Source organism: Vulpes vulpes, chromosome 12 (assembly GCF_048418805.1).
Source record: "Vulpes vulpes isolate BD-2025 chromosome 12, VulVul3, whole genome shotgun sequence".
NCBI lineage: Eukaryota > Metazoa > Chordata > Mammalia > Carnivora > Canidae > Vulpes > Vulpes vulpes.
In genome coordinates this window covers 123,197,375-123,405,282 of record NC_132791.1, presented here as the reverse complement: position 1 = coordinate 123,405,282, position 207,908 = coordinate 123,197,375, and the positions used below count along the sequence as shown (strand labels likewise).

The following is a 207,908-nucleotide window of genomic DNA, read 5'->3' as shown; positions in this document are numbered from 1 at the left end:
GTTAAGTGCACCTTCTGTGGTAGTAACATAACATTTGTTGAGTTATTTTATACCAGGTACTATTCTATGTATTTTGCACATACTAATCTACTTACATCTTAATAATAATCTTCCCTACACCCCATTTTACAGATGGGAAAGCCAAGTCATGAAGATGTTAAACAACTTGTTCAAACAGCTGGTAAGTGGTGGAGCCAAACTTGGAACCTGGACATCTGCTCCAGAACCAGTGCTCTTAACTGCTTGTCCATAGTACCTCTCCTATGTGCTTCCTTTTCTTTATAGCACACATTACACTCTTATTATGTTTTACTTGACTGTGAACTCTTTGAAATAAAGGTGATGTTTTGTCTTCTCTTTTTTTTTTGTGCCAAGTACAGAGTTATATACTCTTCAGTGATTTTCTTCAATGACTTAGTTTTGAATGAATAGTGAAGTAGCAAAAATAGCCATTTTCATTCTGCTACACAGTTTAAGGAAGATGCTCTGATGGGGGAGAAATAATTCGTGGGCCAGTGTCTTATTCCTTAAAACAGTGAAAGCATTTTCCCTGCACTAGGAATGTTACGCTGTAGAAAGTGTGATGCCAGAAAACAATAGTGATGACAAGGCAATTGAAGCAGTGTGATGACCATGTCTGACACAAGCAGGATGCATCCAGAATATTTTGAAACAAACTGTAAAGCAGAGTACTGAGAATAGGATAGTTTAGCAGCTGGGAAACACCAATAGCAGACCTTTAACAGGAACTAGTCTAAGAATGAAACCAGAATGTTTGGCCAACCATTAGATTGAGTAACAGTGAATAAATTTAACTATGAAAGGGGATGTCTGCACAACTCATTCATCCCATGTATATTTATTGTGTGTCTGCTATGTGCCAGACACTGTGCCAGGCACTTTAAGTATAGTCAAATTGAGTCTACAGGTGTCATCCTTGTAAGCCCCAAGACATGCACAAGAATCATTGGCAGTGCTATCTGAATATTCTAGAGCAGAACTGCAAACTGATGGGCAACAGAGTGAATTCAGGCGTGTTTTTCAACATAGACACTTTTTTTCCCCAAACCTGTTGCCAACCTTAAAAATCAAGATATTTCACATAAAAATCTGGGCTAAATTTCTCCAAGGCAATAACAGCTAAAACTGAGTTGTAGCTGTGTTATTACATTTAATGCTCGTGACAACTCTGGTTGTCATAATCACCACTGTCGCATGCTGGGGAACTACTAACAGGGAAGATAGTAGAAGATGAAAAATGGGCAAGAGAGCTAAGGAGGCCAGAGAAGAATGACAAATACCAAGTGTGTGACTGTATGTGTGTTGAATTAGTAGAATTTTTCAGAAAGAGAAAAAGTTGACAGTGTCTTACTGTTGTAAAAGATCAAGCCGTCCCCAGGGTGACTGTGAGCCTTGATATAAGTGAGGTTTTGACTTAGTTAATTGTCAAGATCTGACATGGGGACTTTCTCATCCTTGGTTAGAATCTCAAAAGAGGCTATTTCCTTAAAGAACAAAATCCCAGTTTTAAGAGTAGAAATTTATGAAGTAAGAGGGTAGTTAGGAAAAGCAGAGGAGGAAGGAAGGAAGAAGGGGAGTATAGAAGGAGGATGCTAAAAGCTGAGGCTGGAAAAAGAGCTTAGTCAGACTGTGAAGGACGTTGGATTCTATGGTTAAAATTTGAACATTATTCCCCAGGGAAAGTGGTATAAATCACTGGTGTCTGTTGAATGCCTACCATGTGTTAGATATACATTATATGCATTATTTCATTTAACCTCTATCATCACTAAAGACGTCAGTATTAATATACTCATTTTTAAATATGAAGATGAGGGGTGCCTGGGTTCTCAGTCTGTTAAGTGTCTGACTCTTGATTTCAGCTGAGGTCTTGATGTCAGGTTATGAGATTGAGCCCCTCATTGGGCTCTACACTGGGTGGGGAGCCTGTTTAAGATTCTGTCTCTGCCTCTTCTTTCTCTGTCTCTCAAAAAAATAAAAAAGAAAGTTTAAAAAAGAATAAATAAGAAGTTGAAGCTCAGGGAAGTTAAGCAGCTTTCTGAGGTCATTAATCAAAAAGTGGTGGGTTTGAACCTTGATCTGATTGAGTTCAAAAGCCATACACTTATGATGTCAGAGTATTATAATATTAATAATAGCTATCACTTATTGAGAGGTTGAAGATGATACAGAGAAAAGGATTTGGTAGTCAAACACTAAGCTAATCACTTTACACACTATCATAATCTTTGAAACAACCTTATATTTTGTATTTTTATGCCCAATATACAAGTGAAGAGCTCAGAGCTATTAAAGTACTTATCAAAGATTATACAGGTATGAGTTGAAGAGCCAGGATCAAACTCAGGACACTCAAAACTCACACTCTTAACCACTACACCTGATGATATGGTCTAATTTTTGTTCCTTGCCACTGAAGAACATCATAAATTGCGTTCCATTCATTTTGTGTGAGATAAAGCTAGATATGCCCCTAGACTTAGTCCATGATAAGCTTGCTTTCTGGTCAGAGGCTTAGCTTAATTATTTTTAAAGTGTATTTTGCAAAGCAACTTGATATTTTATTTTTTTGTAAAGATTTTATTTATTTATGTGAGAGACAGGGAGAGAGAGAGGAAGAAGCAGACTCCCTGCTGAGCCGGGAGCCTGATGTGGGGCTCCATCCCAGGACCCTGGGATCATGACCTGAGCTGAAGGCAGATCTTAACCAACTGAGTCACCCAGGAGCCCTGCAGCTTGATATTTTAATAAGAAACAGCAAAAAGGAGAAAACTCTATTTTCCATCAAAGTTTAGGTTGCTCTGTCAGCCAGATTAAGTTAATTAACTGATTATCATTTGTGGTCTATCACATGCTTTATGTTCTTGCCCATTATTCAAGGGTGAGCACAATCTGTGACACCTCTCCCCACAAAGCACTTCAGGTTTCTTTTCTGTTTCTAGACATTTCTTGCCTGTTTCTAGACATTTCAATTGACTGCATGTTTTTAGCTCTGTCTACATGTTTGTGTTAGAATCCTCCCGAGGCATTTGTGGAAATTAGCCCTTTTAACTATACTGCTATTTCATGGCTATATCTGCAGCACACAGGTGATTATTGTCTGTGCTGATACAGTAGAGCTTAGGGAGCTCAGTACATGAGTAAGTTCAGTAAGTTGTGCAAGATTGCTCAGCTGATAAGTAGTGCCACAGCATTCCAGTCCAGTTCTGATTCTCAAAAGTATGAAACTTAAATCCTTTCTCTTAAATCCTATTTAAATTAAAAATGAAAATCAACTGTTGCATATTTGCAATGGGAACTAACAGAAGATGTTATGGTAATAGAACAAAAAATATGTTTATTGCAGCATTATTTAGAATAGCCAAATTATGGAAACAACTCAAGTTTCCATCAAAAGATGAATGGATAAAGAAGATGTGGCAATGTGGATATGTATGCAATAGAATATTACTCAGCTGTAAAAAAGATTGAAGTCTTGCCTTTAGCAGCAACGTGAGTAGATTAGAGAGTACAAAACTAAGAAAAATAAGTCAGAGAAAGACCATCTGATTTCACTAAGATGTGGAACTTAAGAAATAAAACAAATGATCAAAGAAAAAGAGAAGAACCCCCAGACTCTCAAACACAGAGAAAAAACTTGTGACTGCCAGAGGAGAGGTGGATGGAGGAATGGGTGAAATAAATGAAGGGGATTGAGAGTACACTTATCATGAAGAGCACTGAGTAACATATAGAATTATTGTATCATTATATTGTACACATGAAACTAACATTGTATGTTAACTATACCTGAATTTAAAAAATAAAACAACAAAACCAAAACAGATTTCTTTTTTAATAGTGCTTATGTCAACTAAAAAAAGTCAGATATAGAAATTCTGAAAGAATTTTTACTTTAAAGCATATTTTCTGAAGCATGTTATTTGCAACACTAGTCCATTAGAATACTCTTTTTTAAAAGGAGGGGTTCCATAGTTAAGGGTTCCATGGAAAATACCACTAATGTGATAATGTACATTATAAAATGTATATATTAATGTGCATAGTAAATCTTTGATAAATTCTGTAGTTAAAAAAAAAACCCAACCAAACCCTGCTTAATCTCTGCTTAACCTTTTTCTGTCTCTATATGTATAACATGTTAATCGAGTCCTATTAGAACATTGCTGTGTATGCAATGAATTTTAATGCAGTGGTGATGGGAGAATGAGGCATGTTCTCCTTTAGTCACTTCCCCTCCATTGTTTCTTTCTTACATCCTTACAATATTAAAAGTTCTTCCAACATGCTTCCTTTTTGATTTATCACTATGCCGCCCCCCTCCCTCCACACCAACTTTCTTTTTTTGCTTATTGCCAGTTTTTGGAGTAAGAATCTATATAAACTGCCTCTACTTTTTCATTGCCTTCCCTTTTTCCAAATATGAGATTCCTTTTGTGATTTCCCAGTAAGCAAATGCAGTAACTTCTATAATCAAAGATGATGCTTTATAGCATGTGTCCTGCCACTCTTCTTTTAGCAGCCATGACACTAGTCCTTTTTTTTTTTTAAGATTTTATTGATTTATTCATGAGAGAGGGAGAGAGAGAGAGAGAGAGAGAGAGAGAGAGAGAGGCAGAGACACAAGCAGAGGGAGAAGCAGGCTCCACGCAGGGAGCCTGATGTGGGACTCGATCCTGGGTCTCCAGGATCACGTCCTGGCTGAAGGCGGCACTAAACCGCTGAGCCACCCAGGTGTCCCACTAGTCTTGCATTCATTCATTAATTTTACAAATATATATCCACTACCCAGTTGCGCTAACCATTGAAGATACAAAATGAACAAATTAGACATGATTTCTATTTCTACTTTCTAAAGCTTATATTCTAGTTGCTCTATTTCTCTGAATTCTCTAAATGATCTTTGCTGGATCCTCTTTTCCTCCCCACATGTTTAATATATGCATCTCTCAAGGCCCTGTCATTTCTCTTTTCCCAACATACACTTGTTTGTACAGACACATGCACACACATGCACACACTCAAGGTGTTGAGAAAAATCATGACTTTAATCCCACAAATGTTGAATAAGTGAATTTATGATTTTCCTAATATTGGATATAACTATAGCACCTGTACTGTCATTTTTATTCAAAATGAGGATTGTTACATGAATGAAATGGGAAATTATTGGTTTTTTCCTATGATAGAAAGGTGTATGTTGAATGAGGGAAAGGCAGAAATGGACTTCAGAGGGCTGTATCATACATGTGAAAAAGACACATAAGCAACTAGCACATAGTTACTGAGAACTTCTTGATTTTCTGTTAAGAAGTGATTAGGAAGATGTCAGACAAAAATTTTATCATACCATGAAATTTGTCTGGAAGTGCATATCCACAAAATAAACAAAAAGAGCTTTTAAAAATCACTTACTGCCTCCAAAGAAGGAAAGGAACATAACCTCAGCCTGCAGTTCTCAAGGTCAGATCTGAAGCATCGAAACCACCTTGGGAAATTTTAAAAGTAATATTTAGGCCCCTTCTCCAGAAATTCTAATTTAATTGGTTTTGAGTGTAGCCTAAATGTAGAATTTTTTTAAATCTCCATACCTGTGTCCAAGGTTAAAAAACATTGGCCCAGGTTAAACATTCCAAAACATGGTTATCGAGGGGGTGAAAAGATTTCAGAGAGTAGTAAAGAAGAGTAGTGATGCTATTGTTTGTTTGTTTGTTTGTTTTTCACTTCACTCCAAATCTAGGGGGCAAACTTCTGAATTGGCCAAATATCATTCTTGCTAATATCACTAAGTCTAGAAAGAAACACAATAAATAAGTATCTTTATTTTTCTCTTTTCCTCAGGATCAATGATTAGTAGAAACTGCTGCTAGAAAGAAACTGATGATAATGAAAAATGAACATTGAGGCTGCCTTTCTCTTATGGAAGGGAGGACTTCAAAGCTAATTCAAGAAATAATCTAAAACTTGAAAGTCCTCATCCATTGAATGGTGTACCACCCTCTACCCCAACTATAAGCAGAGAGAAGCAGAGAGTCCTAGTACAGAATATATAATAGAATCTCAGAAGAGATAGCAGAAAATAAGCAAGATGAAACAAAATGATGTGGCAGTGGTGCAAAAATATAATAGCACAACATGAAATCATGCATTGGATGCAAAAGATAGAATCCAACCTAAATGAAATGAATTGAGAATATAAAGGAACATAAAATAATTCATAAATGCTGCACTTAATGAAAACCAGTATTTAATGAATAAAAGCTCAAAGAGGCAATGACAGATGAAAAGAGAAGTCACAAGTTTTAAATAAAATGAGGACTCGAATCAATGTCATTACAGAACAAATAAGTAAGCTAAATGCAAAAACTTAACTTTAAGATCCAAAGAACATCCTGTGTTTTTGGTAAATTAAAAACAGAATACTTAGCATCAGGATATATCCTTATTAAACTATTAAACTTCAAGGCTCCACTATAATGCAAGTTCCATAAAGGCAAGAGTTTGTTTTGTTCACTGCTATATGGTTAGTGCCTAGAATGCTGTTGAGCAAGTCAGAGGTGCCCAGTAAGTATTCGTTGAATGAATAAAAGAATGAAGAAAGATTTCTTCACTTATTCAGACATAAAAACCAACTTATCTAATCTCTGGTTCCACTTATAGGGAGATTGGTAGTCATCACTAGAACTTAAATACAAGTAAAAATCTGAACAGACTGAAAAATTAACCGCTCTTCTTGGATCCATAGGAGGGGAACACACAGGGAAAAGTGCTACACACAAGATTGGGGAGATAGGGAAATACAGGGAGCCAGGGCTTACTGATGGAGATACTCACAAAAGGAAGCTGCTGCTGTGCCAGGATAGGAAAACCTGAACTGTAATTGATGAGTAGCTAGAGGCTTAGTGTGGACAACTCTGAAAGTTAAAATCTCTAGGGGGACCTAGACATGGTAGAGTGATGGGCAGGGGGCAGGGTGTCCCATATCATTGTAAGATTTCCAGGGTACTAAGTATCAGAAGAAAAATCCCTGGCAGTTTCCAACTGAGAGAGGGGGTAAAGAACCAGTTTTTTTTTTTTAAAGATTTTATTTATTTATTCATGAGAGACACACACACACACAGAGGCAGAGACACAAGGCAGAGGGAGAAGCAGGCTCCATGCAGGGAGCCCGACACGGGATCCCGGGACTCCAGAATCGCGCCTTGGGCCAAAGGCAGGTGCCAAACCACTGAGCCACCCAGGGATCCCAAAAGAACCAGTTTGAAATACACCAGAGCATTCTGTTTTCTTAAAAACACCTGCCCTTCATGGAAAACTTGTTAACCAGAGCCTAACCGGATGTATTGCCAGAACCTAAGTGACCTGGGGAAAGGAAATACCTCATTCCAACCCTCCTTAGCCATCATGTCCCATGTAAGGGAGAGAAAAAAACAACAACTGAGAAACACTTGTAAAGTTTACAGTCCAGAGGCATAAACTCACTAAAACATAGACCTAATCATAGGACTGTAGAATGGTTTCCCTCCCCAGCACCTCACCAGCACGTTATTAAAGGCCTACTTACTGCAGTTCCTTTTACCTAGTACAACATGTCTAGCTATCAAGATAGAGTTATAAGGCATAACAAAAAGGAAACAGAGCACAATGAATCCCCTCCACAATTTGAGAAACAGAGTATGTATCAGATCCAGGCATGGCAGGGACACTGGAATTTTCATATTGGAGTTTAAAACAGCTATGAGTAATATACTAAGGGCTCTACTGCATAAAGTAGTCAGCATGCAAGAATATTTGGGCTATGGAAGCAGAAAGATGGAAATACTAAGAAAGAACTAAAAAGAAATGCTAGAGATCAACAAAAACAATGACACAGTAACAGAAATTAAGGGAGTCTTTGATGGGATCATTAGTAGATTAGACATGCCTGAAGAAAGTATCTCTGAGCTAGAGGTTGTACCAACAGAATATCTGAAAACCAAAAAAGAAAGAGAACAAAGCCTGAAGACAGAATATAGTATCTAAGGACTACGGGGCAACTATAAAAAGTGTAACATACACATAATGAGAATACCTATTAGAATACCCAGTGGGTATTTTCTTCTCTTTAGAAGAAAAAGGGAAAAGAACAGAAGAAATGTTTTGAAACAATAATGGCTGAGAATTTACCCAAATTAATATTACATGTGAAATCACAGATCCAGGGAGCTTAAGAACATAAGGTAGGATAAATACAAAAAAAACTACACCTAAGTGTATCATTTTTAAATTATGGAAAAATCAAAGATGAAGAAAAAATGGTTAAAGAAGCCAGAGGCAAAGACAGCTTACCTAAAGAGGAGCAAAGATAATTTTATGTGACTTCTCAGAAACCATGCTAACAAAAAGACAGTGGATGAAATATTTAAGGTATTGATTGAAAAAAAAAACCCCACCAACCTAGAATTCTGTACCCTGCAAAATTATTATTAAAAAGTGAAGGGGAAATAAAAACTTAGACAAACAAAAATTGAGGGAATTTCTTGCCAATAGACCTGCCTTGCAAGAAATGTTAAAAGAAATTCTTTAAAGAGAAGGAATATAATATATATCAGAAACTCAGCTACATAAAAAAGGCAAAGCATCAAAGAGAACTAGTAAAGATAAAAACTTTTTTATTTCTTTTTTAAAACTTTTTTCTTATTCTTAACCAATCTAACAGTTAAGTCTGTTAGAAACAATAATAGTAGTTATGTATTCAGTTATGTATGCTTATGTATGTCATATATATATATATATATATACATATATATGCACACACACATATACAGCTAACATCATACTTAATGATGAGAAACTAAAAGCTCCCATAAGATCAGATAAAAGACAAGGATGCTCCTTCTCACCACTCCTTTTTCAACATCATACTGGAAGTCTTTGCTAATGCAGTAAGGCAAGAAGAGAAAATAAAAGGTATACAAATTGGAAGACATAAAACTTTCTTTCTTTCTTTCTTTCTTTCTTTCTTTCTTTCTTTCTTTCTTTCTTTCTTTCTTTCTTTCTTTCTTTCTTTTTCTTTCTTTCTTCTTTCTTCTTTCTCAAATGGCATAGTTGTCTATGTAGAACATTGGAAAAAAAAAATCAGTCAAATAACTCCTGGACCCAATAAGTGATTATAGCAAGGATGCAGAATCCAAAGTTAATATACAAAAGTCAATTGCTTTCACGTGTGTCAACAATGAACATGTGGAATTTGAAACTAGAAACACAACATTTCCATTACCATTACCAAAAAGTGAAATACTTAGGTATATCAAAATATGCACAGGATCCATATAAGGAAAACTAAATTTTTGATAAATGGTATTAAAGGAAAACTAAATAAATGAAATGATAGTCCATGTTAACTGATAGGAAGTCTTAATATTGTCAAGGTGTCAGTTATCCCCAACTTGATCTATGGATTCAGTGCAATCCCAATAAAAATCTCAGTAAGTTATTTTATGAATATTGACAAAGTTTATACAGGGAGACAAAAGATCCAGAATGCCCAAAACAATATTGAAGGTGAAGAATAAAGTTGGAGGACTGATGCTACCCAATTCCAAAACTTACTATAAAGATTCAGTAATCAAGTAGGGTTATATTGGTGAAAAAATAGATTAATGGAACAGAATACAGAGCCCAGAAATAGAACCTCATGAATATAGTCGACTGATATTTAATCAAAGTGCAAAGCCAATATAGTGGAGCAGATAGTTTATTAGGCAAATGGAATGACTGTGCATCCATATCCCTCTCACCCACTGGCCCCCACCACTCTAGACACAGGCATTAATTCCTTCACAAAAACTAACTCAAAATGGATTATAAACCTAAATGTGGTATGCAAAGGGCATAGGATGACATAGGAGAAAATCTGGAGGACTTTGGGTGTGTTGATACCTTTTTTAGATACAACACCAAAGACAATGATCCATAAAAAATGATAAATGTAAAACTTGAGCTACAAAAAACAATATCAAGAGAATGAGAGAGAATACACAAATTTGGAGAAAATATTTGCAAAAGACACATCTGATAGAAGACTGTTATCCAAAATATACAAAGAACTCTTAAAACTCAACAATAAGAAAACATATTGATTGAAAAAATGGTCCAGTGAGCCTTAAAGACACCTACCAAAGAAGATATAGAGATGGAAAGTAAGCATAAGAAGGGATGATTCATATCACATGTCATCAGGGGAATGTGAATTAAAATGAGATGCTATAACACTTCTATTAGAATGGCCAAAATTCAGAATAGTGACAACACCAATTGCTGAGGAGGATATAGAACAGGAACTTTTCATTCATTGCTGAGTGTAAGTTTTCTTACAGAATTAGATATAGTTACCATTGGATCCAGTAATGTTTTGTTGGTATTTACTTAAAGGAGTTAAAACCATATATCCACATAAACATTTGCATTTTTATGCACATTTTTGACATTGAGATAATGGAATATTATTCAGCACTAAAAGATAATGAGGTATCAAGCCATGGAAAGACATGGAGGCACTTAAGTACATAGTACTAAGTGAAAAGCCAATCTGAGAAAGCTATGTACCGTGATCCAACTGTATGATATTCTGGAAAATACTATGGACACAATGAAAGATCAGTGATTGCTAGTGGGGGCGGGGGAGAGGATATGAATAGGCAGAGCAGAGAGGATCTTTAGGGCAGTGAAAACACCTTGTATGATACAAAGATGGATATATGTCATTATTTGTCTAAATCCGTTCAATGTACAACATTAAGAGTGAAACCTTAAAAAAAAAAGAGTGAAACCTTATGCAAACTTTGGACTTTGTATGAGTATAATATGTCAATATAGGTTCATTTTAGGTAAAAAAAAAATGTACTGTTTTAGTGAATGATGTAGATATCGGGGGAGCCTATGTATGTATGTTGGGAGGCAGAAAGTATATGGAAAATCTCTGTACCTTCCTCTCAATTTTACTGTAAACCTAAAATTGCTCTAAAGAAATAAAACCTTAAAAAAAAGCAAATTACATACAAGAGGAAAAGAGTTGAGACTGCCTTCAGGCTTCTCTACAGCTAGAAGAAAACACACTAATATGTACAAAGTTTTGAGAGGAAAAGTGGCTTGAGAATTATACCCAGCCAAACTGGCACTCTGCTGTAAAGGCACTGGACTAAGCCCATATACATTATCTCATTTAGTCTTAGCAACAAACCTGTGAAAGGGTCACTCTTATGATTCCTGTTTTTTTTTTTTTAAGATTTTATTTATTCACGAGAGACATAGAGGGAGAGAGGCAGAGACATAGGCAGAGAGAGAAGCAGGTTCGATGCAGGAAGCCTGATGTGGGGCTTGATCCCAGGACTCCAGGATCATGCCCTGGGCCTAAGGCAAATGCTCAACCACTGAGCCACCAAGGTGTCTTGATGATTCCTGTTTTTAAAAAGGAGGAGTGTGGGGTTCTGCAACATTAAATCACTTGCCAGGATTATATGAGCCAGGAATCTAGGTAGTATGACTTCAAGTTCTTTATATCAATTCTTTTATTTAATTCTCATAATAATTCTGTGAGTTTTCCCCCCTCAGATTAAAAAAAGAAAAACAACCTACATAAAATAATTTTCCCAAAGACATTACAGTGCTGGGATTCAATTCAGCCCTATATACTTTCACCAATCATGGGCTTTCCAGGGCACCAACCTTTAGTATTGTGAGTGTGTGTGTGTGTGCGCGCACGCGTGTGTGTATAGGTTTAATTACTAATTTCATCTGATTCTATCTATTTTCACCCTCTCTTCACCTTTTCTTGGAAAACATGATATATAGAGAAGTTGTAATTCCTCAGATTTTGCTTAAACCAATTTTATGATCTAGTAAACATGCCCTTGGCAATTTTTATTCAAGATCAGAATTGAACTTTGTGACCACAGAGCTTATGGTTCTGGATGTGCTTCAGAAGCCAAAGAAATTGCAAAAGGGCAGAAAGCAGTGAGATTCTCACAATATAATTCAATACTATATTGTTCTATGTAATTCCTTTAGCCTGGAAACAAATTTTGCTGAGGAAAACAGAACAAGTCTATAAGCTCAGATTTCTCTGCCTATTGAGATAGTTCCTTACTTGTCCTTTCTTTTCTTTTCTTTTTTCTTCTTTTTTCTCCTTTTCAGTCATATTGCTTCAGGGATGAGCAAATCAATGAATATAGATTTTATTTTTGTGTTATAGACCAACATATCTATTAGTAATTTATGTCCTAATTTTATTCTACTATGTTATGAACTCTCACTCTGAGGTAGTAGGCTGTGGACAGAAACTTCTACCAAGCTTTGAATTGAGTTTTTAGTTTCTTAGACTGCATAGTATGCCCTGTAAGAATTCTAGAATCCTAGATGAAAAGAAATTCATAGATGATGCTGCTCTGAAAATTTAAAAACAAGGCTTTAAGCAGAATAAAAAATTAGAACTTTAAAAAAAGTTCTTTAAGCAGAATAGTAAATTATTTAAATATTTAATAAGACTTTATTTATTTATAAATATATATTTAAAAAGACTTTATTTATTTGACAGAGAGCTCGAGTATAAGCAGGGGAAGCAGGAGGGGGAGAAGCAGGCTCCCAGAGCCCTGGGATCATGACGTGAGCTGAAGGCAGACACTTAACTGACTGAGCCACCTAGGCACCCCACAAAATAGTAAGGTTTAGATGATCAAGTAATAGATCCAAAATGTAGATAATCTGAAACCACAAATGAGCCAAAAAATAATTTATAATTAGTTTAAGAATGTGTTAACTTTGGTAATTCTAGTAGAGTTTTTTTGTGTGTGTGCAAATTGTACCACATTTAGATTAATAGATTGATCTGGTTTCCTAGAATAGTGAATGTTGACTGGTTGATTCAGGGAGGCAACTGGTCTAGGATTATAGCTTTGTAAATATATCTGTCACTTAAATAGCAATTAACCTTGAGTCTGTTCACTTCATTCCTTTCATACCTAGGGTGGTCTAACAAAATCATTTTATGATGTGGCCATTTGAAGGGACCTTTTATAGTTTATTTAAAGTATGAATCCTTAAAGCTGTTTTATGCCAAAAAAAAAAATCGAGAAGACCTACAATATTTATTCTAGGCAAGAACAGGTAGCTGGTGCATAAAAATTTTTTTAATCTCCACAAGCATATTTACATTATTTTTTGCACTCACTGGATGTTCCTGGAATTTTCATGTGCAATGTGGACATCCAATAACTTGACTGGCCTTTTATTTAAACTAGTAACTAATTTATTCTTAAAAATAGGGATTAAAGAAACACCTAAGAAGGGTGAAAGTGTTCAAAAGGTACAAATAACTAGTTACAAAGTATTGAATCCCGGGGTGTAATATATATAGCATGGTGGTTATAGTTAATACTATAATGTATATTTGAAAGTTGCTAAGACAAGCCTAACAGTTACCATCGCAAGAAAAAAAAAATATGTCTATGTGTGGTGATGGATACTAACTACACTTGTTGTGATGACCATTTTGCAATATACACACATATTGTATTCTTCTGTTGTATACCTGAAACACCTGAAATGTCAATTATATCTCAATTTAAAAATAACAAAAAAATCTTACCTAATCTTATGAATTTGCTGCTAGTACTTTCTTTAAGAATCATGAAGCATGGAATTAAGCAGAGAAATTCCATTTGGAGTTAGATCTAAGTTTGTTTCCTGGCTCCACATCCCAACTGTGTAAACACAAGCAAACTCTGAACTTTGGTTCAGATAAATTTAACACTTACCTCAAGGGTTTGTGGGCTTGGCATATATGAGATATAGGTAAAAGGATGTCGAATAATGCAAAGCACTGCAGAAGTGATATTTGTTGTTCTCTTCAGTTTAATCCAGACATGGGTTTCCCTGAACCTTTGCTGTAAGGTGAGAGCCTCAGGTTAATTCTGGAGTTTCCTGACTTTCTAAGCCTTGTGACAGGCACTGTCTGTGTCCCTGAGAGGACAGAGGAGAGGGAAGGGAAGACATGTGCCTTCCATTCTTCTTTCCCAAGCCATATGAAAAGGCCTATGAGCCAGAGACTATGCGAATAAGAGTGAAACAATAAGAATCACTTCCCTGTAAATTAAACTTGAGTTTTCTTTTCTATGTGAGCTGATCATGAAGGCACTGAAAGCTGTGTCCATAGTCCCTGTGTTAAAATACTTCAGTGTTAAATTACTGAATGATTCCATACTCAGAGAACAGAGCAGGAAGAGGAGAGTGATGAGAAAAGAGAATGCTTATGTTGACACACAGAAATTAGTAATCAGCAAGAAATGGAAGGGAGGAAAGTGCACATGAATGTTTAATGGAGTTTTTAGGCAATTAAATTTTACAGAAATGTGCTTTAAGCATGTGGCATTGCTTAAGGGCTAGCCCCATCAGGTCAGGCCACCAGACAGTCTTTTGTTTGCACACTGTGTGGCAGGGGAGGGAGAGAAATACATATTTGTATATTTTAGGAGCATGTGATAGCTACATTAGAACAGCAATACATCTTTTAAGTCTTTTGGTTACCAGAAATCACTAGGCACCCCTACATTAGATCCAAGGACAAGGTGAGAAAATAATGCTTTCTAGAAAAAAACACCAAGTAAAGATATCTCTAATGTATCACAGACTGTGTTGCTAAAGGCATACTGTTGCTCTGTAGGGTGATATCAAGAGGGGACAAGATAAAATTACAGCTGATACTGCATTTTTATGTTATCTTGGCAAGAACAGCGGCAAGGCTTAGCTTAACAAAATATTAACACTCTTCCCAAATGCTAATGAAATACAACTAGAGAAATTGGGGGAATTCTGAATTTAAGTGTTTTATGGGCTAATGCTTTTACACATTTGTCTTGTGTCTCATTTACACAGCCACAGCCACAGAATTGGAGATCAGTGTCTCCCTGGCCTACACAATCACATTTCATTAACTGTCATCGTCAACTCACTGACCTTCAAACATCCAGATCTATGGCTTGGGAAAGATGGGGATGGAGGGAGAGTGGGAAGGAGAGAAAGAGAAAATAAATAAAGAGGAAGGAGGAAGGAGGGAGAAAGAAAAGAAGGAAGGGAAGGAAAAGAAAAGAAAAAAGATAAATTACATGTAAACCAACACTGATTTACCAAACCTCTAAGACGTTTTTGAAAGACTTACATATGACGGGGAGGTAGAAAGATATTAGGCCTTTACCTGCATTGGTTAGAAATGGCCTGTGGTGAAGGAACACACCCAAGCTCTTATACCTCCTCTGCAGGACGTTGTGCGAACTGATTAGAATACCTTTTGTAACTACTGTGGCCACGTTTCCTACAGAAGGAAATCTATCGCAGAAAAGTAGCTTAATGTCCTAAAAGAGCATATAAGAGAGGGGCTTAGCATAATTAAATTTCAAAAATAAGCTTTTCTCAAACTGTGGATGGACTGAGGAAAGTAATTCATACCAGAATAGACTGACTTGCTCCAACTGTCTTATAGAGTCTTTTCCACATAGACTGATCTGTTTGTATGCCTCCAATAGTTCTGTGCTATTGAAAAGTCTATTTTTTTCTTTACCAAATATAGATATTCTACTTTGACTTCAGAGAAATATTTTTTTATGAATCCATTGAAGCTATGGTCTTACTCATTTTTGTGTGTTTATCTGTATGTTATTTTTTAATTTTTATTTATTTTTAAAAAATATTTATTTATTTGTTTGAGAGAGAGAGTGTGTGTGTGTGTGAGTGGAAGAAGGAGCAGAAGGAAAGAATCTCAGGGCGACCTCTCTGACCTCCACACCACAAATCATGGAGTCCAACACAGGGCTCAATCTCATGACCCTGAGATGATGAGCTGAGCCAAAATCAAGAGTTGGGCCCTTAACTGACTGAGCCACCCAGGAACCCAGCCCACTTGATTTTTTGAAAGAAAAGAAATGTTATAAAAATGAATTATCTCTCAGAGCATTCCTGCTCACAGACCTCATATCTGGAGGTCGGAGCAATGAAGAGAAGAAAACTTCGGCATTCCATTATCATTCCAGTTGTAGTCTGGTGAAACTCAACCCTTTGTGACTTACCGGATTTGTGTAGGAAAAAGCCTATTAACAAGGATTTCCAAGGGGGCTCACTCTACTCTCTCAATTTAGATGTTTTTCATTAAATATGTTATAGTAACTACATTTCCTTGAGGTGTACACTCAGATACAACACGTCTAATTGAGGCCCTTCCTCTTCCCCATTACACTGGTTCCCTTTCTTTTCTCAGTCTGCCAGCTGCCAAAGGTCAAAACTTGACTTGTATCCAGAACATGTAAGTCTCTTTCTCCATATGGAATTTCTGTATGGGGATTGAAGGAGGTCCACCCTGATTAGGAAGGGCAATTTGCTTTAGTTAATCTATAGATTTCAATGTAATTAATTGTCAAACAAAATACCTTCACAGAAATATACAGAATAATGCCTCACCAAATATTCATACACCCCATGGCCCAGTCAAGTAGACACACAAAATGAACAATCACATCAAATTTTGCATGATTTAAATTTGGACTGTTTATCTTTTTAATTATTCACTTGTTTTTTATATGTTCTGGATAAAAGTTATTCATGTATAATATATCTCAACTGAAGTATATGGCTTATTTTAAAATTCTCTAATAATGTTTAGAGCAAAAGTTTTATATTTTCATGAATTTTTTTAAAAAGATTTTATTTATTCATGAAAGACAAACACACAGAGGCAGAGAGACATAGGCAGAGGGAAAAGCAGGCTCCCTGTGGGGAGCCTGATGCAAGACTCCATCCCAGGACCCCAGGATCACGACTTGAGCCAAAGACAGATGCTCAACCATTGAGCCACCCAGGCGTCCCAATTTCCATGAATTTTTTTTTTAAATTTGTTACAGTTAGTACTTTTGCATTTTATCTAAGAACTCTGGTTATATCAAGCTGCAAAAAATAATGTCCTATGTTTTCTTCTGGAAGCTTTGAGTTTTAGCTTTTAGATTTAGGTATATCATCTATCTTTTTCTTTTTTTTTTAAGATTTACTTATTTAGTGAGAGAGAGAGAAAGAGAGAGCAAGCACAAATCAGGCAGAGGCAAAGAGAGAGTCTTCAAGGAGACTCCCTGCTGAGTGTGGAACCCATCACAGGGCTTGATCTCATGACCCATGAGATCATGACCTGAGCAGAAACCAAGAGTTGGATGCTTAACCAACTGAGCCACCCAGGAATCTCTCAAATTAATTCTGTATGTTGAGTAAGGTAGAGGAATTAAGTTTTTTTTTTTAAATATATGGTTATCCAACTGTGTGAAAGGTTTTCCCCCATTTAAACTGCATTAATGTTTTTGCTAAAAATCAATCTTTAAAAAAATCAAATATATTTTTTAAAATAAATAAAAATTTTTTAAAAAGTAGGCTCATAACTATTTGTACAATCTACCAGGTAGAGAGACTTAGAAAGTGAGTAAGACCATGGCTTCAGTGGATTCATAAAGAAGTATTTCTCAATTATATAGCTTGTTGTAACCCAATTTGTGGATTCTTTAATCTGTTACATTGATCTATTTCTCTATCTTTATGCCAATAGAACACTGTCTTGATTACTGTGTCTTTATAGCAGTTTTGAAATCTTGTAGATAAGTCTGTCAGTGTTTATTTTTAAGATTTTTAGAAATTTTATTTATTTTTTTTAGAGAGAGAGCAAGCGAGCAAGTGCATGTATATGAGAGTTGGGGGCGGAGCAGGAGGAGAAAGGCTTCAGGAGGATTCCCCACTGAGCTGGGAGCCCAATTGTGGGTCTCAATCCCATGACCCATGAGATTATGATCTGAGTTGAAACCAAGAGTTGGAGGCCTAAGCAACTGAGCTACCCACTCACCCACTTTTCAAGATTGTTTCGACTATTCAAAAGTCTTTTGAATTTCCACAAAATTTAAGAATTAGCTTTTCATTTTCTAACAAGCAAACAAAACAACAAAAAAACTCTGCATGGATTTTAATTCAGATTGCATTGGACTGATTTAATTAAGGAAACTAGAATTGATCTTTTAATTATCTTGATTCTTTCAGTCCATGAACATGGTATAATCTTTACCTTTATATAGGTCTTATTTAATTTTTCCTAGAACAGGTAGTTGTTTTCTCTTTTTAATTTCAGTATAGTTAACATACAGCATTATTTTAGATTTAGGTATACAACATAGTGATTCAACATTTTTTAAAGACTTATTTATTTATTTTAGAGAGAGAGAGAGAGCATATGAGCACAAGGGAGAATATGAAGCAGACTCCATGCTGAGCTTGGAACTTGATGTGGGGCTCAGTCTTACAACCTTCAGATCACAACCTGAGCCAAAACCAAGAGGCAGACATTTATCTGGCTGTGCCACCCAGACACGTGGTGATTCAACAATTTTATGCATTATTCAGTGCTCATCATGGTAAGTGTACTCTTAATCCTTATCACCTATTTCATTCATTGCCACCCCCTTGGTGTGCTTCAGTTTGTTCTCAACAGTTAAGGGTCTGTTGCTTGGTTTGTCACTCTCTTTTTTTTTTTTTTTTTAAAAAAAGCTTTGTTTCTTAAGTTCCACATATGAGTGAAACCATAGGATATTTATATTTCTATGACTGACTTATTTTGCTTAGCATTATATCCTCTAGCTCTATCCATGTTGTTGCAAATGGCAAGATTTTGTTCTTTTTTATGATTGAATAATATTTTTATGATTGAATAATATTCCATTGTGTGTGTGTGTGTATATATATATATATACACATAATTTGGCTATTGTAAATAATGCTACTATAAATATAAACATAGAGGTGCATGTATCCCTTTGAATTAATGGTTTTGTATTTTTTGGGTAAATATCCAGTAGTGTAATTACTAGATAATTCTATTTTTAACTTTTTGAGTAACCTCTATTCTGTTTTCCAGAGTAGCTGCTCCAATTTGCATTCCTCCCAACACTGTAAGAGGGTTCCTTTTTCTCTACATCCTCACCAACACCTGTTGTTTCTTGTGTTGTTGATACTAGCCATTCTGACAGGTGTGAGGTGGTATCTCATTGTGGTTTTGATTTGCATTTCCCGATGATGAGTGATGTTCAATATCTTTTCATGTGTCTGTTGGCCATCTGGATGTCTTTGGAGAAATGTCTTCTACCCATTTTTAATTGGATCATTTGGTTTTTTGGTGTTGAATTGTACAGATTCTTTATACATTTTGGATACTAAACTTTTATCAGATATTTGTAAATATTTTTCCCCATTGCCTTTTAGTTTTGTTGATTGTTTCCTTCGCTGTGTAGAAGCTTCTTATTTTGATGTAGTTCCAATAGTTTATTTTTGCTTTTGTTTCCCTTGCCTCAGGAGACGTATCTAGAAAAATGTTGCTATAGCCAGTGTCAGAGAAATTATTACCTGTGCTCTCTTCTAATATTTTTATGCTTCCATGTCTCACACTTGAGTCCTTAATCCATTTTGAGTTTATTTTTGTGTATGGTGCAAGAAAGTGGTCCAGTTTCATTCCTCTGCATGTTGCTGTCCAGGTTTTCTTGATACTATTTATTGAATGAGACTGTGTTTTTCAACTATTGCATATTCTTTCCTCCCTTGTTGAAGATTATTGACCATATAATTGTGGTTTTATTTCTTGGCTTTCTAATCTGACCCATTGACCTATGTGCCTATTTCTGTGCCAGTACCATACTGTTTTGATTACTACAGCTTTGTAATATATTTTGAAATCTGAGATTGTGATACCTCCAGCTTCATCCATCTTTTTCAAGATTGCTTTGGCTACTTAGGGTCTTTGTGGTTACATACACATTTTAGGATTGTTTGTTCTAGTTCTGTGAAAAATGTTGACATTTTGATAAGGATTGCATTAAATGTGTAGATAGCTTTGGGCAGTATAGACATTTTAACAATATTTCGTCTTTCAATCCATGAGCATGGAATGTTTTTCCATTTCTTTGTGTTGTCTTCAGTTTCTTTCATCAGTGTTTTATAGTTTTCAGAGTACACCTTTCTAGGTATCTTACTGGTTTAGGCGCAATTGTAAATGTTTTCTTAATTTCTCTTTCTGCTGCTTCATTATTGGTGTATACAAATGGAACAGATTCCTGTACGTTGATTTTGTATCCTGTGATTTTACTGAATTCATTTCTGGCAGTTCTTTGGTGGAGTCTTTCAGGTTTTCTATAAAGAGTATCATGTCATCTGCAAAATAGAAGTTTGACTTCTTCCTTTGGATGCCTTTTAATTTCTTTTTGTTGTGTGATTGCTGTGGCTAGGACTTCCAGTACTGTGTTGAATAAAAGTGGTGAGTCCTTGTCTTGTTCCTGACCTTAGGAGAGAAGCTCTCAGTTTTTTCCCATTAAGCTGGATATTAGCTATGGTTTTTTTCACAAATAACCTTTATTATGTTGAGGTATGTTCCCTCTACACCTACTATGTTGAGGATTTTTATCATGAATGGATATTGTACTTTGTCAAATGCTTTTTTAGTGTGTATTGAAATGATAATATTGTTTTTATCCTTTCTCTTACTGATATATCACATCAATTGATTTGTGAATATTGAACCACTCTTTCAACTCAGGGATAAATCCCATTTGATTGTGGTGGATGATTTTTTTAATGAATTGTTGGATTCGGTTTGCTAGTATTTTGTTGATGGTTGTTCTGTATATGTTCATCAGGGATATTGACATGTAGTTCTTTTTTTTAGTGGTGTCTTTATCTGGTATTGGTATCAGGGTAATGCTGGCTTTATAGAATTGAATTTGGAAGTTTTTTTTCCTTTGCTATTTTTTGAAACAGTTTGAGAAAAATAGGTATTAACTCTTCTTTAACTGTTTGGTAGATTTCACTTATGAGTCTATCTGGTCCTGGGCTTTTGTTTTTTGGTTTTTATTATTATTATTATTTTTATTACTGGTTCAATTTCTTTTCTGGTTATCAGTCTGTTTAAGTTTTTAATTTCTTCCTGCTTCACTTTTAGTAGGTTATATGTGTCTAGGAGTTTGTCCGTTTCTTCCAGGTTGTCCAATTTATTAGCTTATAGCTTTTCATAATATTCTCTTACAATTGTTTGTATTTCTGTGGTGTGGATTGTTATTCTTCCTCTTTTTTTTTTTTTTTTTTATTTATTTATTATAGTCACACACAGAGAGAGAGAGAGAGAGAGAGAGAGAGGCAGAGACATAGGCAGAGGGAGAAGCAGGCTCCATGCACCGGGAGCCCGACGTGGGATTCGATCCCGGGTCTCCAGGATCGCGCCCTGGGTCAAAGGCAGGCGCCAAACCGCTGCGCCACCCAGGGATCCCTATTCTTCCTCTTGTTAGTAATTTTGTTTATTTGAGTCTTCTGTCTCTCTCTTTCCCTTTTCTTTCTTTCTTTCTTTCTTTCTTTCTTTCTTTCTTTCTTTCTTAATGAGTCTGGATAGTGGTTTATCAATTTTGTTGATCTTTTTAAAAAACCAGCTCCTGGTTTCATTTATCTGTTCTACTTTTTTTTTTTTTTTTTTTTTTTTTTAGTTTCTGTATCATTTATTTCTGCTCCAATCTTTATTATTTCCTTCCTTTTGCTGGATTTGGGATTGTTTGTTGTGTTTTTTTTTTTTTCCCTAGCTCCTTTAGATGGTAAGGTTAGGTTGTTTATTTGAGATTTTTCTTACTTCTTGAGATAGGCCTGTATTGTTACAAACTTCCCTCTTAGAACCACTTTTGCTGCATCCCAAAGATTTTGGACTGCTGTTGAAAAGATTCTCGTTTTCATTTGTTTCCATGTAATTTTTAGATTCTTTTTTGATTTCTTTGTTGACCCATTCATTGTTTAGTAGCATGTTATTTAACCTCCATGTATTTTTATGCTTTTTCCAGATTTTTTTTTTTTCTGGTGGTTGATTTCTAGTTTCATGGCACTGTGTTCAGAAAAGATGCATGGTATAACTTTGATCTTTTTGAATTTGTTGACATTTGTTTTGTGGTCTACTGTGTGATCTGTTCTGGAGAATGTTCCACGTACACTTGGAAAGAATGTATACTCCACTGTTTTAGGATGTAGTGTTCTGAATATACCTAGTAAGTCAACCTGGTCCAGTGTGTCATTCAAGGCTATTTTTTCCTTGTTGATTTATTGTCTAGATGATCTATTCATTGATATAAATGGGGTGTTAAAGTCCCCTACTATTATCTATTAGTTCCTTTATGTTTGTTATTAACTGTTTTATGTCTTTAGTGCTCCTATATTGAGCACATAAATATTTATAATTATTATATCTTTTTGTTGGATTGTCCCCTTTATTATCATATAATGTCCTTCTTTGTCCCTTAATATAGTCTTTGTTTTAAAGTCTGCTTATTAAAAAAATAAATAAATAAAAAATAAAAAAATAAAGTCTGCTTATATCTATATCTATCTATCTATCTATCTATCATCTATCATCTATCTATCTAGGTATCTCTGCTTTCTTTTGATATCCATTTTCATGACAAATATTTCTCCATCCCCTCACTTTCAATCTCTTGTGTCTTTTGGTCTGAGATGAGTCTCTTGTAGGAAGCATATAGATGGATCTTATTTTTTTAAATCTACTTTGTCACCCTTTGTCTTTTGATTGGAGCATTTAGTCTATTTATATTCAAAATAATTATTGATAGGTATGAATTTATTGCCATTTTATTCCTTTTTCTGGCTGTTTTTGTAGTTTTACCCTGATCCTTTTTTTCTCTTTCTTGATTTCATGGTTTACTGGCTTTCTTTAGTGATATACTTGAATTCTTTTCTCTTTATTGTTTACATGTCTATTCCTGGTTTTTGATTTGTGATTACTATTTGGTTTGTATATCACATATTTTGAATATAGCAGTGTATATGAAGTTGATGTTCACTTAAGTCTGAACCTATTTTTTATTCTTCTCCTCCCCACTTTTTAGGTATATGGTGTTATATCTTACCTCTTTTCACTTTGTGAATGCCTTGACTCATTTTTACACATATACTTATTTTTACTACTTTTGTGTTTCCTACTTTTTATGTGCTTATCATCTTTCCCTTCCACTCAAGGAGTTCCCCTTAACTTAGCTAGTTTAGTCATCTTGAACTCCTTTATTTTTGTTTGTTTGAGAAACTCTTTATCTCCTCTTCTACTCTGAGTGATAGATAGCCTTGCTGGATGGACTATTCTTGGCTGCAGAATTTTTCCTTTCAGCACTTTGAATATATCCTGTTATTACTCCCTTCTAGCCTTCAGATTTTCTAATGAAAAATCTACTCAGCCTTATGGGGTTTCCCTAGTATGTAACTGTCTTTTTTTCTCTTACTACTTAAAAATGTTTTTTCTTTTTCACTACTATTTGCCATTTTAATTGCTATGTGTCTTGGCGTGGACCTCCTTGGGTTGATTTTGTTGGAGGATCTATGTCCTTCCTGGATGTAAATATCTGTCTCCTTCCCCAGGTTAGGAAAGCTTTCAGCTATTATTTCTTCAAATACATTTCCTGTCCCTTTTCTCTCTTCTCTTCTGGGATCCCTATAATGTGAACATTATTACACTTGATGGAGTCACTGGATTCCCTAAGTTATTCTCATTTTGCATAATTCTTTTTTTCTTTCTTTTGTTCAGCTTGACTAATTTCCATTACTCTGTCTTCCAGGTCATTAATTTGTTCTTCTGCTTCCATTAGCCTGCTGTTTTTTTCCTTTGAGTGTATTTTTAATTTCATTCATTGTGGTCTTCATCTCAGATTGGTTCTTTTTCTTTGTTAAGGTCTCACTGACATTCTCCACTCTTTTCTCAAGCCCAGTGAGTATCTTTATGATTATTGCTTTAAATTCTCTATCAGTCATATTACTTATATCTGTTTTATTTAGGTCTCTTGCTATGGTTTTGTCTTGTTCTTTCATCTTGGATATGTTCCTCTGTCTCTTCATTTTATATAACTGTCCATGTCTCTTCCCATGTGTAGGAAAGTCAGCTATGCCTCCTGCTCTTGAAGGTAATGGCCTTATGAAGAAGGGGTCCTGCAGTGCCCTGTAGTGCTGTATCCTCTGTTCTCAGAACCTGGCACTTTAGAGGGTATCTCCTGTGTGGGTCACCTTTCCCCTGCAATTGTGTCTTGGCTGCTTTTTCCTTCAGTCCAGTCATCTGCAGAGGCTGTCTTTGTCTATTGTGGGCAGTGTTTGATCCCACCATGTGGGGTGGTGTTAGAGTTTTAACAAGGGGCTTGCTGGTCTGCTTGTGAAATGAGAGCTGCTGCTGCAGCCAGGACTGGGACTGTGTGGGTTGGGTGTGAGTTTTAACATGGTGCACCTCAATGTTCTCAATCTGATAAGGGGCATCTATAAAACAATCTACAGATAATGTCACAATAAATGATGAAATATTAAACCCTTTCCTCCTATGATCAGGGTGAAATAAAGGATGTTTGCTCCTGAAAAAAAAGGATGTTTGTCCTTCTCTGCCACTTCTAGACCAAGGCCTCACAAAATGCAGGGGTTGGGAGACATGGTTTTGGCCAGGTTTATGTGGGTCTTCTGGGGAAGGGGACCTGCAGCTCTGGGACTGAGACACTGGTGACTAGAAAGGGTAAATCTACAGAAGTGGGGATAGAGCTTGATGTAAGCAAGTTAGGTAGTAAGTGTCTACATTGTGTTGGTTCCTGTAGGTGGGGGGCCCGATGAAGGGTGGGGGAGGGAAGTGGTACCTTCTAGCTCTTGTGTTCTTGCAGGGGTCTCCCTGAGATCCCTGCCTCTGGGGATAGGCTCTGAGATGAGTAATATCTCTTCCTCCCATATGCCCCAGGTGGGTTTCAAGCTGCTGGCTTTTATACTGGGTCTCCTGGGGCTGCTTATCATGCTGTCTCTTTAAGGGTAATGACTAAGCTTCCTAATGCCCTCTAGGCTTTTCCAGAGCCCAGCTCTATGTTTTTTGTTTGTTTGTTTGTTTGTTTGTTTGTTTGTTTATGATAGGCTTTAGGACCTACTGATTGTCAGAAAAAAATGAAATTTGGCCCCTCTTGCGTTTCAAAGCCAAATGTTTTGGTGATTTGTCTTCCCAGTGCAGGCTCCCAGTATAAGAGTCTGTTTCTCTCTTCTCTGTGCCCCTCACTCTCTCCTGGCTGCAGACAGCTGGGGCCCTCTTAGTTCCCCACTATGTCTTCACCCTTCCTACCTTCTTCCATGTCGTCTCTTTTCTACCTTTAGTTGTGGAGTTTGTTCTGCCAGTCTTCGGGTTGTGTTCTGGGATATTTATGCTAGTGTGGTGTTATCTAGTTGTATCTATTGGATGAGGTGAGCTTAGAGTTTTCCTACTCTGCCATCTTCCCAGAACGTGTAGTTCTTCTAGAACGTGTAGTTTGTATATTATAGTTTTTATTCTTCAGGTATTATAATATTTTGCTAAATTTATCTCTAAGCATTTCATATTTTATGCTACTGTCAGTGGTATAATTTTTTATTTCTTTTAAATTGGCTGTTACCAGTAACTAGAAATGCACTTGGTTTTTGTGTTTTGACCTTGTATACTGTGACGTTGCTGAATTTAGTCTTCAGTTCTGGTGGCTGTTTTTAAGATTTCTTCAGATTGTATATATACTTAATCATCTGTGAATTAAGTTATATGCCTTCATTTTTAACATTTATGCCTTTTATTTATTTTATTGCCTATTTCACTGTCTAGAATCTCTAAAAACAATGTTGACTGAAAGTGGTAAGAGCAAACATCCTTTATTTCACCCTGATCATAGGAGGAAAGGGTTTAATATTTCATCATTTATTGTGACATTATCTGTAGATTGTTTTATAGATGCCCCTTATCAGATTGAGAACATTTTTTTCTATCTAGTTTGAAGAAAGTTTAATTTTTAAATCATGAATGGATATTGAATTTTATTAAATGATTCTGTTTTTTTTAAATCTTTGAGATGATTACATAATTTCCTCCTTTGTCTTTAATGTGGTAAATTATTGTTTCTACCAACAGTAATGTAGTCTTGTTTTCCTGGGATAAATCCCACTTTACCATGATTTATTATCTGATGTCTTAATGGATATTTTAAAATTAAAATTTAGTATTTCCCTCAATTATGATTGTAGACAATAAATCATGGTAATATTAGCAATCCTTGTGGCATATTCACCAGTAAAATGAGATATTTTCATATATTATTACATTTGCAAATATCTTGGATATTGTTTATATTCACTATTGCATTGATAATATAGATGGTGGTTATTAGGCCTTCTGCTATGTCATATTACTTGATTAGTTAAAAAAGAAGTAATTTTTATTACAATATTATAAATGTTTTTATATTTGATAACTGAGTTTCAACACATTTTTTCTAATACTCTGCATTTTATTTTATACACTTAAAAATGTTATCCTATGAATGACTCTCTAGGCTTTATCAGACTGTCAAAGGGGTTCAAGGAACCAAAGGTTAAGAATTCCTGAAATAGCACTAAAAATGTCAAAGTTTTTATCTTAAAACATTTGGGACTAGATGAGATCACCTAAAGAGTGTACACAGAGAGGATTAGAGAGTGGAGGACAGAATCTTATGCCATGGAAATGAAATTTCAAAATTACATATTTCCCTTGTCTTCAACATTTGGTATGATTTTCTTCCTTAACTTTTTTTTATTGTAGTAAAATACATATATGATAAAATTTACCATTTAACCATATTAAGTGTATAGTTTAATGGTATTAAGTGCATTTATATCACTATGCAAACATTACCACCATTCATCTCCATTTACCACCACTTAGCAACTCTTTCCAACTAGCAGAGGTAGGACTTTATACCCATTCCTTCTTTGCTCAGGCCCCAGTATAGTTTTCAAGTAATTATTCCTAAAAATAAACAAGATAAATTAGACAAAGGTGACATAATCAAATAATCAAAAGTTCGTTTTTACCCTTGCCCTATGGACATCTGGCAACGTTACTTTGTTATATTTGGATTTGGGGATTGTATCTTAACTCTTTCACTTTATATGCTTGCTTTCTCTTCTAGATTCAAGTCACCTACAAAGTGTTGTTAAATGATTCTGTACACTATTCAGTGATTACCACGATAAGTATTGTCATCATCTGTCACCATAAAATGTTATTACAAAATTATTGATTATATTCCCTATGCTGTATTTTAATCTCTATGATTTGTTTATAACTGGAAGTTTGTATCTATTAATCTCCTTTATCTATTTTGCCCATCCCTTCCCACCTCCCTTCACCAAACAACACTTAGTGAATACTGAACCTTGATCCAGGGAGAAATACAGGATAAGTTCTATAAGCTTCTGATCATGACATTTTTATCAACTAATCAACAATACATAATCTCATTTTATGTGTATTGTTTTAAGACACCTTACTTAATATAAACTGTTGATTCATTAACACTGAGCTTAATGCCAAAAGCATTGTAACTCAATGATGAGTTACAATGGGACACAAGAGAACACTTAGGCACTATGGTTGGAGGCCATTTTAGATAGATATGAATCTTTTTTTTATATAAATTTATTTTTTATTGGTGTTCAATTTGCCAACATATAGAATAACACCCAGTGCTTATCCCATCAAGTGCCCCCCTCAGTGCCCATCACCCAGTCACCTCCACCCCCTCGCCCACCTCCCCTTCCACCATCCCTAGTTTGTTTCCCAGAGTTAGGAGTCTTCCATGTTCTGTCTCCCTTTCTGATATTTCCCACTCATTTTTTTCTCCTTTCCCCTTTATTCCCTTTTACTATTTTTTATATTTCCCAAATGAATGAGACCATATAATGTTTGTCCTTCTCTGATTGACTTATTTCACTCAGCATAATACCCTCCAGTTCCATCAACATCGAAGCAAATGGTGGGTATCTGTCGTTTCTAATGGCCATTTTAGATAGAAAGATCATGATCAAAAAGCACAAAAATGCAAAAATGTGACATTCTAAAAAGGATACCTGTTTAGTATATAAGAACTGAAACAAAAAGGATAGGTATCATCTTGTTTGACCTCAATTGAGAATGTGCACATTGGGTAACTCAAAATTTTCACTGCTATATGAATGTCTACAGATGACTGCAAAGGCACCATGAGTATTAATTTTGGCATTTCAAATAAATTTTAGTGAGTAGGTGAATTCACAGATATGAAATATACAAATAATGAGGATCTGCTATATTTTTCTTAAGCACACAAGAAGAATATTGAACGCATTCTAGGCAGAAGAAACCAACCATCAATAGCAAGAGATCAATTTCATACAGGTTATATCATATGTCTATACCATAATTGGAGTACAAACTAACCATTCCCTCTAAAAAACTTAGAAAATACTTAAAACTAAACAGTGATAAAAATAATATATTTCAGAATGTGTGGGATATAGTTAAAACAGTGGGTATAGAGAATTTTATAGTTTTAAAAGTTTTTTTCAGAAAAGAAGAAAGAATGAAATTTAATAAGCTAAAGGTAAAATTTAAGTTAGAAAAGGAACAATATAACCAATCTAAAAGTAATGAGATAATAAAAGCAGAAAGTAGAAAACAGAAAATAAATATACCATCATTTAGATCAATATAGCCAAAAATTAACAGACACACCTCTGGTAAAACTGATCATGAAAAAAGATCACTCTTTTCACTCTTAAGAATGAAAAGTGGTCATAATACAGTATAGCAGAGTTTGTTAGAGGATAATATGTTTACATTTTGCCCATAAAATGAACATACTCCTCAAGGAGAAATAGAAAACCAAAAAAGTCCTGTAATTAAAAACAAAAACAAAAAAACAAAACCTCCATCAGTAGTCAACAGTCTTCCTAGAATAAAAACATTTTGAAATGATTTTATAGGTGAATTCCACCAAACTCTAAGGAACAGATCATTTCAGTCTTATACAAAGTCTTCAAAACCAATGGGGGAAAAAAGCAATAGAAAAACATTTCTCAACTCATTTTATAATATTAAATAACCTTTATAAAAGTAATGACCAAATCTGGGCAAAGAGAATAAATTAAATGAAATGACAATAAATAAATATAATAAATAAAATAAAATACCAATCCACTTTCTTTCCCCTTTAGAAAATTAGAATGCTATTTACCTTTACTACTTATATCTGCTAAGACTCCTTCTCATCTTTAGGGTTCACTAGTATGGATACAATGATTCTGCCCGTAAGATTTCTGAGTTCCCTGGCTAATCCACTGGGGACCCTGAACTCACTAGGAGTAGGCAGATGATTTCTTACAATCTCTGTATCTACCTTGTCCATTTTATTCTATCCTTTTCAACATGGAGATAATTTTCCCTGAAAAGGCAGAAGTAAAATAGAAATTGTGCTCTATTTTTCTTTGTTATCCATTAACACTACACCATCATTCTTAAGTTAATGCCTGAAGTTATTATTATTATTAATAACCCGTAACTTAATAATAAATTCCAAAGTGTGTTCACATACTTGGCATGGAGTAGTTATTGCAATTTAGAAAAGAAATATACTGGATAAAACTTGAACCAAAACCAAATAGGACAGATGGTTTCATTCATTTATTCAGCAACTATTTATTGATTATCTGTTATGTGTAAAAAAATTATGCTAGGCACTATGGACAAAAAGTTACATAGTCCTGACCTAGAAGAGCTCACAATTTAGGAAGTGGGAAGAGGGTGGGATGGGGAGTTGGAGAGGTGGGATAACCACTAGGCATTTTAATACTAGAAAAGCAGGTGGTGATTTTCAGGAGGCAGAATGAACCATAAAAAAAGATTTATTTGGGCAGCCCAGGTGGCTCAGCGATTTAGCGCCACCTTCAGCCCAGGATGTGATCCTGGAGACCTGGGATCGAGTCCCATGTCCGGCTCCCTGCATGGAGCCTGCTTCTCCCTCTGCCTGTGTCTCTGCTTCTCTTTCTGTGTGTGTCTCTCATGAATGAATAAATAAAATCTAAAAAAAAAAAAAAAAAAAGATTTATTTCCCTTTATTGTAGACCAGGGAGTACCATACAGGGAATATATCTTGATTGTAACAAAAGACCATAGTTTCTTATTACCTAACATGACACCTCAGTTAAATATTCTGATGAATAAAACTGAAGGAGGAAAAATGAGTGGGAAAAATTAGAGAGGGTGACAAAACATGAGAGATTCCTTACTCTGGGAAACAAACATAGGGTAGTGGAAGGGGAGGCAGGCGGAGGGGATGGGGTAACTGGGTGCAGGCACTGAAGAGGGCACTTGATGGGATGAACACTGGGTGTTATACTATATGTTGGCAAATCGAACTTCAATAAAAAATAAATTAAAAAATAAAACATTATTAGAGCAATTGAAAAAACTTGAGTATGGATTGGAATAATGTAATAATGACAGCTCTCCAGATTTTGATAATGTACTATCAGAGAATGTATGTAGTGTATGTCAGAGAATTTCTGGGGAAACATACATTGAAATATTTAAGAGAAAAATTCACAACATCTCCACCTTATTTAAATGGCAAGAAGAATGTGTGTGTCTATAAGATAAAATAATAAAATGGATAATTTCTGAAAAAAAAAGAAAAACATGAACTGAATGATAGAATGGGGTAAAATTTATAATTGGTTGCATTTCAGAAGGGTGATTATTAATATGAAAGGATGTCTTTCATGGTGCCATGGCGTTTTGTTCATGACTTCCCTGTTCAAGTAAACCTAGTGAAGATGTGGAAGTCATGTTCATTTGAATCTACAGAAGATGTAAACCTTGCGGGGAAAGCTAGCGTGGGCAAGACACTTAGGTTTAAAGTCATCCTAAGAATCTGTAATAATATGCTTGAAACAGATGAAATATTATACAGGAAAAAAAACCCTGCGTGAAAAATTTGATTGTATGTTATAGGAAGGAGAAGATGTGAATAAGCAGTAGTTCCTAGGATGAAATCCAGAAGTTTTAGTTGACCACAAGCTCAATTTTAGCCAGTAATTTGATATGGCTAGTTAAAAGTGAATTCACATTCATATGCTGCATGAGAAAGTAGGCCATGAAGATATGCTTGTGCATACTGCTAATTTAGCAAATACCAAGCTATATTAAAATTATTTGTTTAGTGTTTTTCCCACTAGATTGTGAAATATTTGAACATAGGGATTGTAAATTGTTTATTTACATATTCCCAGGATTTATCTCAGTTCTTGGAATATAGTGAATGTTCAGGAAATAACTTTTGAATGACTAATGAATAATAATTATGTGTAGAGGCTGGCCTGAGCATATTAATGTAATTAACTCATTTTATCGTCCCAATACACCTATTGGAGAAAGTTTTATTAATATTTCTATTTTTTTGATGAGGAACCTGAGGCCATAGTATGTGATTGATAAAATAGTGGATGTAAAAACTTCCAAAGTCTCAGTATAGAAAATAGTTTCAAACTTTTCAAGGTTTTTTTTTTTAAAAACAAGTGACTTGTTCAAGGTCACATGCCTATGAGTGGTAGAGCTGAGGGTTATGTAGTATCTATATAATGTGCTATTGGACTGCACAGCTTAGAACATAATATGGTCCAAGGGTTAGTGGAAGTACTCATCCTTCTTCCCTCCCTTTTTCCATCCTTCCTTTTCCATATACTCTTATTTAAAAAGGCGGGGGGGTTAAATTACTAAAATAAATGTAACAAAATGAAAAAAATAAAAAGAGAAATTCCAGCTAAGAGAAAAGAAGGGTAGGTAAGTTGGAGCCATGGTAAGGCCAATACACAAAACACATATAGTGAGGTCCCGTCTCCATGAAATTGTGACTGCCTAACTGTATTTATAGCTCCCTTCTTTACATTCTGTTGCATTTCTTGTTTATAGGATGCTTTTGGCACTTTATTATTAATTTGTAATAATTTTATGGGTATAACTGTTATCCCTCAGTAAGATTGTATCCATCTTGAGGTAAGGACTTGGTCATATTATCTTTCATATTTTTTGGCCCCTAATATAATACTAGATTCATAGTAGATGCTGTATAAGCAACTACTCAATTATTGGGGTTAATATTTACTTCTAAAATATTTGTTTCCTTTCTTTCTCTTTCTGTCTTTCTGGAACCCCAGACAGATTTAACCATTCTTCCACATTCCTCCTGCAAAAAGCAGTTTTCTTTATATTTCTACTCTAACACTTTGACCGACTACTTACATGTTGCCACCCATAGATTGTGATCTATTTTTGAACATAATTTTTTTATGTTCATATTCCATTCTGAAGTCAGCTCCTAGTAAATATTGGGATTCAGTAAATAAATATGGGAAGGAAGGAAAGAAGGTTTTTTTTTTCCCCTTTTGTCTATTTGATTGCTGGTCATTTCCAGAAAGATGGTAGGAGAAAAAACTTAGATGACAAAACTGCATCTTGAAAAAGTCTTAATTAGGAGAATATGGTCAAAATTACTTGCTATAATGAGATTTTAGAATTTGTGTCTTTTGCTTTTCCATGCCACCTTTCTATGAGTAAAGCACCTAATAATTAAGAGTCTGAAGCCTTACTATTTGGATTCAGATGCTAGCACTACTACTGCATAGCTGTATGACCTTGGGCAAGGAATTTATTTCTCTGCACCCCAGCCTCATCATATATAAAATGAGCTTAATAAAAATACCTACCTCAACGTGTTGTAGAGGGAATTAAAACCAAATATGTATAGCTAGAAATAATTTACAGTAGTGCCTGCCACATATATAGTACTAAAGAAGTGTTTGCTATTATTATGATATCTTCTTTTGAAAGATTGTATTTCTTGACTTGTATAGCATCAATTGCCCTTTTAGTACTGGAAACACTTCAGGACTCACTTTTAGCCAGAGTGCTCTGTACTTCTCATTGCAATGCTGGCTACAAAAGCAATGCTCATAGAAGATCATGAAGTACCATATGATTGCAAATTCAAGAATGTGTGACCCTCAGAAACACCCGAAGGAGCTTGGTTTAGATTTGTCCAATGCTCGAGAGCATAACTGGTAAGAGGCAGGCAAAGGTCCAAATTAATGGGTGGCCCTGGCTATGGAGAGGAGATCCTGGGGATGGGAGGATGGTCCCACTAAACACCCTGACTCAGCTGTGACATTCCTGACAGCTGGATTTAGGAGCTGGCTCCAGGATATGAATCCAAGTTTACAAATTCCTTAAATTAAAAGACATGGAACAGAGGCAACTGAAGCTTAATACATTTTTATTCTTACAACAGCAGCTTAACATAACATAATCTTTTGAAGTTTGCAAGTGCTCTTTCCATTACATTATCTCATTAATTCACCTGTGAGAAATAAAGGGTGGATACTTTCATTAAAAATTTGTAATATAAACATAAGTATTGAGGGGAAGATACAAATTCACTTATCATCTTCAAAGTCATTTCCAATCTTCTCCTATCCATTGGAGTACAGTTTTTTTAAGGGGATAACACTCTGGGTCTGAAAGTAGAGAAACAAATTTGGGCAAATGAAATTATTGAGAGGATCATCTCGGGGGTCTTCTAGGTAAAGAGAGCAGTAGTAGCACCAGGAACACACCTCAAATGTTTAAATTTGACTCTACTGGGTCGTGGCAGACTTGACTTCTCCAGTCCTCTGGTTCACTGCTTCAACTCTATCCCAAACTCTGATTAGAATCCACTCCAGATTCCCACTTGTCCAAGCTGTCCAGCTTTGCTCAGTCCAGATACTCCCAGTAGGAAGTGGTAGTTCATGGGCAAATAGGGCAATTAAATTCAGTTCAACATTTATTTATTGAACCCCTTGTAATACAGATTACATGAATGTGCTAATCCATGTGAACGAGCTAGGTTCAGGATTGGAGATATAAAGACATTGATCTAAGGTACTCCTGACTTCAAAGAGCTCACAATTTAATGTGACAGACTTACATAAAACTATGAGTAAGGGCTAGGCTGTGGGGTGTCTAATAAGAGACATAAATAAAATGGGCTATGAGGGCACAGAAGAAAGTGGTTAGTTTTAAAGCGCAAGACAAATGCCCTGACATACAATATTTTATTTTATTTTATTTTATTTATTTTATTTTTTTTACAATATTTTATTTAATCCTGTGAAGTCATCAATGTGGAAACTGATTAACCTCATTTGAAAGTAACTGAGCCCGAGACAAATTGCCCAAAGTTAAACGGGAAATAAGTGAGCAAACGTAGATTGGAATTCATGTCTGCAGAAACTAACACGTGTATTCTGTTCGACACATTTTGCTGGTGATCCTAATCTGATTAGGGACCTGTGAACTCCTGTTGCAGGGCTCCTAAAACCCCACATGTTCCATGGGAAGCCAATGCCCTTCCTTAAATGGGTCAGGGCCCACCCTGATGTTACTTATGGTGGGAACATCTCAGTGGACTTGTACATCTGGATTAAGAAAGGCCATAAGGGAAATATAAATCCATAATTGGAACACACTTGATAAGAAAGAGGCACAGAACCCCAGAAATCAGTCTAGGAGTGGGCTCTGCTTCCTGCTTTCACGTAGTGCTTCTGTATCTGCAAGCCCTGGTGAAACCCCCAGCACTGTGGCAGCCTATGAAGTGCTTTCTCAGGGAGAACAAAGGAGTGCCGCTGAACTGTGCACCTGTTCCAGAACCATCATTCTGCACACTCTTTATTTGCAACACTCACCTTGGGAAGCTAATGCTTCTAAGTGATGCTTAGGCAAGCTGCCAGTTGTTTTTGCTTATCATTAATGTGTGCTTCTGATCTGGTTACCATGGTTACAGGAAACGCCAGAGTTGGCTTTCACTCAAATCAAGGGTCCCATCTTTTATCCATGGTGAATGCTGTACTCTGATCCAACATTCCAATCTGGTCCCATCCACACCGGAGCCTACTTCTCTGTGCATTGTAGTGTACAGGGCAGGGGCTTGAGTAAGGGAGCCTTATTATTATTTTTTAATGTTTTATTGTGTGCTTGTGCAATTAAAATGCTACTCCCTGAAAGGAAAGCAGGATATTTACTCATTAGGGGAGCTTGGGATTTGCCTCAGGTAAAGGGCCATTTGCTTCCAATGAGCACATTACCTCTGAGGGTAAAATTAGTTTTCTTTACATTTCTCTTTCAAAGTAATCAGAATTCAACAAAGTTACTCTCCTTCACCAATCCGTAGTGGGGAATCCCAAATATCATGATTGGTCTCAACTTTGTCATTACCCAAGGCAGAATCACCACCAGCCTGTGAAATTACTTCCCACGTTAGCAGGATGACCTTTGGAACTGCCAGTCTTCAGAAAAATGCCTGGGGAAGCCTTAGCCCCTTGTCCTGCTCCATTGCCTAACTGCCTCTGCCTGTGATAAATTAGACATTCAGAGAGCACCAGCTAAGATGCTGTGAGCTTCAAAACAGGCATACGCTTTACGCATCTACAATCAGCTACCTGCTTCGCTCCCTCTGCTCAAGCTATTCAGGAAGTTGGAGGTAGTTGGTAGAGCCACTAACATACTCCCTGCCCCCTTTCATATCTGCCCTTGACATGAATTTCTCACTAATTTCATCTGCACACAAGTGTTGGGCAGGGCAGGTGAAGGATCTACTTAGAATGGTTGGTCCTAAGGCTTACCACTAACTTTTTGGTCAAAATGAAAAAAAAATGCTCTTTTTCATCATACACATTATTTTGATTCATCACTGTTTGCAGTGGCTTCATTTTGTTCTCTCTGGAAAGGATTACAGAGAATTCTTTTACTCTGGGTCTTTAAAATAGGAACCCTTTATTCGGCGCCCCTAAAACCCAGGCAGCAGGCAGCTCTGGCAGTCCCCCAGAGCAAATAATGACTTGGTATTTCAATATTCATTCTGAGCACTGTCTATTCCCCTGGGCAGCCAGGCACATGGCCCTCTGGAAATCAAACAGCAATAAAATCCAGTTTGAGCTGGTCCAAGTTAAGACATTTCAGGGAATTTGGGTTTGTTTTTTCTACAAGCATAAATCTCACCACACCACTGTCTGTAGCTCCTCAAGGACAACAAGAAAAGTTGTCTATTCAGGAGGCGAACTGACTTGAGTAAAAGGGTTCAAAATTAACTATCTGCTTGCTTTGCAACCAAAATTTTCCCCATAGCCAAAGTCCCAGGAAGGATACCTAATCAATTCTTATTTGCCTTCAGCTTGACTTCAGTTGAGGAAAGTTTAATTTAGTGCTTGTGTGGGTGGGCATGTGCAAATTTGCAGAATAACTCGCATTAACTGTTTATTTACTTGTCCTTTGGAATTTGGCATGCAGCCTGGCAGCCAGTCACTAGCCAACACTTAGCAAAAGTGGGGAATAGGGAAAGTTTATTTTAGACAACCCTACTGCCTCTTTCTCCTCCTTCTTTCCACATCTGTGGCATCCCCTTCCCCAGATGCCCTGAGCTATTATGTTCTCTCTCTCCCCCACCATCCTCCAAGTTTGCTCTGGAAAGAATCTGAATAACTCATTTGTTCTAAGTTATAAGACATCATCCCAGTGGGACAATACTGTCTTTTTTATTCAGCAATATTAGAAAATGAGGCATAAATAGAATATATACATAAATAAAATTTCCAGATAAATGAAAATTATATGTTTTAAGTGCCAATCAAAAAAATAAATTGCCTTGGAAAGAAGCATTTAAAATTGCACCATGTATATCCCTTTCTTCATATGCTGAGGGCATTAACAATAATTGACCAATTGCGCAGCATTTCACACTTTACATAGTGCTTTCAAATACATTTTCTCATTGATTTTGGCAATTTTTAAAGTAAGACATTGAGCTCATGTTTGTAGTATGGGAATCATTATTTTCAAGTACAAGCTGCTATACTGTAATTCATACCACACTGTGATACAATGATGTCTTTCATGCCCATTCATAGTGTCTATCATTTACCCCTTCTTAAGGTCTTCATTTGTTTGCAGTGCTTCCTGGGTCTTTGTACCCTCCTCCCTCTGCAGAGACAGCTCCTATTTCTCATTGCTGGAGAAGCTATATCCAGCAGTTTGAGCCATCCAACCTGATTTACTATCCCTCCTTTAACTAACTGCTTCTAACTTTTGTGGGTTGGGAAACCAGATAATTAGCCTATTAGAATAGTGTCTTCAAATAAGACCAAACAATCTGTTCATTGATGTAAGCTTGGCTTTCAGAATTACTTTATTTCCAAAATAGAAAGCTTTAAAATTTTCCTCTTTCACCATGTTTTCTGAAACCATGATCCTATTCTGGTTTTTATATCATTCCTTACTCAGACTATCTCACTGTGGGCCAAGTCTATGATGCTTTCTTAGGATCCTCACATCTCTTCACTTCTGAGGAAGTCCGGGCTCCTCCCATCCTGCCCTTAGGCTGCTAAATATTCCCAGAAAAATTCAGGAAAACACATCAAATAACATATTACAATTTTCTTTTAAAATTATTTATTTATTTTAGAGAAACAGAAAGAGAGCAAGAAAGAGTGAGCAGTGGGGGAGGGGGGCAGAGGGAGAGAATTTTTAAGCAGACTCTCCGCTGAGGACAAAAAGCAGGACTTGGGGCTCCATCCCACAACCCATAAGACATGACCTGAGCTGAAACCAAGAGTCAGACACTCAACTGAGTCACTCAGGTGCCCTGCACATTATAATTTTAAGTTTAATGTAAAAGTAATACATTATAGAAATGTAAAAGATGAATTTTGAAATCATCCCCTCCCCAATAAAGGAAATAAATCACTAACCACCTGTTCTCTAACGAAAGCTCTGTTTGGCAGTTTGGTGCATTTCTCTCCAGTTCTTCTTCTGTGTCTGTGTGTGCATACCTGCATGTGAGTTTGTGTGCATTTCGATCTTACTTTTAATTTTGCATTTTTCTTTTTACACTTATGTTAATATCATTGGCATGTTCTCTTGTCATTGTATCCTTTTCCATCCATCATATTTAATGATTCTGGAATATTTTGTCAAGTCATTGCATGATAAATATTTTCAATTTTTTTTAAGATTTATATATTTGAGAGAGGGGGTGTGTATGTGGGGGGTGGGGCAGAGGGAGAGAGAGAATCTCAAGCAAATGCCATGCTGAGTGCAGACCCTCATGCAGGGCTCTATCTCATGGCCCTCAGATCACAACCTGATCTCAAACTGAAAGTTAGACATTTAACCAACTGTGCCACTCAGGTGCCCCAAATATTTTTAATGTTAATAATGTTTCTGTTATTAGATATTTAGCTTCTTTTCTTTATTATGGTTTGTGATATTGTAGGTAACACTGCAAGAAAACCCTTTTTTGGGATCCCTGGGTGGCGCAGCGGTTTGGAGCCTGCCTTTGGCCCAGGGCGCGATCCTGGAGACCTGGGATCGAATCCCACATCGGGCCCCCGGTGCATGGAGCCTGCTTCTCCCTCTGCCTATGTCTCTGACTCTCTCTCTCTCTGTGTGACTATCATAAATAAAAAATAAAAATAAAAAAAACCCAAAAATTATAAAAAAAAAGAAAACCCTTTTATGTCTATACATTTTCTCTCATTAGGATTGTTTCCTAATTAACTCCCACAGTTAGAATTACTGATTGAATGGAAAGAGCATTTAAAAAATGTGAAATCTCTAGAATCCTAAATCTTGCCTTCTTCACTTACACTGACTGTTATTTTCCTATTAACTATGCTCACTGATCCAGCAATTTTCTTGTGTCTACTTTGTGTCCGCCAGTAAGGAGACCAGAAGGAATAACCCGTGGTCCTTAGTCTCAAGGGATCCTCAGTTCAAAGTTATCCTGTGCCTGGTGCCACTGTGAGATATTTACTTGGCATACTGGTGACACAGAGGAGAAAATGACTAACTCTTGGCAGAAGAGACCAGATGTTTGCATTAAATTTTGAAGAGCGAGCAGGAATTTACCAGGCAAAGGCATAGACCCCAGAGAAGCATGTCATGCTCAGAAAACTGCAAGCAGTTAATTTTCATTAGAACATAGTGGGTGACCTAATAAAATAAGAACACCTGCTACAATTTATTGCAAGCTAGGTATCAAGTGCTTGCTAAATGTTTTCTAGACATCATTCCCATCAATCTTTACAACAGCCTGTGAGGTAGGTATTATTAGCCTCATTTTGCAGAAGAAGATTACTTATTCACTGATTACTGATAGGCAGTAGAATGTGTATTTGAATGCAGATCCACCTGACTGCATAGCCAATGTCCATAATCATCATGTTTTACTCTCAGCTAGATGCAAAAGACAGCATTATGGGAACTGAGATAAGGAGAGACCAGCTCATAGAGGTCTTTATAATTTATGCTAAAAAGTGGCTTTTATTTATAGCTTTTTATTTTTAGTGGATCTGGGCTGGCTATTCCCTCTTGGGTGCTCATGTCAAACCTATACATACTTTTGTCATTACATTTGTTATGCTTACTTATAATGTTTGTTTGCAAGTATATATCCCCCATTGACCTGAGGTTCTCCAGTGGAAAGACCGTCACTTATTTCTATGTCTTCCCAATAGCCAGTTCAGTGCCTAGCAAAGTGCGAGATGAAATCAATGTGAATGGATGAATGAATGAATGATTGAATGGACTTGGGAATTTTTAAGTTTGATTATTGGTATGCTGCAGTAGGCTCTTTCTGGCTTGCAACTGCCAATCATTATGTTTTCAGGAATGATCTGAGCTTGTTAAACACATAGTTATTAAAAATTAAAGCATATAAATTTACAACTAAATGCATTATATTAAAACAAAGGTCACAAATTGTTAAAACTCATAGCTTCTTAAACTATTTTATAGTATTTTACTATTACATACGGTCTGGAGGTGATTTCATCTATTGCCTCTGAATGGAAATATTCTATAATGGTGAGCTTCTCTTCACTCTGCATTCACACCAGTGACTTAAAATTGACCATAGTGTTGAAGCCCTCTCCTCTTTTGAAACTCCTCCTTAGTTTTTGTGGTATTCATTGTGGTGATTTCCCTGTTTCTCTGCCTATTTTCTTTCATTTGCTTGTTCCTCTCTATCTTCCTGTCTTTTAGAAGTTCTTTCTTTGGCCTTCTTAAATCGTAGTTTTGGTGATTTCACTTATTTCTCTGTAGAAATGACTTTCTCATTTATATATCCAGCCTGAGCTTCTCTTTTGGGCTCTGGATGCATATTTTATTTCCAACTATCTACTAGCATCCTGACCTAGATATTCTAGAATAAATCTCAAACTGAACCCATTACATTCCTAAGACAACCCCCCCCCCCCACCATTCTTCGTGGCTATTATAATAATTTCCATGATTATGTTGATGGCAGCTCCTTCATTTTACTTAGTTACCTGGGCTTGAGTTTTCTTTGTTTCCTTCCTCATTTCCCCTGACATGTTTCTTAAAATTTTCATCTGACAGTGGTCTGCCTTGTGTTTCCTTCCTTCCTACTGAAAGTTGTACGCTTGATCATGTTTTGATTTGTACTACACTTATTTATGCTCATGTATTACACTTCTTAGCAGGTGTTTTAAAAGGCAGGACCTAATTTTTAGACTTCTTGGTATTCCTTAGAGCATCTAGTAATATTGTATGTAGTAAATGTACTACATTATTATATGTCGTAAATTTATCTTTATTCATTGAATTCATTGAACTTAATTGAATGAAAGCCTAAGGGAGTTCTCTTATGAATAAGTTGTATGGACTTTATGAATATATTTTGATGCCCTGAATATTTTTTGTGCTAATTTTAAGTTCTCTGCTAAAGCATGAATAATCAATATTAACAGATAAATAACTTTAAAGTAAGAGTTTGTAAGTAGAGTAGGCTGAATTATGCTCCCCAACCCAAGATATTTACATCCTAATCCCCAGAACATGTTATCTTACGTGGCAAAAGAGACTTTACAGATGTGATATTAAGGCTCTTGAGATGGAGAGATTACCCTGGATTATCAGTGTGTCCAATATAATAGTCACAGGGGTCCTTATAAAGGGGAGAGAGGAGGGCCAGAGTCAGAGAAGGAGATATGATGACAGAAGCAAAAGTTGGGGTAATGTGGAGCCAGGAGCCAAGGAATGCAGGGATCTTCCAGAAGCTGCAAAAGAGAAGGTAACAGATTCTCCCCTAGAGCCTCTGGAAGGAATGCACATTGGCTGACACCTTGATTTTAACACACTGAGACTAATTTTGGACTTTGGACTTCAAGAACTATAAGGTAGTAGAGTTATGTTGTTTTAAGCCTCTAACTTTGTGGTAATTTCTTGTGGTAGCAATAAGAAATTAATACAGGGGATTTTGGTGGAATGTACATTTTAATATTAGACAAAGCAAGGAATCAATTCTTAATTGTGGAATTTCAAGTATCTGTAAGCTGGTTGGAGGAGGTAGACTTAGGCCAATACATGGAGAGATTATGAAACTGTTAGGCCCCATGACAAGTAAGCACTAGTGAGGCTTCCGGGGCAGAAAGTCTTTGGGTGTACACATGATGTTCAGATCAGGAAATAACTCATCTTAACCCCGGGAGGCAAATTAACTTTCAGAGAATGAAAAATAAGAGATCAAGAGGCTTCCCAGAAAGTATTCTTTATTTTAGAGATGAAGACAGCAGAGAGACTAAAGTATGTGAAGTTAGGGCTCTGATGCAGCACATCCTCCCACCCCCATGACTTATCTGCGGCCAAAGTCCATGTTACTTCAGACCTCATTCAGCTTTCTTTCCTCTCTCCTTCATCTGAGCCACCCATACATTCAAACCATCAGTGAAAAATTTCACTTTCTACTCTTTTACAGGATTTGGGCTAATGGGATCATGTGCATTAGTTTATTGTTGTGTAACACATTACCCCAAAGCCTAGTGACTAAAAACACATTTATTATTTCTTGTAATTCCATCAATCAGAAGCTCAGAGATGGCTTGACTGATTGTGTCTATCTCATAGTCTCCCAGTGACCTCAAGATGTTGGCTCAGTTCATGGTCATCTGAACACAGAATGATGCTGGACTACCCACTTCCAAGGTTGAAGTTGGTACTGGCTGTAGCTTGGGTATCCTCAGAACACAGTGGCAGGTTTCTCTTAGATCATGAGATCCAAGAAAGAGAGCAACAGGTAAAAGCTTTCCTTTTAATAGTCTAGACTCAGAGTTTGCATAGCATGACTTCCATTGTGTTTGATCTATTAGAAGTGATTCACCAAGTCTGGCTTATACTCATGAGGTAGAGCATTAGATTTCACCTTCTAAAGGAAGAGTGTTAAAGCATTTTTGGACATATTTAAGGCCACTGCATCTTGCCTTAAAACCATAATAGCTAGAGCAATTATCAACAAAAATATATATGTCATTTTGCATTTCATGATGTATTTCTATATACACTATCTCATTGAACCTCATAAATGCTTTGCAAAGAAGGTATTGTTATTATTACCCCAATTTTATAGAGAACAAAAGTGAGATTTGTTTTTATTTTAAAGATTTTATTTATTTATTTATTAATGAGAGACACACAGAGAGAGAAGTAGAAGCCTGATGTGGGACTCAATCCCGGGTCTCCAGGATCACATCCTGAGCCAAAGGCAGATGCTCAACCACTGAGCCACCCAGGCGTCCCAAAAAGTGAGATTTAGAGACCTTAAGAAGCTTGCCAGATCTCATCTTTGTGGTTTCAAAACTAATGCTCTGTCTTATCTTCCACTTTGACTTTTCATTTCCCAATACCAGTGGGTCCTTATAGAGCAAACACAAAAGAAGGATGTAGAATATGTTCCTTTTAATCTACATACTTTTGTAGCTCATTAAGAAGAAGCATATATTGAAATGTAGTATTTTCTATGAACAGGTCAACATACATTTTGACCTTCAATCCACTTCTCATCTTTACCTCCTCTTATTCTCCCATCCTTCAGTGAACAGATGCTCCGGTGTGATGGTCACGCAGAGTTTTGCAATGGCTGTGAACTTCTGGGGTGTTCAGGGCTGCCAGAAGACAAGGAGTATAGTAATTAACAGGGCACAAAGACTTCCTTCCCCCAGTGCACAGGTATCCCTGGTAAGACAAATGTTGTCTCCATTTTAATTCACATGGTCACTGCCTCTCCTTAAAGTTCAGTGATTCTAATCAAGGATGAAGAAAGAAAAATCAATGTTCATTGGCATCACTGGTACATCCCAGATACGGTGCTAGTTACTTTACATAGTGGTGAGTTCCTTAAGGGTGAGACTTATTTACCTTTGTCTCTTCCTTCTCCCAAATTCTAGATGGTGGAGTTCTATAGGGTTTGTCTTTTGCACTTCTTCTCTTCATATGCATTGATTCATGGATGAACTCATCCTGTCATGGCTTTAAATGCCACCTCTATCCTGAACACTCCCACATTTATATCACCAGCCCTGGTCTCTCCCCACAAGTCCATGTGCACATACCCAGATGTCTACTGGACATCTCTATTTGGTGTCTTAAGCTCAATTTGTTGGTTTCCTTGCCCTTAGTAGTCACAATGAACTGTGCAAATATTTATCTGGTTGCTCAAACTGAAAACCTTGGAGCCCTTCCTGACTTTTCTGGAGTCCTATCACACTCACATCCAATACATCAGTAAATTCTACTAATTTTATCTTCAAAATATGTCTCAGATCCAATCACTTCTCAGCATGTCCTTTACCACCTCCTGCTCCTAGTCATTATCCTTTCTCCTAACCTGTTGGCTTTTCCTGCTTCATTCTCATCTGTCCTCTTCTAGCTTATTCTCCAAGCAACTTTGCAGTGATCCATTGGCATTACAAATCCCTGTCTTGTGACTTCCCTGGTCAAAATCCTCTGGCAACACTCAGAACTTCTTCCTGGTATCTCCAAGACCCAGTCTGGCTCTGCTACACTCACCCTTGTCTGCTTTGCTTCAACCACGGGGGCAGCTAAGTTTTTCTTGAACATGCAAAGTGTGCTCCAGGCTCACATCTCCTCTCCTGTGCTGGAATGTTCTTCCACAAGATAGCTACTCAGCTTGCTCCTTTACTTAATTTCAGCTTCTGCTTACATGTCCTCTCCTCAGAGAAGTCTTCCCTGGTCACTCTATTTAGAGTAGGCCTACACTTCCCTCCTTAGTCTCTGCCTCCTTATCCTGCTCTTTTTTTGTTTGTTTATAGCACGGATTAATTGTGCTATAAACACATTGTGCATATTTATTGGATTAAGAGTGTTTTGTTTTTGTTTTTGTTTTTTGCCTATATCCTCCCACAGAACATAAGCCGGAGTTTTGTTTTATTCATTAGGTTAATAGTAGATACTCAGTAAACATTTTCTGAATGAATGAGTGAATGAATGAATGAATTTTTCTTTGTAACTTCAGTATCTAATTACAAATCTGGAACAGAAGAGCTACTTAATAATGTCTATTTGAATTATCTCAATTAAATATCCTAACTTGAGATTTAAATAGTTTTCTCATTTTATAGAGATATTATATAATTGGCCTAAGGGCACCCAGCTGAGCAGAATTTTGATTCCTGGTCTCTGCAAATTTAGAGCGTCTGTTATTTCCACTTTCCTCTAGGGTTTCTGTTTCCTTATGCTGCCTCTGAGGTCTTGGAAGGGCTCAGATGATAATGAAAAGGCTCCTTTGCATTGTGTTCATATGAGAAAGGTTAGGGGGAACTCAAGGTGTATGGCATCTAGGTCTCTATAATAGCCCAGAGAGACACTGTTGGCAGATGCCAAGTACCATGTCTTCTCATGGGTGAGGGCAACAGCGTTCTTGCCCCTTCCCTCCTCAGAGAGCTATTCCAGAGTGCATCTTGTGAGTTTTTCCTGGGCACTCACAAAATACCCCAAAATAGTGTGGTCTGAGGCCAAGTCTAGAAAGCTTCAGAGCCATATCCTGTTGCAGCTCTCCTCTGGTCTCAGGAGAGGAGACGGTAGGGAGGAGATGGTAGAGTATGACACTTTGCATAACATATGTGTCTGTTTCAAAATCCTAAGGAAACTGTGGGTGGGAGCAACTGTGGTTCTTCATATTTATAGGATGCGTTAGTGAGCCAAATCAGTTACTCTTCCAAAGGTCTACATGTCAATAAGCCTGGCAAATAAGGAAATTTAGTGTAGCTGTCATTTACTTTGTAGCTACTGCTCTGAGGCTACTCAATCTCAAGGGTTATTTTTTCCACAAAACTACCGTTACTTACTACAGCCCAAACTAATCAATCCATCACTGGTCATTTGGTTTTGTAGTTTGTCCTTCAGTTATAAAGTTCTTTGATACTGTTCATGGTGCATGGCTTGGTTCCCTAACAGGATTGTTAGCTTCTTGAGGGCACGGACCAGAGCACACATCCCTCTTTTGTCCACACAGAGCACTTTCCCTCCCCTCTCTTAGTCACTGTGATCAGTGGAGAAGCTCATCTATGTGGAAGTTCCTGAAACAGTCCAGGTCAAGGTAAAGAGTATATTAAGAGGCTTCCTACCCCACTCTCCTATAACTCATCTCAACCAGTTTTTATAGTCTAGAATTTATTGTGCTATATTGACCCATTAATGTCATGCCTGGAGGGAGCTCTGGGCACTTTCCCATTTAACCATAGTCTTCCCTGAAGGCCTCCTACACAGATCACATCAGAACACTCAGGCATAGGCTTCAGTTTTCTGCTCAATAGTCCATTTCCTCACTGGGGTTGAATCCCCTTCCTAAGCATGGTGGAGTTTGACAAAATGTGGAATCCATGGCCAGGCTGGACTCTGTTTTCCATGTCACCCAACATTTGAATGGAATTCTGAATTCATAGAGGTGTTTTACTGCTGTGTGGTTGAGTGTAATGGGGCTCCTACCTGTACTCTCCTGACACTTGGTCCATCCACTGCTTGGGTTCTGGAGTATCTTGTAGTTTTGAACACTGGCATTTAGACAGCAGAGTCTGAGGCTCAGGGGTGGGTTACCTCAGTCCTGATGTCAGTTTCCCACCTTTCTCATCAACCCATGTGACTGAGTTCTTTGTGTGCCTTTCAGCTGAGCTCATTGCAATTCTGATTGCAGTGAAGTAGATACTCAATAGTACTAAGAATGATGAACATGCATTTCTCTCTTAAATCATTTCCTATAATAAGAAATGTTGGCAATAGCGATTGATAACATGAGCTTCACTCCATGGAAGAGAAACTGAAGATTTCCTCAGGAAGAAAGGAGAATGCCAGAGCAATCAGGAGCCACTCTGTGCTTCATTCCCGTGAAGTTTATCCCTATTTCCAAACCCTTCAATGCCTCTAACTTAAGGCCTTCGAATTCACCTGTCAAGGTGAATTTGTAGCCTAGAGTGTTACAGAACAGTTAAGGTCCAACTACTATACTTTGTGTTCACTTAGCTTCTTTCCACAGAACACACTGCCATTTAAAGCCCTTTGCAGAGGTATTAAGTGATGACCACTCTCTCATATAAAAGGAGGGTGACTGAAGCTTATTCTCATGGTAAAACTCTAGGAAAAGTATAAAACATATGACTCAAAATTATCCCACCTGAGAGTTGAGGGAGCTGAGGGGCATTTATGCACTCATTTCCATTATTCATTGCTTAAAGTCTATGAGGAGTGGGGATGTACTACCAGCCTGCTGTGTGTTTGGGGTGGTCGATATTGTGTGTGGTGGTAAGTGCAGCCTTCTGGAAATACCTATAGATCCATAAATGGCAGTGATATTGTAATTTATAACAAGAAATATGTACTTGGTCTTCTTTCTTGTTTCCTTGGAATTGCAATTCCTTATTCTATTGGAATTTCCTAAGTACTGAGAGTGATAAAGGTGTCTTTTGTTATGTCAGTTAGGTGAGTTTCAGACAGCACCTAGGTAACCAAAGGATAGGGACTGGTCACCAGTTGATCCAACCAGGTGATTAGAAAGTTAGAAATTTTATTCCCATGCTCTGACCTTTTCTGGAAAGGGGGGAGAGTCTGGAGGTTGAATCAGTAACCAATGGCCTAGGATTTAATCAATCATGATTATGTAATGAACCTCCATAAAAACCCAGAAGGATGAGGTTTGAAGGGCTGTTCCTGAGTTATATCCTTTCATAATGAGCCAGTGATATAGTAAAGTAAAATGTTTCTCTGAATTCTGTGAGTGGCTGTAACAAATTAACTGAAGGAAGGGATTGCTGGAACCTTCAATCTATAGCCAGCTAATTAAAAGCACAGTTGACAACCTGAACTCATAACTGGCATATGAAGTTCAGAGGGTTGAAGGGTGGGAACAGGCTTGTAGGACTTAGCCCTCAGCCTGTGGGATCCGATGCTGTCTCCAGGTAGATAGTGTCAGACTTGAGTGGAACTGTAGGACACCCAGCTGGAGTCTGAGAATTGTGTGGTGCTGTAGGGGGATACCCTCCCCATCTTCTCCACCCTCTGTAATCAGGAACAGTGTAATCAGGAGCAGTGTTCTTATTGGAGGTAGTGGGGAGTCCCCTCGGCAGGATGCTGACAGAGTCTACTATACAGTTTATTTATGGTCCTTGAATTATCTGTCAAACACAGAACTTAGTTTTTTCACATACAGCACTCTAAACTACTGATGAAGAACCCATGGCTCAGAGTGGTCCTAGTTTTGTACTCAAATGTAACCCTCTTGAGGTGAGGGATTATGACTGTCTTTTCATCATTCCCCCTGCCAGGCTTTGGATTCTACACCTAACTGATACTCCTTAAACGTCTGAGCTCCATCATGATGATAATTTACACAACGTCAAGTGGTTAATGAATGAATTAGGAATCATATCTTTATATCCTTTATTTAATTATATTTGAGTTTCACAATAACTTATTGAGTTATTTATGAGAAAGTATTATTTTCATTAGCCAAATTCTGCAGATGAGAAGCCTGGTGATAAGTTATGAGTTAGAACAACTTATTTAAAAGGTAGAGAATAATTAATTCTTTTGATCTGGAATGCACAATTCACAGAAAACTCACGGTAATGATAAAAGTTAATAGGTGGTTATTTAAAGGATAATATAGTCAACAATGCCAGGAAATTAGAAGCAAAACTTCTTTTTATTTAGTAAAGGGCATTTAATATAAACTTCAAAACATGGTTATATGTGTGCTAATTGTTCTTAAATTGTTTTTGTAAAACATTTGCCACATTTCCAGCATTTTTATGGAAGCTTGAAGGGAAAATATTACTCTGTGAACTTTTATTTTATTTTATTTTTTAACTAAGGCAAATAAATAAATAACGATGAAACTTTGTGCATACCTCTGAAACCCAGATAAGGGTTCCTTTGTGACTCTCACTAATACAGAAAACTATTTAAATTTTCTCACTTCCCCTTTCCTTTCAAACTTGATCCAGTTTAGCCTTGGCTCCCACCCCCTCTTTCCCCAGTTATAAAACCAAATGGAATGTTTGCACTGAAGGACAAGTCTGTGCAGTGACTCAGAGGAAACAAGCATTTATAAACCATGTTTCCCTAAAGCCTCAGCACAAACATGGCTGTGGCCCAGGTCCAGACTGGCCAGGGCAAAAACTCAGGAGAGTGGCCCCAGCAAAGCCGGGTGTCAGAGGGGCCCAGCCAGGAATAAGGCCTGAGCCGCACATGGCCTTGAGGCAGTGCCACACCTTGGAGATTTCTCATCTCTGAGAGTCAACACAAGAATGGCTGAAATGAAGTTACACAAAGAATTATTTGGCCTTTGCTGGAGTAGGGTCTTCTCCTTGCATGTTCAGTGTAGTTTGGTCTGGCTACAGCTTCCTTGCTGATGCCTTCCTTCTCAATTATGTCTACAAGCTGTCTTCTTTATATAATATCTTCGCCCTAGGGCCTAGGCTGACCATAGCTGCCTGGAATACATACAAGGACAGGTTGGTTTGCATTCTGAAGTCAGATCTAGTTTTGAATCCCAACTCACTACTTCATACTTACATTTGACAAATAATTATTAAAGACTTATTTTGTACCAAGCATGGTTCTCAGTGCTGAGAATGTGGGATCCAGCAGGACAGACAAGGGGCCTGTTCACTTTTCCATTCTAATCAGAGGAAATAGGGAAAAACAAAAACAAACATAGATGATTTCAGAGTGATGGCAAGAATGTCAAAATGGGGTGACTAGGAAAGGCCTCCACAGGGTGGTGAAGAAGACTCTTCCATGAAGAAGTGGCATTTAAGTGGAAATCTGAATGACAAAGAAGGGTCCTGGAGGATAAGATTACTCCTGGCCTAGGCACACACAAAGTCCTGAAAGAGGAATAACCTTGGTCTATTTGAGGAACTGAAAGAAAGCCTGTATGGCAGGAGCACTGTGAATGAAGGAAGAGTAGACCAGGCGAGGCTGAAGAGTGTGGCAAGTCAAACAAAGATGGCCACCCATTCCTTGAGAGGCTAAAGTACCAGACAAGTGACCTTGGACCAGCTTAGCTGCCAGCTGAATACCACTGAGTGACTCCCATAAATGCCTCATGAAACAAAAGGACCATCCAGCCAAACCTTACCTGAAGTCCTGACACATGAAATCCTGAGATATAATTTTATCTCATAATTTTTTAAAAAGATTTATTTATTTATTTGAGAGAGAGAGAGAGAGAGAGAGAGAGGATGGGCATGTGGAAGAGGAGGAGTGGAGGGAGAGAGGGTAAAAGAGAGAATCTCAAACAGACTCCCCCTTGAGCATAGAGGTTGGCATGGAGCTCCATCTCATGACCCTGAGATCATGACCTGAGCTAACATTAAGAGTCAGATGCTTAACCAACTGAGCCACCCATATGCCCTTCTCGTAAGTTTTCAGCCCCTAAATTTTGGGGTAATTTGTGTCTCAGCAAATACTATCCAGAACAAAAAGATAGGCTGGAGTCAGTTTACTCTGACCTTGAGTCAGGAAAAATGAGTTTGGCTTGAAATGGATGAAGTATCATGGGAGGGCTCACACAAAATGTGTAGGGGCTTATAGGAGCTACATTTTAAAACTTAACTCGACCGCTATTTGTCTCTGGTTCCCAGTTCTTTGCCTTGTACAAGTAAACTGATCTATCTTTGGTTTCTTTAACTGTAAAAGAGAAGAAGAATATCTACCTCCTAGGGTTGTTTGGGGATTGAATAATATTCAGTGATGAACATAGTGCCTAGCACCAGCATAAGGGCTTCACGAATGGCAGCTTCAGTTGTTACTATTTTTTTTTTTTTTTTTGACTGGGCTTCCACCTGGAGAATTGAGAAGTCTTCAGCTAGGTCTTCCTAAGAATTTGACATCCCAGTTGGTGCCTCTCACGTCCATCAGGATTGGCCACCAAAGCTGCCGTTTGTATCCTCTGTTGTGTCCTCTCCTCCTCTGATGTTGGTTCCATGGATCCTCCAAAATGGCAAGCCATGGTAGCTTAGTGGATTATGGCCCAGTTTCTGTGGCTGGTTTGTCCCCTCCAGCATGGGCTATGCCAGGCTGCCGCCTCCCAGGTCAGTTGGTGGACTCCAGCCGTCACCATGGTCAAGGGATCAAACAGCCTCACTCCCTCCTCCTGGGAGAAGAAACTGACAAAAGAGTGATTCCGTGGCCTCTTGATTTCTGTGGAACGTTCAGTGCTAAAAGTCTATTACATTATATTTTGGTATGTTATCGATTTCACTAATACCTATTATGAGGTGACTTAGTCCACCCACAAATTGACTGTAAACAGCCATGCTTGCTGACCCTCTGATAAGCTATCTACTTGGCACATGCTGCTCTCCCCCTCCCCCACACACTGCTGCTCTAGTTTGTCCACTCCATCAGTTTTTCTCAGACCTGTGTTGGAGAACTTCAGTTCATCTCTTCAGACGTGCTCCATAAAAAGACAAGTGTTCTCAGTTACATAACTGCTCTTTTCCACCTCTCGATGTCAGAGACTTGGGGTATGCATCTGGGTGTGGAGACTTGGAGACACACTCCAGCAAGAAACTCTGTTTCCCTGGGCTTAATCCAGTATTTCATAAACCTATTTAATCATGGAACTGTTTTGAGTTTCTCCTGTGAAGAATATCCTATAAAGGAATGTTTGAAAGATACTGCATTTAGTTTCTTTCCCCCCTTTCAGGCTCTGTGAGTCTTTTATTTCTTTAGGTTTCACCTTGCCTCTCTCTATTTTAATAATGCCAAATGCCAGAACTTTTTGTTCTTTTGGGTGTTAGTTCTATTGTGTGGTGAAAGTAGACTGCCTGGGTCTGAGTCCTGAGTCCATTCCTTACCAGCAGCATAACTTTGGACAAATTAATCTATCTGTGCCTCAGTTTCCTCATATGTAAAATAAAGATAATGATAGTACTTTCCTCAGTAGGGCTGCTGTGGGAAGAAATGATCTTATGTGTAAAGAGTGGGTTCCACATTTTTTGCTCCCAAATGTTAGCTAATACAATTAATATAATTAATGAAATATAATTACTACTACTACTACTATTATGATTTACAGCAAAGAAATCAACAGCAAGGGTCTATAAATCTATCTTTTATATAGATTTGTGTGGCTTGAACTGATGTCATCCTGTTCTTTTCTGAATCAGCACTGCTGTACAGCAGCAGGTGTATACAGGTGTATGCAGGTAATATATCACTGACATCAATATGAGACAGGTATTAACTAAATTTTTTCTCTCTCTCCTAAATCTGTGTAATACTTTGTAATAATTACATTTGCTGTCTTATCAATACTAATGCCATAATAGTACCATTTAAAATGTGGTCATATGTGTTTAGTACATTTCAGCCATTCCACATCAAAAACCCCGAAAGAAAAGTTATTGGGGAGGTATAAACCTCATGTTAGAGAATCATTTATTCTAAGCATGTATGAGTTTTCTTAGTTCATCGGTTCTCACTATGTTTAGGAGAGCCTTGCATGGTGTGGTAGAAATCAGCATTAATCCCATTTTCCAAGTGAGGCCTTCAAGGCATATCAAAATTTTATTTTTAAAATAAATTTCTGCTGGTGGAAGCAGAAAAATACAGACTATCAGGGTGGAGGACAGCATGATTAGGACCTTTCCAGGATCCCCAGACACTATTTCAGGGCTTTTGTTTGGGCAATCAAAGCCAGCCTTGGAGAATGGACCAATGGCCCCTTTGATTCTAGTCTCTGGGGAGGGGGTACACAACGAGATCCACTGACTTCATAAGGGAAAGTTAAGGCCAGTGTTTTCTCTTGGAAGTGAAGTAGGGAAGATCAGGGTTCAGTTGAATCGAAATAAGTATAGTTTTTCATATACTAGTGATTAAAAGAAACCCTGTATTATATAGGTTGCCTCAATCTTGCTCTGTACAATAGTCTTTCATAAATTATATGTGTATCATCATTAGAGAAGAATGGGTCATATGCTCCATTTGGCTTCCTACTCTGCCCTGCAAGCGGCTGCCCCAATAAGAATTCCGTATTTGGAAAAATATTCTATAAAGCTATGCTTAAAAAGTCACACTTACACTAATTGTGACTGTACATAGTACAGTCCCTCCTGACTTAGAAGCAGTAAGCTTTCAGGCACATTTTTTGACTAGCGTAATGACAGAAATGGTTTTATAACATAAAGCACAAGCACATTACAGAATTATTATTATTAACATTATTTCCAGAGGATTTCTTGCTTGCATTCTCTCTGTCCTTGAACAGAACATGATTGGGAAGAGCAAGAGTTCTAAGAAGATCATTTAATATCCACAGGATGGGCCCACTGTATCTCCAGGGCTGAGCACAAGCCTGGCCCCAGCGAGTTTCAGAGAACACTTGTTGGGTGAATGGATGGAGGAGTGAGGATATAAAGTGTTTTCCTGCTGAATTATCCAAATAAACTATTTAGATTTCACATTACTGGATATATTTTTTAGCTCTCCACTCTGTTCTGGCACTCAGGTGTGCTTTTTAAAAAGTCAAAAATAAAATCAGAGCCCTTTTCAAGAGCAACACTTTCTAGGATCAAAAATATGATGCAAATATGAAAAGATGTCTCCTTTTCTATCCATTGCTGTCTTCAAGCAATTTAATATGTGGCCAAGAGCAAGAAGACAAGTATCTCTCAAATGCAATGCAGACAAATTGCCTACTGCTATTTAATGAAAAGGAAACAAAATTGATCTTACTTTGTACTTTTATACGAATAAAAATATTTTTTAAACCCTTAGGCCAGAAAACTTCCCTAGAGTAATATTGTATGATTGCTTGGTATTTATTTCTTTATAAAAATATCAATACCAGCTCTCTAGTAAATTGGTTTTTGTCTTATTTTGTGCAAAATCAAACCATAGGATAATTGTTAGCATATATAATATATATAGCCTCTTTTTGCTGGAGGTCATTTCAAAAACTTGTACTCTAAGATATATCTCAAAGTGAATAAAAATAAAGTTGTACAAATATTTCTATTGGCAATATATTTTTTTCCTGCTGTTTCACAGAACCAAAAGAGTGAGAAAAATGATTCACTGAGAATGCATATGCTAGTAATTTACACATACAGTGTCTTGGAATATTTTTCTTACAAATGACTTTATATTGAGGACGAATCTTCCTACAGCTTCTAATTCAAACCAAGTGTTCTGGATTTGATATTAGGATTCACTCTCAAATATCTTGCTCAAAGGACAGGGAACAGATCAAGGATCTGTCTAATAATGCTATATAATTATGAAAAGAAGAACCAAATCCAAGAGAAAGATGTTGCTGTAAACTTCAACATCCGTCAAATTTGTATAGACTCTTTTCCTGGAGTGTCTATGAATTCCCAGGTTAAAAGGTTCACTCTGAGAAGGAAAGAATCCTTAAAAACCGTGAGAAAAACCTTATTTCCCAGCTTTTTTTTTTTTTTTTGTCTTTGTCATTGTTGGCATCTAGAACGCAAATCACCCATCAGCTTTGAAGATCAAGTCTTGGGATGTATGTGTGTGTGTGTTTTCCAAAGCAAAGTAGTAATTCTACTGTTTTGCAACACAGAAAACATAGGATTTATGGGAAAAATTGCAAAGTTTGTGGGAAAACATTCTGGTTTCCACTTACCTATGATCTTATTAGTTTAAGGCAATTTTCTGTTCAGGTATTTTTCTACTCCCCACCTTTTAATCTGAAAGCATTTACAAGCCTTCCTTAAAAATATGCCAGCAATTCCTTTACTGAACACCCATTGTGGTCATGGACCCTGCCACATTGGGCTCTGCGGGATCTCTGTGAGATCCTGGCACTTAAAGAACTCATGGTCTATTTGAGGTTAGCGGATTCCAAGAATGCTGGCAAAGGGGTACCAGGTGCCTACACATGAGGCAAATGTTAAAGACCCAGATGATGTCAAAAGGTGTTCTTTCCTGCTTCTCTGCCATCACTCATGCTTTCCCCCTCCCCTCATGGAATGCTGTCTCTATCCTTTTGAAGTTTTACCCATTCTTTAAAAACTGGCTTCTTGGGGCACCTGGATGACTCAGTTTGTTAAGTGTCTGCCTTCGGCTCAGGTTATGATCCCAGGATAATTATATTAATATAATTTATTATAAATATGATATAAATAATACTTAATTATAATTAATGATGTATTAATTGTAATTAATATATAAACTATGCCAAGTTACATATGAACTACAATGTTACATATTATAGTATTAACATTTTAGCTTGTAGATATGGATCACTCAGTTTTGATATTATATAATAGTACATTCTGTGAATATATCACAAGTTATCCATTTTCATAAAAATGAACATTTGGGTTGTTTGCAGTGGCTTTGCTATTAAAACCACAAAATCAAAGCATCCATGAGCAGTCTTATATTCTCCTGGTTTACGTGAATAAGAAGTTGTCCCTCTTCCATCTATGCTTAATTTTTCTCCTTAGTATTTATCACTGTCTTGTATTATGCAGGTACACATACATACACATACACACATGTATGTGTCTTAATCATTACCTAGATCCTCTACTGAAATAGAAGATTCTATTTTTTTCCATGCTATAGCCTCAGTGCCTAGAAAAGTGCATATAGCAAGGGCTCAGAAAATATTTGTCTAATGAATGAATGAGTGAATGGATAAATAAATAGATAAATAAATAAATAAATAGGATTTTGCTCCTTGTTTGTTAAGTAAACTGCCCTGCCTGGATTTCCTATTGATGCAGAAATCAGCATGGAATATTGAGAGGACATTGAGTACACTATTCTGAGTCCTGATTCCAGATCTGCCACTAACTAGCTGTGAAACTTTTGACAAGTTACTCAACCTTTCTGATTCTGAGTATAAACATTTATACAAAGGGAATAACAATGATCTCCAACTGTTCTTAGTATGTGTTGCATATACAAACGTCTTATAAACCATGAATTCATGAATATATGTTAGCAGTCATTCCTTTGGTAAAAATTCCGTGCATTTTTATGGAGATTCAAACAAAAATGAGTAAAAGTTAAAATTACTTGTTCTGTATTGAGAATTTGTGAGGTTGGATAGGGAGCCTGAAAGAAAATAACAGACTAGAAGGAGCAAGGAAGACCAGTTCTGGGGCCCGACTGGGTATACTTCGTATGGTGGATGTGTGCTATCAAACTTTCACTGAAAAGTCAAGTTATTTTTAACCTCAAGAAAGCATGAAGAATCTCTTTTTAAATAGGGCAACCAAGATAGTGTGTTACCCTTTTCCATCAGCCTGCCTAAATGAAATATTCATTTTTGTGTCAAATAACAAGTGCTATATATAGTTGAGCACTAAGAAGGGATAGAGTCATCTGAAGGTAAATCCTTAAAAAGTCCTGGATATAAAATAACTGTAGCGGAAACATCCATTTATATTGAATCAAGATTCCATATTCTGGAGAATGATGGTTTCTTTTTTTTTTTTTTTCTTCTATCTTGGTCTCACATGGACAGGCAAAGGCAGAAATGATGCCTGAGGGAAGCTTTTCATCCACCTGGTCCAGAGTGCCATACTGGAAAAGATCCCCGGATTTGGAGTTGGTTTGACCTTGTGTTGTCCAAAATTAATTGTAATGGCCTCTGTTTTACTTGTATAATGGAGTTGATAACAATACCATCCCACTTTGAGGTTGTAAGCATTAAGCATGATGAGTGAAAGCCTTTGTAACCTGTAAAGTATGATGTTGATGTTATGAGATTTGAGTTATGAGGTTCAGTGTCATGAGACTGGAACCCAAGGCAAAAGTGTTTGTGTCATGAAAACTAGACACTAGGCAAAAATGTGAAGTGAGCAGTTTAATTATGCCCTCTTCCTGTCATCCCCCAGTGTTTATTGGTGTTCATTCTTCCTTCCAAACCTTGTTTTTCTCATGGGCTCTCAGAACTCGTGCTCAGGCACTGCTGAGAATCTTCCGCATCCAGAACTGGAACCAGATGTCTATCTGCCCTACACATCCATCCTGTGTCTTCTTCTGTTCTATTTGGGCTTTGTCCTTTCCTTCCTAAAATAGTTCCAAGGTTTAGCAGAGTGGCAGAAAAAAAAGGATTATTTGTTTTTTCATTCACCTAGAACCTCAAGTCCTGAGTTTTGACATGATCTCTGGATGAGGTTTATTTGGTCACAGAGATCCACTGACAAGGATCCACTTGGAAAGAAAAGGTCCACTGGGAAGCTTTAACTTTTCCATGACTTGCCTAAAGGTGTTTTGACAGTTTTACATATACCAGGAACATACTGGAAAAAGCACAGACCTCTCTCAACCTTTGACAAGGTCTGAGTGACACAGTTAATATGAGATCATTGTTAATAAATGCTTATGGAGTAGTATCTATGGTTTTAATTCTGTGTTTCATATCCACAGCAAGAGTTTAAGTGGGTTGGTTAGGAGAAGAAACATAGTATCTTAAGGAAAAAAAGAATCATTTACAATTTTTTGAAAGATTAAATATATAACCATATAGAAGTGTCTATTTTACCTCCTTGTCTCTCTCTTGTGGCCCCTTATGTAGTTTCTCTCTTGTTTTCCCTGCTTCTATCCATATTCTTCTTCATTCCCTCCTCATCCTTTCCAGGTCAAACACTGGAGGAACTTAGCTTGATTAGATTGGCTTACCATTACTACCCTCATTGTAGTAAGGTGAGGCTCTGAGTTAATGCACCCAGTGGGTTTCTGGTCTACCTCGCCTACCCTTGATTCAATTGGCAATCAGTGCTTTGCGGAGAACAGCTTGGCTCTGCCTCCCCTGCAGGGAAAGGTCTGCAGGTTTCCAGTAGAAGACAAACATGACTGACAGATCCAGGACACCTAAGAGTCAGGTGTATGAGCATTGAGGAGGGAAATTGCTTTGAGCAGATCACTGTATTAGCTTGGGAGGCCCCCTCAAATCTCATGGTTGCACAGTGCTCTCATCCTTTCACCTCTACTATGGATGAGATTGTTTCTCTCTCTCTCTCTCTCTCTCTCTCTCTCTCTCTCTCTGTCTTATTTTTCCAATTTCTCAAAGGCTCCAGAAAGGAGTAGGCAAAGAATGCTGGTCTTGGAGGTGAGGTGGAAAGGCTCATAAGGGCAAAGCATCTCAAAGGATTTCTCTAATGATTGTTGGAATTTGAGGCCAGTGTTGAATTTCATTTCCTATCTCACATCTCAGATCCCATTCTGCTACTTACCAGCGGTGAGACCTTGAGAAAGTTATTTCATCTCTATAACTGGCATAATGCAGCATTACATCTGCCTCCACACTTTGTGAGGATAAAATGAGGTAACACATGTGAAGTGTTTACCCCATTCCAGGCACATGGCAGAGGCTCAGTATATTGTTGTGATTGCTTGATTACTTCACTTATTAACCGCCCAAACGTGTCACTTAGTCAACTTTTATTCAGAGCTTATCCTGTGCGAGATAGTTCACCAAAGCACATAAGGCACCCGAAATGATTTAAAATTTTAAACATTAAAGTGATTTAAAAGTTTTAACAACCATCTGACTAACACTGCTAATTTTTTGAGCAAAGCCCCCTTAAATGCACAATCTTATAGTATCAGTGAGTTAGGGTATTGTTCTAAGCTACAGACTAAAGAAATTCTTTTTTAAAAGTTTGTGATAATGAATTTATGTGATTGAGATGGAATTTCTCTTGAAAGTAAAATTTTAAATAATGATTAAAGTTCATAGTATTTAAATAGACTGGGAAATTATGCCAAAAGAGACACAGTCAAGCTTCAGAAAGCATAAAAAACTGCTTAAAAACTGCTTAAAAGTTTTGAATCTGTATAATTTTTTACATGACATTTCTTCTCAAAACAAACATTTTTTTTTCCTTGAATGAAAAATTCTGTGCTAACTCATATCCTCCCCAAACACTCCTTGCCCTGCAATAACTTATCAGTGTGTGCACAGGATGGAAAAAAAAAAAAAAAGCTAAGGAAGTAGTTTTCAGTTTCAAGTTTCCAAAAGGTTATTATAAATAACAACCAGTATGTTTGAACAATGGTGTTTTCTAGTTAATTTAAGTTTTTGCTTACTTGGGAATTAACCCTAATACACTTTTCATTTTGATCCATATTGAAATTTACTGTAGGATGGTGAACATAAATAAATTTTTCTTACATAATTCAGGGTGCTAGATCAGGGGCAGGAATGTTAATTCTCACATAAGGCATTCAAGAAATGTTTGTTGAGTGTAATAAACTCTAGAGATACACAGTATAGAGGACTGGACAAATGATGTGTTAACTCTAAGATATGCGTTAGAGGCTTTCAAACCCTTTTACAGCAACCCACAGGAAAGAATACATTTCATATTGCAAACCATTACCTACACACACACACACACACACACACACACGCACATCCATATAAGTACTCAAAAGAAAAATTTTGTAAAACTATACTTACCAGCTGCAATGCACTCTGATTATTTTTATCATAATCTATTGTCTTTCCTTTTTAAAAATACTGCTATTTATGAACTACTAAGTTGATTTCATGACCTGTCAATGAACTATGATGTATAATTTGAAAAATTCTGTTTTGAAAAACAAATCTCTTATACTGGCCTGTTTTGTTGTCACTTGCATAATTCACCTAAGCCTAGACTTCAGAGGGAAAATGTTTTTCTAGTTATTTCTTTTAACTTTAGGAAAATTGAACCCTATTTCTTGTTTAATACTACCCTTTAAATTTGGATTAATTTAGCTTCTGGTTACTGTTACTTAAGTGACAGCCTATTACTGAAGATTTGACCTTAAGAAATTGCTAAATCTGATTTGCCTAAGTATCCAAAGAGGAGAGAATTAAGTGATTAATGAAAATCTTTGAAAATAAGAAATTCTAAAAGAATACAGTAAAATAATATCCTTAAAGTGCCTAATGTGAAATTCAGACTTAAAAATAATCTAAGAAGAGACACATCATTAAGCCAATGAATGAGCTGAATACACTCTAGAGTCCTTTCCTCTGTGGCCTACTCATTTGTGCTTTTTATCGGCATTAGGAATCATTACCCTGGTATCCTGGTGTGTTTCCCTGTTATGGGGTATGCAGTGTATATGTTCATCAAAATATTTATTTATTTATTTATTTATTTATTTATTTATTTTTAAAATAATTTTTTAATAGAGGTGCTTGACTGGCTCAGTTAAGCATCTGATTCTAGATTTTGACTCAGGTCGTGATCTAAGGGTCATAGGATCAAGCCCCAAATTGGACTCTATACTCAGCTTGGAGTCTGCTTGAGATTCTCTCTCCCTCTCTTTCTGCCTCTCCACAGTTCACTCACTCACTCTCTCTCAATAAATATATAAAATAGTTTTTTTTTAATTTTTTTCTTTTATTTATTATTTATGATAGTCACAGAGAGAGAGAGAGAGGCAGAGACATAGGCAGAGGGAGAAGCAGGCTCCATGCACCGGGAGCCCGACGTGGGACTCGATCCTGGGTCTCCAGGATCGTGCCCTGGGCCAAAGGCAGGCGCCAAACCGCTGCGCCACCCAGGGATCCCAATAAAATAGTTTTTTGTTTTTGTTTTTTATCACAAAGAAACTTAGTATGTCAGATCCTTAAGATTTGGAGAACTTAATACTTCATATAAGGATAAAAACAGCTTCTTCCACTTTCTTTGGCTGTTTGATTAAAGGCTTAATTTGTTATGGGTGGGGATGGAAATAGATAGGAGGAGCAGAGGTGGTTTTTACAAGCAACGATGTGGCTAGTTGTCAAGGTCAGAAGTGTCCTATCAAGTAGGCAAGCTCCCAGGTATTTATTGAGTGCCAATGAGATTCTTAGCCAGCCAGTAATGCTGCTAAAACCATTAAATGTTAAACCATGATGGTACACATTGCAAAACCTCAAATTTCTTTTCCTGTGGCTGCCATGTGGCTCTTTATATAGCCCAAGTGGTGTGTTGTGCAACCAAATCTGGACACTCCAGGCACAGCATGTTTCTGGTGCCAGAGGAAGTGGTGGAGTAGATCTGAAGGATCAGGGGAAGCAAATATTCAGTCCACATTTATTCCCAGGCCTTACTCAAGAGGGCTGCATGATTTGAGGAATTACCCCAGCCGTGCTTCCCTATTCCCAGAGAATAAAACCACAGGGCAGTTTGGGCTGATGTATTTGCACCTGCCTGTTGTCTGCAACATTGTCACCGTCACCCTAAGTCACGGGCATTAATGACTGCCTGTGGGCCACCACGGTGTAGAGAGGGGTCAGCCACTCAAGGGCTGGAATTAGATTTCCAGTCGTATTTCAGTTGTGTCACACTAGCTCTGTGAAGCTAGTTAGACCTTTCACTCGAGTCTTCCGGCACAGTTTCCCATCTGTAAAATGGGGACAATAATACATACCAAGTGAGGTTGTTGAGATTAAAGAAAATAAAGACTCCTAACTCTGGGAAGCGAACTAGGGGTGGTGGAAGAGGAGGAGGGCGGGGGGTAGGGGTGAATGGGTGATGGGCAGAGGGGAGCACTTGATGGGATGAGCACTGGGTGTTGTTCTGTATGTTGGCAAATTGAACACCAATAAAAAATAAATTTATTATTAAAAAAAAGAAAAGAAAAATAAGACTTAACATGTATCACATGTTTATTATGGGCCAGGCATAATTCTGAGTTCTTTTTCCATTACACGAATGGACTCATGTGATTTTGAGCACAACCCTAGCTAAGGAGGTGGGGTGTCATTTCCATTTTCCAGAGGAGACCTGAGATTGATTTGTACAAGGTGGCACAGGTAGGAAGTGGCAGAGTGGGCGTTGGAATCCAGGCAGCCTGGCCTAGAACTTGGCACTGTTCACATGGAGTGTTCATATAGGACTTCAGGAAAATAAAACTGTTTGAAAATGGTTCTGTGGTGGAGTGCCTGGTAGCTTGGTGGTTGAGCATCTACCTCTGTCTCAGGCCATGATCCCAGGGTCCCGGGATCGAGTCCCGCATCAGGCTCCCTGCATGGAGCCTGCTTCTCCCTCTGCCTGTGTCTCTGTCTCTCTGTCTGCATCTCTCATGAATGAATAAATAAAATATTAAAAAAAACAGATGATTCTGCAGCATCCCCACGTTCATTCAGGGAAGAACCGACGAACTCCCCTCAGTGTCAGTTCGATGTGAAGCCCTGTACTAGGTGCTGTGGGGAAGCAAAAGGAGCTCATTGTTGTCATGTATAATAGGGAAGAAAAAGCCACTGGCTTGCCTCTGATGAGGAGTGGGAATTTAGGGGATGAGCAGGGGCTGGGAATTTGTGGTGTCAGCCACTGATCGGCAAAGGGTAAGGTGGAATGAGGGAAGAGCTCAAAGATACTGCTGAGGAATCAGGCTCAGAGCGTAGGAGAATAGTGATCCCATGAGCAGCATGAAGGGTACGGAGGAGGTATTGCTCAGTGGGAAGTGGTGCTGGTCATGCTGAGCTTCCCTCTAGTGACCTCAAAGTATATCATCTAGGTAGTGTTGGCTGTTGAACTGAACATGCACTGAACACGTTTGTTGCTCATTAATTCACTCCATAAATGTTTAACAAGCTTATATTTCCTGTTATGGTCACTTAGGCAGTCTCTGAGGTCCTTCCCATACCGGAACTCACGTTTATTGTGAATTTGGAGCAAAACGCTTTAAATCTATCAGTTCTATCTATAGGTATTATCTTCTCCTCTCTCAATTTTATTTACTGTTTCTGTCTTTACTGATTGCTCACATTAGTACTTGGGACTAGAGTATAAGTAGAGGTCTAGTTACTACAAACATCTTAATTTTTTGAGGTACAATCAGGATAGCAAATTTAAATAAAAGATACTCTGTCTTCCTACTTACACAAAAATACTTCAGAAGTACTTGGGAGGCCAAGTCTGAGTTTACCATTGTCAATCAGCTTGGAGCTCTGCATTGAAACAGGGCAATTTGCAGACAGATAGCACAGGCCTCTGGGCCATCTTCCTCCCTGCCTCAGACCCTCAGTAAGAGACCTTGGGAGCACCTCCCACACCACACTAGTAGCTACTTCTTGGCCATCCTTTGGGTGTAGCCCAGTCTACTCTCAGGAAAACTAACCCAATAAAGAGCTGAGATTGGTTCCCGGAGTGGGATTGAAGCCATTTGTATAGGAAATTCTAGAGTTCTCTGGAAGTAGGGACACGGGCTCTGTGGACTTTTTGCCTGGTAAGGAGGGGGTCTGAATGTGGGCTGTGAAGTGTGGAGCTAAAGGTAGGACCCTACTTGCCTTGTGTATGGGAGTATTATTTCCCTATTGGAATCTTATTTACATTTTTATAATTCTCCAGTAAGCAGCACATATATGTTCCTACAAGATTAGTGTGAGCCCTCATCTAACTTCTGATACCTGTCATAAATTAAAGTTTTCAGATATTTATTTTTGTTGACCTTGCCAAAAAGCAAGCAAGCAAGCAAACAAACAAGCATTCATAACTCTGGTTTTATTGAGGACAGCTGCTAAAAAAAGTTCTCAGGTACTTAACTATCAAACCAAAGGCAGATAGATGCTGCTTACTTTGCTATAAATTCTGCAGACATTGTCTTTCCATGGAAATTCAGGGAAGCCTCAGATTTGCATTGTTGCAATTTTTAGTTTACTGCCGTTTGTTTCCCTCATTATTCCTCCTAATAATTAATTTCCTACATTTGTAATGTTTTCAGTTCTCAGAGTTGCTTCATGGCACCTCAGCATTTTCAGGGGCTCTCAGTCTCAAAATCAGAAAACATCACCTTTTAAATGTTATTAATGAAGACTTTGTTAGTTCAGTTCAGTTCAAAATCGTGCACTCCATCCTTTGTGCCAGATACTGTGTTTGCCCCTAGAAAGATCAGAATGACTAGGTTACTATCCTTCAAGAGCTCATAGGCTGGTTGTTGAGACAGCATATAAGCACATCAATTACAATTAACACACAACAAATTTTACTATAGGGGCTCTGAGAGGAGAGAGGAATGCAACATTGAGATTCAGATGTGTGAGAGTCTGAGAAGATCTCACTGAGGAGTGGGTATTTCCATTGGGTCTTAAGGATTAGTAGGAGTGTGCCAGATGAGTGACATGGTCGTTATTGTCCATTTTCCTTTTGAGTTATTTATTTTTTCTACTTGTATATAATTCATGAGATGTCTGGATCTTCTAGTGTCATTGCTCACGAATTTAGATTTTTCTCTGTTTTCTTATTGTACAGCCAGTGTCTCATATACAGAATACAGTTTTGTGTGTGTCAGTGTTATCATCTATAAAATGGCAACTATTAGTACCTACTGAATAAAGTTGTTTTGAGGATCCCAAAAATATGGTATCTAAATGCTTAGCGTTCTGTGTATGAGTTAGACTTGTGTTTGACCACTTGTCCTAAAACTCCAACTCTCAAAGCTTCGCCAAATTGGGGTTTGTTTTCCTGGCATTGTTTACAAGTCCTGAGGGAAGCAGTGCATGGCTGGTGTAGAGAGTAGGATGGTGCCAGGGTCCTGGACTCCTATGAACTTTCTGTTCTGCCTTTCTTGTCATATGGCTTTCTTTTTGATGCTTGTTAAGTCATGATAACAAGATGGCCACTCCACCTCCAGCCTCATGTACTGTTCAGGAAGAAGGAAGAAGGAAAGAAGAAGCAAAGGGTAATGCCTTTATCAGAAAAGCCAGAACTCACCCAGAAATCTCTATGAGACTTCTATTTATGTGTCACAAGCCAGAAATTTTCCTGTGACCTCCCCTGACTGTAAGAGAATCTGAGAGGGCAGATATTTCAGGTGACCATTTTTAGCATCATAAGCAACACGGAGATTCTCATAGTAAAGAGAAGGAGCATGGAAATTACACAAGTAACCAGCAGCTTCTGTTACATCCAACACACAATAAACCCCCCACAGTTGGTATTAGCTTTCAGAAAACAATAAGTGTTTGTTCAGTTGGATTAAACCATCATGCTGCCTTTCTGGTCCAGGTCGCTATTGTCTTTTGCTATGGAAAGAGCCTCCTAAGTGATCTCCCTGCCTCCATTCTGGCCCCTTTACAATCCATTTACCACTAGGGTCCAAAGCGATCTTTTAAAAATGTAAGATGACCTAACTGTAAGAGCTAAAGCTATAATATTCCTAGAAGAAAACATAGGGCTAAAACCTCATGACATTGGATTTGGCAGTGATTTCTTGGATATGACAACAAGAGCATAGGCAACAAAAGAATAAAAAAGATAAGTCGGACAACCATTAAAATTAAAAACTTGTGCATCAAAGGGCATAATCAAATAAAAGGCAATTACAAAATGGGAGAAACTATCTGCAAGTGATGTATCTGATAAGAAGTTAATATCCAAAATATATAGAGCTCCTACAAGTCAATGACCAAATGCCAAACAACTTGATTGAGAAATGGGCAAAGGGATTTGAAAAGATGTATCTCCAGAGATGATATACAAATGACCAACAAGCACATAAAAAGCCTGCTCAACATCATTAAACATTAGGGAAATGCAAAAGAAAACCACAATGAGATATCACCTTACATCTATTAGAATGAGTGTGAAAGACAGCCAAAGACAAGTGTGATGAGGCTGTGGAGAGATTGGAACCCGCATGCACTATTGGTGGAAATGTAAAATCATGCAGCCGCTATGAGAAACAGTATGGCAGTCTCAAAAATTAGAATTACCTATGATCTAGCCCCAAAGAATTAAAAGTAGGGTCTTGAAGAGATATTCGTACACCCATGTTCATAGTAGCAATATTCACAATAGCTAAAGGGTGAAAGCAACTCCAGTTCATCAGTAGATGAATAGATAAACAAAATGTGGAATACATACAATGGAATATTATGTAGCTTAAAAAAAGAAGGAAGTTCTGAGACAAACTCAGACTACAATGTGGATGAACCTTGAAGACATTATGCTAAGTGGTAAGTCAGTCACAAAAGGACAAATATTGTCTGATTCTATTTATATGAGAGATCTAACATAGTCAAATTCAGAGACAGGAAGTAGAATGATGGTTCCCAGGGGCTGAAGAAAGGGGAAGTGAGGAGTTGTGTAGTGTATAGTTTCAGTTCTGTGATATGAAAAAGTCCTGGAGATTAATTGCACAATAATCATACACTTAAAAATTAAGATGGTAAATGATAAATTTTATATTATGTGTATTTTACCATAAAAAATAAGTCAGATAAAAGTCATTCAAATTGGAAAAGAGGGCAAACTCTCACTCTTTGCAGATGTCATGATAATACATATAGAGACCCCAAAAGACTCCACCCTCAAATTGCTAGAACTCATACAGCAGTTCAGCGATGTGACAGGATACAAAATCAATGCACAATAACCAGTTGCATTTCTCTACACTAACAATGAGGCTGAAGAAAGAGAAATTAGTGAGTCAGTCCCATTTACAGTTGCACCCAAAAGCATAAGATGCCTAGGAATAAACCTAACTGAAGAGGTAAAGGATCTATACCCTAAAAACTACAGAACACTTCTGAAAGAAGTTGAGAAGACACAAAGAGATGGAAAAACATTCCATGCTCATGGATGGGAAGAATAAGTATTGTGAAAATGTCTATGCTACCCAGAGCAATTTACACATTCAGTGAAATCTCTATCAAAATACCATAGTTTTTCTTCTCAGAGTTGGAACAAATTATCCTAAGATTTGTATGAAACCAGAAAAGACCCTGAATAGCCAGAGGAATATTGAAAAAGAAAACCAAAGCTGAGGGAATCACAATTCTGGACTTTAAGCTGTATTACAAAGTTGTGATCATCAAAACAGTGTGGTACTGGCAGAAAAGCAGACACATACATCAATGGAACAGAATAGAGAACCCAGAAATGGACCCTCAACTCTATGGTCAACTAATCTTCAACAAAGCAGAAAAGAATATCCAATGGAAGAAATATAGTTTCTTCAATAAATGGTGTTGGTAAAGTTGGACAGCCACATGCAGAAGAATGAAACTGGACCATTCTCTTACACCATACACAAAGATAAGCTCAAAATGGTTGAAAGATTTGAATGTGAGACAAGAATCCATCAAAATACTAGAGGAGAACATAGACAGCAACATTTTTGAACTGGGCCACAGCAACTTCTTGCAAGATACATATATGAAGGCAAGGGAAACAAAAGCAATAAAGAACTGTTGGGACTTCATCGACATAAAAAGCTTCTGCACATCAAAGGAAACAGTCAACAAAACTAAAAGACAACCTACAGAATGGGAGAAGATATTTGCAAATGACATATAAGATAAAAGGCTAGTATGTAAGATCTATAAAGAACTTACCAAACTCATCACCCAAAAAAACGAAGAATCCAGGCAAGAAATGGGCAGAAGAGATGAATAGACATTTCTCCAAAGAAGACTTACACATGGCCACCAAGCATGAAAAAATGCTCCACATCACTTGCCATCAGGTAAATACAAATCAAAACCACAACGAGATACTGCTTTACACCAGTGAGAATGGCTAAAATTAACAAGACAGAAAACAACAAATATTGGTGAGGATGTGGAGAAAGGGGAACCCTTTTGCACTGTTGATGGGAATGCCAGTTGGTGCAGCCACTCTGGAAAACAGTATAGAGGTTCCTCAAGAAGTTAAAAATAGAGCTACCCTATGGCCCAGCAATTGCACTACTGGCTATTTACCCCAAAGATACAGATGTAGTGAAATGACAGGCCACCTTGCATGGCAATGTTCCTAGCAGCAATGTCCATAGTAGCCAAACTGTGGAAGGAGTCCTTCAACAAATAAGTGGATAAAGAAGATGTGGTTTATATATACAATGGAATATTATTCATCCATCACAAAGGATGAATACCTACCATTTATATCAACATGGATGGAACTGGAGGGTATAATGCTGAGTGAAATAAGTCAATCATAGAAAGATGATTATCATATTTCACTCATATGTGGAATGTAAGAAATAGTAAAAGGGACCATAAGGGAAAGGGGGAAACTGAGTGGGGAAAAATCAGAAAGGATGACAAACCGTGAGAAACTCCTTTAACTCTGGGAAACAGACAAAGAGTTGCTGAAGGGGAAATGGGTTGGGGCATAGGGTAATTGCGTGATTGGCATTAAGGATTAGGGTGCACGATGAAATGAGCACTGGGTGTTATACTATATGTTGGCAAATTGAACTTAAATAAAATTTAAAAATTTTTTAAAAGTAAGTCAGATTATATCATTGTCATGTAGAACCTTCTAGTAACTTCTCATTGCACGAGAATAAAATCCAAATGATCCCTTATGAGCTATCGGCCCCACTGATTTGTCAAATGCCTACCTCCCTGACCTCATATAACAGCACTGTCCTTATTTGTAATGTTCCAGTGTCACTAATCTTTTTATCTACCAGACCTGCTAAACTCTTTCTTGCCATAAGGCTTTTGCTCTGCTTTTCTCTTTGCTTAGAACATTCTTCCCTTATTTTCTTTTTTTAAAAAAATATTTATTTATTTATTCATGAGAGACACAGAGAGAGGCAGAGACACAGGCAGAGGGAGAAGCAGGCTCCATGCAGGGAGCCCAACGTGGGACTCGATCCCAGATCTTCAGGATCCGGCCCTGGGCTGAAGGCGGCACTAAACCGCTGAGCCCCGGGGGCTGCCTTCTTCCCTATTTTCACACAGCTGACTCCTTCTCACCATCCAGATGAAAGGTCAGATATTTCCTCTTCAAAGAGATCCTTCCCTATCCATCTTTTAGAGAGGCCTCTTTCCCACTTTGGCCACCATCTATCATATTGCCTTATTTAATTTTTTCCTAGCCCTTTCACTCTATGAAATTATTTCATTTGTTTCTTGTCTCCCTCAGTAGAATCTAAGCTGGATAGAGCAGAGATTTTGTGTGCTACTGTATTCTCAAGGCTGACACATATAGGCACTGAATAAATCTTAAACAAATAATTGAATTCAGCTAATAGTTATTGGGTTCTCATTATGTTCCAGGCAATGTACTAGGCACCAAGCATAAACAGACATTTTGTGATCACCTTCATAATGCTCTAGTAGTAGGCTATAGCCTTTCCCAAGACTGGAATCTAAAGGACCATCACCTGTCAAGAACCTGCCTTAGGGAGAAAGAAGAACTGAATGATGGAGGGAGACCCCGATGGTTCAGTTGAGCCCCTGCATCAAACTTTGTGGTTAGTGGACTGTTAGATTTTTTTAATTTTATGAGCGCATAGATTCTCTTGTGTGCTTATGCTAGATTGATCCGAATTTCTGCCTCTTGCAAACCAAAGAGTCCTAACCCATAAATACGTAACAGAATTGTAAAAAGCCATGATGGACTCTTCATGCATTGTGGATGTACATGGACATATGTAAGGAGGTGGAGACAATTTTATTTCCCAGTTTCTCTTAGGAAAGATACAGCATTTATTTGAGAGGGAGAGAACTGAGACAGCTGGATATAAGTCAAATTTCTGTACATGTGAAAGGGAAGAATCCTTTTATTAATCCAGTGGCAGAAGAAGGAGGAAGAAGGAGGGAAGAGTTGATTGATGTAGGAGGGTATGAGATGCCAACACTAACTCAGTCTCATAATCCCTAAGTCATTAATGAAGTCATTAAACCTGAACAGGGCTTGGGTGCAGGTGAATTTGGATGTGTGGGGGTTAGGGGATTGTGGTGCTGGGGCTGAACTTTGGGCCTGGATGGGAATGATATGGAATTGAGACAGTATAAATGAAGAAGCAGAGTAAGGCTCAGTGAAGGATGTCCCTGAAGTCATAGAAAATGTGGAGGAGACATTGGATTCTCCCCAGGCTATGGATTTGGGTCCAACTCATGTTGCTCCAAATCTCCCAAGAACAAGGGGCCTAAGATGATATCTGGTCTGCATAGATGTTTTCTGCTTCTATTAAATATATTCTCAGTATGCTGCATTTCATTCACCTGCTAACATGAATATGTAGTTTTGTATATACATATTATAGTCTTTGACTTTATATATAATTTTTTTTAATCTTACATGGAACTTTTCTTCCAAAGACTTTCAGGCTTTTTTAGAAGTTTCAGTGCATTTTATACATTTCAACCTATTTTAGAAGCTCCATCCTTATGTTCTGTAATTGTCATGAGGTTGCTATGATCATCCCACTTTGAATGCTTTCACAGGAATTTGTTTTTCTTCTAAAAACATGGCTCAGGGCCAGAACCTGATTATAGATATCTGAGCCAATGGTCAGTGTCAACTCCAGAAAGAAATGTTATGAATTTCCAACATATTGTATAATCTAGCCTTTCTGAAATGACTGATGCTATTTTAAAAGCAAGAAGTAATCATAGTGTACTCTGTGCTCCGTGGCTTGTCACCATTGTGGATCAGCAGATAGACACTGGCCAGATCTTGTACCTGGGACCAAGTCAGACAGGACCTGAGCACAGAGTTGCTGTCCTCAGTGCAGAAAGGCTCATGGCCTTTAGGCTGGAGCATGGCAGTGCCTAGGGATGCAGGTTGTAGTGGTTTCACATCCTCATTATTCAATCCTTTGGCATTTGCTGTGTGCTACAGAGCAGAAAGAGTTGAAAGGATCAGTTAAAGACAGACACAGGCTTTGGTTCTGTCCTAGTTCCTCTATATTAGGCCTCTTTCCTCTTTAAGCCTCAGATTCTTCATCTGTAAAATGGTGGTAATTAACACCTATCTTGCAGAATTTTTGTAAAGATTAAGTGCAGATAATGTACAAAGCATTTAGCCTGGGGTTAGTACATAGACACCTCTCAACAAGGGAAACTATTATGTGTTATATGTGTTATCAGTGCATCAGTGAAATTATTCACTGGTGTGAGGAAGCAAATATATGGAAATAATAAGAGGTTACAGTTAAAAAAAACAAGTAGCAGAAACATCTACACAAAAACTATTTTCATCATGTAGACTATGTAAATTTGATTTTTTATGTCACTACTACATCTATAGTGATTCAGCCATCTAGTAGATAAAATGAAAAATATTTGAAAAATTAAATTCTCCCAATTACTTAGTTAAACTCTGAAAAATCACCCTGATACAGGTATGTGGGTATGCTACCCCAGCATGATTTGATACTTCTCTCCTCCACTTCTCACCTGTACTTCCTTTGTGCTGCCCCTCCACCCCCCACACCCTTCCTTCTCTCTGCCTCATGGGAAGTGGTATATAATGTTGGAATTGATAGTATGGGCTTTCCAGTTAGGAAGAATCTTTTTCCTTTTTAAAAATGGGATACTCCAAGGGGCCTGGATGGCTCAGTGAGTTAAGTGTCCAACTCTTGATTTGAGCTCAGGTCATGATCTCTTGGTGGTGAGATTGAGCCCTGTTTCAGGGTCCACGCTCAGCATAGAGAGATTCTCTCTCCCTCTGCCCCTCTTCTCCTCTCTCTCTCTCTCTAAAATAAATAAATCTTTTTAAAAAATGGGATACTCCAGCTCACAGTGTTGTAGGAATTTAGTACAAAAAAGCCTCAAGTTCTTGGTGAAGGATCTACAATGTGCAAAGTAGTTAATAAGTGGTTGTTATTTTTTCAATGATTGAAAATTTTGCTGCATGCTGATGATTGACAACATCTTAGCATTTCTGTTGACTTATTAACTAATATACTCAGGTGTGCCTGGGTGGCTCAGTTGGTTAAGTTGTCTGCCTTTCGCTCAGGTCGTGACCTCAGGGTCCTGGGATGGAGTCTGCTGCTTCTTCTCCCTTTGCTCCTCCCCCTGCTCATGCTCACTCTCGCAAATAAATAAAATCTTTAAAAAATAAAAAATTAAATAAAGTGCTCAAATATCTTGAAAATATTGCTGTTATCATGTAGTTCATAAACTACAGATGTTCACAAATTGGACATTGGTTAGATTAGAATTTCTCAAAACATGGTCCAGGGATTCCTGGGGGTCCCAGAGACTCTTTTAGGAAGGCTCCAAGACACTTTTATGGGATCCGTAAGATCACATTATCTTTCTAATAGTATTATGACATTGTTTGTCCTTTTTATTCTCATTCTGTCACCAGTGTTTTAGAGGTTATACAATGTGTTATATTACCAAGAGATTGAATGGAGAAGCAGATACAGGAAATCAGCTGTCTTCTCTTAAGGCAGACTTTAGAGATATGACAAAAATGTATAATGTTATTCTCACTATAATTTTTTTGTTTTGAAAATGTAGTTATTTTTCATAAGATTGTTATTTGTGTTAACATGTAATTGGTTTATTACTGGCATTTTAAAATGAATTAATAACATTTTATTATGTGGAATTAATAAATAAATAATATGTGGAACATATTATTATGTGGAATTAATAACATGATTATGTGGAGTATAACTATCAAAATTTACCATATCAGAATTATGAGGAATTTTAAAATGAATTAATAACATTTTAAAATTCCTCATAATTCTGATATGGTAAATTTTGATAGTTATACTCCACATAATCAAAAACTCTTTGAATCCTAGTAATTTTTAGGAGCATAAGGAATCCTGAGTCCAAAATGTGTGAAAAATCACTGGATTTGGTATATTATGGTCCATGCAATATGGTATGTTATGCAATCATCAAAAATGTTGCAGAAATGTCTTTGTTGATAAGGAAAAATATTCATAATATATTAAGTGGCAAAAGGTTACAAAAATCTGTGCTATGTTACCCTATTCTTGTTTGAAAATGTTATATGCATATGAATAAAAGATGATTCTAACTATTTTATGTTTGTTTTACTTGTCTACATTTTCTGTCTTTTCTGTGTAATTAGCATGTAATGCTTTAGTAATAAGGAAAAGAAATTTGTTTTTTAAAAAAATTCAATTTACTAAAGCATTCATGGTTGCATTATAGTAAATAGTTGTAACTGAAGATGCACATTTCCATTATCTGACTACAGTAGAACAAATGGTTTGAAAACAGCACAAGCTAAATTCTAGGAAATTCTACATATTCTTGGGATAATGATTTGCAACGTTTTGAAATAACAGATAATAGTGTTCACCTAAAATGACCTGGAAACTCAACAAAGCATTTAAAAATGAACTGAACCAAATTTTAATGTTCTAGAAATATGTAGCATTATGAAGCTGGAACATGTTGTTCACGGATTGGTTTCACGTTCTGTTCTGGGGCTTTATCTTTTTTTTTTTTTGCACTCAATACTACAAAATAGTTACTTGTATTATTCTCTCATGGCATCACATGTCTCCATTTTGTCACCAGGATGAGATTGTGTTGTCCCTCAGAGCAAGGACCAGGTCTTAAAATTCTTTTGCAACAATTATTACAGTACTCAACTGACAGGATTCAATATGTAGGAGGCACTAAACACTTGAAAGATTGAAATGTTTCTTTTTTCTTTCAGACTTATTGTCCAACTAACTCATTCTCATTTCATGTGAAAACCCTAAACTGTCTTCATTACTAGTTTATAAGCATAGAAGGAGCTGGAGAATTCTGAGTATCAAAATGGTTAGTTATTCCTGCAGTTTAAGAAATAAAACTAACAAAACAAAACCTTCTCACTGATTTGGTGGCTGACAGATCTCATACTCTATGGTGCTAATTGCCTTACTCATTTTTTTTCCATTTGAAACAGAAGTACCAAGGCACATGCATGACCAGACTGAAAGATGGTTGTGTTCTGTACAGCGGCCATGTTCTGATGGATTCTGGAAGACAGAGGGATGAGACAGGCGGCTGCTGGAGTATCTCCAACAGGTAAAGCCTATTCTCTCACAGGGTGGTGGCAATAGTCATGAGAGGTGGGGCCAGTTTCCAAATCTGAATTGAGTTTTTTGGTTGGAAAAACAGAGTCTGTTGATGACTTTGCGTAAGGAAGGAGCTGTTGAGGGTGACGCAGAGATTTCTAGCTTAGGGGACAGGAGATTGGAAGGGCCATCCACAGAGTCAGTGACAGAAGGCATAGTGAGGAACTGGATATAATGGATTTGGGTAAGACATATTGAGTGTAAGTTCAGTTTGAGACTTTTGTGGTATGTGAGTACCTCACTTCTTAGAGTTTTCTCTCACTAATGGATATTATCCTTCTCCAGGCTTCCCCCCATGCTCCTACCTGAGGATGGAACACATCTCTGATCCTAGCATCCCTTGAATGTAGTTCATTGTCAGATGTTGGTTAATGAGACCTGCTAGGGCAGAAGAGTCTAATGTCTGTGTCAAGTCAGTACGTTTAGAGAACTCCAACACCCTATGTGCCCCCAATGAATTCAATCCCTAAGCACCTCCCAGGGACCAGTCACAGTGCTGGGTATTGAGGCTGCAAAGCTGCACTAGACACTGAATGTGCTGTCGGGAGCACTGGGCAGGAGATAGACATACCAAAAATACAGCTCTACTGGGGGAAGCACAAGAGTAGGCTGAACCTAAAATAATTTGAAGAAGGAGTTTGGTTTATGGTTGAAGGTCCCTAAATAGAGATTCTGTGTTCCCTTTCTGGATACTCATCACTGAACTAGATACAAATCCAGCATAGCAATTTTTAGGCTGCTATCTAAGAGAGAAGCTGATGGACAGATGCAGCTGGAAAGCAAAAAATATGCCATCAAAACAGAGAAGACCCTTCAGGGTCAGTTGAAGAGTGTCAGTTGAAGAGAAGAAGACCCTTCAGGGTGAGAGTCAGAGTGTCAGTTGAAGGCTTTCTATTAAGAACCATGTATTTTCAGAAGTTAGGTCGCAAACATTTGAGATTCTTAGTAAAACAAGACTAGAAATGGAATGCAGGATTGCATTACCTTGGACTTGTTATTCAGTCTGCTATAACATGTAGCAAGTCCCAGATAGTTCCAGGTAAGCCTGAGGACTCTGCTCTGCAAATCAGTTAGGGACCCAGTTTCTGTGAAAGTTCCGATATCTTTAATACATAGTTTCCACCATTGCTCCAGGCATTGACATCTGGCCAGGGTAAGGGGGAAGAGCACAGAGGATGTTAGCGCAGGAGGATTTTATAGGATAGGCTGACCAGGAAGTGGTATAAATCACCTCTGATCATATTTAGTCTCCAGGTTACTGCAAAGTGGCCAAGGGCAGCTGGAAAAGGCAATCCAGCTGTGACTCCAGGAAGAAGAGGAAATGATTTGGTGAACAGTGAACAGTTTTTGCCACAGCCATGAGTGGGGATGGGAAAACTAAGCCAAAAGGGCATTCTGGAGACACAGCCTGAAAGAAAAAGTTGGAGGGAAGAGAACAAGATAATCTCTATTGAAACAGTTTAAATTCTCCTTCACCTCTCTCAGGGAGTAAGGCTGGGTCACAAAGCAGTCAGCACTTCCAGATTTTCCAAGTGGCTTTCACAGATGGAAGTCAGCTAGGAATCTGTGTGTCTGTATGCAAATTTACATCTTAACTGTGAGCTATGAGTGTTGTATAGTATATTCTGATTATTATGCTCCTTATTATGACATCATGTTCAAATGCCATTCATCTCTTAATAATAATAATAATAATAATAGTAGTAGTAGTAGCTATTATATATTGATCTGTCATTGGCCAAATTGAATTTTCTTGATGAATCTATTAAGTAGCTACTACTATTATAAGAATTTTGTAGATGAGGAGATGCAGGCTTAGAAAAGTTGCATTATAAGCAGTTAATATATAAGTCAGAAAATGTTACTTTCCTGCTTAAAAAATTAGTGGCTTTCTGTTGATTAGAATAAACCAACCTCCTTACTTTGGCCTACATATCCTCTATAATATGGCCCAGCTTAGTTCTCTTATTTCTTCCCTTCCTTCTCTATGCTCCAGTCTCAGGGGCCTTCTTTTTGTTTCAGATCCCAAATTAATCTTGCCTTAGAGCCTCTGGACTTTGTATTCCCTTGGCCCAGGAATGTCTGGATTGTTTTTGTTAATTAGGTTGCAGGTCAAATCTCATCTCTTGAGAGAGGACTTCCCTGACCATTCTGTTCAAATGAGCATTTTCCTCTCCAGAATTGTTCTCTATCACCTTTCTCTGTATCATTTTCTTCATGGCAGTTGTTGCCCCAGAAATCTTTTGGTAATGCATCTTATTTGCTGTCTCTGCTTTCACTGTAAAGCCCATGAAAATGATGCCATTGCCCATTTTGTCCACTGCTCTGTTCCCAGAGCCTAGAGCAGCACCTGACATGGAGGGCACTGAGTAAATATTGCTGAATGAATGAAGAAAAGTGTAACTCAACCCAAGTTATAAATTAGCAAGAAAGTGGAGCTGATATTCAAACTTTTCTTGCGTATAGTAAAAACAGCTGGTGACCACCTACTATGAGGTCTAGTAGGCATTGAGTAAACACTGTTGGATGGACCCTGCAGCAGTGCTCTCCAGGACTGAAGACAAGAACTTGATAGAGCTCTGCTTGCATTAGGGACCTCTGGGCCAGATGCCCTATTTTTGGGTTCTGTCATTTGTGACAGTCTACGCAACCCTCCAAGTCTGAGTTTCTCTGTCTAAGAAATGGGGTAAAATACCACTTATCTCATCTCATTCTTGTGAAGACTAAATGAGATAAGCATGTGAGAACTTCGCTGGAGACTCTTAAAAAATGATATGAGCCTTTATTTTTGTCAGAAAGAAGTAGAAATGCACATTTGCTTCTTCAGCCCTCTCCATGGTGCGGTTTGCATAATGGGAGGTGGGGCAGGTAAGAAGTGAGGCCCTGAGCTCGGTTTGGACTTCCTGGGGCAAAGCCAAGCCAAACCTGCACACTGATGATGGGGCCTGAGTACAGACCTGTCTTAGTGCCCACGTTAGCAGAGGCTGGGAGCAGTTTCTGGGGGCTGAAAATTTCTTTCCCTGAAAATGTGACCCCACCAGTGATCCACTCTGTGGTTGGAAGAAGCTTCTGTATCCCCAAGTGCAGAAACAAGTACCCCCAGTAGGGATGTGCCATGGGGAGGGGAGATGGTTGCATTTTGTGACACCAGGTTTCACTTTACTGCCACACAGTTAAATGTGAATTTGTGATAGTAGTAACGGTGTTATAGGGCATAAGGGCTTTTGCCAAATTTCTCTAGACATTCTTTGATGACTTTGGGATACTGAATTGTCTTTGCTACTCTTTTACAAGTTCGAGAATACACAAGCAAGATGATTAACCTCTGCTTCAAATAGATGCTTAACATGTTTTCTTGTGTGTTGAGGAGAAGTGGGCAGAACCCTTAGTAATTTTTCCCAATTGCTCATTTTACAAAGGACACAATGAGGTGCTATCTAAGCTTAGGATGCTCTTTTGTGGTGGAGTTGGGACTAAAACTCAAGTCCTCTGACTCTCAGAACAGGGCTCTGGACACAACATATCCCCAACTAAATAAATGTTAGAAAAGAGTTACTTTTTGAGCTTCAGACTTTTTCCCTTATTTGTCCCATGATACATGCTACTCTTCAGTTTAACACCTTCTAAGAAGCATATAGATCTCTGTCTTGTAAGCCTTTGTGCTGTCCTGTTTCTCAACATCATCGCAGGTATAGAGATTTGCTCGAGGAAATGTCCAAAAGTCTTTGGGAGCTGCTGAAGAGTTGGGGAACTCAGAGTGTAAGTGGAAAATATTCTAAGACTCTTCCTAGAAGAGCTTTTCAGCTGAAAGAGGTCATTACATTTTAAGGATTGACTTTATATCTTTTATAAGCTAGGGTTAATAGGATTTCTAAATTATTCGCTATATGGATTCTTTTCTCCCTTGTGAATTGTTGCACTTAAAAACTTTAATTGTAGTAAAATACACATAACATAAAATTAACCATTTGAAGTGTACAATTCAATTGTGTTGATTATAGTCACATTGTTGTGCAACCAATCTCCACAATGTTTTCTTATTGCAAAACTGAAACTCTATACCCATTAAATAACAACTCCCTATTTCCCCCTTTCCCCAGCCCCTGGCAACCAAAATTGTACTCTCTCCATGAATTTGACTACTCTGGTTACCTCATACAAGTGGAATCATACAGTATTTGTCTTTTTGAGATGAGCTTATTTAACTTAGCATGCCTTTAAGATTCATACATGTCATAGCATTTGACAGAATTACTGTCCTAAAACTGAATAATATTCCATTGTCTGTATATACCACATTTTGTTTATCCATTTATCTGTTGATGGATACTTGGGTTACTTTCATTTCTTGACTATTGTGAATAATGGCTTCTATGAATGTGGATGTATGCCTATCTCCTCAAGACCCTACTTTCAATTCTTTTGGGTATATACTCAGAAGAGGGATTGCTGGGTCATAGTTAACTATTTTATTTTTTTTGAGGAGCTGCTATACTATTTTCCATAGTGGCTGTACCACTTTACATTCCCACCAACAGTGTACAAGAGCTCCAATTTCTCTAAATTCCTACAACACTCATTATCTGTTAGTGTGTGTGTGTGTGTGTGTGTGTGTGTGTGTGTGTGTGTTTTGCAAGTAATCATCCTAATGAGTATGAGGTATCTTGCTGTGTATTCTTACTGTATTTCCCTAATGATTAGTGGTACTGAACATCTTCTCATACGCTTGTTGGCCGTTTGAATATCATACTGGGGAAACATCAACTAGAGTCTTCTGCTCATTTTTAAATCTGGTATTTATTTATTTATTTATTTATTTATTTATTTATTTATTTAATTTTGACTTGTAGGATTTTTAAAAAATATTTATTTTATTTATTTTAGAGAGGGAGAGGGCAGAAGGAGGAGAGAGAGAGAGATTGCCCACTGAGTGTAGAGCCTGATTTGGGGCTTGATCCCATGACCCTGAGACCATAACCAAGCTGAAATCAAGAGTCAGATGCTTAACCAAATGAGCCATTCAGGTACCCCATACTTGCAGGAGTTCTTTGTGTACTTTGGATATTAATCCCTTATGAGACACATGACTTGCAAATAGTTTTCCCATTCTGTGGGTTGCCCTTTCATTCTGCTGTGTCCTTTAATACATAGAAGTTATCTTTTTTGTGTGTATGTAGTCCACTTTATCTACTACTTTCTTTTATTGCCTATGCTTTTGGTGTCACATCTAAGAAATCATTGCCAAATCCAATGTCATGAAGATTTTCTTCTGTGTTTTCTTCTAGGAGCTTTAGAGTTTTAGCTCTTAGGTTAAGGTCTTTCACCAGTTTTGAGTTAATTTTTGTATATGGTAGAAGATAAGAGCCTGTGTTTACTCTTTTGCATGTGGAGCTCCAGTTTTTCTAATGCCATTTGTTGGAGAGACGGCCTTCTCTCCACTTAATGGTCTTGGCACCCCCATGAAAAATCACTTGACCATATATGGAAGCATTTATTTCTGGCCTCTCTATTCTATCCCATTGGTCTATATGTCTGTCTTAGGCCAGTGCTGCACTATTTTGATAGCTGTAGCTTCATAGTAAGTTTTGAAATCACAAATTATGAGGCCTCCAACTTTGCTTTTCTTTTTAAAGATTTTTTTTGTCTCTCCTAAGTCTCTTGAGATTCAACATAAATCTTAGGATGGATTTTTTCCTGCAAAAATTGCTGCTGGGATTTTGGTAGAGATTGCATTAAATCTATAGATTGCTTTGGATAATATTTAACAATATTAAATCTTCCAGTCCATGAAAATGGGCTGTCCTTCCTTTTGTCTGTATTTCATTTCTTCAGCATTTTTTTTTCTTTTTGGTAGTTTTCAGGGTACAAGACTTTTGCCTCCTGAGTTAAATTTATTTCTAGATATTTGTGTGCATGTGTGTGTGCTATTATAAATGAAATTGTTTTCTTTTTGGATTGTTTATTATTAACGTGTAGAAATACAACTTACTTTTTAATGTTGATTTTGTATCTTATGACTTTGCTCAGTTTATTAGTTATAACAATATTTCTTATGAATCTTTTGGGTTTTCTATGTATAAGATCATGGTGTTTGCAGAGATCATTTTACTTATTCCTTTTCAATTTGCATGCCATATATTTTATTTATTTACTTATTGGCTAACTGCTCTGTCTACAGCTTCCAGTACTATGTTGCACAGGAGACATGAAAGTGGGCATCCTTGTTCCTGAATAATACAATTATCCTGTGTCAAAGCAAACAGCAACATATAGCAAACTGATTTCAAAGGAGAATATTGAGGCTGATAAAAGTCAGACAGAGGAATTTTTGTAGGAATATTCTTAGACTCCTGCATTGCTTTTCACTCTCTAGTGTGCTCCAGCAGGGACAGTGACCTAGGGCACAGTCACATTTAACAGATATTCATGAGTGAACAGGCATTAAAGATTTCAGGAACAAGGCAGCAAAGTCCCTGCTTTTGAGGAGCTTACAGTCTCATTTGGGTGTATGTGGGGAATAAACCATGATCAAAGAAGCATTAAGAAAAATGTTGGAAGTGATAAAGTCCTATCGAGAACATGCAGCAGGATTGATGGGTAGGTAATGACTAGGAGATAGTTAAGGCCATCTCATCTGGAGAAGTGACACTTGAGCCGTGCTATAAATTAGGGCAAGCACCTGGCCATGTTAAGACCTGGAGGCATGTTCTAGACAGAGGAAGCACAGGTGAGTGAGTCTATGGCAGGAACAAGTTTGGTGTGCTCAAGCAAGAGAAAGGAGGCCAGTGAGGCTGAAGCAGAGTGAGCAAGGACAAAGTTATAGGAGATGAAGTCAGACAGGTTGGCTGGAGCCAAATCCTAGAGGGATTTATTCTCAGAGTGATGTGGTTTGATCTACACTGTTAATCTCTGTGCTGCTGTACAAAGAATGGGTATGAAGATAATGGGCTGTACCCACATGGCTCCCACAAATCCCCTTGCACAATCATTTTCACCCATTGAGCACAGGAAATCCCTGCACCAGAGGCTTGTCTTCCCTTCTTGTACCAGGAACCAGCCAGTTTTGTAGTACTGCAGGAGTGATGAGAGGAGAATAGAAACAGAGAAGGTGAAGAGGGAAAACCAAAGCTCAACTTTAGGACATTTGGGAGACTTTGACTAGAGGTGAAAATGCAGCTGATACTGTCAGTACCTTGTCCATATGCCTGCAGTCTGCACCAATGTGTGCATTCCAAGGGTATCATGGACTCTCCTTGCCTGAAGGTGGCCCAGGACTGCTGGGGGAGATATCCCCTGGAAGCAGTCCTCTGCCAATGACCACCTGGGAGATGCCAGATAAATATTCAGATTCCCTTGCCCTTCATGTGGGATAGCTCACATGTGTTCTATGTGGTTTTCCAGAATTCCCCAGCAGGACTGATCCCCAGTTGCCCACAGAAGAATCTTGCTTGGTGGTGAACCATTTATTTGCTTCCTCTCTGTCCCATTTCCTACACCCCTGGCATTCATATTCTTGTCTCACACTCTGCTTCTGGGGTAACCCCACCTATGAGAGGCCTAAAGATTATTACACTAGCTGTTGGGGTTATGTCAGAGGATCCATTTATTGAGTGCCTCCTGGGTATTTTTCTACAGACTTCTAGACATAGGAGGCAATATGAAAGCTTTAACTTGTGAATAGATTTTGTAAATTACAAACTGCTCCTGCAGACTGGATGTAAGCAAGCAAGATGAAATAACATCTTTGCTTTTTGTTCAGTTTGTATCTCCAGCATTTAACTCTGTGTCTGACTCTAGAAGACCCTGAAAATACTTATTGGATGAGTCAGGTAGAAAATATGGCAAATATCCAGAGATGAGATGAAATGCACATACTTTGTTATTTCTTAGATTTTTGGGAAACCCAAGGTGATGGATAAACATCCTTGATTCTCTTTCATTTTATCTCTCTGTTCCCAAGCTATAGCTGGGAGCTGGGAGTGAGGTGTTTGCTGGGGATGTGATATTCACTTAGGTTTTCTTTGTTAATTTATCTGAGCTTAACTTTTATTTAATAATTAATTAATAATTAAACAAACATTATCCAGCATCTACTAAGTGTCAGGCACTCTGATGAGAATATGGGGATACATGGGCTAGCAAAGAGACACAATCCCTTCCCTCTTGAAACATAAAGATTGTTGGGGATAGAGACATTGCACAAATTATTACGGATCTACTTTTTAATTATAGTTGTTTTAAGTACTATAAAGTATAAGTACAGTGTGTCATGGAGCATATAACTAGAGACCTACTCTGGTCCAAAAATCAAAAATCTAGAAAAAGTTCATTTGAGAAAGTAACCTTTAAATTGAAACTTAAGGGATCCCTGGGTGGCGCAGCGGTTTGGCGCCTGCCTTTGGCCCAGGGCGCGATCCTGGAGACCCGGGATCGAATCCCACGTCAGGCTCCCGGTGCATGGAGCCTGTTTCTCCCTCCGCCTGTGTCTCTGCCTCTCTCTCTCTCTCTCTGTGACTATCATAAATAAATAAAAAATTAAAAAAAAATTTAAATTGAAACTTAAACGTAAAGTGATTGAATTAAACATTTAGCTATTTCCTCTTTAGCTTTGAAATCCTGTGATTGTATTCCCACTTTAAACACGGTTTAAATTCTTATGTCAATCTCTGGACATAGTGGTAGTTGTGGCTCTAAGTTATGAAGCCAACTTCTTGCACTGCAGATGACTCCATAACAAGAGGCACACAGGTTCTTGGTCCAGTTGATTCAACACTGTTCCCTACAAGAATGTCTTGAGGATTTTAAGGACACAAGATTGTGATGTGTATGTACTGGTTCTGCCAGTTTTTCTAACTTCCTGTGTGCTCATTCTTATTGGCCTGCCTCCTCCTTCTGTTGACCCATCAACATATCTCTAGTGTGAATACTGCAGGGATATGCCTGAGGACAGATACACACTTTTGGAGATGGAAACAAACGTGATTCTGAATTTGAAAAGAATAGGTTCAGATAATTCTCATGTATAGGCTCCAGATATTGGTGAAGATTCAAGGAGCTGTAGAATATACATTTTTCTGGGTTCTCTTTTGTGTGTGGCGCAATTACACTTACAGTATTTACCCTCACACCAACTGAAGGACACTAATTTTTTCCCCTGCTGACATGGCTCTTCTAGGTCTAATCTCCTCTAGAACCCAGACAGGGCAGCCGAGGTGCTGTCCAGCAATTGTGGGGAATCTTCATGGAATTTTATTATGAAATCTTGAAACAATAAGGTATCAATCCAACATTTCACTAATTTTTAAATTTTTCATAGAATTTGCTGGTTAACTAATGGCTGAATAAGCCAGGACAGAAAGCTCATTTCTTCCTAAGGCAAGTGACTCATTCCATTCTTTTTTTTTTCTAAAATTTATCCATGAGAGACACACAGAGAGAAAGAGGCAGAGACACAGGCAGAGGGAAAAGTAGGCTCCATGCAGGGAGCCCGATGTAGGACTCAATCCTGGGTCTCCAGGATCATGCCCAGGCCGAAGGCGGCGCTAAACCACTGAGCCACCCAGGCTGGTGACTCATTCCATTCTTTAAATGGCTCTGTCCATAGGCTTAACCAATACCTATGTCCCTATAATGTCTTCTCCATTGCTCTTGTATATTTTCTGTACTCTGCTCGAACAGGTGTGGAGCTGGAATTTTTTTTTAAGATTTTATTTATTTGTGAGAGACACATCATTACAGGTATCAACCACTAGACATATGAGTGGAGATGCTTCCAGATGATTCCATCCTTCAGCTGTTAAATCACTCAAGCCTTTAAGTCCTCCCCAGATGAAGCCAAGACATCCTATAGCAGAAACAGTGGTCTTGCTGTGACCCGAGTTCCTGACCCAACCAATAGTTTTTCTATGCCACTAAGTTTTAGGATGACTTGTTATGCAGCTATAGTAACTGGAACAGGTGGTTGTATTGTGCAAACAGTTGACTAAATATGCCTGCAGCTCAGAAGAGAGATTCAGCTAGAAATGTAGCCCTCTGGATTTCTGCATTGTAGATGATGGCTGAAGCTCTAAGAAGACGTGAATAATTTAGGGCAGTGTGTAGATTTAGAAGAGGGTTAGGAATGTCACTTTGGGACATAACAACATTGAATGTCTATAAAAGACAAGGAACAGGAAAGAAGCCAAGAAAGGGGATATCAGAGAAAGGAACAAATACTTGAGAGAGGGTTATTAAGGAAAGCATAGGATGAGCAAATTTTGTGAGACATGTAGGGATCAGCACTCTCAGCTGCCACGAAGAACACTGGAAACTAGTTTAAAGATAAACAGGTGTCCTTGTCCGGAGCCATTTCTGAGAGAGAAGTGAGGATGAAGGGTGGATGGAGGTGTGGTGAAGAGTGGTAGCTTACATGGAAGGTACTTAGTAAATATTTATTGAATGAATCTGAAATGGAGTTCAGCAGAGATATGTTGGTTACAGATGGAAGAAGAGAGAAGTAGCTGACAGAGAGTAGAGAGCCAGGGAGTCTTGGTGGGGAGAAGGGGAAGAGAATATATTCCAGCATTTGTGATGAAAGCTGCAGCACGGAAGAGCAGCTGTCTCTTGCCACCCTCCACCCGCACCGACCCACACAGGCAGCTGGGGTGACTCTTGTCCAGAGCCCGTTGAACACACACTCTGCAGTGGCCAGAACTGCTCTCAAGCTCCAACCGGGGGCTCTTTTCACCGCATCACAGAACAGCCTGGATGACAGTGGCATGGCCACATTGCCAACACTTCCCAGAACATGCAAGTCTTTTGTTTAATAAGAGGGCGGAGGTTGGGGGAGGGAGAGAGTAGTCAGCCAACTATGAAACAGGTCACAGACTGTGGACTTATATACAAGTGCCATGGAAAAAGTTAAGAATAACATCTTTTATTCTGACAGCACCTTCTTTCTTCCAAAAGCCCATAACACTTTATAATTCAGATTTGTTCCTCAAATCATCCAATCCAGCAGAAACATGCCATTTCCTTTGTGAATATACTGAGGAGGTCAAGAAAAGGGAGGAGGGAGGCAGGGTAATCCTTTCAGACAATTAATATTCTGATTTTTCACTTACATCCAGGTTTAGAACCAAAGACCTAGCTGTTTTTCCACAGTAGAAAGACTTTTCACTGACTTTATAATTTCTGTTTTACATTGTCAATTTAAGCTCGTTTTGAGATGATTTTTTTTAACCACAGTTTCTTGACAAGTGGTTTAGGGATGAGTTATGCCAAAAATCTGTTATTTACTAAGTAGAGAGAATCCTTGTCTAAATATATGTTGTAATGCCGCATTAAAGGGATAGTACAGTTGACCCATGAACAACGAGGGGGTTGGGGTGCCACCTGCCCCTGTGCCATCAAAAACTTGTATATAACTTTTGACTCCCCCCAAACTTAGCTACTAATAGCCTACTGTGACCAGAGCCTTACTGACAGCATAAAGTCAATTAACACACATTTTGTATGTTATGTGTATTATATACTATGTTCTTATAATAAAGTAAGCTAAAGAAAAGAAAATGTTAAGAAAATCATAAGGAAGAGAAAATGCATTTTTAGTACTGTCCTGTATTTATCAAAAAAATTAAAATAAAAACCCATGTATAAGTGGAGATGTACAATTCAAACCCGTGTTATACAAGCATCACCTGTATTTCAGTTCAGCTGCCATTCAGGCTCCCTGGTCCTCTGTTGGGCTGGAGAAATTCTAGGTCAATGGAAAATTATGATTGCCTGAAGCAAGTTAGGAAAATAAGTGAATTATGGATCTTTGCCAAGTCATGTGCCTAAGAAACCAACTCAGACTTACCAGGACAGCAAAATCCTCTTAAAAATGATCGTTAAAGTACTCCTGCCTTACATTTGCTTGCCAGATACTGCAGATAGGCCCCTTTAGACTCTTATATTCTGAAGCAGCTTCTTAGGAGAAATGATTAGAATCTCCATAACCTCAAGTAGTCAACTTGTTCTAAAGAAGAATCAGCCTTTGAGTCTTCTCCATGTCCTGGGACCTTATTTGCTGATGAATGCCTAAAACGGGTGTCCTCTTATTATGCCATTGAAGCCAAGTCAAGAAGCTGTCAAAGATCATGCTGTTTCTCCTGCCAAATCATCGTGAGACACAAATGTTTCCAAACTTGCTTCTCCGCATCTCCCCAAATTTATTAACCAAAGAACAAAAGGGCAAAAGAACCAAAGAACAAAAATGCTCTAGAGCATTATTTTCATCCTTTCTATATTTCTTCCCATAAGGACAATGGCTTCATTCAACAGGGATATTAGAGTCAATTCTAGGAGTTGTCACAGCGGCCTCATCCAGGGACATGGTAGACTCCAAAATAGGCTCTGTAAGGTGGACACCTGCTGAGATGAACCCCAGTCTGTCTGTATTGATAAGCTTTCAGGGGCACACCTGCAGAGGACCTTCCTTATTCCTTAGGCTTTGTGATGGTTGCTTGTATATGTCAACTTGACTGGGCCATGGGGCGCCCAGATACCTGGTTAAACATTATTCTGGGGTGTATCTGCAAAAGTGTTTCTGGATGAGATTAACATTTGAATCAGTAGAATGAGTAAAGCAGATTGTCATCCAGTATATGGGCTGAGGCCCTCAGAAGGCGGGAAAGAACAAAAGGCTGAGTAAGAGAGAATTCACTTTCTCTGCTTGCTGGTCTTCAAGCTGGGACACCAGTCATCTTCTGCCTTTGGACTCAGACTCAGACTGGGACTTACACTATCAGCTCTCCTGGTTTCCAGGACTTTGGCCTGAAGGTCTTGGGAACCTTCAGCCTCTATAATCATGTGAAACAATTCCTTAAAATAAATAAGTAGGTAGATAAAGAAGTATGTCCTATTGGTTTTGTTTCTCTGGAGAACCTTTGTTGATACAGGTCTCTCGTCATGTTTCCTTTAGTCTCAATGTTCAGGTCATGATAAAAAACAAGATGGATATCCTGACAAAGTCATGGTCTGGAATTGTGCATTGTGACCCAATGTCACAATGGGGTCCCTTCTTACTACGCTGAGTGGGAGCTTCAGTCTTGTCACTCAGATGGCTAAAATGACGGGGGGCCTCAAGTATTAATATGATCATCTCCTCTCTCCCCTCTAGTCTTTCTTGGATTGTTTAGTATGAAAGCTCATTTACAAGGGATTTCTTGTTTAGAGAAGATAACAGTGTAAAGCAGATGACCAAGAAATATTTCTTCAAAGCAATTACAAATCCTTGACCATCCTGGGTATGACTGTCTAGTCTGCCAATTATTTAGGTTCTTTAATAGTAGAATCTCCAGCTGTTCACCTGCTTGCAGGTGATTTTAGTAACTAGTTCACAATTCAACTTGAAGATAATCATGGGACATGGAAAATAATGAAATTAGAAGCAGTTCATGAAAAAAAAAAAAGAAGCAGTTCATGATTTTGAAGTAGAAAGTTCATACTTTCCTTTTTCTTGGTTCGATTGGGATAAGACTGAGGTTTAGAGATTATATCTGGTTTTTTTAGGTGCCTTTTACTGGGGTAAAAAGTGGAGTATGCCCCATCTGAAAATATCAGTTCCCACTCCTGTGCTGTCACAGTTGGAGGTATGCATGTCATTTGTTAAAAATGGCAGCTGGTAATTTTGTGTATCCAAGAGAAGCTTGAAGAGAGAGCCTTGCATGAGCCTCCAAAGGAAGGATCCAGTTTAAAAAAAAATGACTCAGAGACTCAAACACTTGCTTAAAATTTATGTGGGACATTTGAAATATTTCCACTAGAAAATTTAAATAAGCCTCATAATAATGATTAGACTGGCACAGACTGAATCGGTGGGAAGAAATCACAGTGAGGAACTGGGAAGATAGGACAGCGTTCTTATTTTTGCTGCAAGCTTACTGTATGGTCTTGGGTACAGCACATCGCCCCTCTGGGCTCTGGCTGTCATGATATCACATGAGTAAAATGGCAGAGATGTATTGTTTTCAAACTGTATGTCATAGTGTCCTGCTGTCTGCAGAGGTGAGGATAGCCTGAATGGGGGCTCCCAGACCCTGTTCAACTGGAGAAGCTCCATTTTGATTGATTTCATATACATATGTGGCTTTCATGCAAGGTTTCATTTGAGGAAAATTGTCCATAGCTAAAAATAATTTTAAAAAGAGCTTTACAAACCTTTGACTAGATGATCTCTAAGTGTTCTCTTAGTCAGAATATTTTGTGTAATTATTTCAGCACTCTTCACCAAGAGGGCAATCCCTGATATGTCCATGGGGCAGGAGAGGGGACAAGAGAGATACACCTAAGTGCTTAAAATGGCTATTTTTTGTGTCTACTCATTCAGCACACTTTGTTCATCACTCATCGTACCCCCAACTTTATTCGCTTTCTAAAAATTACCATTGCAACTTTAAAAGTTCCTCTATGGGGATTTATGGGTGGCACAGTCAGTGAAGTATCTCACTCTTAATCTCAGCTCAAGTATCTGACTCTTAATCTCCGCTCCGATCTTAATCTTAGGGTTGTGAGTTGGAGCCTGGTGCTGGGCTCCACACTTGGCATGGAGATAACTTAAAGAAAAAAAAAAGCTGCTCTGAGAACCAAATGCTTACATGTATCATACATTTTTCTTCATGATGTTTGCCCCCTTTATACTTCTTCAAATGTTTGATTTTATTTTGTAGTATCTAGAATGCCCAGGCTAGATATTATTTCATTCAGAGAACATCCCAAACATCCCAAAGTCCATGGTAAATGTTTGGATTTTTTCTTCACCATTTGGCATGCTAGTTAGCACAAATGGGAGACAATTCACTGAAACTTTATCTGTAGAACCTAAAATCACATTTTGTGCATAATATCTCACTGGGGATATCTCAGAATCCTTATAAGCCTTTTCTTCTCCAGGTGGAGTTAATCAAAGTGCTGAAGGGCAGAAATCTAAATCTTATCTTGTCTAACTTTTTCTCCTTTTTTTTTTTTTTTTTTTTTGCCATAAAAAGACCTTAAAATGTTTTAACAAATCCAGATTCTTTTATCATTGGTGCTTCAACTAGTCTTAATTCTATTGGAGCTTGTATTTTTTAGTCTAGATACCATCTGTTAAAGAAATGGATCATCTTTTAGGGTCTATAAAGTCAGGTCTGTGTTTCCAAAGCATGCCTTGAGATATGTACTTCCAAATGACACCACAACCTAAAAAGGAAGAATTAGCCTTTTTGTTATTGTTCTTGTTAGTTTTTTAAACTAGAAAAAAACTCATAAGGTAAAAATATTAGGCTTTGTTCTCTAGTGTTTTAAATGATTTTCCTTTTTACATCCAAGATTCTAGGATATTGCCCTTACTGACCAGGACAAAAATGGGACAGCTTCCTTTATCCATAGTTAAGGAACCACCTTTTATCTGCTTGCAGTAAGGGTTTAAGAACTTTTCTGCCAAATGTCTATGAGGGAAATTACATAGCAAGTACTTAGTCAAGCATGACTTGAGAAACTTGCTTGCCTAAGTGAAGCTCTCATTTTCCATTCTCACAGCTGTATCCACAGTCATCAAAGCAGTGGAGAGCAAAGCTTTATTTGCAAAGGCTACTCATTAACAAAATCAGTCTAAGAGAAGGCATTCCCTCTCTGTATCTCTATCCCCATCTATATCTATAGTTATACCTGCACCTGCGTCTGCATCCACATCCACATTACAATTTCTATCTCTATCAATCTCAACATCTATCTATCTCTCTATCTTTCTCTCTGTCCACTCCACTGTAAGCCTCAGAAATACAGGGACTGTGTTTACTTATCTCCATGTGTCCCACAGCACTTTTCTAGGGAATCAGACAATATCTGAAGAAGTGAATTATATAGCATCATCTTCCACATGTCTAAAGACTGAAGTCCAAGATAAAGAGGGATAAGTCAGTAGATTCCTAAAGCCCATTATCACCATTTCTGATCAGATAAATTACATTCCCAGGAAATTATAGCAATAATAACAAACCATGACTTATACAAGTTGCTACAGTTTTTGAAAAACCAGGACAGCAGACTATCTTTTATCATTTGATCTTTCTACTATGGCGTGAACATCATCCTGCTCATCTTACAGATGAGGAATCTGAGGCTCAGAAAGATTATGTGTCTGGTCTTAGATTACACAGCTAGTGAGTCTTAAGGCAGGATCATCTGCAGACTACATGCTTTTATCTATCTGCATTATGACCTACCTAAATGAGATAAAGGAAAAACAATTCAGTGTCTTATATAGTCCCAAATGCATAAGATATCTATATTATGCTTCCTTCTAGAAGTCCAGGCATCAGAAAACCAACCAAATTTTTCCAAAGTTGATAAACTACTCTGTGGACATAGACATTTGTGTGAGAATCTGTGGCTTTGCAATAACTCTTCCCTCATGAGTATCTGTCTGACAACATCCTATGGCTTGGCACACTGCAGCCTCTCTACTCTCTACCTCATTTCCCTCCATTTGGAGTTCTGCAAGCACTTGCATCAGCTGGAACCAGATTGAGAGAGGTTTGGGGTCTCATAGAAGTATCTGGAAAAAACTCGCTTCCTGGAACCTGGAACATAAGGCTATATAAAAGTTACATATTCCAAACTTCTATTAGGACAAAACAAAGCAAACAAATAATCTCTGAATAGAGTGTTGATTCTCTTAGCTTTAAGGAGGTAAGTGGCTACCAAAAGATATTAGACCAGTAGCTACTAAAAAAGAGAAAACAATGGACTAATAAAAGTATCTTACTCTAAGAGATCAGAAGCAAGCCCTTGCCCCTCCCCATCCCTCCATAGCAGTGGAACCAGATGCTCTCAGGAGTTTTGACTATGATATTATAATACCTATTACTGTCTAGGTTTCTCATTGAATTTACTGCTTTTTCAATGTTGTCCCTTAAATTTTAGCACTGGTGGACTAAACTTACTGCCCAGCAGACTGAGTTTTTAATGGAGCCTGACCTTGATTTTTTAAGACTAGGGAACAAAGGCAAAGGGAGATTGGATCCAGGGAGGATCTTCCTGGGGTGACTTGACTTGTTTTAGTTCAAGCAAAAGATGGAGCCTCTCAGCAGTCACTTCTTCCATAAAACACTATTCTTCTTCTTCCTTATGTTCCATGCTCTCTGCTCTAGAGGTTTAATCTCTCTAAATGTTCCCCCTGACAGAACTGCCTCTGGTACGCCACTGCCCCCCACCCCCGCCCGGGGAATAAAAGTCGAATTCCTTCACAGAGCATTTCTGGCTCCTCACATCCAGGGCTCACCCTACCTTCTAGCCTTATTCCCCCTTCCTGTTTTCGTATTCCAAACATATGCGCTCCCAACTCCACACATGCCATATGTCTGTGTGCCTTTGTTGTATTGTTCATTCTGCCTGGAAATGCCATTTTTCCTATCTTTGCATTCCTAGAGTCTACCTTTTCTTCAAGACCCAGCCACAGCGCCTCTTGATTAAAGTTTCCCTGATTACCAGGCTCACGCTAACCCACCTACCCCACCTGTAACTTGGAAATTCTCCCGCATCTGGATCCTATTATTTACATACATGTTTTATCTTTCTGGGCTGGTTCTCTGTTGGCACCACCCCAGCCTTCACCTAGATGTACCTTGTTCCATGTTCTGGAATACTGATCCTTAAACACTCTGTCAGCTGGCTCCCTTGTCTGCCAGCTTCCATTTGACTTTAGTTCATGAGAGGTACCAGTAGGGAGATCAAGACTGGGGAGGAGAGCCCTGCCCTCTCTGTCCCTGCTTTAGCACTGCATCTCTGCCAGTAGCTGCCTCCCTCCAAGCCTGCAGCTTCTGCCAAGCAGCCCTTCTACTCTTCAGCTCTCATCAGGTTCCAGTTACACTCCTTCCTCCCCTGTTCCTCCAGCCATAGAACTAGTGATGGCTTACCATTTGTTGCTGTTGTCTGGAGGCTTTGACAGCCCTTGTTAAATCCTGTAACACACTCACGCCTCTGTATGTGGTCCTTTCATTAAAATATTTTCATATGCACCATCTAGAGTGTGCTGTGTTTCCTCCTGGGACCCTTACCTGATATCCGTCTTAAAGGCATTATTTGCAAGCTCAGGGAAGGGCAAAGGGGTAAGGTGTTTTGAGTTGCAGTCCAGCTCTGCTTCTCACTACCTATAGAATATTGGGTACTCCCCTCTCTTTGTTCTAGTTTCATAATTTGTGAATTATTCCTTCATGAATAATCTTGCAGGTTTGTTTTGGGGATCAAATGAGATTACAGGCTGGAAAGCATTTTGTATGTCTTTGTACAGTATTCGGTGTTATTCTGATTCATCTTTTAACCCTCCTTAATGTCATAAGTGCTCAATAAATGAGCTGTTTCATATAGATCTGTAGAATGAATGGATGGAAAAGATTGTTTTCCATGTATTTTTCAGAGTCAGCACTCCAAAAGTGTAGGAAGCAGACAATCTACATAGTAAGAATTCAGAGTAACAGAGGACCAGTATGTATCACACACAGAGAGTCAGCAGAGGCCCTAATGGGGAGTTTTCTGTCCAAAATCCATTTTGGCCAAATGTTCTGTAGCTGTACTGATTTTTAGTCTATTTGTTCTAGTGATTACCAAGAAAAAAGTGTTGCAGAGATCTGCTTTGAACTTCAATAGTGGAGGAAATGATAGGAAGGAAGAGGCCTCTGAATGTTGACTTGGGCCTGGGATGAAACCAAACATGGTTGTGGAGAAGTCTTAGCCTTCACCCACACTTTGAAAAAAGCCAGATTCATTAGGAAAACTCTGTTGCTCCCCACAGATAGCTCTTGGTTAACCTGTCCCAGTTTCAGAGCCACCAACATCTCTAGCTGATTTTATCTGCAAAGATCACATACACTTTTCTCCAAGAACATACAGAGCATACTATGGCAATCTGGTACCGGATCTGCATTGTGTTTAAAATGGCCATTTGACGTCCATTGTGAATAGGAGAGTGTCAGTTGTCTGTGGAGAATTTTCATCAGAAATGTGGGGTGTAGTGAGTTAAATGGTGGCCCACAAAGAGATATGTTCATGTTCTAATACCCAGATACTGTGCATGTTACTTTATTTGGAAAAAGGATATTTGCAGGTATAATTACATTAGGGATCTTGAGATGAGAACATCCTACATTACCTGAATGGGACCTAAATCCAATGATAAGTGTCCTTATAAGAGATAGAAGAAGAGAAGAATCACGTGAAGGAGAGGAGGCACGTAGGCAAATATTGGAAGCTAAAGGATGCCAACAGCCACTGAGAGCTGGAAGAGGCAAGGAAGGATTCTCTCGAGAGCCTCAGAGGGAATACGGCCCTTCCAGCGCCTTGATTGTGTACTTGTGAGAAAATAAATTTTGTTGTTTTGAGCCACCAAGTGTATGGTAATTTGTAGCTGTAGGAAACTAATACACAGAATAAATAATGTTTGCAAAAATCCCAGAGGAAAATCTGCCAAAAGCCATTGTTCTCAGTGAGGCTAAGTATATTGGAACAATTTAGAATCCTAAAAGCCTAACTTTGTGACCTCCTCAAGGGCCCCAGGGGCCCAGGCAGTAACTGCTTCTCCAAACACGAGAGACATTTGGACACGTGACAGTTCTGCCATTTGGTAAAGGTGGCTTTATAAGTTACTTATGTGAACATGAATTGTTGTAAAATAAATAGGATTGGGAACTAAATGGCCCCACTGAGAAGAGCTGAAGCCTGTGAGGAATGCCTGATGCGAGGGGCCAAGATGAAGCGGTCTTTAAGGCATCTGGAGAAGAATGCTACACAAAACCCAGGGTAGCTTGGTTCAAGGACAGGAAGCGTTAAAATAGTGCCTAGTAAGAGCTGGAGCCAGGGACTTGGCAATTTATCATTTGTGTGAAAAAAAAAATCCTGAGCACATTCCATTGAATGTCTTTATGAAGGTGTTTTGTGGTTTGGAACACTGTGGTTCCTGGGCACTATTTCTGACTTCCAGTGGAGAGCTGGGGAACTGTCCATCATTTACACCTCCTCCGTCTCCCTCTCACAAGCCAAGGATAATGCTTAAGGGGACAGCATCCATTTCCCCCTATAATAATTTATCTTTAGAGAACCTCAACTCTTCCTTTGATTAAACAGCAATGCACTGTAACAAATATGCATCTGTCCAAACCTCTTCTATTAAGATTTATCAATATTGACCAATCCATGGACAGAAGCCTTTCTTCTTTTTTCCTCACCTTCTCTATAGATTTTCTGGCCTTAAGGGAAACAAAAGCAAAAATGAACTATTGGGACTTAATAATGATAAAAAGCTTCTGCACAGCAAAAGAAACAGTCAACAAAACAACCTACAGAATGGAAGAAGATATTTGCAAATGACATATCAGATAAAGGGCTAGTATCCAAGATCTATAAAGAACTTATTAAACTCAACAGCAAAGAAACAAACAATCCAATCATGAAATGGGCAAAAGACATGAAGAGAAATTTCACCAAAGAAGACAGACATGGCCAACATGCACATGAGAAAATGCTCCGCATCACTTGACATCAGGGAAATACAAATCAAAACCACAATGAGATACTATCTCACACCAGTGAGAATGGTGAAAATTAACAAGACGGGAATTAACAAATGTTGGAGAGGATGTGGAGAAAGGGGAACCCTCTTGCACTGTTGGTGGGAATTTGAACTGGTGCAGCCACTCTGGAAAACTGTGTGGAGTTTCCTCAAAGAGTTAAAAATAGACCCGCCCTATGACCCAGCAATTACACTACTGGGGATTTACTCCAAACATACAGATGCAATGAAAAACCGAGACACCTGCACCCTGATGTTTCTAGCAGCAATGTCCACAATAGCCAAACTGTGGAAGGAGCCTTGGTTTCTATCGATAGATGAATGGATAGAGAAGATGTGGTCTATACATACAACATTACTCAGCCATTAGAAATGACAAACACCCACCATTTGCTTCCACGTGGATGGAACTGGAGGGTATTATGCTGAGTGAAGTAAGTCAGTTGGAGAAGGACAAACATTATATGGTTTCACTTATTCAAGGAATATAAAAAATAGTGAAAGGGATTATAGGGGAAAGGAGAGAAAATGAGTAGGAAAAATTAGAGAGGGTGACAGCACCTGAGAAACTCCTAACTCTGGGAAATGAACAAGGGGTGGTGGAAAGGAGGGTGGGTGGGGGGTTGGGGTGATGGGCACTGAGGGGGCTCTTGATGGGATGAGCACTGAGTGTTATGCTATATATTGGCAAATCGAACTCCAAAAATAAATAAATAAATAAATAAATAAATAAATAAATAAATAAATAAAAATAATTTCTGGCCTTCTGAATTCAGAATCAAAACATCATTTTGTTGTGTTCTTACTATTAAACAAACTGGAAATATGACACCTTCTAAAGTGTATTGGGAGTGTGGCCAGTAAATCTGATTCCCCTGGTAGGGGACCAGATCAGGTGAGGTCTCCGGGAACCAAGATTGTTTTTTTGTTTTGTTTTTGTGTTTATAGATTTTATTTATTTATTCATGAGAAACACACACAGAGAGAGAGGCAGAGACACAGGCAGAGGGAGAAGCAGGTTCCATGCAGAGAGCCCGACATGGGACTTGATCCCGTGTTTCCAGGATCAGGCCCTGGGCTGAAGGCGGTCCTAAACTGCTGAGCCACCTGGGCTAACCCCCAAGACTGGTTTTAAGGACACCAGTCACCCAGATGTAGATCCAAGAGGAAGCTGATGTGAAACTCTGCTTAACAAAGAATGGAAGATTTACAGTCAGAAACGCCATTCCAGGCATTCATTCTGAAAACTGAGAGCAGAGAAGGGCTCAGAAGCTACGTGAGGGCCTGGAAAGGATGGGAGCTTGAAGCAAGTTGAGAATAGGGCATCCAGGACTCATTTTTATTGGGTGCTAGCCATGTGGTACTATGAGCAAAATCAGAGCAAATAGGATCACAATTTGGGCAGTGTTCTATCCTGTCTGTGCTCAAGCTCACTCAGCAAGAAATGAGGCTCCTTTTTTTTTTTTAAATTCGCTAGAGCACTTACTGCATCAAAGATTGATTAAACAATGTTCACTAATTGACATTTAACATTAAGCAGGGGCAGCCCCGGTGGCGCAGCGGTTTAGCACCGCCTGCAGCCCGGGGTGTGATCCTGGAGACCCAGGATCGAGTCCCACATCAGGCTTCCTGCATGGAGTCTGCTTTTCCCTCTGCCTGTGTCTCTGCCTCTCTCTTCGCTCTCTCTGAATAAATAAATAAGTCTTTAAAAAAAATAAACATTAAGCAATAAATGATGCCTGGTTTGGGGACTAAGATAATAGAATTCATTTTAATTTTTTTGAGAATTAATAATCCTCATGGTATCATTTGATTAAGGACAGAGAGCTAATCAGAACTACCTGAGTGGCATTTACTTTCCAGACATAGGTGTCTATTGATTGTTATTTTTATGGTAATACCATTTAAAATGGTAATACCATTTAAAAATTATTCTCATTCCACTTATTGCATTGATCCTTTTTCAATTCTAGGTAATGACCAATGACTCTTAGCTGATTTTTTTTTTTTTAAAGTACAAAATCTCTCTCAAACCTTCAGTCAAAAATGCTTTGTGTCCCGCTAAAGGGCTCCTTTACTATTGCTATTGTTACCTTTGCCATATGTTCTGGCCATGATTTTCTGAGTACCTTTGAAATGTGATCACCTCTGACATATCAGAAAAATAAAAAATCAGGAGACATCTCATCTACGCAGCCTGATTCCCAAAAGGTTCCCTAGAGACACTGAGCATGCCTAGATCCAGATGGGGATATATAATCTGAACTGCTGGTGAGGCCAGGAATTAATAGATCAAGCAGCAAGGAGAAGTCAGCTAAGCAAAATGATGCATGACATATCATAGAGAGAAGGCCGCAGCTGGAATGCAGTGAAGCACTGCACCCTTACTGTTGGAAGCTGTCGTGCAGACGGCAGTTAATAATACAAAGCAAGTGTCGGGTTGGATTTACTTCTCTATCCTGAATTGTACCACAAGCACAAACAAAAGATGAAAACAGAACCCTGTTCCAGGATGGAGGTGGGTGGGTAAACACTCTGAGTTACAGAACTACCTTAGCAAAAGAAATTTCATGAAAAAGAAACCTTCTGGAGCCTTAGTTATACTTGGGAGGATTTCACACAGAGACACCTGCAGTGCAAAGCTCCCAGATATTTCTCCAGATTTTGTATTCCAAAGGTCCAGATGCCTTTCATTTGAGTTAGATCCCAAGTCTTAAGAAATCTGTTTAATACTTAGTAGTGCAATTGCTAGGTTGTAGGGTATCTCTATTTTTAACTTTTTGAGGAACCTCCATACTGCTCTGTAGCGTGGCTGCAGCAGTTTGCATTCCCAACAGCAATATAGGAGGGTTTCCTTTTGTCTGCATCCACTACTAGGTATTTACCCAAGGGATATAAATATAGTGATTCAAAGGGGCACACGCACCCCAGCGTTTACAGCAGCAATGTCCGCAATAGCCAAAATATGGAAAGTCCAGATGTCCATGGACAGATGAATAGATAAAAGAAAAAATATATACAATGGAATATTATTCTGCCATCAGAAAGGATGAGTACCTAGCATTTATATCAACATGGAGTGAAATAAGTGTGTCAGAGAAAGACAAGTATCATATGATTTCACTCATATGTGGCATTTAAGAAACAAAACCAGATGAACATAGAGGAGGGAAAGGAAAAATAAAATAAGGTGAAACCTGAGAGGGAGGGAAACCATAAGAGACACTGAACTCTAGGAAACAAATTGAGGGTTACTGGAGGGGAATTGATGGGATTCCCATCAATTCAGTGTCAAAAAGAGGGAGGAAAAAGAATGAGCACTGGGTGTTATATGCAACTGATGAATCACTAAATTCTACCTCTGAAACTAATGAAAAAAAAAAAAAAGAAATCTGTTTAATTGAGGACCCATCACTTGGGAGGAGAGGCCTTCTAGCATCCATGACAATATTGCCAGAGGTAGTGGCTCTTTTGTGAATAGTGTTGACAATGTGGTATTCTTTAAAAATATATTCAATGTGAATCATTGAATAACTACTATGCACCAGGCCCTGGGCTTGATGTTGGGAATATAACTATAAGGCATTTGAGAAGTTTGCAGTCTAAAGTAAGAGAAAGAGAACAGGATATTATAGGGAGATTTACTTACCTTATGAGGAGGTATAGAGTGGAAAGTAAAAAAAGCAGACCCCGGAGCTACATTCCTTGGTGTGCATCTGGCACTCTGGCACTTTTTAAGGTGAATTTCTTAACATCTCTGGATCTCAGTTGCCTCATCTGTGAAATGGGTATAGTAGTAATTCTTCATAAGTTGGTGAAGACAGTGGATGAGTTAATTTATATAAAGCACTCAGAACATGGCTTGGTACATGGTGAGCATGTAAATATTAGTCTGTTTGAGAGACAAACGGGTGTTATGGAAGTGCATATGAGGAGTCGAGCACTTTGTCGTGTGGTGTCAGGGAGGGCAGACATTGCAGGTGAGAGCCAAAGAGAGGAGGGGTAGTGGGTGGGCAGGACGTTTGGAGCCTGGGGAGGGAGGGAGACGTGTATAAAGAGGGAGACAGGAGTGATGTTGGCACACATCCCCGCAAATAATTTAGTGTTCTCATGTTGCCTGATTCATTTGGCAAGAAAAACAGGTTCACAAGTTTGCTGCCTTCACCAGATGACAGATTCTCATTTCTCTAACACCTCTTCTGTGAACTGTCCCTGATAGATTTGGTTAGCTGCTCTCCTTGCTGTGTTTCCATATCCCTTAGTGACACCAGTCACACGACACCGTACTTGTTTACTCCTCTGTCTCCCCAATCAAGCTGTCAGCTCCAGTACGGCTGGATCTGCTGCTTTCCCCATTTCCTGGTGTTCCCAACATCTAAAGCAAGATCTGGTGTGTAATAGGTACTCAGGGAAGGTGTACTGGATAAACTGCGTAGCTTGTGGGGATAGGGACAGAACAGTGCTAATTTTTCTCATCTCATAGCCCTTCCTCAGAACCCAATCTTAGTTTTTCTCCTTCCAAATGTTCTGTCCTTTTCAGATAGAGCATTTAATCTTTGAATTATTGCAGGTGCAAACATGTGGGCACAAGTTTTCCCTCCAAAATTAATCAGCTAATTATTTACTGCAATGAGGTAAGCATTTTGAAGGAAAACAATGAACAAAATATACTTAATATCGACAGTTGTCAAAATCCTGAGAGCTTCCTATGAAGAAATTCTCATTCTGCAGCTACAATGCAAAGTAAACCTCACACTGAAGCCTCTTGCTGACTTTGACATCAAATTTGGAATCATTCCCTCAGCATTTCTTAGATTATCTCAATTAATTTCCATTTATGCATTTTCCAAGGGCCTGTGCAAGAAGTCTATGGACAACTCACTTGTAGGCATTTGTCTTCTTTGTTCTTCTTTTTCCTCCCTCTTTTTGACACTGAAGTTTGGGAGTTTCAACATGCAGAGCACTGCTAGCCAAAGGACATTTTTCTCCTCACTCAGAACCACTCAGCATCTTTACATGGTTCCCTGAGAGATCATCTGAAGTGCAGAGACATCCCTAATGCATAATTTCAAAGGCCATTTCCACATTATAAATACCAGATCTTGTAAAATGGGAGCAAGACACATATTTGGCTTGTTGACTTATTGCACACACACTGAATCAGGACAGGAAAAGACCCTCTAAGGTCTTTGAAGGGTAGGCTTGTAGCCAGGGAAGTCACGTTGTCATTGCACACGTGGAAGATGCCTCAGACCTGTCATGGCCATGGCCTTGAGGAATGTGTCGACCCCCACGTCTAATATACAAGAATTATTGATTCATTTATTTACTCAACAAAGATTTGCTGAGTGTGCATTCTGTGCCAGACATTGAGGATAAAGCATGTAGAGGATAGATAAGGGCTCTGTCCTCATGGAGTTTACATTATCACAGGGAGAGACATACAACAAACAAATATGGAGATAAATAGGACAATTCCAGATAGAGGCAACTGCTCTCAGGCACACAGGGAAATAGTATAGAGAATGAGTAGGCTCAGGGAAAGCCTCTCTGTGGAGATGACATTTTAGTTGAGGTGGAATGTTGAGAAGAACATTTGAAGATGTGGGCAGGAGGAGAACATTCTTGGCAGAAGTTAGTGACAGATCAAGGGTCAGCTCCATGGTCCCTATTCCTGCAAGATTCACCAGTCACACAAAAAAAGAAAAAAAAAAAACAAAGAAAAACAAAAAGAAAAAATTAACAACCTGGCCATTTCCAGATGACCTAGGACCTCTGTGTGACACAATTCAGCTGACATCATGCACATCCACATCACATTCTGATGCCTCTTCCTCCTTTCAATAGAGCAAAAGGTCTGAGGTGGGAATGGCCACTTCATTGGAAAGCAGAAGAGAGGGCTCTTGTGGCTGGAGCAGAGCAAGTAAGAGGTGGAATAGTTTGATTTGATTGTTATTGTTAGGATATAGAGCATAATAAAACTAGCTATCATTGCTAAGTCTGATCCTTTTTTTTTTTAAGATTTTATTTATTTGAGAGTGAGAGAGAGCACAAGTGGGCAGAAGGGGCAGAGAACAGGGCAATAGCAGGGATGCTAAGTGGGGAGCCTGATGTGAGGCTCTATCCTAAGACCCCAGGATCATGACCTGAGCCAAAGGCAGATGTCCAACTGACCAAGCTGCCCCATCGCCCAGCTAAGTCTGATACATTTAAGAGCATTATCATATTTGTTACAGTAGCTCTACAAAGTAAGTGCTATTATGTCCTCCTTTTGTAGATGAGGAAACTGAAGCTTAACATACCTAAGGAGTTGGCCCAAAGTCACAGAGCTGCTAAGTGGTGGAGTCAAATTTATGTGTGTCCCTTCCGGAAACCAGACTCTTAGGTGTAACTTTGCTCATATTTTGCTTTTGAGAGGCGCTAACTATGGAAGCCAAAGCCTTGGCTCTTTAACATCCAGAGGAGCCTGGATGGAACATCACCAGTGATCTGGTTGTTTCATTTTCACTCTGGCTCTTTTAGAAGAGGAAGGATGAGCAAACTGATTTTTCAGTGTGCCTTTTCCTTGTCAACGGAAAGAAGGAAAGGGTTTCCAGAGACCTACAGTAACAAAATAAGTAGTAGAGTTTAGGAAGGAAAATGGTCAGACCACAAAGCTATTGAGAAGCATTGAAGCTGATTCTTCTCTGTCATTTATTCGTCCATTTTTTTTTTTTTGATAATGTGGTATCTTATCTCCAGAGCTCTAGCACTCCCCAACCCCAAGATTGCTTTTTACTTAAAGAGAGTTTCAGTTCAAGAAAAGACCACACTCTGGTCTCCTAAAGCACGTGAACTGTGTACCAAGGCCTAACCTCATAGGAGAAGGATCTGGAGGGACCTGGAGCAACACAACTCTAAGAAGCTGCCTTGATTAAGCTTGATCATTACTCATTCATGTTAAACCTCTGATGAAAGGAAAGGATTTCAGGTAACTGAAAGACTGGCCAAACTGCCCTTGACTTAGGATAAAGGCATTCTGCTGGTGGCCCTCTTTCCTGTAATGCTTTTGCCATAAGGGAAAATTGAACTTCAAAGAGCCGTGTGCAAGAATTTTATCAGGAGGAAATGCCGTAGGATGTGCTTCTTCTTTTCTCACATTTGTAATCACTAATCATGCATGTTTTAATTAGAGGTCCTCTTCACATAACTTACCAGAGCTACAAGAACATTAAAAAACAGAAATGAAAACTTAATTAAACTCCTTCAAAGAACATAGAGGAGATTGAGTTTAACCACAGTCTGATTCTAGAACAAATTAAATATTTTAATTCAAGATAAATATAGTTTCTTACATGAGTAAACAAGTTTACCTGGAAAATATTTTCTGCCTTCAAACATTGATTGATTTAAAATGATTTTTTTTCCTATTTATGCAGCACATTTTACTCATTTCTCCAAGAATGCTAAAATGTAACAAATTCTCAAAAGAAAAGGAAGGCTAAAACTGAGTCCCAGTGCTAGAGTGACATGCTTTCTGAAACTGCCAAACTGGACACGTTTATATTTACATAAATTACATAAACTAACTCATTTAGTTTTCATAGGTACTCTATGGCATGAGATTCTTGAACCTATTTTATGGATGAGGACTCAGAGTTTAGGTAGATTCCATAATTTTCCCAAGATCTAACATCTAGTAAGTAGTAGAGCTGTGATTTTGGTTAAGGCAGTCTGGCTACAAAACCTGAGCCCATCATCACTATAGTAGGTGGCTTCTCAAAGTCATCTTTTCTCTCTCTGCTGTACCACCAAAATATTTGATATTGTGCCTCTCTTAGAATATCTGGAGAGTACTGCCATCCTATTGGAATCTTCACTTTAATTGTTATCATAAATTGGCTGTTCTTTCTTTTGTTAAAACATTTTTTATCCTACAAAAGTAACAAACTTTTATACAAATAATGAAGATGTGTTAAAAAAACACACACACACACACACAAGAGCTACAGCCTGAGTTTTAAAGGATTTTACAGGTGATGGATTTGATTGCTCATTTTATCTAGGCTTGTTATTTATTCCCAGTGGTTCTCTGATGACCTTGTTCCCCCTCAGCCTCCACCACTGTTCTTCACTGGCTGGACTGCTTTCTGCAGACACCTGACACTCCCTGCTGATGCAGCGACTAGACGTGTTCTCTTTCTCACCCTTATCTTGAAGGTTCCTGAAAACTGAAGATCATGTGGGTGCTCTGTACACTGTGAAGGTTTCCTCACCACATAGAGACAAAAACCGAACTGAGCAGCATATATGATAAGACTGTATCCAAGAATCAAACATATCTAAACAGAGGGAATTTGCTTTTGATTGATGTTTTGATGAATTCGCTGGAAAGTTTATTTTAGAACTCTTCAGAAGACATCTTATAGATAGTATAATCCAAACCATTATTTTACAGATGAGAAAACACACACTCAAAGAAATGCTGAGAAAGGAACACATACTTTGGCATCAGATAGATAAAAATTTGAATCCTGGCTCTGCATGCAAGTGGCTGGCTGTACCATCCTATCCCTGATGCCTTCTGAGCCTCAGTTTGATATAAAACGGCGAAAATTGTTACATTTATTCCACCACCACTGCTATCCCTCTCTCTAATCTAAATCTCCCTAATCTCTTGTGTGGTTTCTATTTTTTTAATAATAAATTTATTTTTTATTGGTGTTCAATACCCAGTGCTCATCCCGTCAAGTGCCTCCCTCAGTTCCCGTCACCCTTTCACCCCCACCCCCCGCCCTCCTCCCTTTCCACCACCCCTAGTTCGTTTCCCAGAGTTAGGAGTCTTTATGTTCTGTCTCCCTTCCTGATATTTCCTACCCATTTCTTCTCCCTTCCCTTCTATTCCCTTTCACTGTTATTTATATTCCCCAAATGAATGAGAACATATAATGTTTGTCCTTCTCCAACTGACTTATTTCACTCAGCATAATACCCTCCAGTTCCATCCACGTTGAAGCAAATGGTGGGTATTTGTCTTGTGTGGTTTCTGAAGAGCCTCCTGATTTTTACTCCTCATAATCTGTTCTCCACTTAGCAGCCAGAATGGACTTTCCTAAAACGAAAATCAGATCAGACTTTCTTTCATTGGTTCTAGGATAAAATCTCACAAAGCCTAGCATGAGCTGCCCCATGCCTTTCTGGGCTTTGCTTCTCTTCGTGGCTCCCCTCCAGCTACACAGACTTCCGTTCTCTTCTTGGAAGGTGCAAAGCTCTTTCTGGCTTGAGAGCCTCTGCATTAGCTGTTCCTGCCTTTGAGGTGCTGGCTGCAGGATGGTCCTTACCAGGCTGACTCCATTTTCCTTCCCCCATCCTGGTCACTCTACAAAAAGGTCCACATGTTGGCCTTTGTATATCTCATAACCCCTTTCACATTTTCCATCACAGCAATTATCATCATCTGCAATTATCATGCATTTATTTATTTGTATTTATGATTTTATTTTTTGTTACACTTTGTCAAAGTTGCATTTATTTTCAGTGTTTCATTGAACACTGCAAGTGTTAATACATTTGTAAATATGACAATAGTGCAGAAGTACAAGAAATGAAACATGCAAATTCTCTTTACTGCCCAGTAGTAACCAAGGTTAACAGTTTCCTGTCCATATGTCAAGACTAACTATACACATAAAAACATTCATACACACACACACTTTTTTATTTAACCAAAATGTAATTATACTGTATGTGTACATACTGCTTCTGCCTTTTTACCTATTTATTATTTTTACTGGCTAGCTTATCTGTACATGTAGATCTATATATATTTTTTTAACATCTAAATCATGTTGTTTAGCTATATCATAATTTATTTAAACCATCCCCTTCCTGATGGATACTAGGCTATTTGTTCCTTTTGTATTTTAACCAACCACACTGCAGCAAACAATAATGTACACATATATCTGTGCATGTGCCACAAAACAGTCTAGACAAGAGAGAATTACAGGATTTTTGGGTTAAGGAGAATAGGAATTTTAAATTTGAAGAGATACTGCCAAATTGCCTTTCCTATAATTACCTTGCTTTTAACAGAAAATGGATTAGGCTTAAATTATCTGTATCTCTTCCCAAAATATAAGATCCTTGTGAACAAAGCCCTTATTTTATCAGAAAAGCTTCTGACACAAAGGAATCCTTTTCAAACGATAGATATTTTTATTGGTATCAATACTAGCATACCTATTCATTTGATGTGAAATCATAGAGGGTAGCAACTTGTTACCATGGGATCTCCTTGGGGCTAGCAGAGTCAAATTTTAGGCATTTTCTATATTCCTTGAACTGGACAGGCCAGCACAGGGTAGGGGAAAGTAGCCTAGAAGAAGCCTGGTGGGCACAGCCAGGACCACAGGGGTCAATGACAGTCATGGTGAGTACTGTCAGGGCCCGGAGTCTGAATTGTGCTCGGACACTGGCTGGTCCTCAACTACCCCAGGGAGTTAGACGTTCAGAGAACGCTGTAGGACAGAGAATGCCGGGTATTACTGTCTGGGGCTCTCAATTACCAGCTACTTTTGACTTTGGCTAGAAGAAGGTACAAACATCTACTTCAGGCCACGTTAGATCCTGAAGCCCCATCACCAAATCAACCATGAAACTTGTCAAGAAAGTAAAAATTCATGGGAGAAGTCTCAAAATAGCACATTCACGGACTACAAGAGGTTTTGAACTCTGCTCTGCCCTCTACCCTGCTACGGTATTCTCTACCCTCTAGCATTTTGGTGACCCAATTGTAGGTCTTTGCTCAAGCCTGAGCTCTTCCTGCTTAAAGCAAGTCTGAGAAAGTAGTAAAAGTGAGGAAGAACTGCTCCACCCGGGACACCTGCATGGCTCATTGGTTGAGCATCTGCCTTCAGCTTAGGGTGTGATCCTGGGTCCAGGGATTGAGTCCTATGTCGGGCTTCCTGTGAGGAGCCTGCTTCTCCCTCTGTCTGTGTCTCTGTCTCCCTGTCTCTCGTGAATAAATAAATAAAATCTTAAAAAAAAAAAAGAACTTCTCAATCCAGGGCAAGGGCTGGCAAAGCCAGGATCCCAAGATAGGCTGCAAGGAATTGCCCTGTTAGCAAGAGAGTGGCCTCTTCTATACCTTCAGGTTGGACGTTGACCATCAAAGGTTGGACACATTCTCCCCCAGCCCAGTTTCATTGAGATATAATTGACGTATAACACTGTATAAATTTAAGGTGGATTGCATAATGATTTGATATGTGTATATGTTGCCAAATGATCACCACAATACAGCTAGTTGACGTCCAAGGTTTAGAGGTTTTTCGGTGTGTGATGAGAACTTTTAAGATTTACTCTCTTAACAACTTCCAAATATGCAATACAGTTTGATGACTACAGTCATCATGTTGTACATTACATCCCAGAACTTCTTTATCTTATAGATGGAACTTTGTACCCTTTGACCACCTTAACCCATTTTGCTCACCCAACATCCCCTGGCAACGACTAATCTGTTCTCTATATTTATGACTTCATTTTGTTTTATTTTGTTTAGATTTCACATATAAGTGAGATTACATAGTATTTTTCTTTCTCCGTCTGACTTATTACAATTAGCATAATGCTTTCTAGGCCCATCCATGTTGTTGCAAATGGCTGGATTTCCTTCATTTTTTTTTATGGCTGATATATATCTATCACATTTTCTTTATCCATTCATCAGCTGATGGACACTTAGGTGGTTTCCGTGCTTGACTATTGTAAATAATGCTGCCATTATCATGGAGGTGCAAACATCTCTTTAGGATAGTGATTGTTTCATTCAAATACATACCCATAAGTGGGATTTCTGGATCCTATGGTATTTTTATTTTTAATTTTTTGAGCCACCTCTGTGCTGTTTCCCATAATGTCTGTACTAATTTACATTCCTGCCAACAGAGCACATCCTCAGCAGCATTTGTTGGCTCCTAATTTTTGATGACAAATTCATCTCATTAACCTTAATAATTAAACTCATTTCTTGTGCTGTTTCTGATCACTATCAGTAAAGAGGATGTAGTCTATAAGATCAGACACTATAATTTCTGATCAGGAGCTCAGAGGGCAAAGGCTTCTCTCTTCCCTCCTACCTCATCTTGCATGATCCTAATTATTCCCACCTTATTTAATCAGATGAATTTTGGGCAGAGAATGAGAGAGAGGACATTCAGTTGTGGAACATGAGTTGCCATATTCTTTCAATTACAGATAAGGTCATTAATACACAAAGGTAACCTCCAAGGATGACCTGGGCTTAGACCTTCCTGTAACCATTAGTATCGTGACTTAGCAGGGCCCTTGGAATTGACACATAAAGTCACCTACAGATAATAATGGAACAAGATAAAAGCAAATGAACACATACAAGTTCAATGGCAACCCTGGGGTTGGAGCATCTGGACAGGTTTGGGATCAAAAAGGGGAGATGCTTCGGGAAGAATTCACCTGTGGCCTCCTTTTAAAGTAGAATCCAAAGGAGAATAGGCCAGGTGGAGAAAGGGAAGCATGGAGGCATGTCAGCCTGGCCAAAGGAGAGAACTGTGTGAGGCCAGTGATTTCTGCTATGATCCTAGCTCTGCCATCTTACATCTTGGTCCCCATGGTTTGTGAGGAGATGTCAGTGACTTCTCTGATATCCTGAGCTTTGAATTGTTCTTGAGTCTCTCTTCTCTCCATTGAAATGAGACTGCCTTGAGTCCCATTCCCTCAGAGACCTAGTTGCTGCTGGAAGGCAATGCATGCTATTGGATTATCAAAAAAATCTACTAAACATAAAGTAATTCAGACTGTTGCACCTTTCCCTCACACATACAAAGAATACTGAAGCCTTTGGAAGGCTCACAGATGAGACATCAAGGACAGGGATTCACTGATCATGACATGCTAGGGAGAAGATATATGTTAATAGGCAGGCTTATTGTGTTTCCCTATTGACACGGTAAGCTCTCAGAGTTACAAGGGTGGCTCACATTTTGAACACTAAGTACTAGGCATTCTCATAGTCAAATAGTCACAACAACTTTTTTGAGGTATGTCTTCGTATTCACATTTTCCTATGACAAAAACAGAGGCTCAGAGAAGTTAACCAAATTCACAGAGCTAATAAGTGGCCATGCCAGGGTTTCAATTCCTGTCATCTGGCTGTGTCTTGTAGAGGACACCAATATCACTTCCTCCCAGGCTGAACCAGAAGTACTCAAGTGCTAGTTGCTCTTGATTCAAGTCAGTGCTTTTGGTTAAGAGCAAGCCTGATTTTAGTAATATCTTTCATTTCTGAAGAACTGGCAGAGGAAATGGGAGGCTTTAATCTCAAGGCCAAGCCAGTTTTCTACATCTAAAATCCAAAGGACTTGATGTATCCAAGACCACATAAGACCACTTAATGTCTGTTTCAGAAGAAATAATTCCCAAATAGCTTCAAAATAAAAGTTCTCTTGCCTTTCTAGTGAGAATATGTAAATTGGACTTAAGTCACCTTAGAATCACATCATTTCTCAACTACTTCAATGTGATGTTCCAATCCCATCTCTTCAGTGCTGTTTCACGTCTTTTTACCTAGATAATCTTGGCTGTAGCTCCCTGACACTTTCACCAGTAAGGTGAAAAAGAAGACAAAAAAATCACTCTGTAGTTTACCAGTTTTTCCCCAAGCTTGTTGCTCAGCAAAATTCACATTCTACAAATCTCATTTCCTCACTCATGTTTTTTTTTTTAATGTTGGGTTTTTATTTTAAGGGGGAACATTTTTCAAAATTGCAAAATACAAGGATCTCTCTGTACTACTTTTGCAACCTCCTCTGAATCTGTAACCATTTCAAAATGATTTTTTAAAACCTTGTGAAATGCACACATAATAAAGGAATATGTATGGCTTCAAGTGAACACCCATGTGCCTGCCACCCTGGGTAAAAAAATATAATATCCCCAGTGCACTGAAAGCCCACCTCCCACAGTGCCATATTCTTTTCCAGTTCTATTCCCTTGTCTCTTGCCCAGAGATGCTACCTTCCTGACTTGTATGTTTACCATATTTTTTTCTTCACTGACTTACCAAAAACGTTCATATCTCTAGATAATTTGGCATGTTTATTAGCTTATATCAATGGAATTATTCTGCATTGTGTGAACTTTTCTAGGATTTTTTAATTCCTGAGATTCATCCATTTCACTGATGTAATTGAGGAGGTTATTAAGGGAGGACATGTTTCACCATTCCCACAGCCGGAGCTGTTTTCAAGAACCCATTCCTGAGAGAGTAAGGTGTCATTGGACCCATCTGTATGGTACATGAGACTGAATCCTATTAAGGCATCTTTTAAGATTCTGCTGGGAAGGTGCGGAGATGTACTTGTATTGCGGCTGTTTAAGACAAGTATCCTATATAAGTTCCCTTGCTTGTTATACTTTCTGCCTACTGACCTGGAATGTTTGGCTTCTTTCTTTGTCCTTACCTTGCCCTCCATGAATGGGCCAGTTTGTGAACTAACAGTCATTTATTTCTTTTCAGGGCTGTATGCTGTTCCAATTGTGTGATTATACCATGGTTCATCCAAACTATTTATTATTGACATTTGGGTTGTTCTCATTGTTTGTAGTGGTGGTTTAGATATTCTTGTACACATTTTTGAATCCACACAGAATTTTCTCTAGTATATTTAACTAGGAGTGGAATTATTGGATCATAGCTTAAGTACACATTCTACTTTACCAGGTGATACCAAACAGAAATTCAAAGAGTTGTACTTATTGACTCTCCCACTAATACTGGATGAGAGTTTCCATTGTTCTACAGCCTCACCAACACTTGATATTGTCACATTTATTTTTTTTCTCTGTCTGACACATGTGTAATGATGTCTTATTTTTTGTTCTAATATATATTCATCTGCTTACTAACAAAGTTGAGCATATTTTCAAGAATTTGTTGGCTATTTGAGTTTCTCTTTTATTGAGTGCTCATTCAACTCTTTTGTCCGTTTTCTCTACTGGGTTTCTCTTCCTTATTGATTCGAAAGGTTTCTTTTTGTATAGCTTAAATATTAGTAGATTATTGATTATATGTGTTGAAAATATTTTCTTTGTTTATGACTTACCCATTATCTTCTTTATGGTGTCCTTTCAAGAATAGATGCTATTAATTTTAATGTTAAATTTTCTACTCTTACCCTGTTGGTGCTTTTGTATCTTAAGAAACCCTTCCAACGTGAGGTTGTGAAAATATTTTCTGAATTATCTTCTGAAAAGTCTATAGTTTTGTTTTTCATGTGTATATCTTCAATCCACATAGGATTGATGTTTGTGGATGATAGAAAATAGAGGTCAAGTTTCATTTTTCCCTCTATGGATAAACAGTTGCCCCAGTACCTCTTTTGGAAAAGTTGAAAGTGTTATCCTGTCCTCATTGCTTTGACTCCTGTCATAGGTTAAGCATAAACCTATGTGTGGGTCTGACTGTGGTCTCTACTGTGTCCCATCAATCTTTTTCTATTCCTGTGGCAATTCAACACTGTCTTAATTACTGTAACTTTATAATACATCTTGAATGACACCTTCCTCATCTTTGTTCATCTGGAGTAACTCACCTTTCTTGGCTTTTTGAGCTATTATAATGAGATTATCAAGTTCTATTTAAATTATTTTAGAAGAATTGATGTGTTTTTGATTATTGAGTTTTGTAATCCAATCCTTGATTGATTTGGTCATCTCTTTATTTATCTGAGGATTCTTTGGTGTCTGTAATGGACAGGATAGGCCAGGTTATGTTGTGGTTACTGCTAACCTTTAAACTCAGTGACTTAATGCAAAGCTTATTTCTTGCCTATGCTACTTGTCCACTGTACGTCAGCTGGGGATCCACTCTAGCTGATGAAGCATCACCATCTGTTTGCAGGGGTGGTGGGAAAGAAAGATTGCTGAGTAGTACACTGGTTCTTAAAGCTTCCACTCATCTTTCTTCATTCAAAGCAAGTCAGGTTGGTCACAACAGGAGCAGGAAAGTGTGTATATAGGATGAAAGAGAGCCAAATATGATTGTGAACACCAAAGCATCTTTAAATCAAGATAATTTTATAATTTTCTCTAGAATGTCTTATTATATTTCTTCCTAGATGCTTCATATGTTTGATGACATTGTAAATGGTTACAACATTTAATTTTTTATTTGCTCCTGGCATATGAAATGTAATTAATTTCAGTATGTTGATTTTATTCAGCAACTTTGCTAAATTGTCTTATTAATTTTTAAATTTATCTGTAGTTTATTTAGGATTCTCCATGTACTGAATCAAATAATTTATGAGTAATAACACTTTGTTTCTTTCTATTTCCATATCTGTTATTTTCTTTCCTTGCCTAACTGTTCTGGATACAATCTCTAATACCATGTTGAATAAAAATAATGATGTTGGGCATCATTGTCTTCTTCCATATCTCAAAGACAAAGCTTTTCATTTTTCATCATTAAGTATGATGCTTCTTGAAGCTTTGTTTATTTGTTTTTAGTAGAAACTCTTTTAATAGATTTCCTACTATACCTAGTTTTCTTTTTTTTCTTGTTATTGTTTTTTTATATCCCCATGACTTATTTATTTTATAACTGGAGATTGGTACATTTTGATCTCCTTCATCTATTTCTCCTGCCCCCCCCCCCATCCCCTGCTTCTGGCAACCACCAGTCTTCTCTGTATCCATGAGCTTGGTTTTGTTGTTGTTGATAATTCTTAATTTCTTAAGAATAAAAAAAGAAATCACCAGTGGGTGCTCATGTTGATAAGTGCTTTTCCTGCACACGTTGGGAGAATTTTATTCTTTTTCATTTGTTAGTGAATTGAATTACATTAACTGAAAAATTACTGAAATTATATTTTCTATTATGGAATCAGCCTTGCATCCCTAGGAGAAACCCACTTTCATCTTGATGTGTTATCCTTCATATGTTTTTCTGCATTATGCTTGTTAATCTTTTGCTTAGGATTTTTATAATTGTATTCATGAACACCCTGGTTTGTAATTTCCCTTCCTCATATACATCATTGTCAAGTTAGGTACTGAGGTCATACCATTACAGTATAACTAGCTGGTCAAACCATCTTGGCTTTTACTTTCTTTGAGGGGGATTTTTGTAGCTCACTAAAAATATCCTTGTTTTAAGTAGATTTTAAATAAATTCTTGATATTCTTCCTTCTTCTTTCTTTCCCCCCATTCTTCATAGGCCTACGTTTTGGTATTATTTAATGTTATAATTATTAAAATTTAAAACTCAGCAAAATATGTAAGCAAAATATGTAAGAAAAATGTAAAAAAAAGAGAAAAATGTAATAAGCTATATTTTATTCAAAAGAGAGAATGAGAGGAAGATTGAGGCTGTGGCTAATGTGTATTAGGACTGATTTTTAAGTCAAGTGGATTTTTAAAAACTATATGACAATTACAATATATTTATTGAGAGCTAATTTGTTTTTTTTAATAAATTTATTTTTTATTGGTGTTCAATTTACCAACATACAGAATAACACCCCATAGAGCTAATTTGTTTATGGAGACTTCACTATGTGTTTGGAATACTGATTTGCAGGCATTATCTTATTTATCTATGTAAGACAGTTGCATTGACAAGTTTATGGATAGGGGGACTAAGGATAAATGACTTGTCCAAGGCCACATACCTGCTAACTGCCAAAGCCAGGACTCAACCCAGTCCTCTTTGGCTCCCCCAGACTTTGAGCTTAATGTCTGCATTATGCTGTCTGTCATGCCTCAGCTCACACACAACAAACAGTGGAGGGTCCCATTCCATGGATGGCTCAATTCCAACTCCAAATCTGCTGAAGATTTGGATAGAAGCTCCCAGTTTATAGGTAATTGGTTTTCATTTCTTTAAGCCTTGACTCTAGACTCAGTTTTGACCAGAACTTAAAAATGAAACAGCAGCAGGCAGGACTGGTTAGTTTGAGAACCAGATCTCTCAAGAATCATATCATTCTATTTGGCAAAAGTAGTGACAGCAGTGGGCAGACAGTCTGAACCTTTCAGGTTTATGTTTGAATTTAAATCCCTATTACTAAGGAGAAGCTTCTTTCATGCTGTACGTAATTTCACACTCAATACCTTTCTCTTCTTTTACCTGTAGTAGACATTCTATTGTAGATATTTGGGTGTGATGGGAGTGTGGGTAGGTGGGTTGGGGGTTGGTAGATGTCCTAGGTTTCAGTCAATTTGGAGATTAGTTCAGTCATTAGGCATCAACTTTATCTGGGTGTGAGGAGTTCTCTTAAAAATAAAGAAGTAAAAAAAAAATAAAGAAGTAATTGGGATTGGCAAACCTGTGTGCTCTTTTTTCTTAGAATATTTACAGTGATAGTACTGGAGTTCTCTGCCTCTCCCATACTTGCTATGTGGGTTTTATCTAATGATTCTGGACATCACAGAGGAGATTATGATTCTGAATGTTGTCCTCTCATTTTAAGAAGTTGGAGTGCCTTGATCCTAGTGGGAGATGATTTATTATATCCACCCTCAAAAGAGGCCTCTGAATATAGCCCTTTCTTCCTCCTGCCCCAGGATGAGCTATTCTAATCTGTGGTGAGAGTTACATATAGAAACTCAATCATTTTATCTCCCCTCTCATCCCTCAGCTACTTTCTCTGAGAAGTGGGTCATTGTAGGGACTGTGAGACAGGACAGTAGTGGGGCTAGCCCAGGAGAGGCTGCAGAAAGCAAATAAGAGCGTAAGTCCTAAATACCTGGGCTAGAGATTGTATTGTATGAACAACATATTGTATGATCTCTGAATTATTAGTGGGAATAATGAGATGAATAAAATATCTAAAGATACTTTTTACCAGGTTGGTGTCTATAGATTCAATACATTATTCCATAATCCCAAGTCACAGTTGTCATAGCTTATGCAAGTGCACATGCATACCCATGCATGCATATAGGGAAGAGAGACATGGAGAACGCATGTTCCTATGATAGCAGACAAGTGAATTTCAAGAGAATTTCAACCAATCAGGATATCTTAATTTCCTTCTGTAATTGATCATTTTTTTAAGCCAATGTTAGAGATAACTCAAGGACAAAGGCCAAGACTTCTCTAATGAAATATGTCTCTTTAGGTCCTGTTCCTCAGAAGAGTCATTGGTGAACTTGCATTGGTAAAAGAGTAGGTGTCTCATATGGTGGCAGCATGGATCTGGGTAGATCAGACCTACAGAGGTCTGAAAGGATGTCAGGGTTGTCTTCTTGTAATTGTTCCTGAAGGTGTCCCATTCTAAAGGCAGGACAAATAGGCATGTCATTAGAAACAGTGGTACTGGTTAGGGATCATCCTCATGTCTCCATGCTGGGCCAGTGTCCTAACACATGGCTTACAACTAACATTAACATTAAAGGTAATGCACCTCTGAGCCACTTTGACCCTCAACTTGTCCTTCTTAAAGTTGTCCTCTTACCCGTTCAAAGTAGTTGAGTTTTATATCCTTTTGACTAGTGAGATAAAGCTGGAAAAAGAAATTGAGTCTGACTCTCAGAAGGTCTTTAATGCCTGCTTGAGAGTCATTGTAGGTTCTGGAGAAAAGGAGCAATTGATCATGGTGCTCCTGAGGAAGATTAGTGTGGCGTAGACCCAAGGGGAGATTGGGGATGCAGAGCCTAGTTAGGATGCTATTAGAATAACCTGGGGAAATGATTAAAAGGGTTTCAATTGGAGCAATAGGAATAAGAGAATAAACATGGCAAATATTAAGAAATAGAAGAAGCAGAACTTGGTGAGGTGGAGAGTGTGGTGAACCCAGTATTTACTTTCTATTTTATTTCTTCCCAGTGAATTCCCAGTTTGGAATGTAGCTCTCTTCCACATAATCCTGGGCTTCAGGGGGAAGGAAGCAGACTCTGTTCATCCCAAGTGCCAGTAGATCTTGGCTAACCCATGATTATTTGCCAAGGGGATTGGTTTCGAGGTGGTCATGTGTCCAGGTCGAACCAGAGGGGTGTGAGGTAAACTGTCCTGGGCCTTTGGAAAATGTCTCATTTCCTTGTAAGAAGAAAACACTTTTAGACATGTCCTGCTTTCTTTCCTGGTTGTTGTCGTGTCTGGATGTGGTGCCTGTATTTGTGGGTCGCCATCTTGTTATCAGGCAAAGCACAGAAGATGGCAGAGCCAAGGGAATTCGGGGAAGTGAAGACGGGGCCTTGAAGATGAATCTTTGAATTTCTTCTCATGTATGATAATACATTTCCTAATTGTTTCAGCTCCCTGGAGTCATTTTCTGTGGCTTGCAGCTGAAGCCATCTTGAAGTCATAAGAGAGATGAAAAGTTTAAAGCAAGGATAAGGTTTCCCCGCTGGGACTAGGAGAATGGTGATTCCTTCATCTTGTGGTGAACAGTGCTTGGACTAAGTTCTATCAGATCTGGGCAAAATTGCTGTTCTTCTGCTTTTACTCTGCAACTTTGGAGAAACTGCCTAAATCCTCTTAGTGTATTTTCTCTTTTCCAGAAGTATAATAATAATGCATGTACTCAGGGTTATATGTACATAATACATATGAATGCTGTCACCAGTAGGCGCTCAGTAAATTTTGGTTTCCTACTTCCCCAATTCTACATCTGCCATGGGGTTCCAGAAAGGCAGTTTCTTCCTCAACCAAACCTACCAGCCTGCTGTTATGGAACCCAGCTCATACCATGCTCACACCATGCTCACACAAAATAAGAGATCAATAAGGACTGAACTGAAATGAACCAGAGGTTAGGGAGCAGAGAAGGATGAAGTTCATGGTTTTATCAGGGAGGGGATTGGTGGGCTAGGCTAGGAGCAGGGCAGAGCACAGTTTTGCAAATGATTAATTGAATAGGATGCTAGAATATCAAATGATGGGTAATAAGCAGGCAGTTTCAAAAGACCAAAATAGAGTCAACCATTTTGGCCTTTTGTTTTTTCTGTTATGACAGCACCATATTTGAGTTAGTTTAATATTGATTTCAATTTTAAGTGGCATTGGGAGGCATCTAGGGAGGAGCCACCTCAACATTTTTAAATGTTTTTTAAAAAATATTTTATTTATTTATTTATTCATGAGAGACACACACACAGAGAGAGAGAGAGAGGCAGAGACACAGGCAGAGGGAGAAGCAGGCTCCACGCAGGGAGCTGGACATGGGACTCAATCCTGGGACTCCAGGATCACACCGTGGGCCAAAGGCAGGCGCCAAACCGCTGAGCCACCGGGCTGCCCCAACCTCAACATTTTTTAGGTGGTACAATAAGGGATTAAGAGACTTGGAATTTGAGTTCTGTCTAAAAACCTCTAAATCTGCCAATTTATTGAGAAACAAACTCATTTAATTATTTAATATCATGTAAGAAAAAAATTTAACATCCTTGTTCAGTTGGATGAACAAGGCAGCTTTGACATGGATCGCATAGAACCAACCTCAATCACCCTTGTGCTGTAGAAGCACAGTTAGCAGCACAGTATGACACTTGGCTGAGACCTGAGTATCAGAGGGGAGACTTTCCACGTGGGAGGAAGCAGGGACCTGGGGTGGCCTTGAATCTGTGTTTGTGGTTAAAGCCCTTGCATTCAGGCTTTTCATGGCTTGTCTCAGTGCCTGGAGGGGCCATACTACATGTATTATGCAGTTGCAACTGCAGTAAATATAAATTGACCTCATTTACTCATTGCTTGGGTGTAGAATTTCTGGATGTGGAAGGACAGATTGAATAGTAAAGCAAATTAAATGACAATTTTGAATGCTGTGATCATATTTCCTGGTTATGAGGGCTTCGGTGGTTTTTCTGCCAACTGAATAATTCTCATTTGAAAAACACAGATGTATGTTGGCAGGTCCTGTGCTATCCCAAACATACTGTGAGAAGCTCAAATATAGTTATTTAAATTACCGGATGAAAGCACGAGTCCTCACCCAGCTCAGCTGTTCTAAATGCTTACAGGATCAGAGTGCTTGGCTTGGGCTTTGAATGGCAATTAGAGATGTAGGTGAGAGGAGAGTTATAGGAGCTAAAGATCTGGGAAGCTGGGCATAAGTGTCAGCGCTTCTTCGCATCTCCTTTCTCCTCATTTCTGTAGTAATAAAAAGAGATGTTGGGTAGCTTTCACCCTGGGATGAGGCCGGGTGTCTTCACAAAACCATGGCAAGCACCCAAAGCAATCCTTTCTTTGCAAAGACCAAGAAACCTCCCACTTCCGATAGAAACTGTAGCTACCATTTATCGAGTGTTTGCAAAATACCAGTCACTGTGCTTTACGCAGTTTATCTCATCTAATCCTGAAAAAATCCTGGAAGGAGGGACTGGCTGTCACCATGTTACAGACGAGGAGGCAAAGGTGAAGAGAGGTGAAGGAGCTTGCCCAGCAGAACATGGCCAGTTAAGTTGCAGAATGGAGCCTCGAACCCAAATTCAAGTTTTCCTTAAGTTCCAAGGCCAACATTCTTAACCCTAGATTCAGTTGTCCTAAGCCTACTGCTAGTGAGCATGTAGTGTTGTAAAACCGAGGATGGCTAATAACTCTGAAGCCTTAGGGAATTCCACAGTGCTGGTAGACAGGTATTTGGAACGGGGCCCTCATGGCTTCCCAAGTGAGAGAGCTGTAGTCACAGGGTTAGCTTAATAAAAAGATTGCCTTTCATCCCTCACACGGGGATAACGAAATAATATGGACTATGAAAACTCATCACCTGCTTGGCAAAAAATCTCTACAGAGTTAGCCAGAGGAAACCTTAGGGGGTTTGGACCTGGACAAGGCACACGGAACAATCCCGAACCTGTACCCAGTGCTGGCTGGCTCTCTGCACAGCCCCACTCATGCTCAGGACCCAATGTTACTCTCCTTCCAAATACTTGTTTTTCCCCTTGTCAGGTACCATGTTGCGTTCTATTCCTGCCTAGGCCACAATGGAGAATACTTGGATTCTTCCCTTCTGACAACTAATGGCTTCCTTTTACTCATTCTCAAAAAGATATAAAGAGATCTTGCAGGGACCCTTTACTCATCCTAGGTTGGGTCCTTTTGCCTTGTACTCTCTGGAAAAGGAGGTTCTGTCATTTTCCTTGTCTTCCATGCTGTGGTCCACATCCTTTCTGAATCCCAACCTAAGTTTGGCTTCCTGAGGTTTCAACTCTTTCCTTCTTGTCCTTCTTGCATTGTCATTTGGAAACTGGGGGTGGCTGGAAGAGATGGAGGTGCTTTGTGGGTATTCTGAATCCTGACCTGAGCCTTGTAGAAGTTGACAGCCACTCTGCTTATTAGAGAGAATATATTCCTTGTATGTCTATTTTTATATCCTCAGAGCACTAGGAAGCCTTCATTGGAAGGGAGGCGATGTCTCTCAAGAGACTGAGCAACTTGGAAAATAATGGGCTTTCAAGCATTTCAGGTGCCCAGAAATTGCTCTCTTTTAAAAACGACTTTTATGCTTTTGAAATAGTTAATTGAATAGCGTTTACATTCATAACACTACAAGAAATCATCCAGCCCCATGTGCAGTTGTGACAGCTGGAAAGTATTTTTCATTCATCTTCATGCATCAGACCTCATGGAACCTTCGTTGCCCCCTTCCCCTCTCCCTATAAGCCTATAAAATACATTTTCTTCTGCTGACACTGCAGCATGAACTCTCCATAGCAACTTATCCCCACACCACCTGTTAATAATGCCAAGAGTAATGTATTTAACTCCCTGCATACTGTGCCAAAATGTTTACACAATTGAGCTTATTTCAGACTTTAAAGAGCAGACATAAATCCTAAACTAGCTGTGTCCCTTCCAAACACTCAGGGAGTTGGTTGCAACATTTTTGTGGGTAGAATTGGGCAGATTTTTCCCAACTATTTTTTAATAAAAAGTAAGGCGCTCCTTTCGGGCTGCTTTGCTGTTTGAGGGTACTCAGAAATGAGCTGTTTTGCAGAACATTGTCAAAAGTAAGAGTACATCTTTTTAGTCAAATATCCACTTTATTGGCAAAGTCCTTAAAACAAGAACTAAAACTTCTAAATGAAAAATTTGTTAATATAAATATCTAATGATGATTTTTTATAATGCATTACCTGAATTAACATTTACTTTGTATTTTACTGTTTATAATTTCAACCTATTTATTGCTGTTCTTATGCAAATTCTGTACTGTACTGATCAAAATCTGGATTTTACACAGACAGACCTGAGATTCATACTAGAAAGTGGTCTGCCTAAGATAATACAGCTAGTAGGAGATGGAGCTGAGAATTATACTGTGATCTGTTTGCTCTAAAGCCAAGACTTTGCACTACATAAAAGCTTTCAAAAATGGGTTTCTAGAAACATCTCATGAGGAGATATTAAGAGGCATATCTCTAAAAGACTGCCCTGTGGTTAAGGTACCTTTGGAAACTTGATACTATATTCTTTTTACAAATTCATACTGCACAAGTACACATAAGGCTCTGACAAGTTCTATAATAAAAAAAAATAGCCTGCTTAGTTCTGTGCAACCTAGACATTTCCAGACTTATTTGAGCATGATGCACTTTTTCCTTAGCAAGTCTATTAACACTCAGAGAAATGTGGTCTGTGGAACACAGTGTGAGAGACACTGCACTCTACCAGCCTGCTTCCCAGTCAACATTGAGTGCCCCAGGGGCCAGCTCCTCTGTCCTTCCAAAGGCCCCTGATGCACCTTTTTAAAAAGGATATGTATTTAAAAAAAAAAAAAAAGGACATGTATAAAACAGTACTGTATCTCCCGTCAGCCATTCCTTACTCGTTCACTCAGGGCCTCTCCCTCTTAGTAATACTTTATTTTTTTTTCTTAGTAATACTTTAATCCGACTTCCTAAAAGCGATAATTTTTCCACATCTTTTGAAACAAATAGCAAAATAAGGCCTGGATTAAACAAAGCTCAACTGGTTTATTCAGATCCCCAGAGAGTCAAATATCTTACTTTCATCTGAAAACCTTTACTCAGCCCAGCAGAACTCTGTGCTTAAACAAACATGTTCATGAGACCCCACATAGTGATAAAGCCAGATGAATTGATCAGTTCCTTCAGAAAGCATTTGGTATCATATGTACGTGGTCAAAATTTAAAATGATGTCACTGCTGGTAAATGGCCCAATGAGTAAAGAATTAGTTATTCTAAAGATTGCGAATAAAAACTTTTTTCAGGAAAGACTATTGTCCACTAAATACCCAGCACTTAAAACTAAAACAACAACAACAGCAACAACAAAATCGAAAGCCTTGCTTACAATTAATCTAAATATTTGAAAACCCCTTAAGTTCTAACTGGAATGTTCCCTTTTCTTCCAAATGCTTAGCATTATGTGGATATGGAGAGGAATTTTGAATCTTTGACTAATTTATTCCTTTCTGTTTTTTAACTCCTCCACTTCGTATCATACTAATCTGGTGCTTCCTATGATATTGACAGCCTGATTATTATTAGTTGGCTCTAGGCTGGGACCTTTAGCTATAAATGTTAATTACCTTTTTATTTGCAAAGAATAAAATGAAAACTAGCAACACCAGGAAGAAATCATGTTCCTCCTGAAAGAAATCTGAAGCCAAAATTCACGGAAGGATACAAATTGCTGTCTTCTTTGTCTTTTCAGTGTTATCCATCTAAAGCTATAATGTGTTTTTTTAAGAGATCCTAAAACAAAGATGCAAAAATAAAAACTTTAGAACCACAGTTTGGAATATGCAGCATAGAAAAATCAGCAGAAACTGTAGACCCCATATGACAAGAGCAATTTAAAACCACCAAAGGGAGAAATAACCTGGCAAAGTAAGATATCAAAGAATTTGGATCCAGAGTCACAGATGAAAATGTCAAAAGCTTGCAGCTAAGGATAAAATAAGGAATTAAATTAAAAGTTGCTCCTTTGAACTGGATTCTTTCCAGGTCAACAACTACTGAGTCTTTAAGAAAAACTAGAGTCCAGGGAGTCCCTGATTGCCTGTGACAGGCCTCCATTCCCCAGATGGAGTTAGTGTGCTGCCCTTGCCAATAGCACTGACTCACCCACCTCCGCAGGGTGTGCACACAAGCTCTGAAGAGCAAAAGCAGAATCTGGCTGCATCCGGTTGTGTTCCTGGTCAGCTTGCATTTTCAACCTCAGAGTGAGGGACTATGAGTTAAATGTGGACATTTCCTTAAAGTTCAGTTCATCCAGAGTGTTTGCAAAAGCCCAAGTGCTGCAGAGCAGTGAGGATTTTCTTATACCAAGAACAAAATTAAATGTTGTCTATCAGCTAGACTAGGGAAAAAAGTGATCCAAACCACATAATATGCTATTAGCATAACTATGTGCTATGATAATCACCATGATCATCTCAGCATCAGGGTTGTAATGACTGCGGAGTAATGATGAGGTTGTACCACGCTGGCCATACTCTTTGGGCTGATCAGAGTGATCATCCTTGTGATTAAGGGCATTGTAGAACTTGCTTTCATTGGGTAGACCTCCATTTGCCCTCTCTTTGGAGAGAGTGGCATCTGTGAATACAATTTTCCTTTTACTTGGGTGGCTTACTTTTTGATGCACAACTTGTAAAAGTCTGCTGTCATAGAGTCCCAGAGCCAGCAAGGTCCCCGGGGGTTCTTGAGGTTCCATGTGCACGCAGCACACAAACAGGGTCAGTTCGGTCACATCTGGCCATTGCAGCAATTTACACAGCTGGGATCCAGAAACATCAGTTTCACTCTGCATGCTGTGCCAAACACCCCACAGAACCCTGGCCTCAAGGAGATGTGAAGGGCTCTGTCCACAGCCCTGGATTCTACACACCCAGGCCGTTCATGGGTGGACCAGATGATGCTGTCTGTTATGATTTGGGAGGAACCGGCACTTGTGCCCTCAGAGTCTCCCCATCTGCTGGCACTTTGCCTGAATTTCCAACCATTAGATTCCCTCCTCTGGGTGAAGGCAGTGGTTCCCTAATTCTTTTTTTTTTTCTTTAGTACAAAGAACTCTTTTTAACATCAAAAAATTTTATAGATATCCCACATTGTTAATATTTTTAGTTTCTGATGAGTGGAAAAAGATGCAAAACAAGCCACTAAAATCTCAGTGGTGCTTTTACATGGATTCATATTTAATAAGTTGTAATAATACCTTAATATATTTGACAAATAGTCACCCATCTATGTAAGAGCCCTATTATTTATTCAGTTTAGGGATAATGTTTTGGAAACCTATGAAATCATGCATCTCTAGGTCTGCATTTTTACTCCTTGCTCTCCCACTGTACCTACTCCATGTTTTATCACCAAGATTTACGGCCCTTTGAATGGGGACACTGAGTTAACCAGCATTTAATAAGTGTGCATTCTCTGGAACATTGCTTCCTAGGGTTCAAAATAAATATGCAAAAAAAAAATTGGTAAAACCTGGGTTATACAAAGTCAAGAATTTTTCTTGACTGCAGGACTTCTCAGAGCCTTAACTGTTGACATGCATTTTGAATCACTATGAAGGAGGCACAGATTTCAGAATTCACTAAACTTGACCCATGGATCCTTTTTCCAGGCATACCTATTGACATATCTGACAAAAGTGTTCTGAAGTATTCTGAAGAACACCACTTTGGGTTAAAACATTTCCCAAAGATCCCTGTTGGATATAAACATAATCTGGAAGAGGAGAAACTAGTAAACCTTTTGTTTCCACTAGGATGTTACCAAGATTAGCTCCTGAGAGAGGTTGTTGAGTTGCCAAGGGAAAGGTCTTGAAGGAATAGCTTCTTAGACATCTCTCCTCTAAGGAGCCTGAAAACGTGAACAGCACAGCTTCTTGTTTCAAGTGACATTTATAGCTATACTTAATATCTCATTAGCTTCCTCCCTCTTTTATAAAAATCACAGAGGCCAAGGGAGCAAATGGCTGAGAGTCTGTCAGAAAATCATGTAGTACAATGCAGAAAATCATTTTGGTACCACAGAGTAAATGTTCTCTGGATGTTAGAAAATTCAAGGGGCACCTGGGTGGTGCAGGCAGTTGGGGATCTGACTCTTGGTTTCAGCTCAGGTTGTGATCTCAGGGTCGTGAGATTGAGGCCTGCGTTGAGACTCTCTCTCCCTCTTCTTCTGTCTCTCCTTCCCCACTCCTCTCTCTTTCTCTCTCCCCGCCTCTATCAAATAAATAATTAAATCTTAAGAAAAAAAAGTAAATCATATGCAGAATTTTTGTCTTTAACTGAATACAGGTTTTGTTTGTTTTGTGTGGCATGTAAGGCATACGTCAGTGACACGTTGGAGGCCTGGCTCTGTCAGAGGCTGTGTGTTCTGGGGAGACGCGGGCTGGCTGGATACTGCCTTCTGATGGCTTCATGAGGTGTGCCCAAGCCTGAACACCCCTGTGATGATCCATTTGCTCTGCCAACCCCAATCTAAGCTGAGCCCCAGATTGTACCTAGTCAAGCTTCACATCTCTGCACTCCTGTTGAAATTCTGACCTTCCTGGAAAAGGCAAAAGTTCAAATGTGTTAAGTCTTTCACAACCTTTTTTTTAATCATAAATTTATTTTTTATTGGTGTTCAATTTGCCAACATACAGAATAACAACCAGTGCTCTTCCCGTCAAGTGCCCCCCTCAGCACCCATCACCCATTCACCCCCACCCCCCGCCCTCCTCCCCTTCCACCACCCCTAGTTCATTTCCCAGAGTTAGGAGTCTTTATGTTCTGTCTCCCTTCCTGATATTTCCTACCCATTTCTTCTCCCTTCCCTTCTATTCCCTTTCACTATAATAACAAGAAGTCTTTCACAACCTTAATGTGACATGTGACATGGGATCGGTGAGACTGCAGTTGTGTGCAGAAAGAGGGGAGCATTAGGACACTGGGGACAGCCCGCCGGATCCACCTACAAGGGCATTTCTTGATAGAGACAAGGGACTCCCGAAGGAGCCTGTGTTGCCCCCGTTAAATGGCAAGCCGAAACAGCCAAATCACTTGAGGTAAAGCAAAGGGCAGACCATCTGTGCTTGCAGATGCAGCTAAACTAATGTGAGGGAGAAAATAAGAGCAATTACTTAGAAATTTTAAAGCCTCAAGCAATTCTTCCTCAATCAAATGAATATATCAGGTTAGAGTGATTTTTGGACTTGAAGTTACTAGTAGAATTGTGTCAATTTGTCATTCTTCGTTCATGTGTAGACACCGCTAATAAGCACATCTTTGCTTCTCACTTATCTCAGTGGAGACATAATTTTGTTTTATAGCCCTTTCACATGACATCATGTTGATCAGTTAATAATTTATCAAGAACCTCTAGCCAAATATTAAAACAAATGTGCACCATAACACATCACTATATCTTTCTTTTGAACCATTCAGAGGGACAGGCATAAAGTTAAATCACAAAACATCTGTGCTCCTTCACATTCTTGTAATGATGTGATTTTAACTTTCCATGCAATTAGAATGAAAACCATCCCAATTAAAAGATTTGAACCAATGTGGTGTTCCTATTAAGGTGTTAGAGCATTCATTCTGTCAAATAGGGGAAAAAAATGGTTCCCTTTGAGATTTTCTCCATTAAACCAGTTTCCTAATTGCTACATGCTATTTAAATAGCTTTGACTGCACTTATCTCAAATGATACAGTTCAATTAGCCTGCAGAAAAATTTAGGTCTCCAGTGAAAATAAATCTCACAAAAAAACCCAACCTATATCAGAGGACACAGATATATATTAAAATATTCTTGGTAGATGCCGCCTTTTCTTTTCTTTCTTTTTTTATGATGCCAAACTCAATTCCATTCTATTCTCTGAATATAAGCTATTCTAATCAATCTTACTAGCAGTGTCAACTATAATTTATTAAGCATCTACTAGGTACCAGGCATATTGCACGCATTATTATATATAGTTATTTTAACAATAGTCCAATGATAAATATGCATACTACAGGTGAGAAAATAAGATGGAGAAGTAATTAGAAAGCTTTTCCATCTACTTAATCAGTGTCCAAAGTGATATTCAAACCCAGTCTTTATTACCAAAGTTCTTATTCTTAATCATAGGTCCTCTCCTAGTCTTTGTTGGCCCTTCAAAAAAAATTCAATGTAAGTATTATTTTCTTAAGTTAATTAAACAGCATATGTAAGATTAAGGTACAATTGTTCTTTCTTTATGTTTGATTTTTAAAATACATACATAAAACTAGAGAGAATCATATAATGGATCATATATATATATATATATATATCCAGTTTCATTTACCTCTCCACCTCTTTTTCAGGAGTATTTAAGGGCACACTCCAGCTGTCATGCCATCCATGAATATTTCAGCATGCATCTCTGTCTGGAGACATTTTCCACCACAGCCACCATGCCATTATCACGCCAAACAAGTTATTATCTAAACACATAGTCTGCTTGAGTCAGGGTCCTGGTAGGAAAACAGATGGCTTATTCAAAAGAGGTAATTGAAGAGATTTTAATAAAGGGACTGTTTACAAAGCTGTAGCCAGGGTTAAAGAAAACTAGCAAGGGCTGGTGCAGGGCCTGAAGGCTAGCAATGATGAGAAGCTGTTATCACCTCTCAGCCTGTAGACACAAGGCGAGTAAGGTTCCTGGAAGTTGGAGAGAATAGCTTGCCAGGAGGAAGAGAGATGGAGGAATAAATAAATATTTTACTCTCCTTTTCACCCTCAGAGCTCCTCTTGGGGCCTTCCATTGCCCACACTCAATCTGAACTCATAGGACAAGGAATCCCAAGTAATTAATACAGGGGTTGGCAAGCATTTTTTCTGTAAAGGACCAGACTGTTAATATTTTTGGCTGTGTGGACCACATGCAGTGTCTCTCCCTTATGCTTTATTATTTTTTTTTCTGTATGCCCCTCCCACAGAAGAATAGTTTACAAAGAAACTTATAAAATATTTAAAGTATAGAATGTGATGATCTGATATGCAAAAACATGGGGAGTGGAGCGTCCCCCACTGAGTTACATATCCATCACTGCACGTATTCACCTGTTTTTTGTTTGTTTTCTTGTTTTGGTGAGAATATTTAAATTCTTTCTTTGGTAACCTTTAATTATATAATACAATGTTAACTAGAATAACCATGTTATACAGTAGATCCTCAGATCTTACTTGTTTTATAACTGACAGTTTATACCCTTTTACCAGCCTCGCCTTATTTCCCTCAACCCCCAGCTACCAGCAGCCACTTTTCTACTCTGTGTTTCTAGGAGTTCCTCTTATTTTTCAGGTTCCACATATTTGTGATACCATGCAGTATTCATCTGGTTTATTTCACTTAACATGCTGCCCTCCACATTTATCCATGTAGTCCCAAAGGACGGAATCTCTTTCTTCTTTAAGGCTGAATGATTTTTCCATTATATATACATCATATATATAATGAACACATTATACAGATACATTTTTATTTTTAGCTTACAGTCTAATGGCTAGATTTGGCCCACAGGTCATAATTTGCTGACTTTTAGTTCATAAAGACTAGTAACCTGGAACATAGAGGGAGTCAAGGGGGTATTTGCTTTCTGGAAAAGCAAAGGGAAAATATCTAGACACAGTAATTCAAAGACGGTTTGTTCAAATGAAGATCCTGACAAGATCCACACATTTAGTGGTATTTGGTAGCTATGTCTCTTTATTCTATAAACTCTTCCCTCTCCTTTTGGATAAATACTACTGATCTTGGGGGAAACAAGTTCTTTTGTTCTGTAGACAAAATATTTGGCTAATTGCTTTCCTGTAGTACCTTTCAACATGTTTCTCTGTATTTCCTATAAACTGTTAGATGGTGAGGCTTGATTAGATTAAGGTTCAAATGTTTAAGAAACAATGATTCCAAGTTGGTACTATATACTTCCAGTTACATCATATCAGGTGGAGTATGATGTTTCTGAGTGTCCCACTTTTAGTGATGCCATTAAAGTTATGCCCAATGCTCTGCAAAATCCATTGATGATTATTTCCTATATCCATCATTTCATGACTTTGGAAAACGATGATATTTTCATTTTAATTCCATAATTCTTTCTGCATTTATTAGCTAGAATTCTTCTGTAATGATTTTCTTTACCTTATTAACTATTTGATTACCCTAAAATATAGGTCATACTGGGAATGCAAGATAAACACTTTGTTATTTAACAATTTTAACTTAGTGCCCTGGTGATTCCCAGCAGTGATCAATGAGCTTTTTAAAAAATTACTGCTTTGAATTTTTTAAATAAATATTCATATTATGTCTATATAATATATAGACAAATCCATAAACATAAAATAAAAATACACACGTAGAGTGTATCAATCTATTGCAAACATCATTCTTTGTCTTTCTTACATTATCACATTTTAGGCAAATAAGCACTGTATTTGTGTGCGTGTGTATGTGGCTTAAAACAACAAAAATTATTTTTTTCATAGTTCCTAAGTCCAGAAGTCAATATGTGAGCACTGTTGCATTACCTCTAGAGGCTGTAAGGGAGATTCCATTCCTTGTCTTTTCCAGTTTCTGGTGACCATTGACATTCTTAGGCTTGTGAATACATCACTCTACTCTTTACCTCTGTCTTGAGAAGGGCTTCTCTATGCACCTCTGTCTGTCTATTGTCATATGGATACTTATCATTGGATTTAGGTCCCACCTGGACCATCATGAGAGTTTTAAACTAATTACATCTGCAAACTCTCTTTTTTCCAATTAATATCACATTCAGAAGTTTGGAGGATTAGAATGTGGACATAGGTTTTTGAGGGCTACTATTCAGTTCACTACCAGCATCTTTATGGTTTTGTGATGATTGATCTATTTATAAAAAATGTGTTTTTCGAGGGCCATTAATGTAATATAAGCTAATATTGCAAATATAGGAGCACTGATTGACACTGTTTTATACCAACATGACACACAGTAAAAGTTTACTAGTGACCTATGAAATATAAAATTATCAAGTCAGTGGTAATATAACAGCAAAAATAAGAAAAATATACATTACTTTCGCTAGTACAACTATTTGGTACCCTGCCATCCTTTGGTTCTCTATATGTGTATTTTTGTGGTATGGATGAAGGAAGTAGGGTCAGAAATTAAAAAGTGAAAGAATGCATTGAAGGGGTTTACTCCCATTTGATCACAGACACTGGAATAGGCTTGTCTTATCTTTGAGGATTCTCTTGTAAATTTCGTATCCCAATGGCATTCCTAACACTTTTGTATATAGTAGAATGGCTTGACCCATTCTGTCATAGCACAGAAGACTTGGAAGATACAGAGGCAATAAGATGCATTTTCTCTATACCTTTTGGAAAAGAAAAAAGTAGAGAAAATGTTCAAATTTTTTTTGTTTGAAATTGTTATGCCTTTGTTTCAAAGAATGGGCATTTTTTTCTTCCTTCAAAGATCCTTTTTATTTATTCATGAGAGACACACAGAGAGAGGCAGAGACACAGGCAGAGGGAGAAGCAAGCTCCCTGTGGGGAGCCCGACGTAGGACTCAATTCCAGGACCCTGGGATCATGACCTGAGTCAAAGGCAGACGCTCAACCACTGAGCCACCCAGGTGCCCTAGAATGGGTGTTTCTAAGAAGGAACACTTCTTTGCATTTCAAGCATTCAGACCAAGGTATCAATATGTTGTCAAAATCTGCATTTTATCTGTCAGTGTCCCCGTAGTGACTGCAGTGTGGGATCCTGTGTCCTTTTGGTAGCTTTCTTCCTTCCTTGCAGGGCAAAATATCTCAGGCTCATCTTACACATTTCCTGCTCTACATCTGTTTCTCCCAGCAAATCCTGTTTCTTTTAGTAGGAAATGATACTGAGAGCCTACTATGCGGGTGCTAGAGATCATTCCCTTGCTGAGTTGTAATTGTTTTTCAGGTTTATTTCCTTTAAATATTAAGTGTCTGTTGTTTATTTTCCATGTAATTGGGTGAATTTACATCTCAGTTGGCCAGAGATAGTCTGGGTTTACATCTATTTACCTAGTGCAGTCAATGGTACCACTTTAAAAAGTATTCCTGTTAGGGATCCCTGGGTAGCTCAGCAGTTTAGCACCTGCCTTTGGCTCAGGGCATGATCCTGGAGTCCCAGGATCGAGTCCCACGTCGGGCTCCCTGCATGGAGCCTGCTTCTCCCACTGCCTGTGTCTTTGCCTCTCTCTGTATCTCTCATGAATAAATAAATAAAATCTTAAAAAAAAATACAAGTATCCCAGTTAGGACATGGTATATGACCACCCTACTTATAAGTCACTTAATCTCTGTGCCGAGCTGGGTAAGTTGGTGGAACAGGTGACTCTTGACCTCAGAGGTTGTGAGTTGGAGCCCCACACTGGGCATAGAGATTACTTAAATATCAAATCTTTAGAAAACAAACAAATAAGTGTCTTAATCTGTTTTTATTGGCTGCCCCAAAGATGTTTCCTTTATCTTTAAAATCCTGTGGTTTCACGAGGAAATACCTTGGTATGGCTCTCTGGGTCAATTTGCTCATATAAATACGTGGTGTACTTTTTCAGTATGTAGGCTTGTGTCTTCTTGTATTTCAAGAAAGCTATCTTCTATAGTTTATAGGGCTAGTTCTGTGCCATGGCTTTGGATTTTTCTTGGAAGATTCTAATCATATTGAATTTTCCTTACCCATATTTTATACCTATTGTTTTCTTTTGTATACTCTTACCTTTCTTTGAATTCTTCTCTCTGCCTTACATTTTTCTATGTACTCTCTGTTACCAAGTCTTTCATGTTTCCTTTAGGCTTCATTCTGAAGTGTTTTTTTGTTTTTGTTTTGTTTTGTTTTTGCTTTATTTTCACAATTTTTCCTGAACCCTGACAGAACTTTTTCATATCCTGCTGGCTTTCACACCATCTCATCTCTGATATTTTCTACTCATAAGTTATGCTAAGTTTTCATAGTTCCCATACCATTCTTATCTGGATCTTAGCCCTTTTGTAATATTAAGCTATGGTTTTCATCAGCCTCATGGTCATATTTTTCTGGTATGCCTTCATCAGTGCTTAATTTTCCTCTTTTTTTTTTTTTCATACAGTATCCTTATATGGGGTTTAGTCGTGATCCATTTTCTCTTGAGATGCCCCTCCTTTTTTTCCCCCTTATTTTTTGAGAAGGAGATTCAGGGTCAGGGTAGTTTCCTAGGAAAGTGGTTCTGAGGCTCCCCTCTCTGTTGGTGCCTTGACAGCCTTTCCAGTCAACAGACCTGCTTTCCTGCACCCCCTTTCCATCATAGGAGTTGAATCTTCTGTTTATCACTATTGTTTCTATCCCTCTGGTTTGGTATGCATAAGCAGTTTGCATAGCAGTTTATCTCTGAGTTGGCCTCTATCTTCCAGAAGGGTATTTCTGAGGCCTTTGAGAGATTAGGCTGGCCAGGCCCTGTCATTTTCTCCTGGGTGCTTAGTATGTCTTGTTTGTACCCATCTGCTCACGATAGCCCATGGAACTCTTCCCCGGTGTTACCAATTGTCTGTTTCCAGGTTTGCTTGCCAAAGATTTCACTGCGAGGGAGCTCTCAAGTCTCCTGAGACCATCGGAATGCTCTTTTCTGCCTACAAGTGCCAGCTCCATGCATGTCCTAAGCAAGTTCTGTTGTTGATGGTGGTTTGGCATTATCCACTTTATGCTCTTGGGGCTCCAGGGAAATTCCTTGTCATCTCACTCTGCCGAAGATGCTGTTTTATTTTTAAATCTTGCTATTCTGGTTTGCCTATTTTGTTTTATTTTATTAGAAGACTGAGGGATATTTAAACAGTATGCTGCTATAATTACTCTGTTCTGGCTGAAATTTGAGGTCACTTTTAAAAAACTGACCTGACATAGTTAAATTTGGAAGTATAGAAAATAAGACAGGACCTCATAGAATTCAACCCCATGCCACTTGGGGATAGTTGTAACCTGAATCAGGAATTAGATTTCCATACCAGGCCCAACTGTCTACAGCTGCCACCAGTGCTTCAGGCAAAATGGCAAGGAGGACCCATTTATTTCTGATTGCTTCTTGCTGCCTCACTCACCACTGTGTCTGAGCCAGTGGGCACAGTGGCTTGAGTCTTCTGTATGAGTTATTACTGGACAGACCTTAGGGGGATATGGGCCATGCATTCAAAGTCAGGCCACATCAGCCTAAGTCAGAAAAGTTGTAATTGGTTGAAGGCAGAGGGGTTACCATCTGTGAGCCAAGATATGGGCCAAGGAGTCCACAGGCAGAGTCCACAGTTGTTTTGGAAGGGCTGAGGAAGCAGGTGGGGCCCTGATAGGCAGCAACCCAGGCTGAGGCCACTCAGCCTCCTATTTGCTCCTGTGCTTGCTGGCCAGATCTGCTGCACATTGTCTGTTGTTTAACAGGGCTGTGTTCTTGGATGATGCTAGGGCTCATGGTGGGGCATCTTCTTCATCCAGAACCTTAAAAACTGGTCACAGGTTTTGTCCCTGTCGGTGGAGTTGCCATTATCTCACACAAAACACTATTATAATTTGAAAATTCTCATGCCCAGTATCTGAGGGCAGATCAAAACCATTTAAAACAAGTACCCTTGACCACCTTCTCCTTTCCACCAAGAACTCCATCTCTGCATCATCCTTTTTGTCTCTGTTGGATCCAGGAAAAAGACAGGTCTCTCTCACCAAAGCTAAAACCTCAAGTGTTCTGGAGAAAAAAGTGTTCAGGAGATGTTCGATGGAAAAATACTTGTACCATTTTCTGACTGTGTGGCCATGAGTGTCACTCACATTATCTAATGTCCAGTTTTCACAGAAAGTTGCATGGTTGGGGTATCGTTTAAGGTTTGGTTGCAGGTAACATAAACCATCCTCACTTATTTGAAGTGAGAAGAGATTTAAAACAGGGAATTTAGCACTTATGAAATCAAGGAGAGTGTTAGAGAAGCCTGCTCTAAGTAGTCCTTCAGGAATGACTCCCAGGAAACAACACAGAACCCACCGTCCAACCAGATGCATCTGATTGGCAGAACCTAAATTGCAGTGGATGGAATAAAACAGAAGTACTGATTCCTTCTGTAAATGGGCCTCAGAAAGTTCTGATGGATATCAAAATGCTCCAGGCCCTTCAGTCATTCATTCATTCACTTACTTCTTAACATCCTCATTCATTATTTGTTGAGTGTTCACTATGTGCCAGGAAAACATGCATTGTTCCTGCCCTCATGGTGCTAATAGTCTAAACATGAGGACAAACATTAAATCACTATGTAAAGAGGTTTGGCACAAGGGGGAATGGTATTATGGCAGTAACAGCAGATAGGTGAGCACATGCCTCCCTGGAGGAGTTTCCTCTAAGCTGAAACCTGAAGGATATTTAGAGGTTAGTAAGGCAAAGGAGGAAGAAGTGATGTGATAGTGTGTTCTCTTCAGAAAGGGGCTGCAAAACCAAAGTCCTGGGAGGGAGAGGGAGCAGGGTACATTTCAGATGGTGAATAAGGAGCAGCGTGGTTGAAGTGTGGGGTAGGGAGGACAGTGAACCAAAATGTGCTGTAAGGATGGGTGTGGGAGGTCATTTGCAAACTTGTAGGTTGATAGGTTGATTTAGCAGAATGCAACCCTCTGTTCTATTCAATGTGGTCATTTGAAGTTGCTGCTAAGCCAGATGGAAACACATGCTGAAATAGTGAGTAATGATCCATAGGTTAATAGCTTCCTATTAGTAAAAAGAAGCAGATGCTACTGGACCATACATGCAATTAAGAGATCTTTTTATTATGTATATTATACCTCTGTAATGCAGAGGTAAGATATGACAAAGATGCACTCTTTGTCAAAGTGTATTTCTAATGTTCAGTGAATATTAGAGCAGTGACATAGAAAATTATCATCTTTTAAAAATGCACTCCTGATTTTCAGTATTCCAAAAATCAGGCCTTCATTGTTCAATTATAGAGAATAGGTATTTCCATTTTGAGTAGTTAGATCTTTGTCTTTTATGTTTCCCATATTATTCATGAAAGGTGGATTATTTCATAATAATTTATTTTGCAAAGAGGAACATTGTCATGGTAATAATAAATTATTACTTTTAGAGAAAAGAATGTTTATCTTTCCTCAAAGTTTTGAGTTTTAGGATATTCCAATGGTGGAACAAATACTGGTGACTGGGGATGTGGTGGAGGTCGTCCCAACTATAGGCAGTGGGATAGCTGGAAGGCGAATATGAGACAGTTGGTACGAAATATTAGGAGAGTGTGCCAGCCCACACAAGGCAGTAGCTAGGCAGCCATAGGCATCTGCAAAACCTGTAGTATCTCTGGGCCTTAGTGGGAGCCCTGACCTATAACTGATCCAACCTTGAGGTTGCTTCTTTGATTATCTGGCTCCCATCTAGTATGGACATGACACCAGAGTGGGTTAGAAGACTTTAAGTCCATAATAAATTCATTTCCACATGTGTAAAAATGGAATGAGTGACAGTTGAGTGGTGGCAGATCCAGCCTTCCAGGGATTGCATGAGCTTTTGCTGCTATCTCTTCCATCCCAATTCACTCATTCTCTTGGAAAATGTCTAATGAGCCCTACTAGGAGCCAGGCTCTCTTCTAGGTATTGGACCAGGATCTGTTTATTAAATCATTCAACACTTATTTATTGACTATCAGTTATGTGCCAGGCATGGTTCTGATCACAGGCAAACACAATGGACAAGGATTCTGCATTCACAGAGTTTTTGCATTCAATGGATATTTGAGATGTAGAAATGTAGAAAAGTGCTAAACAGAGAATTTACAATAAGGTAAATAATTATAACATGGTGGCTACTTTAATTTGGATGGTGGAGATGTCTTCCCAGAGGAAGTGACCTATGTGCTGAGATTCGAATGGTAAGAAGAATAGTCCTAGGAATATCAAGGAGAAGAGAATTATATACAGAGGAACAGCTAGCATAAAGATTCACTATCAGGAATGAGTTTTGCATGTCAGAGGAAAATGTAAGTTCTTGTAGTTGAAGTTTAGTGAAGGAGAGAGAGGTACAAGAAAGGCTGGAGAGGTAGAGAAAGATATTCAGGTCCTTAGAGGTGAGGGTCTGATGCTTGATTTTTCTAAGTGCACTGGAAAGCCACTGGGAATTTTTCTTCAAAATTATCTGATCTGTATCTAGCTGTCTGTCTAGCTCCATAGAAAATATATTGCTTTCTTTGCTATTGCGTACATGATGTGTTACTGTAGATATCATTCTGAACCTTGCCTTTTTCACTTAAAAATATACCTTGGAAAGCTAAGCCACTGGGGATTTTTAAGCAGGGAAATGACATGATATGATTTAGATTTTTAAAAATATGACTCTGGCTGCTAGGGGAGAAATGCAGGATATGTGTCTTTGTTTCAGCTGCTATAACAAAACACAATAAACTGGATGGCTTAAAAAACAAACATTTATTTCTCACATTTCTGGAGACTAGAAAGTCCAAGATTAAAATGCTTGCAAGTTTGGTGCCTGGTGAGAACCTGCTTTGTGGTTCATAGGCTGTTCTTCTCGCATGTCCTCATACGGGGGAAGGGGTAAAGGAACTCCCTGAGGTCCCTTATATGATGATACTAATCCTATGCCTGAGGTCCCTGTCTCATGACTTAGTCATCTCCCAAGGACCTCAGCTCCAAATGTCATCACATCAGAAATTAGGTTTCGATGTGTGAATTTGGGCGACATAAGCCTTCAGCCCATTGCAGTATGATACTAGGATTGTATGAGGTATGAAGGATGGAGAGTGACTGAGGTAGGACCCAGCCTCAAAGAGCTTCATCTCTCTTCTTAGCACGTTCACTCTCGGGACCAGTCTCATGTCCTGTGTACTTGTCCCTGGTATTTCACACTGAACTGTGGTGTCCCTGGGGCCAAGCTAGTGTCTTTCTTGTTCATCTCTGTGACTCAAATATCTAGCCAGGTGCCTGATACTATAGTAAATACTCAGTGAATGTCTGCTGAATGGGTGAATTGACAAGGCTAGACAGTTGTTGTTTTTAAAGATTTTATTTATTTATTTATTCATGAGGGACAGAGAGAGAATCAGAGACACAGGCAGAGGGAGAAGCAGGCTCCCTGCGGGGAGTCTGATGCAGGACTCAATCCCAGAACCCCGGGATCATGCCCAGAGCCAAAGGCAGACACTCAATCACTGAGCCACCCAGGCGCCCCAAGGCTAGATAGTTTTATTAATAAGCCACCTTACCCTAAATAGCATGACTTTCTTCCCATGATTAGTCAATGTTTGTAATGGAATATCCGCTGTGAGTGTCCTAGTGTAACACCATTATGTGACCACAGTATAAAAAATCAATGATTAGAGAATTTTGTGTTATCTTTTTGGGAGGATGGACAGCATTCAGAATGGTGAAAAGCCCAGACACTAATTCATATAAAATGACTAAAAATACTAGGGATGTTGATGCTGGAGAAAATTTAGGGAAATGTGGCAGCTGCCTTCAAATGTGTAAGGAACTGTCATATGGAAGAGAAAGTGTGCTTATTTTATATTGCTTGAGGGGAGGCAGGAGCACAAGCTACCCATCTCAAATAAAGGAAAACAATTTTCTACAGCTACCCAGTAATAGAATATGTTCTCTTGTGAGGTAATGTGTGCATTGTCTCCAGAGATATTCAAACAGAAATTAGATATTAATTTGTCAGGGATGCTGCAGAAGCAACTCCTGGATTTTATATAATGACATAGCTACCCTTTATTTAATACTTAATCCTGCTCCAGACACTCTGCCAAGAGCTTTACAAATGTTATCTCATTTATATTTATAACAATTCTATGTGGTAGGAATTATCTTTTTTTTTTTTTTAGATGAAGAAACTCAGGCTTAAAAGAGGTGAAGTAATTTTTAAAAAGGCATACAGTTAGTAAGCGAAGAGCCAGGAATGCATCCAGGTCTCTCTGACTCTAAATTCTTTGTCCTGTATCATACTGGGCTCAGGCATCCCCAGGAGATTCCTAAACCATGGCCTCTTTCTCAGTCCTCCTCCAGATTAAGCCACAGCATTTCATTCCTCTCCATCACCAAGGATAAGAGGTGTTCAAAGGCAGAGACATTACTGGTGGGAGTTCAAGGCTAGATGCAGTGGGAAGAGCCCTTCTGTTTCTTCTGTGAAGCTGGATGGAGAGAGTTCTGGATAGCTCTTCCTGAGAGAAGCTCTCATCATTTCTCTAACACTGTGTCTTCCTCTAATCCTGTCTAATAAGACAGGCCCCTAGGTTGCCATCCACCAGACCTGCCTGAGGGTGCCAGTACAGGGTGGATTTCCTTCAGGGATCCCACAGGAGAGATAGCTTGTCAACAGCAGGAGTTAGATACTCTTGACCCCCCAGTCCAAAATTACCCTGACTTTATTTCAACACCCTTAACATATCCTGCATCCTCTGACAGTTGAGTTTTTCCATTCTAAGATTCTGATATTCTAATACTCTTGGAGCATAAGATACCTTCTACTGAAGATTCAGAAAGGGGGTGATAGTGTTATAGACTGAATGTTTGTGTTTCCCCAAAATTCATATGTTGAAGTCCTATCCCCCAATGTGATGGTATTTGGAGATGGGGCCTTGAAAGTATATTACGTTTAGATGAAGTCGTGAGGGTGGAGTCCCCATGATAGGATTAGTGTCCTTATAGGAAGAAGAGATGAGAACCTTTCTTGTTCTCTCTCTCTCTCTGCTTTGTAAGGAACACAGAAAGAAGGCACTGCCTACAAACCAAGAAGTAGGCTTTCACTAGACACCAAATCTGCCCGTGCTTTGATCTTGGACTTACCAGCCTCCAGAATTGTGAGTGATAAATTTTTGCTGTTTAAACCACCCAACCACTGATATTTTGTTATAGCAGCCCAGACTGATGAAGACAGACAGGAAGTGGTTTTTATTTTGTTTTGTTTGCATTTATGGAAAGGAATTGTTGAGTGAAAGGACTTTTGTTTGGCCTCTGTGGAGGGGAATGTAATGTCTATGATCGCCACAAAGCCAAGGAGACATCATATTTGGATCTCTGATGAACCAGTAATCCAAAATGCCTGTCTCATATTCATGCATGCTTGACAACTTGGTGAAAAAATCAGCATGGTGCCCTTTCCTTTCCCATGCTGTCCGGAGCCCACGTGGGCAGCACTGTTTCCTAGGGCAGCTCTGGTGGAAACAGCTGGGGCAGAAAAGTTGCTTCACTTATGAGCCCTAGAACAGATACTCCCTATAGCCAGTGAAAACCACATTATTAGTTTCCCTCAGTCTAAAGAGAACCCTGCACAGTGTATAGTGGTGAAAACACCACCCCATTGTGTACCTCAGGAGAAAGATATATAGTTTTCCCAAAGAAAAGAGAACTTTTGGAAAGTAGGGACACATGGATTGCCCTGTGAGATCAGGAAAAAGAGAACAGAGCCAATTTTTATTGAGGGGATACTCAGTGTCAAGCATCTTACAGGTTCAGACAACATAAACCCTCATAACAACCCTGTGAGGATGTGTTGTTCTCTACTCATCAGAAGGTTTATAGGCACAAACTATGTGTTGGGTTCCACCCAGGACACAGTTGTAAGTAAAACTCACAAAGACCCTGCTCTCCATAAGCTTATCTTCTTAAGGTTATAATAATAATGCTAATGTTTATTGAATAACTGAGTGCCAGTTCTATTTTATGGGCTTTCCACACACTATTTCATTTAATTACTTAAAAACCTCACAAGGGCAGGGGTATGGTCAGTCCCCAGTTTGTCACTGAGGAGACAAAGGCACAGATAGGAGAATTAACTTTCCCCTGTGCATAGCTAGCCAGTGGCAGAACTGGTGTTAGGACCTAATCCAAGGGGCCTGGCATCAGAGCTCATGCTCTTGACCTCAGGGGTAGAAATGTGCTCCAGATGAAGAGGGTGGAGCTCACATGGCCAGTGATGGGCCACTCTGGGACTTGACCCCAGGTCTGTCTGACTCTAAAGCCCTCCTGCTTCTTCATGAGGCTCCTGACTGACAGTGGTGGATGTGCACATCATCGTGATAAGACATCCTTCCTCTCTTCTTCCCTCCCCACTTCCAACGAATGTGTGGTGAGTACCTTCTGATTCTCACGGACAGTGCACAATGCTGCATTCCTAATGTAGATTAAAAGTCTCTGTAGATCCTTTGTTTTCCATTATCAAGGGTGAGTAAACAGAAGACAAAAAGTTGCGAAAAGTTGAATCCGTGTGCATTCAATAAGTCTGAAAAACTTTCTTGAACATTCAGAAAAGATGATTCTGTTTTCTCCCACAGCAGTTATTTTTAAATTGCCAAATGTTACTTTTCTCTTTCTTTTTTCTATCTCTTGAATGTTTTAGAATGTGCACAAGTCAGCAAAACTTGGGTTGCTTTTCTTTTCTATTCTCAGAGAGGCCTTACCCTAGAGGGCACGGCCTGGCATCGCAGGGCTGGGATTTCCCACTTAGCGCGTGTTTCTTCAGCTGGTCCTGTCACTGCTGAGCGCGCAGCAGCGGAGGGCTCGGCCTCAATCTGGATCCACTGTGTTTTCCCTCTTATCATATTTCCCATGCTCAGTGGACTCGTAAGTGGAGAGAGTCTTTGAACCGGCATGGCGGGCTCACCATAAACACAAGGACCTGTGAGCTGAAGAAGGAAGGAGGCTGTAGGCCTCACAGACAAGGAGGCAGCTCTGTTGGACTGACAGTCCTGTAGAGGAGAAAAGCCATGAGCACCTCATGTCGTGTGAGAACACAGGGCGGGCTCCGTTACATACTCCCCACTTGTTCTCCTAGCACTTCCAAGAAGATCTGGAATAGGAGGGGGGTTCTCTTCACAGACTTGCATTAACCTGTTTGATAAACACAAAACAACAACAATCTGACAGCCGATCTGTATGATTCCCAGCTCCAGAGTATTTAGCACCTTGCTTAGGATGCCGGCAGATCTGGAGAGCTCTTCTGCTCTCCCTCTGTTACTGAGGTATGCCTTGCCTTTTGGAGGTCCTTACCCCTCCCTCTGGAATCCCACAAGCCACTCAGAGTTGCTGTGTGTCCTAGCCACTTGTTAGACGTCCCATCATCTGCTCACAAATTCCATAGAGTTTTATTTTATAACCATAAGTACTTTCCTTGACTGTGAGTCCTCTGGTCTACCTCCAGCAAAGAGTTTATATTATGATATGTGTGTACCTTCTGTCCAGTTGAGTGCACTTACCCAGTCTAATTAGGCTGCCATTCCCTCATCCCTATTTAGGTTCCCAAAGACCAATTAGTCTTTCTTTCTAAGTCACTGTTCAGGTCAAATCTCTCTCCTCCTCCCTGTTCTGGGCTGTGCAAAAGCCAATTCACAGCTGCAGTAAAGCTGGGCAAAGGTAGGTCACATCTTAGAGCTGGTCAGGAGTTGGTGACAGTTTGGATGTGGAACTTAAGGGAAGGGAGGAGTCTGCGTTGGCTCCTAGACTTGGATCCCAGATGGCCTGGGAATGACGTTTCCATGCATAAACACAAAGGGCAGACATAGCAGACACATGCAAGAAGAAGAAGAGCTGGTTTGTGAAGTGAATACCTATGATGTCTTAAGTTTGGGACATGATGAGTTTGAAATGTGGGCCAATAGGACTGCAAGTCTGAGGTTTAGGAAGAGATCAGAAATACAGATTTAGGGGTTCATCTGCATAGACATGATGGCAGATGCTGTTAGATTTGGACATCATTGAGAGTAATGCTGTGAGGAGAGAGTCCAGTACAGCTTGGAGTAGCAGACCATGGGGGAATGAGAGAAGATTGGAGAGGCTGGAGATGAGCCAAGGTTGTACCAGATCACTGAAGACAAGGGAGAGGAGGATTTCAGAATGTCCAGATCACTGTAAAAGTGGACATTTTGTTGTGACTTAAGCAGAGAAACAAAGAAGGTATGTAAAAAATCCACATGAAACAACAACAGCAAGAAAGAAACTCTGAAACCTTAGATGTCTCTGTACCTTAGATGTCTCTACATGAGCCCAGTGTACGTCACAAAGTAAGCCTGAGGCATAACCATGCAGAAAGAAACAGTGACATGAAGTCACACACATGTCAGCAGGGCACGATGTGATGATGGTCCACATGCCAGGAGCACAACAGTAAGAATGCCTTGTTCAAAGGAGCCACAGCTCCCAGACAGTGCAAGGGAGATGATCACGTAGCAGGTCATTTACCCTGATATCACCTAGTGGGATCATTGACATCAGGCATTTTGCTGACTGCATCAAGCCTTCAGTCCATGCAGCACAAATTACCCAAAAATGTCTCATTTAAGGGAGCCAGTGATATACTATTATTTCTAAGTGCAGTTTGAATTGTCGTTCCTGTCATTTGTAATTGAATGGCACCCAACTGATACGGCTTTTTACTTGGTCTTCCTGATTTTAATTCTTTGGCCTATCTTCTACTACAAGATTCCCAGTGTTTTCTTTCTAAACTATACATGTAACAATAGCACTTCCTTGCTTATACCCCTCTGCAGGCTTCTCAGCAACTACTGGATAAAGTCCAGATGTCCTTGGGTATTATACAAATCTGTTATCTGGTTTCAGATGACTGGTCCCTTGCCACTTCTTTCTACCTCTCTTAAATTATAATTTAAATGACTGAACTCTTTCATTTTGAAGCGTTCTAGTTGGTTCTTCTCCAAACTCATCTGTTTTATCATGCTGTTGTGATGTTTCATGTTAGCAGTTTGTTTTAGTCTCTAGTTTGTAATTTTGCAGAGTGACTTGTCTGCAGCAGGGAAGTTTTTTTCTCTGGCAGCTCCATGCATTCTAGGTTGTAGACACTTCCTTCAAGATGCTTGTGTGTTAGCTTCATCCAGGGTCTTGTGGAATCCATCAACTTAGGACCAGATTCTACGTTAACCTCTTTGCTTAGGATTCTTGCACAATGGGAACAATTATAAGTTTGGACTGCATCTATTCATGAAGCACAGAGTTGGGATTTCTTCTCTTGAGAATGATTCTTTTCTGCCCATGTACTGTCTTGCATAAGCAGAAAATTTCCTTTTCACTTCCCTAGGCTTGTGAGGAGAGGATGGTATTAATTTCTCTTTCACAGTAAGGGCAGCCCTTGGAGGCTCTGGTTTTATGCAGGGATTTCTGCTCAGCCCTCCCCCATCCCCCTAAGTGGGTGGGCCCAGACTATGTTTCCTATTCCCTTAAAGCCTAGCACCTCAGGGTTTAGAGCCAGTATACCTGTCTGACACCCCCAAGGCTACAGCAATATCAGAGCTTTTTAATTTTCCAACTCTGAGTTCCTTCTTTATTTCTAACATATGGAATTTCCTTGATTTCTTCTTCTTCTTCCTCCTCCTTCTTCTTAGCATGGTTGTTTCTTTGAATTTTTTTCCCTGGATTTTGTATATTTAACTAATATTTCAATTTATTTGTGGCTAGAGGGGAGTCCTCTCATGTAAATACTTTTCTTACCATATTCTACCTTTTTAGCCAGGCAAAGAGGCTCACTATTTTTCCTAGTGTGCGACTTGCACTGTCCATTCATTCACCCCACAGATATATTTTTGACTGTGTACTTTGTGCCAGGCACAGTTCTAGTGCTTGAAATATAGCATTGAAAAAAATTAGAAAAAGATTCCTGAGCTCATGAAGCTTAGCTTCAGACAGGAAGAAACAGAAATGTGATGTATTAGGGCTCCATGGATGAATATGAACAAATATCAAAAACAAACAACTGTATAAAAAGTAAGCTTCAAAATAATATGTACAGTACAATATCCATTTTATGATATTAAATACGTGTAACCCAGTATTATTTCTGGGTACATCATAGCCAGTAAACAAAAGTATGCAAGGGAAGGTGATCGACCACATTCAGGTGGTTACCTCTGGAAGGAAGGGAGGGGGAAGACTACGCAGGAAACATCATCTGCTTCTTTAAAAAGAAAAGATTTCATTTTTAAGTAATCTCTACACTCAACATGGGACTCGAACTTACCACCTTGAGATCAAGTCTCATGCTCTACCAACTTAGTGAGGTGCCCCTCTAATTTTCAAATATGTTTTTATTATATATGTGAAGTAAAAGTGACAAAATGTGAAGATTTAACAAAATTGGGTTGTGGTTACACATATGGTTATTATAGTATGCTCTGCATTTTCTATATGACTGAAATACTTTGTAATAAAACGAGAATGCTAGAGGAGAACATAGGCAGCAGTCTCTTTGACTTTGGCCATAGCACCTTCTTAGTAGGCTTCCTCTGGAAGCCAGGAAAACAAAAGCAAAAATGAACTACTAGGACTTCATCAAGGAAAAAAAAAAAAAACAAAACAAAAAAACAAAAACAAAACTTCTGCACAGTGAAGGAAACAATCAACGAAACTAAAAAGCAACCTGTGGAATAGAAAAAAATATTTGCAAATGATATATCAGACAAAGGTTAGTATTCAAAATCTAGGAAGAACTTCTCAAACTCAACACTCAAAAAATAAATAATCCAGTTAAGAAATGAGTGGAAGACATAAATAGACATTTCTCCAAAGAAAACATGCAAATGGCTAACAGACACTTGAAAAAAGTGCTCAGCATCACTCATCATCAGGGAAATACAAATCAAACCACAATGAGATACCACCTCACACCAGTAAGAATGGCTAAAATTAACAACTAGGGAAACAACAGATGTTGGTGAGGATACAGAGAAAGGGGAACCCTCTTACACTGTTGGTGGGAATGCAAACAGGTGCAGCCACTCTGGAAAACAGTATGGAAGTTCTTCAAGTTAAAAATAGAGCTATCCTATGACCCAGCAATTGTACTACTGGGTATCTATCCAAAGGACACAAATACTGATATGAAGGGGCACATGCATCCCAATATTTATAGCATCAATGTCCACAATAGCCAAACTATGGAAAGACCCAGATGTCCATCAACAGATGAATGGATAAAGAAGATGTGGTTCATATATATAATGGAATATTAGTCAGTCACCAAAAAGAATGAAATCTTACCATTTGCAACAACGTGGATGGACCTAGAGGGTATTAATGCTAAGCAAAACAAGTCCGTGAAAGACAAGTACCATATGATCTCACTCATATGTGGAATTTAAGAAACAAAACAGATGAGCATGGGGAAGGGATGGAAAAAGAAAAAAAGAAAAACAGAGAGGGAGGCAAACCAGAAGAGACTTAACTATAGAGAACAAACTCGGGGCTGCCGGAGAAGGGTGAGGAGTTGAGCTAAATGGGTGATGGGCATTAAGTAGGGCACTCATTGTGATGATGAGCACTGGATGTTATATGTACGTGATGAATCACTAAACTCCACTCCTGAAACTAATACTACACTATATGTTAACTAACTTGAATTTAAATAAAATCTTGGGAGATAAATAAATAGATAAATAAAATGTGAATGCTAAATGACTTTTAAAATGAAACCTAAAAAGAAGTCAATAATAAGAATTATAAATAAATAAATTATATAGTGTTTTTGGAAGACAGTAGGTTACATGGAACAAAAGAGAAAAAGTAGATCTGGGTAAGGGATTTCAGGAGGGTTGCAGGTAGGCGATAGGCTGAGGTTCTGAACAAAGGTGGCCAGCGTAGCGTTCACTGAGGAGGCGTTTCTGAGGTAACTACAAGATTTTAGTGGAGAGATGACTTCTGCTTATCTTAGATATCATTTACTCTACTCAAACCGAGGCAGTAGCCCTAGGAGAAGCTGTGTGAGTGTGTTATAGCAGTAGAACCAGCAGACTCAGTGATGAAGGGACGATCTGGAGTGCATGGCAGGTGAGGGGTTTGTGTTGCTTTCACAGACAACATTTAGTTTCTAGGGAAAAGATAACGAGGTCTTCACTTGTCTAGGGGAAGCAAAGTTTATCCTGGAAGTTAGGTCAAAAGGACATTACTCTTGGTGTTCTCTTCATGTTCATAGGGAACATGAAGCTATATGTGGTACATCTTCAATCATATTTTTCTAATCAATGCATATGGCTGTTTTTTAATGAATCACTTCTTGTGTAACCTGAGACATAATAGAAACTAATATCTGTGAGAGTAATTCTGTATGGATCTGAGACCATGTCATTCAGATAATTAGCTTCCAGCTACCTCTCCTGATCTAGGGATATGTTTCTGAGTACTTAGGCTGGCGGCCAGGATTACAGAGTGATTTCAGTGATACCAGGTAACGTCATTTGATTTCCCCCGTTCCACCCAGTCCTCATCCATCGCTCCACTCCCTACCTAGTTCTTTCTCGAAAGTCTCATGGATTAGTATGATCCACCTTCACATAGCTACTTTTAAGTATTTGAAGACAGTTATTATAGTTCCCCAAACCTCTTCTTCTGTGTGGAAAAGGCACTGGTTCTTACTATTCTTCATGTGAGCCATGGCATGTTTTTCAGAGACAGCCCTACCACCCTCACTGGCTACCACCTTGCAAAGATATTCTATTGTGTCAATGTCTGTCTTAAATCCCATATATGATCAGAGAGCACAAAATACAGTGTTCCTGTTGCTATTAATACAGCCCAAGATTATATTAATGTTTCAATTAACACCAGTGTACAATTTTCACAAGGACAGCTACAATGCCTGGATGCATAATCCAAAATTCACTATTACCAGGTTACATTTGCATCTCGTTTGCAAAAAATGTGAAAAAAGGAGATCCCTGGGTGGCTCAGCAGTTTGGTGCCTGCCTTTGGCCCAGGGCGCGATCCTGGAGTCCTGGGATCGAGTCCCGCGTCGGGCTCCTGGCATGGAGCCTGCTTTTCCCTCTGCCTGTGTCTCTGCCTCTCTCTCTGTCTATCATAAATAAATAAATAAATATTTTAAAAAAGTGAAAAAAGTTATCAAAAGTTTCAGCTAAATCAAGAAATAGTACATTTATGACATCCCCTCAATCTACAGGAATCATTTTCATAAAGCAGATAGAACAGTTTTGGGAGTCTCATACTTAATAATCCATGCTGACTTCATATAACAATCCTTGCTTTTCTAAAGGCTTACATACCACATATTTTAAAATCTCTTCTAGAATTAGATTCAGATTGATGTCATATTTAATGACCTATAGTTTCTGGAATTTATTTATCCTCCCTTTTGACTTCAGAAATAAATGTTTTCCAAGTTTCACCATTGCAGCATTACTGCTGGTATAGAAGGAAGGGCCGTGCACTGGCAGCCAAAGGACTGTGGGTTTAGATCAGATTTGCTCCTCGCTAGCTGTGTAACCTTGAGTAACTTGCTTGACCCATTTTTGAAAATTAAAGGTTTGGACTGTAACCACTCAGAATGCCTCTTGCTTGGTGTCTTTAACTTATTTACCCCTTTTTTAAATGAAAATTTTATTTATTTCTTTGAAAGAGAGAGCAAGAGAGAGCATGAGCAGGGGGAGGGGCAGAGGGAAAGGGAGAAGCAGACTCCACTGAGCAGGGAGCCCAATGTGGAGCTCCACCCCAGGACCCCAGCATCATGACCTGTGCCAAAGGCAGATGCTTAACCAACTGGGGCACCCAGGCACCCCTATATTTACCCTTTTGATAAGAAATTACCTATATTCTTCTAATTTCAATGTATAGTCTTAGAGTGAATTGCTTCTCCCTGTTAATAATAGATGTGCCACACTGAAAAATAATTCAATATCCAGGTTGATTTGGTTACTTTTGTTCTTCTTTTTTAAAAATCTTTATTGAAATATAATTCACATACTATAAAATTCATCCAGGAAAGGGTACCATCCCATGGTCGTTGGCATATTCACAGAATTGTACATCACTACAGTCTAAGTTTAAAGTATTTTCTACTCTTGTTCTTAAGTGGACTGAAGCATCAGCTCAGCCAGGGGGCTATCCATGCTAGGGTAACAGATGTAGGTCCAGAGCTTAGAACCCTCATTCAAGTGTTACCCCTTTTCCTAAATTGTGTGTCCTCATTCAGAAGTATAGTTAGTACTTAGAACAGCATTGGCTTGCTACTATGAATGAAAGCTTTGGGGAATGCCTACACACCTTTTCATGAATCCACTAAACGCTTATTCACTGTATTTTCCAAGGGTGGTAGAAATTACATGACTATTTCAGTAGCCTAAAGAAGCGGGCTCTTGGTACCACAGCTTCCCCCATTCCTTATTCATCAAAACATACTTAAGTCTCTTAATTCATCTATGAATGTTCCTTGAAACTACCATCTGCCAGGTTCTGGATGTTCAAAGCTCTAGAGATTCAGGGGTGAATAAGATAGCTGTTGTGACCACTTTTGGAGGAGAGAATCAGGAAACAATGAGATAAGACTATATATAGTCATCGTAACAGTTACAGGAGCGACAAAAACATTTGCTGAAAAGGAAGTTTGTAGAAGGCAGAGGGCCAATTGCTTGATCCTCAAAAATGGGAGTTTATGAAAGACTGGCCTCCTAATGGAGAAATCACCTGGGTCAGAAAGGAAGCTCTCAAGGGCTATATTCCCTGTAGCAAACAAAGAAATACAAGTGGAGAAACTGTGCACTGAATACAACTATCTGTTGGGGAACACATGTGGGCTATGAAGTCACTCCTGGTCCATAGAACAAAAGACCTGCCAGTCGAAGTCTCTCACTGGTCTCCCTTGGAGAACTCTGAGTTTAGTGTGGATGTCAGGTTCTAATGGGACATAAGGAGATGACACACACTTGGGTCATTTGAGGAATCTTGAGGACAGGCACAGATTTTAAGGCAGGGGAGGGAAAACCACCAGACCTAAGAGATAGTACAGTGGCCTGGGTCAAGTCACGGAGGGGTGCTGTTATTATCCCCAGACTGAAGAGCCAGGAGCCTTGAGGACAGGGCTGCCCCACAGGAGGTGTGACCTTTGCCCTCCCCAGGAAGAAGGCATAACCCCTTCCCCACCCCAACCCCCACAGTTTGCACTCTTTTCCAAGAGTTCTCTGATGGCCGAACTAGTGGGAAGCAAGAGGGCAAAGGGTGCTCTTTGGTGTGATCCTTGCAGGTCAGTCTTCCAGAACACAGAGAAGGGTAGATAGGGTGGAGAGTGGATTTGAAGGGGCAAAGGGAGGACATCCAGTGCATGGGGAGAAGGGGGGAAGTTATGTTCTGGCCTCTCTCTTCTTCACAAACTCTCCTTCCTCCACTGCCCTCTAGTTCCTAAACTAGGTACGTGGTGTAGTATCGAAGGAAAAGCAAAGGGCAACAAAGGTCTGGAGTCCAGTATTCAGCGATTCAAAATCTCTGAGTCCCTTTATGATGAGGAAGACACCTAACTTATCTGAATCTGGTTAAGAGCATGGGCTCTGCAGTCAAACTACCTGAGTGCACATCTTCCCTCTGCCACTTACCCTGTAATTCTGTCTCTCTCTGTATTCACTTGTCATTCAATTCCATTTAAGAACAAAGTGTTTGAAAAGTACTCAGTAAGTGTTGGTAGTTTCTGTCTGTAGATGGGGATTATCTTACCTATTTCTTTTTTTTTTTTTTAAGATTTATTTATTCAAGAGAGACACAGAGAGAGAGTCGTAGAGACATAGGCAGGAAGAGAAGCAGGCTCCCTGTGGGGTTCCCAATATGGAACTCAATCCCAGGACCCTGGGATTACTTCCTGAGCCGAAGGCAGATGCTCAACCACTGAGCCAGCCAGGTGCCCCTATCTTACCTATTAGCGCTGTCAGGAGAATTAGACAAGTTAATGCATGTACAGAAGGACTTTGTAGAGTTCTACATAACAACACCAAAGCCACAGGTTTCTGCTTTTCCTTCTTCTATCCTCTCATTCCTTCTTTCTTTCATACCCATTGAGCAAATCATTATGGAGCCAGACACTGTCCTGGGCACTGAGGAGCCAGTGGAGGGCAAGTATATAAGGTCCCTGCAATCCCCGAACACACAGCCAGTGGGGCCTGTGGATGATAAGCAAACAATCAAATCAATGAGCAAGGTAATGTCAAGTGGCAGCAGGTGCCCTGAAGGCAACAAAACAGGCAACTAGATTAGGGACTAAGAGTGGGCATCTTGGGAAGGGAACTATATAGTGTGGTCAGGAAGTCCACCTGGAGGGGTGTTTGAGCTGGGACATGAAGGAATATAATATCCTGGCCTGGGAAGATAGTGAGGCCAGGTTATGGAAGGATCTAGAGGGAACAGAAATACAAAGTCTCTAACACAGGAGTGATCTTGGAGTATTCAAGGGTGTAGGAAGAAAGGCCAGAGTGTTTGCAGCCTAGTAGGGGATGAGGGTGTAGGGTGGGGAGAAGTTGCAGCTGTGAGGTTGTAAGTAAAGGCATGTCGTGATCTGAATCTGTTTCTTCATCTTGCTTAGACACTGTCAATGTGGGCTTGAGGATTAAGGTGTCACAGAGAAGACCTGTAGTGTGGTTCTGAGAAGAGGGCCAGCCCTGAGGGCTGAGACAACACGGGAACTGCTTCCCCAGAAGGGGACACTGCAGCTGAGCCCTGACCCAGGGAAGATGACCTACGTGGAGAGTTGGTGGCAGGGATCTTTCAGCCGGAGGTGGGGACCTCTTGGATACAGAGGAGAGGATGCACAGAAAGCTTTCGCAGAACAGAAAGAGGAATAACCTGGGCATTAGCGCTGAAGCAGGTGCTTGGAGTTGGGTCTCAGATCCGGGGAGCATGTTTGCAGGGCTGAATGTGAGACCCATGTCCTCGCCCAGTCTCCCAGCACACGGCATGCCCATGGGGCATGGTGGCCACCGGGTTTGGCCGAGATCTTAGGTTGTGGGACAGAGCATGGTTACCTGCCTACTGGGTCTCGTGACTTCTCTCGCACAGTCTGCTGATTGCCAGAAGGCACCAATCACCATCCAGAAAAGGATAAGTCCTCATGCTTAGAGAGTAAATGGGGATATTAATGAGAGTCATATGGTGGAAGGAGCTCTGGAATTTGAACCTAGTTCTGTCCCTTTATTTTTTTGACCTTTTGCAAACTACTTAATTTTTCCACGTCACAGTTTCCGCATTTATCAAATTGAGACATTACCTACTCCCCAGGACTTTTGGAAGCATTTGGTGACATAATGTATAAAAAGCTATATTTCCATTCCCCCTGCCTCCACCCCTCTGTGGCCATCTACAGTCTGTAAGTAGATTCTGAAGCTTTTTGGATATCCTGTGATTGTCAGTCAAAGAAGCAATGCCAGGGAAGGCATCTGAAGAGCAGGTTTCCTCTGGGTTAAACCTGGCCAGCAAAATAAGCTCCCCAGTCCAGTTTCCTTCCTGCTAGGTCACATATCCAAAAGCAACGTGCTTATTCTCCAAGGCAACAGCAGATGCTTATATCAACAGAAGGGAGAGGGTCAGACATTTTAAAATAGAAAACAAGGTCAAAATGCTCAATTTGGTCAGTAAATACTGACCGCTCACAAACATTTTTAAAACCCCAAGTGTAGAATTGGCTCATTTCATTAACTCTGCTTCAGATTATTCAACTGTAGCTACTTTCTCCTGCCTGAGGGGCCAGGCCGAGTGTCCCCAAGAACTTACAGAATGATAGGACCTGTGATCTTCATGCAGGAAATGTTCTATGCATTTAGATGGCATATTTTTTAGTCTGTTAGTCTCTATTTGAATATTTGAGTGGATTCTTGCTGCACAAAATGTTTTCCAACTCCAGCTCAGCGGGTTGCTAAGGTGAAAGCGTTCGTGATTAATTCTGTTCATAAACACACTGGAAAGAAGAAGAAGAAAAAAAAAAGGCCCTGGTGTATATCAGCGTTTTAAATGCTGTGACTTGGATTCAATTTAATTATTTCCTCCCTATGGCTTTAAATTGAAGGGCTTCAAAATCAGGAGTTACTGCTCATAAACTTAATGCTTTTCCCATGGTAAAAGCAAAGGAGCTCAGAAATAAAGGGGCCCCAGAGTGGAGGCAGTGTGAGCAGAGAGTGCAGAGAGCATTGGATAGGACATCCTGAGCCCCGGGGTCCCCAGCCCCGCTTAGCTCTTTCTGGGTGCCTCTGACTCATCATCCATAAAAACAAGGCCAACAGTCTCTAAACCTTTTCCAGCACTGAACGGTTATGTTCTACAACTGTGGCAACGATATATGGAAATTGTCACTGCTCTCTCCCAGGGCCATAAATCCTGCAGAGTTCTGGAGTGCCAGAAGGAGAAGGTGGTTTGGTACATTCACCTCCTTCCTGGGGCACACCTTGCCTCCTGCACAGTAGCAGTCATTGTACACCTCACCCCCCGGGCACCTCTCAGAATTGTTGTAAGGACTGAAAATAAAAACAAGGTGATGAAGGCCAAACAGCTAACCTAGGAGCACTCCAAAGAGTTTAGGATGTTGAGAGTCTCTGGATGGGAATATGAAGTTAGGCCTGGGGATGGAGGTGGTAAGGGTAACTGGTCAGTTCACAAGGATGTGAGACAAAATGGCAAATGCAGCTCTCCCTCTGCTGAGGCTTCAGGGGCTCAGTGGAACCTGGCCTCTGGAGACTGACCCCCTGTTCCCAGCATTGCCCTGTGGGAGCATCTGGGCCCAGCCCAGAGTAGAGCAGATTTGGCTCTGCATCACTGTGCATGGTGAAGATGGTGCATGTGTCCCTCTGGGGAAGGCCGCCTGGGTAAATTGTCCTTGCCACCCTGACAGCCACACAGAACAGAAGATTCAGAGTAGCTCCCACATGAACTCCACATGTGAGTTGTCCATATGGTCTGCAGATCTGTGGGACCCTAGCAGTCTGTCCTCAGGGGCCAGTTACACTGTTTGATAGACTTCTACCTCCACTCCATAGCCTTCTCCCTGTCCCCAGGTGTGTATAGCAACAGGAGTTTAATGAACATCAAAGGTGTCCTGGGGGAGAAACATCACAAAAGATCAAGGAGAAATGTAACTGGTGTTTGCAAAGAGGGAACAGGTTCTTGTTTCTTCCAGCCATTCCCCATCTTTTCTTTTCCTCATTTGCTTTTTTTTTTTTTTTTAAGATTTTATTTATTCATGGGAGACACAGAGAGAGGGGCAGAGACACAGGCAGAGGGAAAAGCAGCTCCATGCAGGGAGTCCTGATGTGGGAATCGATTCCAGATCCCAGGATCATGACCTGAGCCAAATATGCTCAACCGCTGAGCCAACCAGGTGCCCCTCTCCTCAACTGCTTTGAAAGTATGAGTTCTTTTCCTTTTCTGAATGGTGACTGGTGCCTTCAGGCAGTCAACTGAGGGTGTGAGAGAAGTCATGAGACCCAGTGGGCAGGAAACTGAGCCCTGTCCCACAGCTTAGGAGTTCTCTGCTAGGTATATTAGTTTTTCATGGTTTAATGTGGAGATACTGTGTTTGCTTTGGATGAACTATAAGATTAGACATATTCTTGTAAGCAGGAGTAGAGGGCTCTGCTGTAGGGGTGATCAACCTTATTTCCTTAGGTCAAGATCACTGGGATTCCAGGCCAGTTTGAAAGCTTTCCCCAGGACAGCAGTAAGACTTACCTGTCCTTCATCACAGGGAAAATATCATTTTCTGCTCACTCTGGATATAGGAGCATTATTTTCTGTCGAAATGAAGAGTTCCTTGTCTTTTATGATCCATCTTTCTATCCCACCATTGACTATGCTCCTGAATCACAGTCTCATCTGTCTTCAGGGAAGAGACTGGGTGGCAAAAATAAAAAATCAAGCATTGATCATATCCTATCCTTTGTCCATAATCATCATTGATGCAGACACTATTGGTTACCTACTCAGCCTGAATTCCTTATTTCTTCTTTGATGGTAGAACCCTGATCTTGTTCTGCTATCTCACCTCCTCTGCATAGCCATACACCCAAAGAAGGTGGTCCTATCTCTAACTCAAAGGTGGCCCCTGAGTAGTTATGCTATTCCATTCTTCTTGTCAGTGATTGGTTTATTCACAGATTGTGACTTAATCCTGGCCCATAAGATATGGGACAGGGGTTTTCCCTGTTCTTCTGTTGGACTTTGTAATATCTGCATGTGCTTGCTCTTTGGAGCTGCAGCAGCCATCTTGTGACCAGCAAGAGAATTGCCCTAAGGGTCAAGCTGATCTGCTATGGATGGCAGAGTGGAAAGCTAAAAAGAACATGGTCCTTAGGGTTATAGTCGAGCCCCTGAAATAACCAACCAGGAAGCCACACTAACTTGGAATTTCTGATTTCTAAAGTTAGGCAAATGCCTAACTTTATTTGCCGCCAAAGGAACTGGACTTAGAAATTGGTGCCAAGAGAGGCTGCATGCAACAGTAGGGGAATGGTGGGGAATGCAGGATCAGTTAGTACCTGGCCAAAGGCAGTGTACCAGGTATATTATGTGGTGGGACTTGAGTAAATCACGGCATGGACTTAATTATGAGTTAATTATTAGCTGTGGTCACCTGAAATGGAGTGCCCTGTGAAGATAAGGTTTGAGGGGACCAAGTGGCAGCTACTATATAGTTTTATAGAAAGTCTAAAGCAATCATATTCTATAGACAGGATTATGGCTTCTGTTTGAGCTGGACAACACTTAACAGGGAGGATGTCAAGTTCGAATTTCTAATTCAGGTACAACTGAAAATCAGGAATGATCTAATTATGTAAGGTTGAAAGACTAAACCACACACCAAGTTCACCCCTGCAGATTACTGAATTACAAATTTGTTAATATCACTACTTTACTGAGTGTCCTAAGTGAAAGTGAGGCTATGCATTGGAAAAGAGGTGAACCCCCAGCAAAAATAGATACCTATGGGAAGAGCTGGATGATGTATTAGTCTGGGTTGAGAGAGTTTCATATATATAAATAAAGACAAAGACAGAGAGAGAGAGAGACTGATTGTAAGGAATTGGCTCGTGTGATTTGGAGTCTGAGAAATCCTAAATTCTGCAGTCAGCAAGTTGGTGGCCCAGGAGAGCCAATGGTATAAGTTCTAGTCTGACTGAGAAAGACCAATTTCCTATTTCAAAAATAGGTTCCCTACTCTTATACAAAAAAAAAAAAAAAAGTGTGTGGGGGGGGAGCCTTTTTGTTCTATTCAAGCCTACAGTGGATCAGATGAGGCTCACCCACATTAGGGAGGTCAATCTGCTTTACTTACTCTATTGATAAAAATGTTAGTGTTGTCCAGAAACACTCACAGACTAACACATGACTAGATATCTGGCCCAGTCAAACTGACACATAAAATGACCGTCGCAGATAGTTTAGAGTCGTCAAAGCCGTCACTTTCCCAAACCTTCCTTACTCAGTAGAGCAGCTCTCTCTCCCATCCAATGAAGCCATGTTTCCCTCCTGAAAGCTTTGCATGACTAAGGAGACAGCTCTCCTCTTTCTCTGCTGCACCCATGTCCCCAACCCCTGCCAGCTTCTTTAGCTAGAGCCCTATACCAGAGTGTGTCAGGGGGCCAATTACACAATTTAAAACCCAGGAGTAGATTATTTTCACACCAGATCGAATTATAAGAATTTGCTAATTATTTCAGGAAAATTCTAGTAAAGGTCAGCAGAAAAGAATTCTGAACATACAAGATCAAGGAAAGAGGGACGGAATTCTAAATGCAACTGAATTTGTCAGTAGGTGTGAACCAACCAGAGATTCTGAATTTGGTGAATTGGGTCAGTATATTCTACCTATTTGCTTAGTTGCATAAAAACTAGATACAATAGTGAAATAATGATGGAATAATGAAATAATGATGAAATAATAATGAAAATAACTTGCCAGAATTTCACTGTTATAATGGAGAAGAAGGAATTTAAAGACTTAGGGAGATGACAGTGTTAGGATGAATCTGTCTAGTAAGGTTCACAAACCCACACCTTAACTACATGTCCCCTGAGAAGGCCCAAAAGACACCCCCTTCACCCAAGCTCTAGGAGTACATTGCTTAGGGGAGCACTTGCATCTTTTAAAAGCAATGTAGCAATCTCTTTGGCCGCAGGATGCTGCCTTCTATTTTCCCTGTGGTGTTTGAAGTGAAGTTACATACTGAAACGTAACAGGAAAGATAGACAGCAATCAGTTTAGAGAGATTACAGACTGGTATAGTTACTGTGGGAAAAGAGGAAGAGAAATGATCAGAAGTATGTAGAATATTAGAACTATACAAAATAATGTAGCAATACTGGGGGCCTGGTTGATGTTGGAAAATATGAATGTTAGTGGCCCCAGTCCACTTGGTATTATGTGTGTGTGTGTGTGTGTGTGTGTGTGTGTTCTTGGGAGCAGCCAGCAAGCTAGTTATAGAAACAGAGAATGAGAGTGCTCAGATTTATCTGTGGCTGGTACTTTTGCAAAGGTGTACAAGAAAATAACAGAGGGGAAAGAAGTTAATCACATGGAAAGGGTGCAGGTGTTAGGTCATGGGGAGATGTCTGGACTAGGCAAGGAGGCCTCAGGAGAGAGTTGTCGGGAGGAAGTAGAAGGATTCAAAGACTGTAGATCTGGATGAGACTGAAAATTGAAGATTGGGTGAGATAAGAGAATGGTAGACTGATTAGCCATCTATCAAACCTGTTTCTTTTTCTTTCCCTTCCACAGATAGATTATTTTCCCCTGTCTTTCTTGTGAGCTTGTGTCTGAGTGCTGGTCAGTGGACTATTGTGCACTAGTTCTAAGTCTGGTCCACAGAACCTTCCATGTGCGATCCACCGTGTCTTTCCTTTCCTTATTAGTCTCGGAAGCCACAAGTTGAAGATGGTAGAGACACCAGATGGAAAGAAGTTGCATCCCTGAGTTGCTGCTTAGATGAGAACTGCCTACTCATCAGGGGCATCTGTTTGGGACTTTAATCAAGTAAGAAATAAATTTATATTGTGCTAAGATGCTGAAATTGGATGCTTTGTCTGCTACAGCTGCCAGTGTTCCCTAACTAATATAGTTGTTTAAAAAAAACAACAACAACAACAAACAGGAGGGAAATTTTTGTTTCTCAATTAGGATATTCCAGAGGTGACACAGTTCCTGTTGATAACACGGTCCAGGGAGTAGTGGTATGCCTGATGTGGAGAGGAGGAGGATGCCAATGGAAGGAAGACGTTAAAAGCATAGAGAGTTACAGTGTTGGATGTCAGTGTAGATATTAACATTGTCCAAGATGATGACAGGATCAATGGAGAAGAGGAGACTGTGAATCAGAATAATCTGATATCAGCTAGCTCTTATTGGGTGCCAAGCCTTTTGCGTTTAATCCTTACAACCACCAGATGTAGTAGGCATTAGCCTCTTTCATAAATAGGGCTCCTAAGCCTTTCAGGATTTGAACTCTATTCAGTCTACTTGGCTTCAAATCAATATACTTAAGTACTATATTAAAGTTTCCCTGAACAGTATGGATTTAAACAGAAAAAAAAATGCACCAATGTCATGGACAAAAAGGTTGCAAAATATTAGAGCAGAAATCTCAGTCAAATATTAATGTCAAGATTCCTAAACAAGGTGCATAGATTTATTTCTCTGCGTTAATAACTACCTGGGTGCAGAGTGCAGACCCCAGAGTCTAGGCTATGGTCCTTTCTGATAGTTCCTTTTTTGCTGTTGTCAAGTCTCTTCAGTATTTTACTAAAGACCCTTCATTGAATTTCTTTGAATGACTCCATCATCTGGTCATTTGAGCCTCACTACACAAAGGACTAAGCAGGGTCAGAGAGATGATGTGACCTACACCAAGCCCGGATTGACCAAGTCGGGTCTTCTGATCCTGGGCCAGTACTTTTTCACTATGTGAGTTAGATTAGAGATTTCTAATTTTTTTTAAAGCTATGGAAGTTTTTCTTAAAATAAAAACATGTTAGGAAAATCAGTACATAACAATGGATAGAAATAATTGTGTATTATCCATTCCATGCCCACAATATTTCCTAATAGTAAAAACTCCTTTTCGATGAACTATGGTAGGATGATGCCCCCTTCTTTCTGCCTTCTTCCTACAGCAGACCCAGAGACACCTCCCCATTTCAAAAACCCCCTAAGCAGTAAGTGGCTTTTAGTTCTCTAGTGACCAATGCAAAGAGGGAAGCATAACTATTTACAAGAGGAACAGAACCAATGCAGTAAAACCAATCCACCAATTAAGAGAAACACAGTAGAAGGCTATTCCAAATATTCTGAATACTAGTCCTCTAGTAATATATATGTGTGTGTGTGTGTGTGTGTGTGTGTGTGTATATATATATATATATATATATACTAAGACTTTATATAAATAAGTAAATATACATATATAATGTTACAGAATATTTATTTATTTTTAACCCAGAAACTATATTCTAAAGTATATATCCTAAAGAAATAACTTTATATCTAGTATGAGACTGTCAAGAGCATCATTGTTCTCAATAACTCCTAAAAGGAAATTACATACATACCTACCAAATGTAGAATGGATAAACACATTGAGGTACTTTGAGACATAGGAATAATATATAACTGTGAAAATGAAGGAACTACAGGAATATGAATGAATCCTAGATAATATTGATATAATATATTAGAGGCTTGTGTGTTTAGAAACTGTATTGCTGAGGAAGTGTACATTGGTTTAAGACTATAAAGGAAAGCAAGAAAATGATTATAATAAGAGCTGAGATGATTGTTACCTTCCAGAAGCAGGGAGAGTATTAAGGAGAGAGGAAAGAAGAGAAGGGTACTTGGCCTGGATGGGGCTTCCTAAGATTGTTAATCTGCCTAACTGTTATTTTATGCACTTTTCCGAAATTATGCTCCCCAATTAAAATTTTTTTAATAGCATGAGCCCACACATATGCACACGCTGAGCGTGCGTGCACACACACACACACACACACACACACACCTATTCCTAAGGAGAGAAACCTTTGGTGGATTTCCCTACAAAAGATGCAATGCACTGTTATTAATATTAAATACTCATCAATATCACCTTCATATTAAACATAGCATGTTCTTTTTCAGGACTACCTTTTACCCTGGTTCTTCTGGCACCACCCCAAAGCACACTTTGGTGGCTTGTTTGGTTTAAGCTAAGATTAAATTCCACAGAACTTAGAGGAAGGGAGTTGCCAGATTAATTCTTTTTAGGAATTATCTCTTTTACCTGAGCTTTTTAAAGATTTTCTGACAGTTCAAGATGGGCTCTTCTGACAGGTTGCTGGGATAGGACTATTCTCAGTAGCTCGGCATGAGAGAGGAGTAGCCCCCTCCTCTGAGAACTGAAGGATCATTAAAAAAAAAAAAAAAAATCTGCCTGAACAGAAGGCCATTTCCAGTTTTGATTGAAGAGAGCTAGAAAGTCCCTGAAACCAGGGCCAAGATTTCATTTGGAAAGTAATTTTGAGTCTGCTGCAATTCATTGAAAAATGAAAAATTGAGACTCCAGTTCTTTGCCATAAGCATAGCTCTGGTTATTTGAGCCTAGACAAAAACACCCATACAAGGTTTAGGTTTGGTAAATTTAGCTTCTTGGGATACTCTTCAAGACAAAATAGATATGAAATGTCCATCAAGATACATCAATGCAGCTAATTGCTCTGGGGATATTTCCTCTGTTAACCATCTTCCTAAAATAACTTTAGTTTTAGCACAGTGGATTCAAAGCCTCTCTTAATGATGATAATTAAATAATGGGGTCAGATGTCTGTTAAACCACTGGTAGTTCATAATGATGAAGTCATGTTATTGGCATCTGAGAGAATTCTTAACTTTCTGTTTCTTGTTGAACGTATATGTGCATCTAGATTATTTCAAAAAAAGTTCAAGTTCTTAATGGGCGCATTAAAAAAGAAGGGGGAACCAGAGCATATTTTTTTTCTTTTATCCCATTAAGAATTATCTGATCTATCAAATGAATTCTCTTTCCATCTATCAGTTTCAAGGTTGCTGGTATAACTTTATTATGCATATCCATAACTGGGAGTATTAACAACCAGTAGTATGTGGTAAATACACACGGCTTAGTCTATAGCCAAGTGTTACATACAGAGTCAAGGCTATTGAAACATCTCTCCATACAGAGCACTCACTACATGGTATCTCAGGCTTTTGCAGTGATAGCCACACCTAAAGTCATCTCCCTAAAGAGCATGGCCCTAGGCCTTGTATGATTCTAAGACATCTGCTTCATCTAAGACCACCAGGAACTCTTCTCTTAATCCTTAGTTTCTTCTACTTTATGAATACTCTCTTGTCATCTGTCTACTCCACTGTTTCAAATGGAGCCAATTCTGCCCATGCCAAACATGGGGAAAGGTCAGGAAGCCAGGACTGGACAAAAGCCCTGGTTCCAGCATTCATCCACATATTTTCCTGCACCCCTATTGAACTGTAGTTCCCAGGTCTCATTTCCCTGAGGGTTTTGATTTTTTGGCCTGTGCTCCAGTTCCTGGTATCTACCTTAGGCCCACCTTCTCATCATTACTAGTCTAGACTGCTTCCCTTACTTCCCAAACCATGGCATCCCACTCAGCTAATCTTTGCACTTCCTTCTGGTCTTTACACTTGCTTTGGGCTCCTGTGGCCAGTCCAGGCTGTGCGGTTCCCCCATCAGGCAGGCCACACTCATCCACCCATTGGAGGAGCATGATCAACCATCTAGGGTAGTACTTATCACTGTGTTGTAATAGTTACACTGTGTTGTAGCTTTAAGACCATGAGCTTCCAAGGGCAGGCATTGTCATATTTATTTTTGATTCTTCTAGCACAGTTCACAGCACAGAGGACAAGTTCATTTTGTAAATGGTCCTGGATGCTTTGGGAAAAGAGCATGAAGTAGTTCATTTATATTATATTTATACTCTAGTAGTTCACTTTGCAGTTGGCAGAGGTCATTAAGGTTGCTATTTCATTCAGTTACTAATATAATGTGCTTCTTATGTGCAAAGCAGTGAGTTTAATACAGGAAAATACTTTTTATTTTTGTCTTGTAAAAATGAATAATCATTTTCTGTTGATTCCAATCCCAATTGGGCTGAAAAAGATAAAAGAACAAAAGTCTTGTATATGTATGTGTGGAGGGGAGGGGTGGTCTGTGCACTAGGGGTGTGCTCTCCCTTTTTGACATTCCTCCTTGAAGTCCCCCCTTTCCTCCCACCCTCAGTTCTCTACCATCAGCCTCCAACTGTCTTCTCAACCCAGAGGAGACTTGACCTTTAGATGGGAGACTGGAGAAGATCACCTGGGTTGGGATCCTCCCAACCAGAAGATTGTCTAATTGCATGAGTAAGTAATTTTTGTCTGATTTTCTAGAGCAGTGTAAAACTACTGCCCTCCTTTACAACAGACATAGGTAATAAAGGCTTTTGGTGCTTGGGTAACACTTCCCTTGGAAGTATTTTGTTCTTGGGGCACCTGGGTTGCTCAGTTGGTTAAAGGTCCAATTCTTGATTTTTTGCTCAGGTCATGGCATCGGGTTTGTAAGATCAAGCCCTGTTTTAGGCTCTGCACTGAATGTGGAGCCTGCTTGAGATTCTCTCTCCCTCTCCTTTTGCCCCTCCTCTACCTCTCTCTCTCTCTAAAAAAAAAAAAAAAAAAAAAAAAATTATCTTATTCTCAAAATGTCTGAAAGAGTTACCACATTGATTGATGCCAAGCCAATCCTGGGGTAGTGCCTTTAAAACAACAGCAATGCTAAAAGGTTTAGAGTAGCTGTGCAGTGATTTGACTCTTTAATAATTTTAACTTACTTACTAGTCATTAGCTTTCCATATAAATGATGAGTCTCTTAGGGGAAGGACATGGTGAGAGGGAATTTCAAATTCTCCATCTTGTTTGTTTTTCTTTTTCTGTTCTCAGTAGACAGTGCAATATCTGACACCGGGTGGGCACCGCACAACCCTTTGTTGGACACATGTATATGTTTTAACTTCAGGAATACAATCCCTATTTAGTCAGCTAAGGAATAACTCCTGCTTACATGACTTAATGAATCAGTGGTGGTTATATGAGCAGGGAGTGTTGTAGGAAATGCCAGCCAATAACATAATTAGCACACATGGATAGCAGCCCAAGAAAAAGACTGTCCTTATGAGAAATGTAACTTCTGAAGCCAAACTAGGGATGTGGGTTAATAAGGAATTTTTGAGCTGCTGTCACATGCAAGATGAAACTTGCACAAGAACTCCTTTCTCTTCCTACTCCTGCACATAAAAATTTACTTCTGTGTCTCCTGCACCACCTTTGTATCCTCCTGTTACAATAGAGGAGCTTTGTATCAAAATCCAGCCCCGTCCCCTACGCCTTGGTTTTCATTTCCCCAGCTTGAGGAAATGCATGCTATTTAATCTATATATTAGAGTTGTAGTTATCTTTTCTTTTTCTTTTTTTTTTTTTAAGATAGTCACAGAGAGAAAGAGAGAGGCAGAGACATAGGCAGAGGGAGAAGCAGGCTCCATGCACGGGGAGCCCGACGTGGGATTCGATCCCGGGTGTCCAGGATCGCGCCCTGGGCCAAAGGCAGGCGCTAAACCACTGCGCCACCCAGGGATCCCTCTCTTTTATTTTTCAAACATGCTCAGATAGTTCTCATTTGCAAAAACAAAATAAAACTCTCTCTACCCCCATGATCTCCTCAGTGTATTTCCACTGCAGCCAGATTTCTAGAAGCAGTTTTCCACACGGTGTTCTCACCTCCACCTGGGTCTTCAGCATCACCTGGCTTCTGGCTCCATCACACCAGCAGAAGGCTCCCGCAAAGGTCATCACTGACATCTCCATGATGGGACCCAAAGGCTGCTTTAAGTCCTTGCCTAGGTAACTCAGATTCTACAGCACTGCTAACCATTCCCTCCTTTTCCTCCTGACTTTTGTGACTCAACATTCTCCCGGTTTCCCATGGATCTCCTAGCCATTCCTTCTTTGTCTCCTTTGCAACTTCTTCCTCCTCCACCACGCCATTAAGCATCAGAATTCTCAACTCTTTGTTCTAGTACCTCTTCATTTTCTGCTCTGTGTTTCTCTCCAGGCCAGTGGCACTCAAATATAGCTGCACCTGGAGAATCACACTTAAATATTTCTCTAAAAAGTAAACGAAGAATTTATGGGGGTGGAGCTCTTAGTGTGTTCCAAAGTTTTAAGGATTTATGGGAATGAATATTTGGAAATTGGGAAACCTGGTTCTTGGAAGCAAAGACTGATAAAAGGCAACTCATAATCCAAGATTGCACTTGTTTTTCAAGGGACTTTATTTTTGAGAGCAGTTCTATATTTGTTTCAAAATTAAGCAGAAAGTACAGTTTCCATATACCTTCTTTCCCCACAAATGCATAACCTCCCCATTATCAGCGTCCTCCACTAGAGTGGTATAATCCATGAGCCTACACTGACACATCATCACCACCCATAGTCCACAGTTTACATATGATTCACTCTTGATGTCGTGTAGTCATAGGGTTTGACAAATGTATAATGAAATGTATCTGTTATTATAGTATCATACAGAATGGTTTCACTGCATCAAAATTAATCTGCGTTCTGCCTATTTACCTCTCCTTCCGCCTTAATCCCTGACAACCACTAACTTACTGTCTCCCAAATTTTCCCTTTTTTTCCCAGAATTTTATATACTTGGAACCATAGGATATTAGCCAGAATGGCCTCTTTCACTTAGTCATATGCATGTAAGGTTCTTTCATGTATTTTCAGGGCTCGATGGTTCATTTCTTTTTTTAGCTCTCAGTTACATTCTATTGTATGGAGGTACCACACTTAATTCACTCACCTACTGAAGGACATGTTAGTTTTGGCAATTATTATAAAGCTACTATAAACATTGGCATGCAGGTTTTTGCACAAGTCCTTGGGTAAATATATATATAAATATACCAAGCAGCATGATTGCTGGATCACATAGTAGGAATATGTTTAATTTTGTAAGAAATTGGCAAACTGTCTTCCAAAGTGGCAATACCATTCCTACCTGCAATTAATGAGGGTTCCTGTTGCTCTACATCTTCACCAGAATTTTGTGGTGTCAGTGTTTTAGATTTGGCCATTCTGATAGGTGTATAGTGGTATCTCATTCTTGTTTTAATTTGTGGTTCCCTGAGGATGTATGATGTGGAATATCTTTTCATATACTTATTTGTCATTTGTACACCTTCTTTGGTGAGGTGTCTGTTCAGATCTTTTGGTCAGTTTTTAATTGGGTTGTTCATGTTTTTTGTTTTGTTTTGTTTTGTATATTTTGTTCTTTATCAGATATGAATCTTGCAAATATTGTCTCTCAGTCTGTGGCTTATTTTCTCATTCTCTTGAGATGACACATTTTTGGCCTCCTTATACAAGTTCTTCAGGTACACTTTCTGGAGTTTTCTTGAGAGAGGCACTGGCCTTGCTTTTCATTTAGTATCTCCAAAAGGAGAAGGAGCTCTCCTGTTAGTAGTCTGCTTGTGTACGCATGTTCTTTTCCCACTTGCAAGCTGTAGGTCAACTCTCAATTCTGCATTTTGATGCAAATAAGGAGGAGACATCTCTCATGTCTGGATCAAGAAGGACAACCCCTCAAAGGAAGAAATTTAATACAAGTGAGAGTGGCCCAGGAACTCAATTAAGTCACACATCTCCCTGAAAGTCCTCACGTATTCATTCTGGAAGCAGTGTATTTTCAAGTGCACTGGCCAGGACTGACTGATGTCCTAACAGCATATCCCCGGATAGGATTGCTCCAGCTTTTTCACCCCAGGCCTCTCCTGCTCAGGTTCCCTGTCATAGCAGCCTTCTTGGTTAACATTATTATCATTTATTTTCTTTTAATTTCAACCTATAACTCAGCAAGAATTGGAAGCAAAGGAGACTCAAGGCTGCCTCTCTTTTAAAACAAATGATATCTTGTTCCCAGCAAGGTGCAAGTCAGATGGAAGACATTTTTCAAAAGAGAAAAGGCAATTCTGCCCTCTTGGGGACTTTCAGAAAAAAAAAAAGACATGTGAGTTAATATCCTTCCTCTGGAGTGAAGCAGGGAGGAACTAAATGGGGTAGACAATGAGGAAATTAGTACTTCTGGGTGAAGCCTTCTGTGTGATTTCATTAGTCTGGTTGAAATGAATTACCATAATTTTGGGCATTCACCTATTCAAATGTAAATATGAAAGCAAAATGCTAGGTCAATTGTGTTTTGGGTTTATCTCCCCCCACCCCAACTTTAATGTCCCATGCTAACACTTTCTACATTGAGGACAACAATATGGAGATTTCTTCTAGGATCACTGGTGATCCCATGGACCACATGGTAAATGGATCACATGGATAAAAAGGCCTATGTTACTCTCTTTATACAATAAATAATGCATATTATGAGCATTATAGGGAACAAATGAGTGCCTTCTAAATAATTGATTTCTGTTTCTTCCTTTTATCCTTTGGTCTGTCTCTTTTTCCTTCTTTCCTTCCTTCTTCCTCCCTTCTTTCTTTCTTTTTTTTTTCCTTAGAATATTGGGACTTCATGTGCATATTTGTTGGGTTTCCTTTCAAATATAAGAGAAGTATGATTTTCTAGTAGCCTTTGTAGACATTTGAGACATGCAGGAAAGACACAAATCAAAAGGTAGAGGCTTGAGGCAGCAGATGGGAGGACAGCCTGATTTAAGCAAGGTTCCAAGGTGCTTCATTTTCAATCATTTGTGAGCAATTGCGCTTCGTATTTCCTTCTTTCTTCTATCTACTTTGAGAGAAAGAAGCTTAGCTGATCAGTGGGTTTTTTTCCCTTTCACTAATTCAGCTATTAATCACACAATTTCTTTGGTGGGATGAAAGAATATGTCATGGAAATTAAAGCTCCCTTTTCCCCCTCAACTCTTGTCTTGCATTTGCAGCACACTTTGTATTTGCAAAGCTGTTTGATGGGATGTTTGATCTCCACCTGCATCAGTCCCAGTGAGCTAGGATGTGCTCTGGAAATGAACAACCCCAATTCTCAGGGTCCTAAAACAAAACAGTCAGTTTATAGATTATGGTCCAAGCCCATCTGAGACTATCAAGGTGAACTTCTTATCATAGATACTCAGGGAAGGCCAGCAGAAACTCCATCTTAACACCTGCTTTCATGACAACAGAGGCAGGAAAAGACCAGAGGGCATAGCCATCATGTCCACTCACCTTTTTTTGGTCAAAGCAAGTCATAGAGACAAATTTGATATTTTTGGAGTTGGAAATTACAAACACTTCCTGGAGAGGAGCACAAAATACTTGTGAATAACTACACCATCCTCCGTGATACCTTAGAGGTAAAACACCTAAAGTTCAGAGAGACGAAGACACTGGCACAGGATCACCTGGGTGATTAGAAGAGGAGCTATGTCTTCTGACCTCCATGTTGGGTATCACTGACCCTAAGTGCTTGATCTATATTTGCAGACATCCCCCTGCCTTCTGGAAGATACAGGAGACGTTACCTCTTGAGTATCACTTACATCTTGTGGCTTATCAAACTCTTTCTAAAATTTTATATTTTCTTAAACTCTCCAAGGTACATAGGGGTCACGTTATTTGGCTTAATCGACTATACAAGTGGCTCCAGAGTTATGTAACTGAGTAGGCAGCCATCTGGTCTAATTTCAGGGAGCTGAAAAGACTCCATAAATACTCCCCAGCCCCTACTCCTCAATGCCTGAAGCTCCCCTAATAGCTACTACTATTAATAGCTCTCATTAATTGAGGTGCTTATGTGTCAGGAATTGTGCTAAGCGCTTTACTTTTACAATCTCACTTAATCCTTCAAAGTGAGGAACGTTAGTGTTCCACTTAACAGACAAGGAGTTCACAGTCCTTGAACTTTCCCCAAGTTGTACAGTGATTGAGTGATAAACAATGTTCTTTCTGATTGCCAAATCTATGCTTTTGACCTCCACTACTTCCACCTGACAGGGGACATTACTTTAAATGCCACAATGACATATAAAATTTCAATGCAGATTATTTCTGGGAGGGGTACAATGTCTTGGGATAGTAGAAATGCAGCTTCTTTAAGGACAGTCCAATTTTAAAAGGGGAAGATTTAGGCAAAACTTGAGGAAGGCTAGAGGACACATGCCACGGAATGAGAGTAGGAAATGGGAAGTTCCCCGTGTTAATTTCCCAACAGAGTAATAAAGGACTACAAACTAGGAGGGTTTAAACAATGGAAATTTCTTGTCTTAGTTTTGGAGACTAAAAGTCCAAGATCAAGGTGTCTGTAGGGTTGGTTTCTTCTGAAGGCTGTGAGGAGGAATCTGTTCCATGCCTCTAACCCAACTTTTGGTAGCCTCAGGCATTCATCTCTTGGCTCCAAGATGGTGTTCTCACTGTATCTCTTCATGTTGTCTTCCCTCTATGTGTGAATGTGTCCAAATTTCCCCTTTTGATTGAGACTCTGGTCATATTGGATGAGGGACCCACTGTGCTCTAGTATGATCTCACTTAACTAATCACATTCACAGCAACAGCATTTCCAAATAAGGTCAGGTTCTGAGGTACTGGATCGTGGTGGTGTGTGTGGTGTTAGGGCATCAACATCTGGAGGGAATGTAGTTCAAGCTATGACAATCCCCAGTAAGGCCCCTTCATGCCTTTTTATTACTGGAATAGGTCACTGCTGTTAGGGATTCCCCACAGGCTGCCTGGAAAGGCAAGTGACCAACCCAAGAGAAATGGAGGTTGCTGGTCCCTGGTGAGGGGGATTCTGACCAGTAGGAGGCATGGAATTGGAGGTATCTGACTCCATGGTCTTGGAAGCAACACAAGAATCACCTGGTCCTAAAAATCTCTAAAAAAAAAAAAAAAAAAGGATCACCTGGTCCTGAAAGCCAGGCAACTGTGTGCATCTGGAGAATAAAACAAATATGCATAACAAGCATCCCCAGAGTCCTCCCATCCTACCCCCTGGGCTCCACCTCCCTCGCTTGCTCCCCCTCCCTTGGTCCCCCAAGGTTACCCACCTGCATTAGGCCACAGCTCATAAACTTTTGCCTCAGGCTCTGTTCCTTATAGGAACCCAGAATCAGTCTAATCTAGAACATTTTTTCGTTTTTTTTTTATAGCCATTTAATATCTTTGTGAAAGCCCCCACCCTGCTACCACCAAAATGTGATATCTCATTGCCAAAATAATCACTTTTACATTTTATTTTAGGTACATTCACTGGGAGGAAAGTTGAAGATACAGTATTTAAGGACGTCGTTTGTATTCATGGAAGTGCTTTTTTTTATGTTTCTCATTACTGGATATGTTTTCTGCTGAAAATATTCTGTCATCTTCCCCAAAGTGGGCATTATCTTAAAGCTGCAATGAAAAGAGATAAAGAACTGGAAAAAAAATCTTTTTTTTTTCTTTTTGAGCAGGTTTGTACACTTCCATTTTCTTCTCATCCTCAGTCACTCAGATGCCTTCTAAAAATCTCAGAGATTTAGGGACAGATCACCTAAAGAGAAATGCAGTTGATCCCATTGGTATCAAGGAATTTTCTAGAGAAATGGTATGTGGCAAAACAATTCCAGGTATTTTCTTGGATGGGTTAACTTTATAAAAATGTAATGTGTATCCGACTTTCATTAGCCCAGGCGCTAGGGAAAGGGCTTAGCTGTTCTTGCTGATGCACTATTATCACTGATGAATAGGATGGTGTGCAGGACAGGACCTGATTTTTGGAGGCCCTGGTCAGGCTTTACCTTTGCTGGAAAGGGAGGCAACCACAACCAACCACTTCATCTCTGGGCCTCATCTTCTTCATCCTGCGTGATGGGGAAAAGGATGTGGATGTCTTCAAGGCACTTTCTGGTACTAGCCTTCAGCAATTTTTGGTTCACCTCAATTATGGACATAGTCAAATGGCTGGTTCACCAAGTGAGGAAAAAACAATCATTCTTATTTTATGTGTAACTGGATCTTCTGCTCACAACTTTTCTGAGAATAAATTTGTGAATACCAGCAGGGAAATTCTTATTGTCTAACTTGGTTTAAGCAGCCAGTTTAGCCAGAGGGGGTCCTCTTCCTGGGGATGAGGTGTCTCTTACTTAATAAAGACTGCAGAGCTGGCTGCTTGGACCAGTAACAAATAAGAATCACAGCCAGACCTCAGAAGAGTTGTTACATGAGAAGGAGGCCATTTCAGCCAAGGAGCTTTGCCAGGAGCTTGCTGGAGCTGAAAGAATAGACTCTGGTTGTTTCAGCATTGGAGAACATCTGGGTGGTTGGTACTCAGGCCATTAAGGAGCATAGCACCAGATGTGGACAGGAAAGGCACACACCCCTCCTCCAATACACCCAGAAGCCTTCCAAGGATGGGAAGAGTGAGCAAGGTAGTTCTCTGTAACATTGCACCTTAAACACACACACACACACACACACACACACACACACTTTTAAATGTTTAGATTGAAATAAGATTAAACCCTCTGGACACTTATCTAATTTTCTCTTCTCTATTTGCCATCGGATGAGGCTTTGAATGAACCCAAATAGCTATAGACCAAATAAAGAAACTGCATTTTCCTTATGCATCTAAGTTGTGCTATCAATTTTGTGAGCTCTGAATTTGAGGAACACCAACATCTATGAAAGAGGTAAATGCAGGGGATGCTCTCCAAGAAACAGTGATGAAGAGCCTGAACCCTGTTTCTCTCAGACCCTCCAGTGTCCCAAGGCACCTCTGAAGGACAAAGCATAAAACCATTGGTATTAGGGGTCTGTGGCCACATGGCCCCTGCTGTCAGCCCTAGCTCCCCTATTTACTAGCCCTGTGGCCACAGACATGTCATCAAGGCTCTCTGGCAGGATGAACATGTGACTTATATGAGAGAATGAATGTATTTAAAGCACATGCAGGAGGCTGTACACTCAGAGGTGCTACCTATATAAGAGGATGACAGAACCACATTGGGAATGATGGGAAATTCCATGGTTGATGCTTCTGAAAATTACATTTTGTTCACCTTGGGACCTCACCAGCTCTTAAGTGATATAACGAAACAGCTAAAACTATGGGGAAATCAATTTACTCCCAGTCAAAAGTCTCAGTGTTCTGTCCTCCAAAAGAAATTTCCATTTCAAAAGAAAAATGAATTCCACTATGCTAAATTTATAATCTGCAAGTATTCCTGTAGCCTTTCAAATGGCAAGGTTTGGAAATATTTTCCCTGTCACCTCATTTCATGCTTTATCACTTTGCAAGAGTGAATGAGATGATAATCTCATACACCACCACTGAAATCTAATTTCCACCTTGGCAGAATTGTTTTCACACCTTCATTCACAAAATTTCTCAAGAGATACTCAAGCTACCAGCAAAAATATCTCCGTGCTCAGGCACTGTGGAGATACCTAAGTAAGGTAAACAATTGCATTTCTACATAATTTACCACTATGCAGGGGCATGTCATGCTATGGTGCCCAGAACCCAAGAGTAAGATAGAAGTCTTGGCTTGGCTCTTCCATCAACAAGTGGCCCAATTGGAACAAGCTCTCTTCTTTATAAAATGGATTGCCATATCAATTCCCAGGCATCTGTGACTTTTTAGTATCACAGGTAACATTTAAGAAAGGAAGATTATAGAATGTAAAGCTTTGTTAATTTTTCTTTATGGGCCATAGTGATAGTCATCAATAGTGCATGATTCTTCAACACTGCTACTAGTTAGTATCTATAATGAAATTCCTGGTGAATCCATATATTCCAGACACTCTTCAACCTTTACAGTGCAGGCATGATTATTTACGGCAAGGATCAATCCAGCAGCCAGTCCCTCTCCTTGACCATCACTGCACCTGCCTGGACTTACCTACCCTAAGAGGAGTACAAATAGAGGGGGGACCCAGAATGCATATGGTACAAATAGTTGTAGTTTTGGAGAGAGAAAGGCTCTGCACTGCCTGTCATCCTCAGTACTACTCTTTGCAAATGGCCAGTTGACATGTTTTCTTACTCTGTAACTAGATTACAATGCCTTCATTAAAATTAGTTTGTATATTGAAAGCTAAGAGAGAGCATGTTTTGTCCATTACTCTATTGGCACCATAGTCTCTAGCACTGAAGAGGTGTCAAAAACATACATGTCAAATGAATAAATAAAAGAGGTCTAAGTGAGTAAATAAAAGAAGTTCAAAAACATTTTTATGGTGTATCACAGCAGATCAGCTTCAGAATTCTTTCCTTAAATAGGCTACTTCTTTCTTCTTGCATACTCATCCTTAATATTGCAGAGACACACTTTGGCTTTGTCCATCAACCCTTAAAGGAGATAAGACCTGCCCCAGGTACATCTCTGTCCTAGCCTCTTATAATGTAAATTGAAACCCTATCTTTAATTTTATCACCTGTGCATAATTGCTCACTTAAAAATAGTTGCTTTCTTTTTCAGAGTAACGCCTTGCAAAATAGTGAATAATTTTCACAATAACAAAAAAATAAACCAAATCTCTCTTTGGATCCATGCTGCCACATTCCACCTGGCCCCTCACCTGGCCAGGGTTAGGCTATGAGACTGTGTGCTAGTGCTGAGCTACCAGGCTGGACCAGCCTTCTGCTCACTGAGGTTAGGCTTGTTTGTGCGCTTACAGTCCTCCTGTTATTAGGCGACACATTGGGAAACATGAGTGTGCATTTCTCTCATGAAATTTGACTTAAAAATAATAAAAACATGGCTGGTGCCATAATTAATAATTTGAACATTTACTCAAAATCATGGGGAGAGAGTACAAGAGAAAGAACAACAGACAGAGAAACAAAACTCTCTTTTATTGACTTACTAGAGAAAACATGCTTTTAGAATTGTTTTAGTAGATATTTTTACAGACTGTCCTAAACTTAGCTTCTTCTCTCCCCTCATTTTTTTTTTTTTTTTTTTGTGAAGTAAGGAGTGAAGTTGGGGACTGGTGTGCTGGGATCTCCTGCCCCACTGACCTTCCAGGGGAAGTCAGGATGGAGGCCAGGCTGATCCTCAGACCACAGGGAAGCCTGACTGAATTTGTGATGCACATGGACTTGTGGGAGGAGGCAGTGTGAGGTCTCTGGCTCCACTCAAAGAGTTTAGCTTTGACAAAGGCTCATAAAAGTGAACTCTCTTGCCTGTTTCACAACACATCTGTTCCCACTCCCTCCCAGAAAAGAAGGGGAGGAGATCTAGGCAGAGTTGGTTGACTCCGGGCAAGGGTAGCTTTAACTGGGGAGATGGAAAGAGCTAGTCTACAAGTGTGGCCCTGGTGCTGAGGTGTTTGGACTCAAAGGTCTTAACAGGTGATCTTACCTTTGCTTCTTTGGATTTCTAGCATCTCGGATTAAGTAGCATCAACCTATTTGCCCTGGAAAAGACTAGAGGGATTAGGGCTCTCTGCATATCTTCATACCAAGACTTTGCTTGGTTCCTTTTATTTACTCAATGCTCAACAGCCAAGTATAAAAATTGTAAGAATTTTTTAAAAAGATTTTATTAATTTATTCATGAGAGGCACAGAGAGAGAGAGAGAGAGGCAGAGACACAGGCAGAGGGAGAAGCAGGCTCCCTGTGGGTAGCTTGGTATGGGACTCCATCCCAGGACCCTGGGATCATGACCTGAGCCAAAGGCAGATGCTCAACCACTGAGCCACCCAGGCGTCAAAAATAGTGAGATTTTTAACCTGGACTACACAACTATGTTCAGATGAAAAAAGAGACCGTAAACACCTTTATAATAAAAGGTTACCTAGACTATCACCAGATGGAAAGTCCCTAGTCCAGAAACCAAAGGAATTGTAAGCCAAGGTGAATTTGAAATAGCACCTGACCACAGACTCTTGGCCTTGTGCCTTCCTCTATTTCCAGCTGGTCTCCTTCTTCCCGAATGCATTGACTTCTTCCATTTGGCCATCAGATTCTCAAGGATAAAGACCATGCCCGAAAGTGTATCATGAACACTTCTGTAAACTTTTGAAGTTGGGCCTCTCATTAGAATCTGCACTCTAAAGGGGTTTTGTCTTAGTCACCACTGCATTCCCAGAGCCAGGCACATAGCTACAAACAGTATTTTTTTTTAAATGAACAAGTTGTTACATTTATGCCCTCTGGTATAGCACAGTGCCTGATATTCAGTAGATTCTCGATAAAGGTTAAACTAAACTTGAGACAGTTCTGACTTCTTTGCATGACCTGTCTCCATTTTGTGAACCAGAGGATAAGGCTAATCAGGGAAAGGACAGAGGCTGAGGTGCCAGTCACTGACCTGAGTAGATCAAAATGAAGCTTCTCCAAGTCTTCATGCTGCCAATTTTTGAAAATCTACTTTGACATCGTCAGAGTCTCTTTTCATTTTACTCATCAAATTTATGTCAGACACAGCCACCAACTGCTTTTAAATCAATTTCCATTTTCACGAAGATGGCTCTCTGCATTATATAATCAGAAGTCAGGAAGCTATAATCCATACAAATTACTTGTCTCTGCTCTTCAAAAAGAAACAGTATTCATCGCAATAAAACAACTACTGGGTCAGTCCTGTGCTTTCCCCTTATATTTGGAGTGTATAAAATGGAACACTAGCAATGCAGCATTTGAGGAAGCAGAGTAGATGTCCCACTCAATCCTCAGTGGAGACAAGGTGGCATTTAGATGCTATTTCTGGTGACACCCCGTTAGGTCTCAAGTACTTGTTCAGGATCTGGTTCAATGTATGATAACTAAAAGGCTTATCCCCTATTAGAACTCTAAGTAGTTTCCATCACTTTGTATCTGATTGCTTCATTTTATGTCCAATTTGAAAAAACAGGTTGAAAAATTGCAGTAATCAGAGAGAATTTGGGCATAAATCTTGCTTGAGAATCTCCTAAACTGCTATGTATCAAAGCCTAAAGCCAGGCTTTTTTTGAAAAGAGCTTTTATTAGTATATAGAATTATGCATCTGTTGAGACTCTGATCAGAAAAGCAATAAATGAGAAGTCCTGAATGTCAATATGGGGTGTTGTCCTAATTTATTTTTTCTGGAAAGAAAAAAATTATGTAAGGGCTTATTGATCAAAGAGATAGCTGTCTACTGGTTGAATTTCTTAGTTATCCAGAGAAAGAAATGTATATCATAGAATTTGAAATGTAAGGTAGTGATCAAAGGAGACTTTTATCCTCAACTGACACGTTTTGTCCCTCAAAAATTAAAATCTATAAAAAGATTTTTTCTCATAAAATTATCAACATTTCTTTTATTTTGTCTTTCAACGGACTCCTCAGATAAATGCTTGTCCCATGGAAGTTGGCTTACTGCAGACCTAGCTTATTCATGAGTCCTCCAAGGCTTCCAGCTCCAGGGACATTAGATTCCCAGCACCAAGTTGGATGCTTAGCCCAAATTGGATGCAAATAGCTGAATGAATGATTTTCCATGCTTGTTCATATAACCCCCTTCATCTTTCTACCATCCTAATTCAATACTTTCCTAATTTAATGTGGATTCTTCTGCAGAGTCTTTCTAGGCAAAATTCTACTCTCACTTATTGTAATTTTATTATTAATTTATGGAGAACCCACTCTCTTAAAGCAATTTAGGCCTTGTTCACTATCTAACATTGCCTTCCAATTACTTTCCCCCAACTCAACTGCAAATTCTCTGAAGACTGAAAGCATTTATGATTTTTCTACCCGTACAGGGCCTAGCATGATGCGGGCACATCATAGACAATGAGTAACTTGGAATGTTAATGACAGCAAATCTTCAGACAAATCTGGCAAAGTCTGGCGATATATAGGTCTGTAATCTCTTTAACTGGATTCTCTCCCTCATCCTTGCCCACAAATCACCACTTTCTTTATGCTTAATCTTTTAAATCATGAGGCCCCGATGTTTTAGTAATGAGAGCAGAGTAGTTGTTGACACTGGGCTCTGACACCTCATTCACAAGGTTGGTGAGCCAGTTGTTCTGTCCAGGGTGTCTGCCTGGGAGGCTCCAGACTCCAGTGGGAATGGGGCTCCAGACTGCAGTGGGAGGGGGGCTCCAGACTCCAGTGGGAGGGGGGAATCCAGACTCCAGTGAGAGGGGGACTCCAGACTCCAGTGGGAGGGGGGCTCCAGACTCCAGTGGGAGGAGGGAATCCAGACTCCAGTGGGAGGGGGGAATCCAGACTCCAGTGGGAGGGGGACTCCAGACTCCAAAGGGAGGGGGGACTCCAGACTCCAGTGGAAGGGGGACTCCAGACTCCAGTGGAAGGGGTCTCCAGGCTCCAGTGGGAGGGGGGCTCCAGATTCCCGTGGGAAGGGGGCTCCAGACTGTAGTGGAAGGTTACACTGAAGTTACAAAACAGTGAGAACTCAGCTTCAAGTGCTTTATAGTCAAAATTTGTAGGAAAGTTCTTTTTTCATGTGTGAATGCAAAAGGTTGAATACCTGTGAAGAAAGAATTATTTTAATCTTTCCTTCAAATTTAAGTCTTACAAGAGAAAATCTTATGCTACTTGGGGATCTGATCAAGATGGTAGGCTTATTTTAGATGACACTTTGTGTGTGTGGGTGGGGGGGGTTGTCTTAGCCACAAAGCAGAGCCTGAGAGAGGTTTGTGTGCAGGTAGTTGACTTAGAAAGTGATCCCAAGGAGCAGGAAGGAGGGACAAGGGAGCAAAACAGAGAAGGAGTAAAACCAAAAGGATGTATATTGAATTTGCCACTGTTTTTGCCCCTGAAGTTTAACCCTACAGGACATTCTGAGGAAACTATACCCCAGGAATGGGGTGGCAGTTGTTCATGATCTCCTGTCCTCTGTGTCTCCACATTTCCAGGGATGCTGTAGGAAGCATGGTTGGGTGGGGGTGGAGCCCAAGGTAGGTGCTGGCAGGTGGAGCCTGCACAAAGTTGGTTGAAGCTTTGTTAGGATGATTTTTCCCACATCAGGGCTAGTCGAAGAAAAGGGGTGGGGAAGACCTGGAGCCATGCACACAGACAACTCTGCCCAGGAATGTTCTCTTTGGCAGTAACACTGCCAGCGGGTGGGGAAGAATCGTGACGGTACACAGGGGCCTGGCCCCTGTCAAGCTCACTATCCTGTGCTATGAAAAGCTTCAGCCAGATATGGTCCAGACACAGAGCCTGTTCAATTTTATGTAAATTCAGTTTGTTACAACAAGCCACCCCCCACCCTGCCCTCCCAAACTAAGGTACCAGCCCAGTTCACAGAGGAGGTGATTCCCCATTGCCTACTGAGCAGCCCGACTCCTATGCAACTTTGACAGAATATTTTTTTATCACATCTCCTTGGAAACCATCCCAGTGTCTGAACATCAGACCCAGGCACCCTGCACATCTGAGACAGGTGCTGACAAGGATAAGATGGGACAGAAATCAAAACTGTCCTTCAAGTGATACTGTGAATATTTGGCCCAACATAAGTAATCAATTTGTTTCCCCAAATTTATCCAGTTCCCAATTAAATTATGTCCATCTACTAAAAAGTAATTTAAAAAAAATCTGTCTAGCCTTTTGATACTAGGCAATCCTATGACAAATTTATAATCAGTAATATTTAAAGTAAAACAAATCCACCTTCCAGGCCAGTAACTAGGAAAAATGACCATTTTCAAATACCATCTAGAGTTCATTATTCTCCATCACTCAACAGTAGCCAAGTGAGCCCCAAGTACAGAATATTAAAAATTTTATGAATAGGACTTTGCTCTGTTTCCATCCCCAAATTTTAGGATAATCATACTTTGAAGCAAAAAGTGAAGACCATTACTCAAAGCTATTCCCAGCCAGTGGGAGGATAATCACTTTCTTAAAATAACTCAGTCAGAATACTAATAGGCAATACTAAATGGTGAAAACACTAATCTACAGCTATGTTTTTTAAGCTTCTCAGACTATGAGCCACATGCATCTGTCCATGGCAGGTAGTTCCTGTTCCCTATACTGCTAGAGCCAAAATGTTTTTTGTTCTTGTTGAGATCTAGTTCTCCGCTTTTTCTTTGATGTCATGAGTTATCCACCACTATCGTACTTTCCCAAGACATTTTGTTCTAGCCATTTGGTTTCTATTGCTTGCTTCTTTATAAATAAATCAGTCCATATTTACCAGTCACTGATATTTCCTAAAGCAAACTGTAATGAAATATTGAGGTAAACACTAAGCTTACTGAGAAGGCACCTGTGCTCCTAGAACATTGTCTGATTTGAAATTTGGCCTATGTTTTTGTTTGCTGGTTTGTTTGTTTTTCCTACCAAAGAAATGCTCACTCTCAGTGTTGTTTATTCTGTGGGTTTGGACAGAAGTATAATGACATGTATCCATCATAATGGTATAATACAGAGTCTTTTCCCTGTCCTAAATTCCCTCTGTACTCTGTTCATCCCATCCCCCATCCCTCTACACCCCTGGAAAACCGGGCTCATTTTGTTGTGTCGGTGATTTGGCCTTTCCCAGAATGTTACATAGTTGGAGTCATACAGTATAGTCTTTTTAGACTGGTTCTTTCACTTAGTAATATACACTTTAGGTTCCTTCATGTCTTTTTATGGCTTGATAGCTCATTTCTTTTTAGTGCTAAATAACATTCCATTGTCTGGATGGACCACAATTCATTTATCCATTCACCTACCGAAAGACATTTTGATTGCTTCCAAGTTCTGGTGATAATGAATAAAGCTACTCATAAACATTGCTGTGTAGGTTTTTGTATGAACTTAAGTTTTCAACTCCTTTAGGTAAATACCAAGCAGTGTGGCTGCTGGGTCATATAGTATGAATATATTTAGCTTTAGAAGAAACTGCCAAAGTGTCTTCCAAAGTGACTATACCATTTTGCATTCCAACCAGCCATGAACGGAAGTTCCTCTTCTTCCACATCCTCATCAGCTTTTTCAGGAATGTCAGCATTTAGATTTGGCCATTCTTATAGGTGTATGGTTGTATCTCATTCTTGTTTTAATTTGCACTTCCCCAATGACATATATTGAGTATTAATATTGAGTATCTTTTTATGTACTTACTTTCCATCTGTATATCTTTTTTGATGAGTCACCTATTAAGGCCTTTGGCCCATCCTCATCATTTTGAAAGTGAGTACACAGAGGTTTACAATCGTTAAGTAACTTGATCAATAGCTTATTTTTTGCAGGTCATTTGAATCTAGGATTTTATCACATAACATTCCATCCTCTTTCCATAAGATTTAAAAAAAGAGAAGTTTGAATAGGGACAGGAGGAAAAGGCAGCTGTTTTAGAATAATCATTTTTTAGGCCTCTTTGCACAGTTTTGGTTCAACCATGTCAAAAACACATTTTGCCCAGAGAACTTCTAATTTCAAAATTTCAAACCTTTTATTTTGAAATCTGCATAACACATAGGACTACAATCCACAGATCTCTTATCTGGTTACCTTAAAATCATCAAAACATCACATGCCAGAACCTGCTTGGGGTCTGAGATGGCTCTTAATTTTTTTCTTTTCTTTTTTTGGCTCTTTTAGTTAGTTGGTTAGTTAGTTAGTTAGTTAGTTAGTTTGGTTTTGGCTTTTGCCTTTTTAATCTGAGCCCAAAGTTTACCCCTCGTCCCAAACCACTTGCTAATAAGAAGTGACGTCTGAGTCTAAAAGCTGTGAACTTGATTTAAGTTTATGACCTGCTAGGAGAAAACTAGATTGTAAAATTTGTAAGTCAACTGTTATCCTTCACCTGCTTGCACAGAATCAGAAACACTAGGTTACAAAAGAACCTGTTTGGGGTTGTTCCCTCTCCTTAGACTCCTTTGCAAGCTCTGCCTCCCCCTTTCTCCTGATAATAATACACATTCATGGAATAAAATCCTTTATTTTGAAAGGAACTGAAAAGACCTTCATATCTTCAAATTTTTTAAGGCATTATTATTCCCTGCGGACGAACAAGGTCCCTTGGACTTGGGATGATATGCCTAAAGCCACTAAGAAGTCAATTTTTAAAAATTTATTTATGATAGACATAGAGAGAGGGAGAGACAGAGAGAGAGAGAGAGAGAGAGAGAGAGAGAGAGGCAGAGACACAGGCAGAGGGAGAAGCAGGCTCCATGCAGGGAGCCCGATGCGGGACTCAATCCCGGGACTCCAGGAACGCACCCTGGGCCAAAGGCAGGCGCCAAACCGCTGAGCCACCCAGGGATCCCCTAGACGTGAACTCTTAATGTAAAATCTTTTTCTTTGGACATTTCCTTGTATTGTCGGTCCATTTTCAAGCTTTTTGGTTGGAGGAGACTAAAAATAAGATGGGTGCATGGATTCTCAGACTGAATAAATGTTGGCCTGTGTCAGTGAGCGCTTGTATAAGTTGGGCACTGAGCAAGTGCTGAGAATCTCATGGGAATAGCTGGACATGGCCCTGCCTGCCCAGATTCATAGCTCAGTAGACATATGTGCATGCGGTTACTGCACCCCATGGTAGGTGCCCTGATTTCAGGGTGTTCCGGGACCCAGAGAAAAATCACATACCTCTGATCTGCTTTGGGGGAAGGGAGAGGGATGTGACATCCTTCCTAGAGGATGTGACATCCAAGCTAAGATTTAATGGATAAAGACAATTTTGTTCAGTGAACAAGAGAATTTTGTGAAGGAAAGATTTTGGGGAAAAGTATTCCAGGAAGAGGATAGATAGAACATGTGTACAGACCCAGAAATGAAAGAGGGCAAAGTGAGTTCTAGGAACAAAGCAAGCACGTTTAACGTAGAGGGCAAAGGCCCATCATCTAGGCTACAGAATCAAGAACTCAGCTTAATTGGTGAGCTGGGTCTGACTAGCCCAAACCCGCTCAGGAGCTTGGTAGAATCAGGCACGAGATGGTGATGAGGCTCAAAGACTGTCTCTGTTGTGTCAGATCTCCACAGCCCAACGAAACCTGGGTTTTCCTGACCGGTGCCCGCTGCAACTAATTAGAGCATTGTGAGGCTTGCTAATTGCCTGAGGACCATTTTTATAGACCACAGCAGAGAGGGGCACTTCAAAGTGCCCTTCTGTAGACCCCACAGAGGTGGTCTGAACCATCCCATATCTGAAGAAATAGAAAAGAAACACTTTAGCTTTATTGATTTTCTGGAAAGAATGTATTTGGGGCTTAGGGGAGGAAGCATGTTTTTCAGACCTTTATTTTGGGCATGAAATCTCTTTTTCCAAAATGAGGGCTGTGGAGTAAGGTACAGAGTCCTTCCAATGGCAGCTTTGCTGGAGCTACGAATAGGGGAACCCGTGCATTCTCCTGCCGCCCTCTGATGGAGTGGCTTCCAGAATTAGAACTTCACATTATTTATCTGCCAGCACATATGTAACTGGGGCAAGGAGTAGCCTGGGCATCTCGATGTATCCACTCACATTTCATCTTGTGCTTACAAACACAAATCAAACCAGACAATCCTACAACACAACCCCAAACATGCTTGTATTGTGCATATTTGCTCTTCTGTATAAAAGGAAATTTTCCTGATTAGCCAGTTGGCCCCATGTCCCCCAATGGGCTCTTCTTGGAACTTGATTTAACATTGACATCTTGCCCAGTGCTCCATAACAGAGAATAAATGAACAAATAAATCTGAATAACTATTTTTGAGTTCTTAATATATACCAAGCACTAGCACTTTTATCTTCACTGTCATTTAATCTCCACAATAACATGGTAGGGTGGGTACTCTTTCCCCATTCTATAGAAGAGGAAGCTGAGGAACACGGAGGTGGAATGATTCACCCTCCATCACAGCTGGAGGGAGTCAAGGCAGGTAGGACACAGAGCCCATCTGATTCCAAAGCCCTCTGCTCTTCATGACATCCAGAAGGAACAGAAGAGAGCCTGGGGTCACATGAAACATCATGCTTCATAGCAGTCACTTTGGGAAGACTTCACCTTGGCTTCTGCTGGTAAACTGATGAAGAAAGTAGAGGAAATGAGACAATTTAAGTTGGGGGGGGGGGGGAAACTCCCCTCTCCTCTCCTCCGAATGTGGGAGAATCTTATTTCAAAATGTGCCTTTAAAAAATAAATATGTAACAAGCATGTCTTCTTGGAAATAGTGGCCGCTGATCACTCACTTATTTCAAGCTATCGTTCCTCTCCAGCCCGTGTGATGGGGCTGCAGGGGCTGCTGGGGAGAAGGCCTTCTGCTGGCACATGGGCCCAGCATCACTACCCTTCTGACAGGAAGAACTGAGCCTGTGCAATGTGATTTAAAGCATCAGCGATTAGGCCAAAACATCTAGGACTTTTGCCAACTCGAGGACAAAAGCTCACCCACACTTGTTTCTTAGAACACGCTGATCAATCAGTTTAGCTCAAACGGTTGATCCAAGAAGTCCTGTTTAAAAATGACACCCAACACAGAATTGGAGCCTGGAGGATCCATGAGACCCAGTGCACTTAAGCTATCTGTACCTGCTCACCCAGAATAGCCAGTAAACTGGGGTTCTGCTTTCTCCCCATCCTCTCTTGCCCTTTGAATTCACTCTTTCCATTCTTCCATTCTAGACAGTGCCCAGCTCAGAGTGGGCAACAGCACACAGGCTCAGATAACCTGTAGCCCAGCCAGATGCCTGGGCGGTAGTGCATCATGGTCATGAGTGTGTTTTTCCTATAGCCATGCTCCCAAGCAGACAGAGGTACTGTTACCGTGGTTCCTTTACATTACAGACACAGCAAGGGCAGTCCCAACATTTTTTCCTCTTTGAAAAATTGTCACATGCTTAAAAAAATAATAAAATTGTCTATTTTACATAGATGGGGTAAAATCCACTAATGTAATAATGTTCATAAGCTTCCTTTCCTGTTCAGTCTTTACCTGCTGACCATCTCCCTCCTCTACCCACCCCGCCCCCCCCCCATAGTTCTCTCCCATCAACATCTACTAATGTTTTTTTATTAGTTCTCCTGTTTTGTACTGAGACCTTTATCATTTTATTAGGTTCCCATATGAGGTCTTTTGTGGTTTCATATGAATTTTAGGATAGTTTTTTTTTGATTTATGAGAAAAATGCTTTGGAATTTTGATAGGGATTGCATTATATCTATAGATCGCTTTGAGTATTATGGATGGTTTCACAATATTAATTCTTCCAGTCCATGGACACAAGATAGTTTTCCCTTTATGTGTGTCTTCTTTAACTTCCTTCATTGATGTTTTATAATTTTCAGTGTACTTCTTCTAGGACTTTTATTATTTCAGGTTTTACATTTACATCTTTGATCCATTTGAATTGGCTTTTGAATGTGATATGAGATAAAGGTCTAATTTCATTCTTCTGCATGTAAACATCCATTTTTCTGTATGTAGCTATCATTTTTTAAAAAGATTTTATTTATTTGACAGAGAGAGAGAGAGAGAGAACACAAGCAGGGGAGGGTCAGATGGAGAGGGAGAAGCAGACTCCCTTCTGAGCAGGGAGTCCAATGACAATGCCCAGGCTCCTTCCCAGGACCCTGGGACTATAACCTGAGCCCAAGATAGATGCTTAACTGACTGAACCACCTGGGCACCCTGGTAGCTGTCATTTCCAAGTTTTTCACCTCTTTGGTTAAATTTATTACTAAATATTTTATTCTTTTTGTTGCCATTGTGAATCGAATTGTTTTCTTAATCTCCTTTTTGGATAGCTCCCTGCAGCTACTGAAATGCAAAAATGCTACTGATATTTATATATTGATTTTGTATCCTGCAACTTTACTGAATTTATTAACCATTTTTTGGTGGAGTCTTTAGAGTTTTCTTCATATAGTATAATATCATCTGCAAACAGATAATTTTACTTCCTCCTTTCCAATTTGGATGATGCCTCCTATTTCTTTTTCTTATCTAATTTCTCTGGCTGGCTAGGATTTGCAGTACTATGTCGGATAGAAGTGGTGAGAGCAGATATCCTTGATGAGTGTGTGTGAGTGTGCGTGTGTGTGTGTGTGTGTGTGTGTGTGGTGGGAGGGGTGTGGTGTGTGCTCCTGCCTAGGGAGTTCTGCATCTGCAGCATGTGTTCTGAGCAATTCCATCAGCCGGAGTCAGCATCAGCAAAGACAACAGAGGTCCTTAATAGCAAAAGCTACAGTTGTCCCTGGTGGCAGCAAGGGCTGCTGAGGTCTTCCTGGCTCTCCTTGTCCCTGGAGGTGGTAGGTCATGGCCAAAGGGATTCCTCTTGGCCCCAAGCCATGCTAGGTTAGGAGATGAAGTAAAATAGGTAAAATGCTTTGTGTGCTTTTCTATGTGTCCATCCTCAGTGTTTGAGCTCCTTTGGTGCAGCTTCGTAATTGTACTCTGGAGTTCTTTTACAGGGGTTTTTATTGATGTGTGGTTGTACATTGTTTTTTGTAGGGTGGACAAAGCCTGGAATCCCTAATCTGTCATCTTCTGAGGTCACTTCAAATGCATTTTAAAATAACTTTATCACATTCCTCAAAACAATCTAGCTGGGATTTTGATTAGTATTACGTTAAATTTCTATTAAATTTATAGATTAATTTCAGCAAGGATGGACCATTTTTATAGAACAAAATCATCACATCCAAGAGAATGAACTCTCTTCATTTAATCAGGATTTTCTTCTATTCCTTAATAGAATTTAGAAGTTTTAGATATTCTTTGTTAATTACTGTGTACTTTATAACTTTTGCTACTATGGTGAATGCTAATTTGACTATATTTTGTGGTTGGATTTTGCTGCTATAGAAAAGTGCTTTTGATTTTTTGTAAATTGACCTTATATCTGGCAACCCTGTTGATCTCTAGTTAGGTATCAGTTATTAGCCGTAGAATTTTATCTCTGCCCACTCTAGCTAGGTTTGGGTTCTACTTGCCTTTACGGTGTGAATGTCTTATAATCCATGCATTATTTTTTTCCTAAAGCATATATTGTTGCAATTAGGACTTGTCTGTGCTGATATCAAAATCCAGAAGAAAGACTGGGGATAGTTAGGCAAATGGATAACAGTTTCTTTATGGTCAAGGAATAAACAAATACTTGAGCATAAAAACTGTTAAAAAGAAAACCATAGGCCCAAAATGGAGTCACTTAGGTCAAGTCACCAAACAAGGGCATAATATCTAAACTAATTACAGTTTCAACCTTCCCCAGAAATGTAGTCTTAACTGGTTAGTCAGGCATTTTCTGGTCAGCATCAATGAGGTAATCTGTCACATGGGCCCTCTCTATCCCCTAAAGGAAGATGAAGTAATCTGCCCTATAAGAGGCCCTGTTCTTCTTCCTAAGGGAAGGTGACCTTGTCTGATACAATCCTTTCTTTTCTTGTGCTCATGTCCTGCCTCATTTCTGCCTATAAAACCCTTCCAATTTGTATGGCTCTTTTGGGCTCCCTACTACTTGCTAGATGAGATGCTTACCAATTCTTGAATGGCTTGATAAAGCCAATTAGATCTTCAAATTTACTCACTTAAATTTTGTTTTTTAACAAGCCGAAAGTCACTCACTGGTCCCAAGCTAACACTCAGAGAATCAATGATTATAATTCCTTAACAAACCCCCTGATTCCCTAAGTTTCTTCAACTGTGTCCTTCCTTGCTTCTTCACTTTAAAACTTTTGGGATTACAACCTGAAGTAATCAAGCCAAGTCAACAATGGGCCCAGGTCAGGGACAAATACTCTGGAAATCAAGGTGGAAACCCTCTCTCTTCTCTCTTCCCAGGATGTTAAAGAAGCACTGGGACAGGGCCTGCAAACCTGGCAGCAGGAGGGGGCTGTTCATTTGGGAAATGTTCAAATCATTCTCTGTATCAGAGTTATAAATGGGGTCTATACAGGCAGGGTGAAGGGAAGAGCTATGGAGAACACAGAAGATGTAAGTGATCTGCCCAATCTCACAGGATAGGGGAAATCTGACCTATGTGCAGAGAGTCTAACAAGACTATGGTACTCCTTTTCTATTTCCACGGTAGGTTTTTTAACCTGAGTTATCCAGACAATTCTTTTTCAGGTCTTTGCTTTATTTTGCTTGTATAAGTAGTCCTTGAGGTGATCTAAAAAGGAAAACAAAAGCGATAGCTGTATGAAGCTGCTTTTCTTTTACAGTGCCTTCAATAGCCACGACTAGTAAGTGCATTTCCAACGTTTGGACACAAGCCCTGCACTCACTGCTTTCGGTAATAATTTGTTTCAGATAATTTTGCTAGTGGAGTGTGTTTTGAGATAGGTGCTCTGACACCTCAGAAGGCAAATTCCAAACTCTTCTGGAAATGATTTTTCAAAAGAGAAACAGTCATGAGGAAGGATTACCAAGAGAACTTTTGGAAGCTGGCCACTCAATTAGGCAACTTTTCTTCTCCAAGGACCTGTAACTTGTGCTCACAGTTTCAGTATTTATATAGACACAGCCCTTGAACTCTGACATTTTAAAAAGAAACTGAGCTGTATCAGAAATCTGGGATCTGTGACAGCCACGTTGGTCTCCTTGGAAAGCAAAAGTGCTCTCAGGAAAAGACAAGGGATTCACTCCTTAATCACACCGCCAGTCACTTCTCCTAAGAAAGGTTTGCAAATGAGTAGGAAAACACAACACTGTTCTACATTTAGAAGAAGCAGGACAAGAGGGAGGAGAAAGGGGAGTAAGGAGATGGGGAGGGAGAGGCAGTACAGAAGGAGGTTTTCTGACTGAAAATTCACTGAGGAAGAGAGAGAAACGTTGTAAGAGGAGAGGAATGTTCATGAGGAAGCCACAGCCAAAAGGCTCAAACAGTGGAGCATCGGGCAGATAACCAGTAAGGAGAGACCAGTGCTTTTTTAAAGCACGTCTGGCATTGGTCTTAGCTTTGGGAACAGAACACAAAGCCGTACTTTAGGAGCAGAAAGAGTTGAGTGCAAATTCTGACTCAGCTGCCTCCCGCTGGGTGCTGGTATTGTCACTGAAGCTCCATGGAACTCTGTTTCCTCATCTGTAAAATGAGGTGAACACCACCTACCTCCAGTGCTGTCAGAAAGATGCAAAATCAAGTATATAAAGTTTCTTGCACATCATACCTCCTATACTATGGTGTCCTTGTCAAAGATTAATCTTCCGTCTTCCTTAAGACTGATTAGCCAGGCATGTTCTGAGGTTGAACTATGTTCTTCTGTTATTTAATTATCCTGATGAAAGCCAGAGGGTAAGACCACACCCCTGTGCGTGGTTGGAGCTTTCCCTGAGGAGAATGAGCATCACCACTGACATCTTTTCTTGGATGAGGTCAAGGTCAATCCTGGGACAGCAAATCAAGACGAGTGGAGGTGCTTAGGGACTGCCAGGGGGCAGTTCTTCCTCTATGGAGGTGGAGGGGCTTAAAATGGCTGGCCTTAGGCTTTTCTTCAGGAGATATGCTAAAGGGATTCTCCCAGAACAGAAGAAAGATGATCCCTTCAAGATTGTGGTCACTGAGAGCACATAGAGAAGAGCCTCCTTAGGGCTTCCACATGCCTAACAGCCCTGAACATCACCACAGAGGTCTGTTATCATTTCTTCTGCCATCCCATCAGGAAATGGGCTCAAGTAGAGGATGGAGGGGTGCAGGGGAGAGTAACCAAGGCCAGAGAGAAGCCCATCCGCAGATGCAGGAGAATGGACAGATGCTCAGAGGAGGGGAGGTGCTGCATCTCAGAGCCTGAGCTGCATGTGGCAGGCAGAGAGCACCTGCTCTAGGACACCCCAGCATGTGAGGAGGACATTCTGATTAAGGCTGGACATCACACAGCCAAGGGAGGTGGGGCATTTAAAAGGAAGTATATAAACTCTTGCTAATGAATACATTTCTCAATTATTGCTAGCTCCAGTTTTGAATTAAGATCTAACATCTTATCTTCCAGAAGAATATTAAAAAATATCTATATTCTACATGACTGGCTTTTGATGTGAGAAACTTCCTGCCATGGTGCTCAGCTTTTCCCAGCCCCAGGTTGTTCTGGGAAATGCTGGCCACAGAAAATGCTGCCTCTCTTGAAATGTCCCCCCACACACACACTGCTCTCTTGCCCCCTTGCAGCTGATTACAGACTGCTAAATGTACAGAACACCACTTAGAAAATGTCCCTGGCTTCCACACCCCACCTTAGCAGAAAGCCTGGCACTCAGAATCTTGTCTCACTCAGTATTTCATTTTACTTTATACAACCTACTGTCTTTTCTAAGGCCTTTGAGCCCTTACTGAAATGAACATGAGGCAGACGGGGTTCCCTTGCTGCAGGTTCATGAATAAACAGCCTATGTCAAGTTCATCTTGGATTTTGTCTTTGCAGATGAGAAGTCATACCAAAAAAAATATAGCATTTACTGAACAAAAATTTTTAAAAGGAAATTAAAATTATATGCACTAGATTCACACATTGAATCAAACCAAGTTAATAGGTGTTAAACATCTTCCCTGTTCAGGGTTCAAATATATCTCTGCTAATAAACACCGTGTGATGGGAATTTAATTGGGTTAAAGTGACTCTGGCCTCCAGAGAGGTTTTTACCAAAGAATCAAGATTCATATGGTTTCACTCATATGTGAAATATAAGAAATAGGGAAAGGGACTATAAGGGACAAGAGGGAAACTGAGTAGGGAAAAATTAGAGAAGGAGACAAGCCATGAGAGACTCCTAATTCTGGGAAACAAACAAAGGGTTTCAGAAGGGGAAGAGGATGGGATGATGGGGTGACCGGATGATTGGCACTAAGGAGGGCACTTGATGGGATGAGCACTGGGTCTTATACTGTATGTTGGCAAATTGAATTTAAATATTTTTCTTTAAAAAATAAAACAAACAAGAAAAAGAATCAAGAGTCTAATTTGGGGATTTGAACAGAACCTAGGGACAGCACATCAGGATAGGATATGGGATGTTCTTTGTGCTTGAACAGGAAGGCTTCATCTAATGAAGCTGAGTGTCTTAATTGAGGAAGACGTTTTGAGTCCGTGTTCTCCACTAGGTAGGCTATCAGATACCATTCCCTGGGTAATTCATTGTTTCCAGGTCTCAGCAAAGTGTAGGTACAAATGAGTTTGTGTTGACGCTAATGCCCAGATCCTGATGGTCTTCAGCCCCAGCAGCAGCATGCAGGACCTCAACAATTCCCCTTCCTCAGTCTTCCTGTTGCTCAGGAGCTTTTAGGGGGAATAGCCCAGCCCTGTGTCAGATGCCCTTCTTAAGGACTCACTGTCTTGCAAATAGCCACCTTTGGTGCTCACAGTCCTGGGCAAAGCTGGCCTCAGGTTAAAGACTCAGTGAAACACTGACGTCTCCTGAAATCATCCTGCCTTGGTCCAGAGACCCATAACCTCTGAGAACTCATATTCTGGAATGCCTCTTGCCTGTGGGGCTCAGGACCCCAGAGATCCAAAGGGAATAGGAACCATGTCACAACCAAGTCACCCATTCCTTATCTTTTTCTCTTTCATTCATCCTCTCCCTCCTCTTTTCTTCAGCAAAATACAAACCCCCAGCTGAATCTACATCCAGAGGGGTCACCACCAGCTGTTTTTCTTAAACAGTCACATTAAATCTTCGCTTGACCTAGCTGGGGACACACCAGATGCTGTTACTTTAAACAGAACCTCTAAACTTCAGTTTTCAGAAGAGGGTGGTAAAATGCCCTACTTGATGCTGATCAGCCTGTAGGTCTAGGACTGATGTGAGGGCAATGCATGGATGGACCTGTGAGGGTAGCACATGGATTGGTGGCTGCCTGAAGCTCTGAAGAGTGGCTGTGTGGGGGAACATAAGAACCTTTTTTAGAACTGATGCACCACTCTAACCTCCTGACCTCTGTCTAGAAAGCCTTTCCTGATCCTAGTAAGTAGATGGAACCTCTCTGTTTCAACTTACCATAGCTTGATGTACCTTCCAAACAGTTATATCTTACTCTGTGGTTTAGGGTTTTTATAGTCTCTACTTGATAAAGTTTATAGAGCGAGAATCTCTTCCCCTTGTCAGGGCTTTGCTTGTGGCAAATGTTGAACACTATTTGCTTGTTTGAATTAAATTCTGTTCAGTTATATTAGCCCCATTGGTGGCCAACTCTTCCTATGGTAGGAAAGGAGAAATTAAGCTTCCCCCACAGCACCCTGGCTATGCCTCACAGCAAACACCAGTATAAACTTGCCTTCAAATTCTGGCCTGGCTCTCTCAGATCTTCTGGACACAAGACTAGCACTCATTCTCCTGTTTCATTACCTTCTTGGAAATGCCTTTAACCTCCCACTGTAGCTGCTGGCTGCCCCTGCAAGGCCCTCATGCTGAAGATTCTCCCCTCCCTGCTGGCTTTCCCTTCGGGGATGAAACTTCTCTCCAGGAGCTTTCTGAAGGGGGAAACAAAAGCTCTGCCTGGCTTTCTGAAGGAAAAGTGAGAAATGCCCAAGTAAATCAGCAGAGACTCTCAATTGGCAGATACCTTTACTTTTTAATTAAAATACCTCGTTTGGAGGTTACATGCTCCGCTTGTGTGGGAGGGTAAGTTATCCTATCACTTCTGGAAGACAATTTGGCTAGATGTCAAGCACATTTAAAATGTTCACATCTTTTAATCCAGCAATTTTACTTAGAGCAAGTTTCCTGCAATTCACAGGAAAAAAAGGCAGCAAGCAAGAAATTTAAAAAGGCATTCAACCTCAGCAGTAATAAAGAAAATGCAAATCAAAACACCAAGGTGCTGACTTTTACATACTCCTTGTTTGCATGTGAATTGGCCAAGCATTTTAGAGAAATACCCTGGCATTATATATTGAAATTTAAAATATCCATCCCCTATGAACTAGTAATCCTAATTATAGAAAGTACCCTAAAGAGATAAAAAGCATTAGCATATGAAAGTACATGTGGAGAGGCACCTGGGTAGCTCAGGTGGTGGGGTGTCAGACTCTTGGTTTCCACTCAGGTCATGATCTCAGGGTTCTGGGATCAAGCCCCACATCAGAAGCTGCACTCAGCATGGAGTCTGCTTGAGATTCTTTCTCCCTTTCCCTCTGCCCTTCCCCCTGCTCTCTTGCCCTCAAAATAAATAAATAAATCTTAAAAACAAAAAAGAAAATATGTGTGGATATTTAATGCAGTACCAGTAGTAACTCCCCAAATCTGTAAACATACATGTCAATTGATGGGAAATGGCTTAATAAATTATGGTATGTCCATATCATGGAGTATATACAGTTATTTTAAAAATAATTATATCTGTATGTTGTGCCCTGGAAACTTACTGAAGGTTTATTAAGTGAAAATAATGATTTCAGAGAAACAATATACGGTAAGGCTCCATTTTTATTTTTAAAAAGTATTCACTTATTCTTTCAACAAATATTTGGCTAGCTCTGTGCCAGGGATGAAATGATGAAAACCACATAATTTCTGCCTTCCTGTGTGCTATTTTAGCATGGAAAACACATAGAAAGGAAATGAACCTCAAGAAATCAGAGAAGAAAAGAGGTTGTATATTTTTTACTTACATCTATGCATTGCCTAAATTATTTCTCTGAGCCTGTTCCACTTTTGCAATTAAACAAAAAAACTTATACACACACAAACAAAAAAATTATCCTGATGAAGTAATCAGAAAGGGACCTGGGGGTTTATATACAAAGAGATGCCACACAGTGGTTATGAGCTTGGCTTTGGAGTAACAGACCCAAGTGTGTTTATTTTTTATTTTTTTAAAGGTTTTTATTTATTTATTTATTAATGAGAGAAAACAGAGAGTGAGAGAGAGGCAGAGACACAGGCAGAGGGAGAAGCAGGCTCCATGCAGGTAGCCTGACATGGGACTTGATCTCGGGTCTCCAGGATCACGCCCTGGGCTGAAGGCGGCGCTAAACCGCTGAGCCACCCAGGCTGCCCCCAAGAGTGTTTATACCTCTGCCACTGACTAGCACTGTGATCCTGGGTAAGTCATGTGACTTCTCTGTGTCTCAACCTCCTGCTCAATAGAATAAATGTCATAATAATATTCATCTGGAAAGGTCATTGCAAGGATTAAATGACATATGTAAAGCATTTAACATAGCATCTGGCACATAGTAGATATTTAAAAAGTGGTAGCTATAAAAACAGTAAGGATTTTACGTATTGTTTAAGATTGCAACAAAAACCTTAAATGTCCAGCAATTGCCATATGAGTAATGGGTATGCTGGAATATTGTAAAGTCATTAAACTCACAATTTTAAAGATTTTTCATGAAATGAGAAAATATAATTTGGTAGTGAGCACAAACCTATATATTCACTATAATTCCCATTTCGGCAAACATGTATCTGTGTGTATATATACATATATATGCACTACAAGGAAATGTGTGGAATATCAACTAAGTTGGTTGAAGTATCTGTCACTTGCCCTTGTCAGTTTTCCAAATGACAAGCAGAAAAATCTCCTAACATAAAAAGGAGATATGTGCTTTCCTCTAAGCTTGGAAGATGAGAAAGGATGGGTTGTTCAATTTCCATTCCCCTTTATTTGGTGGCAGAGGAGAATCCCAAGTGATCATGAGAATTATGGCACTGTTAAATTGGGAACAAAAGCAGATTGAATCTCTGAAGACAGAGGCCACCCTCTGCTGGTGCAGGGGGGTACTCAGAGGGGTCTACATGAGAGGGTAAGATTCTGTTTTAGGAATCAGAATTTTAGAGCTAGAGGGGAATCTGGCGATTGTTGAATTCCTTGCTTCTCAGAGTGTGGTCTGTTGATCACTCCAGAACTTGTGAGATGCAAAACCTCCCAGATCTACTAAATCAGGTTCTGCATTTTAACAAGATTCCCAGGTTATTCTTTTGCATATTGTGGTATGAGGGACAAATGACATTCCCGTGGGGTACCTGGGTGGCTCAGTGGTTGAGCATCTACTTTCGGCTCAGGTCATGATCCTGGGGTTCTAAGATCAAGTCCCTGAGGGGAGCCTACTTCTCCCTCTGCCTATGTCTCTGCTTTTCTTTCTGTGTTTCTTGTGAATAAATAAATAAAATCTTTTTAAAAAATGGCATTCCCTTGAGAATTTTAAGAGGTGGAAAGATACGTTCAAGGTCACAAATGAGGATTTTCATAGCAGAGGCAGGTCTCTGGACCCCTGTCAGAACAGGGGTTTCTTCATCGTATCTTGCTGTGCTCACTATGTTCTCCCTCTATGCACCCCATTTGGTATACATTATCTGATCTCTCCTCCCCAGGTCTTTTCTTATTCTAGTAATTTTTACAGGCATGGTGTTTTACTATTAAGTCTGAAGTCTATATTGCACTGGGCAAATTATTCTTGTTGTATGGCAATGGGTGGGCTCAAGGTCAGCTTCAAGTGCCTGCGTTATTGAGAGTACCTTGGTCTAACTCCTCAGGAACTTCTTAAATGTCCATTGAGATTTGTCTCTAGTTCCTTATAAACTACTTCCATCAGAGCCGAGTGAAAGCATGATCAAAAGGACAATGAAAAGTCTCATAATTTCTGACCACAGTCTCAGCACAAATGTTTTCCCAATCCTGCCCTTCCCTTTGTTCTCTGAGTCCTACCTGGGTTCTCTTCCCATCCTCTATCACTTTCATCAAAGGTTTAATTATGCTCCTGGATTTTGATCACAGATTTATTGTTTAACTCTATGTTCCCCGAATGATGGTTTCTCAGGAATGAAGTGCATTCAGAAGGAGAGTAGCAGGTCAAGCATGAGTGTAATTTGGAAGAGCTTGACATGTGCCACATCATCTCTGCCAGTGTGAATCACTGCTTTGGTTTTTCAAGCCCTGGACCTGCTGGACTGTGCCTGCCAAGTCAGCTGAGGTGCCCCAAATTAATTTTAAGGACATACGGTGGCTTGGAATTCTCCAAGTTACCAGTTCACAATAGTAAAAAAAAAAAAAATGACTCATTTGATTTCCCCCCAAATTATGATCCAAAATATAAATTACCTCGGGATGCCTGGGTGGCTTAGCAGTTAAGCGTCTGCCTTCAGCCCAGGGTGTGATCCTGGAGTCCCAGGATCAAGTCCCACATCGGGCTCCCTGCGTGGAGCCTGCTTCTCCCTCTGCCTGTGTCTCTGTCTCTCTCTTTCTGTGTCTCTCATGAATAAATAAATAAAATCTTTTATACATACATATATATATATATGCATATATATATAAATTACCTTGAAATGGCTAGAAAATAATATGGCATTATACTAGATTAGAGATTATGCATTTATAGGTCAAGGCAAATTGACCTAGAAGAAAAGGTAGAAAGAATCTACCTTTTTGAAGACGACACACAGGACATGCTGGAAGAATTGCTAAATATTGAGTTAATCCTATTCAGTAAGATTTACCAAGTATCTCTACTGTATAATATACCATTTTAGATGTCATTGTTGTTGGAGGGAGGTGTGTGCAAAAATGGCTCCCTGATGGAGTTACAGCGTAAGTAAGGTGAAAAGAAATAGGCAATCTATCATTCCAGACAGAATATCAGAATGGTCAGAGGAGTCCATATCCTGTGGAAGTTTGCACAGAGCATCCCTGTGTATGTAGGGGATCAGAGAAGGCCAAAAATGGGGTATTTGAGATGGGCTCATGAATATAGAATTAAAAAAAAAAAAACCTTTCTTCTTCATTTATAAACTTAAAAAATTATAAGTATGACTTGTGGGTTTTCTCATAAGTCATTCAGAGATAAATAAAGAAACCATCAATTTTCACTTCCTAATTCCCCCTTCTGGCCCCCAAAGTAACCAACATTCATAGTTTGGTATATCCTTACTCACTTACACATATCTACACATATATAGCTGGCTAAAACTTTGCCTTGTAGTTGTGTTGTTGTTTTATAAAATAGGATATTATATACATTATTCTTTAATTTTTTATTTGATATATTCCTGAATATTTTCTCAGTTTAATGCCTGTTGATCCAACTCATTGTTTTTAATAGATGCACAGTGTTTTATACAGTGACTGTTCCAGAATTTGATTTACCGTTTCCATAGTGATAGACCTTTAGGTTGCTTCCAGGATTTCGTTATTTCAAATATTGACAGGAAGAGATGAAATCAGAGAGTCAAAAGGCCAGAAATATAACTTAGGGTTAAAGCATTTGTGGTCCAATAATTTCCTGTCAGTCATTGCACTGTTAGCAGCTATGCTAGTAGGGATCCTCTTTGTCCTCTCTGGCTCTGGGCTCTTCTGTTATCACTGACAATACTCATGCCTTACTATATTTCCTGTTATACCAGACTTCCAGTCATTTCTGCCTTTAAGCATGCCTTCCCTGTTCTCACATCCATTCAGAGCCTGCCCATGCCTACTTCTCAGAGAACAGGGATCAAGTCACCTGCCTCTACAGATACCACCGATGAAATTGTGGTGACCATGTGGTTAAGGCTAGGCCCATCAGCTTCTGTCTTCTGAGAATTTACAAGTGGGGCCTTGAAACATGGTAAGGGCTATGTGAGATGCTGGAACTGAGAAGTGATTGACAGCTGAAGTGAATGATTGTATAAGAGCCAAGTACTTGCCCAAACAGAGAAGGTCAAACAAATGGAAAGGGCAAAGGATGAAGCAGATGTGTAAAGCAAGTAGGGGGAAGGGAGAAGGAGAGAGAATAAGAACCTCATTGACTTGCTACAGACTCATCGGTTCCTGGTTCCAGCCCTGTTTGAGGACTGATCATACTTTCTGACCTTGGGTTCCATAAGACACCTATGTCTCCTTCTAGTTTCCTTTTGTGTGGACAAGATGAAGAGAGGGTGTTTTTTTTTTTTTTTTAATTTGCAATCAAGTGATTTGAACTAACACTTTGACTGAGAGTGGGGTTAAGGGAAAGATATTCTTTTCCACCAAATTGAAGCTAGAGAGAAAGAGCAAGCCTAAAGCTCTCCTTGGGAGATGTGATAGCCTGCTCTCTACCAGTGTGGAAAGAGATACAGATTGTGTGATTTATTAATACAGAATGTTATGTGACAATAAATAAAAATACTTGGGAGGAAAAGCTCAAAATGCTTCGTTAAGTGAAGTTATTCAAGGTTGCACCTCTATTGGAAAGTGAGTCATAAGAATCAGGGCTCCCAGCTGGGTTTCATGGAGAGGATCAGGGATGGCTGGCCTGGGTCCTGTCACATCCTTTGTTATGTGACATTGGAAACTGGAGCTTCATTTCTGTAAACTGAAGACAATATGTAACATTTTTCAGGAGATTAAATGAAATAACAGAGGCAATGTCTGGCATCATACCTGCCACCTTACCTTAAGCCCTTAAGAGCCTTAGCTCCATCTAGCTCTTTCCTCCCTCATTCCTCTAGATCTTCCTCTCACCACTATTTAGGAATACAAGTTCCTTTGAGTCCCATCTTCGGTAAGGTTGAAGCTGCTCTGCCCTCCTCCTGATGCCATAGAGCAAGGTAAGGAGAGAGGTGCACAAGAGACCATGGTGCCCTAACCAGATTGAAAGATATTAGGAGAAAGCGATAGGGTCCTAGAGGGTGTGGGGAGCGGGCAAGGGCCATATGTGTACCAGAAATCCTTGTACAAATGGCTGAATTAGAAGCTATCACACAAAACAAGTTAGAACCAACCACTGTATTCTTTTACTACTGCAAAGACCAGCTCTATCAAATAATCACAGCACCAAGTATTTAGAGACAGCTATAGATAACATCATATAGTTGGTACCTGAACTGTTTGTTCATTAGCTAATGGCTATTCCCAAAGCAGTGTTCTAGAGTGACAGCTATAGTTAGTTATAACTTAATGTTGATTAGTGTGGCCATATGCTGGAATCATAGAAATCATAGAAATATAAAGATTGACCAGTCCTCTCTCTAAAGAGCTTATAGCCTAGAATGCATGTATAAAAACACATACACTTGAGGGATAGTAAAGGAAAGCAATTTTTAAAAATTAGGCCATGAAAAAATTCTAGTTAAAATTAAACATTTATAAAGGTCTTAGCATCACTGGTTTCTGTGTAGGACAAATGGAGGACTTTTTTTTTTTAATTTCAAGAATTTTCATTCTGAAAAGAACAAAAATCTTTCTGGAAGGACTAGTACTGTCCAGGTTTGTGTAGGTAGGAGGTAGGAAGATGTAAGAGCCCTTTGCCACAGTGCCATGTCCTGCTTGACTGAGTCACTGTTTAATGATATAGTTGTCTGATGACATTGCTTCTTGTATCAATGCACACAACAGCGTTGTACCTATTTATTTACCAGCCACTGGGAATAAAAGAGTAAGGAGTTATAAGGCTTCCTGCCCATTGTATCTCTCAGACTTTTGGGGAAGACAAACATATGGCCAGATAAATTATGCTAAAATTTCGTGTTAGGATAGAATATAACTGTGCTTGAAGTAAACCCATAAGGCAGAGCTGTTCAGTCTGTGTAGAGGGACTGGAAGACTTGAGAGCTAACTGTATCATTTTACATGTCTGGAATGACCTATGTAAGTGTGTATGTGCAAGTGGTTATGAGTATGTGCATATACACCTCTATATGTACATGCATATACATACACAACACATATAGTGATGATGTCCCAATCCCAGCCCCTTAATGCATGTACTGACAGAGATGAGAAATAGAGTCCTTTGAAAGGGAGAAATGGAAATGAAAACCTCAAGTCCATTTATAATTAAGGTTCAGACACAGATTGTTTGGGAGACCACATACATGTGTGGGTGGATTCTCCTAGAAGCTAAATCTACGAGCAGGAGAGGAATCATCAGAATCAAAAGAGCGAGACATGACCGGCCAGACTCTATGCTAACCCTGGGGGTTGAGGGGTACAAGTGGTGGTTCCAGGTAGCTTCTTGAAACTGTGTTCCAGTCTGGTTATACTGGAGACATGTGAGCATACTGGGGAGGAGAAAGGCGTATGTGGACAGAACAAGCTGTCTTACTGGATTCTTAACACTTCAAGGCTTGAGAGACCATGGTTTGGGGCCCTTTTAAGTTTTTGTGACAGAGGGAGAGAGTTTTCTACTTCTTACTTCACTACACACACACACACACACACACACACACACACATACACACACACACAAGTAAGTGTCATGGAACCATGAAGTAAAAACATTGATGTCTCTGAAAGATTAGCAAAAAGTTTCACTGAATGGCTCCTTGCAAGATTCCCTACTGCACCCAATAAAGCTCCCTTTATTCAACCATCTGAGAAGCATGTCTCAAGTTCCTGTTATGTGCCAGTGACACTCAGTGTTTAAAAACACAGCTATTGGCCACTTTCCTTGGTGTAAGCAAAGGGACCTTCTGAAATGAAAGACACATGGAGGCTAAAATAGCACAGTTGGGTTCCCTCCTCATTAAATGAGATGGGAACAGGCTTGGAATGGCGAAGAAATGATTTCTGTGGAGGAAAATCTGAAATTCCGCAGGAAGCCTGATGTGGGACTCAATCCCAAGACCCTGGGATCACGACCTGAGCCAAAGGGAGATGCTCAACCACCAAGCCCAAGAATTTTTTTCTTTTTGACATGATGTTGAATTTTTGGAGTCAGGCCAGTTTCCTTGTAGAATGTCCCACACTCCGGATTTTCCTGATAGCATTCTAGGTGTCACTTAATCTCTTCCTGTATCCCCTGTATTTCCTATCCTCGAAGCACCTTCCCAGGTGCTGTTTTGTGTTTGTTGTCACATGCTCTCAGGCTGCCCCACTATAAATGACGCCTACTTGGGTCCTGGGAATAAGGTAGTGGCTGCCCGAGCATTCTATCATAAATATCTACTGTCCTTTTTATAATTAGTAACTAAAATGTGGATTGATACTCAGCATTGGTCAAACAGTCTGCTACCCTGCACTCTGACCTGTTGGGGTCCCTGATCTTTACCTGAAACAGTCATCATAGTAAGGATGTAGAACAGCAATTTTCTATTTCTGGGATTCATCTCACTTTAATTCACCTGGCATTCTTTTGTTGAGGAGGGCTTTCCTTCCTGTCCCATGATGCTCATCTCTTTCTTTGTATTGACTACTACTGTGGACGTGGATTTTTTTTTTTTTTAATTTGAGCTGGCCAACATGGGCCCCTCAGGCTGGGTTTTGAATATTTTTGGCATGAACCCCTTAGTCTCTGAGTATTTCCTTGCTCTCTGGTACGACAAGATTTCATAGGCTTGCAGGCCACCTGTGCTTTTACTTCTCCAGTCCTGGAATCAGTGGTTTTTGTTTTGTTTTGGCTGTGTGTGTGTGTGTGTGTGTGTGTGTGTGTGTGTATTTAAGTGAAGCCTGAATCTTTTTAGTAAAAAATGATATGTAGAATCCAAGATCCAAGGACTGGGTAGGCCCATTGCTACTGACAAGAAAGCACCTTTTGAAAACTGAAATCTTATTCAAAAACCCCAAAAGTAAAACAAAGAAGTGAGGTGTTTGATTTGGAATTGGGAGGTCTATCCCTAGAGGTCCAGCAGAGAAGGGGTGATGAGAAAGGAACAGTTTCTGCTTCTTAAACCCTAAACTATTTTTCAGGAGAGATCAACATCCCACAACTTAAAAATGAGTGTCCCATTATTGTGCTTCAAGGATCAGAGAACGTTTATTTTCATCCAGAATAGAAAGCATTTATTGTCATCATAATTGATGAATGCCAACTTGAACAGAAGAGAGATTTCAATTACGAGATTTCTGTATGTGGAAAATTCTTCTGAATTTGAAAAACTCATAGACATCAACCATCCAATTTTGCCTTTGTTTTAATATTGATTTTTTTTCTTTCTTCGGCCAAGGGAGGTATTGGTGTTTGTATGCAGAAAAAGAGATCCATATTGATTTTTATGTGCAAATTATTTTTTCTTCAAGATACAAAAGGGAATATATTTTAACAGTGAGAAGAATGTTATTCTTTTCCTGATAATTAGGTCTCCTTAAATATAAGAAATTATACCCTATTCTCTTGTGATGAGAAGCAGGACACCAGGACTCCCATTATTGCTTTACTTAGAAGCACCAGGACTTATGAATGAACTTTTTATTAGGAACAGTTAAGTGCGAGGCTATGATGCAGAAAGAGAAAGGCAGGAAAGTACAAACGGTAAGGAAATGGTTTCCTTTGCACTGTTGAAATCCTTTGCAGTGATCTTCTTAAAAAATGCCCAGAGCCCTCTACAGGGAGGGCTGGTCACTATTTTGAAGGTGATTTGAAGTACATGGGCTTCTCTTATCTAGAATAAGAGAAGACTAGACCTAGGCTAAGACTGTGATGGGTAAAGAGTCAGCAGCCACTCCTGTTAGCCAAGATGGGGCGATGCTTGATCATTTCTGTAGTCGGACAGTTTTCATGTTTTGTTTCTGTTCAGGCATAGTTATGAAGTGGTCTTGTTTTTGTTTTGATCCATCCTGGTTACAGAGTGGCTTCATCTGATGTTGACACTCTGTGAAATGATTTATGCCAGGAGAACACCAAGGCCTAGCTGTGAGTGTCAGACGAATCTGGATGTCAGGGGTTGCATGCTCTTCTCTGCCCGAGCACCGGCTCACACTGGACCCACTGTAGTTCATGCAGGACATGCTGGCTCATCTGCTGCAGCATTTATAGTTCTAGAGTCTGTACCTTGGATGTAAAAGTAGGTGAATGCCAGTGGTTGCTTTATACTTCTTTTTCCGCTTCTTTGTTTATGGGCCAACTATAATCATTCCTCGTCATCTCTCACATCTATGTGTCCGCAGTTGAAGTCAGCATCAGATATTGACCAGGGGCTCTGAATCCTAACTCTAAACTCCCTGGTAAGAGAATATGATTACCTGTTTAGATCAGGTGACCACACCTGTGGTCAGTGACTTTTGACTAGAAGGACTGTGGAAGAGAAGTGCCATTCCCCAGGCCCAGCTGTAAAGGAAATCAATCCTTAGAGAAGGAGGTCATATGCTGGGCATTGCCTAATGCAGGGACAACTTACCCAGGGTCCATGTTAGGGACCTCACCAATATGGTAGAGTAATAATAAAGCTAATACCTTACATGGCTTCAGTGCTTTACAGAAGCAAAGCCTTTCCATCATCTTGTTAATCCTTCCAACCACTCCATGAAGTATTATTTATTTCCACTTAAAAGGGAATATGATGGGCAGCCCCGGTGGCGCAGTGGTTTAGCGCCGCCTGTAGCCCAGGGCGTGATCCTGGAGACCCTGGATCGAGTCCCACGTCAGGCTCTCTGTATGATGCCTGCTTCTCCCTCTGCCTGTGTCTCTGCCTCTCTCTCTCTGTCTCTGTCTCTCTCTCTCTCTCTCTGTCTCTATGAATAAATAAATAAATAAAAATAAATAAATAAAAATAAATATCTTTAAAAAGGGGGGGAATATGGTGAGAATCAGAGGAATTTAGAGATCATCCCAAGCCTATACACTCTGTTACTCTAGAATTGAGGCTAGAGCCCTAACTTCATGATTACCAGGACAGCTCTGCCTCCATGATGAGTGTTCCCCCAGACCTGGGGTCATGTTGATGATGGGTCAAGGGGAACTTACTTGAGGCGAACTAATGAGTACAAAAGCTGAGCCAGTGGTAGTCTCAGATGTCTGACTCAGAGCCGGGTAGAGAAGTAATAGAAGACTAGCAGACCTGGGAGGAGTGGGAAAATACAGAGAGGAGGGATGGGTTTTCCTCTCGAAGACATGAGAGGTGGTGGAAGAAAGAAGAGGGAGACATGAGGAAAGGTGGCTTTTCCTATGCAGGGCAGTGTTGATAAAGCACAGGAACCCTCAGTAAGGACAGAGAAACCATCAAATGGACTCATGTGAAGGCCTGGGGCCAGCGGAGCGGAATGGTGAGGAAGTGTGTGGGTGCGATGAGGGTCAGTTTAGGGTCCCGTCTTCTGTGCAGGCTCTTCTACCATCTTGTCTTTTACTGAGAGATTTAAGTGCCTCTCTTACTTAGGGATGTAGGAAGAATAATGGAAGTAGGACTGAAATTCCCTCCAGCCCTCAGCTCTATGATCTATGATTTTAATAAGCTCCACAATGCCAGGAGACCCTATAAAATTGTCTCTAGAGCTTGCAACTCTCTCCAGTTCCCAGTGGCAAGAGCCATTTTGCATTGAACTATTTTTGCATTTTATTAGATTTGGTTGTTTCTTATTTAATTGAGCTCTTCTTGGAGAAAATGCTCCAGTAGCTCAGCCCTTCCCACAGAGTCTGACATTGTAGCCATTATACTGTGGATGTCCCGCGGCCCCACACTGTCGTCATCAAGGCCCTACACAGATGCAGGCTTTGACTAGGGGCCCTGGAGGATTTTGTCTCCCAGTGGATGTACGGAGGAATGAGGAACCGGTTAGACCAGTCCTGGGTATGCGGCAGGTTGAATTGGAAAGGGCACATAGGCTTTTAGGGAAGTTTGGTACAAGTGGGTGAGAGCCCCCAGTAGGATGGGACAGATTTTGTGGTTCTCAGAGAATTTGTTTTTTCTCTTCCGGGTTTCCATTTAAAAAAAAAAAAAAAAAAAGAGGGAATTTGTTGTTTTTTGGCTTCTCACTCTGGGAGCTGGAGCTGATTTTAAAGGATTAGTAAATTAATCAGTTCAGTTCTGGCCTTCATCTCAGGGCACAGATGTTCCCTCACTGCAGGGGGAGAGCCTTTGGCTTGGTGGGTGGAGGAACTCAGGAAGGGGAGTATTCCAGCTCTCAGATAAACATCCACAGCCCCCTCTGTTGTCTAAAGTGCTGGGGAGGGGCTCACTGGGGCCGGTCCTTGCTGGAGGGGAGGCCAGTGGGCACACTCCAGTCTGTGGTCTGTGTGTGCAGTGTCCATGTCACAGCACATGTGTGATAGGTGAATGGACAGCTCCACTCAAACGATGCCCTTTCCTACCCCATGGCGTTCTCATGTGAAATGTTTAAGCCTATTAAATGTGTCTCTGGCACCCCATCATCCCCTTTCAGCATCCTCTCTGTGGCTAATTCCCAGTATGGGTGACCCAAGCCCAGCCCTCCCACCCCTGCCTGCTGTAACTTATTCACATCCATGTCTCTGCTGCCCCCACACACCCATTCCTGTCCAGTTCCAATCATTCTCCCTGACATCATGCAGACACCACAGTGGGATCAGAAAGGCAGGAACAGCAGCCCTGTCCTGGAAGCTCAGTTACGTGACAATCTTGGTCTGCAGACCTGGATTTAGGTCCCTGAGTGCTTTGTCCATCAAGACCTGGGCCGACCGTTTCCTGCTGGGACCCCACAGTTTTCAGACCATTCAGTTTCTTCTTTCCTTTCATGAATCCACAAGCTTAGTCCATTTGTTAGAAGTCAAAGGCTAATTTTCTGTGTTTCGAAGAAACTCCACACCCTCACACTACCGTGTAGCCTTCAGACACCCAGGCTATAGTTCACTGCCATCCCAGGCAACTAGCGGAGCTTTAATCCTACAAAGCTCCTCTCTGGATGTCTGCCCAACCTTCTTTCCATCCTGGCTCAAACCCAACAAACTTGACAACTTTGCCGCAGGGCTCCTGGCCCGACCCTCCCCCTGGTGCCTTATGCCACCTCTGACTCACCCAGAATTTAGGGACAGGTCCTGGGAGGGGGCTGGACCTCAGGTGAGTGCCTACATTCATTCATTCATGGAGCAATCATATTTATTTCTGGAATGCTTTTCCACAGCCCTCAGAAGAGCTGCTACCTAAATAGAACTGCAGCTTTTCTCTCAAAGGGATTAAAATTAGATGACTTTGTTCTCTGGTCTCATTTCTTGCTTCAAAAATGCAATGGTATAGATGGAGGTTGTCACTGTCTCCATCCCAACTTGGCCATAGACACAGTATTTGCCTCATTAATTTTTCTTTTAGCACATGGAATAAAACATACCTGTTTCTATCAACATTTCAAGTTTTAGGTTTCTGCAGCCTTACAATGAACAGATGTGCTACAGCCTATAAAAAGAACAGGCATAGAGGCCGTGGTGTGTGTGTGTGTGTGTGTGTGTGTGTCCTTATTCTCTTTCTATATCCATAAAACTTCCTGAAATTATGAAAGGCTAGGCTTTCAAAGTACAGAAATATGACCTTGCCTGGTTCTGTCTAGTGACCCTGAAGATAATTTAGATTGTGTGTATTTAGTGGTACTGAGTGAAGAGGATGAAGGCTGGGAGGCAGAGGCAAAGAGAGGATGCTTGGTGTTAAGGCTCTGGGTCTTTCCTCTGTCCCAACCACGGAAAAAGTGTTCAGACCTGAACTTTAGGGTCATATTCTAGTGTCCTATTACTTCCCATATCCCAAGTTCCTCAAAGACGGTCAGGGACACAGCTTTTCAGTAGAGTGCTGAATTTATGAGAGAGCAGAGGGCAAAAATTATTTTGTCAAGCTAAGAAAATGTGAGGTACAATCCACTCTGAGCTAGGTCAGCTACAAAGGTGGCTCTTCCATATTTTACATGTCCTGTGGTCATTCATGCTTTTATAATTCTAACCTAGCAATCCTTTAAATCTGCCACCTAATATTATACCTCAAAATATGGGAGGTGCTCTGTATTCTTTGATGACTCTCCTGTCTTTTTTCTAGATTCCAGGTGGAAACTATCTTCTCTTTTGCTAGGATCCACCAGTATTTATCATCTGTTTGAAAGAATAAAAACCCCAAAATATAAAGGCTGAAGTCCGTGTAGGCAAAGATGGCTTAGAGACAGGACTAGTGAAGCAAGAGAGAGCCTGAAGTTCACACATTTCATTGGTGCAGTGGCCCTGGGGACTGAATTCAGAGCTTTTGTGCCTTGGAAAAGCCCTCATAAATATTTAGTGAGCTGATAATCAAGGAAGGGCTGGTGGAGAACCAGGCAGTAAATTCTACTTTAAGGCATATGAGAGATCTTTTTCTTGGTTGGAAGAGTTTATGAATTCTGTGGGGGTGGGGCATGCAATAGTAGAGAGGGTGAGGGGTGGGGATTGAGCTGTGATTTGTTATAATCTTATTTTGGGGGCTCAGATTGACTCCAGAGTGTTTTCTGCCCACCTCAGCATTCTAAAATATGTAACATTTTATATATATGTATATATGTAACTTTAATACAATATCAAAACCAGGAAGCTGAAATTGGTACAGTCTACAGACCTTATTAAGATTTCGCCAGTATTTACATGTGCTTGTGTGTGTGTGCTAGCTTTGTATAATTTCTTCACATGTAGAGAGCAGTGGATTCTCTCCTGACACACTCAGAACTGTTCATCACCACGAAGATACTCCCTAATGCTAAACCTCTGTGAGACTGGCCCATTTTTGGTAGGGCAGTTGGCAGCTGCAGCAAACCCTCAGGCTAGCTACGGATACCCACTGCATCACCTGGACGTAACCTGTAATTATGTGCAGCCATCCGTGGGTTCCAGAACATAGCACCAAGAGCTAGTACAAACTCCCAAAGTGTATCTACTGAACTCTCTGTACATGGGAAAGTTGAAATTCAGAGTTTAAGGAACTTGTTCCATCACACAACTGCTAAGAGGTGGTGTGTGGGTTTAGGCTCAGACCAATCCCGGAACATGAACTTTTAGCTGCTGTGCTGGGCCTAATGGCCTTTGTTGCCCTGTGGGTTTGGAGACTTCCAACCTGTTAGTTCCTAGCTCTCAGTACAGACACAGCCCCATATGTGAAAAGAGGCAGGATTTTATTTAGATTGTCAGCTGGTTTTGGAGGGTGCTGATGTCAGGACAGCTCCTCAACCTTCTCTCTGCCATTCCAGTATTTATGACATGATTCTGGGTGAATGATATCAGGTTTCATGGATGATGCCATGTATAAAGATTTTTTAAGACTCCTTGGTGAAGCACAATAATTTCCCCCATCTTTTAAGTGAAGAAACAATCTATAGACAAGAGCACTTTCTGAAATGTATAGATTGAAATGTACAGGTGTCATATAGATCATTCATTCACTCATCATTCACTCACTTGTCCCTCACAATCCATTGGTTCTCTTAACAGTGTTGGGAGCCTTTCAGGTCACACATCAGCTCCACCGTGACTTGTCTGAGGCCTCTGCTTCTGAGATGACAGCCACATTTTCAGCCGTGTTTCCCTTCATTTTCACTTCTCTACCTTGCTTTGGGCTCCAGCCGTGCTGAACTGTGTGTCTCCCTTCCTGGCCTTGATTATAGGCTGTTACTTCTGCCCACAGCATCACCTTTCTACAGCATTCCACTTAGCCTGGAAAACTATTCATCCTTCAACTCAAATGTCGCTTACTCCACAAAGCCTTTCCTGACCTCTGTAGGCAAAATTAAGCATATTTTTTTCTCTGTGTGTCCAAAGTATCTTGCTGACATCTCTAACACAGCCTTAACTAAGTTGCTGCCATTGTCTGTTCTTAGGTGTGCTTTACCCACGAGACCGTGAGACTTGGAGACCGGGGACTGATCTCTGGTCATCCTGACACCTCCAGACATAGCAGACAAAGGACACTTGAAGAATGTGTGTCAAATGAATGCGTATCATCCCCACCAGCATTATCCAGACTTGCCATCATTCTCTCTCTATTATTCATAGGCAACAGATGCTATAACCATATTCTGAACTCATGGGAGACCAGATCACAGAAACCTGGGCCATGCTAGTTTTATGGCTTCATATCAGTAGGAAGGAGGAAACTTACCTATTGAGCACTGAATGTGCACAATACCTGGTGAGAACTCAGTAATGAGTGTGCCAGTGTGGAGAGATAGGTAGTAGTAATAACCATTTTACAGATGACAGACGTTTCACAAAAAAGGTAGCAAGGGATGGAGCTAGATTTGAACTCTAAAACCTGTGTGCTTCCTCCAAGCCCAAAGAAAAAGAAGGCAGCCCTGGCTGCCAGCCCCCGAGGATACTGCCCTTCAAGGCAAGAGGTGACTCCTGATTGAGAGTGATCTGGGGTAAGTCATTCAATCTAATAGTAACAATGAACCAGCACTTGTCAAGTACCAACAGTATGCTTGGCACTTCACAGCTCACTTAATCCTGCACCACCTTCAGGACCATGAAGTGGGCACAATTAATATACCCACTGCACAGATGGGAACAGAGAGGCTCAGAGAAGTTAAATAGCTTTTTCCAGTGAATAAATGGTTTGTGACCCAGAACACATTAGTATCTAAAATGTATGTGGCTACTGGCTGTTATCATTTATAATTTCTCCATTTAAAATTACTTTATCATTGGCTTGATTGGTCCCTTCCTCTCTTCCCTTCCCACCCTTCTACAAAATGTAAATTCAGTGATGGCAGGGATCCACGCTGTTGTATTCACTGATGAGGTGACCCTAGATCAACACTCAGCACACAGTAGGCCCTCAAGACAGATTTATTTTATTTTATTTTTTAAGATTTTATTTTATTTATTCATGAGAGACACAGAGAGAGAGAGAGAGAGAGAGAGAGAGAGAAGCAGAGACACGGCTAGAGGGAGAAGCAGGCTCCATGCAGGGAGCCCAGTGTGGGACTTGATCCCAGGTCTCCAGGTTCAGACCCTGGGCTGAAGGCAGCGCTAAACTGCTGAGCCACCTCAGGACAGATTTAAATGAAAATGGTGGAGTTAGTATTTGAAAACAAGTCTGGGTTTCCTTAACCCATTTGCTTCTCTGCAAAATGGAGGTAATGACACTCACTTTCCGTAAGACTGATGTGTTCATAAATGCCCTAAAGCCTTGACTAGCACACTGACTTTACCCTCCAAGGGTAGGTAGTGGGGCTGTTTCTCTTCCTTGGACATGTGTTCCATTTGGCAATGCAGACTCTAGGCATAGCAAGACTGGCATTACTGAGTCTCTCTTAAATAGGTCATCCTGAAAGAGATTTTCATAAGAAATGAACACTTGGGGTTTCTATCTAATTCTGGGAATACCCAGAATTCTATGAGCTTATTAGGGTTCAAGCTAAGTATGAGGTCTGAGTCTAGGTCTTGATGTCAGAGACTTGCCTGTTTAACACACAGTGTGAGTGTGCATATGGGGCCCAGGAGAGAGCTGCAGCCAAGAGGCCACATCTACCACCCACCAGTCTCCTCCATGACCAGATGGAGCAGCTTTACCTGGAGCTTACCCAGCCTGTTCTTCCCCAGCCTATGGGCACATTTGTCCCCAATAGCCAGACTCTGTATGTCAGATTCCAAAGTTATCAGGATTAAGAGTCCTGTTGGTGTCCCTAAGTCACCAACTTAACCCATTTAACAGAGAAAACATTGTCAACATTCCTTCTTTGCCCTGCACTTGACTGATCTTAACTGAATTTTCTGAGTTAAGAATGAATTATCTCCACTAACTTTGACTTTGAAAGAGCTGCCTCTCTGGCAAGAGCTGCCTGAACCCTGCAGGAGGTTTTAACTCTTTGAGGCTGCAGGAGAGCTTTTACTGTTCAGTAGCTATTCTGTTCAACCAGACAAGACCAGACCACCCACACCAAAGCCTGAGCTCTACTTTCAGGCTATCCAGAAGTTTCCTGAAAGGCAGTGTGGAAAAAGGTCTCAGAGTAAGGGAGACAAGAATGGGCACACACTGTCTGATTATGGTTTAGGCAGTTAAGATGTAAACTGTGTCCTAGGACATGGCTTCTTTTCTGGAGGAAGACCGGGCTAGCTGGTGGGTCAGTTTAAGAACGATCAAGCCAACAAACAAAACAGTGTAAGTGTAACACCACAAATCCATAGACATGAGAGGACAGGGATGGCACTATGAACCGGAATGACTGAGAGAGGTTTCATGGAGGGGGTGGATCTTAGGAGAAGCATTGGAGGCTGAGGATTTTGGATAAATAAAGAAGAGGGAAGACAGTTCAGATAGGAAGATCAGCATAAGGAAGACTCCAATATTGAAGAGTAGGGATGGAGGAGGGGAACAGAGCTTCTAACTGGGGAGAGAGGGGAGACTCGGCCAAGTCTCCTATGGAATGATGGAGACAAATCAGACTGGGGAAGGACACAGCTGTTTGGCATATAACTCAATAACATTTACTTAACCTAGCTTTTGCCTCTTGAAGGAGAGATGGAATGTTCTTAGTTATTCAGGTCACAAGTGAGAAATTTTGAAACCATACTTAGGTTCAGGGAAGGAGATGCATTCTCCTTTGCTGGATGTGCTGTTGTCTTTCCCTTAAATATCCGTGTCTCCCAGGAATCAATCCTTCCTTGACTTCTATTTCTGAGCATCCTCCTGAGGCAGCTGAGTCCATTCTCATGCCTTCAACCACCCATATACTGCATCTCCCAAGTCTGTACCTGCCCCTGGTGTTTCTCCTGGGCTCCAGCGCCTAAATGTATCTGTTTGCTAATCATCTCAGCATCTCTAGAATTGGATTATTTTATTTATTAAAAGGAGGATTTCCTGCCAAGACCTCCTTTTCTCTCATAGTCTCTTAAAGGTCCCTCCATTCCTTCCTTCACATCTTCCTTCCTTCTTCCTTATAGAAAGCATTAATCAAATACTGGTGATATGCTAGACACCATAAGAAATGTTTTCTTGCTTCTGAGGATCTCATGGTATAGTGGAACAGGTAAATGAGTCCAATAACTCATTTTCATTCATTTAATAACTATTTATAGAAAACTATTTATAGGGATGTCTGGGTGGCTCAGTCAGTTTGACTGACAAGAGTCTGACTCTTGACCTCAGCTCAGGTCTTGATCTCATCGTCATGAGTTCAATCCCCATGTTGGGCTCCATGCCCAGTGTGTAGCCTACTTTTAAAAAAAAGCTACTTATAAAACATTTGAATAAATTGAGGTAGGCAAATAGTGAGACAAAGAGGAGAAGACAGGAGAAATAGTATATGATAGAACACAAAGGAGAGTAGGCAAGAAATATTTTTAAAATGGTGTCTATAATAATGAAAATAACAGCAAACATTTATTTAACCCTCACTATGTACCAGTTACCCTGCTAAGCACCTTACATGTTTTTTTTTTTTTTTAATTGATCCTCATTATAATCTCAGAAATAGGTAGTGGTAGCTTGCCCATTATATAGTTGATGAAATTCCTGTCCAGATGAACAAACTTGCTCTTGAACTTTTGTGAATAAGTCGTTGAGCTGGAAATAGAGGCTTCTCTAACTCAAGACCTGACAAATGGGGTGGTACAGGAGGAGCAGTATGCAGAAGCAAGATTCTAAAGGGCTTTCCATGCCTCAGGAAGGGGTTTGGGTTTTATCTCAAAAGAAATGAAGAAATATTCCAGGCTTCTAAACTGAAAAGTTACCTGAAGCAGATCTTCTTTTAGTGTAGTCAGTTTTGGAGAGGAGCCAATGATGAATTTGGAAGCAGGGGCAAGACTGGAAGTGGATGGACCCATCAGTGACTGTTGTCGTAGCCCAGGTGAGTTTCATGAAACCCAAGAAAAAAGGATGACAATAGACAGATCTTGTCAAAATTTGGATGTAGGTTAGGAATAATGTGTGGGATTTTAAAAATAATTTACTTTTGCAAAAATAACCATCATTTGATAATTCAGTCAACACACCTTTTTGAGTCTCTACTTTATACCATGGACCATTCTAGCTCCTGGGAATAAAATTGGCACAAAATATAGCCCCTGGTCATAAGGAACCCACACAGTCAAGATGGAGGTAATTGAGAGTCATCACAGGTAGCTGTCCAGTTTTTCCAGAACTATTTGTTAAAGAGTTTGTCTTTTCCCCCTTGCATTTTCTTGCCCCCTTTGTCATAGATTAGTTGTTCATATAATCATGGGTTTATTTCAGGGGTCTCTATTCTATTCTATTGACCTATGTGTCTATTTTGAAGCCAGTACCGTACTGTTTTGATTACTACAGCTTTATAGTATATCTTGAAGTCAGGTATTGTTATACTTCCAGCATTTATTTAAATGAGAAACAGAGGCCGTAGGCATACAAATGATCTGTAGTCAGAGACAACATTACAAGATTGAATCAAAATAACTTCAAGAACTCCAGCTCTCACAATTTTATATTCTGCAGCTCTTGACAAAACTGTTGTCCTCCCTGGGAACAAATGGATGAACAGGACTGTAAGGCAGATTTTACCTTGTAGGAACACAGAAACAACCCTCCCACACTGCCATGGCCAAGACCACTGTGTGGACAGAGTGGCATGGTTTATACCCTCAAGGTCTAAGTCCAAATGCAAGACATAGGCAGGGGGTTTCTGATAAGCTCCATGCTGCTGGCACCATTCACTCCAACTGGACTGCATATGATGGGAACAGCTTGTAATGTTCTTGTGATAAAGACCGAGAGATTTAATGGGATGTTTCTACCAAGCACAGCTTGGAACATTTCACACAGTCCTGTCATCCTCCAGGGGTGCTCAGGCTTTGTGTAAAGGCACAACTCTCAGCAGAAGCTTTGAGATTAATCAAAGAGGGAAAAATTAGTGGCAAAGAAGATTCTGCAGATAACAGGAAGGCCCAGAGAAAGGTGTCTCCCACAGAAGCCAGCACTGGGCCTTGTACCTGCTGTGCTCTCTATAAATTCTCACTGAATGGACAGAGGGGTGGGGGTGACAGGAAGGTTGTTGGAAACTCTGCAGTAGAGAGAGGCTGCAGCACCCATTAGATTCTCGGGAAGGTGGTTTCAATTGCACTCTCCTTTATTTGGTTCATGGGTATTTTAAATGCCTGAAGATCCTAGGGAAGGAGAAAGAACAGAGCCCAACAAGTCATAATTGGCCCCATTAGATTCTGAGATCAATGTGCTGGGGAACTTCTGCCAAATTTGCACTCCCTGTGGTGCTGTGAGAGAGCTGAGCAGCTGCAGACTTCTATGCAGAGTTCCTGCCATTGATCTAGACTTCAGAGCTCATATTCCCAGTGTTGTGGTGGAGGAATGAGGTAACAGAGGGCAATTTCCAAACCTAAGATCCCACACGACTCTCCCCAAACCCCAAGACCCCCAAACCCAACCCAGCTACCGGTAATATTAGAATAGGCCTTGAAAAGTAGTGCCTCAAAAGTTCATGCCCTACTTAAGAAACCCATTTCTCCGTCTACTGAGTTACATGATCTCTAGGTGACTCATCTAACCATTGAATTAAACCCTACTGGAAACATTTATTGAGCTTCCAACACTGAAACATTTTAATATTTCTCTTCATTCTTTGGCTGAGTCTGTAGCCAAGAGTCAAAGCACAAACTTGCCCTGAGAAAGTGAATCCTTGACTCGAACACTCATTCTGATAGAGAAAGCACTTTTCTCTCATGGGCAATCTTGTTCTCAGAATTTAGATAATTTAGATAAATCTCTGAGGTTTGGAAGAATTTGGAAAAGTGCAGGGTCACTGAACGAACTCAACCATTTAACCTAGAAAACTTTGTCCAATTCTCACTACAAGTGCAGTCGGAAAATGGGAGCTTAACTTGCAGATGAGAAGGTCCTGGGGCTGTGGGGCCTGAGCCCAGTCACCCTTGTAGGGTGGTGGTTAGAACAGACTCTGGGGCATGAGCAGGGCCCAGGAAACAACATTTTGGTTGGAAAGATATGAGTGCTGACAGGAAGGTTGCTGTGGAAGTTTACAAGTGAAACAAATGGGCAAAGAAAAAAACCATCTCAGTCTCATGAACATTTTTCAGACCACCAGGCATTTCACTGCTCCA

General features: G+C 39.7%; 1 long non-coding RNA gene across 1 annotated transcript; it reads left to right on the top strand.

Moving 5' to 3' along the window:
• Positions 1-18,287: 18,287 nt before the first annotated feature.
• LOC140594702 (uncharacterized) lies at positions 18,288-153,396 on the top strand. Its single transcript, XR_011995820.1, has 3 exons — positions 18,288-18,485; positions 72,925-73,046; positions 153,276-153,396. It is a non-coding gene; the product is annotated as an uncharacterized lncRNA (long non-coding RNA).
• Positions 153,397-207,908: the final 54,512 nt, after the last annotated feature.